A 288,358-nucleotide genomic window follows, 5' to 3' on the forward strand; every position below is an offset into this window, starting at 1 on the left:
AATGTTTTCCCGGCCAGGAACTGTCAGATGCTCAAGGCTTTGTGAGCAGGTGTGTTGTCATTGTTGGAACCAATATTTGTTTGAATATAATTTTGCTTTAAACTCAATTAGGGTGAGCAAATGTGCCACCTACTGGCCAAATTGTGTTCAAGCCAGTAGGCATTATAGTGAGCACACAGGCTCGTGAACACGCCCAGTTGACTGGAACAGGTGCGCTCGTTAGGAGGAAAGTTTGATGTGGAAACTTTGTCAACTGCGCCTGCAGATTAGTTTTGGGGTTTTTTGATTTATGACAGCAGTCTATATAGATTAGTAGACAAACCTGTGCGCACTCAACATACACAATTCACAATTACATATCATCTATGTGGACACACACCTAAACACAACAAACGGAACTTGAAAAGAAAGTGGCATGGAGACTGAAGTCATCGAAAAGTAAGACAAAATCTTCATGTATGGGAGTGCGTTGGTACATTGTCCTTCAAAAAATGAATGTGGATCTTGTTGGCCTTAACTATTGGCAAGGAAATTAAGGCTATTAACAGTCATGGTGAAGTAATCACAAGTTGTCTCGCCACAGCTTTTGCCTCTTTTTGCGTGCTGAATAATGCAATACTGGTTGATCATCTGGCACACAGTGAAGATGAAAACTTGTACTTTGTAGTGAAATACGACATGTTTGAAATACAATCTATCTTTCGTGACAACAGTCTTGGAATTTTTCTGACATGTTGTATATAAATTACATATGCATGTATGGATGACGGTTGTTGGTTGGATTGTTGATTGGATGGAGGTATTGTTGGTTGGACAGATGGTTTATTTGAGTGAGGTAAGGATAGTTGATTCATTACAGGGATGGATGGCTAGATGGATGGTTGCTTGGTTGGAAGATTGCTTAGCTGGTTAATTATTTGGATCATTTAGTAGATGGATGGTGGTAGAATGGATGTAAGAATGCATTATGATAGACTGGTTGGTGGGATGATTGGTTGGAGGCGGGGTGGTTGGTTGGATGAAAGGATGCTTGGTTGATTATATGGGGGATTGTTGTTGGTTGTATGGTTGATTAGTTGGATTGTTGACTGGATGGATGGATGGGTGGTTGGTTGGATGGATGATTGACTGAATGAATGTATGTATGTAGGTTTGTTGGATGGACGGTTGTCTGTTGACTGGATAGTTTGTTGTTTTAATGGATTGTTGATTAGATGAATGCAAGGTTGGCTTTTTTGGTTTGATGAAAGGATGGCTGGATGGTGGTTTGGTTGGTTGGGTGGTTGATTCGATGGACTTATTGTTGTTGGTTGTTTGATGGATGTTGGTTAGATAGTTGATAGGTCAGATTGTTGACTGAATGGATGATTGGATGAGTGGATTACTGTATTTAGGTTAGTTGGATAGGTGTTGAATTGAATGGTTAGATGCGTGAAAAGTAGGTTGGCTGGTTTGTTGGGTAATTTAATGGTTGAGTGACTGGATGCTAGATGGATGGATGGATGGCTGAATGATAGCTAGAGGTATGCAGGTTTTATATTAAGCTGTGCACTATATGTGCCAATATCCCTTGATGGTTCCAAAGGTATACTTTATTGTTTGAAGTATCTGACTGACACTATCAACAAAAACCTCACTGATGAATTCAACTATCTTTTTATTATTATTATTTATGGGGATTTAAATGGAGCTGACTGCAGTTTGGGATTTTCTTTTCATTTATTCTGTCAGCATCTCGCCGTCCGCCTGCATGTCACACTTGATGCAGTGTGACAGTTTTAAACTATTTTTATCTCCTCTCCATCATGTTAAGAAATTACAAGTGATGTATATACAGCGTAGAAAAAGTCAGACGCCGGACTGGACTTGATATTGCTCATAATGCCGTCTGAGCCCGGGTATTGAATTTTTGCTCCTCTGCGACCTGTACATCACAGTAATGGACTATTGAAGTGTGTGCACTCCAAAAACGAAAGAGGCTTAAACTAGCCGCTGCTTTAATGGTTTTGGCTGCTTTCTTAATTATAGTGGTGTTATCCCCCTTGAGTGATTCCTCTCTTATTGCAGGGGAGGCCGATTGTCACGACGATGTTCAGTGTGATCAATACAATTGTGTGTGGATTGTGGATGAAGTGTATGAGCAGATGCCACTAGATCAATTCAGTTGTACTTATTTAGAATGTTAGCATCGTACAACGTGATACATTATCTTAATAGTCAGAATGTTTGTATATACATGTGCGCCGGCTGACTTTGGAAGAGGCAGGATACACCGTAAATTTATTGCCGGCAAACCGCAAGGCAGGTTTGAATTGGGACCATCTGTCCGTACCTCCATCCAACCAAGTAGCATCCATCCATCCGCCCACCCGTCCATCCATAGCCTGAGTCTACTTTGGTCGCCCCCTGACAACAATGTTTATTTGCTTGTGTCCGTCCTCATCAAACGAGCTGTGAAGGTCTGTCCTTGTTCTCCCTGCTGCCGTTGTGTGCTTCCTGCACGAATGCGCTGATAACGCTCCACTGGCTTTATGTTCCAGCAAGTTCAGCTGGTCAGCCGTGTCATCCATTTTATTTTAGGTTGCTCTGACATTGCTCTCGCCAAAGTGTAAGTCCTGTTCTTTTCGACAAAGGATTTCTCCTGCAATGGAGCCGAAACGAAAGACAGGCTCTAAACATTTACAGTATGTAATATAGTCTCTGCCCCTTAAAAATGAATGAGTTCAATCAGCGTTGAATGTGGATAGCATTGCAGTATTTTTATTTATTAATTTCTTAATTTATTTGTTTATTTATTATCCTTTGTGTACTTTGGTCAGGAGAGTGTGACACGTGCTATTAACACACATGGAAACTGTTTGAAGTATGTGGAGGATAAATGCACACCACAGGTATGTCTCCTAAGGCTTGAATACAATGATGGCTTTTAACAAGCCAACAACATAATACAAATCACTTTCAATCAACTTGATAATGTTTGGCAAGGCACTCTTCCAGAAGATTCTATTGGCCACATATACAGTATGTAATTCTGTTTAGTCAACCAAAATAAACTACAAACAACGAAACAAATATGACTTAATTTGCAATCTTTAGTTGCTGAACATGCACACACATAGAGAGACATCACAGCACAATGTGCATAATATTAGGAGAGTAAAATTTTACATTCCTGTGCCAAAATGCTGAGGAGTAAATTTGACTCCATAATTTTAATCTTTAAAATATAGAATTTTTTATCTACACTGAAAAAAATGGTGCGTTGAATTTACTCATAAAAATTCAACTCACTAAAATTGAGTAAATTAAAAAAAAAACAGTGTAGAAAATACACAGCTTTATTGTATTTTTTCCCTTTTGCTTCTTCTTCATAGTAAAGCCTAACATTGCTGTGTTCCTGAAAAAAGTGCTATCTGATTTTGACATCTTATAAACGCCGATTGTCTGTCTCTATAATGTGACACGAAACCCTTAAAACAAACATGTTTTGCTGTATCTTCAGTTCCTAAATTGGAGTTGTGTATGATGGTGTGCACAGTAACTCAGAGCCAATGCTTAAGTGTCATGGACATGTTCCCATTTTCCAGCAGACGGCAGTTTAAATCCAGTTTGCGGCTTCAAATCTCTTCCCTCCGTACTTCAGATTTGACTCGCAAATGTTTTTACACACATTCTTCTTGCGGCCCAATTGGTTAGCTTGTGGCCAAGACTTCAAATTCAATAACCATGTCCTTAAGACCTCATTAGACTTCACTCTGAGATACAGTAGATGACCACAATAGTATTCGTCAGAGGCGTGTGTGTGTGTGTGTGTGTATGCGTGAGTGTAGTTCTACCTACGTGTGTAGTACTCCACAACTGCTTGCTGTTTTTATGAGCAAATATATTCAGGCAGCCGCATCAGGGCCCACAAATGGGTTCCTAATCCACATGTTTTGCTCAGTGCCCTTTCAAGCCCAAGCCAAAAATGTACTTAAATACTCCCTTTGAATGTCATCATTGTGTTTTGACAAAGAATAAAACATTTCCATGGAGGAGGAGGAGTAGGAGAAGAAAAGACAGGATAGCTCTAATAATAATTACAAGTGAAGCGGCATGGAGAGTCATTGTTAATTACATTTATTCCAAAGCTTTTTGGAAAGCCGCCACGGTGCTTTCAGGAGTATAAAGTGCCGTCCTCGACGTGTTCCAGGTTGAAGCTTTTAAATAGGCCCGAGCAATCGCTCCTGAAACTCAATAAGAAGCATTGTATAACAGCGTGCAGGCAGACCATACATGGCCTTGGAAGCAACAAAGGCCGATGATAGCAAATCTTAACGCGACTTCATTAAATGAGGTAAAAGCTGCTAACTTGCCAAAGTGCCATCAGTTCAATGTGAGGCACACTTTGTTGATGGATATATGCTAGTGCGTAATACCACTGATGATTTTTCTTTACCCATTAGGCAATTGTATTAACATTGGAAGCTGTGATTAAAGAGTCAACATCACACCAAGAGATGGATGTTGTTTAAAACGAAACATTCCTGACAAATATCACATCATTTAGAAAGGGGCCTAATTCATCTTTTTTGTTCATAAACACATTTTCAATGCTAGGCTGTAAAATAATTTACACAGCCGCTAATGTGCATCATTTTTCCCCCCTAATTTACAACAACAGCTAAGAAAATGTACAGTAACTCATTTGAAGGATACAATAAATGTTATTTGAGGGAATCAGAGACTAACTCGTGGACTGAAAGAAGCAACACGGGGACACGGTTGTAAAGTTGGCATATGTGTCCGATTAGAATATGATATGTCAGTGCCTGAATAATGCAGAAAAATACGTAAACTATAGTTATACTTTTCGAGGAATAAAAATAATTTAATTTTATGAGAATAGTTAAATTGTAATCTTCCAAGAAAAAAGTTGTTCGTTTGTGGATACAAAATTGTTTTTTCAGAGGAAAAAAAAGTCAAAATCATACAAACAATGCCACCTTTGTAAATAATTGTTTTGTAATACTTTATAATATCTTTTATTCAATAAAGAATAATGTTTTTTTTTTTAAGTAAAAAACGCAATAAAGATTTATTTAAGAAAAAAAAATCTTTATAAAGTGCTAGTATTTTCTCCCCCCAAAAAAGTCTTAATTGGACAAGAAAAAAAAATTGTAGTCTGTAATGCTACAAGATGAAAGTAACTTGTAATACAGTATTACAATCAAACATTTCTAGCTATGTCAGAATGGAACACCAACAGTGTAGTACTTCACACGGCTGATGTTCAGTTCCTAATGAGTGACGGTGAATGTGGGTGTGAAAGATTGTCCGCCTCCACTCTAGTTTGATTGACGGGCAACCAGCCTTGTGTGGTCGGCTTTTTCCCAAAAGTCGTCTGTTTTTTCCTTGAAAAAAATTATGACTTTATTCCTGTAGTACAATGTATCTTTTGTTGTTGTTGTCTGCAGTGTGGCCCTGATACTCCTTCATAAAATTGTCTTGTGCAATTGCTCCTTTATAAATATATTATATGCATGGGTAATCTATTAAAGGTTGGTACTCTGTTTATGACTCTGTTGATGCTTTTTGTTGTTTGTTAGCATCTGCTTTCACCTCTCCTGTTCAGATGAATAAAATATTGTGTCTGCGGCCTTGTCCCCTAATTGAATTTCAGACTGCAATTAGCATTCTGCTACGCAATGTCCACACCCATGGATGAACTGCAAATGTGGCTCTGTTAATAATTAAGCTTTTTACTTTGCACATGTACATGCACCTTTCTGGCTTTACGTCACGTCACATTTAAAGCATCAGCCAGATATCGGGAATTAGCAGTATGGTAGTCACGGCAGCCTGATAACTATCCTTTTATTATTTTGTATTCCAATGTTGTTCCTTCACGCCATTTCCTAATTAAAAGTTTGCAGAGTTAACAACAGCTTTTTTTCCATGAGCCTTGTAAATTGCTTATACCGCAAAGCCAACACTAAAAAGGCACCACGAATGGATCGAGTATGGGGGGAGGGGGGGGGGTAAACGTTTCTCACAAATTGAAAAAGATGAAATCTGCTAGATTTTGGTGTTGCTGGCACCTTTCTTTCAATGGAGGATCATTAACATTTTCTCCCTCTCACTAAAATGTTCTTTATTTTCCTCCACCTCTATTTCTTTCTATTCAGCTCACCCCGTCTGGACGGTACAGGTCGGCGTGATTTATTTTAAAGGGCTTTTAGGTTGACAGGTGGTCAGGCGTGTTTTTCTTGGGCCTCGACAAATGTGTTGTGTTAGCAGTGTCTGGGGCCGGTCACATTTAAAAGCATCTCCACGCAACCTGCAAGGATCTCACGTTTAACAGAGCACCTTGGCCTTGAAGCAAAGCCACTTTGAGTCAAATCCCTCCTATAATGGATATAAACTTTAGTTCTTGGGTAAAACTCACCTTAAATGAGAAAACAGCATTGTGAAAGGAGTGTACTCACATGATCACACAACGCAATTATCAAAGCCTTCTGTCGGCTACCCTTCTTTCCTTCAGTGATCGTCCAGGTGGGATGAGGACGGTGCGGCGCACCTTGAATGGCTGCAGTCGCCGCCCAGTGTGTCTGTGCTGCTACGTCTGCCCCCTCCCCTCCCACATGTGCAAGTATTCAATTCCTTGTTCCTTATGTCAACTATTCATATGCGGCTGTTTTTTTTCCAATCCCATACTGTGCCCCCCCTTACATGAGCAAAGCTTGAGACTTGTTTTTATTCCCCCTCCCGCTTGGTTATGTTTTTCTTTTTCTTCTAAGAAAATCATTGCGCCAAATTTTGGCAGCTTGTCTATTTCATACAAGAAAAACGTCAATGTTACTAGAAAGAAATAGTCTGGCATTTGACCGCAGTGCAAATCTATGCAAGGATCTTCGAATTTGTCTGCCTACTCCTCGATCAAATTCACCAAAATCGCATTAACTACTTGCGCCAATACTCGGCACGGAAATTAAGATGCGCTGGTTATTACGCACCAGCGCACCACTGCTGTCTACGAATATAGAGCCCCTATGTGGCGAGACTCAAATTGTAAGTTGTTTCCCAGACTGAAGTTGTAAACATTAACATTTCAATGTCAAAATTAAATAAGCAAATAGACTCATTAAGTCAAATAGTTATTTAGTTAATAGTTTACTTTCCTAATTATGACTTTTTGAATGTATCAAAAATGAGGACTTTAAAAACCCTCCGCTTAATACTCCAGTTTTTCCCTTTTAATATTATATTTCAATTCTTATGACTGTCATTTCTTAATTAGATTCATGTTGTATTATGTGTAATGTAAGCTTTTTTCCCATGAGAAACTTTGCCTGTATGAACATGAGTTACATTTAGGCTACATTAAGAAGCACGAGTTGAATGAATGTTATAGTGCTCCTTTGTCATACCAACCATTGTAAGAATCTTTGAAGCACAAGTTGCTGCCCCTGCAAGTGATTGTGAAGAAGTCAAGCCATTTTCTTTCTTTTTCTTCACCTGAAATGTTTTTTTTTTTCCTGTGAATCAAAATTCCTTCTTAGTAAGCCTCAAAAATACAGAGTGCAAGGCTCTTTGTGCCTCTTTGAATTGAAAAAGATAGATTGGCCTTTCTTTGACATTATGTTGGTAGGCCACCAATCATGTTTTCTTGTTTCTATTATGTTCTTATAGGCAAGACTGCTGTGAATGATGTTTCCTGGCAGAACTGTGAGACAACACGACTATTTCATATGGGGAGCTAAATGACGTCTCAGGATGTGGGAATAGAGCGTTTGTGTTTGTCTCATTTGTTTCCTACCACCTGCCCAGTCAGCAGGGGGACAATGATGCTAAAACAGCTGGGCCTTCCCAGTCTTCATGTTTCTTACGTTGAGATTGCGGGGCTCTTATAACCTTATTTAATGGGGACTTATTATGAAATACTGACTTAAAAATTTGCCTGGTAAGTCACCTACTTAAGAATGAGGTACAAATATTTGATTTACAAGAGTGCATGTCCACCCTTCAACTGTGAAAGAACAATTTCCATCTTTTATCTACCTATTTCTGACTCTGGGGAAATATGACAAATTTTTAAAAATGGCTGGCCTAAGCATGGCCCGGAAGTCGATTTTAGTCCGGCCCTCTAATCGGCCCACATGGGTTTGACGTGGTCACGAGGCGGCCAAATTTCATCTCAGCCTACTCAGTGAAAGGCTCTTTTTAGGCTTCTTTCTACTCCCGCGTCGGCGCGAGCGACAACTGCCGCTCACGCATTGATTCACGTGACCAAGTCTCTTAGTTATCTCTTCAGTGTCATCTGTAAAGTGGCTCAGAGGCCAAAAACGTCTGTTTTTTGTTTTTTTTTGTCAATGATGACTCGATGTGAAAGGCAAAGAAGCCTGAGTCCCTTTTTTGGGTGTGATTCTGACAGACGGCTCAGGCCCCTTTTGTACAAGGTTGGACATTGGCTCACCAAGGACCAATCGGTATAGCCCTTTTGCAAACATGAAACACTCATAACGGAGCACACATGAGTAGGCGAGTTCTCCTTGGATTGCTGATGGCAAAATTAATTTGATATTCAAGGACACTGAAGCACCGGCTTGGACAAACAATACAAATAAGAATGACCCAGAGAAATGATTGTTCAAATAAAAATCCTTTAATTTAATTCTTATTATTGTCCTCTTAAATGACCTTAAAATGATTGGCACTTAACCTCTGGACTGAAGATGAACTAGTGTTTTCTTTTTTTTTTAATTTGGCAAGGTAATACTGCACTTTAATGAAATGCAATCTGTTTGTATTCCGTTAGAGTGCAGTTCGTACATTGATGTACACTGAACGGACTACAAGTTACATTTCTGGAAAAAAAAAATACTTTACAAAAATCGAGAACCAGAACAGTGGCTTATTCAGACTTGCACCCCAAATCCCCGTTCCCTAATTGTGTTGACAGCAACGAACAAGTTCCAGTTGGTTTCCAAACATCCACTTCTAACTATTCTTCCTTCACTTCACTTCACTTCTGTTTTTATTTTAAAATGACTTACCTTAACTATAATCCTGCATTACATTGTGGCAAAAGATAGAATCCTGGTCGATTATTGTGTCTTTTGGTGCTGCAAATAATAGTGAATCCTCATTGTGGCGAATGCCGCATGCTAAACTAGTTATGTCACACATTAGTTGCTATGGCTACTATACCTTCTTCCATTTCTTCTTCCACTTTCTTTTTGGCAGTTGGCAAGTTCCACCATGACAGCCCTGGGGCACGCATGTGGTTGGGTGTGGTTAGGAGGCATTCGATTTAAATTGAATGACCTGAGTTAACCATTTTCAATGATCATCAAATCTATTCTTGTTCTCGAAAATGTCTAAATTTAGTCTCGTAATTCCAACTTTATTCTCATTAATTTGCCATGTTTCTTATAACAAGGATTTATTCTATTTTTTATTCTATTTAATTCCATTTTTTCTTAAAATATTTTTTTTTTTCATTTTTGGTCATAAAAGAATCTTTATACTTGTATATGTTGATTGACATTTTCTATTCAAATTACAACCTATTCTCACAAATTGAATGTATTGTCATAGCATTGTGGCTTTATCATAATATATCATTCTAAAAGTTTCCTTCCTATAAATTGCCCTTATTCTCGCACCAGCGTTCACATTTTCACTTAAATGCTCATAAAGCCTAGTGACACATTACTTCAGCATAGGAAATACTCCGGTGGGTTGTTTCTTTTTATGTAGAAAAGGCTATACTCTAATGGAATACTAATACACAATGTTGGCCATTATCCGCAAATTTCAGCCTAAGCTAGCGTGAAAGCCAATCACAGCATATCCCCCTGAATTCCTTATTGTGCCTTATTCCTCTGAAGCGTCGGAAATCGCCAATTACTTCCATGGAGTTAATTGCAGGCTGTACTGCAGATGACCTCGCTGCTCTTTCGCCGCTGCTTATCTTCCCTGTGCAAAGCATGCCAGGATGCGCTCGGACTGCTTCGGAAGCATCCAGGCAATTGTATTTGATTAACTCCTCACCAAAAATAAAGGGAGCTTTCATCGATGGCTGTGGGTGGAACGCTTTAAAGTCACCGGCAGCACTGGAATTATGACCCCGGATGCGTTGCTATCCATCATACGCGCGCTTCAACCTGTGGCAAGCGTGTAGCAATCATTCATGCTCATATATCACATTGTTCCGTAAAACAATGCGCCACAATGAAAGCCCCAAAAGAAATGAGACGGTCAACTTGCCCAGTGAAAGGCTTGAAAGAAACGCCGGCTGTCATGGGTGATGATTGTTACACGGGCAGCCCCCCGACAGTAGCCATCAAGTCTGTGCTCATTGACGTGAGCTTCAGCCCTAAACGCTGCCGATTATGACTAATGGCTCTAATGATGTACATTTTTCGACCCAGCAGGACTGTGCAATTAGAAGTGAGTAATTTCCATATCTCTTCAGGAGTCCCCCAGACGGTCTTTCTCAAAGTCTGTTTGAGCAAATCTGTGTTATGACCATGCATGTGTCCTTTGACCCTAGAACACTAACGTTAAAATTAGTAGCACCATCACTAATGTCGGGTACATTTATCCCGATAAATATCCCGGATAAAATACAGTTTTCATCCATTTATATAAAAGTATGCATAAATTGTAAACGTCATTTTAGCTCCCCATATGAAATGTTGTCTCACAGTTCTGCCAGGGAACATCATTGAGATCAATTAGAAGTTGTCTTCTTAAATTTCCCAATACAAAATATCACATAAAAATTGTGTGGGTGAAAATCAGCTGTTAGTGTTCTAGGGGGTACAAACATACTGACAATCAGGACAAATAGGAGCATTTCCCTCCCTAACAATCAAAATTAGAAAAAGCTTAAACAGATATCTCTGAGAAATTGTCCTTCGCGAGGGGTATTTTTAGGGTGATTTTTATTACATTCCACCCACCGCCCCAATCTGTTCTGAAAATTTTCAGTTGGACAATCTTAAATGTTGTGTGTGTAGATTCTCTTCCAGATCATAGTAATCAACAAAGATTGAATAGAGGCATCTGGACTCTTCTTGTTTGTTAAAGATATTTCACCTTTAATCCAAAAGGGTTCCTAAATCACCGTTTTTTTAAGTGTGGGGTCTTTCTATTTACTTATGTCTCTGGTGGATGTGTCAACTGTGGGTGGTTTACAAAAGGGTCGCTACTGTTGTCTGGCGTGGCTGGGGTCTGACTGTCCGCATACCAACCACTCATTCACCTACCTGGTGGCAAAACTTCTCATTAGTGGCCACTATTCAGTGCAGTGTAGTGAGGAGAACAATGATATCAACATTGGAAAGACCAAGCAGCTTTAATACAAGCGCATGTCACAACATGGTTAGGTACTGGAAGATTCTTCATGTCTACATTGAAAAAAATGGTTGAATTTACTCAATTTTATTTTGTCAAGTGGTTGCACAAAATAAAATCATCTCCAGATATATTTTAAAATAGATGTATAGTCTGCTGGACTGGATTCATTTGATTTTACTTAGTGCAACCACTTGACAAAATAAAATTGTGTAAATAGGCACAGGATTTTGTTTTCAAGTGTAGAGTCAGCAGTTCATTTGAATCTCAAAAAGAAAGGACTTGACTGAGGAAGATGATGTCCAAATTCTGTGTAGAAGGGACCACTAGTTTGAAAGAGGTGTTAAAAAAAATAAGACATCAATATTAAAGCTAGAAATGCCCTTTCTAAAAGGAGGAGGAGGTTTGCACTATCAGCTATCCTCTGCTTGCAACAATGTCCTGACATCTCTCCCACAAAAATGGTCTCATTTCATGTGAAACGTGGCCACTAACAAGTAGTTTGGCCATGTGTCAGGTGAATGACTGGTTAGTATGCAGGACTGTCTTTCACCAACCATCACGGGCAAAAACAACCCATTTGTGATCACCACGAAGGAGACATTCCACACTCTACCATTACTACAAGTACTGATTTCCAAAAAAGTGACAAGCAACAACTCTAGCCACTTTTTGTGGTTTTATTGGAGACTTCTGGACACTCTGAGACTTGCTCCAGAGCCGGGGATGAATCTAGACTTGCCTTATGCAAAACCACCGCTGGCTAATTTAATGTTAGCTCAGGTGCTAACACTGAAACTCAACTAACCCCTTGGCTTTTCCATGTTAGTGTGTCTGTGTAGTTTATCTCTTGTCAATAGCATATGAATGAGCTTATCTGCCAAGTCATGAGTTGAGAAACTCGGTATGGGGGCAGTTATGATGAAAATTATGAGGTCCATAACCTCAAAACTGTATGCCTGAGACCATTGTAAACCGAGTAGCCTACCCACTGTGTACAGAATGAGAAGAAACGGGATTAAAATATTGATGGTCCGCCGTTTACAATGTCTTGAGGTTACAAAGGCATACTCAATTACCGGTACTACCCAGCTTCAATATTTTTTATTTGGCTGATTTAAAATTTATGTCCAAGCAATGTTTTCATACAATTACTGTTGTAATGATGATACTACAACGTCCGCGATCACTACTACCACAACAACTAGATTTGATTGGTTTCATTTGACCCACAACGACTTGTGGATATCTTTTCATGGCATGGCAAGCAACTAACATCTAATTACCCAGCTAAACACACCTCTTAACTATTATCAGTTATCATGTTTCCACTGAGAATCACTGAATTCTATTGTTGTGATCCCTCTCTTAATAGGTTATTGTTTGTTACTGGCGCCTGCATGGACTACTCAAAGTTCCCAGTGCACTTAATTAGTTTGTGACTCTAATGTTTATTAGGTACTTGGGAAAAGTATGTTTAGCTGGACTTTAGAATGTGTTTTTACTTTTTAATATCTTTTGAGCTTACTAGAGAACTTCAGTGGCCTCTGTTTGTTTCTGATGCTACAGGTTATTAGGATGTTACAACTGTTATTTATACCTCTGCGTGAGCACAGGAAAAAGACCAGCATGCACAGCGCTAACATTAGCAGTAAGACTTAAAGATGCTGTAGAAAAAAAATGGCAGTTTTGTTGATCCCCCACAACTAAATTATTCATCGACAACTGAATTATTCAACAAACAAGTCTCGCCTCTGGTAACATTCTGCTCAAGAAAAATACTTCAACAAAACAATCTTCACTTTTTATCCCGTCAACATAACACACGCAAGGATTTTTTTTTTCCTTTTTCAGATGCTCACGGCTGTCATCGCCATGGGATCCTCAAGTCTTAGACCTAGGTCATGTTTTCATTTTTGCTTGTTTTTGTTCCAATACTGTATATGCATTATTTCCTCAAATAGTGCTTGTCCCTATAGCAGACACTGTGGCCCAATTAGTTGTTGAGTCTACTTGGGACAAATAAACACCTCACTCAGACACCTAGAAAGGCAGTTACCATATGTCAGGTCACACACAGACTTTCAAAAGTCAACGACTGATCTCAGTTTGAACTCTGTTGCTAACCAAGACAGCAGCAACAAAGCATGTAAACACTCTCTTAGAAGACAAAAAAACTGCTTCCCTCAAACTGATGCTATTGTTTGTGAGTGCTTCATATGCTAATATAATAAATATATGCCCCACCCTCTTGAGACATTTAAAAACACCATTTTCAACCGCATGCCTTCCTGTTTCAGTCAGAGGAAAAACATCTTTCATAACTGCAGTTATCGCAATTCGTTTTTATTGTTCACATACGGACATTAGTGAACTGCTGAACATCAGCAACGATACACGTAAACAGTCTTTCAGAAGACAAATAAATGTCTTCCTCAAATAGATGTTTTATATCAATTAGTTGGTGATCACATCATCAAATTGAGACAAATAAAAGAAAAGTGTGTCAGAAAAGTTTCAAGAGTGTGGCACCTGTTACGGCCCATGATGTTTCGTGGCCGTTAAATTTTTAGCGTGTCCCAGAGCTCTCCCCCTGCTCCTTCCTGATTGTTGGCCCTCGTCACCAGCTCAGCCAGCCAATCAGTGCAGGGGAAAAGTGTGACCGATTGGTTTCGGGTGTGCCACCAGCTAACTAACAGTTTAAAAAGGACTTGGTTGCCTTCAGAGGGGTCTGGCTGTGTGTTTTGTGTTTCCCTTCAGTTTTTCCCTTCAATGTAATCTCGCTGGAGTATACTGCACTTTTCTAGCCTTCTCTGTCACGCCGTCATGCACTGCTGGAAGGATTCTTTCGGGATTCCCGGCAGCTCCATCGTCACAGCCATCTTGATGTCATCCACGTTTTGAAAACGGGTGCCTTTGAGCTTTTGCAAGAAGAAGAAAAAAATCACACCTGGAGGTCAGATAACTAGGGAGGTTGCACTCGCACGGACGGGGTAGTTCTTCTCGACCAGGAACTGTCAGATGAGGCAGCAAGTGTTGACTCTTCACGTGCAGTGAACAAAGCAAGCGCCACGGAAACTCTTTGTAGACATACTGGGAAATCACATGGCCCAACTTGAAGGGGAAAACTAATTTTTGGTAGTTTGCTTTTGGAATGCATCACTCGTCACACCAGGCCTGGAACTATTCTGACTCACCTCATTCACCTCCACCCATTAAGACTTGACTACTAATCCCATTTAAATTCCATTGCTGACCAAAGTAGCAGCTCTGAAGCACATGAACAGTTTCTCCTGAAGTATGGAGTCTGACTAAATGTTGTAAAGTGCAGTATTAAAGATAATTTTACGTAATACAGAGATGTTGTCGTTGTTTGTGCATCCATGCTTATGTTCCAGGGAGCCATGTGACGAGTTTTTGCCGTTTTGGTGCATTCCTCCACTACAGCCCCCAACCCCCTCCCCCTATTGGTGTAAAGTCAATTTTCTGTTGACATACTCTAGATGGTGCATCGCAATAATTCCAATATTATGGAAATAGTATTTTATGTAAATAAGTGAATACATTTTATTTACATAGAAGTGTGTGTGTGTGTGTGTGTGTGTATATATATATATATATATATATATATATATATATATATATATATATATATATATATATATATATATAAAAATGTGGTTGATTATAGCTTTACCATCGCAACAAATTACAACATGAGAAACATTCAAGATAGATTTCCATTTCATAAAGTACACAGCAATTTGAAATATATGATTTTTGTATGCGTTTATTGAATCTCTATAATAGGTTTCACTCTTTGAATCGGACTGAAATACATCATTTTTCTATGATTTTATATTCATCATTGAGAGGCATTTAATTCTAACAGTATGTTTATGGTAACTGCTAAAGAGATAAAGAGTGTGTTTCACAAAGAATGCTGAAATCCGTGCAACATTTCGTCTGATCTCAACTTCAGTGTGAAATATGTGAAGTCATTTCCGCTCTCTCGCCAAGAGTTATGTGCGGTGACACGCGGGACAGCTCTCCGATATGTTCGTACTCAGGGATAATTAAAAATGCAATGGTCAAGCCTGTATTTCTAATGGAGCTGACAGCGCCTCATCATTAATTCAGATTAATTCAATATCAAACTGTAGGGTCTGGATAAGCAGAAGTCAGCCATACATGATGCAAGTGTCCATGAATCACCAACGACTTTGCCTTAAGTGCTCTGTTTGTGGTGTGCATGGAGGTCTAAGAAATCTGTTTAATGATTCAGTCTTGTACGGTGGTGAACCTTTTGAATCTTTTATTTTAGAGTGTGTAGCATATTCATGATAGTTTATTACGTTTTAATTAAATAACAATTCATATGTACAACGTTAAAGACTTTCATTTATGCATTTTTTTATTGCACTTGTCCTCATTAGGGTCCTGGTTACGATGGAGTTGGAGAGAAGCTGCGTTTGTCCTGGACTAGTCTTCAGTCAATGAACGCTATGCAAATATCCATTTTAATACTGAGCTGTGATTACCGTATTTTGTGGCCCATAATGTATTATTATGCACAATATCAATGAACGGGGATATTCTAAAACATTTTTTATACATACGGTACACTGACGCATTATCTTTGTGAAGCATTGTATTTTAAATAGTTTATTCTAATTGTACCGTACGTGTATTTGATGGATGAAACGCTATTTTGCTGGGTTCAGATGGGACACGGATAAGCATGTAGCACCGTGTATCTTGCATCCTATTGTTTGCCGTGCAACTATGTGGGGTTCCTTTGAGCGGAGAAGAGGAGGGGATCCTCCGACAGATGAAAAAAGATAAAATTTTCAACTTCGTTAGTCACTCTGGTAACCTGTGGTTGTTTTCTTACTTGCGCTAATGCTAAATGCTATCTTTTGTTGACACTTGAACAGCTGTAAACAAGGAAATGCGCTCACCATTATCCAAACTTTTTTTTTGCTCAGTCCCAGCAGGTATTGGAAGCTATAACACTTATGCTTGATTGAGTGAACTAATACTATTTTGAAATGGTCCAAAAACAAAACAAAAACATCCACCACAAGGCCACATTGGAAATACACATTTTAATTGGATGTTAAGTTTAAAACAAGAGCGGTACATTGTGTAGGTAGCAGTTCATACACTATACTGTGTGTGTGTGTGTGTGTGTGTGTGTGGAGCATGGACACGTCGGCAGAAAAAAATAATCACCGTGCCAACACAATAAAAAGTGCTACTTATCAAAATCAAACCCTGTTAAAAACATTTTAACTGGATTCCATGTTAGGTTAAAAGCCTGAGTGGCTCATTGAACAAGTGCAGGAACAACTTCATCCTCTTTACCAGGGGTCACCAAGTCCGGTCCTCAAGGGCACCCATCCTGCATGTTTTCCATCTCTCCCCGCTGCAACACACCTGATTGAAATGATCAGCTCATCGGCAAGCTTTTCAGAAGCTACTGATACGATACAGATCATTTGAAACAGGTGTGTTGCAGCAGGGAGGGATGGGAAAACATGCAGGATAGTTGCCCTTTCGGACCGGACTTGGTGACCCCTGCTCTATACTGTGTGCATGTGGCGAACGGACACATCATCATACACAAAATTCACTGCTGCCGTGTCAACAACTTCACTGAGCAATCAAATAAGCGGCAATTAGTAGAAGCTTACACTGCTCGTAAACATTATTAATAGGACTTGATGTTAAGTTAAAAACCTGAGTGACACATTGAAAAAGGCTGTTAACTTCATAATCTAAATTTGGGAAATTAATTATCTTAATTATGAGGATTCATTCAAGTCCCTGCACTACTTATGGCTTGCCACAGCAGTGCCTGAGTCACTTTAAATGATGATAGACAGCTTCATTAATGTGCATATTTTAATTGCATAATTTTCATGTTGTTCACAGGATGAAGCAAACAAGTGTTCCCTACCAACTTGAGTGATAGAGTAACTTTCTTTTTCCATACTTTTCGGATAAAAATAGAGCCTAATCTTCAGGAGTAGTGATAGTAGCCTCTTCATTTCTTGATTAACAAACGGTTGTTATAATTTCAAGTCTTTATGTTGTCCTCTTAACACAGATTAAAAAACAAGGTGGAATAACAGTACAGAAGAATGGCCCTTTGTTGTCCGCCAATAATAACTTGTCACTTTATCAGTGCTATGTAGCACTGGACGGGATGAAAACACAGGTGTGTGTGGGGGGGTGTGTGTGTGTGATTGTGTGTGAGCAGAGAAGTGGCACATTAATCATGGCGGCCTGTCTGTCCGGCCGAGTCAAAGCAGCAAATCACATTTATTTCACTCCCGCGACAGAAAGCAATGCTTTCACACTTGTCTACTGACAATAATAAGGGAAATATCGGCAAGACCTGCATGCTTTGGTGATTGATCGCAAGCAGTGAGCGTGTTGTTGCTTTGTGACTAACTCGCTCCAATTAGCAATATCAGGAAAGTACAATGAAAAGTTCAAGATGACATTAAAAGATTATGGGAGTTCTAATTGGATTAGTCTTTTATTTGTTTTGTTTTACACAACTTCTGATAAGGGAGGCATCTTATAAGTGCGTACCTGTTTAACATATTTGGAACAATAGTTCAAAGGAATGTTAGTGTTTTATTGATCTTTGTTTAAACAAAAAGTTCAATTAGTTGTCTGAGTAAATGCAGAAGATCTGTCTTTTGGCACATCAGCATCAGTTTATTACCAGTATCAAAGGACTTGGAAGCCATTGTGACCTTATTTTGGTGACAGTAAGTACTGTGCTTGGCGTAAAAACAGACTCATCTCCATATTTGTGCTGGGATAAGGCTAGTTTAGTTTGTTTGGGACTTTTGTAGACATGCTGTGTCTCGCTGAGCGTTTCGGGTGACACGGCTGCCGCAGCCTCCGACGCATCTTGCAATGTGGTGACAAAAAGTAGGCTAAATTTTACATTGGTGAAAAGGAGGTCTATTTTGCTATTTGGTGGAGGTGCAGTCAGACAGATTTGGCACACCGCAGACTTTTGTGGTGGATGTCATCTATTTTATTCATAAATATGACAACGTGGAACAATCCCTCTGAATCATTGTAGAAATCAGTTCATTGAACGTATTATAATCGTTATCTTAATAGCAATGCCCTGACTGCGTGGCACAACTATTGTGAGGTGAGTGCATGGTTTCCAATTGCCCATGTCACATGTGCGGCTGAGTAGATCATCCTCAAAGGGAGCTCTTGCAGTTTACGTGCCAATGTCATGTACGGACCCCAGTGAGTCTATTTTTGTTTGAAGTGTCAAACCAGTGTGATCTGCGACCGCCCTGATTTTCATGCAGATTAGGGATGCGACCACAATTCGCCGGTAAAAATGCTACGTTTTATCCCACAATGGTGCAAACGCCTTGTTACGCCCAAGTCTACCTGTGCAAAGTCTAGCAAAATTACCAAAAGGAAGAAAATTCCACCCATGCGCACAGTTAGATTTCTAGTATGACTTGAATTTTTACCTTGGAAAAATACGTTTTGTTTCCCCACCCCACAAAAAAATAAAATTACTGAACGAAAAAATGTATCATTTCCGGCCAGTATGAATGTGAACGCATGTATGATCGCCTCACATTAGCGCTACACAGCAAATTGATGGATTACTAGTACTATAACTTCTCATTACAAGAGAAGCCAGTAAATATATTTCATCAAGCATTTTCAATTTATTTTAAAAGTGGGATTGCTAATGAAAAAATCTTATCAATATCTAAATTTTAGCAAGAAATGTGATTTGCATTTGTGGACCACACAAAATGATGTGGTGGGCCAGACCTAGCCCCAGGGCCTTAAATTTGACACCTGTGAACTGGAGTCCCTTATTATTACTACTTGTTTTTTGCAAAACAAAAAAAAGTTTTATGTGGAAAATATAGCTTCTTCTCTTAGTATAATAATTTCGTGTTAGGCAGCCTGTAAATATGGTTGAAAGTGGACGTAAGAACTCAACTGATGGAAACGGCAAAGATATTTTTTTTCCTAGACTTGTTGACATGAGCAAACACTCGGCTGCACTTGGCAGTCAGAAAAGAAGCCGTGTTCATCCAAAGATCTGAGCAAATACACCCATCAAACAGGATTTAAACGAGCAGACGTCTCTTCAATTAAGGCAGCCTCCAATAAAGACGAACCTCCAATAAAGGCCCTGCCTCCCTTTGAGGCTAAAAGCTTTGGTGGCTACTTATGCAATCACAGTTCCTTCCTGCAGATTGATATTGATTGATCAAAATGTTTGTTGACTGCAGCAGATAACAGACAAAAGTACATACAAGAAGAAGCTCAACAGTAATACATAAAACCAAGATAAGGAGATGTAAAATCCAACTATAAAGGGCGGTATCTATGTTAAAACTATTTATTAAAGTCCTATTTTCATTCGTCATAAGAGTTTCACCCATATGGCCATCTTTATAAATGTATAATGGGGAAGAATAGTTATTGGGAAATATATTACATCCTCTTTTGTGTGCTGCTAGGCGGAATATTGGCTGTGCAACACAATTAGTGGAATATTTTGAAAGGGATGGAAATTATGCATGGCCTCCAGGCACGCAAAAGGGCTTTAATATCTCCCTTTTTCCCTTCTCCCTTTTCCACGATATATGTTTTCATATTCGGCCTGCCTGGGTAATTACTATAATTACCCAAAAAATGCACACATTACAAGTGCTATTTGTGCAGTTTGTACTCGGCGATAATGGCCAACATCCCCATAATCAAGAGAAGAACATATCTTTTCTTATTGTCTCCACATAAAAAGAAGACCATGCCGTTCGAATGTTTCTTCTTTATTACAAAGGCCATCCTGGCAATTTGCAACTCACCCTCTCACTTTGCGTTTTCAATTCCCTCTGGCGGAAATGGGTTTGACATTTTTCTCCGCTGAGTTAAACACCACCTTCCAAATTTTCCTCTAGAAGCAACACCTCCACCCGAGTGATGATTGTTTAGTTCATCAACCAAACAAGCCACCGGCACTGTCAGGGGATGCAAATCTATTTTTATTAACATTCGTTACAAATGCGATGATACGACCTGGCTACAATTAACCTGAATACTACATAAATGCTATAAAACATGCTTAGATGTATTTAAATAGGGTACACTATATTTTGAAATCTGCGATTGTACTTATTGTTGGGATGGTCTGGATTGTACACCCCACAATGGAGGGGGTTTACTTAAATGTATTTTTAAATTTTGTAATTCTTTTACACATAATTTAGTAATGCATTAATTGACGCAAGGACAAAAATTGAGGAGCCCCTAGTTAGCCCAGCGTAAAGAATCGTCTCTCGCCAAAAATTCCATCCCTGTCACTGGAACCATGTAGCGTCAACCCAACCCAAAGGATAGCCAGATAAAATAATTCCATGTTTACGTCGATGATGATGTCTTGGTGATTGTCCAAACTTTCTGCACATGCAGACGTCTCCGCATGGAGCTTCCGCCACGGGGCTCTTACATGCCAAGCTTTCATGTGTGTTTAGACGAGAGAATGAAGCTGTGCGAGCCGAGTCAAGGCCGAGTCGGCTTGCATTAAAATGGACTCTTTGGAGAAGAGCGTGCAAGTCTCTGGAGAGCTAATTGGTATTGAAGGGGGGGTGGTCTTTGCACGAATCCTTTTCATCATCGTTTTATAACTGATGTCCATCAGCCGGGGTGGAACGTTGGCTGCTTGTCAATGTGAAGTTGTTGTTTATCTTGTGAACCTACCACCGTACATCATTTCACATGTAAACAGGTATTTGAAGAAAAAAAAAAAAAGTAGTGTATCCCCCCCTGCAAAATTAGTATCCATAGCAGCAGCATAGCTAGCTAGCTAGCTTGATAGCTAGCTACATAGATAGATAGATAGATTCTTCTAAGGACATGTCCACCAAATAAAGGGCTGGAGTAGAGCAGTATCATAGTTTATAATCCAACCAATCAAGAAGCCGTTTTGCATTGTTTGCCCTTGTCGAGAGCCATTCCGGAGTTCTCTACCTGCGCCACATAGTAGGCGTACCAGTAGGAGCTCATTACTGGACCACACGTTCCCACGGTTCTCTCTGGCTGTGTGATATATGAAAACACACTGTGGGAGGTTTATTAATCACTTAAGCTTTTCGAGTCGCGGGATACCAAATCCTCTCTTGCTTTTGTGCTCAGCCCACCTCGCTGTTTTTCATAGGAGTCAATCCTTGGAAACACAAGGCCGTGTCTAAACGACGTGTAGTGTAAGAACACCTTTGACACCCAGGAGTGACCCACATATCGTGCAAATTTGCAAGAGTAGGACAAAGGTGGGAGCAGTGTGTCACAGTTTGTTTCACTTCTGCGCAGACACGACAGCAACTCCCCTTCCTCGACGCCTCTGTTACACACGAAATCTACTGGAAGTTCAACCGTACCATAGAAACCAGGCCGCCTCTCGCTTAAGTCCATATATGGTTGTGAGCGTTCCCACGTTGATCCCCGCCGAGTTAAGAGTGCCTGTGTTTGGTTGCTGTACAAAACGCTTGCAGCTGTGAAAGCCACGCTAAAAATAACCCATCTGTTTCTCCTCCTCCTCTTCATCCTTGTCTTGTTTTGTCAAGTGGGACCTTTCCTTTTCTTCTTGGATTTAGACTTTGACGCATGCTCAACTTGATCAGCCTCTTTCATGCCCGCCGCTTTGCCAATTTTCCCGACAATTGAAGCGGAATGCATGTGGGAGCAGAGGCCGTCTCTGGCCTTTCAAATGGCTTTACTCACCTTTTAAGCATCCCCTCCCTGCAAACTCACGCTTACCAGAAGCGAGGCTTTATCATGTGTGATAAAGCAACTGGGGTCTGGGAGGAATCAGCCCTTGCGTGCTTGTTGCATGAGGTCACTGTGTGCTAATGGAGAACCTCCTACAGACTGAGTCAATGCAACACAGACACAAAAGCACTATTGCCTCCTCTTCTCTTTTTTAACTTGCTAATACACACACACACACACACACACACACACACACACACACGCGCGCCTACACACATGCATGCTACACATTAAATCCACAAACTTTACCCGAGTTTAGCGACAACAAAAAATAGTTTGTAAAGTTTTTGAAAAGACTCAAGCCTTTGTAGTTGAATTCAAAGACTGACTTTGCAATAATTGTTCCGGGCTGGACGTGAGCGCATTCACTCCATCGGCTCAAAACAAAACACAACCTCAAGCTTCTTTTTTGAAAAAATATGCGGTACGACAACATGAATGGAAATATGACGGAATGTAAGTATACAGTGGCCTGTAAGTAGTTTTACGGAAACGGGAAGTATAGTGGGGATGTAAGAAGAAAGTATAGTGGTGATAAATGTGCATGTGAGCAGGAATGATAATTTACTGTATGCTAGCAGGAAAATATAGTGGTAGGTAGGGATAGAGTTTTGTGGTTTGCAGGCTAAGAAGGAAGTACAGTGCACACTAAGCAGGAAGCAGTGGCGGTTCTAGCATGATTGACTCCCTGGGTGGGCAGCCAACAGATGTTATAATTGCATTTGCATTTCACCCCAAATAATTTAACATTTCAGAACGTATTTTGTGAAAACATTGGCTGGGTCAAAGATTTGGACCAAAATCTTCTACAATCTTTCTACAATTCATCTCACCGCCCCTGCTGCTGCCGCTTACCAAAGACAGCTAAGCAGCCCAGGATGCATATAGATAGTGCCAAACATTAAAGTTATTATATATGATGCTTTTATTTGCTAGGGTTTATCACACAATAACAATCAAGTAGTACAACTTAAAGTTTGTAAACTCTGTATAGCTTAGTAGACAAGTATGAAATTATCAAAGGTCTCATGCCATCAAAATCCAATTTTTTCTACCGTTTTGTGCATAACGGAAAGTGCAAATGAGTCTGACATGGTTTAAATTTGACATCTAACAGTACTCTTACTTGAGTACAATTTTTGGCTACTCTCCCCACCTCTGGTAAGTACTGTCATAAGTACGGTGCGGCGTATTCAGGAATTACAGTGGTATATAAGAAGTAATTATTGTGGTATATATAGTATTAGTAAAGCAGTATGTAGGTAGCCATTGTAGTGTATGAGAGCAGGAAGTACAAGTGTACGCTCACTGCGTTTCAGACAATGAGCTGTCAAAGTGAATATTCCAGCTGGCCTGAGACAGGGGTAACCATAGTAACACACTGAGCAAGCGTACAAGAATTACGCTTATCTCTACATTGGGCATACTACCGGATGGGACCTTCAGTATCAAAATTCACAAGCTCGCACGTGCCCAGTAACCTTGGCTGGTGTAACATCAAGACGGCGGTTGCGCGGCTAATGAGAACTGCTAGCTGCATGCGCTTGCCGAGCCTTTCGTTGCTGCGCCGCTCGTTGAGTGTGTTTTGGGATGATTATGAAAGGACGACAAGGTCTTGCACAGATTGTCAGATAAGAGCCTGTTACCTTCAATGATGGCAACTCAGAAATGGCAGAATCTTGTCAGAACGTGGTGGGCTAATGCTCAAGTATTTTTTTTTTTTTTTTTGAAGATATAGGAAGCACAGCGCGGTTTTACTTCAGTATTCAGAATGCCTTCAGTATGCATCCATTCATTTTCTATACATAAATATGGGTCAAGTATGAGCTGGAGCCTATCCAAGCTAACTTCAGGATGAGGGTTAAGGTAGGACACCCCGTACTGATCGCCAGCCAATCACAGGGCACACAAACAACCCTTCACACACACATTCGCACCAATGGACCTATATTTACTGTATGTTTGTGGAAGTTGAGAGAAACCCACGCAAGCATGGACACAATATGTCGTTTTTTCTTTTTTTTTTCAGAAAACACGCAAAACTGCACCAAATACTGATGACAAATACTGATCCTTTCACAACAGCACTTAGAAACAGTAATCCATGCCTTTGTTGCATCTCGGCTGGATTACTGTAATACACTTTATTTGTGAGTCAGCCAATCCTCCGTCAATCATCTAAAGTTGGCCCAAAATACTGTTGCGCACCTCCTAACTGGACCTTGTATGAGGGAATGCATCGCTTCAATTCTGGCCTCCTTGTACATTTTTGAATTCTTTTTAAGATTCTTTTAGTGGTCTTTAAATCCTAAATGGTTTCGCCCAACCTCTACCTCCTTTCAAAATTCATTTTAAAACATTTGTATTCTTTGGCTTTCGACTCAGCATTGTTTTTAGTGTTTTATTGTCTTTGCTGTTTTTATGTTTTTGATTTGTTTTTACATGTTGGATTTTTACATTACGTACAGCACTTTGTATGTAGCTGTGGTTGTTTTTAAAGTGCTGTATGAATAAAATTGAGCTGAGATTATTGCTGAACTAAAGATGTAGCCATTTGTAGCAGACAAAGCCAGCATCACGAGAAGAAAAAAAAAAAGTCAAATTAACTTGTGCCGTTATTTGAAGAGGGTGGCAGTATGCAAACTACACACAGAAAAATGTTGAAAAAGTCTAAGGTCTACCCCGCCTCTCGCACTCACGTCAGCGAAGATAGGCTCCAGCACCCTATTGAGGAAAAGCTCTGTAGGAAATGAGTCTAGTTTCTTGGCGCTTTTGTTCCTATTGGCCAATGTGCAGGTGCTGCACGTGCCTCTCGTGCCAAGTGTGTTCCACACGATTGGAACAGTGGAAGTGACACCTATCAGCCCATGTTTCTCTTCCCTCGCATCAAAATAAGCCCCTTAAAAAACACTCTTATGTGCTTGCTGGCACATTCCTTCATTTTATTTCCCCCCAACTCGACTATGCATTTATTCCACCATCGTCTTCATTTGCTTTTTTTTTTTTTTTGTCGGTGGATGATGAGATTCGCGTTGCAGCTTCCGCTGTCTGTACTCAATACGATAGCAGAGCGTGACCATGAATGAATAGTGTTAGTGGGAAAAGAGCGCATCAAAACACACACTCACACACACACCACAGGGTATAATAGAAGTTAATCTGTTCCAGACAGGTACGGACAACTTTTTAAAGTTTGCTCTTGTCCACAGGTGATTTTTACGTTGTGTTGACACAGCATTGTGATTGACGATTAGCATTCAAGTAGATGCTGACGTGGTTGCTCCACAATGTTGTGCGAATCCATGTTTTGTCCTGGGGAGCAATACAATACTTGCGCTGATCCGCTTTGAGAGTTTTGCGGCAGCACGCCTGTTCAGTGGACTTCTTTCGACATAGCTTGTAATACTTTATACCGGTAATATTGTTCTAGTCTGTATTATCTTATCTTAGTGAGAGTGTTCGACCTTATTGATCCTGCCCACTCAGCCTCAGATATTGACATTTCACTGCAGTGACTGTCAGAAAAGTTCCAGGATTGTAGTCACAAAAGATATATTTCAAATCCAAACTACAAGTTTTCCACTTTAAAGTATTCCCCCAGGAATCTATCACACGTTCCCAACATTCTCTTCCACACCTTCATGCGCTGCTGGAGGGATTCCTCTGGGATCAGCTCGTCATCTGGGCCATCTTGATGTTGCCCACATATTCAAAACAGGTTCCCTTGAGGAGCCCCTTGAGCTTGACAAACAGATGAAAAATCACAGGGAGCCAGGTTGGGTGAGTAGGGAGGTTGCTTCTGTATGGCTATGTTCTTTTCAGCCAGGAACAGTCAGATGCTCAGAGCAAGGCTCAAAATAAGCGGTTTTGCATTGCAGTTTATGAGTCAAAATTTTAAATTTTTCCCCCTCACTAAAGCCCCTACCCCACCGAGAGGCAAACAATTGTGAGTGTTTTCGAAGGCAGCGAATGTTGCGTTCACATCAGTTCGTCAGGGTTGGTTCAATGTGGCGAATGTTTGCAAAAAGTTCGCCAGACGTTCACCAACAGTTTTAGTGATTTTCTTGTCGCAAGGAAATTTTGAACATGTTCAAAATTCTCTTGAGACGAAAAGTACAGACGAACATCTGCCAAACATCTGACGACCGTTTGTCCTTGAAGGAATCCTGACGCACCCTAACGTGAACGCGCATTTTTCTACCTTCGCCAACAGTCGGAAATGTTCTCGCCTCAGTGGGGTTGGAGCTTAAAACAGATTGAATGGCAAAACTCAGAACCATGTGTTGAAGTACAGCGTATCCAACTTTGAACATAAAATAGGCAATTAAATAAGTGTCTGAAGAGAAAATTATACATGTTACGTAGCTACACGGAAATTCATTACTTATGGCGTTTGATTCTGAGATAACTCGAATGCCAGTAACATTGTTCAATACGAGTCCCAAAAATCCTTCTGAGTCTCTCCACAATGTTGTGAGTCCATGTTTGTTTTGGTTCCACACTTACTAGTTTCACTCCGTCCACCCCAGTCAGATGCTCATCTGATTTGAAATACTCACATGAAGGCAACAAAAAGGCCAGCGACTTTGTGCGCAGCCACAGTCTCACTTGCCAGTATCCTATGTACTGCATCGACACCAAGAAAGTGTGATGCGCCGTCATAACATTCCAGGAAGCAGCATCTGCTTTCGCACCTCTTCTTTCTGTGAAGCTGTTGATGTTTTTATTTCTGTTACAACTTTCTTTCCAAGCAAGTTGCGTATCAGTTCACACGCACACATGTAGCGTAAAACGAGATGAGGCTGACAATGCCGCCGCAGGGCCCCCAGCGACAAATGCACACGTTCTAATCAGGCAGCTTTTGAAAGTGTTGCCACTTATAACTGCACAGATGAAGGTGCAAGAAGAGGGATCAGGTGGCAGATTTTCCCCCTAGTGTCACTCAGCCCCCCGAAAAACACACAGATAAAAAGAGATCCGGGCGTCCATGCCATGCTGCCTCTTTATTGTACCTGATTCATTTTCTGCCGAACATCTGAGCGAGCGGTAAGTGTTTCAAAGAAAAAGCCATTAATTTCTATTTCGGTGCATGCTTTGCTCTGGAATATGTCAACAATTTTGACTGACCTCGCCGGAGACAAACAAGAACATTCGTGATGGACTTGGCACAACTCAAAGCACTTTGTTTAATGCAAACAGGTGGATGTTGGAACAAACCTGGGTGGGCCACGTGTCTGACGTGTTCTCACTGAACAGCTGCATGGCTATCATTTGGACTTTTTGCTTTTCCTACATTGACTAAAAAAGCTTTAATGAGTACATATTACGGAGAACTGACTTTGAAATGGCTTGTATCCATCAAGTATGAAATGCAAATCTAAATTTCTGAAAATGTGTTTGTGAACCAGCCGTTCTTTCCATAGCATGATCAGTTAGACTAGGCGATTATTCAGTCACCTTCAATCAGAGATGATTTTTTTTTTTTAATGATTTGTCCTTTTGCCACGTACACACGCTCTAGTGTATGTAATGCATAGTGCTGCCTCTGTGAGTGAAAATACTTTCTCAATGCAAAATTCTTATTTAAAAATAGTTTTAGTTTATGGCCGGAGTAACTTGTACATCCGCCTCACAGATCTGAGGTTGGCGGTTCAAATTCGGCTTGTGGCGTTACCATTTAGACGAAATAGACAATTACATAGACAGATGCTTAGTCCGACTATTTATTTGAAATTTCTCATCCATCATTTATCGCATACAAAATGGGCGGCCGTCATAGGCAAATAGGCAGACGGGTCTGTCACATAGGCGGTATGCCCATGCCCTCTACCCTGGGGAGGATAAGCAGTTGAGAAAATTGATGGATGGATGTTTCAGGCCATATATGTCCCACCCCTTCTGTCGACGGTGAAATAAGTTATGTGGCACACAGAGCTCATTGTCAAGGTCACTCCTATGTCCGTGATACTTACACTCAATCCGTTTCAAAATCCTAGATGAAATGTATTTTTACTTGTTTGATTTGATGATACTTGGGGTTACCATGGCAACACCACGGCCATGTAACATGCTTTGGCTGGAGATGCAGAGAGAGAGAGAGACAAGCAGGTTATTATGCATGCAAGTCAACTCGTTTTGCTTGAAGATGCATTTTATATATTATTTATTTATATTGTTTGGGAACATTTTGATTTCGAAACACTAGCTATGCTCGGTGAAGATCAAGAGCCACTTTCAAGCACTTACACCAGGATTGTGAAACTCATTTTTGTCATGGGCCGCAACGTGGTTATGGTTTCCCTCGGAGGGTCATTATGACCGTGAACCCATATAAATGAATGATCGCCTTATGTGATCATATATACACAACTAATTGTTAGTTTTGAAATCAGAAGCCAGGATATAATTGTTTGTTCAACTGTTTTATGATGTATTTTAAAGTGGGTGGGATTGGTAACAAAAAAATGCTTGCAATTTCTCATATCTCAGTGTTTTTAAAAGAAAAGACGATTTGTAAAAAACACATACGTACACAGACGTACATGATTTTCCTTCCACATAAAATGATGTAGTGGGCCAGATCTGGCCGTTGTGTGAAACAATATTTATCCAAACACGCACATGTAACCCACGGTTGCAACTCTCCTGCTATCTTGTCAAAGCCAAAAGGTAAGCAGAGCTGCATTGAATTTCGTTGGATGTAGAAATTAGCATCAAGTTCTAATTGGCGCTGCAAATGTGATTACTTTTGTGAAATCTTCACCCTTGTGGCATTGCGGAGCATACACATTCACAGAGTGTAGTGTATGACGTGCTGCAGGTCATAACAGACGTGTTATTGGGACATCTGGAACCATTGCAAATAGTTTTAAAAAATCCATAAAATATCTCCTTTAATGCACCATTTACTGACGATTATGTGTTGACATTCAGTGCGCTGTTTGTCTCAGTTTCACTTGTGTGGCTGTTTCCGGTCCACTGTGATAAAAAGTGACCCAGATTAAGAGTTTCCGCAGACTCATACTGGAGCACATCTAGCGTTCAAAGCAGGAGACTCCCCACAGCCACAGTACACAAATATAACATCTGCTATAATTTAAACACTGCAGCAGCTGATTCCAGTTTATGATCACATGCGTCCTATTCTGTGAATCCCTCATGCGTGCAAAAGCCATTTAAATCCAGTACGGGAATGTCAGACTGAGTGAAACTGTGATGGGAACTGGTGTTAACTGGGATTTAAAGCCATTGGTCTAATCCTGTTTGCCTGGTTTTAACATAAAATCGACCGTTTTTTATACAACAACTACACTCGCGCAGAAACTCACCGTTTCAAGTGCTTGCTTTACATGCTACATGACATTAAAGGGATAGGCCTTGCTGTAAAGAATGTTTAAGTATAAGCTTTTAGAGCATGCATGAGGGGATACTGTATGCTCCTATAAACGATTTCTGCAGGGTTGTGCCAGCATTTTCTTTCCAAGCAGGAAAGTATTGAGGGTGTACTACTTCAAACCACATGTTCATTCGGTTCAAAAGCAGCCGTTGAAAATTTTATGTTGAGGTGCAATTCCCTCAGAATTACGTCAAGTAAACCGAGTTCCCACAAAAACTATTAATGTGGATGTGAAGCTGAAATGCACGAGAACAGAAAGGTGGTGGTCGTTTAAAGGCAGTGTTTTAAAGGAGACATTTTTTTTTTTTTTTTTTTTTTCAGTTTAGTTTTAGTCGGGTGTCTAAATAACAGGTCTGTGGCACGCTTTTTCATTCAAATACCGTAAGGATCAAGAATTATAGAATACTTTACACACCCCATTTCTTGTATTGCAAAAATGGGCTGTTTTTTAGCCCTCTCTTGTTTGGGAGCCAACCGAGGATCGTATCCATGGCAACCAAATGTGTTGGCGTGCCGCTGGAACAAATGACCCAGACTCACGCACGCACACTCATACGATCACACGAATGCAATACACAACCCGTTTTCCATCCTCTATTATGGCGCACCTGCCGAATGGGATGTGGTGGCGCCCTTTTAGCTGTGAAGCCTGCCCTCTGCAGGTGGACTGTAATTTCCACCCCACCAACACATGTGCTAGTCTGTGTGTCGTGCGTTAACATATGCCTCCTTTGCTGAGTTTTTGTTTTCCGAATCCATATTGCGCTCCCGTTACAGGAACTCAGTCTGAGGTTGTTTTTTTTCCCTCCCTTTTCACCTGTGAGAATGCGGCGCTGTAAAAGGCGACTTGGCGGACTCTAGTCCTGTTGGTAGTACTGTTTTCTACAGCATGGGTCTTGCTCTTGTTTCTGCTCCATTTCATTGCACCCAATGAGAATAAAGCTATTCTGATTCTGATGACAAGTCTGTCTTTCATTATCAGTCTAGACTAGCAGTCTTGTGACTAGAGGGGCTTCTACTTGCAGCAACAGAGCTCGGAGTGTGGGGGTAAAAAGACAATAAAAGCATTTTTACTCATGGAGGCAGCACTTAAGGCTTAGACCTATCGGACGTCGGGAAGCGTCAGGGCATCGGATTGCGCCGTCTGATTGATGTAGTGAGCACCGTCGTAACATCGGATCCCATTGGGAAGCGTCTGGTGGGCATTTCAGCATGTTGAATCGGCGTCGTAAGTTGATTGGCTGTTAGCTAGCGAATCAGCACACGGGGCAAGAACAGGAAGTGACGAATGTGGATAAAGCCTTGAGAATTTTGCCTTTGCTTCTTTAATCTTCAAGTACAAGAGCGAGGGTTGACAGGTTGAGGGTTTAAGTATTGCACGATACTGTCAACAACGTGAGAGTTTGCTTCACGTTGGAGTTCATTGTTAGCAAAAATATGGTGGTATGCATTGTTTACATTTTTATATTCTGCCCCCACCAGCTTTCCGGTTGTCTTTTTCTAACTATGAGGAAAAGTGACTACTGCCGCCGATGGTATTGAGGAGTATTACTTCTCACACATTACTTAACGGTCACCGTTGCTGTCTGTCATTGCAGTGTATTTTGGTCATTTTTTCCAGCGCAACATGCCGACAGTTGGCCGGACGCCAGAGGGGATTAGCTGACATCGGATTGGTCTATCTAGGCCTTTACACTACACTGTGTTTTTGTAGCGCCTGGATACGTCACCCAAAATAAATAACTACTGCCTCTTTACCACTTTTTCAATCTATTGTTTTTAGCAAAAGTCTAATCTGCATATCAAACAAAACTCAATGCAGCTTTGCTTTCCTTTTGGCTTTGAGTTGATATCAAGGCTGTTGCAGCAGTGGGGGATGTCGTGTTTCTTGACCTGGTGGTTTCTTGAAAGTAGCTGTGGATCTTCACCAAGCCTAACCGGTTAAGTCATGCATAAAAAACCTGGTGTAGGGTCAGTTGGGGTTGGAGTGCAGAAAGGTTTTCTCACAGTCACATTTTCAGAAATAGATAGTTGCATGCTTTTTTAAAAAAAAACTATTTCACACTTCATGTGTGAGCAGGAACTCCAGGGAACCAACTGCTTCATTCAACGTGAATGTACAATAATCTTTCCCTTTCAACAAAATGAGTTTTGTTTCATAATTAAAAAATGTTATTCAATTATGAGATTTGATTTTCTGTCATCACATTGTGCAGGTGTACCTAACGTAGTTTCCGGTGAGAGTACACTTCTCGTGTTTCCACACAAACCAAAAAGAAAATTACTTAGAATAACCATTAGCAATCGCCAGCAATCAGAGCAAATTGAAACCCTCAGGTAAGAATAACAGAGACTCTGGGAGACATGCCAATATGTGTATGTACGCTTGCTCGCCAAAGCCGATGACTTAATGGAGGCCGTGTTTATAGGCCCCAGCCTCCCGGTATCGCTTTCCCCATCGCGAACAAGAAGCCCGAAGGACAGAGCCCTGAACCTTATATGCCTTCAAATCCCAGCAAGATCTCAAAGGGAAAATAATGCGTGTTTCAATTTAGCCTTCAAAAAAAGAAAGCCGACTTTTCCTGGTGCCCGTCTGTGCAAAACAGCAACAAACTTGCAGCAAAGTCTATGAATATGTTTTTCTAAGCCAGGAGATGAAACAGCGATTTGGGAACATCTGGCGAGCAGACGCTGGCAGGTTAAAGTAAACAGAGTGTCCTTTTATGGCCGTGCTCCTACCCTCGGCCCGAGTGGAGGTATGAGGTGGAACACCTTCAAAGAAACAAGAACACGCCACATCTTGTTTAAATTTATCCCGGCGCTGGCAGACATGCACTTTGGCCAAGGAATACTCTCAGATCGTGCCATGTCCACCATACATTCCCAAACATAAAAAACACATTTTATAGCACTCATTAAAACATGCATATTTTTTTCGGTGTTGTTTATTCCAGAAATTAATATACTTGTTTCAGTCATTTCAAAGCAATATTGAAGTTGTTACTTACAATATTTTGCAATACTAGTATTCCTGAGTCTGACATTTAATTCAGTGATGGCTGGCAGCGGGGTTGTGTATTTGTTAGTACACTTTCACAGTCAAGTGGTTATGTAAAGGTGAAGATTAATTGAAGACTCATTATTTTGTCCGTAGGTGTGAGGTTGAATGGTTCCTTGTCTAGATGTGCCCTGCAGTTGGCCGTTGACCAGTCCAGAGCAAGGATGTGCCCCGCCCATCTCACGCAATGTCAACCTGGAGGAGGCTCCAGCTCACCCAAGGATAGGGATAAGCACTATTGAAAATAGGTCGATGGATGGATAGTATATATATACCGCTTATCCTCAAAAGGGTCGCGGGCCGTGCTGGAGCCCCTCCCAGCTGTCTTCGGGCAGTAGGCGGGGGACACCCTGAATTGGTTGCCAGCCAATCGCAGGGCACACAGAGACAAACATCCGCACTCTCAACCACACCTAGGGGCAATTTAGAGAGTCCAATCAACTTACCATGCATGTTTTTGGAATGCGGGAGGAAACCGGAGTACCCGGAGAAAACCCACGCAGGCACGGGGAGAACATGCAAACTCCACACAGGGAGGCCGGGATCGAACCCGCAACCTCTGAACTGTGAGGTGGACGTGCTAAGCAGCCCATGTATAAATATATATATATATATATATATATATATATATATATATATATATATATATATATATATATATATATATGTATGTATATGTATGTATATGTATGTATATGTATGTATATGTATGTATATGTATGTATATGTGTATATATGTGTATATATGTGTATATATGTGTATATATGTATGTATATGTATATATATGTGTATATGTATATATATGTATATATGTATATATGTATATATATGTATATATATGTATATGTATATATATATATGTATATATGTATATATATGTATATGTATATATATATGTATATATATGTATATATATATATATATGTATATATATATATGTATATATATATATATACACACACACACACACACACACACACACACACACACATACATACATACATACCCCTGGTAGAGTACAGGTCTACACAGCTCAGAAAAAACAAAAAAACATTTTTTTTCACAGTCGTAAATAAATGCTCATTGCACTCAAACACATGCGTATAAATAACAAAATGTGAGAAACTGATAATGGTGGTCTCTTCATTTTTTCCAGCGCTGAATTCTCTGGTGACCTGTGATTGGTCCGGCAACATGTCCAGGGTGTAGCCCACTTCATGCCCAAAGTCAAATGCAAGCAAATTGGCAGCACTATGCATTAGTGGTTAGCACGTCTGATTCAAATTCCTGAGGTTCAGGGTAATTGATGTTGTCTCCTTAAAGCTTGACAGACCTAGCAACAGTAACTAAGGCCTTGTGCAGATCTCAGCGAAAGCTCAGTGACCTACCGTGATCCAAAGTGTTTTGCTTTGTGGAAATGAGTTTAAAGAGATGAAGTCTGACAGGCAAAATTCCTAAACCGAGAGACTTTCTTTTTCTTCCCGGATCGGCTGTGATGCTGGCGTGACAGCGACATGGTTGTGTTTTCATCCTGTTCATTAGTGCTTCGGGAGCGCTTGGAACACTTCACGCTTTGTGACATTTCAGCAAGTGGCTTCAAAGGCGACGGCAGGGAGGCGGGCATGGAGGAGGCAGCTGGGGGTGTGGTAACGTCGCGCTCGGAATGTGGATGAGCGAGCATTAATGGGCATTTCAAACCTTTCTCGCGCTGTTCAACCCACAAACAAGTGCAGCAGGAGTGGACTCCCATTGAAACGCCTCATAGATGTCTCCGATGCGCCAAAGTAAAGGAAATGTTCGTTTTTAGACATCGGTTTGATCAGGTTGACTGTTGAGTGCGAGGGCCGCGCTTGGCAGAAGAGGCGGTTTGATGTATGGTACCAGATGCCCGCTGCCAGATGTTGTCGAAGCTGGCATGAAGGTCTGGCATGTGGCTGACCGGGAAATAATTAACCTACTCTGTCTTTGCACGGAAGGTCACCAGTGTTGGGACATGTGCTTTATACAGCAATAACCATTCATTTTTGCCAGTACAGTACAAATAAAATGTAAGTTATTTCAATCCATTACAATGTCAGTGAGGCAAGTTACTTAGCATTTTATCCACTGTTAAACCTACAACCTACACAACACTTGGGACTTTCAAAAGCATTCGCGATTCCATTCAGGCTGTGCGGTCGAAAAAAACTTCTTTTTTGTGTGGAGGACGGACTCGTGTTCTTACGTCCTCCCACATTCCCCCAAAAAACATGTTATGTTCACCGAGAACTTTAAAGAAGTGAGTGGGAATGTTTGTTTTTTTTTGTCTATCCGCACGATGCCCTGATTGACTCGTGCCCTGTCCATCGCCCACCTTTCTTGCCATGCCATGAAGACTAAATTGTTCATTGGCGTGAATGTTTGTTTGTGTATGGTTATGTTTACCTGGACAACATTCATTTATTCTGATCAGAGTTTGGATTAAAATTGTGATCGGATGCACTCTTCGTGGACACTAAAAATATTGATCCGATTGGGACTTGCGTTTTCATGCATCACACTTTCGATCGGAACAAATTATTTTGACATGCGCAGACTGACCTAATATACTTGAAATAGTAGAAGAAGAAGAAGCCATAGTGACTTCTGTCAGGAAAATATTGCTCCGTCCATTTCTACTTTAAACGTTAGCATTATTTTGCATAGTTTTCCCATTTGTGCTTTTACGTCAATTTAACACTTCCAAATGGAGATACAGACCAGTTCAATGTTGCGCCCGCCATGTCCTTCGCTTGCTCTGCTTCTTCTAGCTTCCGGGAATAACAGAAACGCATATATTGACGTCACAGACGTGCACATTAAAGGCTGTTTGTTACAAATTTTCAGAATAAATGTTTTCATACGAGCCGATTGGATTATCTATCGACATAAAGCACCCCTCTCGTTCGGAATAAAACCTTAATCGGAATGGGCAAGAGTTGTCTGTAGCCCTGTCAACGTAGCGACGTTTTTGCTATATTTAGTGACTTTTCCGACCCTTTCTAACAACTGTTTTTCCAAAGAAGGGACGAGCAAACGTGACAATTTATGTTAGCAATATTCTTATTCTTTTGCGGTTAAAGGAAGAGGGACAAGAAGACCTGGACTGATAACGGAGCACGCAAATCTAGTTTCATATACTGTATGTATTGGATGTATTACAAGCAAGGTTAGGGTTGATATCGGGTTAGGGGGATTAGAAGTGTTTGCTGTTATTAACCCCCTGATATAGGGTGTTCCAGCTTCTCCCTCCAAAAGTCATTTTAAATGAATTGAAGTGAACCTCTGGTTGCGAAATAGCTTTCTGTGTGTGGCGTTCAATCATTAGGCATGCTTGGCTCTCTTCTTTTCCGTGAAGAAATTCTTACCTTCGCCGCCTCTCCCACTGTGCGCCGTGCCAGACGGAGCCTAATTGAATGATTTTGCCAGGGATCAGTGAGATTAGGGATTGTGTTTATTCCTCTGTCGCTCTGGATTAGTGCTCCTTCAATATCTTCCTGTCTTTTGGAATAACAAATACACAAAATACACAAAGCACAAAGAGCTACACGCTTTGCGTCGGATACAGTTGCAATTACTTGCCTTTTCAGGTGAGATGTACGCTTTTATTATTCAAGAGGTGTTGAGCCAGCACCGTCGAAGCATTCTGGATGTATTTTTTTTCCCATGAACCTGATTCCCAATGTGGGTTAAGGCCAAGATGTTTGCAAAGTAGGGGAAAGCCTGCAGCTTTTTGCCTATCGGCTGCTCGGTGGGTAAAAGAAGTGTTTGCTGTTATTAACCTTGCTATGAATCCTGTCCTTCTCAATCCACTGGTAATCCTAATAATCCCAACCCCATCTCTGTAATAAGTGCCAGATGCTGATGGCGCAGATAAACACCAAGCTTGTGTTTTTATACAAGAAAAATAAAGCAGGAGGAGGCCCGCTGGACTCCACATGCTGCGATGAAAGAATGGGAAAACAGTGGCAGACCTACACATGGATCATTCGAAACAAGGAGAGTCCCAGCGCTGGAACCACTCATTCAAAACAAGTCACTTTGTACTAGTTGTTACGGATGGGCATTGTGGGTAATTCATTGATCTTTTGTCTGGAATTGATTTAATGGTAAATGAAGCCAAATGGAGAGCGCAACTTGGTTGCGACCAGCAACTCTGCTTGTTTGTTTGTTTGTGACATCATGACTCTGCTCAATACGACATTGGCACGAAAACAGCAGTTCAAAACATTCCAAGAGCTACAATTACATAAGAACAATCAATTTAATTGCATTTAAATGCGTCTATCCCTGTCCTTTGTCAAGTCGTCTCGTATCCTGCCACGGCTTGAACCAGACCATATTTGTTTTTCATGCTACAGAGTCCATGCCTTTTTGTTTCTTGGCTTCCTAAGTTATTTTCCTCTATTTTACTGTATTTCAAAAATGATTCATTTTACTTTAGTTTCTGTTAGTTTTACTTTTAGTGTTTTTAATGGATCATCGCTGTCCTGTGAAAAATACTTGTCGTTTTTTTTCATTCTTATTTTTACGTGAATGGTTTTGCCGTGTTACAGACATCACATTAACATGAAAGTTTAAAAAAATAAATCAAAAATTGGACTTGGGTGTTTTTCACAGGACAGCGACGATATGGTGCGTTTGTCGAGTGCAATATTTCAAAAATAGCATTGCGTATTAAAGTAAAGTGAACTACAATTCTCAAACAACCATTTGACCTTCATTCTTCTGTACGTATGTACAGCAATACCGAAATAAATACATTTAAAATGAACCCCGAAAGCTCATTTATGAGATGAAAATGAAATACATTTTGGCTATAATTCTAGTTGGTCTTTTTTTTACTTTTATGAATGGTAGATGTTGTTTCAATTAGCGTCTTTATCTAAAAGCATTTTTTTGATTACAAATGTTGTTTTTTCAAATTTAGTTTTATTTTCTTAGTTTAGCAAACAAATATTTTTCTTTCATAACCTTGATATCTACACTTAAGTAAACAGAAGTTCAGAACATTTCATCAGTAAATCAATCTAAAAAAAAACATGCTTGAAGGGGAAGTTAACGACCCAAGAAATATTTGTAATAAACATGGCATCCTTCTGTTTTTAGCCGTCTCAGGGGCTCACCTGTTTTCTGAATCTGAGCCATGATTGGTTGTTATCTGAGCCCTGAGGGTCTGTGATGTCATTTTCAGTTGACAGAAGTGACAAAATGGCCACACCCTCAGATGAGTAAAACCATGTGGATTTTGCTTCTTAACTCATATTCCACAAACGCAATATTAATCAGAATGCAATGTTTCAATTAGTGGGCCTGCATACAACATATTTTTCTAAAGAAAATATTTGGGTTGACATCCATTATAATCAATTATTTAATGAATAATTTTCCCTATAATCAATTAAAGTAGATGCATCAAATGCCCATCACTGGTTTGAACGTTATACTTGTATACACATACCCCTGCTCATCATAACTACATTTATGTAAACAAGAGTTAAGAACATTGAAGGAGTGACTTAATAAAAAAAAATAATAATAATAATTCTTATTCATTGATCATTACATTTCCCCGTCATCAATCAAGTTACTTTTGACACATATTATTGCACAGGGAAGATTGGGACGCCATTAGAGTGTGCAGCTCTTGGTTTATATTAACGGAAGGATAGTTTTCACATTGTGACAGCTGCCAAGGGCTCTTTAGACCAGCCATTATCTAGGATCATCCTCGCTCTCACCTGACAAATAAACATAATCCTCTGTATATTTTTACATGGATCTCCAAGTGTCCTGACCCGCGAATGCATCCCAGTAATTGCGGTCTGGTGAGCACTGAACCTTCCCTTTTCGTGAAGGGCCGCTCTAATGATGCCTCGTTGGTTGCAAAAGCGTAGCGGACCTGCTGAATGAGTCATTGCTGTCAAAAGGTGATTTGCCAACTGCTGAACTTGATGGCAATAATGGAGGGCAACGGATGGTTGACCTCATCGCACCGGATCATGCATCAACAATTACCACATTCTGGAGCCCTCAACACAAAAGTTTGGCCGGTCTGCTCAGAAGTGGCTTTGTCAAGCAGCTGTCTCGCGCTGATAATGCCCCTTAACAGCAAGCGCGCATTTGTTTATCACCGGCAATACAATCGACATCTCTCCTTGGATTCCAAAGAACAAGAGCAGCAATACCACCAAGGAATCAATCACAGTAATGGTTTCCCCCATGGAGAGGAAGGACAGGTGATATATCCCGGCCCATCATATGCAGCCTAGCACTCCATCACATGTGTCTCCAGACCCCTCGTTCTTCTGCTAAGTCCGCCGCTCCTTCACTTTATCTTCTGCGAGTAATCTGTCCGCCTACCATGCCGTGCCCTCCGTCCATTTCAATCCCGCAGCTCGACGCTGACCAGTCAAAGGCCTTTGGCCTTTTTGTCATCCCGATTGCTTTCGGCAATTGCTTCTATCTTCGCGTGGGACATCGGAGTGTTTCGCAAGAGGAACCTCGACTTTCTACTTCTGATTTGAGGTAGACAGTACCAGGCGTCTGTTTGAGTTGGACACTGCTCCTGTTTGTTGATTGGCAGACAGAATGGTTACTTCTGTGCTACTTTGGGAAAACATGCGTAGTCAGCTCTTTCCAATCGTGTCTCACATTATTATTTATCATAAATATTAACATATTTGCATTCTATTGTTTGAAGGAACATCACTACCAGAAGTCAATGCTAATTTCCAGTTAGCAGGTCAATGGGATTTTACATTGACCTTAGCATTAGCATTGGCAATGTTTTTTTTTTTCTTTTTGTTTTTCTCCACCCACAAGTATCACATTGTGAAAACAAAGTACTTTCAGTTGACAAAATAAGGTAGTAGTGACAGTCAATATGAAGTCCACACGACCCCGTTCAAATGCCAGGTTTACGAGATATAACTCAGACATATTTACATGATAGAAAAAAAATCCACAATTCATTTGAATTATAATCTCTGCAGTTCAATTGATTTGATTAACTTTAGAAGGGGAAAAAAAACTATACTGTAATGTGTTTGCATAAGTGTGCACACCCTCAATAGTGGGATGAGGCGGTGTTTGGAATTAACCAATCTGAATAAATCAGTAAAAAAATTTAATAGTAGTTTTCTCTTTTTTAAATGAATGAATGTTGAAAAATCAAAACATTACACACACACTCCGTTTAAAGGCAAGGCTGACTTCACTTATGTTGGCAACTTATTATACTGTGAGTAGCATCGCAGTTAAATGCTGCATCACCCTGTTTGTTTTGAAACCTGGGCTTTACTAATTGACCCGAACCCGCAGACCTCAGTCAGAAACCGACTGTGTTTATAAAATTAGCATTTCCTTAATGTATTCACGACCCACACCATTTAGTGATTTATAGACCAGTAGCAGAATCTTAAAATCGATTCTACAGCTGACTGGGAGCCGTAAAGCCTTTAGGTCTAGAGTAATATGTTAAAGCGCCTCTGATAAACTCCAAATAAGTTTTAGCTGATCCTGTAGGGTTTTTTCACTTTGTAGCAGAAGCCCGAAAGTTTTGTGCCAACTCTGAGGACTATTTGGAACACTTCACAATTCCTTCCACTTTGTCTAAGGCCCAGCTGAAGAAAAATAGCCCCAACACATAATGCACCATGCTTCACTGTATAATTTGGCAATTTCTTGTTTGCACCAAAACATACCTTTTGGAATTATGGCAAAAAGTTGAAACGTGGTTTCATTGGACCCTTGAAAAAAATCTCCCCCCCCCTAAAAAACATTCAAACCCACCATCCCTAACCCAGAACCTTTGCAGGCCCACAAATGTGAAAAATGTCTCTGTTCTCACCAGTCCAGAGCTTCGCGTTGTCTGTTAAATGTTTAATTGGAAGTCCCCCTCCATTTTCACACATGCAGGGCTCCTTTTGCCGGCGCTAACGAGCTGAAATGAAAACTTAATTAGAATTGATAAGCAGCAGCACTCTCCAGTCGAGTCAAATTCACAGCATTCCATCTGATAGCAAAATGAGAATTTGTCTTAGATTTTACACCTCTTGGCATTGTAAGATGTTCTAACTGATAATGTCAAGTCAAGTAATTAAACAGAGAGATACTACGCGGGATAAGATCAGTGAAATTAAAAAAGTAAATTACCATTGAGTTGTTCTCAAAGCAATTTGAATGTAAAAAAGGGAGCTTTTCTTTTCTGTGAAGACGTGCACTGCGAGCACGTCTTTGTAGTTTGTAAGGTTTTTATGATGAAACAAAACACTGACTAACATTGGATCCCCTGTCTGAAGCACGCCGATGGGAGTGACTCATTGTCACGGTATCTCAAATAGCATCTCTGGTCTTGATGGCTCACCCTTCTTTTCATGTTGGAGAATGGTGGCCCCCAGTAGGCCGAGAAGTGTAACTGCATGAATCATACTGACTCAAGTCATTTGTGTCTCTTTGTGGGCTTTACTGAGCACACATGCGGGACAAAAGCAGTGATGCGCCGCCAACTCAAAGCTCTTCTTTTATTAATTCCCATCATGCATCACCATAATCGTCTTGTCTGTGTTCTAATTTCATGCCCTCTTCGTATTTATTGATTTTCCTGTCGCATTATTTATCTATTTGTCCTCAGTCCATTACGGCATCTTTGCCCATGATTGCTCTTTGGGAATAAATCATGCAAGAGACATTCTAAGCCTCAGTTGAACAACGAGGCATATATATGATATATCGATTACATCTTGTCGGTGTTTGAGCACAATTATCATTGTTACCAGTAATTGAGCAAAAAACACGTTAACTTAGTTGACCCCTCCTCCGCCGCCCACTCTACTACCGACTGTTCAATAAAAACAGGGAAAGAAACACGGTTGAATTTGACAGCCTCAAACTTTTATATATCACAGGAGTGAAATAGAACTATTGATGTATGAAGGTTTTGCTAACAATTATAATTAATTTTTAAATGAATAAAAAAAAAAATACAAAATGTTTATCTTTGCGACAATATGAGGGAAATTAAGCAGTTTAAAAAGGGAAAAAACTGCTAATTAAATGAGAGATGATGACGAAATTTCAATTAGAATTATACTGGTCAACCAAGGTTTACCACATTTTTAAATTGGAGATCAAGTTAACTTATCTAGATTTGTTTTTCTTTTTCAGTGATTCTGAATCTGCCCCCTTTTTTTTTTCTCGATCACATCAGTTTTTCATAATAATATGATAACAATAATATTAGATGTAATTCAGTAATATATTTTGTGATGTTCAGCAACAGGCAGTACTTTTTCTGTAACATTGCTAGAATTACATTGCATGGTAAAATAGGTCAAATTTAAAACCTAAAAATGAAAAGAACTCAAAAACCTGATGTGCTAGAAAAGCAATAGACATATTTTTTTAATTAGCGTCAAAAATATGTTTAAAGACACATTAAGCCATCTCTAATTAAAATTTGCTGTTGACCACTGTAATGTATCATTGTAGTCAATAAAATGATAGAAAATCAATATTTGGGAAAAGTAAAAAATTGTGAATGTAATGTTAATGCATATCCAAGACGTTGCATTCATTTCTAAAAATCTAAACTAATTCAAGTTGGCATGCACGTAATGAAATATAATTCTATACCTGTATGTAATATTCTGTTGAAGGATGGAGTTTGTATTGCCTTATTGTTCTTTCCTGCCCACTCCCTCCCCATTTCCTTCACTATTCCACAGGATGCCACCATATTCCTCTAATAGTGCCAAGGAGGACTTGTTTGACTCCAAAGCCGCGCAGACCTCCATTGAACCAAAGAAAAATCTGCTGTCTCGTATGAATTATTAATTTGTTGCTCGCTTGTGTCGTGTTTTGTGGAGGGGCATAATTAAAATCTCAGGAGCTCTCTCGCCGACCGTGCTGGGGATTCATCTTTCCGTGGCACGGCTCCATCTGCAGCCATCCTACTCTGCATTAGCCCCCAGCTGTGCGAGCGCCTCCCCCAGCGGAGGGGCACACTCTTGAGGAGAAAGCACTAAATCTTCATATTCCACATCACTTTTCTTTGTCAAGAGCTCATCTAATCACCTACCAAGAGGCCCACTGAGGTCTGTTGACACAAACCGCTTCTCTGGCTTTTAAGGGAGGTGAGTGTGTGTGTGTTTTGTTGCATTTTATTTCATTACTGGCGCTGACATTTGTTAGCGTGCCACTAACATTGTAAATTTGGCTTTTTCACGCAATGTGACTCTTGAGAGCAGTTAAGGCTGAGAGCTTTTGATAAGCCATCACGATCCATCTCAACTTCCAGCCCTCGGATGGAACCTATCCAAATCATGAATACCAAAATTCAGCTAATGTTGCTTGTGTGGGAGAGATGCTTTTATTTGAATATCCGTTAGTTGCAGCAATATTTGTCAACACACGCCCCACGCATGCCGCGTATGAGCGAGGGCCAAAGTCAGTCCAAGACAATTTAAAATAAAAAACTATGAACTACTTAATTTTTTGAACAATGACCTTTGTTTAAAACGGAAACAAAAACTACTACTTCACGTGAACAGGGGTCCCGAAGTCCGCTCCCTGAAAGCCCCTATCCAGCCTGTTTTGGATACGTCCCTCCTCCGACACACCTGATTGAAATAATCAGCTCATCAGGAAGCTTTTCAGAAGCCTGATAATGTTCCTGATCATTTCAATCAGGTGAGTTAGAGGAGAGAGACATCTAAAAGAGGCTTGATAGGGGCTCTTGAAGACAGGATTTGAGCACATTCCCCACACTGGCGTCACATAGCCTAACTGTGCAGTGGCAAGAAAATGACACACAGTTTTCAAATTCCTTTGGGAATAAATAAGTGAAAAAATGTTCAAGTATCCTTTGATACCTTTAAAATAAAATCAGTGCAACCAGTCCCTACAAATTGGAGCTGGTACCTACCCTACATTGGACCTCAAAGTCTTCACTGTACCACAAAATTGAACGCACAGCAATGTAAAAGTCAGTCTGTAAAGCTTTAGATTGGAACCTGCCAACTAAACAGTCCGGTATCTGTCCGCCACGTCGTCCGGGCGATTACGCGGGCGCAGCCTGGGCTCCGAGCATGCAAGATACGGTTGATCCAATTGCGGCCATGCTCAATCAACCTAATTCTAGCGGGGGACGCGGAGGCCCGCTACTGCAGTGTGTGCAAGAATGGATTGGCCAACAAAGCAGCTTTAAAGGTCAGTATTTTGCTGCCTGCGTGCCTTCCTTTGCCATCCGTAAAGAGTAGTAGAGGGCAACCCATGCAAACAGGCCGTATGTAAATGTATCACCAAGTACACTTGCAAAGTAGAGCAAGTTGGATGGGGAGAGTGACTGCTAAATGAAGAGTTGTGCTGCGAGCACGCAAACATCCTCACATGACTTTTCTACTAATGAGGACAACCTGGATGTTTGTCATTTCTCGCCCAAACACGAGCATGTATGTACGCCCACTGTTTTTTTTTTTTTTTTTCATTATATTTTGTTTGAATACCTTGCGTGTGTAGTACGAGGAGCCAATTATATTATCATCAGGGGACCTCCACTTGACACCGCGCAGTGATGACGATGACGGTGGTTTAATGAAATAAGGTTCCTGCTGTGCCCTTGACATTTGCAAATATCTTTTCACTTCTCGTTTATTTGGTTAGGTTATATTTTCAAGACAGTGTTCCGATGGAGGTCGGCGCGGTGGGCGATTTAGTTAGCACGTCCGCCTCACAGTTCAGAGGTCGTGGGTTCGATCCCGGCTCCGGCCTCCCTGTGTGGAGTTTGCATGTTCTCACCGTGCCTGCGTGGGTTTTCTCCGGGTACTCCGGTTTCCTCCCACATTCCAAAAACATGCATGGTAGGTTAATTGATCACTCTAAATTGCCCATAGGTGTGATTGTGAGTGCGGTTGTTAGTTTGTCTCTGTGTGCCCTGCGATTGGCTGGCAACCAGTTCAGGTTGTACCCGAAGACAGCTGGGATAGGCTCCAGCACGCCCGCGACCCTTGTGAGGAGAAGCGGCATAGATAATGGATGGATGGATGGATGGATGGATGGATGGATGGATGGATGTTACAAAGGGTGGAGAGCCTTGCGGAATAAAGTAAACTACAATTCCAAATATACTGTTTGAAAATCCATCTTGTGTATGACCGCACAGTAATACGGACATACATGTATTTAAATTAACTCTGTAGCGCGTGTTTGAATTCATAGTTTCAGATGTTGGTGTAAGTTATTTTACTAGTCAAATTTTATATTGTGAAAAATAGTTGAATTTTATTTTATTTTATTGTTAAATAAATTAACATTTATGACCACAAATAACAGAAAAAAGTACCAAACGTTTCAACATAATTGAGCTTTTGAGAATGGAGTCGTCACTGAAGGGGAAAACGTGACGAGAGGACTTGAACAGGTGTGTAAACGCTGCATCTTGCATATTCATTGACACCAAAACAATACCTGGATGAGAGGTATTTTGCGCGTTTGAAAGGCGCAGCCATCAGTTCACACTGTTAATCGGATTGTTCATGTATTTGTGTGTGCTGACTATGCTATGAGGTTTTCACACAACACAATGCTTTAGTATATCTGGCACAAACACTCGATCCAAATGTTCCTGGCCCGGCCTTTCTGTCAAATTTTGGATCCCAATGTGGCCTGCAAGTCAAAAAGTTTGCACACCCCTGCCCTAGACTATTAATCTAACTCTTTCCACAAACCTACCCCCTCCCCTAACTCTAACACTAACCCACACCTAAACCCAACCCAATAATCGTGCGTATTTGACACGGATAATTTAGTGTAAGCTTCATTATATACAGCTAACGTAATTGAACTTATACTTTTGTATTACAACTTTGGTCTAATTTGCATAGTTTTACTCATCCATGTTTATGTATTTCACTGAAAATGGGGATTTTGCTGTGTTTGTTTTAAACAAATAATACAAAAAACATGTAGCTAATCATACAAGGACAGCATACATGCTTTGAGCACAGACCAAGCATTGTTTTCAAAGGTGTTTTCTGCTTGAGGTATGCAAATGATTAGTTTGAAAGGTTGCAGAGGAAGCAATTGAGCTTTGAGTGGACATAATCAATATGTCAATAAATGATGAAGCTTTTTCAATAAGGAATTTCAGTAAATTAAGTGCAAAAGAACACACTGCTATTCCATATCTTATTAAGAAGAGATGACATGAAACCGCAGCAACTGCTGGAAGTCATAATAAACGACAAGCGAGCTTTTTCATACGTGTTTGTTGTGCAATGTGCCAACTAGCGCTGAATGTCGGGGGGCAGCATTTAATGAGCTCTCCCACCAACTAACAGATGTGGTGAACCGACTCTGTGTGAAGTTAACATCTGCACATAACCCAACGGTGGCGTTTTTGTCGAAAAACATGTTGCCAGCCTCTGTTTGTGTGCGTAAAGTCGTTATCGGTGTTTATGTGTTTAGCTGCGCCGTAGCTGGCCGCATGTGTTCTGAGACCAGAGGGGCTGACTCATGCCACTTGGAGATCGAGGAGGGTCACGGGTGCAGGGGAAGGTTATTGGTGAGGGGCCTGTTTTGAGGTTCTAGAAACTACCAATATGAAATGCTACACAGTGGAAACTCGGCCAATTTTTCCTCGACCAATCACGGCTGACCTGTTTTCTGAACCTGAGCCGTGATTGGTCGTTGCCTGAGCCCTGAGCAGGTGTGATGTCATTTTCAGTCGACAGAAGTGACAAAATGAGATGGCTAAAAGGGGTAGATTTTGCTGCTTAACTCATATTCCACAAACGCAATATTAATCTGAATGCCGTATTTCAACTAGTGAGCCTGCTGGGACCATATTCTTGAAAAAAATATGTTTGGGGTTTTTTAGTTCAAAAAAAAAAAAAAAATCAACCGTCAGTATGTGTGAGCTTAGTTTTGAAAGTAGTTAGGGTTTCAGTACAAGGTCAGGGTTTCAATGTATGGTTTCAAAGTAGGTTTAGAGTTTCAAGGTAGGTTGGGGTTTCAAAGTAGGGCTAGGGTTTGAAATTATGGTTTTTAAGGAGGATTGGGGTTTCTAAGTAGGGTTTTGCTTTCAAACCAGGGTTTCAAAGCATTGTTACAATTAATAACATCCATCCATCCATCATCCAAACCTTATTTAATTAATTAATTATCCCCACAAGGGTCACAGTGGTAATACAAAGGAGTTTAAAAAATGCAACTGTCAACATGCAACTGAGTAATACAGAACGGCTCTCTTTGTCTTCCAATTCTTGCGCGAGCCGAGCTGTAAATCTGTGCTGAAGTGAGCTAGGCTAAGCTTGTTTGTTTTTTCGCTGACCCGTGCCAGCCGGTGCAACATGGCGGCATGCAGCAGTATCAGTACTACTCTCTCTGCTTTATATTTTCTGCCGTTTTGGATGCCCTGCCTCTCACAGACCAGTCTTGGTACTGGAACAGCCAGACAGTTTTTGTCAAAGGGGACTCAAGATTGCATCTTGAGTACACCAAACAACTCACGTACTGTGAGGGGTCTCTCGTTATGTGTGTACTGGGCTTAAGAACGTGACTCACTCCCATGGCAGGCTTGTGAATCAATTTGGTCGCTGATGATTACAAAGCACCTTTTTAGTGCTGAACTTGAGGGGCGAATACCAGACGGACTGCAGGGTCAAGCGGGAAGGGTCCCACACGGCCTAATGAATCAGCCTTTGACGTTTCTGAATCACGTCTCGTTGACGGTGATGCCACGTTTTGCGGTCATATCCGCACAGATGGCTTTGAGACAACTACAGAGGCACACCGCCGTGCTTCATTAAGTCCGATGAAGTGAGCGCACCTGTCATGACCCTCCCTCTGTTTTCAGGGTTTTTTCCGGAGTCAATTTGTTTATCCATCCCCAAATAACTGTTATTGATTGAAGTGCATTTTGGAGGCAGAAGCGTGTAATTAGCCGCTCGTGACTCATGCTGATTGGGTGGAAAAATATGAAAAATGTTCATCCCGCCATTGGAATCAAGAGGAGCTTCATGTCTCAATTGAAGGAAGTGAGAATCATTTTAGTTTTCAGGTGCTTTCCTTGGAGCAAAATTATTGAAACAACTTTCAAATAAACTTTGATAATGACTTCAGTGAACTTGAATAACAACAATTTATACACTTTAATAGCAAGAACTGCTCAGTGTTTCTTTTATGGCCACAGAGTGGCCGAAATTGTTCAGACAGCAATCGGAGGAGCGGTCCTCGGTAATTGCTATGATTGGAATATCAACGAGAATGTGGCATTAGCTTTTATTGTTCAAATTAAGTGGTGCACTGGAAGCCCACTTATTTTCATTTTTGACGGCATAACCACAAACGGCCTCGTTGCTGTTTTGTCTTCATTTGAGACACAGCAAGCGTAAGTGTTACTCCAAACAAACAATACTAATAACAGAAAAAAAAAAAGTCACAGTTCAGTTTCGTTTATTGTCTGTGTGTTTTAATCACCTCACTCAAGCGAGGTATACACATACCGATTTTTATCCTCACTTGCAAAACAACGATGGGACCAAATTCTTCATTCTTGCCAATGCACATTCAGACATTTACTTCACAGGACAAACAGTCAAACACACGAATACCAAAAGAAAACACGGGCAAGGGGCATGTAGAAGAGATGAATACTGAAGTAACCAAAGGTAAAAGGCCAATCTGAGCTGCAGTCATATCCTGGTGTCACTTGACAGGCAGCGCTTCTGAAAGGCACCAGTCAACAGACGAATACAAATACAAGTAGTGTTTCTGTGCGTGCATGTGGGATCTCGGCTGCTTTTAAATGAAGTTTTAACATGGATTACATTTACAATTACAATTGTATTTTACAATGCTATTATTCTTTATCTAAGAAGATAACATTGGTGGTTAATTGAAGATTCCAAATTCTGTGGATGTGAATTTCACCTGGGTTAGTTTTAATAGACTAAAATTGTATAAACAAAATGCACTACCCTAAATAAAGTTTATTTAAAGGGGACGTCAACAACAAAATGTTCTTTACACCAATATGTTCTATGCTATCCTCAGTAGTCCAAACACGGCATTCTGATTGATATTATGTTTGTGAGTTATGAGTTACGTAGTAAATTCAACCTGTTTTTGTCCATACCAGGGGGCGACCATTTTGTCACTTGCTGTCGACTGAAAATGACATCACAGTTGTTCAGGGCTCAGGTAACAACCAATCATGGCTCAGCCTCAGAAAACAGGTGAGCCACGATTGGTTGTCAAGTACAGGGGTGACCCAAAAAAACGGAAATATGTACAGGAGGACATCATCTACAAGGACATAAAAAACAAAAAGGAAAATCCATCATTGTTACTTAAATGGCATGTTTTAAGGTTTCGATTACTCTGAATAAAATATTTTCCTTCCATCACTCTTGGTATTATTGGACTGCTAAAAAGTTCCTGTTTTTTGTGACAACCTGTATATTGAGAGACCAATATAATTGTGTAATTATACTTAAATTTTTTTTTTTTTTTAACTCATTCACTGCCAAACATTTCCAGACCGTTTTTTACACTAACCTTTGAAAAAAATTTGAAAAAATATAATTAGATTCCTTGGATAGGGTTCAATGGCTGGACTGTGAAAAGACAAATTCGTCAATGGCAGTGAATGAGTTAAAGATATAAATTCTGTCATGCATCTTTTGTAGTAACTGTACAGAAGGTCCTCGAGTTACGCCGTACTCAACCTACACTGTTTCGACTTTACGACGCCCAAGTCTCGTCCGCCATTTTATCTCCAGCCCCATAGTGTGAGCGCAAAAAAGAAAGCAGGATCGTCTAGCGATGCTGGTCCCGCCAAGAGGAAAGCCATTGGATATCATCAAAAGGTCGGAGAAAGGCGAGACGCCGACGAATATCGGATATTTTTTTAGAGGTTTGGGGGGTATTAAAGGGTTGATTCTGACTTGCGTGGAAATTCGTTGCCAGCATAGGAACTGAACTCGTTCGTAACGCAGGGACCTCCTGTAGTCACAAACAATGTTACTGACACAAAGTGACATTTTCATGGTGATGTTATCATCTGGTTCATCAGATTAATTTACTTAATTGTATCAGGCAGATTATTTCCAGTGTCGCAGTCTGATGCAGTTGTGGTTCCACAGTTATCATCAAACCTTCCTTCTTTGCCATCACTGATTCTTTTTTCTCATCACCTCACTTAGGAGTCAAAAGTTTAAATAAGTTCCACAGTTTTTGCACTAGAGAGAGATAAACTGTGTTTGTGTGTGTTGTTTTTTTTAATTTCCAAACACTCTCTATTTTTTTTCCTAGGGAAAACGTTGATAACATAAATCATCGCTGTATGTGTTTCGCTTCTGTATTCTTCCCCAGACTTCATTAGGTTTTTGCTTTCCCCTCACATCGCAGTAAAATTCCTGCTTTTATTGTAAGTTATTGCATTTTTTTTCTTTTACAATTCAAAACAATCTGTTATATGCTTTCATCAAAATATGCCAAAGATAAAGAATTATATCACACTTTACTCACCCTATTTCTTGTCTTGCTGAAAACAGACGGTCCCCTTTAAAGTGTTTTCATATATTTAATTTTGTACGTTAAGATCAACTCAAATAAGACAACATCCCTATGGAGTTTGGTTGGCAATACATAAGTAGCCTGACTTACTCTGCCGCTGTCAAGTTACTGGAAAGTTCCGTGCTGAACAATCAACGTGAACACCACGAGCGTCAGAGGCCGTTTGTCCTTGCGAGCAATTCCACAAATGCAAGGTGCACAGAGAAATACTGCAGAGCGCCGCTAAATCCACTCAGGTCAATCAGAATGACAAATGCTGCGGTTGCCTGCTGCCTCATTTATCAGCATTAAGTCAAATCAGGAAGAGATAGAGGCAGGTACTGGAGGCTCGCGGTGAGAGTGTGTTTGTGTGTTGTTTAGCTTGTTGTGTTGTGCATCCAAACGACAGATGCATTTAAAAGCAGGCATCAATAGATAAAGACTTTGGTTTGAAGAGCTCAACACTACTTGAGGTTCCCTACTTCCTCCTGGATCCTTTTCTGTCATCATCTATAATGCTGTTGGATTTGCCAGCGCGTCTTACAATGTTGGGTTAGCACCAGCATAAATGCTACCGTGACGTGTTTTGTGGCATTTTGTGCATACTGCGTTTATACTTACAATATTTTTGCGTGGTCCTGCCCAAGGCTCAAACCCACGTGACCACCATCCCCGGGGTTGATCGTCAAGTGTGCTAACCAGTTGGTTTAAATCTTTGGATGCTAACCCACCAGCCAGCGCTATTCCCAAAGTTTCAGAGGTGCAAGGTTTGACTAACTTAGTTTTTGCACAGCATGAGCTGGCATCTGCTTCACGTGTGCCCCGAAAACCTCACTCCCAATCCGCTGTCGCAGCACCAAATTTAACAGTAGTCATAGCAGTATTCACTTTTGTCACGCAGACGTCATTTTTCAACGGTTGTCAACAAATAGCATTTACCAATTTGCATTCACTAGAGCAACTTGCAATTAAATTATATTTTTTTAATTAAATTATATTCCTCATTTGGAGAGGGGGAGCGAAAAAACGAGCACAAGCAATTATTCCTTACGACATATTTAATTTAATCACATTGCCTTTATTGGGTAGATGTGATTGAATTAAAACAGTCAAAAAAGCAGAGCCGATTCATTGTGTTAGTCTGACACAGATTTATTGCTGTTGTCCTTTTATACACGCTAAAAAAATACCAAAACATACTCACACATACACACAGAAGTGAAAGTGCAAGTGAAAGTTTCACGGCAGATTTGTTAGTGGGCGTGGCTGTGGGTGGGCATCATTTAGTCCAGTAACGCTTTATCACTGAGAAGGTGCTGTGTTTCATTTTGTGCTTTAAAACTATTCAGTGTTGACTTTTGGGCAAGAAAATATGTATAGCACATCCTCACAGAAAATATAATGAAGAAAACTAAGCACATGTTTGCATTCCCATTATTTAAGATATTTATTTATTAAAAAATCATTGATTCTCTCGTTTTGAATAAGTGTAAGAATGAATTACATTTTCAAAAGTATCAGGACAGCTGACACCACAACGCTACAGTACGTGCCAACATCCCGATAAGATATATAATTAGCTAGATTACTCCACTCCTCAAAAATTAATACCGTTAGTAACGCCGTTATACTTAAACACCGTTATTCCCAACACTGATTGCGAGTGGGTCTGAAACATATCCTATGCGATAAACCGGGATTCACTGCATGCAAAATGGATGGATGGTGTCATTTTACACCGGTTAGCTTAGCAGTCTCAGCCCATTTGTAATTAATGACGTTTTTGCAAGACTGTTTGTCCACTGCAAAGACTGCAGAGGGCCTTGCTTGTAAATAAACAACATGTTTGTCAGGCCAACTGCTGTTTAGCCTCTGCAGGAATAGATGTTGGATGATAATTGTGCAATAAAAACCGTCAGCGTTTGACTTAGCACTCTTAGGACAACATATTAGAGCGGGGATAAAATAGAGCGCTCATCTTTTGACCCTGCGTCGCACCTTGCGGCCAGCACAGAGAGAATAAATCATGCCGACTTGCTCCTTTCACACACACGCCGGACAGCTGCTGAAATTTTCCAGACTGGAGACCCAGAGGACTGTCCGGGGGAGGGAGGGTTCAAGAGTCAAACCTCACTGAGGAGTAGGTTAATTCACCGATCATGTAGAGAGTAGAGAGCGCTAGAGCGCAAACACACAAGTGACACTGATACATTTGTGGGTCACATCATCGGCAGCTGAGGTGATATTTGGCTAAATGGGAATATAAGGGAAAATTGACTTTTTATGGGGCAAATGTAGGATTTTCAGGGGGGGAAATGTGGGAGTAATCATTCATATAATAATCACAATCATTTGATACTCATACATTTGCTGCTCAGGATGCTTTCATAAAGTAATCGCGAGGAGGTCAGGTGAAGTCACGCTAACGATTGCTAATATGAAGGTGATTGCTGATATTTCCTGCCACATTGATAAATGTCTATTGATGAACCTGACAACTTGTATACCAAGTACCTTGACTTATTGGTACCCAACTTAGTAGTTTTTTGGGCTAGAAAAAAAATGCTTGTGGGCATGGACAGCCACAGCGGCTATTACACTTTCAGCCATTTATGGAACAGGACGAACACACAAATACAAAATGAGGCCGCTCACGAGGACCTACTAGTCTTTTATAACTCCCTTCTTCTTCCCGACAGGCTCACACACTGAAATGACCAGCCTGCAGCTCTGGATGTCACTAACTAGATAATGCCCCTTAAAGGTGTATACCAAACTCATGAATACAACAATACAAAATAGTTTCTTTCTTTATATGATTTCTTTATGTTTCAATACAATACAGTGCTAGTTTTCATGATTGAACCTTTTCACTAGTTTGACAGAAGATCCGGAGCCACTTTCAAGCGACTACACTGTCTAAAGAAATCACGCAAACACCCTCCGCCTCCCGTTATGTCCAAAACTAAAGGTAAGCAGAGCTTCACTGAAGTAGTTTTTTTTTTTGTGTACACAGATTAGCGTTGGCTGATTCCCATGAAGCTAATGACAGCCTTTTTACTCATACAAGGAACAGTTTGTACACCATACTGTGTGTATGTGCTCCATGGACACACAAACAAAACAACACAACAATGCTAATAGTTTTAGCACGGAGACTCAGTTCTTTAAAGCAACACCGCTTATGTAAATGAACAATTACACTCCCGAGAGCATTTACAGAACATTGCAATAATTACCATAATAGTAAAAAGGAAATTTGCCCAACAAGTTTCTCTGCAGATTAGACTTCAGATGTGATGCAAACGTATATATGAGATGCAGTATCTGGGTCAGGACCATGTAAGCTTCCGCAGGGAGAACCGCAAGACATCAACTGAAGTGAGAGGGAGACAAATTTTAGGAGTATCTTCTTCCGCTGCTGCTACATGGAAAATAAATCAGAGATCAATCAGGTGCACAGTGGGACACGATGCTCCAACTCTTGCCGCCTGCGTCTGCTTTGCCTTTCTCCCAGGCAGGCGCTCCTGCGATGAGAAGTCCTGGCAAAAGGCAACAGTGGAAAACTTGCAGTGAGCTAAGCCCCTCTGCTACCTCGAGCCCTCGTGTCACCGGCCTGTTAAGAGTTTAATCATGGCGGCCTGAGCTGACAGGCTGTGTTATTGGAGCACATTGTCTCCTTGGCTGGCCATCCTGCAACACGGGAGCGCAGCGCTACAGCCAGCCACAGACTGTCTCTTTTGGGGGGGATAGGGGGGGGGGTGTATAATTTTAACGGTGCACCAACCCCAGCATGCGCTCCCAAAGCTGAGAGAGTGCGTGATGGATGTTCTTATCGCTCGGTGCACTCGGTCCAGGTGCCTGCGCAGTGGGGAGCGGAAACGGGGGAGATAGCGTAAAGCTCTTCTGTTTTATGCCCTACTAGCTTCCCCTTGCTGGCAGATGAAAAAAGAGCACTGGGGTGTTGTGGAGGGGGTCCAGTCACCATCCGCTTTGGCTAAACTAATTCCAACATAGGTGACTTAATATGTTTTACTTTTGAGTAATAGCTGTGTTGTTTTCTGAAAGTTGGTAGGGATGTTGCAATACGGTAGTCACACATATATTTTTGCTTCACTATTCAGGTCAGCAGACTCGGGTGAACGAGTGGAACCCAGAATTCCAAGCAAATATGGTGTATCGGCATTTTGCTGTTATGCTGCATGCAAATGGAATAAGATGCCAACAGAACTGAAGTTAGCCCGAAGTGTAAATGCGTTTAAATCCAAGTTAAAACTATAATTGCCCCCCCCCATACCTATGATTAAGGTCTTTTAGAGAATTTCTATCATTTGTCTTTAACAAAATCATGTTCTTGCACTGCATGTTCTTTCAATAATTTGAGTAAACTACTTTTTATCTGTTTCTTTTAAGTGTCTTAAATTCATTGGTGTTTTTAAATGTCTTAATTTCTTTTCACTTTAAATGTTATTTTGCCTCGAAATGTTGTGTAATGAGTTCCCTCCAGAACTGGGCATTTTACTAAAATTTTCCAGTCCGTTTGTCTCCTTCCGCTTGCAGCCAGGCCGCCGTTCCGCCGTCCGTCTATCTGCCTTTTTGTCCAGCCGGAACAAATAGTAATCGTCCATAGGCCGGTCCGCCTATCATTTTAAACAGGCTTCCGTTTGCGTTTCTGACTACAAACTTCGACCAACTTCCACTCCGCAGATTATATACCACATTAGCGACAGTCGAGATGCCAACTGGATGACTTATTTTACTTCATTTACTTACATAAATGTTAAACGCACACTTTTGAAAAACATCACAAAGCTGTCTGTTTTTATGTAACTCTTAACCCTCATTTGATTGAAATCTTATTTAACCATTTGGTTAAATAAATGGAAGCTCCATTTGCAGTTGTGATTCATTTCGGTAGACATGAATAAACAGCCCTGAGCGCTAAATCTCTTGTCAATGTTGCAATCAAATAGTATTGGATGTGCAAAAGTGGAGCAATTGGTGCAGATGCCTCATTCATTTGCTGCTTGGAGACCAAATATTTAACACTCAAAGCCAAATCTCATTGGAATAAGACCGACTATCTCTATTTCATTATATTGGTCATTGTAAGATACTGTAATACTTCGAATTAGAAGTAGCTGATTTTGTGGCTAATACTGTGGCTACTACTATACTCAATACTATATCGACCCGAATGGGTACGTAATTCCTGCGAGGAAACCAACCTCCAACAACGAATCATTTCCTATTTAAGTGCTTGCTTAGCTAACTTTTCTCATTTTGTGCAATTTTTTTCCAAATCTAAAGGGATGATAAAGCAATTCGAAAATTACTGTCGGAAGGGAAAGCTTTTCTACCAGAATATCTCCAGTGTTTGCCGTTAGTAGTCATTAATTGGATATAAATCAAAAATGAAATATAAAAAAATAAAAACAAGTTTTGAGTTCTGACCTCAAAGAAGAGTTGATGCTGTCCTAGGTGTGTAGGGACGACCAACATCATACATGGATTAAGAATTGGATATCACTTAAATCCATATGCGAGTCAAGGCAAGTGACCGAATGCTCTATATATACCTAATGCTTTCAGCTCTCTTAAAGGTGTTTTCTCATGTAGATTTGTGCATGTGAGGTGAGGAAACCATTGCAAAGTATTTACGACCTGGAATCACATGCGTACCTCGGGTGGAACGCTGCCAATATGTCAATAAGTCATTCCTTTTTGTAAGCTATCATTTGGCACCTTGTCTTTGGCAATGTTCAGCATGATTTACTCGGTGATTGCCTTCCATCGGGCTCCTTTCTTGTCAAATGGGAAACAAGATGAAAATGATTTGCTCATGTTGTCTGTTTCCAAGCAGGAATACAACTTGCGAGTCGAGACGGGCTGAAAAAGTCTCTAAATATACTGTCCAAGTTGGCAACACCGACTGCTAAGTAAACTAGCTTCTCTCTATTCGCAGCCATATTGTTAGTGTGAGCCGTGCACATCAGCAGGGATGCACTTCGAATTGATTAATCGCCCCCATCTGCGGGGAAAGTAATTCATTCTTGACTGGAAGCTGCTTTTATTTCCGAGCCCCCCCCCCATTAATTTCAAGAAGTTATTTTCTTTGACCTTGGCATACACAAAGGGAAAAAGTTCTGCAAATATCAAGTGTTGTATTGCTGGGTGCCTTTTGAATTATGTCAATGTGACACATTGTGTTAAGAGTATGAATGTCCTGCCTTCATTCTGGGGTTGTATGAGAATGGAATGTGCAGTAAGGTGGCAAGGATGGCGCCCACATTGTTCAGGTACAACAATGAAGTGCTGGAGTTTAGATGAATCGTCAACATGTTTTCTCACATTTACCTTCATTTCAAAGATCGCTAAGTGTACAAAGTACCTGCAAAGGAATCTGCTGCTTTGTCCACAAGTTTTGGTTTTGTTTTTTCCCATGAAAGAGGAAGTCAACCCAAACATATTTTTTTTCAAGAATATGTTCTATGCAAGCCCACTAGTTGAAACAAAGCATTCTGATTAATATTGCATTTGTGAAATAAGAGTTAATCCACCCATTTTTAGACATCTCCGGGGGTGGCCATTTTGTCACTTCTGTCGACTAATAAATGACATCACATTTGCTCAGGGTTCAGATAACAACCAATCATGGCTCAGCTTCAGAAAACAGGTGAGCTGTGACTGGTCATTAGCAGTTGGGTAGTACAAAATGTTGAAGATTTGTTTTGCTTTCATTATCTAACGTGGCCTGAGCATGATATTTGGGGATTTGGCAGAAATTAGGGGATGCGAGGGCCCGTTCCATCAGTGATTGCATCTTTAATTACAATCGGAATGGAAATTGGCAAACACAGGCTACTATTGATCCTGTAATACTATACCTACACCCAGTGATTAATTGAAGCATGGTCTTTTTAGAGCTGAACAATTGTGATATTTTCCGACTATCCCGTGATCCCAAAAATGTTTTAATATTAAAATGTTTTTCCCGACTAATCAGAATGCATTTACTTTTAGCATAAAATTCAACCCAATTGTCATGACAACTGGCGGGTTCACTCCGCAAAATACTTTTTTCTTTTTTTTCCCTGTCGGCTCTTTTAGTGCGCTGCCCTGCTGAGGTGCCCTCATTTAAGGCTTCACACTGTTAGCTATTGAAGAGCTTCATAAAAAAAAAAAAAAAAAGCTTGTGCCTATCTTTCATTTCTTAGCACCTCCTTTTGTCACCCAGCTTTGAGCTCACTGATAAGCACCCTTACTGGGCCAGGCGGGACCGCAAGGTTCTGTGGTAGTTTCATCTTATTTCCTCCCATTTGGACGGAGTCACCGGGCATGATCAAACGACGCCTCATATGGACTAAAGCACAATAAATCCAATCAGCAGCGCAAGCCCGGCGGCTTCGCTACAAAGAGCAGAATCGGCTTCAGCCCTTCTCGCTATGGTCGCCGTGCCTGGCGAGCGTCTGGATGAAAGAGCTCAGTCGGTGACTGGGTGAGTCAGTTTTATAATAAGCGTTGCAAGCGAACGGGCAGCAGGTGAGACAAAAAACATTAAAGGACTTGACTCCAATAAACATGCAATGACATTTCTTTTGCTCCTTAGCACACTTTTTATCGCTTGTAGATCTGTCGGGCTAACGCAGCAGATAGTGATGTAATAATTCGCAGTTTGCGAGTCAAAATTTTGCATCTCAATTATTCTATCGAATTTTCTGCACAATACTGAAATATTCGATAGCTGAAGCGCAACATTCCACCTCCTTGTTATATTGTCGTATTTGTATTGTGTAAAAAAAAAAAAAAAAAACGCTTTGCTTCAGGTCCCTGGGATTAACCTGCAAAGAATTGCTCCTCAAAATTAGTAATTTGCTCCTCAAATGAAATCATTGATTAGCAAAATTCCTCCTCAAAGAAAAATGGTTGTTTCATTTTTGTTTTTTTTATTTCATGACTGAAAATATTTTGCTTTAGTAATTATTTCGTTAGTTTTCATTAACTATAATAACCTTGGCGGCAAAGTCATAATTATGGTGAGTATTTGCATGAAAAATACTTCTAGGCTATAATTATAAAACCTCGAATAAAAAAGAGTAAGTACAATGACTTATTCTTGCGGAGCCCCATTCATAACCTTGAAATGTCATTTGTGGTTAAATGTCCAAATGTCTTACAGCAAGCATCCTGTATCTACTCTAAATTCAGGTGAAACTCTTGGAAAAACAAGGACACTGATGTAATGCGGTGGGCCATAATGTGTGTTGACCTTAAAGGAGAGGTGACGTTTTGCCACTTATTAAAACACTTGCTATGTGTCTTAACATATGTGACTTGCTTTCGTCAAAATATCCCAATGTCTCTTGCGCTCCCCATTCCACTAGACAGTGTTAATAAATATGAAAAATGGCAATTTTCTTTCGATAATTGCAAGATTTCATGTCATCTTCACATTTATACAGCATTATTCCTTCTCAGCTAAAATCCCTTCATTCACCTCACGCTCAACTTCACTGGTGCACTCCAATCCATGAGGTTGACTGCTGACATCTGCGAGGGCGGCCATTTTGTCACTTCTGTCGACTGAAAACGACATCATACACCCTCAGAACTCAGATAATGACCAAAGTGTGTTCTGGAATATAGCTTAAGCAACAAAATCCACCCATTTTTAGACATCTCTGGGAGCGGCCATTTTGTCACTTCTGTCGACCGAAAACGACATCACACACCCTCAGGGCTCAGATAATGACCAGTCGTAGCACAGCTTCGGAAAACAGGTGAGCCGTGATTGGTCGTTATAGAAGCACTTGTGGCTAAAGCCAAACTGTGGCAGAGTTTTTACTTTCTGGACCTGGATTTCCCATCTCTGTGGAAAATTTCAACCATTAAATTTTATATTTGCCAAATCCATGTTTCTGCATCTCCAGTTGGTAATACCACATTGATCCAGATTGCCAAAAGATGTTCATTTTAGTGTGAACAAGTCTATTTGTGTTTTCTTTTTTTTTATCATCTTAAGAACATTACTGATTCTCTCTGGAGATTTGGTCGGTAATTCAAATGAGGCACTCCAGCACTAAATAAGAAAAGTTTCTGCAGCTCCTTCTTGCCTACTTTTTTTATTCCTCAATTTCCGTTGACTTGCACGCACGCACGCACGCACGCATGCATGCTTTCACGAGCCATTTCTTAGTAGCTAATTACTTTAAAAAATAAAAAAAATAAAAAACCTTTGGGGCACAAATTTCATCCAGTGTCTGATGAGCAGATATTACATCTCTAATGGAATAGAAGAGTGGTGTAAATTGAAGTAATGACACTTTTTTTTTTTTCCCCCCCTCTTGCCCAGAATTAGATTTTAATTTGGCCCACACATAATGGAGTGTGCTAAGCTTCCTTTGGCATCTTTCCTAATGGCCTCTGGCTTTTCTTACGCCTGCTGTATCCATTTTCAGCTCCATTGGACCGTCCTTTTGGGGCGGAGTAGGAATGTGACGCTGCAAGTGAGTAAACTCCAACCCAACCCTAAGGATGGAACGACCGTTGAGGCAGTAATACCGCTTTCCTGATGTTCTGAACTGACACGTTGTATCTCTCAAGGTCTTTACAATCTACATTGAAGTTGGTCAAAAATGTCTTTTCTGTTTTAAAACCTTAGGCCAGTGCAGTTCTGCTGTAGAAGTAAACAAGTTAATGCAGGCATATTTTTTTTTACGCCTCTGTATTTGCAGAATTTTCTCTATTTTGGTTTGAAAAAAAAAGCCCCGCAAGGAGATGCCCATGTCAGTATGGCCTCACAAAAATAAGACACATTGGTGAAATTTGAAAGGGAGTTGTATAAGGTCAAAATCATAGGTTCGTCTTTCTTTGTGTTCGAGTTAAAATGACAAATAATATCCAGGAGAGCGAGATAAGATGATAGACTTAATTTTCTTTCCAAAAAGGAATGACACCTAGACAGCGGTGGTGTAAGGACTGCCTCACCAAACGTGGACTGTGCTCGATCTGTCTACCATGGTTTTCACTTATCCCAGACAGACACTCATGTCTGGCATAGATAGATACTTTATTAAATTAGGGGAAATTCGAGGTGTCTGGTAGCAAGAAGTGCATTCATACACAAGGCACACAGTCAGCAAAAAAAAAAAAAAAAAAACAAGGGCATAAAAACATATAAATAAATTAATACATTAAAAGTTAAAAAGCTCTTGACAATAATAACAAGAATGCATATTAGCCAAGTCCATTTAGCAGTCTAATGGCGGCCGGCACAAATGACCTCTTGAAGCTTTCAGCCCTACGAGAGAAATCTTTGAAGACATCATCATCCTCTGATTTTGTCAAACAGTTATATGAGCCCTGACCCAGAACATACTCAACAGTTTAAAAGGGAAGTCAACCCAAACATTTTTTTTTTCAAGAATATGTTCTTTGCAAACTTCAATATTCCCTGTGATGTCATTTTCAGTCGACCGAAGTGACAAAATGGCCGCCCCCCTGTGATGGCTAAAAAGGGGTGGATTTTGCTGCATGAATCATATTCCACAAATGCAATAATAATCAGAATGCTGTGTTACAACGAGTGGGCCTGCTGAGAACATATTCTTGAAAAAAATATGTTTGGGTTGATTTCCACTTTAATCAATCATTAGGAAACATGTCAGGAAATCTATTGCACACAGATCTGATTGGCTGGATCGGCTCGGCAGATATTTTGCATTTCATGCAAAATCGGTGATTGATTGTAATGTCATAATTTGCTGATCAATCAATGACTCCTTTGATGGGATCCGCAAAATAGGACAGCAAACACATGTCGTTTTGGACTATGTATGATATGGTACCATCATGGTCTGGTATTTTCTGCCATTGTCATTTGTATGCACACACAACAACGAGGCAGTAATTGTATTTATTGAATGCTTTTATTGGCAACCTTTAGGATCATGACTCCTCACCTCACAGTGGGCCTGCCAGATTACCTTCAATCAACATGGCTTATAGTTCATCACTTTCAAAGGGGCCCTGTGCTTCATACATACTAAACAGTGATTAACAATTGTGCCTTTGCTTTCATTTTACGTTTGTGTAACATTATTATTACAGATGATTCTCCTATTTTGTGTGAGATATCAAGATTAAGTGCTGGTTAGTAAGTCTCATAACAATAAAAGGCCACTCTGCAAAAGTGCGGTTTATCATGAATATATTTATTGGAGACTTAAATTTAGCTTCATGTGTGGCATTTTACTCCAGGGACCTTTGCAGTATCTGACGTGACCGCTATTTGTGCAATTTACAGTACTGACAGGTGCTTTGGCTGCCCTTAAAATGCCCTACTTTATATGTTGACCAGTCCAAGGCACCCATGTGCAAAAAGCCTGCACTTTAAACAGACAACAACAACAAAAAAAACATAACACAAAAGACAAAGATAAAGGTGGTACTTTAATATTTTTGTCAAGGTTTTTCGATTTTTCCAATTGTAACACAAATGGCTGTTTGTGATAACCAAGGACAATTGTGTAGTGTAGGTATGTGGGAGAGTATCTCACAACTGAAAACATTGGTGGCCCACAGTGTGTTTGTCCAACACTTGAATTAGCACAAGTGCACAGGTGTCAAACTCAAGGCCCACGGGCCAGATCTGGCCCTTGTCATTTCATGTGGACTTCGTAGCATATACTCAAAGAATGGTTTCGTCAGTTGAGTTTAGCTAAGTGCAGTGTGAAAAGGCCTTAGATGTCAGCGGTTACGCCTGTTTGTCCCACTATGTGCCCATGTGATTGGCTGTTGAGCAATCCAGGATGTAGTCTGAAGTCATCTGGGATTAGCAACCCTGAAAAGGATAAGCGGTACATAAAATGGATGGATGGACATCGCCACATATACTGTCGTGGTATGCATATGGCTGCATTTCCAAAATTCCAAAGGAATAACCTTCCATCTTTTACTCAGATATTCTGGCGTACCCTTGGAGAGAAATTTGGTGTCAAGCATTCCTTTTTACTTTTGTGTGAGTGCCTCAGTGATCTCCTCTCACTTTAAATGATCATCTTGGACTTTTCCGTATGACAGACGCTTGCTCACGCTCAAGAGGAACCGCTTAAAAAAAAAAAAAAAAAAAAAAAGAAAAATCCTTGATCTTCAAAAGTGGTCATGCAGACTTGTTTGCTTGGAGCACGCAACGGCCTGCACTGAGCAGGCTTCACTCCCTGCTGTGCAAGAAGCAATCAGGAGTTGCATAAGAGTTCTTTTAAGAAAAGCCTGCGAGCTAACTGAGGCAGTCCAACTGGAGTTAGCATTTACATTTACACGCTGCTCTAACTTCAACATGTCGCCGACATATTGTCAACGCTGTTACGGTGCGTGCGCGCTACCAGCCAGGCTGAGCTTAGCGTTTAATAGCGCTCTTCATACGACTACAACTGCTTTTAGAATCTATTCCACCTGAGCGGGCTTACTGAAATCCTTTCATTGTAAATAACTGTGAGCTCCAGAAGAACTTGTTGTGTGCAATGTTTGCCTCCTCCCTCTCGGCTTATCTGTCAGATTTGCCCAAAGACGAAAGCGAGAGAAAGGACAAGGTGCAGCCGCTGACGTTAAAAATAAATAGAAGCAGTGCCCATGGGAGGAGAGTTGCCAAGAGCTTTAGAGTGCGCTTCAAGAGGCCAAAACTAATGGCCCCACAGGTCATACTTGTGTTAGTGTTTGCAGAGGAAGTTGAAAATGTCAAACAAATGATTTTTTTTTTCTCAAAATAAATACTCATAGCTATATCATTTATTATATATCATGTTTATCCGGTTTAGCAGAGCAGGGCATATACATAAGCATACTGAGATTACATAGAAAATATCCAGACCTCTATTGCGCAAGAGCCCAATTTTTACATTAAAAAAGGTATGGCATACCACCAAACAAATCTCATAAATTGGTTTCAAAGTTTGATTCTGTCCGCTTGTGGACGAACGTTTAATTTTCCTGCCTGTCACTACATGTCACTGGCCTCAATACTGTAATTGAACAAACATGCATTTTTAATGCAAACATGGAATACCTAAATTCACAGACACTGTTATTTATATACAGGCATGAATGAATTGACTGTTTAATCAATTTGAACTCTGTTGCTAACTAAAACAGCAGCACCAGACTATGGAAACAGTCTTACATGAAGTCCTACTGCATGTCGCCCGCAGTATTAGACGCTCTGAAGCTTTGCGGAGAAGGCGTCCCTATCGACGATTAGTATATACACACTTTCATTTAACATACAGGGTCCTAGTTTCGTGCCCAGCGCAAGTCTAGCGTAAAGTGCAATCTAACTGTGCGCATGGGTGGAATTTTCTTTCTTTTGGTATGTTCGTGCAGCTAGAAATGGGCGTTTGCACCGTTGTGGGAGTGAACACAACTTGATTCCCGGCCAATCGAAGTGGGTTCTCTCATACCTTTTAAGTTCAGCGCAGGAGAGGTGTGCGGACTCCATGGCGTAAGCATTACAGAGTCACTGGAGTCCGTGCAGGAACTCGGCGCATGCAGAGTACGTTTATAAGGAACTGCAAGAAGATCTCCAGTGATGATATAAAGTTGTCCTTTGCGAAGTGGGGACCCGGAGTCCGCCTTACAACTGATTGTGTGTATTTCAATACATGTTGTTTGAACCAAGACAACCTAAAGGCTAGATGTACACTGCATAGTTCCACTGACAGAATCCTTTTTTTTTTTTTTTTTATTCCTTGCTTTCAAAGGAAATTACGGACAAGTAAAAATGCTGTCCATTAAATCATCTACTAATTGCCAACAGAAGTCAGTGGAGTACTGAGGCGGTCACCCTCAGTGAAATCAATGGAGAGGAAGAGTCAGCTCAGGTCAAGCAAACACATTGCAACCTTTGAATATCTTTGTCATTGTTTATTTCTTTGTTGTTACTGCTTGTAGAGTTACTTACATGCAAGCCATGCATTTGTGTGTACAGGTTGTTTATGTGTTGTGGGAAATTAAACACGATCGTGCCCGATAGGTGTCACTCGAAATTGACTGTACATGGAAAGAGAGAGTCCCCCCCCCCCCCAAAAAAAAATAATCTGCTCTCAGCATTAAATTGGAAAAGGCAACGTTTTGGCCTACAATGTGACGTCACCCAAAGACTTCCGACTAAGCTTTTTATTTAGTGGACATGCATTGTTTCCACATTTCCCACGATTTTACTTTTTAATGGCTGAGTGTTTTTTTTTCTTTTTTCATCCCCTATTTCCACTTATAAACTTCAGTTTTGTAGCAGCAAACCCAGCGTGTTTTTAACCCGAACCTTGGACCAAGGTTCTTTTCTTTTTGGTAAAACGTCCACCCGAGTGATTTTCAGTTACTTCCAAGGTACCGTAGAGCTTTATGCATCTGGTATCTCAACCAAACTCCTCAGTGCAAACATTTCTCAATGTTTTTTAGATCCAGCAGAAAGTCAGCTTTTAAACGTCGACAGTCCTATCAAATGTGGTGAAGAAGATGTCAATATGCACACTTCAAATCTGGTAAGGACTTTACGTCAAACATAGCGGTTGCTTCCCAACAAACTACTTTGTGTGTGAAAGCCGTTCTCGCAAAGTAATATCGCGTTGAGTCAGAATTCATCCTGTAATTAGGGATTATACCAGAGTTTATGCAAGTTTATGATTTTTTTTCTTTCTTTTTTTTTTTTTTTTTTCATATCGTAATCTGCCATGGCAGGGTTTTTTTGAATAGAGGAATTACTGCAGCACAGACGGTTACGGTGATTGTAAGAGTAAAAAAAAAAAAAAAAAAGTACCATTGAAATTTTATTTGACACGAACGTTTAGAAATGATTGCATTTGGATGCCTGTTATAAACTATCATTTTTCAAGAGTACAGTTGAAGGTGGAGGGCAATCTGTCACAGTATGCGTCATATTTCATTTTTATTTTTTCACATAGCTAATCATGGAAATGGAAAACACTTCCCATCATAAAACCTTTAACTGCACAGGTGGATGTTTTAGTCACGCATTTTAGTAGTAAGTAAATAGTAAATAGGAAAAGCAATTCTTTGGGGGGGTATTTTGCAAAAAAAAATCAAAACGTTTCACTTCAGCAAAGGTTATACTGATGGATAACTGTCTTTGAAGCAAATGTATTAATTTTCGGTTAATACGAGTGTACAAGAAAGTTAACCGCGATATGGACTCTGTTTGTTCATTTTGCCAACGCCAACTATTAGCTCAATTAACCTCCCCAATATGTTGAAAGCCGTCCACGGTCACAACGATGCAATGGTGAGCGGAATAAATTCCGATGCTTTGGGGACAAAGGGAGCATTACATTCTACAGATAGAGTGTCCAATTTGTCGCATTGAGAATTACCTGCAGTAAATGAATGCTCGGGAAGGGTTGGTGGAGATAAAGTGTGAGTGGGCGAAAATAGAGGAATGCGCCCGCTGCTTGCCGATTTGTCATGCGAAATAACCGTCCATTATCTAGCCGGGCCAGGATAGTTTAGCACTGTGAGAGGAATGCTAAGACCTGTGTTTGTGTATTTGGTGTGTGCGAGTCTCATATGTAATTAACAGATAAACACTGTTGGTTCATTAGGTGCGTATGTGTTGTTATGCATTCAATACTTCAATATTGATCACCTGCACACCCCTGCTCACCGGACTTCTGACACACTACATCCATCACGCCACCCACCTTCACCATATTTATAGAATTGTAATTAGCTGTAAGTGCAAGCCAACATCATTAGCATTTTTTTTTTTTCTTGTCCATTCCTGCAAACAGCCATGCGTGGTAATAGCGGCGCTCCCAGTTTGAGGCGACGGGTACTTAGACCAAGGACGGCGCAAGAGAAACACAGAGCGCCGGAGTAAAGGTTGACAGTTTAAAATGACAATGAAAAATGGAAGTGGCGGAAGAACGGGCGGGGCTGGAGAGTTGGTGGCTGAGCACAGTGCAACGTGGAATGCAGGCAATAATGTCACCTTGGAATAATTCCAGTGTGATTAAATGAGCAGCCAAGCCGTTTCTCTGTGGTGACGGTGTCTGAGAATAGTCAATAGAATGGAATCTCAAGTATACATGCCCTCTAGTACATGCTTGAGATACAGTAGCCGGTATATCGTACCTCAGGGGAATACTGGGAGGAGTTGTAAAAACCAATTGGCGATTGTGAGGTCACTAATTTCCCTTGTGTATTTGCAGTACTTACAGGCGTCAAATTATGCACTTTCTTTCACCATTTAAAACCATTCCCAGGTGTCTTAATAATATGTCTGAGACATGCTTTCAACTAAAGACCCAAAGGATCAAGAATTATAATACAATTTACATCCTATTTCTTTTCTTGCTGAAATTAGCCTCTTTGAGGCAACCCTTTCTCACGCAAGTGAAGTGACGTATGCTTCGCCACATACTGTACGTTTGCTGCTGAGCTTATGGCGAATCAGACTTTCATTAGCATGCGCTGTAAAAAATCGACATATACGTATCTAGGGCTGTGCAATCGAAATTCAATTACAATTACGATTATTACACTCCACGCTTACAATTTGGCATAATGGTAAAAAGCGATTATTAATATGCATTTATATCCAACACACTAAGTTTGTTTACGCAAGGAAATCATACTTGAATTTATACATTTGCACCTTTTTTTAGTTTATAATAACTCATTTTATAAATATTGTTTGGTCTCAAAGGAACTTACATGCATTTGTCTTTATATTTTTTTCGTTTAAACATTTTCTTGTTTTCTACCAAAAATACATGATTTTTATTTTTATTTTATTATTATTATTTATTTTATTTTTTTTATTATTAGCAAAATAATCGTGATTAATAGTTTTTTTCATAATCGAGCAGCCCTAACGGTATGTATATCGTTGGGTGAAATCAAAATTTCAAGGCAACAAACTCCGATAAAATGTTAAGTTGGCCAATTCAACTAAATGTTTTAAGTTTTGCTGTGGTGAAAACTGGGTTTCAAAACAAAGAAATAAGCATTTACAGAATGGTCGTCTCTTTTATGGAACCCCGACTTAAAGAAATAAGTCAAAACAACTCGCTTGCTTTGTTGCGCTAATATTGTTGCCGGAAATGTCACTTTTTCCAACTTGAATGACTGTTTTAGAGCAAAAAATACAAGTTGTGTTTTTAACAGCGTGGTGACGTTGGCGCTAGATTGACCTTTACTTGCAGGAGCAGAGCCCAGAGGGAAAAAGCAAGCAACGGCAATACAGTGAACCACCACACATTTGCTCTTCAACATTCACTAATGCTTTATATCTGGTTTTTTTTTTTTTTTTGTCTTTTCTTTTTAGGGGCGCATCAATTACAAGAGTATTGTAAATAGCAGGGCCAGGGTTATAATACAGATTTGGATTGTTCATTAAAGTTAGTTTTTATTTCATTTGGGACTTTTTGTAAAAAAAAAAAATAAAAAAATTCTAAGTTTTTAGAACAGTTTTATTTGTTTTTAAAAGCTTTAAAAGCTTTTTTTTTCTAATTTAGTTTTTGTATTAGTTGTAGTTTTTTTTCCAATATATTGGGTATTTGCTGAGTACAAGAAAAAAAAATTCAATTATTGTGTAAAAAAAAAAAAAAAAAAAAAAAAAGGAACTAACTATAATTCTCAACCACCGGTTTAAGTTTCCTTCTTCTGTACAGATGTGCAGCAATGCAGAATAAGTACATTTAAAAAGAAACCCTGAAACCTCATACATGTTAAGTGATTAAAAACGGCTTTTGACATCGCAGTCACACACATGGGGGATGTGAATGATTTCTGCATAAGTGTTTCCGGCAGTTTTGTCCAGCAGCTGGACATGGCCGTCGCTTGAAAGTGGCCCTGTATCCTTGCCTGCCCTACCTCCCATGTCACTGGCAGAGAAACTCAGTGTGGGGTGTGGTTATTATGTAAATTAGCTGACATCAAAATGTGGCAAAATAAAAGTTTTTCTTAATGGAGACAATCGTTTTATTTCCATTATTTCCTACGGAAAACAAATGAGCCAAATTGAGTATACAGAGCTATCGCTTGTTACACCAGCACATTTGAGCTTGTCAGCTGCTATCTGATTGAACGCAACACACTCATGCGTTATGCAGGAGAAAGACGAGCAACTGTGATGATGATGATGATGATGATGATGAATGCTCCATTATTAGCAACAATCCACAACTCTGGTGTGTTTTGTCAGCTATAATGACTCCATGCTCATCTGTTGAGAAGACAAACATGACATGGTAAACAGTACGCTTAGGCATCTGACGCATGCCTGTCAAAATAATCAAAACTTGCATCATCCCGTATGACGCAAATAAGATGGCTGTGAAAATGTTCTCCGTGAGATTTTTTGTTGTTTTTTTTTTAAACGCATACTGTATGTTCACATGCATGCGCAATCACACAACACTGACTTGAAGGTGATCTAATTAAGCCAAGGGGCAAATGTAATTACATGCGACCTTCATCTGCCCTATTCGCTATTGTTAGGCCACTTGCTGCCGATGGTCAAAGCCTCTATATAACGGGCTGGGAAATAAACATCATTTATATTAATAAACGTACAGTATTTGTCAGGCCAAAGCCCATTTTATCTTTCCGTGCGTATGTGTATGTAGATACCATTAAGGCCTCGTCACTTAGTTTGATAATGGAACGTTATAAAATAATTATTCGCATGAATAATGAACGTCTCCTTGTGTATTTTAGATGAGCAACAATTTCAAGAGGAATTTTCTATTCACTGGCTTCGCATGTGCTCCTAATGAACCTGGAGATTGCTATTCAGGTAAAAACAACCATTTTAGAGCACTCTGGTATGTTCTTTCGAGGCGAAAAGCGGATGATCTCCTCAAGGTTTTACTTACACTTTCCAACAACCTTGTTCTTTAGTATTCAGTTTATTACCAGGAACGGTTTCATGACTGAAAAATGCCCCACACACATCCCACTTGCATTTTTTGAGTCATATTAGAAGACCTTCATCCACAATAGTGATGACGATGTTATGCGCTTTCTGCCTTTTTGTTTTTCTAAACTGTAAATGAATTATGTCCTGATCCATTCAGCGATTAGTTGTAACTGTAAAACAATACGTGCTAGTACATGTCGTTTGACAATGCATTAATTTATTTACTTACTGCACTATATGTGAAGATGGATATAAATCAATTACATATACATAGAATTATGAGCACTCAAGTTTCAGACCGGAGATAAAAATCTTTAAAAAGTTCTGACTTTTTTGCTTACTTTGTCAGCAATGTTTGAATTGAACATGTTCCTTATCGTAAGTCTGCTTTGTATTTGTACAAATCAATAACACTACTCTTGTAGGCTAAAAATGGACTAAAGGCTAACAGGTAAATGCTAATATTAGTCCATTTTTAGCACATGCCAGTACAGTAAAATGGTACATTATTTGTATCAAATTACAGTATATTTGCATTTCTATTGGGGAAAAAATAGTGTGCGTAATTACCTCTTAAAGTTAGTTAGCCAGACCATCATTCCCAATAGATCACACATGACTTCCTGTAACATGTTTGACGGTCATTAACTTTGACTTGTGAGTGACCCTAGTTAGGATTTTTCTAAGCTATGCCACCACTCGAGTGAAGTAAAGGAAAAAATGGAGCAATTAAGATATGTCATGCTCTCGTGTATGGCCAAAAAGCACCACAGTCACACTTTCAACCGAATATTGAACGGGATAGTCAAACAAACAAAATGAGAACAAATACTCTTTAGGCATGGTTTTTATATCATATATCAAAAATAATATACTGTAAACGTATTTTAAAACATATTGAGACTAGAGAGAGCAATAGAAAAGACACAAATATTGTGGTGTTACAGTGAACAGATCCCTCTTTGTTTACAGGAAACAAATCCCTTTTTTTTTCCAAACAAACACAATATACATCAATAATCCTGCCCAAATATGTCCTTATGAAATGAAACTACACCTATCGCTTTCTTGGCGTAAAAAGCAGGATTTAAGAGTATTTGACATTGAATTATCTTCAGCAAAAACTAGGCTGTGCTAGAAATGTTTCCTGTTTTCACTCTTGTCTCAAATTGAGTCAAACATAATAGTACGCTGCCATCTAATGGCCAACAGTGAAAATACGCCCAAAATAAACCGGTGTCAGAACAAAATAGAGATTTAATTGGCACCCCCCCAAAAAAATGAAAAAAAACAACCCGTGATGGAGTGGGGTTTACTGTATTTCTTTAGATTTTCTTTTTTTATGATTTAAACTTCAATGGGGGAAAAGTGTTTGGATGGACAAGTGAATTGAGGTTTTAGCCTGGCCATGAAACGATTTAAACTCCCAAGTCTGAGGATTTTCAATTTTAGCACCATCCACCACTGGTAATATCCAACAATAACTTTCTTTAAGTGAGCCAATACCCTGATACAAGTAATGTGACCCGTGTTACCTTTGGATAAAGCAATCGTACAATAAAAAATCATGTTGTTGATATAAATGAGCTCCACAGGGATCTCACGTGTACAAACGAGTAGTATTTTCTTTTCACTTTTATTGATTCATCAGTGGGGTGTTTTCCCTCCACTACTCCTGCCTAGACCTGCTAATGGCTATGTTATTGTAAATTAATAATGTTGTTTACAAACTTGTCCAACCTAGAAAACATGATTGTAGATTTGGATCCATAGAACACAGTTTTCACACATACGGGCAAGAATATCCCAACACCTTTGTTATGTGACTTTACCAAATTTTGTTCACAATTAGTGCTTGACATGATCGTGATCTATCATACTGGCACCAATTAATGATATGAAGGTAATGTTATAGGTGTAACGTGGAGGTGAAATTGCTGCATGTATTAATCTTTATTTTTTTAAATCAGGGAATCAATTTAACTGTGGCTCTACAGAAAACTTCCATGAGAGAAGCTCTAAATCAGGACTGTATGAGTTATGGCAAGGTCCACCGATGGAGGTCACTGATAAGAAATGTTATCACACAAGCTGTCACCCGTGGCAGCCATTTGCTGTTCGTAATTAATCACCGGGAGAGACTAATACATTCATTTCACCTAAAAGGGATTCATCGTCTTGGACCCTCTAAAGGTCAAATTCCAAAAGCGTCTTCGACTTTTGGAGACCTGCATTTGTAGCATGTCAATATCAGTTCAACCAATTGCGACCACAATCGACTTGCTTTAACATCTTTAAAGTAGTGGTGGGACTTGATTAAAATTTAATTCCAGGCTTTGTTTATTAATCACATTTAATCGAATAAAAACACCGGGCACAGGAAGCTGTGGTTTTTCAGCGCAAATACAATTTGTTCAACAAGTAGACGGATGTGATCTTAAACAACAGTTGGTGCTGTTCTACATAAAGTGGTCAATAAAGTCAACCCAAACATACATTTTTTTTTAAGAATATGTTCTATGAAAGCCCAATAGTTGAAACAAGACATTCGGATAAATATTGCATTTGTGGAATAAGAGTTAATCCACTCATTTTTAGCCAGCTCTGGGGGCGGCCATTTTGTCACTTCCATCGTCTGAAAATGACATCACAACTACTCAGGTAACAACCAATCACAGCTGACCTGTTTTCTAAAGCTGAGCCGTGATTGGTCGTTACCTGAGCCCTGAGCAGTTGTGATGTCATTTTCTGTTGACAGAAGTGACAAAATGGCCGCACCCTGAGATGTCTTAAAAGGGGTGAAATATGCTAAACTCATATTCCACAAACACAATATTAACCAGAATGCCATGTTTCAACTAGTGGGCCTACTGGGAACATATTCTTGGAAAAAATGTGTTTGGGTTGATATCCCCACTTTAAGTTTCAAAATCGTTGCTTTCTGGTCAATTCATCCATTTATGGACTAATGATCCTCATGCTAGGAAAACGCTAACAATAGTGCAATGTGCTTCTGTTATCAGTCTGACATCATTTGCACCAGCAACTCGAAGAGACTGGCGGGAGAAAAAAAAAAGTCACTGGCTGACCAACAATATTCCTCCCTCTCGTTCAGCCGGTAATTGAGACAAACTAGGCTTGTTTGTACTCATTGATGCTAATGTTAGCCCGCTTGCTGTTCGTGTTCGCTGCAACATGTTTTGCATCCATTTAATAGTGTAGGCTGGAAGTGCTCCTGCAATAAGCAAAATCATTCTTTATTATTCTATCATTAAACTCCCGGCCCGACTTTAAAAAATACCTCAGTACAGCTAGTACGGTCATACTGTCTAGACATATTTAATACGTCTGAAAGAAGGATGCTAAAACATGCAGTGCTTCATTCCTCATTGCGGGAATTGCAAATGCCATCGCTGTGATTTGACCTCTCTGAGGTGAGGATTGAAGGTCAGAGGAGAGGAAAGACTGTGGAATGTTCATGCATCGATTTCCCTTCCTCCAACACTCCTTTATCTGTCACTCAAGATGGATGGAGAGGCCACTTGGTGACTGGGATACGGTGTGTCAGTCAGTGGGAAAAAGCACGAGAAGAATTTGGAAGGGTGAGGACCAGGGGAAAACAAAAAAAACAAAGGTTCATCATCTCTCAAGCGCATTTTGGTGGCAAAAGCAACATCGGCTGTCTTGGTCTCCGTTGGATTCTCAAAATATTTATCGAATAATGTGATAATCGATTAATCGTTGCACCTCTAGTGTACTACTCTTTTCACTGAAAAAGTCACGTTTCTTGTTTTACATGGTAATGGTCCCAACTAAGCTCAGTAAGATTCAGTAATATTAGTCACTTTTTTTTAACTAAAACTTAATGGATCAAATTAGTAGATGAGATAGGAACTTGTTTGTGTTCAACTTGATACATGCTTGAATTTTCCGTCCACTGCCGTTGTGATTGTATCGTTTTGTTCATCCATATGCATCACAATGTGCAGGCATCCTTGTTAGTTTGGTTTTCGCGCTGTGCACAAACCTGAAATGTGTCGCCACTTTTCCCCCACTAGCTTAGCGCTGCAAATAGTTTAAAGTGTTGAGTCTACCCATTGTTCTGATTAGCACCTGTAACTTTCGCTCACATAAACTTTGGCATTGCTGTCATTATAGCATACCTACAAAAAAAAACAACTGAAGGCAAATAATTTATCCAAACATTAACACTTATCATTTCTATTCTAAGGCACATACGTAAAATCTTTTTTTTTTCTACAACTACAGTGACCAAGAACAAGACTCATCGCAAAACTGCTAATTATATGAATCAGAAGTATTTAAAAAGAACACATTTTAATCACCATCATCACAAGGATTGATTCAAAAGGAAGATTGATTTTCATTTTCATCTTTATTGGATGGATCTACGCTACACAAGTTACATCCAGACCGGTGGAGTGAGCTGCTGGGAGTCTTTTGTTTCCTATTGACAATTCAATACACCCACTCAGTTGAATCAAATTTTCACTGGCATCTATCACTGGGCTGCCAATATTTGGGGAAAACAATCCAAGTGTGCTCGCTGGGACTTGGCTTGGCTCAAGCATGCATTTTGGGGTGCCAAGTGCATGACATACAGAGGGTCAAAGCCTCTATTTTCTACAGCACACATTATCATTTGTGGTCTATTTGTGTTCTGTTGCTTGCATGGTGAGGTGCTCAACCTCTCTGATAAGAGAGTGCTGGGCCAAGACTGGCAGAAAATCGATACATTTTATTTCCCCAAGCGATCCGAAGCTCGGTCTTGGAACATGAAAGGAATTGGCTTTGAATTCTTTCATCTAAACAATGTGGTCATATATCTGTGTAGGAGATTGGCAGCAATATTTTAGAGGGCGGTTGATAAAAAGTCAGAAGCAAATTTTTAACAGTTGCAGCCTGACCCCCGATTGATTGATTACATCACTGATCAAGGGGTTCACAGATCCGAGAGTCTGATTTAATACGCAGATACAATTTCCATGTTCATGTTAAAACAACTTGTGTGTGCAGATGACCAAAGTACAAGTAAATAATTCCAAGCATCAACATGGAAATAAACCAAAAATACATAAATGTAAGATTTCAACACTACAAAGAATTGCATTGGTCTTGGGTGAAGCTTCTTCTCCTTTGATTTAAATGAGGGTGATCCACAGAATTATGATAGCCGAAACTTCAATGTTTAGACCATTTCCACTTGTCTATGCTTTAACTGTAGTTTAGATTTACAGCAAGTGTTTTTTTTTCATGTTTTAATGTTTATTTTGTGTACTTTGGGCACACACAGAAGTCTATACATCACCCACAGGTATAGATCGATAGATTCTTATCTTATTCCGATTTTTATCCACATTTGGAAGAGGGCCGATTCCTATCAGAATCTGTCCAATTCAATTATATTTTTTGTTTTGCTTTTACACTGCTATAATGCATATATTCTATAATTCCAATTGTGACACCTAAGTGCAATACATCCAAATTGTCATTTATAGCATGCAGTGTAAATCCATCGGTCTCAATAAACTCCCAGATCTGTGATGCCAAGCTTCAAGCTGACATAATTGACTGGACAACAATAAATCGAACAATCGACGTCCTTGGAGGAGTTGAGGCAGAATCTACAAGATTCTAAACAATGGCATCAACTGAAGAAATTATCAGAGGCTATAAAAACATCTGAACGGAAAGTGATCTTTTCATTCTCCTCCGTACTGGTTTAAGCAATGAAAAACTGATTTTTAAAAAACATTTACTCCACTATAATAGCGGCTCTGTCTTATTGATTTAAATTGGAACCTGGCAGTACAAATTCCGACATGTATTATTTTATTTTTTTTGGTGTAACTTAAACGCATCAGCAGGATCAATACCGTCCCAGTGGAAGTGGAACATTTTGTTTTACCTGATATTTATCCCACATTTTTTTCCGTATTAAAGTGGCGGGGACGTATCATGGTCTTTCTGAAACTGAGGTGGACGTGTCCTCCCCCACCCCCTTGCATACATGTCACAGAAGGCTTTTCCCTCTTCTCTCTGGCTGTGTTGTCATTTACTTTTCTGCTTGGTTGTCTGGTTTCCCCGTTATGGATGGGATTGTTGGCCCAATCACTTTCCGAGTTATTTTCAGCCCTTTTTATCAGCTCTTTCCCAGATGGAATTGTTACCCCAGCCCCCCCCCCAATCTGTGAAACCAACCATCTGGTGTGTCATGTTGGTGAATCGTGGCCTTTTTGTCCACAATTGTACACATCTTTTGTTCTGGCAGCCAGGGACAAGATCTGGGCCTCCGCTTCCACCTCCAGCAACCGTGCCTTATTTAAGCCCCGACTAAGCGGGGTAAAAAACCTTGAAATTCAAATGTGCAACCAGCCAATTAAACCCCACACATAGTCTGCGCAGTTATCCGGCCACGACCCCCGTGTGAGACGACAGGTTGCCGTCTCTCAGCCTCAAAGTGCTGCCAGAGAAGTCAAAGCAGCAAGTCGCACAGAAGGTGGTCTATAGATCCTCACGGCAGGGGTAACACGCTGAGGCCGGCTGACTTAAAATCTGACATCGAGCTCCGGATTCAGCTCAGAAGCCCACACGCCACTTTTTCTTCTCTTCTCTTGTTCAGCAGGTGCGAGACACCTTTCATTTGAGAGGAAAATTTTGTATCTGCTCTTCTGATTCTGACAAGGCACACTGTGAGGTGTTTAGTCTTCTCACCGCCCTTCTGACATGTCTGTTATTGCCTCTAATCTTTTTGTCAGCTGCGCTTTTGGGTTTGAAGTTTGTCTTATAATCCTTCCGATGCTCTTTTTGAAGTAATTTGAAGTTCTTAGTGCGGTGATTCTTGAAGTATTTACACAAAGTACCACTTCAAAAGATATTTGGCTCTCAAAGTACCACCATGGTGGCCAACATTCAAATACGGTAAGGTAGTAATGCTAAAAAGTATGTTCTTGTAAGGCACAGTTTAAATATAGGAAAATTAAAGTGTACCTATTGTAGATAAGGATTCCATTAAATGGTAGTGCAACTTAAATAAATGTTCATAACCAGGCAGTTAAGTATAAATGCAAATGCATTGAAGTGTACTTAAAGCAGAGGTCAACCCAAACATATTTTTTCAACAATATGTTCCCAGCAGGCCCACGAGTTGAAACACGGCATTCTGATTAATTTTGAGTTTCTCAAATATAAGTTAAGCAGCAAAATTCACTACTTTTTTAGCCATCTCTGGGGACAGCCATGTTGTCTTCTGTCGACTGAAAATGACATCCAAACTGCTCACAACGACCAATCACGGCTGACCTGTTTTCTGAATCTGAGACCTGATTGGTCATTGTGAGCAGTTGTGATGTCATTTTCAGACGACAGAAGACAAAATGGCCGCCCCCAGAGATGGCTAAAAACGAGTGCATTTTGCTGTTTAACTTATACTCCACAAACGCAACCGTGTATAAGGCTACCATTAGCATTTGTGCTTTCAGCAATGCTTTAATGACCATACAGACCTTTGCCAAGGACCAAATGAATTGTGAATCGTATTTAAAGTCAGCACCCTGCTTCATGGTTCGTAGAGGATGATGCAAGATAAAGCAGTTGGTGCGAATAGAAAAGCGCAGCTCAATTAGTATATCGTGTTTTCATTTCAAAAGAGATCTAAAAAGGACTAATATTGGCCGGTTTTAAATGGGCAGACCGATTAATCCGTCGGGCTCTACTTAAAACATTGCCTGTGTTGTCAATAGAGATTTTATGATTGTGCTTGGAACAAATGTCTTCATTTAGCGGTACATTATTTCTTTCAGAGTCTCACAATGGCTGCTATGAAAAAGTAATTAAAACAAACTCTTATTTTTTTGTTATTATTTATCAGCTGTGATTTTTTTTTTTTTTTTTTTTTTTTGTGGTGTTTAGTACTCTGCTCTTGAAAAACCAATTCCAGGAAAGCACTGGAAAATAGGGGCGAGTCTTGTTTCGGGTTCCCACTATGTCGCCTGATACAAGTGACTGGTGACTCACCTATCATATTTCTCATGTTAAAACGGGACTGGTTCCAATCATGCCGCGCTGGACTTTAATCACATCTCTCAGAACATTGTTCCGAGCTGTGGGATGGAAAGTGTGTTCCAGCTACAGGGTGGACGGTAATGATCAGGAAGTGCACCCTGTTGCGCTTTTATGATTTTATTGGAACAAATGGTTAAAAACACAGGTTTTGGTGTGACCGTAGAGATGAATAGCCACAGGAGCGCAGACCTTTACACCTAATCGGAATGAATGTGCGGCATTTACTGTGGTGTACACTCCATAGTGAGACACCTTTTGATGGATAGTGCGGTTTGATCCACGTTAGATCCTCATTAGGAGAAATGCGATGAAAGTGCTTTCATCCCACACTTTTTTGTTCCCTCCCTTTATTTTGTCATGGAGAGAAAACAGGTCAATATAGTGAAAGAAATCATCTCTTTTGGTTGGTTCGGTCCCTGTTATTTTGCAGTCGGTTACTCTTCATTTGTGATTTGTTCATACAGCAACCGCCCACTCTGAGGCTTCCAGGCAGTGTTGGGGTTGTAAACTACTTGTAACTTTGGTATAATACAAATTGTAGCGTAGAAGGAATGAAAATGATCACCTGCTTACAAATCAATCCAAAGAAAGGTTAAACCAAATTGGAATTTATGTGTTCTGCTTTTTGATTAATTAGTTTGATCTCTGCCAGAGGTTGTAATTGAAAATATGAAAGAGAACGTGTGATGTTATCTGGACTTTGGCTGTTTCTCAATATGAAGAACGCAGAGTAGCTTGCTCGCGAGCTTGCCAAATACGTTCTTTCTAAGAACCTGAGACTCTTTGTAAATTGGAATGGCTGTCTGATTGAATGATTGATTGAAATTTGGAGAGGAATTTAATTTCATTAATGTAGACATATTTCCATGATTGCAGCACAAAATGCATCAGGGGTAGTTTCTTAGACAAGTCTTGAAGTATCCAACGGATGACTTCATTAGTCTCCTTACAGTTTTTGGGTGACACAGTTGTACGCTGTTGTAATAGGAATGTTGTTATAATTGCGATGCGGTTGGTTGAAGGGGAAGTCAACCCAAACCTTTTTTTTTTCCTAGAATATGTTCTATGCTGGCCCACTAGTTGAGGCATTTTGATTAATATTGCGTTTGTGGAATAAGCGTTAATCCACTCATTTTTAGCCATCTCTGGGGCGGCCATTTTGTCTCTTCTGTCGACTCAAAATGACATCACAGTGTCTCAGGTAATGACCAATTACAAGTCACCTGTTTTCTGAAGCTGAGCCCTGAACAACTGTGATGTAATTTTCAGTCGACAGAAGTAACAAAATGGCCGCCCCCTGAGATGGCTAAAAACGGGTGGATTTCTCATATTCCAAAATGCAATATTAATCAGCAGAGTTGGACATCGGCCCTCCGTCCCCAGTTTCCGTCCTGCTTATTCAATCGACCCACGTGGTCCCGGCCCGTCCTTCGCCAGCCACAACCAATCAGCGTCGATTGCATAATATTTAATCATAATCGATTGCCACATGAGCAGACACGCCGCCAAACAAAGAAAAATTATCAAACAAAAACTGACACACACATGTATAGCGTTGTCATCGGTGAAATAAAAAGAATATATGACACATGTCTGTGCGCCTGTGGGACCGCAAGGTACACCAAAACCGTTTTATTTTTTTATTGTTTCCTTACTCGACCGCGTGTCAGGAGTGCGACACCTGCATGTGGCGCGGTATCGGTAAAATCCGTTCTCGACGCCGCTTGGCTGACTCCGACCGATTGGGACCACGTGGGTCGATTGAATATGCAGGACGGAAACCGTTGACGGAGGGCCGATGCCCAGCTCTGTTAATCGCAATGTCTTGTTTCAACTAGTGGGCCTGCATAAAACATATTCTTAAAAAAAATATGTTTGGGTTGACTTCCACTTTAACGCTGATAAATCAACACCAAAGGCTTAAGGACCATGGCCCACCACTTCATCCAATATGGTGTTGTTTTTGCAGTACACTATGCAGTGTTCCAAATTATTATGCAAATGTTGTTTTTCTCTGATTTTTTTATAACTAGTCTATGCAAATGGCTCTCAGCATAATTGTTAAGTCATCAACTGCTAGAGAATAATTTGAATGTTTTTAAAGAAACCTCCCAATGATAACAGTATTTTTCAAATGCCGTTTTTGTTGAAATGCACTGCGCCAAATGATTATGCACGGCAGTGTTTCAAGACATGAAGACACAACTGAAAATAGTCTTTTGTCAAATTTGCAGCGTTACGTTGTGTTTGTTGAAATGAAAAGGTATTTCAATCCAAAACGTCATTTCAGGTCAAGTTGCAGTTTATTATTTAATAGCATCTTGGCAATTCTTGCATTTATTGAATTTGAGAGTTTTTGGACAACTTCTGCTTGAATTTCTTTCCAGAATGTCAGAATAGCCTTTCAGAGCTGCTGTTTGGATGTGAACTGCCTCCCTATATCATAGATCTGTTGCTACTGCCTCCTACACTCATGGACCTTTTCCTCAAGGATGCTTCAAAGATTCTCAAAAGGGTTGTTCACCAGGGGACGGTGGGGGCCACACGTACATTTTTCCCTCCTTTTCTTCCCATTGCAGCCCATGATGCAGAGGAATTTCTTGCGGCGTAAACATTGTCATGCATAAAGATGACTTTGTTTGGCAAAGTTATGTTATTCATTTTGTAGTCAGTCTGAAATCCCACACACTTTTCGGAGGGTATTTTGACACCTTCGGGGACCTGAAAGGAACCGGCAAGCACTCTCGCCATGATTCCGGCCGGCTCCAAACATAACTCCGCTACCTCACTACTGACGTTGCAGCATTGTTCGGACATGGTGGCCATCCACCAACCATACACTATTGCATCCCTCTTGAGGGTTGCGCCACACTCGTCAGTGAAGGAAGACCTCTGCATCATTGGCTGCTATGGCCAGAAAAGGGGAAAAACTCTTGGTGTGGCCATCCCCACTCTCCTGAGCGCAACACTGTTCAAAACCTTTGGCGCTTCCTCGAGCAAAGATATGTGATGGTAGGAGGCAGTTCGCATCCTAACAGCAGCTTCGGGAGGCTATTCTGTTATCCTGAAAATCAATTCAAACAGAGACTCTGCAGAAATGCGCAAAATCAGTGGATGCAAGACCTGCAAAGCTGCAAATATGAGGTCCCATGTTTGCGATTGAAATATCTTTTCATTTCAGCAAATACAACCTTCAAATGATGCAAATTCAACAAATGACTATTTTCAGTTCTTTACAACCCATAAAAATGTCTTGAAACTTTGCTGGAACAGTGCACTTGAACTAAACCTACATTTTTAGTATCGACAAAAATATTATCACTGGGAAGTTCCTTTAATTTGAAAACATTTAATTTGAAAACATTCAAAATTATTCTCTAACATTTGATGACTTGAAACTCGTGCTGGATTACATTTGCATAGACTTCTTTGAGGAAAATATGAGAAGAGACTTTTGCATAATTTGGAACGCGATGAGGTATTGATCATCGCATGCATACTGTTTACTATCAGAAGCTCAAGTATGTGCAGTTTTGGACACAAGTTTGATGGCTTCTAATGCTAAATCTATCGAATAATGATTGCTTGTCTCATTTATATAATGTTCTGCAAGAAAACTGCAAGTTTCTCTTCTTCATTTGCATTATGTATGTTGCATTCAGTCATCTTCAACCGAGTAACTTCAAAGCGTTTGTGTGCGGGGGAACATCGTCATAGAGCAGTCTCTTGTGACTTTTAATGAGCAAGCAGGTGTGTGCGCACAAAAAAAAAACCTGAGATGTTGTCAGACAAATGACAGTTAATGCCTAATTGAAGTGCTGTGTGGTGGCTGCTTGCCTCTCAAGTTCTCCTTTCAAAAGCGTCAGCCAGCGCGCCATCGACTCATATGAGAGGTAAAGGCTGCCATCTAGTGTACATGATAGTAATATCACAGCTTGGACGCATAGCTGCCTTTTTGTTTTTTGGTTTTTTTTTTGGAAGAGAGTGCATCAAGACACAAAAAAGAATTAATCATAGTTTGTGTCCTGTGTTCAATTCCATATATTTATTACCTATATGTAAGAAATAGAACGGGAGTCCAATATCATTATCTGACGTCACTGGTGTTCCCTCGTTGTGTTTATGAAGTTGGCTGTAACAATTTGTTCTGACCAATCACAGGGTGGAAAATGCCGATGTCATGCAGAACCCGTGATCACTGCTGTGACTTGACTTACTCTAGACAAGGGATGGGCAACTGGCGGAGTGAAGTGAATGCCGAAAAAAATCCCAAATATGTCAAAACAACAACTATGTCACGTGAATCACAATACTTGTATGTCGTGCATGTCATCTAAATTGTGTACTTTAGGCAGATGGAAGGCGTCAATCCAAGTCTTGTCCTTTCATGTGAAGGAGGGAAAGAATCCTATCTGAAGATTGTTTTTACACCGTGCTGCAAAAAATTAATTTCACGCTAACTGCTTTGGAATTAATTGCATCTTAGCAGAAGGAGTCCTGATAAAGATGGACACAACACTATCTATTAAGGTGCTTTTTATCAGACAGGCCTTGCTTGAATTGATGCACTTGATGATCTTTGAGAAATGTCTATTTTGTCTTTGAGTCATCATCAGGTAGAACAAGTGGAATATTGCTGAGCACCACTGCTTCCCACTTAAGAGGCCCTCAGTTCCAGTCTTACCTTAGGTACCCATTGTGTATACTCCAGTTTCCACGACGTGCATGTTAGGTTCCCTCTAAATTTGTGACTGAGTCTATATGGTTGTTTGTCTACTGTGATCTGCGATTGGCCGGAAACAGTATACAGGGGGTCTCTCAGATTGACTCCAGTTTCTGAACTACTTGCCTCCACAAGTGAAATATTTTTGTTACATTTTTGGGTGTTCATGTTTTTGTGTCCCCACAAGAAGAAAAGCAAGCAGCCGGCTGTGGGGGGAAAAACACACACTCATCAGTGAGATTCAGCCCACTGTTATACATACACTTGCTGGCAAGAGGCAACCCACGTCTACACTCTGGTTAAAAAGCTCAGGGTCCACGCCTGGTCGTCATGGTAACAAATGCAGCTATCCCCAGGGCAGAATGAGGGCTGTTTTAATGGTTTAATTTCAGCAAGACAATAAATTTCAGGTAAAGTGTGCTGGAATTTGGACATAGACACTTGGCAAATAATTTAAATTATGGGCGGAGGAAATCATGGCGATTTAGTGAGCAGTACAGCACTGTCAAGTTTCAACAATGCATTCTGTAGGTGTTTATAACACCAATCTACGATTTCATCTTATTGCAGTCTTATTGAAGTCAAGGACTGCAATCAAAATAAAATATAAAGGATGAGTTTATTTGTGAAATGTGGCTAACAGAGCTGCCTTAATGCTTTGAGAGCATTCATTAATTATTCAGGTTAACTGCTTATTTTCATTATTTTGACTTTTCAAGATTCTCTTAATTGGCCTCGGTGGGATTTGGGTTTGATATTTACATTTAGACCACATGGCGACAGTGTTTTTGTAATCCCTGATGATTATATTGTTTCGTTTTTTGTTTTTTTTTCAAACAAAATGCCACCTTTTGTAATATATCACACTGATGCATCATGCAACACTTCCCCAGCAATAGTCTGCTGACTGTTTACTGCATGTGCACATAAAATCATCTATCAATTAATAATCCCCATGTCTTCATTTAAGGCGAATTTCAATTTAGGTTTTAAATTCATTTTTCATAGTGTATCACTTATTTATGGTGCTTGCTGCATAATGTAGATAAGCTTGTTATCTACAGAATCTCCCCCGTTTTAAATATGCTGTGAATTATTCATTCAAAGGGGATGTTGATTGCATGCTACGGTGCTTTTTCTTATTATTCTTCAACAATTAAAAAAAAAAATCATGTACTTCGATCAATGACGGCTCACCTGTTAAACTGAGTCATGATTGGTCGTAACCTGAGCCCGAGCAACTGTGATGTCATTTTCAGTCGACAGAAATGACAAAATGGCCGCCCCCTGAGATGGCAAAAACGAGTGGATTTTGCTGCTTCAAAGGACAATGTGTAGAATTTAGTGCCATCTTTTTGTGGATCTTTTCTCTTTAAGAATTGAGTACTTTTATCGGTCTGAATAAAATTGGTATTTGTCTTATACTCGTGTGTCCCCCCCCGACTACCGTCTTAGTCGTGCTCCTCGTAGTATGTGCATGGACCTTAATCTATATGACACATCGGATAAATGCTCTTAACGACTTTCTATACTTGAAGAATGTAGATGTCAACTAGTTCAGTTTTGCCTCACTCGTAAACATGCAGTTGTCAGACTAGTATCGCAAGGTTTTCCAACAACCGTTCAAATTTCATTGATTACCCTACAGTGCTTTTTTTTTTTAAAGAAAACTGTAATTCGTCTACAGAATTGTCCTTACTGATGAAGACAAAGAGCCTACGAGCCTTAATTTGAATTTCACAGTTACCGAGTAATGCGCAAACTATTTTCCATAGTTGTAAAGTCTTGTACGCAATGCGCTGTAACTTGATCCATCGAGACAAGGTTGGGCGCTTTTGTTGCAGGTGTCCCACAGCATGCTCGAAATTACGCAAACTCAGGCTGCCACACCCAGTAAATCATTCACAGCGGCCGCCAGCACAATGAACGTATTCTTCCTCCTCCCAGAGAAAACAATCACACTCGAGCATTTTATTATTTTACAGTCGCACACAATACAGGTGTTACAGTGAAAAGACATTCAGCATGTTGACGTCAAATGTTCAATAAATTAAACCAAATCTACCTTTGCGCATTCTTCGAGAGATTCATTAGAATGTTCAGACAGTGGCAACGGAATGCAAAACGCAGAAATGCCAGATTTCCCGTCGCTAGCTCTTCGACTGTTTCGCCGTTGTCAGTCATACGTCGGTCGCCGAGTTGACGCCCTTGTGCAGACTTTCACGTTTGGCAGAATGTTGCAATAACCGCTGACGGCTGCTGCAGCCACACCCGCTCCACGTTTGACAATCGCGACCGACTCTGGAATGCATGTGCACAGATCTCAAACAGTTTAGGACCAGAGTAGTCACAAAAATAATTTAAAGTAGGGACAGGCATTTCAATGTGTTTTCCTTGTTCAATCAATTAGTTCTTTGAACATTATCTAATTGCTGTGAGAAAATCGCTGAAAGTTCTGGACTCCTGGTTCCATAGCAGTGTCACGTTAGGTTATCAACATTGTCGCTGACATCATGTTTAACTGACAGCAACGGCGGTAGTGGTCGCAGCCAACTAGTGTCGCCAGTTGCCTCAAGGCAGGATTAATCAAAATCTAATTCTTATCATGCCCAACCCCACTTTAAAGTCTGCTGTTTGATGTCCCTTTAGGCAACTGTATTTTAGTTCTTATTATTTCATCATAGAAAAATATCAAAACTCTATAAAAATAAACAAACTGGGGAACCATTTAAACAAATAACCCCACTTTGCACAACATGTCATTTACTAAGAACACGTGGAATTAGTAAAACCCAAAATACCTGAAGTTGTTACTAAATTATCACCAAAAACAAACAAAACAAAAACCCCAAAGCCAGTGACTACACATCAATGTATCAGCTACTAGCGACCTGCAAAACCAAGAATGCAAAAAAGCGCAACGCAACAGTTATGTACAAGTGACAGTGTCAGCGAGGTTATCAGTGCTTGGGACTCAAGACAAGGCAGCAAAGGTTAAAAAAGAAAAAAAAAAACTTCCAGCAAACGTGACAAACACGTGACTCGGCTTCTGTCTTCCCTTTCATTCTTCGCGTTCAGGCGTCGTGGGTGGTTGGGAGCGCGCTGCATCCTGTGCACCGAAAAGGCAAAAACACTGACATTCTCCGGCTTTCGGTGTTCATGTCTTTTTGCAGACGCCAGCAAGATTTTTGAACTTGGGTCCCAGCGTGTTTAGAAAGTCGAGGTTTTCGTTGTTGCCGCCGTCATCGCTGCAGCAGCCAACCGAGCCGGCTGCCGAGCCCACCCCCTCAAAGCCGTACTGGTGGATGATGTCATCTGCGTAGCGCCCGTCCTCCTCGCCTCCGAAATAGGAAAGTTTCTGAAAGGCAAATTGACAAGATCATTTTAAGAATCTTTACAAAACATGAAACCCACAAATGCACATATTACATATTAATAGATTTGTTTACTCCCTCTTATTTAGGTTGGACTTACACTGAATGATTCAAGTCATTTCCAATGTTTTGCTGTCAATTGGCAACGTTGGGTGATATGTGATGGTAGTGTCATTCCGAACAAAAAAAAACAAAAAAAAAAAACATGGAATTGGATATGTTAAAAGCAGAATCTGTCTCAAATATGAATAAAAGTGTCATAGATCATTTAAATATATTTAATGACAACTAAACGCTGCGTAACATTTAATATTCTTATTGGTTATGTATTATTGTTTACTTCTGTATTGTCCAGATGACACTTCAGGTCTGAAATCAGAATTGGGCCCTTAAACCTGTAGATTGAATTCCATTTTAAAGGACTTCTCTACTCTCACAACTAAAAGAGATTCTACCCGCTGGCATAATTTCTTGCTCCTACCTAACCAACAAACAAAACAGAACTGGCGAAAGAAAGTGAAACATTTACCTGGTGCAAATAGCGTCCGTTTGTTTGCCAAGTGCTGAGAAAGTTTGCGTCGTAGTTCATCTGTTGGGTTCCATACTGGCTGTCGTAATGTCCGCTGAAGAACTCCGTTTCGGTGTTACCAAAGCCGGACTTGTAGAGGGTGGTGTCTTGGCGTCCGATGGTGGAGCCCTTCACTTGCCAATCCTGATTGGCCACTGAGCCCTTGATTTCAGAACCGGGGATGGGGACCTTGATGAGACTAGCGTCCTGTTGACCAAAAGGAGGCGTCAGAGAAAAAAAAGCATGGCAGCGACTGAAAAGTGGTTCTTTTACGTTGCTGGAATTCAAGGAAGCAGCAATTCTTGGTCCTTACCACTTCTTCCCCGGGGGCTTCTGTGTTCGACTTGATTAGGATTCCGCCGCTGTCAGTCGTATCCTCCAGGATCTGCAAGTCTGGCTTTGTCGTGCAGAAACAGGCAAGCAACAAGACTGCAAGAGCAAAATGGCTCATGTTAGATGGTGGTGCTGAATAACCGTCCCGAACTTGTCAATCAGTACGTTATGATTCTCATACAATCCTCAAAAGGTAGACATTATTAAAATGACATTCCTTAATTATGACGATAATCCTTAATAGCACAGACAATGGCTCTGACCTGCAAATGCAGCACACCACCATATGTGCAAACCTTTGCCCGCTAGAGCCTTTGAGGCAAAATAATTGCTTTGTGCTTTTGCTTTATGTACTGTATGACGATGGGAATTCGATTATTTCATAATCTAGAACAGGGGTGGGCGGACCTATGAGCTCAGGGGCCACAATTGATTTCCAACATCGGATACATTGGCCAGGGAATTAATAGATGAGTTAAAAAACCAAATAAAAGATCTTGTAATGTTATTAACATAAATTGAATTAAATAATAATCAAGAAAATATTAAATAAAACAGTTAAATGCATGTGGTCTGCCACATGGCATACTTGCCTAAGTCATTCTTCAATACTTTGGGGGAAAAAAACTAAACAAAACAATTTTTAGAACACACATTGGGTCTTCTCCCTTTTCTTTTCTTCCTCTTACTTGTTCACCTGTCTGGTTGAGGTTTTAAGTTACAATAGCGAGAAAAAAAATACCAGTGTGTGTTCTAAAATTGTTTGGTCTTGTCTTCCAAAAATATGTTTTATGTGCAAAGAAGAAACCATGACTTGAGATTCAAGAAAATTGAGGAGGAAAATCAACAAGTTGATTTTTGGCTCAGCTGCTTTAAGACTAATCATTAATTAGCATTCAACTCCGCACAATCCACAGAATTTGAACAATCACTTAATCCATTTCTATGACGCTCCCTAAACTTCTCTTGAAAGATTTAATGGCTTGCGTGGCAACTATGTGATTACATTCAAATACTACAGGAAATTTAATTGATCAGCATCTTTCACAGTCTCAGACAGCCATTTTTCTCTGTTGTTCTCTTTACCAGCTCACCGCTAACGCAGGTGCTCACGGTTAAGAAAAATTCTTGACAGACTTTCTGAATTGGATTAAAATACGATGATAATCCCGTTCTTCATTCCACTGCACTATTTACGCGGTCAATGTAATAAAGTAAGAGAGGAACTGACGTAGCAGCAGGAGGAGGAGCAGAGGCAGGAGTAATGCCAACCAGCCCATCGGGCCCAGCGAGGCCGACCAAGGCTTGGTCTGGCAAGCGCCGTTCCTGCACTGGCAGATCCTGACGCTCACGGTCTGGATCTTCCCGTTGCCCTGCAGATCCTTGACCTCGACGGGAACTCTGTGCACCTTCAAGGGAAGGTCTTTGACCTGGCGCAACGTGGCTGCCGTGTCTACAACGGAAGCACGCAATCCGTTTGAGGGCACGATGAAATTATGAATGAATAAAGAGACGGGGGAAGGAAAGCAAGCACCCACCGTTGAATCTGTTCACGGACCATTTGCCGTCTTCGTTATTCGGCAGGCTGAATGTGAAGGGGCCTTTAAACGGCGACTCGTCCGCGTCTTCGGCCACAAGCAGCACGGAGCCGAGTTCTCCTTCCTTCTCACACACCACCCTCTCACCGGGGGGGACAATAACTGGCACGTTGTCATTCACGTCTTCCACCTGGATTATGACCGTTCCCGTACCAGTCTTGGAAGCTGAAACATATGACAGAACATCGTCGTTAATCTGGAACTTGAAATTCCTCACAGACGCAAGGGGCCCATTTCGCTGAATCAGGTGAGGCAAATCAGGACGGGCGTAGCTCGGACAGATACTGCCGAGGAAAGGGCGGGGTTGGAAACCTTGGGCAGTGGCAAAACGGCCAAAAGGAACAGGGAACGTCGTCTACGGTGGCTTGACGTGGAGATGCCTTCCCAGAATGCCTTTGCCTGACTAATTGGTGATTTACCAAAGCCAATCAGAAGCAAATTAATGAGGCAAAACAACAGATATTAAGCTGTTGAGGTGTTTTCACCAAACCTAAATGGGAATAACATTGAGGTTGAGATCAGCTGGTCACGGTACAGTTTGGAACTATAAATCCCACCCCGACAAGGGAGCACATCCAGTATTTTGTGTTCTTTCCTCTTGTTACGCGGCTCTTCATCACAAGAAGATGAGCTTTTGTTTGAGAGAAGGCAAGTGTGAAGGTACTTCTCTGTAACTATTCTTGCTCCACCCATCAACAAAAGCCATGTCTAATACGAAAATGTTCCTTTGGCACTATCATGTGGCATTTTGAGGCCAAGGAACTATTTGAAGTGAGGGGAGGAGCTTCATTTTTAGTGCTGGTTGTTGGCCGTGTTCGTTGGAAAAGTTTTGAGACGGCCAAATGAATTTCACCAGTCAGTCCGTTTGAAATTTCGACAGCTGAATATCCCACATTTTTTTGTGAGTACTTGATAGGATCGGCTTGACAAGTGGCATACTTGCGTCGACGGCTCTCATGCTGATGTTGTAAATTCCATCCCTGACAAAGTGAGACTCTCTGTCGATGGTGTTTGCCACCCTCAGCTCTCCCGTGTTCCTGTCCACATTGATCCAGGCAGCAGGGTCCATGATCTTGTAGTACCTGCAATATGGTCCAAAAAAGTCCCCGTCAGTTTCGCGTTCTTTAGCGAGTGCCATCGAGTGAGTGGGAGGGGCTTGCTTACTTGATGCCGTCGCTGCTCTTTGTTTCCGGATCGATGGCTTTGTAAGTACCAATCAATGTGCCGTTCGGCGTGTTCTCTTTGACAGTGAAGCGAATGGTAGGCGCCGTGAATTCGGGGCCTTCGTCAACGTCGCCCACTGTCAGGTCCACAGGGACGATCTCCCACTGGGCCGTGGTGCCGGTTAGTTCAGCTTCGTTGCGGGCCATGACTTCCAGCCGCACTTTTGGGGATTTCTCAAAATTTAACGGCTGGAAAGACGGACAGGACTCTTTACTTATATGATTACTTCAACTCCTCATGGCGGTAGTCAAATCAACTCACCTTTGAGATGTACAGAAGCCCCTCATTTGTTTTGGGATCCGTCTCCATCCGGAAGTTTCCATTTTCATTTCCCTTAGTGACAATGAATTTAGATTTCCAGTTGTCTGTGTCCTTTAAATCTTTATCTTGAACGGGCATTCGCAGAATAAGTTTGTTGATTTCATTCTCCTTTGCGGTGGCTTCATACTGCAGAATGAAAAATAAGTTCATAAATGATAAAACAATTGCTTATCATAGTCTGAACTTCTGGTCTAGTAAATCATTTAAACACTCATGTATTGGAACACACCTCGTAATAATAAAATCATGCAAACAGAGTTTAGCCGGACTCCATCTTACGTTTTGGACAATCCAATTTTGTGAGAGATGTGGAGGAACTTGACCTACAACTTTTGGGTTGAGCTAGAATAGACTGTGAGCCAGAGGTCCTTTTTGTGGTCCAACATCATAAACCACTAAGCTTTACACGATCAGAATTTTGGGACCAATCAGCGAGTTTAACAAAAACAAAACAAAAAAAACGATTACTGATCACCAATCCGATCAGAAGCTAGACCAATCTATGGAAAAAGAAAAAAGAAAAATTGTACATTTCCTGTTAAGTTGACCCCTGGTATTTGCGGAAGATCGGGACTGGCCCGGCCCACGAATTGCCAAAAATCACGTATAATTGATGGCCATTAAAATGCATTGGGAAGAAATAACAATGAAACCATAAATTCTCCCCAAAACCCGATACCCCCCCCAAAAAGCCAAAATTATTTAAAAATATTGAAAAAAAAAAAAGAAAAATCCAACTGTATATAAACCACGCATTATTAACGATGGCAGCACAGAACGTCCCTGGGCTTAACGAGATTGTGTTTGCTGTAAGAGCAGAATAGATTTTTAATTTCTGCTACTGGTCTATATACTACTGAATGCTTTGGATTTTGAATACGTGAAAGAAATGCTGATTGAATATAACCACAGTAGGGCTCTGAGATCTGCAGATTTGGGTCAGTTAGCGGAGCCCAGAGTTCAAAGTAAACATGGTGAAGCTGCGTTTAGCTGTTATGCTACGTGCAAGTGGAATAACATGCCGAAAAAATTGAAATCAGCACCGAATACAAAAGCTTTTAAATCCAGGTTAAAAACTTAGCTTTTTTCCCCATACATTTGGTTAATGCCTTCTAAACATTTTTTTATTGTTTTTTTTCCTTTAATAAGTATTTTTACTTTACTTTTAAAATGTTTCCACTGTTTTCTAAAGACAACAAACTTGTACAAACTCTTGTAATAAGAGTGGGAGCTGATGCAGCACCATATTTTCCACCATTTTTACTTCCCAATGCTTTTCTCCACATGGTAGTCAACTCAAACGCTGTTTGTATTCATTAATCAATTACCAGTTTCTTTGTGAAGGTCGGCGGGTTATCGTTGATGTCGCCCAGGGTGATGGTCGCCGTGCCCGTGGTGAACAAACCGTTGGCTGCGCCGTCCATGTCTTTGATTTGGACAATCACGTTATACTTATCTTTGGTCTGATGGGGGTAAATTCCATACACGTCATACATGATAGAATCGAATTAAGTCAAATCTCACTCGGGCTCCACCGGTCCTCACCTCTCTGTCTAATGTGTTAGTAGCCGTGGTGATGACACCCGTCGTTGGGTTGATGGCAAATCGGTCCAATTCGGTCAAAAGGGAATAGCGGATCTTCACGTGGTCGGTGCCTTCCTGGTCTCTGTCGGTGGCGTTCACCTTCCCCATTTGAGTCCCTGTGATGCAAAAGGGTGATCATCTTATAGATTGATTGTCAACACAAAGCTATTAAGAAGCCACAGTGGCGTGTACGTCATGCTCCTCACCTGCTTTGCTTTTCTCTAGCACAGAAAATTGCATTTGGCCGCGGAACTGCGGCGCGTTGTCATTCTGATCGTCTACATTTACAAAGACGCCCAAAGGGTCATCGGTTTCCTGTCGCGTTGCTTTGTCAAAAACCCTGGCTATTAACTGCAAAGAAAAAGGTCCAATTCAGCGGAAGCATTTGGTTGTTTGAGCTATCCAAACATACAGTTTATTAGTTAATTGAATGGATGGATAGGTAGGTAGATACAATAGTGTATTAATCCAGTGAGGGTAATGAAATGATTGATAGTATTTGAATTAATTCAAATATAAAAATCCAGGCTGCTCCCAAAAATGCTCAAACACAGTCAAACAAGCGTGTGCAGCATGCATTTTTGTGGAAATTCAATACAAATACACCCAGTGGGAAGCAGATTAGGGTATGGCATGAAAAATTCATACAGGGCGGCAAAGAGCCCTTTTTTTCGTTGTTGTTGGAGTTTTGATAAATGTTCACCGGAAAGCCCATTTAATTTTGTTTGCCTAGAACATGTATGGTAGTTACTCAGACATTCATATTTCAAATGATGTCACTTTTGGTGGGGGGGTGGGGGGGGACAACCTGCATATAAAATGAATGAAATGACATTGTGCTGAAAAATCGGAAAAGGAAAAGGAAAACCGCCAACTCACAGCGAACTGCGGGAACTCCTCACGATCAACTGCCTTGAGCACAGTCAACATTCCACTGTCACTGTTAAACCTAAACACTCCCTCTGGGTACTTGTCAAAACCGGACCCCGTCAGAGTGTAATACACCTGATGCACGGCTTCGGTGTCAGACACAAGCTGCAACAGAAACCAAAGAGACAATAATATGACTTCCACCAAGGCAAAATTCTCGGGCCATTCATTAGTGAAATTAAATGTTTTAGCATTATAGCGGGTACGGCATGGATTTGCCAACGATGCTGTAAGCAATATTTTATTTTAATTGAACTTTCCTTGCAAAATTATACAGTCCAACAGGGCAAATTCGCACTGAGGATGCAGCATTAGGATTTACTGGGAGATTCTTCTTTTAAAATTGGTATTCCTTTAATCTGAACTTTTATGTGAATGTTAATTTCACTTGAAATACTCAGCAATGAGTCTTGGAAACTTGTGTTGACAATATTGATCAATAAAGCAATAGACAAAGCTCAAATGTATATTCTCATAATGCAAGAAGTTGATTGTAATTGTTGTTTTTTGGGGAGGTAATACAAACTGCATATAGGATCAGAGTGACACATTTTCAAAATAGACACTTTTGGGAGCATTAGAAACAAACTATTGGTTAAGAATTTGATTGTTGGGTATTTCAGGCAATTGAAAATGGCTCCAAATTGTTAGAATAATATTTTGTACTACTGTGTTGTGAATGAACCCTATGGCAGAACATTCCAAACTTGAATAGACTTTTTAATAACATATGGAGTATAACACAATATGGAGTATAACACAATTGCAACATCTGTTATATTATGTAATTGTCATGGTTATGTGTGTGTGTTTGTGTGTGTGTCAAGCTTATAAATGAAAGATCTTGCCTTATCTCAAGGCTGTTGGGAGTAGCTTTTCTCATTTTACAGTCTTTGGCGCACCCACACACATGCATGTGGACTGTATGTGTGAGTCACTTGCTGGTAAAATAATTGTCCCAAGTGGACATGAGGAATAGGTAACAGTTTTATAGCACTGTGTATTGCATAAACGTAATAACGACGTGTGTTGTTTACCACCCTTTTTTTTTCTAATCGACTCAATAATATGTGGTCAGTTTGCAGTGGTGTAGAACCAAGACAGCACTTTCCAGTTATTGTTTTGCACCACTCATGTAGGTAAATAGTTATTATACTGCATCTACACACGAAAGGCTAAACATTCGAAAATTTCTGTTATGCACTGCAGTTCAACAGTAATGCAACAATTGTCAAAATACTATCTTCCTGACAGTGTCAGTGAGCATGACTCTGAACAGGAAAGTCGAATATCATGTTCTTGTGATCAAATGTGAGCTGGCTAACTGGTACTTCTCTGTGAAGTCAGTAATTAATTAAGCATAATGTTCAAATACGGACATTATGTGCCGGGTTATGGTAAATAAACAATATTTTACGTTGACAAATGGCAATCTTCCATAAAATAGACGCCCATTATTTCCTCTGTGCCTCAATTTGGAAACCTGGCATTACAGTGTTGTGTACCTACTGATGTGACACTGTGGTTTTTTTTATAATGCTATACATTGAATGACAGAAGGGCTAAAATGCTTGATGTGTCGTGTGTGTTTCAATACATTACCCTTTCAATGTCTCTTGGATAGGGACCGGGGTCATTCTCCAGGATGTTGAAGGGTGGGGGGCTCCAGCGTCTTTTGTACCGTTTCAGCACGTCGGTGGGCTACACACATTTCCAATACAGTCAATTAACATTTCAATCAATTACAGTGGTAAAAAGTAATTAAGAACATATTCTTTGTTACAGTACTTGAGTAGATTTTTCATGTCTCTGTACATTGAGTATTGATTTTCTGGTGAATTTTTAATTCTGTCCATTACATTTAAACAGAGACCTGTATTTTGTATTTCTTACTTAAAATTGTTACTTTGTTTTATCCTTAAACAGGGAAAAGTAACATCAACTGTGGTTAAGATTTTGATTGAAAACTGGCAGAAAAAAAGGACAGCAACATGGCGGGACAGGGAGGAGCTAGCATTAACGACCGAAAAAGATTCAGTGACACAAGATATTCTGGGATTGTAACAAGTTCCCGGACTCAGTAACTGTAATATTACAAAAACATAAAGAGTAGCGTTTAATACTACAGTACTCAGTTTCCGCCTAAATGTACTTTACATTACTGTTATTCGTTACTTTGTACTTTTTACTTTATAACAAGTTACCCCCAACACCAGTTGTAGTGTAATCATAGTAATAGTAATCATGAGCTAATTTAGCTTTTTTTTTTAGTCATTTAACCATAGTGCTATAGGAACATGTTTAAACATGATGACTTTTCTTTTCTCCGTATGAGCACCATGTAAGAGGGAAAATAATATACACAAGAGGGACACCATTTTGAGTGCAGTTAAGTTTTCTTTCATTGAGCAAAGTTATCAAAACGGGTATTGTAACAGGAAAGCTTCATTTTTACACTTTAAGTACACTTCAGAGTCTGCATAGTTTTATTTGGTATAGGAGTATATTTTTACTCCAGTAACTGTGTGAGTGTTTTTGCAAGTGTGAAAAGTATCTTGCTTTTGTACCTGTCTGCTCATTAGGGCGCTGGCGACGAGGTTGACGTCCATATGCATGTGCCCACCGTTGCTGTTTTGAGCCCACACGGAGAAAGTTCTGCCTTTGGGCGACACCTCGACGGTGGTTGTGGCCGTCACCGAGCCGTTGGGCCAAACTGCGAAAGCACGGTCGCTCGAAGTGACGCTCGCACAGCTTGCCACATTGACTAAAACACACGAAAGAACAGCGGTGAGTGATTTTTTTTTTTTTACACGGAATAAATAGTTGGTTAGTTCATAATTAATAATCACCTCTTGTTATCTCGTATCCGACCGGAATACTTTGCTGTACCGGCACGTAGAGGAAGCTAGGGACGAAGCACGATTCGACTCCGGCCAGGATCTAAAGTTCCACAGTGTTAGTGTCAAATATCACACCCGGCTCGAATGTTCCGCATTGTTGATAAAAAAACACATATGTTGGACTCACCAGCGCCAGGCAAACGTTGAAAATGACAGCATTCGCCATCTTTTTCCTTTCTTTTACACAATTTTGCACTTTGCCCCAATCAGAAAGCAGTCCTCTCACAGAATATAAAAAAAAAGAACAAAAGTTATAAGCGTTCAAGTGGTGATTTGGGAGCCTTGATCACGAAGAAGAGAGGAATCCTGCTGCTTCTCCTACGCCTCCATGGCACCTTTTGCGCTCGTTCTCTCAGTCGCTGCTGGCGGCGTGTCAATAATCCGGACACACCTTGAACGCCCCACCCAAAGGCTGAGCTTCCCCAGCAGGCTCTGCAGCAGGGAGGACCTGTGTGCACCAGGCACTGCAAACTCCTCCAAACTTGACAAATATTGATATCCTCCAGCAGGAGGCGCCGTTTCCCCAATGCTTTTAAATATCCATTCTTTTTTAGACCGATTTGGGATTTTTAGACGTTGTTTTCATAAAGGCTCGTAAAGATGTATGTCTTCAACTCAAAGCAGCTGCTCCGCTGCTGTAAAAGTTATGCATGCCTCTAAGGAAGCGTATGCCTGTGTTATGTGTGCATCTAGCCTTGACACAATTGTCTTGTCTGCTTGTTTTTCTAGTGTATCCGGTCTGTGGAAGCTCTCCAAAGTCTGCACAGATGAATGACCTCTGTGTGCCCCTCCTCTTTCCTTCACACAGCTAAGGCTCCTTGCATAGAGCTGCAGGAATGTGCACTAAATGAAGCCTGCCAAGGGGTTGGGGGGGGGGGCGGATAACCTCCCACTTTATATCTCCAAAAAGTGTTTGTGAAGAAGATGGGGGGGGAAGCGGTCGACAGTACTGAGGGTCAGTGTCCTCGAGCGTGAACTGTGCAGAGAGAGAGAGCGTGAAATAATGTAGAAATGAAACCAGACTATGCGCGTACAGGAAAGGTGAGAAAAATGTCAGGAAGATTGCAGTGAGTCATGGGCGCGGACGCAAGGAAACCGCCCAGGGCTGGGAGCCATAACAGTAAACGCAAAACAGACTCAGCAAATAGTCTTGTCACTCCCAGAAAGAAAGTGACTTATGAGACAACGCTCAAGCTGCGACGTGTACAAGGACACACACAGTTCCAACACCCCTTGAACCACCCCACACACCCCCACAATCCTCCCCCAACAACACTTCACCAGTCATGAACTCTCCACTTTCAGTGGTAAACTAAAAATGAGTCATTTTCACTGTGAACGTCAGTGTTTCAGTAAACTTCTCAAATTTGTGAAAGATTGTACGGAAGAGGCTACGGCAGTTTGTAAACACTTGCGCGTTGGACTCCTGAAGGCACACATTTCATATGATAGAAAAATAAAATGTATAGTGAAAAAAAAAAAAAGAGTTTTAGCAGGTGTCTTACTGGTGAGTAAATCTGCATCAGGTGCAAACTTTTGTGGGGTGCAATATTTAAAGAAAATGTTAAAATAAATAAAAAGTGTGAGCTCTTAAATTTGGATGCCACTAAAGTTGGCTGATTTAAAAATTCAACCACCTTTGTAACATGACGCAAGTAATCAGCATAGCAAGTGTTTTGTTGTTTTTATGTTTCACGGTGGTTAACTTCTTTTTAGAGTATTGTAGCGAGTGAAATGGAATTACAGCTTTATCATTCGAGACTTCTCGTGACTAAAATTCATTCCAGACTCGGTCCAGCACATGCTGGCGGATCTGCGAGAGGGAGGGCTGCGCTGTTGTAGGATTAGTTACAACCCACTCAAACATGGCTAATCAAATCTACCTTTTTGTCCCTTTACAATGTGGGAGGCTCGTGTCTCGGCATGAGTCGAGTAGTGTCTGGGGAAATTATCGTTTGTGTGCCCCCCCCTATAGCTGTGCCACCCAACGGGATGATTTTAAAAATACGATAATAATGAAGAAGACGATTCAATGTCAATGAAATGATTTCTAAATGATGCCCACTGTTCTCATAGAAAAACGTCAGACGTACACCACATGTCCGTAGAGCTCAGAATCTGTGCCCTTTGTATTTTATCGCTTTTACATTTTAATACTAACGTAGGTTAACTTACTTTTACACACATATGGCTGTTAGGAAAATTCCAATTTAAAAAAATGCTTGGAAACCGCAAGAAATTAACAGGACCAGCATCTCACAATAGCGCTTTCAACCTGCAGTTCAGTTTAATAGGAACATCTGGACCCAAACAATCCACACGTGTCCAAATTTAATGCGCCCTCAGTGCCATTGTACATTTAATCTCATTGCAAAGGTCACGTCAATGTCACAAGATTGTACGCGTGTGCCGGAATGGACTGTCAACCTATGAGGTATACCAAGTGCGCCTTATGTAACCATTTTCTCTGGGCGTGTGCGTGGCAAAGTGGCGACTCCAGCGGGCACGTCACGTGCATTTTGGTAGGGTTTCCGGCAATACACGTTGCTTGACAAACACACACCCTCATGTTGGTGTGTAGTTTCTACAGCGGCTTTGTGATAACGCGATAAAAGTTTTGGATGAAACTCATGGAAACACTCATGGCAGCCTTCAGATTAACTGAACTGTAAAGTCAAGGGCACGATAACCTTCATACTTAAAGCAGGATTAGGTAATAGGCTGGCCAGTGGCCACAAGTAAAAACAATCAAATTCATGTTGACGCTACGCTGATTTGCAATGTATAGAATATTATTGAACTTTCATTATCATAGTGACCATAGAGCTCCTTTTAAGTGATTTATAATATTGTTGGACCAGCCAGGACACCTCTCATGTTGTACTAGCACTAGCATAGATGCTATTGTTCATAATTGTGTGCAATGATCAGAGTTTTACTGATACAATCATCCATGAGTGAGATCGGCTGATTCCGATACCGATCACATGGTGGCCGATCGATCGGAGCACCACTAGATCAGACATGAAAACACAGTTACGTTAGCATATTAGCTTGTCTTATTTAGCTACTCACCACATCTCGGTCACCTAACTTGTTTTGCTTTGCTTCCTCAATGGGTTTTAGATGATAGATCATTTGAAAACAAACTACTGTCACTGACGTGTAAGCTTTACTTCCTAACTGCAGGGGGAGCCAGGGAGTTAAATGAAATCCTGTTGGGCGTGTTTGCTTACCTTTCCGTTGTAGGCTGCCAATAAAAAATCTTATCAATAAGTGATCTTGGTGTCACCTCAGTCCTGTCGTAACCGCTTTCCTCATGCTTGGTGGAGGTATATACTGTGTACATTGAGATTTCATCTGCATATTCTCGCTGTGCTTGTGTGGGTTCTTAATTTGTCCAGAGTTGTAAAAATCCTCAATGCTCGAGGCCATTCATTCTCAGGGCATTCGATCGATCGCAACTGGAATGTTCTGGTTGTTTCACCTCTTATTTGAGCAGGCTACATCAGTTTCTGCACAAGTTTCGTTAGGACAGCATAATCGTGAGTGTTGGTGTGGAACTCCAACTATTTATTTTCCAATTTGGAGACACACCCCAAACCACAGTTTGTAGCACTTTCTTGGGATGTAAAAAAAAATGTGAGAATGGTTGTTTGTCTACTTATGCCTTACAATTGACTTCCGACCAGTCCAGCGTGTCACCTGCCTCTTGCCCAAAGTCGGCTGGGATAGGCTCCAGCTCACCCTAATGAAGACTAGTGAAAAATGGATGGATGGACAATTTTGATAAATTAACTATCAATAAAAACCTCACCCACATTAAAACATATACAGTGTACTGTTTGAATATATTGGCCTGTCTTTAGACTGATGTGTTCTCACTTGAGTGTAAAAGTTGTCCCATGCCTGTGACATTCCCTGGGAGTACACTTTTGGCACAGCGTAAGCATGCCCTGTGACTTTTAGCGTGCGTGTTTGTTTAAAGCAGTCAGGGTAGGAGGTGGACAAGAACAGATAAAGAACGAGGCGCACATTGGCTGCCAGTGTTGTCTCGATGCAAAGTGCTGTCAGAAGGCGTGGCGGAGAGGAAGTTATCTGGCATAATTACACTTTTTTTTTTTTTTTTACAAGGAAATATTGTCTGTGTGTGCTTCTGGGATATCCACACACGCAAAACACATCACTTACAGTTGCAGTAATACAAAAGGGAACAGATGCTTTTGGTGATAAAAAATCTATGACAAGTACATGATAAAATCCTCCCATTGTGTGAAAGATTCGTATTCATGCTATTGCAAGTCTCTTTGCTAGCACTGAAAATGAGTCACTTACGATGTGTCAGCAAGCGTGTCTGTCCACTTTGGTGAGTGCATGTACAGGAAACACAAAGCCTCAGATACACTAGCAAATGTGTCGTGTAGTATTTATTTATACTAAGAAATCTATTTATTGGGAAGGGGAAGGATTCTGTTGATTTTAAGGAATTGGAATTGGAGTCGGGGTCCACCTTGGACTGGTTCCAAGCAATTGCTCGACGTATGTACAGTAAACAAACACGCTTTCAAACTCACATTCACAACTATGGACAACTGAGCCATGCACTGAGAAGAATTAATGGGCAAACAAAAATTTTGCAGGAAAGTAACAACTGACTCCCACTAAAAAGTTAGTGCAGTTGTAGTCTAAGTCCAAACATCCGTCAAATTGATCAATGTTTTCCTGAAAAATGATAGCTAACATTCACTAATACTAATACAGATACACTGACACCTGAGAAAAAAAGAGTTAAATAACGGACTACCCCCTATCAATATTGTAATTAAACCCTGATTTAGACTAGGGATCACTATAGTCTAAACACAGCATTCTGATTAATATTGCATTTGTGGAATATGAATGAAGCAGCAAAATCACCCTGTTTTTATCCATCTCAAGGGGCAGCCATTTTGCCACTTGCTGTCGACTGAAATGACGTCACAGTGCTTAAAGCCTCATTTTACGAATGTCACACGACCAAACCCAGAAAACAGGTAAGCCGTGATTGCTTGTTACCTGAGCCCTTACCAACTCTAATGTCATTATCAGATGACGGCAAGTGGCAAAATGGCCGCCCCCTGAGATGGCTACAAACGGGTGGATTTTGCTGCTTAATTCATATTCCACAAACACAATAGTAATCAGAATGCCAAAATTTTTTACATGACTTCCTCTTTAAATAATGTGAGCATTATTTCCTCTCGCCTGCCTGCACACCCCCCCCCCCAAAAAAAACCACATTTAATTTGGCCAACCGCACATTTCTAAATACATTATCAAGTGGTCTGTCATATTTGTTGCATTAATTTAGTTTAAACATTTTGGGGTTAAAATTGGTTACTTGCACTGTGTTTTTATTCATTTATTTTCCATCAATCTCATTAAATAATTGCTTTATTCTATTACTGTAATAAAAAAAAAACATTTTGCTTATGTATTTGATTTAATATTTTCTCAAATCTGTTAATGATTTCTAATTACATTATTTATAAATATTCAAGTTAATATGAGTGAAGTATTTTTCTTTTAAAAATAAAAACAAATTACAAACATATACATATGCATATTTTTACAATTTCTTAAAATATTTATGAATGATCTGGCCCATTTGGCCGTAACAAAAATGCGGCCCTTGATCTGTTTGCCCAACTCGGTGCAGGAAAACTGGCCGACTGGTAACTGTGCTAGCTGAAGTGCATTTTGTCTACAATTAAAAAGAAATTCATCATAATCAAACGGTACATTTTGATTGATAGAGATGTGTGTATTTTTTTGTATTGATTTTTGTGTGTAAAGAATGTACAGTAAATATGTACATTATTCCACGTGCAGTTTGGGAATCCCTAAGTCAACTTGTGATTGATCCTTGCATGCACTTAACTTTGACCTTACAGTAAACGGGGGGGTGAAATGAGTGTACTATTCCTTAGTTTAGTTTGAGCATTTTCCTTTCCCTTGTAAATTGCATAACTTTGTCTTTCTTTAGCCTTTGTTGCTGCTGTGGTCTGCGCAGCATGCAAATCTGGCAGCTCTGCACAAAAAGTGGATGACCACCAATGCACCTCCTTTCTCCGCCCGTTATCAGCAGTAGCGAGCCGCGGGAGGGAGGGACCAGCCCGTCCACCCGCCCGTTGCACTACATGTTCTTCCTCCTCTCCCCGCAAAGGGTCAAAGTTTGCCAGCAACAATAGGCGGAAAAATAACGTCCAAAATTTTCTCGGTTATCAAGTGGACTTTTTTTTCCCCCATCAAGGCAATGGCTGTGCCGTTGAGCTGCATCGTTTTTGCTCTACTTTGCTGCTTTACGGTGAGTGTGGAGCGGTTCGAAGTAGTCCCAGTGGCGAGTAACGGACCTTCCTCAGGTGGGGCTTCTTTCTGGGTTTTCGTGTCAGGACAAGCTGGCACGTCACTGCCTCAAGACCGAGTGGAATTCAGCCTGTTTGGGCTGATAGTAAACGCAGAGCTTTCGTGGCGATTTTTACGGATAGTAGCGGAGTGTATCCTGTGCAATGTAAAGTGGAAAAGTGGAGCCAAAATGACTGATTTAAAATGACACAATTTAACGATAAGGAATAATACTAATAATATTTTCAAACACCACAATTGCACTACGTCACACTGACAGCTGTTTGTAGTATTTTGGCTTAGGTTGATAAATGATTTACTAAAATGAAATGCCGTGATTTTAAGTATATTACATTAATCAAGTTAATTTAATACTTAAAATTATGGATTGTATATTTTTCAATATGAAAAATGATGTACTGATGTACTGTACTGTAAAAGGCTATCAGAAATGTATTGATATGTTGTATTTGTTTGTATTTATTACATTTATAAAAGTGAAATGAATTGCGTATAAAACCTTTTTTTTAAGTAACTAACAACTGAATATGTATACAAATGTGAATCTATTTTATTTTTTTGGTTTAGATATTTAAGATTGAGTTTGTTGACAAAAATAAATCTTAACACATTATTTCTTCATGTATTCAACTTTAATGGTCATAACATGTAGGGACGTATATAGTATAAATTGTTGCTCATTTAATGGTTTTATTGTGTAAGATTGAGAATAATTGATTACTGTATATTGACATCAATATCTGTCAATACCTATCATAACAGTCTATTAACACTCTACACCAATATGCATTTAAAATGTATTTCCTCATAAAAATATCCATGCATTTTATTAAATTATGTTTGTGTTTGAATAATGGTTTATTATTCAAGTTTGAGAACAATGGAATATGTATCATGATGGTAAAAATATTTAAGTATTCAAATTGATTAATTGAATAAATTGTATAATATATATATATATATATATATATATATATATATATATATATATATATATATATATATATATATATATATATATATATATATATATATATATATATTTACATTGAGATTAACAGATTCCAAAAACATCAAATACATTTGCATACAATTGACACGAAAGTCAAACACTTTAGAAACATGCATTGACTCTAATTAGATTATGCAAATAGTCATAATGGGACTAGTTGCCAGCGTATGATTATGAATTGAAAATGTGATCTTTTGTAGGCATTCTACCTGTATTGTGTTTTTAGAAATACCACACTTGCGACACACTTCTCATGACGTATATGTTTATTCCCACCCACTCTTTTATCCCTCCCTTGTGCATACCTGCAGGTTGTTGCTGTGCGGGCAGAAGGAAATGGGCTGCACAGGCAGAAAAGAGATTGGATCCGTCATCCCAGGCAGTTGAAGGAGAACCATGACTACTCCGGCATAAACATTGGCAGAGTGTGTGCTTTCCCCCCCCCATATGTGTCTTTAACAACATTGAGAACAGGCAAAAACACAACGTGTTAGTGATATCATGAAGTTGAACCAGGCTGGGCACATGCTGCATTTTTGGAGTAGGGCAACTAAGTTCAACTGACTCTGGCACACTTCCATTTTCATCATGGGCCCTTTAGGCACCATGATGACCACGCCTCTCAAACACTAGTCTGTTACCAATTCGTACGCATTCTCATTGCGTATATATAACAGTAGTTGACATTTAAACAGAATCCTCTTAATGCCACCATAAATTGGAGAATATTTACTGTCGCCAAGCTGATATCCCTAGGATTTGTTTAATTAAGAAAGGAAGCTAAATGATTAATCGATTATCAGAAATAATTGATTACTTTGATAACCGATTAATTGTCCATTAATCATTGCGTTTATATTTTAGATATAAACCTTTTTTGTTAGACCATCTTAGAAACAGTACATATGTTTTAGTAGGTGTAGTGTTGGTGCCAGTGTTACTGAAAAGAGTTGCAAAAAAAGACACAAGACTTGTATCTGGGGTTTGGTGCTCAGTGGTCGTTTAATCATCATAATCATGGAATAAACTGAAAACCACCATCACCACTTAGATATACATTCATGTCACTTTTGCTCACATGATGGAAAGTATAATTACCATGGTAACCCTCCATTATGGTGAAAAGTTGGACCAACCTGGACACATTTTGACTTGTGTTAGCACTAGATGCTAATGTTACTTTTCAGTCGTACACCAAAAAAGGAGCCATCATATGTAAGAGCTGGCTCACATTTGTTCATAACATTACGAATAGTGAGCTTACTCTAAGTTCTACTGTGTTGTGTTACAGATTCGCTCTGATAAAGAGAACTTCACAACGATACTGTATTCGCTCAGGGGGCCTGGTGCTAACGAGCCTCCCATTCGTGTATTCGGGGTGGACCAAAGGACTGGCTTTTTGAAAGCCTATAAAGTCTTGGATCGGGAGGAGATCGCCTTTTATGATGTAAGATCACTTACGCCGACGTGAACTTTACTACGTGAAATCAGACACACTGTAAAGCCCAAGGTTTCTTTGTTGTTTCTTTTAGTTAAAAGGAGTGGCAAAATATGAAGACGGGACCCCTGCTGAAAAGGACGTTGACATCAGAATTACTGTCGTGGATGAAAATGACAACCCACCCATAATTAAAACAGGCCAAGTGGGATCTGTCAAGGAAGCATGCGCTGCAGGTATCCGACGACGTCTGCTTGTTTAAATTACCGCAAATTGTTATGATTTATTTTAAACCATTTATCGGTCGATTCACAGGCACAATTGCCATGAGTGTGATCGTCACTGACGCAGATCAAGAGGGAACCCCCAATTCCCAGATCTTTTACAGCATCGAGGAGACGAGCAGCTCCGCCGGCATGTTTGTCATCAACTCTCAGAGCGGAGATGTCTCGGTTCTGCGAAACACACTGGACAGGGAGGTGAGGAGCTTCACTGGATACTCGCCAATGGCTTTTGGCTGAGTTTGTTTCTTGTGTAACCAACATAACGAATTACCTCAGCTCATCGAAGCTCCTGTTCTCACACGGACACGAAAGCCTTAGTGGCTGAACCCATTTTGTTGCTGAGAGGTGTGAATGTCTGAGAAGTGTGGTGCTTGACCTGCTCAAAGTATAAATTGCTTCGACATAACTTCTGTTTAGAATGGGCATTATACTCTATACATAAAATTTACTTTTTTTGGCGGACGACACTGTGTCTATAAGAGCGATGGACATTATTTCATTAAAAGGGAAGTCAACCCAAACGTATATATTTCAAGAATATGTTATTCACACCCACCCTCTATGCAAGTCCACTAGTTGAAACAAGGCATTCTGATAAATATTGAATTTGTGGAATAAGGGTTAATCCACCCATTTTTAGCCATCTCTGGGGGCGGCCATTTTGTCGCTTCTGTCGACTGAAAATGACATCACAACTGCTCAGGGCTCAGCTAACGACCAATCACGGCTGACCTGTTTTCTGAAGCTGAGCCGTGATTGTTTTTTACCCGAGCCTTGAGCAGGTGTGATGTCATTTTCAGTCGACAGAAGTGACAAAATGGCCGCCCCCAGAGATGGCTAAAAATGGGTGGATTAACTCTTATTCCACAAATTCAATATTAATCAGAATGCCATGTTTCAACTAGTGGCCCTACCGGGAACATATTCTTGAAAAAATGTGTTTGGGTTGATTTCAACTTTAAATTTAAGAGCCATAGTCATGGGATTGTAGGCCTTCGCCAAGGCCAAACACTGGAGCAGCAGTAGGGAGCATTTTCACTTATGGATAGGAATTTCCACACATTTTTTAATGGGCTCCCACACAAATAAACTCATTCCTATCAGTATTTATCAGAGTAAATAAACCTTCAGTCCAGCCACCATGACTGTGTTTCTGCCGAATAGTATCCGTCTCTCTAAAAGTCACAGTGCCGCAAATAGTGGCTGGTTGGAGCTAACCAAACCCAAGTGACAGGTCCAATTTATATGCACTCTATGCCATTTATGGACTGAGTGATTCTGGTAAATGCGCCAAGTGCTGACTGAAGTAAAGGGTGAATGACTTGTCCTAATTTAATTGGGACGACTGGGTAAACATCACATCAACATGATAATGATGTGTTTTCAATGTTTGGGAAATGTGTTTGGGTCGATGGACCCCAAGGCTGTTTTACTGTAGCTGAGACATATTCAGGGATTTTTAGGTAGAAATATGTTTGTTGACTAGGGTTAAATTGACCCCGAGGATTAAAAAAAAAAAAAAGGTTAGAATTTCGAAGGTTACAGGAGTGCTTTTCATGTACGTGCTGTATCCCTTCAGACAAAAGATACATACAAGGTGGTCATCAGAGCTTCGGATTTGAACGGACAAGTTGGAGGAAACATAGGAAAGGGTGAAATTGAGATCAAAATCTTGGACATAAATGACAACGTCCCCACTCTGGAAAAAGAAACGGTACGTCAAGACAACATCACTCTCGTTATGAAACAATCTCTTCAATTCGGCGCACTTCATGTCCTGTTGTGTGCAGTATGAGGGCAGTGTGGAGGAGAACACCATCAACATGGAGGTGCTGAGGATCCAGGCCATCGACTTGGACCTGAAATACACGGACAACTGGCTGGCCGTCTTTCAAATCATCTCAGGGAACGAAGGAGGCTATTTTAGCATCACGACCGATGCTAAAACTAACCAGGGGATAATAATGATTCAAAAGGTAAGTCATTTGAAAAATGTCGATTAAAAACAAATCACACTGGGTGGGTTCAATTCCCTCTTGGTGACAGTGGGAATGTTTGTTTTGTCTATGTGTGCTTTGTGTTTGATTAGCCAACAGTCCAGCATGTAGCCATTTTTTTCACCCAATTAGCCAGAGTAGGCTTCAACTCATCCGCGACCTTAACAGGATGAGCGGTTCAGAAAATGAAGGGATGAAAACTGTCAAATCCAACCCTGTACTTGTGCTTCGCCTTCGTAGGAGCTGGACTACGAGGAGATAAAGTTCCTCAACTTGGCGGTGGTTGTTTCCAACAAGGCCAATTATGATTTCGGAAGCATGACCTCCACTTCCATAACCTCAAAGTCATACTCGGTGAAGATCAACGTGATCAATCAGAAGGAGGGTCCCCGGTTCCAGCCGTCCGTCAAAGTGGTGACTCTTTCCGAGGACCAAACGTCCATCTCCATCAACACAGTCATCACAACCTACACCGCCATTGACAGCGACACGCACCAGATTGCCACCAATGTGAGGTCTGACATCTTTTTTGTCCAAACACACATCACATGTCGTAGCGTATGACCGACACTCATGACAAAACGCATTCTCGTTCTTCTAGGTACGTTAAGTTACGCGACGATGACAACTGGTTGATCGTTGATGAGAGAACCGCAGAAATTAGGCTGAATAAACTGCCGGATCGAGAGTCCAGATTTTTGATCAACGGAACGTACTACGCCCAAATCATATGCATTAGCAAGGGTGAGTTCTGTTCAAATATGTTGTTGTTTTTTTTCTTCATGTTTTGTGTGGCAGCGCGTTGAGCTTGTGTTTAGCACAAATTCCTCACAGTTCGGGCCTTCCAACTTGGAGTTCCCCGTGCTTGCCTTGTTTTTCTTCAATGAAGTCTCGAAATTGTCCCTAGGTGCGCACGTGAGTGTGAATGGTTTTTTTTGGGCCCAGTGTTCCAGCTCACCCTCAACCTTCTAGCTGTAGAAATTGGATGGATCGACGTTTGGTGATTTGCGTTTGAGCGTTTGCTTCGTTGTGTTTTAGAAGTGTCCTCAAAGACTGCCACGGGGACCATCGCCATTCAGGTGGAGGACTTCAACGATCACTGTCCCAGAGTGACCACCACAAGTCACACCATGTGCAATGGTGAAAATGTCATCTACGTCACGGCCATAGATAAAGACGAGTTCCCCAACTCGGAGCCGTTTGAGTTCACGGTCATTTCAACTAGCAGCCACGGGAAGTGGTCGGTGGAGCATCTCAATGGTAAGACCGAGCACACATTTTTTGGCTACCTTTTTAGGATTGACACTTTTTGTTTGGCCCTACAAGGTTTTAATTTGTAGTGCTTACTGCTCAGCCATTGATACAGCACATTTGTCAAGACACATGCTAACGTTAGCTTACACTGTGATACTCCGTCATTTGTGGGGTCCAATTTTACCTTTATTGTTCCTTTTTGTCTTCGCTCAATCACTTGTAAAACAAAATATGTGATAATACAGTTTAACCCATTTAAACCATTTAAAATGCGTTCACTGTCTTTGACTTCAGGGACGACGGCGATCCTGCGAGATCAAGAGCACTTGTGGCCGGGCATGTATAAAGTGGCTGTTGAGATCAAGGACCAGCAAGGAGAGTCGTGCGGCGACATTCAGATGCTCGACGTGGTTGTTTGCACCTGCGAGGCAAACACTAAAACGTGTGTGGCCCACATCGAAAGGCGTTCAGATTTTGGTGTTGCGGGAATTCTACTCTTGCTGTTGGGACTTCTGCTGCTGCTCTGTGAGTGGGTTAACCCTTTTTTTGTTTACCTTGGATGTGGACTCTGATCCTACTTCCATTGAAATAATGAAATGAAGTAAAACCTTTATAACCTGTATGGGCAATAAATAAAATTTTATTACTGGCCATACAAGTCAAAGCTATCCAGTAAAATATTAATCTGGGGTAATAAATGCCTCTTGTCTCATTTTTTACCATAATGTTTTACGCCAGTATAAAATGAAAATCAACCACTAATGCAATGTTCTATATTCAAACCATGATGCTGCTTTATATTTTTCACCAAGATTTTGCTATGTACTTCCAACATGTAGAAATGCATCACCTGACCTGTTGTTGTGTTGTCTTAGTGGTGCCTCTTCTGCTGCTGTTCTGTCTGTGTGGAGGAACCGGAGGAGATTTCAAGGCCATTCCGTTTGATACCAAACAGCAGCTGATCTCCTACCACACAGAATGCCAAGGAGAAGATAGGGTACTTGATTTTTTTTCCGGTTAGTCAATAACAAAAAAAAAGCTTCTTCTCTGATGGGTTTTGGGCTTTGATCTCGTAGGAAGTTCCCCTCCTCCTCACACCAGATGCTGGACAGGTGATAATTTCCAAGGACATCAACACATTTGGAGGAAAGGGCTACCTCGGGGGACTGGCTGAAGGGTGTGGAGTAGTCATCTCTGGCAATGAAAACTCCATCTTAACAACAGACAATGTGCACCTATACAACGAGTACAACCAATTTTCTGGCCAAGGAAGAATAAACGGCATTGATGGCGGGATGATGACGGGACAAGGTCACTTCTCCCAATACAGAGGCGGAGCCTTTGATGACCTGGCAGTATCTGATCACTTCCTGGAGGAATACTATTCCAGTGTGAGTACCAGACAACCCTGGAAAGACAACCCAGGAACTGCTGAACGTTTTACAAAATGTAATATTCCAGACACTTATAGTAGTGGCACACACGGCTGTGAATATCCTCTTGAAATGACTTTGTTTCCTTGCCCTTTTTATTCTTTATTCTCTGACCGTTGAAGCGAGTTTCACTTTGCGACATAGGCAGATCTATCATAAGTAGACTCACAAAAAAGAAGCCATGCCTCAGCTGTATATGGCCCCCAAACTTTAATTTGCAATAGAGTTTAACTCGACTCAATAAATGATTGTTCTTTTTCCTTGCAGAAGTCCAACCATGCTGCCCAGCAGTCGCAGGAAAAGGATGCCATACTAGTCTATGACTACGAGGGCGGGGAGTCTCTGTCAGGTTCTGTGGGCTGCTGCAGCCTCCACGAGAACGACAACGACCTCTCATTCCTCGATGATCTGGACCCTAAATTCAAAACCTTGGCTGAGATTTGCAAGCGGTCAGCTCAAGTGGATGCGGGCATATGTATCAATCCACCAGTCAGACCAGTGTCTCCTGTCAGGCCATCCACTCAGAAGCAAGTCCAGACTCACACTGAAACTGTTAGAGACAGAGATCTCGTCCATATCGACACTCTCAACACCTCCAAGGTAACGTCCGCAATTGTCCAAGAGGGATCATCCACACTCTCCAAGGTGCACGTCCAAGACAACGTCGTAATTCCCAGTCAAACGCTGCTCGTGCAACAACCCGCCTTGTACTATACCGCCGCACCCATGTATGTCGTAGAGCCCCAGTCCCAAATGGTGCTTGTTGCAGGAGGCGCCCAACAGGGAGTGGGTCAGGTGGGGCTGACACAAGTTCAAGTCGGTCAACAGGGAGTAGGTCAAGTTGGGCTGACACAAGGCCTGGTTCAAGTCGGTCAACAGGGAGTGGGTCAAGTTGGGCTGACACAAGGCCTGGTTCAAGTCGGCGGCCTCCAGGGATCTCAAGGCATGGTGCTTGTGGATGGCCAAGTAGGGCAATTGGCTCAAGGAACCTTACCAAGACAAGTACTGGTGGTGGAAAACGGGTCTACGGGTGGCGGGCACGGTGCACAGGTTTCCCTTGTCCAGACCGGTCAAGGATCTGGCGCGCAAGCAACCTTATCTAGACAAGTTCTGATGGTGGAGAAGGGGTCTTCAGTTGGAGGTGCACAGGTAGCCTTAGTCCAGGCAGGTCGGGGATCGAGTGAGCAAGGATCGGACGTTAGGGGTCAAAGCGTGCAGGCTAAGAGTTTCTCACTGGCTTCTCGAGATTCCACAGGGTCAAAGGAGGACTTTGTCCTGAAAGCCACACCCAAGTCACAAGTCGGGCAGAGAGTGGTGGTGCAGCAGCGCAAGAAGGTCTCGGTTACAGAGAGGAATATAGAATCTTCATCTAGAGCTTAAAATGTATGTTTGCTATCGGAATGTCCACTGGAAACACTGTATTCACTGTATTCATTACTGTACACTCAGCTGGACATGCCAGTCCATGTCCACCATTCTTGACGATTAGAATGTGCCTTTGGAAAAAACATGAACATGTACTTGGGGTGATATCTTTTATGCAGTCCCAGTGTACTTATTGTTGATAGTGGGTCTTGAACCAAGTTCTTACAGACCGTCGCCATTGAATCAGTTTAGGAAGATTTGGTCGAGTGTTTTACATATTTTGTTCACTTGGGAGAAACATAAACAAAGCCATCACATGGTCAAGATAACATGATAAGAGTAATATCACAAATTAGCAATTAAACCCAATAGATATAATAAACATAGAAGAAACCTTACATCTACTCACTAAGGGAACATTTATAGAAACACTTTTTTTGTGCTTACAGTTTAAAAAAGAAATGAGCTTTCTCTCATTTTACAGCAAAGCTAGCTAGCTAACTAGCTAAAAATTATGGAAAGTTTTTTGCACCCCCAGCTAAAACAAACAAATGAGCTTTTACTCATTTTGCTAGCTAACTAGCTAGCTAATGCCTCCCTCAAATCGACACTTCCATTTTCCTATCAGGGGAAAAAAATGTTAATAAGTATCATCTAGTGCAAATACACACTTTGTCATAGACGGACTTCAAGCAGCACTGCCACAGATGAATTCAAATGTGGTGTCGAAAGAGTTCCATGCACAGTATTATAATCTTACATTATGTGAATATGCTGTCTTTAATGGCGAGTAGTGCCACTGTGGTTGCGCCGCACTGTGTGCATCCGTGTTTATGTTGCTTATTTAGATTTAAACTCTAGTTTCACTTAACATACATTGTGATATACCATTGTTAAATATTCCAAAGATGCTTGTACAAATACATCTACGGCACGGAGTGAATATACGGTGTTGGTGTATTAATACTTTATCGTAACAGAAAACAATACAAATAATTTGTCCCACCCTTTGCCAATACACTTGGTAAAGCCATAAAACAGAGCAGTAAGAAGAAAAGATAAGGCTTTGTTTTTTTTAAAGGCTTTGAAGCACAATCACCCTTGTGCTGCAGTTCCATTTTCGGCTTGAAATAAAAACCTCTTTTGAACGTTTCTGTTTTTAGTGCCTTCATCCATTCACAGTGCACAATGCGTTTGGTTTGGTTTTGAAACGTGACCAGTTAGAAATAGTTTAACTGTGGGAATGTCTAATGTTGACCTTGTGACTATTGAGCCTTAGTTATCTTGCAACTAATCAACTTTGGGCTCTTGCTGTAAAATATGTCTTCTGAAATAACACATTGAAAGCACTTTTGCAAACAAAAACAAACTTTTTTTTTTCTTTTGCACTCCTTTCTAGTTTTACTAAAGTGCTCTTTAAATTTGTATTTTTTTGTTGTGTGCGTGTGTGTGATGGGGGCGGTTAATTGATTTTCCATTAATTGCTAAGTATTTCTCCCTTTGTTTTTGATACGCAAATTTTTCATACAAGTTCTAACATTCTGAATGGAAATAGCCTGTATTGCATTAAAGACTGCAATATCCCTCATAATAAATTTGAATAAACAGTTGGCTGTTGTCTTGTCTTCCACCAACACACACTCCTACTTTCTCATTTACACTGAAGCAACGGTGCGTAGCAGAAGTGACTTATATCCACTTAATCGGCACTCAAAATTCCACTTAAATTCACGCAAGCATTTTCTAAGTGTTACTCAATCATATGCCATGTATAATTAATCATATTGTGTATGGTGGAATAGTATTTATTTTGAAATCGCACTTCCTTTTAACAAAGATTTGCTCATCATTAGACCTAAAACACTCATGTGTGTTCTATGGCCTCTGTGTGTGCGTGTGTGAGGTCATCAGTCATGTCGATGCAGATGTCATGATGAGGCATTCCTGTCTGACAGATAAACCAGATAGGGTGTGGCCACATTTAAAGAAACAGCATCCACAGTCGTAGCCGCTGCCGGTACTGCTGATGCTGATCGCTTCAGAACACTCACTTTCAGTGTGACGCACTTCTGCTCAAAATTAAAATAGAATTATGATTTTTTGGGGGGTTATTTCACATTCATTTGATTGGGCTTTACCACTATTACTAAATAAAAACATTATGATTCAATTTTTTTTTTGTCAGTGTCAGCCACACCCTTCCTGGTAAAGCTTAACATGTAGTTTCAAAGTAAGTAAGGAGCACTTTTAAATTTTCTATTGGATTTTATTTTGTACATTACGCTTTGGCTTTAACACCTGTCTAACAGTCTTTTTTTAATGTTTTATTTTAATTTATAGACTTTGGCTTTAATATCACAGTGACAGTATTTTATTTTATATACTGCACTTTGGATTTAATATGCCTGTGACCGAGTCATTTTATTTGCTCAACTTTTATTCATTATATATTACACAATACACACACACACACACACACAATATTTATAATGTAAATTAAATAAATTAACCAATTATTTAATAGAATGTTTAATATACATGTAAAAGTATTTATTCTGCTAATTTTATTACGTAACAAAATAAGTCAACCACACGTTTAATGGCATAAATTACTCTAAAAAACAGCAAATACATTTCAATTAACCAATTTTACGTCCCAAAAATGGTTACAATCACTTCAAGAAATATAATCACTTGTTTTAATAAATAAATCATAATTCCTGCTCATTTTTAATGTTATTATACATAATTAATTAATTACAGTATTTAGTAAAATCTAAGTAACCAATTTTAGGGGGAAAATAGCTCATTTATACAAAAAATATTATGGACTCTTGATAGTGAAAATGTGAAAAGAACCAAGCGGGCCATATGTGGGCCACGGGCCATACTTTTGCTGACCTCTGATACTGCGATGATATTGGACCTCATTAGACTGTCAAGTTTACGTAATGAAGTGTATTTAGAGGCTGTTTTCGAGAACTAGATATCCTTCTCGTGGACACTCTTATCTACACGTTACAAAAGGACAGTTGCAGAAATGCATGTGTAACCTTTATTTGAAATGCTAAACTTGAGTTTTTACCAGACAAACAGCAGCGGCAGCTTCTACCAGCGTTGATAATGAGTCACATGTACTAGTGAGAGGATCTACGTTGACGTCTCTTCTTGTTCTGCAGCCTTGTGGATATTCTCATTCATACCAGCTCATTTCTTTCTCAAGGCATTGAATCGAAGGGCGCTGGACTGCTCTGTTTGTCTTAGGTGTTTCGCCTCTCATCTGAGAAGGCGTCATCGGTTCATGCAGCAACTTGGTTCAAACAGACCAGACTGAGTTGGTGTGGAAGACCCAAGTTTTTATGCTCCAAGTTGGAGGCACACCAATAGTTGGGTTTTCCACATTTGCATGAACTGATTCTCAAATGAGAGGCGAAACGTCCAAGACAAACAGAGCCGACCATTGGCGATTGATTCAATGCCCAGGGGGAGGGAAAAAATCTATCCTGCAGTGGTCGGTTTACAGTTCCCAGGGCAACACCTCCTTACTAGCGGCCGTCGTCGTCATCCTCCATTTCGTCTTCCTCATACTCCCCCATCTCATCGGCCGTGGCGTCCTGGTACTGCTGGTACTCGGACACCAAGTCGTTCATGTTGCTCTCTGCCTCTGTGAACTCCATCTCGTCCATGCCCTCGCCCGTGTACCAGTGCAGGAAGGCCTTCCTGCGGAACATGGCGGTGAACTGCTCCGAGATCCTCCTGAAGAGCTCCTGGATGGCCGTGCTGTTGCCGATGAAGGTGGCCGACATCTTGAGCCCGCGCGGCGGGATGTCGCACACGGCCGTCTTCACGTTGCTGGGGATCCACTCCACGAAGTAGCTGCTGTTCTTGTTCTGCACGCTCAGCATCTGCTCATCCACCTCCTTCATGGACATGCGGCCGCGGAAGATGGCCGCCACGGTCAAGTAGCGGCCGTGGCGCGGGTCGCACGCCGCCATCATGTTCTTGGCGTCGAACATCTGCTGCGTCAGCTCGGGGACCGACAGGGCGCGGTACTGCTGGCTCCCCCTGCTGGTGAGGGGGGCGAAACCCGGCATGAAGAAGTGCAGGCGGGGGAAGGGCACCATGTTGACGGCCAGTTTGCGCAGGTCGGCGTTGAGCTGGCCGGGGAAGCGCAGGCACGTGGTGACCCCGCTCATGGTGGCCGACACCAGGTGGTTGAGGTCCCCGTAGGTGGGCGTGGTGAGCTTCAAAGTGCGGAAGCAGATGTCGTAGAGCGCCTCGTTGTCGATGCTGAAGGTCTCGTCCGTGTTCTCCACCAGCTGGTGCACGGACAGCGTCGCGTTGTACGGCTCAACCACCGTGTCGGAGACTTTGGGCGACGGCATGACGCTGAACGTGTTCATGATGCGGTCGGGGTACTCCTCGCGGATCTTGCTGATCAGCAGGGTTCCCATCCCGGAGCCGGTGCCGCCGCCCAGCGAGTGGGTCAGCTGGAAACCCTGCAGGCAGTCGCAGTTCTCCGACTCCTTCCTCACCACGTCCAGAACGGCGTCCACCAGCTCGGCTCCCTCCGTGTAGTGACCCTTGGCCCAGTTGTTTCCTGCTCCGCTATGACCTGCGAGACGCAAGCAAGCCTAAATGAAGAGTTCGCGAACGTCCTTAAAATGACCACGTATGGTAATAATCATGCCAAAAGATGTACATTGATCATGAGAAGAACATACGCTTTCTGTAGGCGTAAAAAGCAGGATTACACGATTTCACATTTAATGAGCTTAAAATACTTCCTGTTTTCACTATAAATTTACTTAATACACAGTGTCAAACATAATGATGTGCTGCCATCTAGTGACCAGCAGTGGAATTACACACACAATAAATGGGATGCAGAATAAGATTTTTTGGACATTCTCTGTTCGTATCGCTACGTGAGGCTGCACTGGTAACACTGGTTCGTGCGAAATAATGATCACTGCAAAATTGTGCATACTTCGATTTAACGTACGATTTAAAAATCGTGGATGACATTACTTTTTAACCTGTTCAGGGTTACTAAAGCTGATCCCCGCTGAATTAGGACATCCAGTGTGGGAAATGACCCCACGCTACCTCCACAAAAGTTAGCTATGTGTGTCTCACTACACTACCAACCAGTAGGACTACAATATGTGTTTTTTGGGGGGGCCATGATTAGTATGAATACAACGTGCCTGTGCCTTTGTTGCTGGCCACTATATTGGCAGCCCTTCCCTTGTGACCACCAGGAGAGCTGACAGCGTGTCACCTAGCGCCACGCTAACAATGCATCACTCCACTCGCACAATACCGTGAAGGGTTGCGGAATGCGACAGGGGCTCTCGGGATACTCACACAGTCACCGTGTGTATGCGTGTTTGTCAGCGTCTTTGGCTCGGAGGGGTGGGCATCATAATTCCACTCACCAAAGACAAAGTTGTCAGGCCTGAACAGCTGGCCAAACGGGCCGGAGCGAACCGAATCCATGGTCCCGGGCTCCAGGTCCACCAGAATGGCCCGGGGGACAAATTTGCTGCCTGTGGGATGACAATGAGGAGAGAGGAACTGTGTGATGTCATTCCACACTTAAGTGACTGAATGTCTCTCCATCTGTCTCTGACTTATTAAATCGTTTTTTTGTTTTCCTCCCGATACGCCCTTTTCGCTGAGCGCGCCAGCAAAGTGCTGCAACATACTGCATGGCTTCTTCCAGACCACTGAGCCTCTTAAAGTGCTGAGGTCGGCACAGTGGGTTCAAGCAAGGCCCTTCCCAAAAATGTGTCTTCCTTTCAAGCCTTGTCTTTGCTCGAACAATGAGCCCCTGTGCTCTGCAGTAACCAGTAACCGCTTTTTGTTCTCCCAGCAACTTTATGGCTTTTTTCGCAGAAAAATGACTTTATTCTCAGAGTATCACTTTTTTTTAGGGGGGTTGAATCCTTTTCACAACTGCTATTTTTTTTTGGGCACTTCTCCTGTAACGTTTTCTTAAAATAAGAATTTAGTGGTAATATTTCATATTTGTTATATTGTATAACACTGGTCAACAAATATTTACATTTTTTTTAAATTAGAGATGCAAGTAAACTTTTCAAGATTTTTTTTGCACTGATTCAAGTATGCCCTAATTTTTGTCTCTAGCACATCAGATTTTTATAATTTGTCATGTATTTACTACTATTTCTAAAAATAATGATTTTTAGTTTTACATTCTTCCTACAAAATGAAAAATTTGACTTAATTCATGTAAGATTAAACATTTCTAAAATATTTTGTTTCAAAAATGCAATTTCCTCTTTTCTGTTGAAAATGTTTTTTCTTGTACACCACTCTTTCTTAAAGAAATAACCTTTTTCTTCTCATAAATTACTATTTCCATGATTTTTTTTAATTCCATGTATCATTTCTTCTCAGTTGTCACATAAATGATTGATTATTTTATATTTAATATTTTACTTCTTTAGAAAATGTAACTTCATTCAATCATTCCAATTTTTGCTTTAATAGTACTTTTATTTCATTTATTGCCATGTGGTGTTCATTTACCATCTGTCTGGACTGCGGATAAAAATTGCCTTCTAGCTAACTCTGGCATATTTATTAATAAGTACAGTCCATGAAGTAAATGAAATAAATAATCTCATCCTTGTAACTTTTGGGATGAAAAAAAACAAATCTGGTAACATGAGTATTCGTTCAACTAAAAAACTAAAAAGTGTCAAATATTTGATAATCGGGACATCTGTATATTTTCTTCACGGCATATGCTATTTTCATAACACACACTTCTGCGTGCAATGACTGCGGACACACAACAATGGAAATGAACTTCAATGGAAAATCTCTCGATAGATAGATAGATAGATAGATAGATAGATAGATAGATAGATAGATAGATAGATAGATAGATAGATAGATAGATAGATAGATAGATAGATAGATAGATAGATAGATAGATAGATAGATAGATGGATAGATGGATAGATGGATAGATGGATAGCGGTAGCGTGCAAATGAATCTGACAGACGCTGAAGGCTCAGTGAATGGTGACCTGAAGTAACCTCACTGCAGCAACCGCAAGAGGCAGCAAAATGAGATGAGAGTGCAGATATACCTGTGCTCCCTACGGACACATGGGTGGAAGTGGACATGGGGATGGAGACAAAAAAGAAAGGAGAGATATTTTAGCTGCTGTTCCGTCCTCGATTGTGTTCAGTGGTGTCAAAAAATCGCACGGAAGGTCATGAGTTTAGAAATGTGGTTTTGTTGTTTACCTGAAGCCTCGTTGTAGTACACGTTGATCCGCTCCAGTTGCAGATCGCTGTCGCCTTGGTAACTGCCCGATGGGTCGATGCCGTGCTCATCGCTTATCACCTCCCAGAACTAGAAGACAACAGTATCGTGCAAGCTTCGCATTTTCACTTCCAGTACGTGTTCCAATACTTTTGTCCACATTTTCTGTGCATGGTTTCGGACAAACGTTCACACTTGAATGTAATTTGCTGTCTCTAATTATTTGATTTTTGAATTTTATTTATACAGCGCATTTCATGACAGCTGGAGCTGTGACAAAGCATTTAAACAAAAAAGGGGAAAAACAGCATTATTTATACAGGTGTTAACATGCATTATTTTGTTTGAACAAAAGCACACGTGACATGACTGAAAGACAAAAACTTGCATTGTATTGAATGAATTGAATGAATTCATGAATTCACCTAACATACATGTTTTTTTACTTTGATCAGCCTAATCCATATTTTGTAAGGTAACATTGATGTTTTTTTTACTTTAATGATCAAAAATGTATTTTTTTAATAACCTAATACACATTTTTGTCTTTAATCTATTTAACGTAAATGTTTTTGTGTTAACATGCATGGCTAACATGTTTTGATAACCTAATATAAAGGTTTTTGTAGTTAATTACTGCCACCTAGGTGTTTTTGTCTTTAATTAATCACACGCATTTTTAAAAAACCTAACATAGATTTTTTTTGTTAGTTTAATCTATGTCTTTATAACCAAACAGAAATGTTTTCTCTTTATTAGTCAATCATGCATGTTTTTACAACCTAATATATGTGTCAGTAATTACTTCATCATATGTTTTATACCCTAACGTGTTTTTGTTGTTAATTGACGTAACATACATGTTTTTATAACCTAACAAATATTTTTTCTATGACAAGTCTATCACACATGTTTTTATAACATGATATATGTTTGTGTCAGTAATTATTTCATTAGACCTTTTTATAACTTGTGTTTTGGTGTTAATCAAGGTAACATGTTTTTATAACCTAACAGATACTTTTTCTTTGACCTGTCTACCATACATTTTTTATAACCTAATACATGTGTTTTTGTGTCAGAAGTTATTTAATATATATGTTTTTATAACCAATTTCATCATACATGTTTTCATAACCTGTTTTGTCTTGAATCAAGTTTTGGGTTAGCATATTTTTGTCATAACATACATGCTTTTGTCATTAATTGATGTAACATTGTTTTTATAATGTAGCATACATGTTTTTTGTCATTAATGTAACATGCCAACATGTTTTTATTTTTTTGTTTTCAATTTACTTGACATATGTACATGTTTTTATCTTCACTCTTTTCCCCTTGTAGTAACACTAACACGGATGTTTTTGGAATGTGGAGGGGAAGCCAGGAACAACACGCAAACCCCAAACGGGAAGAAGATTCAAACTCGAACCTGAAAACTGTAAGGCAGATGTGCTAACAATTCAACCAAGCTGCTTATACGTTTCATTAAAAACAAAAAAAAAGGTTAAAGTAACATATATGGTTTTGGACAGGAAGAGCAAGACACAAGTCCAGAATTCATAGCATCCAATTCCAAAAGCCACGCCCTTGACGAGGCCTCCATTCGGCAAGTGCGCATCTGCTTGGTGTCAAAATACAACACAATACAATACAATTTAATTTATATAGCGCATTTCATAACAGCTGGAGCTGTAACAAAGCACTTTACAAACAATACAATACATAGAACGAAAACAATAAAAGGCTGTGATACATGTATTCATAAATATAGATATAAATAATATATAAAATATAAATAAATAAAGCCAATAAATGGACATAAAACACTATATACAATTGACACCGGAAAATTTCAGGTCTGATCAAAAGCCAGAGAAAAGAAATGTCTCTTCAACCGGGTTTTGAAAATGGACAGAGAGGGGGCTTGCCTAACAACCAATGGGAGGTCATTCCAGAGGGAAGGACCAGCAACAGAAAAGGCTCGATCCCCTCTGAGGCTCCGCTCGGTCCTCGGCACCTCGAGCAGCGCCTGGTCCGCAGACCTGAGGCTGCGGGAAGGGGCGTAGGAGCTCGGAGAGGTATGCCGGGGCGAGGCCATTTCATGAATGAAATGAAACGATAGTCCACTCATATACATACCCTAATCCCAATTTTTGTTTAACTTGATTATAACTGAAGCAGGGATTTAGTGCTACGCATCCCTGACTGCAGAACCATGCAAACCTTTCTCTATATGAAAGTTACCTTGGCCCCGATCTGATTGCCACATTGTCCTGCCTGGAGGTGCACGATCTCCCTCATGGCGCAGTGAGCTGCGGCGATGGACGATGGCTGACTGGGTGGGTGGTTATGGCGGGTGCGTCCGCTCCTGTGGCGCCTTTGGCCGGCGTGTGCTCGTCAGTGTTGAGGCGCTGCGGTGCGGCTCGGAGTCAGCGCTTCCCTCAGACACGTTAATAACGGTGCCGCCCGGAGGATGACGTCGCAGCATCCACAGCATCCCCGGCAGCCAATGGCAGAGCTCGGCTGTGATGCAGCGGACCCGAGCATCAAATGTGCTGCATCATCATCAGCATCAGCACCGGCCTGCGCTCAGCAGCACAATGACGCCGTTCTATGTCAAGCAGGAGGAACATTAGAGATGTGAGGTTGTATATGTATGATTGTATGGGTCGATAACATGACGCGGATCTGGTACATAACACGCACTCATCACACTGAATCAACGCTTTGGGCCATGCGCTCGGCGTAAAAACGGGCGTAACTTTATTTTCGTGCCAGCGCAAGTGTAGTCTAGCGTCTTTGTGGCAGTGTTGCGCCCATTTGGGCGTTTCGGCTCATGGAGTTGCCACGCCCCGAAGTCATCCAACAATTTAGTAAGTAGTCTGCACTCAGAGTAAAAATGGACGCTGTGTCATTTTTGTGCTGGGGGCATGGTCTAATTCAGCATGTTTGTGAATTTGGTAGACGCGTTACGCCTCGCTGGGTGTTTATGCCTCGCCCCCCAGCGCATCTGCAAATTTGGTCAGAAAAAGTAGACTCAATTTTAATTTTTCATCAGAATGACAGATTCGGTGCTCCACGGATGTGTGCGGTGCACATCACCGGATTTCATTAGTAAATATGAGACCAGCGTGGGACATTAATACATTGAATTAATCATAATCACTATCACCCGCAATTTCAAACACAGCATACTCGTATTTTTTCATTGTAGTTAGTTTTCATATCGTTTTGACGTTTGCTTTTTAAATTCAGTTAGTTTTAATTCGTTTTTAGGGTTAGGGTTGTCTAAAACGAAGGACATTTGCGCTGTAATTAGAGTTTGTTTTAGTTCGTTTTATAAACGTTTTCGTTGTTGTAAAACTGTTTTCATTTTTATTTTGTTCATGAAAATGTATTTTCAATTTTAGTTTTAGTCATTTCGCTACTTTTTATGAACTGTAATAGCCTTGTCTGTGACCACTCGCACAGCGGCGCAGCCCTCCTTCCGCCGGCCCGCACTCCCATTTGACTAACAATAGAGATACTAATGAATGAATATGGTCATATTTTATTAATCACACAAAGGATATTAGTAAATAAATGTATATGATGTATGTGATAAGCATTTTTATAAACCAACAACAACCTTTTTTCATCGCACAGTGGAGAACTTCACAAGGTCTTCAATGAACCTAGGTCGCGATTCGAATCCCGAACCTCAGGCCTGTGAGGCGGGTGTGCAAACCACTAGGCCGCATCACTGCCCTTTTAAGAATATTAGTAGTAAAAAGAGACTGTTATGAAAGTGTGGAGCCGTGTTTAAGAAGTCAAAGTTCTCCTTTTGTCTCGCATCCTGTTTGGCTGAGGATTAAATGGCGGCCTTCAAAGCATGTTCGCTGTGCTCTTTCTTCCCACACGCACTCACACACACGCTCTCACACACCTTTTTACTGTCCCGTCAAGCTATTCATTAAGCTGCCCTTTGTCCTCCGTGAGCCAAGCAGAGGTTGTCTTTGGCGGTGATCTCATTCCTGTTGTCGCACTTTGGGGGAATCGTGTATGCGTGTCTGTATAGCTTTAAGACGATTGATAGCACTGCTGAAATATACATCAAGCAGCAGTCAGGAGGCGGCTATAGTGCAAAGCATAAAGACGGGGCATGTTAACAGTGGGGGCATTCTTCCTGCAGGGCGGCCTGTTGCCAAGCAACTTCATTGTGTCCCCTGCAAGGAAATTGTCCAGACAGGATTTAGAGTTTGTAGCAGGATTTGGTTACACGGCGTCACACAATCAGAGTCCAACTCATTCTTACTGCGCCGTGCCGCCGCAGCAAGGCAAAACACGGCAGCCGTTTACGTACTCGGCTCCTGTTGAAATATTTGGGACACCTGCACAAGTGCAGGAAGAACAAAGAGGAATGCTGAGTTTTGATGGGCGTGAATAGTGTTAGTTATTTGTGGTCGTTTAGTTTTAGAATTACTAACATATTTAGTTGGAGGAAATATATAAATAAAACATTAACTGAAACAAAAAATAAATACAACTGATACAGTACTATTTTTGAGAACCTCATATAGCAACAGTGGATAGAAAAAGTCTGCACATGCAGGTTTGGGCGATGATAAAAAAATAATCTATACAACATTGTGATGTATGACCTGTATACAATGTAATTGATTTTTTTTTTATAAAGGTGAAGAAAAAAATAAAACCACTAATAAAACTAATAAAAACTCAAAATAAGATATTTTCGAAAAATGAAGACTAACGAAAACTACCTAGTTAAAACGAAGTTAAAACTATAATGAAAAATCCACATAATGTGCAGTATTAACTAATCATATTCAAACTTGTATTAAACGGTAGTAACCCCTGCTACTATTTAAAGTGCCTCTGATTAATCCTAAATAAACTCCAGATGTTCTAGTAGGCTTTTCCTGCCTTTTTTTTTTTTTACTTTCTCGCAGAACCCTGAAGGTTTGGCGCTAAAACTGAAGCTCAACCATCACACGTTTTTCTACATGAGTCCTTCGGAAAAACAAAGTGAAAGGCTGATCAATAAATAGTGGTTTATTCTGACAACAGGTATGGCTTATATACAAGTGCGTGTAAGAATTTGAAAACAAAGTCAAACCAAACATTCAAATCATAAATCGTACAATCAATGGATTTCTTTTTACTTTAATTTTTTTTTTTTTTTTACATTCATTCAATCTCCCTTCAAGAGAGGAAGTAAGCAGAACCTGAACACTTGATCACATTTCACAAATTTATTCTTAATCCTTCATGTTTACATTCACTGTTCCAACTGTATCGGACGTCCGCTCAATGCTTCCACCGGTGCGTAATTGTACTTGTTATATTGCGAATGCTTCAGTCAGCACCGTGCAAAAGCTTGATGAGATTTGACACGAGAGTCTCATTTGTTATTTTAATATGGCCGCTGTGTTTGCGACACAAACACACACGCACGCACCCACACACACACACACACCAAACGAAAGGAAGCCAAGTTAAAGCAAAATCTCTGCAGCAGATGTCACCCATTCCACTGTCAAAGTCTGCATCATCAATTGTTCAAAGAAAGCTCCTTCTTCCCTTTTCTATTGTTATTTTTTCCTATTTGGGAAAAGCTCCATTGAATGTACAAAGTATTAGGGCCACACAAACGGAAACGTCTGAAAAGAATCATGAATATAAAGTGGTACAGTTATGAGATCATAAGTCATATTAAAATAAAAAGACAATGTAGAAGATTTTTTTTGGGGGGGAGGGTATATTTTTATGAAAATACAATGTTCCAATAGTATGAATAACTAACTATGAGGAAAAAAACTATTTCAGAGTCAAAATCTTGAGTTTGAGTTGAGTTTCCAGTAAATTTTTGTATGATGATTGAAAATTCTAAGTATTACCAGAAAAAGAAAAGTAACAATGAAAAACTTTCAAATGTTAAGGAGAGAAATAAAAAAACAGTGATAAGTCATTATATTGCAAGAAGAATTCTATGACTTTCCTATAAATAAAATGTGATTAAAAATGTGATCGTAAAATTACAACTATTACTGTAAAATCATGCCTTTTTTAAAAGCTTGACTTTTCCAACTTTTTCTGGTTAAACAAACAAAAACAAAAAAAAGTATTTTCTCATAACAATCCATTTTCTTTCTTACAACTTGGACTTTGCACCAGGTAAAACGAATGTATAACTTTACCATATTGTTGATTTCGTTTCGGTGTGGCTCTAATACTCCGCCAGTGTGACGTCACATGATTGCAGGGAATTTGTGCTTTGAGGTGTGTAGCAGCATCAAACACTGGCACGAATATTTTACAACTTGATCATCCACCTTGAAGAACAATAACAAAATCGATCGTATTTTGATTCAAGCCGCATTACATCATTCACAGGAAGAAAGCAAAGAAAGAAAAATCAAGCACAATCTTATCGTCAGTGGACATGGAGGAAGAACCTTTCAGGAAAGAACCTGTGATTTTTTTTTTTTCTGCGCAAGATCTCTCGAGCCGCCGCTTTCTGTTCCTCCCTGGGCAAATTCCACGCAATACAATGAGTCACAAACAAAACAAACAAAAAATCTCCGTCTGGCTTTGGAGTTTTTTTTCAGTAATGACCCTTACTTTGCTATATGAGCATGGTTGTAAACATCTCTGCAAGACTGTCAAGTATAGACGGGAGAGTCAAGTCTTTCATAAAGCAGTTTAGTTGTGCGTGGATGTAAAAAAAAACAACCTACAAAAAAACGCACAAAATGAATTCTTTTTCTTTTTTTTTTTTTTAAATGCTTTTCGTCTTTGCCGACTATTTTTCGTACCGTGTGAGGCATCATCAATATTGCAAGAATGAAGCTTTGTACATTTATCAGGTCAATCATAGTTTTCAATTTTGTTTACACACACACAGACACACACACACCCACACACACACACAGAATTATGCACTTGTTGACAATATCAATACAATATTATGACATTGTTTGAAAAAAAAAAAAAAAAAAAAGAAAAAAAGAAATCACCTTTGTATGCAGCTCCTTCCTATGAAAAACATTCTGATCGCCTCCATTGATCTGATTTACTCCATACACATTCAGTCTATGGCAGGGGGCTGCACAAAACAAGCCCCCCAAAACATGCAATACTCATTTTTGGCACCATTTGAACATTTTCATTTTGGTTTTATGGGGGTGGGGGTTATTTTGTGCTGTTTCTTGTGATTGTTTACTTAGGTACATGGCCCAAAAGCAAGTCTTATTCTTCCATAAAGTGCATAAGAAATCTATCAGACCAGTTTAGGATGCCCGAAATGAACAGCTTTAGTAATTACCAAAAATCATTGTTTTGCTTTCTGTCATGGACAATATAAGAAGGTCCACCGAACAACTCAGTGGAGTAAGAAAAATGACAGGACATAGTCTGAAAATTATTATTCATTACTACAAATAAAGTATCTTTCACTTCTTGGTGTCAATAAAGTATGTTGACACGAGTTGGCGAGTTTCACTTTGGAGAAGTAGTGCTTTAGCCAGTAAACTCTTAACTCATTCACTGCCAGACATTTTCAGACTCTTTTTTACCTAAACGTTTGATAACATTTGAAAAAAAATATATGTATAAATTCCTGGGATTGAACGGCTGGACTGTGAAAAGTAAATTTGTCAATGGCAGCGAATGAGTTAAGGGGGATGTCAATTTGTGGCATATTTTTGCTATTTGGGGATTTCAGCGCCTAAACAGTTTCAGATGTGTGAAAAGCCTTAAAGGAAAAATTATTTTACTCTCATACTGACAATTGTAGAAGTGACCAGAGACAGAATGAAGGCCATCTCAGTCCCAAGAATTCAATCCTATTGAAACCCTGTAGAGGGAGCTGAAGAGGAGTGGACCCAGTTTGGACCAACAGTTGGATTTTCCTCTTTCTTATTTTATTTAGACAAAAAATGAAATTATTAAATGCTAAAGGACACATCTTAACCAGGTGTGCCAAGAATTATGGAGGGCAGTGTGCTTTACTGGGCCGTGTTTTTAGTGGGGTGCCGCCAGATTCTTCGCCTGGGCTCAAAGTTTGGGATACGATTTTCGGGAATGTGGCCTAATAAATGTGTTAAGCACTCTATGTCTGACAAACATTAATTCATTTGGACTTCTCAGCAGCATTTGTCCTGACGTTCTGGTGCTTGTTCCTGATTGACTCTTAAAAAGTCGTTTTTTCGTCCACTGATGCAGTTGAAAGGCTGGTGTTTTTTTTTTCTTTTTTTCGGTTAACTGACATAAAAAAATTAAAAAAAACTAAACAAAAAAAAAAACAAAAAAAAGGAAAAAAACAACACCGTCACAAAGCAGTTTCTTGTGCAGGAAAAGAAAAGGGATCGTGTTTAAAGACGACCCAACTCCAGGCTGGGACGGCCTTCTTATTAAGTGCGAGGGGATTTATTTGCAGCGGCATCGTCATCATGACGACGCCACGCCGTTGAGGGCGTTGCTTTCTGTGCTGGCGCTGATTGACAGCACGCCAGAGTCGATGGGGGAGGAAACAGTACAGACCAGGAGAGAGGGGGGAGACGCTCCAGAAGGGCTGGAATCGGACTTTGAGTCTAGGGAATCCCGTAAAGGATGATCAGTCAACGTGGTCGCCGTGGCGGCGGTTTCTGTGATGGGGGGAGGAGGCGGGGAAGGGGATTCGGGCGGTGGCGTATGGCTCGACGGGGGTAAAACCGAGTCTGGAATGGGGGAAGGAGGGGGAGAAAGATCACTGCCAGAGGAGGGGTCCGGCGGAGGAGACGGTGGCGTTGATTCGTCCTCTATTTCCAAGTGGATGTCTGAGCAGAGGGAGGCAACTTCCGGGGAAGGGAGCGCCGACGACGGGGGTTCGGCTACAGTGCTCTCTGGCGACGGAGGACCCGATCCGTTGGACGTAGGGTCCGCGTCCGGGTGGTCAGGGGATTCCGGCGGGGGCTCCTCGGAGGCGCGGTCCGGAAGAGCTTCCTGCGTCGGGGACGGATGCAGAGCGTCGTCCGTTTGGAGGACAACGGCGTGAGTGAGGGGCTCGATAGAAGCATGGACCACTTCCGGAGGCTTGTCCTCGTCGGGCAACAGGGGGTGCGAGCGCGCAGGCGTGGAAGACAGGAGGCGCTCTTTGCTGGCGTGCGTGATGTCATCTCGATTCAGCACCGCGCACGCGCCGTCGTCGTCGTCGTCGGGCCGATCGGGCCCGGCAAGGGCGGTCAAATCGGCGGCGGACGAAGCGGCCGAGTCCATGGTGGAGACGGCGGTGGCGGCCGCTTCGTGCAACGGCGTGTCGTGCACGCGCGTGTAATCTCGGGTGCTCTCGGAGGGCGCCAGCAGGAGGCGCTGCTCGCCGGGCTTGCGCGGCGGCAGCAGCGGCTGGCGCGTGTAGCTCTCGCCGTCGGCCAGCGTCTCGGGCAGCGGGTGGTAGCGGGTTTCAGGCAGCAGCAGGATGCAGATGATGCAGATGAGCGTGCAGCAGGCGAAGATGATGTGGTGCAGGAAGTAGCCCTTCTGGTTGTGCAGCTCCATGATGGGCGCCGTCAGCATGCCGAAGCCGGCGCTCGCCAGGACCAGGCCCAGGCCGCCGCCCCTACAGCAACATCAGTGATTAGACATATTACGGCTGGGCGATTACGGAAAAAAAATAAATATCACATCTATTTTGAATGATATTGAAGTCAATACCAAAATTCAACTTGAACTCATTCACTGCCAGACGTTTTGTTTGAAAAAAATGTAGTCCTGTGTTTGAATGGATGGACTGCGAAAAGTGAATTCGTCAATGGCAGTGAATGAGTTCAATATAACTTCGAACAGAACCAGAAAATACATTTGTAACAAATGATCATAATTCTAATTATAATAACTGAATATATATCAAAATGAATTCAACAACATAAAAGAATAAAATATTAGCAATATAAACAATAAATGCATATAAATAACGGCTATGCATGCATTGGCCTTGTAAGAGCATTGTGGCGTCAAAGGGAATCCGAACGAGGAGCGTCGTCGACGTCAATTGCCGGCAACTACGTATTTTTATGAGAATGGGCGGGGAAAGGTCTTGGCCAACTGTTGTTTGATAATCAAACTGGGAAAGTGAAAAATAAAACAAAGCAAAAAAACACTCACTACGGCCACCAGATTGGAGGAGCTCACCGTGTGTCACAAAAATGTGTCAACGCCTAAAATATGGTGATCATTACAAGCAGTTTGTGATTGACCACGTTAAATCCACAACAAAGAGTGTCACAAAAGAGAGAAAAGACGATGGAGATTATTTAAATTTACACGTCGCAGTGATGATGTAATGATTTCACTACATGCCGTGCCGCACAGCACATTAAGTGTTTTTTGATTTGAATCGCAGGTAGCCAAAATCAAAATCCGGATTCCATTTTGATTAACTGACCAGCCCTATCCATCATATGTTTTTTGTGTCTAAAAATAAGTTCATTCTAAGATTTGTGGCTACTTTTGTGTAAAGGCTCACCAACATAGTGAGCAATGAACACAACTGAAAAACCTCAGCAAGAACATTGACAATGGGCCATGGATGGGTCTTCCAGCATGACAATGCACCACAGTACGTTTGCATGTTGCCACGGCAACAAAGGAATGGCTCAAGAAGAAACACATTTAGGTCACGGAGTGGCCCAGTCAGTCTCAACCAACAGAGGAGGGAAGTGAAGCTTTGATTTTCCAAGCCGCAATAAAGCTATTAAATGATTTAGAGAGAGCTTCTACCCACATAATTAATAAACAAGCAATATACAATTGGGCATTTTTATTCCTTTGCTACAAATTCAGCTGGGGATCAAATAATCACTCCCCCCACTTTATGTCGGTTCTGATATCATTTACTAAGTTTAGAGGAGCCTGGTCTAGACAGCAGAGAGCGCTGCAGCGCCATTTCATTTCCCAACCGGCGCTACTTGCACTCCACCAGATGGCGCTGTTCAAGCACTTAGCATACAACATCACCACTTACGTAAGGCCACATACAGTAAACCTCATGCCGTGCTCAGAGGAGATTTTGCACAAGCTGCCGCCTTCATGTGACAATAATGCTGACAAAAGAGGAGTCTCTGGCACATGCGCAATTATTCCATCTCAGTGTGGAGGTGGAGCAGCAAATCCCTTCAACAGAGCTCAAGTCACTGGTGTGTCTCACTAGTGCTGACTGCAACACCAGATATTTTTCATATTCGGGGGTCCTCGGTTTATGTCGGAGGACCTTTGTTCCTACATTTGTACACGAGTGGCAATGAGCTGGTGGGCTTTACCTGATGACGGTGGGTGTGATCTCAGCACAGAAGAAGATGCTCAGGTTGCTGACTGCGTGGGAGGAGAACATCCCGATAATGGAGAAGGCGATGGAGAAGTTCTTCTTCAGCGTGCCTGAGCTATCTACATACAAACACAAGCACGAGTATTGTTTCTGCCTATAATCATATTTTTAAATGGATAATTGCAACAAAATTAAATGGCAATACAGTATAACGTTCTGCATATACAGGTACTGGACTGTACTGTAGCATTTTTAGAGTGTGGAAGCACATGCAGCCTCTAGGGGCGCTGTTGCAGCACAGATAGATTTGGGCCTTTTTTTCCCCCTCTGAAGTGCAGGTGCAATGTGCATGTGCATTGAGTCTAGTCAGCTGTTACTTTTGGGTGCCTGTATAACTAATATCTAAAATCCCATAAAATGATTATAATCATGCAAAATAGACTTACCTATATTGAGATGGGTGCTGTACTTTCCCAGCACTGGAAGAGAAATCAGAAGAAAGGATGTGTCAGTGGTGAGAAAAAAAGTAAAATAAATAATAATAAAAAATAAAAAAGCACGACTCCCTCATGATTATCAATGAAATCCACAATCCAACGCGGGAAAAGATCATCACACCATGAAAATGCAATGCAACACTTTGATGTGACACAAGTTGAACATTAAGTCACCACTAACTGAATAAACATGTCTTGTTGGTACACATTGACCACTATAGCAGGTAGCGGTGATGTCCAAAGGCTCCATTATGAGCAACTAACATGAGCACAGGACATGCCTCGCTGTGCAAGCACTGGATATTTCATTAGGTACGCCTGCATAATCACAATTCAAACACAATTCACCCTGTTCAAAAAGAGGCTTCCGGTTTAATGGACTATAAATAGTAATTTTTTTTTTTGACAATATATGGATACTGTACAACAATCTGACAAATAGTATACTGCTCCGTATTCTAAACCATGACATGTTTCATTGTAATATTGTGTCCAAAACAAAAACAAATTAAATTCCAAATGACACTTTGTTTATTATTTTCTTTTTATATGTAATTTTTAAAAAATGAATAAAAGAAATTATCAATAAATAAAATTTACAACTGTAAAAAAAAAAAAAAAAAAGGCACAACATGTTTGAGATAAGGAATACATCATTTGATTTAATCTTTAAATTTGTCAGTTTTTCTGTATAAGTACAAATTATCACTGGATAAAGACAAATCCATTACCAAAATATTATCATTATTTACTTATAGAAAAAAGTATTTATTATTTCATCTTAATAAATTACAAAAATGTATTTGTTCAAATTAAGGCCCCTCCCTGACACATTGCTTACCACTAATAGACACCTAGTGCTTTCTGCAATTGAATAAATAATAGTTCTCTGCTCCTGTAAGAGGATGGTACTTACTAAAAGGCAAAATATCTAACACTAAAGCTCTTATTTTGGCACTGGAGAGTATTTGTCACTATCTTATTCAAATACATTAGATGGTCAAACACCTCTTTATAAGAAGCAGTGCAGTTTTACACCACTGCCAAATAAAAGTACAATATTAGACCCAGTATTAAATGAAGTGTCAACTGCAAAAGCATTTGCTTGAATCAAAGTGATCATGAGAACTCACAGTTGGGCAGGCCCAGCTGCAGTAATGACGCCAACGCGGTGATGATCATGAACATGAGGAGGCCGCCGCGCCGGCCCATCAGGCCCACCGCCGGGCACAGCGCCAGGCAGGATGCCACCGCAATGCCCGCCATGGTGTAATAGTCGGCGTAGAAGTCATGAAACATGGTGGTTTCTTGGGCCTCCGGGTCCATCATGCTGCGGGCGAAGCAGTGGTGGATCCCGTAGCCTGTTAGCCTGCACGCACAAGAGAAGAAATACATACAATGCACGCTGGAGGAAAACAAGTCGCTGAATCCAAAAAAAACAAATCTATTCGAAACTCTAAATTTGACTGTCGGACAATTTAAAATTCAAGCTGAATTTTCTAGAAAGATACGTATTTAAAATTGCACCAAAACTTGTAATAGGAAACATGCATGATGTTATGCAAGATCTCCTATATAAATAAAATTGTATTGTATTATTAATATTCTTTCCATTAATATTATTTCTACTATTGTTATTATTAGTTCTACATTTGCGTCATTTGTTACATTTTTTTTTCAATCAGAGATGCAAATTTTAGATTTAGATTTTTTGCGCGCTGCCCCCAAATTTTTAACAATAATTAATTTGCAATTCACCTTTTAGTCCTACCTAAAAAAATACAAATTTAAATTAATTTGAAAAAAGACTATTTGTTGTATTGTATTATTAGTAGTAGTATTATTTGTATATTACTATGGATAATTGTTGTTGATAATGACTGTAATTCATTCTTTAGTTCTACCTAAAAAAGACAAGCTTAAATTAAAATAATACAGTGATTTATGTAAATAATTTTATGTTTTATTTCAAGACCAGTAAACCTCTTTTTCATACTTGTATGGAAGTCACTGTTATCCAAATTTTCCCATATAGTAATTTTTTATCATCATTATACATTTTTAAAATGTAAGGGACATGAAAAAAAGTTATTTCAAAAACATTTTTAAGAAGGAGTACAAGTACAAATAACGCAATTCCTATTTAACCGACTTTGGTAAAAACGCAATGAAAAGGCCTCAAAAGAGAGGCAGTAAACTCGATATTTTCGTGAGCTGGGCCCGCCCACTGGCCGTTTGACCCAGTACGTCCGTGACGTCACTGGCCCAGTCGAGTCGTCTTCAGAAACTGAAAATGGCGATGGCCAGCTGTCGCTAAGTATTGGTCGCTCATTTTTACTGTCCAATTAAAGGAGAAACTAAATGAATCAGAAGAAAAACACCGATGAGCACACTTCACAGCCGGCCAGTCGGCAACATGGCTCGATGATGTCATATCCGCCTTCTGCACCATATCGCCCCACCCGGAAGATTTTCATAGTGTAATGCTAAATCAAGGAAATCTGTTAATGTGTATCAATTCGAGAAATCGAATTTTCAATTGAAAAATTTCAACCAAGTAAAAAATGATGGTCAACATTTGAACCGAAAACGGATTTCTTTGACTTCCCTTATTTCCCATGGGGGTCGACAATTTTGTTTGACCTCAAGAGGCTCAACAAGACACTTCATGAATAGGATCTGCTTGTTGTAGTTTGCAGTGTCCTGCACTGCAGCATGCTTTTAAATATTTGAATGTCCTCATGTTGCTCGGTGATTTAACATAAAACTGAAACACAAAACATTAGAAACTCCTCTATCATGACACAGTTGTTGACCACTGCAAACTACAACCACAAGGATAATCGTTGTTTTCAATGAATAGCCTTCTAGCAGCGTCAATCAAAATGAAGTAGCGAGTGTCGATTCAACCCGATCTACTAAAATGACATTTCAAAGTCCACTGCGCTGCTGCGTAATCCAAAGCAATCCACAATGTACTCTGTCAACACGCACATGTTGACAGACAAGCGCACCAGGATACACAAAAAGCAGAGGCGAAGCTCCCTCCCTCTGTGTGTCTCAGTTTCATAAGGACGGACGCTCATGTAAAATTTACGCCGACTTCAGGAGTCAGCGACGCGATACGCTGTGCTGAGTGTCTGTACGTGCTAAAGAGCAGGTCAGGGATGGAGGGAAAAGGAGAAAGCAGGATAAAAATGGAAAGGCGGCGCTCTTGTTGAAAGACCAAATAGCTTGGTGGGGAAAGAATTGAGGACAAGTGATATGTATTGAATTTGCGACTGAATAGTTGGATGCAAGGCTGGATTCGGATTTGCCCCGTCAACGCGAGTTTGACGCCGTTCAAATAAACAGATTGGTGACATATACACACACGTCTGTTCCAATGACAACAAAATGTTTTTTTTAAATGACTACAGAGAAAGCACAGACCATTAGATAGGGTCTAAATTTGCTATTAGCGGTGTGTCCGTCATTAAATAAGTCAAAAAAAACTGCCGACAGTAGCCAGTGGAGTCATGTGGTGGTTACAAATCAGTGGTGGGGAAGAGTCAAGAGCAGCTAAACGCAATGTAACATTAAATATTTGCATTATTTATGTACTGGTATTATTGATTACTTCCTTCCTCTTAATGCTTGCGTGTAATGAATATCCGTGGACAAAGACCGTTCAAAAACAAAAAATCTGATAAACTGTACAAGCTACAAAATGGGAATTGGGAAGTTGAATTCGCAGTGTAAATCTACACGCACGTCCCAAAAACACTTACGAGTTGACGCAGAGCACAACAATATTCTTCCATAGGTTCCTCGTCCGGGCCATCTTTACGATGCACGTCTTTTTGGGCTTGCGTTGAAGAGCTCTCTGCAATTCTGGGAACACAAAAGCGGAATTCACAGAAGAGTCCGATGGAATTTTGACACTAAAAACAACATTTAGGGCTGACATTTTTGGATTATTTCACTGTACAGCACTAGGTCACTCAGATCTTTTCAGATTAGGTTTAGAGTCAAACTGTAAAAAACATTTACTGTATGTCTGGTTCACTGTAAGCAGGCGGAGCAAGAGAAGCAAGGCAGCCTTGTGTGCAATTTTGCTGCTTGCTTTGAATGGGAAAAATTTGGATCAGCCAGTGGTCATAAAATACTCGGGATGCACTAGTACAACTTTTTCCCTGAATTAAGTACAATTCCTTACAATAGAGTACTTGCGGGTTAAAGAGCACCGATCCCTGATAATTTTTCCAGTGGACTAAATTGAAAGATCAACATAAAGGATAGCAGTAAATTGTTTAATATGGGCTCAAAATTTCAACTGTCATCTTTTGTCTCAAGGAACGAATTTTATTTTTTATTGTAGATTAATTCAAGGACAGAAATGACGTTTTTTTTTTTTTTTTTTTAATGAGCATCCTCTGACAAATTTGACCTATATTCATTCGACACAAGCAAAACGGCTGATAAATCAAAAAATAAATACATCCCTAAATTGTCTTGAGGGTTCTCCTAGCTGCACTTTTAGCTGTTGCTGAGGAAGTTGGCATTTTTTTCCAACAGTATCCTGCCACCTCTTGATTGGTAGCGTGACGCGCTCCATACAAAGTCGACCAAATGAGTATGTGTGCTCGCAACTGTGCTGCTTTGAGAGACACGTGTGATATTTCACCGCGCAGTTTCGAAGACGCTGCCACCCAGGAGGGGCCATTAAAGGAGAAATGGCACCTACGGGATGTGTTTGGTTGCCGGTGAAACACGCCTCACACTTAGCGCTTCGGTGTTTCCACGTGAACTCGGGCATGTGACAGCATTCCGCAATCCAGTGCCTCCGGGGTTATCGCTGACCGGATCGCTCCGTTTTTTTTATCGATCGCCTGGCCAAGCTGCAAATTTCCCAGCGAGACGCTCAAGGCCAAAGATCAGTGTGGCATTGGGTTCATCCTCAATTGATTGTTCCGCATGCGTCGGCATCAGAGCTTTTTTAAAAAGCTACAATGGAATGTAGTGTTCAAGGATGTCAAAAGAAAACTAGACGTCTATACGGTCGTTAAATCTCCATACAATTTTGGGGGAATTTCCCTCGGAGAACGCAGATATTTTTATGATACTGTATATCATGTACACCACTCACAAAAATAAGAGATACTTGGCTTTTTGGTGAATATATTTATCTTAATTATGGTGCCAACATGTTCCTTTTTACTGCAAATGAATATCGGTTCCAAATATAGGTTACTGCCTCCTTGAGAATTAACTCATTCACTGCCAGACATTTTCAGACCCTCTTTTACCCTAACATTTGAAAAAAATTGAAAAAAATATAAATAAGTTCCTGGGATTGAATGGCTGGACTGTGAAAAGACAAGTCGATTCTTCAATGGCAGTGAATGAGTTAATAATCGGTATTGGCTCTCAAAAAAAAAAAAAAAAAAAAAAAAAAAAACAGTCTATCACTATTCAAAAATTTCTTGGCCATAACAGCGCGTGTCTTCCTGAGCCACGTGACGAAGTATTCTTATCCCGCCGCACAAGCTAATATTTTTGGACCATATTTCGAAACCAGGAAATGTCTTGTTCGCAGGAAAACGAGGACTCACCATAGTTGAATGTCAGGTGGCATCAATATTGATACCTTGTGCTGGTGTAACCGTACTGTCAAACTGACAAACCAATAAAGGTCAAAATAAGACGCAAACTAGCAAAACGTATGAGACGTCAACAGCGCACTTGTTGCTAAAGTGGTTTCAAGGGTTCCATCCATCACCCGTCTACGCAGCCACCTCAAGTCAGCACCTCACTGCTACCTCAGGAACGGCCTATTACCGTGGCAACCAGACAGGAAACCGATCTAATGGTCTCACTTGTGCCTTTTGTGCAAGAAGGCGCCGCAGCCACCTCACTGCTGATTTGTGTTTATTATCGAATTTGATCTTTTTGTTTACCTGGGAGGATGTTGTCCGGATCCTGCTGCATGTTGACGCGGTTCTTCTTAGCGATGTGTCCCATGATCCACTTGGAGCGGCAGTACTGCTGCGTGGCCAGCAGCCAACGCAGTGACTCAGGGAATATCCTGACAAGCAGACGAGAGGGAAGTCCTCGCTCAGTCGCGACAAGTGAGTCGGTGTGGAGAGGAACCTCATTTTCAAGCGGGATGAGGTTACTCACCGAGAGGATGGACTACTAAACGCCATTTTTCATATCTGCAGTGCCTCGTTTGGCTCAAAATGAAATGCAGGAGGAAATCTTTCAGAGTATGGTAGATTGGAGAACATTTTGCATGCATCCTTCTGTCCTCGCCACACCATTTTTTTTCGACGTTTGGCTACCATGTTTTGCTTTAGACAACAGTAATGTGCAGCACAAGCAGGAGTAGTCTGTCGTTATATTCAGTAGACTGTATATAAATACACTTTTAAAGTTTTATTTCTAAGCACATGATTGATTTATTGAACATATAAACACAACATGAAAGACACGAAGAAAAAAAAAAATCAAAATAAAGGATCAGTTTTGTCATATCTCTCTATTTACTGGTCTTGCATAAAATCTGTGATATGTGAATTAGTTCAATATTTTAATCATATAGGCCATTCCTCTAAAAATATTTTTTCGTAAATTAACATTTACAAAAACATAAAAGTAATATTCCAACTGCAGGCATCTACCAGGGAGGATAATTTAATTTCTACAAACTATCTTTAGGAATACTGTAATATTAAAAAATGTAACTAGCAAATAACGCATGTCGAAGGAGGACAAGTATGGAGAAATATCAAGAAAAAGCAAGAATTGATGCAGAATTTGTGGATCTTCTTTCAAGCCTCTGCACTTGAATTAATCTGAGTGACTGTTGAAATGCCTTCCGTCTCTCTGTGTGCAAACAATAGTGCTTATAAACTGAAATAATTTCACTTAGTATCTACTTTTTTTCCAGTGATGGAAAAAAGGAGCGTCTATTTGAGGGAGGCGTTTGTTTGCCTTAAGTGGCTGGCGCACAATTAAACTAACAATAGTTTGCCCGACGCACTACATCATCCTCCCACTGAATTGGAAAGCCCCATAAATCAGCTGAGCCCACTCGTGTGCATTATATCTCCATTATTGATATTTGATCAGATTAGCCATTTCAAGAGCTGCTGAGCATAACCACCTTTAGTTGCACAGGTAGGCCTTGGAGGAATGCCAAACTCCAGCATAGAGACGGCAATAAAATCTAATTCCCTATGAGTTGTCGACCTCAGCAGTGTACGGTGCAAGACGGAGTGCGTTTATGGATGGCGGGCGGCTCCAGTCTCAGGCAAGGTCACGCAAAAAAGTGAACAAATACGTGTAACATTGAATTACCCACTAGAAAATGTCTTATTTTCATCAATATAGCACCTGCAACAACACCAAGATTCGTTTTGGTTTTGTGTGGCCTCATTTTACACATTGGATGATTACGTCTATCGAGCACAAAATGGAATTATGTATTACAGGAAGTGAACATGACAGGTAGTTAAAACGTTGCCTTTAGGATATTAAATGTTTTATAGTGGTGATAATGTGAGCCAAGAATGCATTAAAGTGTGCATGTGGAAAATATGTACTTTTTGACAGTTGGGTCGGTGAAATTGTTTAAATTAGCCAGTGGTGACTTTGCACAAGCTCCATTTATTTGCAGTGTGGACTGCGAGGGATGAAACACTCCATATCAGCCCAAAAAAAAGCCAAGCAGCGCTGCATGTTTGCCAATCTGTCCGCGGTGTCACATAAAGGGGCCCACTCAACAACTAACAAGTATTATTCACCGGCTTGGGGAAAATAGAATCGATGCAGCTTTTGGCTCTATTGCTAGTCATCGTGACAACAAAAGATATAGTCGTCATTGACCCCAGCAGTATATGGCGCGGGATGAGGGGCCAAACTCTCAAATAGGTTCATTTCAGCAAGACAAGAAATAGGGTGTGTACATTTTTGATCCATGAGGTAGTTTGACAAACCCATGTCACAGGTTTGTTATTAAGATACTTTGGAACCGTTTTAAATTGTGAAATTAACACATAATATATCCATTAATTCACACTACATTGTTTCTCACATGTTGTTTTTGGCGCCCATGCCATGGGTTCTCCATTTCTAAACGTAATACCAAAAAAAAAAAAAAAAAGAACTAAAGAATTTGCAGCAAGGGTCTGGGTCGCAACTTACCAGATATAGGACAACATCAGCAGTAGGGGGCAGATGATTACAGCCTGGAGCACCTGCCAATCACGGCAAAGGTAGGCCACACCTGGCATCAGCAGCTGGCCGCCCAGCATCACGAAACTGGCCACCATGGTCATTGAGAAGCGCCAACCTGGCAGGCACAGCTCGATCCCTGGTTTCGGGGACACACGCCATGAATATGTAAGTGAGTAGAACAGTGAATGGTAACCATGGGCTTAAGATCATGAGTCGTGTTCCAAAACAAGCAACGCTGTTGATCATCGCAGGCTCACATGTACGAACATGAATTTTCAAGGTAATGTCATTCTTTGGAAAACACCCACAAATTGAAGGGATGATACATTTATTGCCCCTGGCCATTGTACATCTTCTAGTGTGTTGTTACCAAGATTCCAAGGAAACCCTAGTTTTAAAAACAGAACATTTACATACGCACACAAGCACATATACATACACACAACACACATATATACATATACACAGGTACATACATATATACACGTATACAGTATATACATACATATATGTATTAATACACATCCATACATGAGTGCATATGTATTCTATATATGCATTGTACCGTATATAGTTAGAGATCAGATAGAAAGACAGACATATTTACACACAGTATACATTTGTTTTAATATAAAATGACAATATTTTTACAGATAGAAGTCTCAGTTTGCTTGACCAAAATTAAGACTTCTCTATGCATTAGTGATAGACTGCAGTAATGGCATGTTCGGATTTGTGCACGGATCCAGGTTACGTCGCCGCCATAGGAAAGGAAAGTTATGGACCCTGGACCCTCTTTAATCTTCCATCCATTTGCTTTTGTTTTTGTCTTGTCTTTGGATTGCGGGTGAGCTGGACCCTATCCCAGATGATTTTGACCACAGGTCAAATACAGACAAATAACAGTTCGCGCTCACATTCATATTTCACACCTACACTGTGCTGCACCCATTTTTTCTTAAATAGGTTTCAGTCAAACCAAATGGGAGATTGAATTTGCAACACCAAGGATGAGCATCGACAATCTTAGCCAAACAGCCCTGAAGTCAACAATAGCAAGAATATTTTGACAACCTCCAATTAATCTGCAGCTGCTGTGATTGTGACACTGAACATAGCAGCACAGTGTACTGTTGTGAGAAAAAAAGAAAAAAAAAAGCATCCTTGTGCTCATTTGTCCACTATTAGAATGGCACCGATTCATTCCGGCATTAGCATTCACACCACATAGGCTGCTAGCCACCACAGACAGTGAAGTCCTTTAATGGCCACGGTGGGATGGCTTCACAACACAGCCCAGAGGGTGAACAATACTGTATCAGCGCTATTCTCACTTCGTTCAGGCATCCATCTTTTTAAACGTCACATTCAGTGCTTGCCCAGATTGTGAACTCTCTCCAAAATGGGCTTTTCAAGGTGACAGAGGCCGGCATAGGAGGGTGGGTGTCCGGGCTAGCGGTCCCGCTCCATTCCAGCAGCAGAAAAAGACTGGAATTTCAATTAGGACGTGCCCCCCTTCGGCAAGCATGAATTATGCTCTCTGTTGGCGGACAGCGTCACCAGCTAGAACAACAGGGCCAATGAGTGGAGAGCGGACCGATTGGTGCAGGTCCCGCTGAGTCTGACCCGACTCAACTTGTTGCGAGACGGTTCACTGCTCGCGGACTGCATGGGATTAGAATTCCTCATCTTGGTGGAGGGCACCATGTGCAAGAAACGGACCAGTCAGTTGCACACAGATGCAAGAATACAGTTATGTCACGTTGGTATAGAAACATACGATAACAACCAGGGGTTGAAAAGACAAAAGAATAGTGAAAACAAAAGCAGCCTTGAGCGCCTTACACTTCACGTTGACCCTAATCTATGCCCCCAACTCACTGGATCAGCATTCGCATAATGCTGATCTTGAGCTAGTGCCCAGCTGACATAAATCTCTTGCTAACAAATACCGTATCTCACACCGCAAAGTCAAAAGTCTTGCTGCCAACTTCTACAGAATGACAAACCAATAAGTGTGCTCTGCCCAGTTACGTTGCATTAAAGAAATTGATGAAAATGTCTCAATCCCACACTTAATCTAATTAGTTCTATTTTGGGCAGAAAGGAAAAAGAAACTTTCCATCAAAGAAAGTTGTTTTAGAAGTGGTGATGGTGCAAAACACAAAGGAAGTGAACACGGTCAGTAATAGTATACCGTTTTGAAACCCTTACGGAAATAAAATGGATAGTAACTGTAAATAACTCAGTTCAGAGACATCACACATGGGCGGAGTTTTCTATTGAGCCCATTTAACGCTGCTGCAAACCAAAACAGCAGCACCAAGCAAGGCCTGTAAAATCCCTCCGTTTAATTGAAGTGTTGCAAACATCCCCGTACATGTTCAGTTAATTCATGAAAATAAGGTTATGTTCAACATGATAATTAAACGCTAACCTATCCTGTTTTTAAATGTTTTATGATCACAAAAGGAAACAATTATCAGTCTGAACAAATCATAGTGCAAATTGCCTTCCGGAACATACATGTCCTCAACTTTCCAGGTTCCACTGTACTGTACTTTTAGGTCCAACAATGATGTAATCAACTCTACTTCAGAGCCAATTAGCAACGACAATAATCCCAAAAGAAGCTTTGACTGCTTTGCTGACTGGCCAAAACAGAAAATGAATCGGATACAAGCCACAGCAGACGTCTAGCGCAGTTTAGCCGACGAGGCTTATTGTTTTACTCAGTTGACCACTACAAGCACTCAGTGTGGCTACTTCCTGTACCCACAGCAACCTTTGACTGGTCACATGATCATCCTTTTGGCCACGCAGCATGTCAGGTCTGTTCATCTGACAGTACTTTTTGGTCTTTGCTACAAATGTTCGCACAGATATGTGTCCTTATCTTGAACCACAGGCCTTCTTGTGGGCCTCAGAGATAAAATGAGAAAACAGAAAAATAACAACTATCCGCCTGTGTCTTGCCTTGCCTTGAACTGCAAAACACTGACGTGTACACTACACATTCAGCAGCTTTAACAGTGAAGCTTTCAGGAGTTGGGCAATGTGACCAACATTAGCTAGCCGCTAATTTTGTTTTATCGCAAAACCAATGTTTGTCCTCTAAATGCAACTTAGTCAATCATTAGGTGGAACTAAACATCATACACAGATTGTCCCGTGTGATTGCGAAACAGCTATCACATGCAAAGAATAACAAAAAAAACAAAAAGTGACATAAAACACAATGTAACATAGCTTAACACGCAACATGACGTGAACCAAAACACAACTTGACTCATTCACCGCCACTGATGAATTTACTTGTCTTTTCACAGTCCATCCATTCACTACCAGGAATTTATTTATATTTGTTTCCAATTATTTTTTAGGGTAAAAGAGGGTCAGAAAATGTCTGGCAGTGAATGAGTTCATGAAACAAAGCAAACATCATGACAACATGCTTTATGAAATAAAACGTGACACAGCAAAACACAACATGTAGTTTAGTAGTGTAAATGTAAAACATGACACAATGCCCTTAAAATACTAGTACTAATATCATCATTGTAAAAATAAGACAATAAAAGGTAACATAACATCATAATAAGGGACATAAACTAAACAGAAAATAAGATCATCTCACAAAAAGATGCAATTTACCAGATGCGCATGAATGCAAACAAAAATAATCCCCCCAAGCGACATTTTATTACTTTTCCAAGCCAAGTCAAACGGAATACATTTCATATATTGTCATTTGTATTCTGTTGTTCAGGCACGATTAAAGACTCCTTTTTCAAGCCGAAGTCATTTACGGAAACGCTCGTCTGCACCAAAGCGAGCTCAGTCATGTGCAAAGCTGCTGATGAGTTTTGGCTCGTTGTGACTGACAGGCCAGTGCAGCATTGTCAGCACAGAGCCTATTCCTGATCTGCAGCCAGCCAGCCAGCCAGCCAGCCAGCCTCGCTGCTAGGCTGGACGTCCTACAGATGGAGGAGCTTTCGTGCGAGCGAGGAAAAAGTGCTTTGTCAGTGCAAGTAGGTGGAGAGCTTTAGCGCATAACTGTAGGCCGCTTTAAGCCACTGATCATTTAAATTACATTAAGTGTGAACACTCAGTTCTCCTTAAATCTTAATTCTTCATCTTATCGAGACATTTTGCACCGTTCTATGCTAACAAATGTGTGGGTAAGGTTTGGGAGGAAGGTAGTGGCTAGCTCTTTTTTTTTTTTTTTTTTTTTTTACACTTTTTCAACAGTTGCATTGCTAAGCTTGTACAGTTAGTGAAGATTTAAAGACGCCAGTGACAGTTTAACAATTTGCCGCATTGGGAAATGCTGTTAATAGCAGCTCGTTCACATAAATCATCTAAATGTGACTTATTCTGTCCAATAACTCTCTGAAGGTCTTTTCCACAACAGTCTTCCTCCTCCCTTGATTATACAAAAAAAAGGTGACTCGATTAGACTCGCCACACAAATATCCCGAGGCGCTGTCGATACCGAGGAGTAATGAAAGGGAGCTATTGACGATTAATAAGGTCATAGCTATTGATCGTGGACGTGAGCGACACTGCCAAGAAGCTGCAGGTCACCACCCTTTTAATTCATGTGCTTGAAAGTGTTCGCCATTAAAAAGTGAAGTAAAACACTCGGCTTGGGTAAGTGTTTCCTTTTGAGTGTATTTGTCTTTTCTGACCTTAACCCCTGTTCCTCCCACACACATACACGCCCACCCCCACGCCCCCGCGCACACACACACGCGTTCAATCGGCACAAAAACAAGCCATCGGCTCTGCAGGAGTCACTGACAAAGAACAGTGACCAAAACTAAATAAATAAATGAAACAATCTTTGAATACTTTCACATTCATTTTTACAGCAGTCAACAACAAAGGTTGCCCACATTAATTTGGTCAGTCACTGAACTTGACTCAGGAATTTGTGAGTTAGCTTGAGGTTACGTGGCATGCTCACAAAACAGGGAAGTGTTTCTTTTTTCTCCAGCCAGACAGATGGAAGGTGAAGTACACTCAGAGCAGAAGAGGCTTTGCTGAGCATGCACGGGCCAAAAGGCTGCACGGAAGGGAACTTTAACCCTCCCCGATAGGGAGAAATATGCACCTGTACCCATTTATCAAGATGACGACTGAAAACAGATTGTAAAGGGGGGGTCAAGGACATGGCAAATTGTATTGCACAGGATTGAAACATACCAGCTCTGTGTGAAAAATACAGGGCTTAATGCAAGACAGATTCCCCAACACATAACACATCATCCGTTTTACTGAAAGAGAAAGTCAAACCAAACACTTTTTTTGACAAGAAAATCTATGCAGCCCCACTAGTTTAAACACGGCATTCTGATTACCGTACTAGTGAGTTTGTGGAATATGAGTTAAGCATTAAAATCCACCTGTTATTGTCTATCTCAGGGAGGGGCCATTTTGTCACTTCTGTCAACTGAAAATGGCATCACAGTTGCAGGTGAGCCATGACTGGTCATTAAAAGGGCCCTGAGCAGCTGTGATGTCATTTTCAGTTGACAGAAAGTGACAAAATGGCCACCCCCTGAGGGTGGATTTTGCTGCTTAAACTCATATTCCACAAACGCAATATTAATCAGAATGCCGCGTTTAAATTTGTGAAGGCGCATAGAACATATTATTGTAAAGAACACTTAAGGGTTGATTTCCCCTTTAACATAATGTAATAGACCGAAGACATGTGGTAGACTGGTCATATCAACAAGGTGGTGAGGAAAGCCTGCTCTGTGGTTGCTCAAGTGTTGGACAACCTAGAGACTGTGGCTGAGTGCAGGGTGAAAGACAAAATCAGGGCCAAAGTGGACAACAACACTAACCATCGCTATGATTATGAACTGAGGCCATGAACTGTTTAGCCGGTGATTCATTCCACCCAGGAGTAGAATTGAGCATCTCAAGCATTCCTTTGTGCCCATTACCATCAGAAAGTCAGTGCCACAGCATTTTTGCTTTTGAATCTGTGACCCAAAAAAAAAACAACAACCTTTGTGCATTGAGATAACATAACGCTACATCCTATGTAATGATCCAAACAAAGCACTTACATAACGTAACAAAACGTGCGGTGACGTAGTGTATTAAATGTAACATATTAACATCCGGTTTTGGACTTCAAAAACATCTCGGCTGGGATGCCCTCAAGCTGCCTGATTACCCTGAAAAGGTGAAACTAAGACGTGTGTACAAACACACTGAACCACACTGAAAATTGACATTTTTTTTTCCCGTGACCTTGCCCTTTACACACTATGTGGAATGACTCACTATTTAGCAATCAATCTCCTTTATTTGTTAGCTGACGGCACTTTACAACAGAAAAAATCTCAGCTTTAAAACAACGTTGCGCAGTGTGTCTCTAAAAAAAGAATCCGTCATGACACATTCACTTAGCATTGTCTGCATTTTCCTCATCCTTCTCCCTCAGACACACTCATGCGTATGAGTGCGTGTGACGTGCACAAGCATGCCCATTCGGATGCGCAAAACGGGTGAGGCGAAATATCGCCGCTGGCGCCGAGCAACTACACAGACTGCTCACAGCGAGTAAACATTACAAACAAGTGTTTTTCCCTTAATTAATGAAGGGTTTATCACGCACAGGCCCACGAGCGTACTCTTTGAGCAGTAAATGGATCATCATCCGCTTGGAGGCAGTTTGATTACATTTACACGGATGTGAGTTGTGCCTAAACCGTGAATTATTATACAAACTGTTGTTTTTTTTTTTTTTTACGCATCACATCTCATCCATCCAAGAAAAGATGGAACAATATGATGATTAAATTGAGTTTAAATTCATAATTGGGAGAATGGGGTGATGTTAAGTTGGATAAAAGCAAGTTTGGGGGAGAATATTAGCTAAAAGCAACATTGTTTTAACAAATTCGGAAACTTTCGAATTAATGCTGTAATATGTTGTGAGAGTAAGGTAAAGGTGGCAAGAATACAATTGGAATATTTAAAAGTGTTGCATGAAAAAGTAATATTTTTCTTAGAAAAAGTTACAAGATTAAAATTGTAATTTTAACACACTAAATTTCGACTGACTTATTACAGCAGTATACAAGAAAGGTTCCATGCCTACAAAACTAAATGTAATATTGTTATAGGGGATTAAAACTTGAATTCTAATAAGTGAATGACAAATTTTGAATTTCTGTTTTTAAATTACTTTACAAAAATAACATTAGAATTTTCGGGTGAATTTCCTTCTCTCAACGATATTTTTTTTAACACTTAACGTCATAAGAAAAAAGTTGACATACTAAGTGAGGAAAATTCCGATTACAAGAACAAAGTTACAATTATAATTCTAAATTTGACTTCACTTAAAGCGTAAGTCAACCCAAACATATTTTTTTCCAGAATAAGTTCTATGCAGGCCCACTAGTTGAAATACGGCATTCTGATTAATATTGCGTTTGTGGAATATAAATTAAGTAGCAAAATGCACCCACTTTTAGCCATCTCAGGGGGAGGCCATTTTGTCACTTCTGTCGACTGAAGATGACATCGACGTTGCTCAGGGCTCAGATAACGACCAAACACGGCTCAGCTGTTTTCTGAAGCTGAGCCATGATTGACAAAATGGCCGCCTCCCGAGCTAGCTAAAAAAGGGTGGATTCCTCATATTCCACAAACGCAATATTAATCAGAATGCCGTGTTTACACTAGTGGGAATGCATAGAACATTTTCTGGAAAAAAAATTTGTTTGGGTTAACTTATTCTTTAAGTTTAAGTGAAATAGGATTGGTACCTCAATAAGATTGCAGGTACACATTTGTGGTTGTAAGTTTGCATTTGGTTTTTAAATGATACTTTTATGGTCGGCCATTATTGGAAACCAGTTGTAAATCAGAGTTTGTTTGATTTGCATACGGGGGCTGGGAATGTGAAGTGCTGGATGACGTCAATAAAGCTGTTCACAGGTGGATGCCCGTTAATGGGGGGCCTGCATACTTCACTGGCTAACTTGTAGCTGAGGCTAACACGCATTTGTAGGCCAGGATAAAAAGAAATTAAAGATTGCATCAATTCTATATTAAAAATCCTCTGGTTCCTCAGCCAACATACTGCTCATCAGTGTAGTAAAAATATGCAGCATGACATTTAATTTCATAACCTTACAGATACAAAATCAGTGCAAATTACAAGCGAGTAACCTTGTTAGCTCTGTCAAGTCTCCACATTCCTCCATACACAATTCAAACAGGCTGCTTGCCCGGTTCCCGACGTTCCTGCTTTCCCCTTTTCATTCTGTTCCCTTTATTTTCAGTTTCCCTGCGTGGCAGATAGCGTCAGTAGCTGTACAAGTGTCACATCGTATCAGAGATGTTTGAACCCGTTCTAAAGCCTCAGCACGGCAGGCCAGTCTGGCGCAAAGACTGTGTGCACATTAGCTTGCAGCTGCTGTTTTGTTTTTTGTTTTTCTTTCTTTTTTTAAAATACCCGGACATATTGAGTTAACATCTACCTCCCTGCCTTATAAACGTTAAACATCTTGTATCACAACTAATTAGCAGAGTGACTAATTTAGGTGGGTGGCACATGCATTTCTTTCAAGATGTTTGCTCAAGATCAGACCTTGTGGACCGAGTTACAGGAAACCCCCGATTGTCGCGGGTCATACTCTCCCAGTCAGACCCACAATAGATGAAAATCCGCAACACAGAAAAACTATGAAAAAAAAAATACCCATGATACCCATCCCTTGCTCCTCACACATTCAACTTAACACACTTTTAAAACAACATCTAAACACATTGGAAGACAAAAACAGACTGCAAGCATAAAATGTACATGTATCTTTTTTTTTTTTTAACTTTCCAGGGGGCGCTACTGCTTAAGGTTTTGCATTCCAAGCCCGAGATATGAGCTGTATTATTTTTATTTTTATTTTTTTTACTTGAGTGTGCAAACTTGAAAAACAGACGTTTTGGTGGCAGTGGCAGATAGGATTAGTAAATATTCTTCAAAAACGAGGCTTAGAGCTGTTTATTGCCACTATTAGTTTAAGTTTACTGTCAAAGTAACTAAACATATAACAAAGAGAACTGTGTATCTAAAACAACCATTTGGCTGATCTTAAGGCTAATGCTAACACAGGCAATGATTAGCATCTATGTAGCTGTGTTTTAAGCAATGCGTATTTTAACATAAACAGTGCCATAATACATATAGTCATATAACGTAATAGTACTCACAATCACATTCTGTATTCTTTATTCTGCAAAGAACGTTTATATGAATCTCACATGGGCTCTAGGCAGGACACACGCCAGAGCTTCATGCTATTATGAATCCCACTTGAGGGTTAGTTAGAGATCTGACCTTGTGGAATTTAGTTTTTAGGCGATGCAAACTCTGACACTATTCTAAACACATATTCTCTACATTTTAATTTTGCCCATTACTCAAGTACACTGTATATGGCTCAAATTTGCTCTCTGACAAATCCGTTAAAGCGGGTTATGCACGTACAGTACCAATGGGCCCAATTTGAGCTCAAACTAAAATAGCTCATTTCCTGTTTACTCTCAGGCATGGCTTCTTAAGACTTTTCAGTGTGTCTTGTTATGATAAACATATCTATCAGATTTCCCATCCACTGGACACACTAGTGGTGAGGACTACATTTTTTTTCCAACTGTGAGGTGGATCCTACCAAACAGCTTTTTTGGAGAGCATGTTCAAGACCTTCAAAAAGCGCCGCATGCTCAAGCCTTAAATACTTTGTACTCAATGTCTGTTTAGGATGACGTAAAAGGATAAAGTGCAGCATTATACATGAAGGAGACTTAACTGCACGTGGATTGATGATCAAGGAAGGAAGGGGATTAGTGTTACATCTCTACTGCTGTGAAATCACAAACAAATCTTGCCACAAAAAGTTCACATATTTTGTTCCAAGCCTAAACATCATATGACTGTGACGCTTTTTGTAAACTGTGTTGTTTATGGCTACTGTCCACATTAGTTTTTAAGTAAATGCTTAAAAGAGAACGCCTGGAGGTCAGACAGGATTGATTCTCCCTACTAATGTGTTATTGAATGACCGTCCCTCAGACTCAGAGCGCTCGCAGAGTTTTGTCAATACAGATTGGCTCCAGGGTAAATATCAAGTGTCACACAAAAACACATCAGAAATGCAGGTAGGCCCACATGGAAAAGACAAAAGCCTATACAAATGCTCTACAAACATGTCAAACACAACAATAAGATCATTTCTCTCTTCATAAACATCATACGGACATCAAGAAACTTTTTTTTATACCATTATAAGTCAAAATACATGATCATCTTAAACCCTGTTTATACCTTTAACAACTTCCAAAGTACTGAGAAGATTTTCTACAGTTAAGTATGTGTCTACCCAACTGTGGTGCACAAGATTTGAAGTATGGCAGTCAGGCATAATACTTACACATTTACATTGTTGCTGTTTAGAAAGGTTAAATATGGACATTCCCCTCTACGACAAGGATTCCCCAGTTGTATGCATAATTAATCATGATGCCTTGGCTATAAATAGTCTTTTATTTTTTTATTTTTCATCTTTTTTTGTGCGCGTGTTTGGGACATGGGGTATGCCAAGTCAGAATGCTTTGACCAAATGTATTGCTTATAAATTGCCTTGGGTTTTGGAACTTGCTTTATACATGGGAAAATGGCCTTCAACAAACTAGTACCACAAAGGTGGAAGCATATAATAGCCTTTAAAGTCTTGGTCAAATTAATGCAAATACTAATACTTTTGTCAGGGGTTGGGATACACAAGGCCTGTGAGAGTATTTCATGGAGTATGTCAAACAAATAAAACCTTGAGAGGAAATACTTACTGAGGACGTAGAGTGACAGTGTGATGCCAGATAAGCAAAAGCCTTCAAAGAATCGCAGCGTGCTGAACATGGGAACGTTGACTGAAAAGGCCACAGTGAGGCCGAACACCAGCATGAACAGCACAGATATGATCAGCACTGGGTGACGGCCAAACCTACACAATGAGATACAGTGTGAAACAATATATACTGTAAATGGTCTTTAAACATCTGGAATGTAAAAATATTGATGTGATGCGACTCCGTTTTTGGGATGTCTTACCAGTCTGCGAGGATTCCGAAAACTAAGTATCCGAAGATGGATCCCACCAAGAGTGAGAATTTTGCAATGTGGACTTTCCATGCCGAGTTACACACCAGACTCCACTGAAAAGACAATAAATGCAGCTGTTAGAAATGTATGCCAAGTTAAAAACATCAGCATGTGACAGTTAGTCACATCTTTTATTTCAAACATTCAAGGTGGCCGTACCCATTTGACAGACTTTGATAGAATGTCACCCATTTAGAGGTCAGTGGTGCTAAAATGATTGACATACAAGACTGTTCAATGATTGCACAAGCAGCGCCTAAAATGCAGGCCAATCGCGATCACGACATGCCATGAAGAAGGGCGGGACTTGAGCAGGATGGCTGTGCCAAAAGGGAAAGAATGTCTGCCGTTTCTATCTTAGCGTTGTGCGACTTTTACCTGTTTTGTTTTAAACATTCCAAAATAACAATATTGAGATGAAATGAAACACTGGGTTATTTTCCAATCCTGGCCAGTTGTTACTTTTGAGTGTCAAAAAGTGCAAAAAAAAAAAATATGGTCACTTAAGCATAACAGCTTGCTCAAGAATATTTCCAGAGCATTTTAAGTTTTGTAAATGCTATTTTAACTTATTTTTACACTTGTCAGTTAACATCACACAATTCCGAAACAGACAACATGTGTTCTCAGTTTAGCTAGCATCAAGGATTAGCTGCTAGCACAAGTTGCTAGTTAGCCACTGGCAGGCTAGTTGCTATAATAAGGTCAAGGGATGTTCGAGACCACTTTTTTTCAGACCAATACTATCACCAATATTCACTCTTTTGAGTCCTCATAAATACCGTGAGTGCTTTTTGATATCTAAAATTTAATGTAACACAATGACAAAAAATAGCGAAGAAAGACGTTACTTTCTGACGCAGATGTTGATTTGCCGATGTGTCAAACTTCCGCAGTTCAACGCCAACTATTGCCAAGGAGGACTGCTCGATGTCCTATTTTTTAAAACATTTTTTGCCGTAAGTATCAGTGGCTGGTATCGGCAGCACCCGATTTCTTAAAATAAGGATGGTATAAGATTGATATCGTTGCCTGGTATCAGTACTTGCCATCTGTTTTAATAATATTACAGTGATTCACTTGATTTTTTTTCGCTAGCATGCTGTAAAGAAATGGTAGTTAAATCATTGCCAGTACAGTGCATAAAGACCTTATGATGGCAACAGCTAACCCTGGAACTGAACTGATCATTTCTGTTTACGTTATTTCCAAAGCTGTGAAAATAGTTTGGAGACATTATTTCCAAAGCTGTGAAAAGAGATGTCAGAAATTCATTGTGTTCAATCATTATGGCTCCACTGTTCAGCTATTGATTATATTAGTCAGTATCAGTAGAGGGACATGTTGCAAAAATCCATTCTCCATTTTGTTAAAATAAGATAAACAGTATAATTATACACATTTAAATGCAATTCTTTCTTCTTTTTGGATGTCGTGGTGGTGGCGGCTTGCTTTAACCTAACATGACCTCTATCGCAGTGACCCGCTTCGAATGGAACGCTCCAGGATTACGCAGAATCACCCAGTCATCACATGATCCAGGAATGCTACTCATTCACACTTTGTCAGCCGAAGAAAAAGATGCAGGGTCGCAAAACAAGTTCCTGTTGTGCAATCGCTTCATAGCTGAGAGACCGAATGAAAACAAAAAGAAACAAAGTGACTCGGTTGACTGAAACGAATCAGAGGCTGGATGAGCTGTTGTGTGTCGACTGTGCCTTTGTGGCCCGGTGCAGCTAGATCACCAGTGATTTGACACAGAGTGTCTATAGTGCTGCCAAAATGTACAGCAGACAGCTTGGGGGAGATTCTGCTTGACATGTCATTAGCGCGATTTTCTGTAAAAGCATTTGTCGATACACATGTATTATTAACTAGGTCTCTCACTGACCGAGCTTTGTGAATTCTTTGATGGCAACTACATTGCTACGTTGCTGTGAATAGAGCTAGCGGCGTGTGCTAGCAAAAACAGTATACAGCCAGGATACAGTCATGGAGAAAATATAACACCCCCCTTGTTTGTTCAGTTTCTTGTTTATTTTAAATGCCTGGAACAACTAAAGCTACAGTTCTTTGGACAAACATAATAATAACAAATATAGCTAATAAGAGTTTGATTTAAGAGCTGATTATCTAGCCATTCTCCACGGTTTTCATGATAATAACCAAAAAAGTACTTACATCAATAGACATGGCATTGTACTGCCAAAAACAGTGCATGGAGGCACTCCATGTTTTCTTTTCTGTCTGTCAGTCTGTACCTTTAATGCTACCAGGCATTCAAATGAACAAGAAAGAAAAAGTAGCCTAATCATTTTTTTCATGACTGAATGACAGAGTTTCATTCCAACGGCAGCGGCGGGATCTATTTTGTACACACGTCAAAATGTACCATCGTCTATCACTAACCTACGCCAACACAGCAGTAAAGTCCAGTTCATAGTTAAGTATGATGACTATATCTTTTGTGTAAAGAGGGAAATATTTAAAACTTTAAAAACAAAAAAACTTTTAACTGGCTATGACATCTGCAAGCCAGAAGCTGAGATGCGCCTTGTTTGTTTCCAGACTAGGTGCGTTAGAGATGCGATTCATCCCTTCAGGTGCTACTACATGAATATGGATGTACTCTCAGCAAAAATTCCCAACAATCAAGGTTCAGTCCAAGTCCCATCATGCGCGGCTCGTCCGCTATGCAGCCAATTCTCCCTGTGTTCTCTTTGCTATTGTGTTGCTCATTAGAGAATAATGAATAGAAGGCAGTGTGCAGGGTTGGGCGAGACGCGTATATAAACCTATTAGCCGACAGAAATGCGAAGCGTGAAGAGCCAGCGGAGCGGGATGAGGAGAGAGAAAATCCATCAAAATCCTCGAAGCGTCTGCTGACTTCTCTTAAATGACTGCGACTGCAGTGGAACAATGGTTATGTCAGACACAACGTGGATTCATGCCACTCAATTGAGGCCTCTGCTGCGTGACGAAATGTTGTTGAATTGGGGGCTAACAGAAGGTTGTTGTGATGCGTGATTTGGGGAATCAATGCCTGTGGAATCCCGAAAGTCAAATACAAATGCCATAATTTGACCAATATTCCAGAAACCATGCTGGAGTGCAACTAAGACCTCAGTTCAGTGAGCATCGAAGCACGCAATTTGATTTTGTTAAGAATGTTAAAAAAAAAAATGAGATGGCAAATCTGTGATGCAAGATATGCAGCATTCCATTTCAAGTTATGACTGAGTTTTTGGTTTCTATGTCTTGATATTATCAACATTAAAATTATTTTACCATTTATTGCTTCTGAGATACTACTTAACATAACGCATGTGCTGTTAAAGGTTTAATTGCGGAAACACCCCCCCAAACAAGCTGAAATATTTCACGGTTTTTATGCAGATAATTATCACTGTGTAGTAGAAAAAATATGACGAAACGACAGTGAACGTAAAGAAATAAACGTTTTATAAAGTGTAATTACCGTATGCCCTTTAGTATTCCTGTGTTTGCTTTTCAGGGGCGTGGCCTAATGACTGACATCAGGAGCTGGAGTTGGGTTGGCCGATGAGTCTGCTTGTGAGTATCAGAGAGTGAGTTGTGGACTACCACAGCTCCGTGCGAGTGTAATTTATTTATACATTTCCCTATTTGGCCCGTTCAATAAACGGCTGAAAGTGCAACAGTGACTCCCCTTGCCCACATGTGAAGGCATTACAGTACCTTAATTACTCCATTTTTTCCCACTTCTCTACAGCGAGCGGAAGCTCACATGCATCTAAAATGTAGTCTCAGAACGCAAAGCAAAAATACAACCGTGATTAAGAAACAAAAAAAATAGAAAAAAATCTAAGTCATAATGAAAGAGAACACCAACGCTCAGTCAGCGCTTTACAATTGGAGCTGCTCTTTTCTGAACCTGATGAACGTTAAAGTCATGGGTTGGGTGTTTCAAATGTGTGGAGGGGGAAGAGTGGGAAACATTAAGAGTCTCAAAGGCTTAAAAAAAAAAGAAAAAAGGCAGTATATCTGAATAGTAGATCCAAACAAGAAGAAGAGGAATGCAGAGATAAAAATAATGAATCACAAGGAGAAAACAGTTTGAGGAGAGAAGCTAGAAAGAAGCACGTGGAGAAAAGACGGAGAGCAAGAGAGAGGCTGCTGCAGAGTTACTGCCTAGCAACAGTGATAATCAGACACTTCCAAGTTTTACCTCACCCATGGGTGGAAAAAACTGTGAAGTGGTGGGCGTAGAGAGTGGGGCTTAAAGACAATATCAAGTCAAAAAGAAAAGCCGAGTGTATAAGAGCCCATGCTTCACTTTGCTTCCATTGCATGGCTGCAGTGAGAAAAACTCAGAACAGAAGATGCTCACTGGTCACTCCATTAGGTACACCTGCACAATGCATCCAACTATTTTCTTTACCACTTCTTAGCTAATTAGGTTCACGGTTGAGCTCAGGCAAGGACAAGGAGAAGACAAACCCCCAAACAGGACAGTCAGAGTTTCGAACCCAGAACCTCTCCACTCCAATCTCCACATGCCAGGATTAGAGTACATAAAGTCACCCTACATAATCAATATGCAGAAAGATAAAAAATAAAAAAAACGTGTCCCATTTTGCACCATGCCATATAGTTTAGTTGTTGACCACGTCACAGTTTGGAATGGTAAAGCCCGATCTGGCTTGCGCACAGGCAATTGCATGACTTCATAGCAGCGTGGCAGTGTACAGACAATGAATCGAACAAAGAAGAGAGGCATGGCATGTTCTTTCTTCCTGGAATATGAATGTTGTTTATTACAACAAGAAGACAAGCATTGTTTGAGAAACAGCGCCTTTTGTCTCCTTCTCATTCCATTCCTGATTTTGGTTTGGAGGGAGAGTTGCAGTCAGTGGCGACATGCTTATGCGTTGTTGTTTTCTGAGTTGTAGTGGTGTCAAAATTAATCGATTAATCAACAACTAATCGATTATCAAATTTTAAAAAATATATTTTTTAATTGTTTAGAGCCATTATCTTAAAAATTGTCTGAATCTCTTGATTTCAGCCTCTCAACAGGAATCATTCTCTGATTTCTGATTCTATTTTGAAAAACAATGACCGAACAAGTACCTGTATCAGTTTCAAAAAGGCTGTCGAGTGCAACATCAATCCGTCTCGTGTGGTGTTGAGTAATTGTTATTTAATTGTAGTTTTGTTTTTTTATCACTAAACAATACCAAATAATCAACCATTGTTTAATAAACAGTAAATGGGGATACAATGTTTTATAATTCACTTTAAAAATAAAATCCTACCCGATTAATCGATAAAACAATTTATTCTAAAATGACTTGATAGTGACAGCCCTTCAGTGTTGGTCAACTTAAGTGCATCACACACAATAAAAGCAACAAGTACAAAATCCTATTTTTTTTGAGTGGGGTTTCTCACATTTAAAATTGGCTCATCGGCATGGCTAGCTAACATTAGCATGTATATATTTTTTTATCCAGACATGTACCCTGAAATGTTGCAATGATGAGGTGATGACAATTCTGAAGTGCGATATCGATATCCTGTCCCACCCCTGGACCCGAACTTTAGTGTTGCACGATGCAAATGTTCACTGCATTTATCAGAAACAAAGCTGACACCCAGGGCCTTCATCTAAGTTTTATCTGTGGCTAATACCGGCGTCTTACGTCCCCGTTGCCACTGCCAACTGACGCTCATGTGCGCACCCTGAGTGGCTGCACTGCTGGGTGGTTGGGTGAGTAGGTGGGGGGGGGTCACCTCCTTTTTGCAGCTGAATGTGTTTCAAAAAAAAAGTGTCCTACACTGATCAGCAGGAGGGGCTTGGGGGCCGTTTGAGCAGCTGGCTAAACAGAATAAAGTGGACACAGTGCAGTGAGGGCCTCCTCACGTCATGGGTGTTCATCCTACGGTATCGTCTTTCACATCTGAGGCCCGCGCGCTTTTTACGTAACGGTTTGCCTTATCACACCCACCCACACCGTAGTCGGACGTGCGATGCTCTTGGGTCTCGCTCTGATGTTTCAGACTCCAAGTGTGAGCCGAGAAGGGTCGGTTACACACGAGGCTAATGATACATTCTCATTTCAGAGGCTCAGTCCAATTAAGATGGACCCTGAGGACGGCTTTGACTCAATTAGAGCGGGTCTCCACATGAACCACTTTGGATTCTTTGCCACCTCTTGCAAATGCTACTTGCAGTGCCTGCAAAAAGGAGACGTCAACGTAGCAAGCAGCGCTCATGAAACACGGCACGTACGTCAAGTGGTAAACCCGCCAACGGAGTAAAGCTAAGCATTTCAAATAACATTTGTCACTTAACAATTCAACACAACTTGACTGAAGTCATTGTTAGGTCCCATATCTAGGGACAAATATAATTACATTTGAGTGATTTCCTAAATGGCGGAGGTTTAAAGATCATATGGCTCAGTACAGGGGTCCTTGGTGTGCGACCAAGTTCCATTCCTACAGCAGTGAGGTCACCCGGTAGTAAAATCATAACATTTAAATATTTGTATGAAAAACACAAGCTATCAATTAGGGGTGGAACAAAAACGGTTTGAACCGGAAATCCGTTTGCATCAAATCAATTCACTTTGAAATGTATCAAGATATGTATCGAATCGTCTATTATTGGAGGGGTACATCTTAGAGGTAATTGGCACATTTACAGTACTGACAAATTAATTCAAATGTGTGTAAAATCAAAAAAGTAATCGCATCACATACTATCGAACTGAGCCATGCTACATTGAATAGAATCGGGATCTCGCTGAGTCGAACTGAACTAAAGTTCCACTTTCAAATCGAACAGTCCTTGAATCGTTCCGCACCTAACAAATTGAAAACCGTATTGAATCGTCTTTTGTGGAGCGATGCACAACCCTACTACCAATATAAAACAATCAAACAAAAAACAGAGCGCAATAACTGAGCGAGCCTTTTTGTGCCACATGACGATGTCATTTCACAATTCTCAAAATGTCTTCAAAGGCTATCAGTGAGTATTGTCCTGTTTGAAGGTTTCAAGGCTATTTCCTCCCAGCCGAAGAGTGACAACTCAATGCAGAGTACAGTGTGGCCACATGTTATTCACACAAGATCATAAGGGTCCAGTCACATGGGGCGTGTGTGCGTGCGTGCGTGCGTTAGGCCACTGTTGACACTTGCCTTACTTACACAGTATCACGGGTAGCTGAACCCAATTGTGACCACGCAGTCCAAACACAGGCACAAATGCAGAGTCATCAGTTCCTGCTGCTGTGCCACATCCTATTTTATCTACTTGGGGACTGGAACATGTGGCAACTCACACAAGAAGGTGGAGCAATGTGGGAGAGGCCTCTCACTTTAGAGGGGCTGCACTCCACGTAAATGAAGAAGCAGCGCAAGCGTCATTCTCTTAGCTTTTATTGTGTTTGGGGTACTTTCCTTAATTGTCCTATTCTTGCTGACCATCTGTGTTGTCATCTAGACAACATAGTTGGTAGGCTGGCATCGGCACGGCTCCAAGATTTTTTTTTTTTCCCTCTCCCCTAGGCTAAAAGAGGGCTTGATCGATACACATTTCTAAATGTATTTTGAATAGCAGATATAATGTTGGATGGGCTTAACTGGGGCTACCCAGATTTCTGATGGGGATATAGCACAGCCAGCCTTGGGGTAGCGCCATCCCTGTTTTGTTTGGCATGGGGTATTTTAGCATATTATCATTCAAAACAACCCAGTGGTAATGACTGGCATAGACCATTTTTTCCTACTGCAGGTAGCTCTGTGAATTCTGCCTAGCAACAAAAAGCCATCCAAAAAAGTGTGACATGGCCAGGAACAAAAGTGGTAGCTTTGGGGTAGTCTAGGTTTTATGTATTTTTCTACTGCTATTCAAAAACTTTATAACAACAGGAAACCGTGCAAAAACAATATCCGACATGACCAAAGAATCAAACACAAAGTTATCTCACAAGTGTTGTGCATTTTCAGGTCATCTTCTTAGTGTTCCCTTTCCTGCCGCTACTGACTTTCTGCCCACTGTCATTCAAACAGCCCGGTGAGTGCAACTGCCATGTTACTTTTTTCAATGGGCACATGTGAGCGTGATCTACAAATTCAGGTGGGCAAGAAAAGTGTGCCATGTAGTAAAATGTATAGAAAGTATAGACACAGTACAAGGTTGCTGCTACCACTGAGTTCATCTCTCCCCATGACGACCTTGTCACAAGGTTGACATGCATGGTTGAGGCTCTTAGTGAGCATTCAAGCATGTAGTGGCATCAACATGACATTCTCGGTGTTTATGCAAAGGCAACACAAATACAGAATGGCAGAGGTGACACCAGCATGAGAGGATGAGCCAGTCTTTAATTTTGCAAGAAAAAAAATGTGCAAGAAAAAAAAAAAAAAAAAATCTGTGTAAAGCTACCCAATTACTTGCAAGATATTTTATCACTTAAGCAGGGTAAAATTGACACTTTCTACCAGTTAGCCAAATTTGCGAATTTTCTCTCCCTTTTCATTAAAAGCAGCAGGTGCTTGTCAGACGTCTGCAAAGTAATTGTACATTCTGATGTATGTTGTAGGGCTCGACAATTATGTTTTCATAATAATAATCACCATTATTTTGTTTGATATTGAAATCACGATTGATTAAATGATTATTCATTGACTTCAAAACTTTGTATCAATTCAACTACTCAAAACGATCATCATAGCCTCAGCGCCATTTATGGCAAGTTCGAAATCATATCGAAACGGGCTAAAACATAGGGAAGAGAAACAACGCCATATTTCCGTAAATTGCCCATGGGTCGAGTCTTTAAAGCAGAAGTCAACCCAAACATATTTTTTCAAGAATATGTTCTCAGCAGGCCAACTAGTTGATACACGGCATTCTGATTAATTTTGCGTTTGTAGAATATAAATTAAGCAGCAAAATGCACTTGTTTTTAGCCATCTCTGGGGACGGCCATTTTGTCTTCCGTCGACTGAAAATGACATCACAAGTGCTCACAACGACCAATCACGGCTCAGGTTCAGAGAACAGGTCAGCCGTGATCGGTCGTTGTGAGCAGTTGTGATGTCATTTTCAGTCGACGGAAGACAAAATGGCCGCCCCCAGAGATGACTAAAAATTTGTGGATTAACACTTATTCCACAAACGCAATATTTATCAAAATGCCCTGTTTCAACTAGTGGGCCTGCTGGGAACATATTCTTGAAAAAAATATGTATGGGTTGACTTCCGGTTTAAGGACACAGTGTATAAGCGGCAGTAAGAATATATTGTAAGGTGGTCTTTCACATTTTAAAAATTGGTTACCAAGTTTAACAAATGTAAAAAAAATAACTTAGTATGCGTGTATCTCGTTAAAGCCATAAAACATTTCTTGAGTTATGAATAAATCAATCACTGTGACCAGAAGATTTAATCAGCTACTGCTCATTTCGTCGCTGCGGTTTGTTTGCTTTATTTAAATCAGACATTATTGGAGATAAGCAGATGGGCTGTTGGCACCGTGGCGGACACAAGCCGAGGGTGCCCCAACCACCATTAGTGCGGAGACGCTTCAAAGCTTGGCTTAACATCAGACTGTGTGTGTGCTGATAAGCCCACAAAACTCAACCGGCATTCATTTGCAGAATCTGGATAAGTTCCTCTTGTCTGCCGGCAGCTGCGAGCTAATCAAATTGCACTTTCATCTCCATTGATTCTCCTTGTCGGGCGCGTGTCGAAGATTTGATTACGTGATCCAATCACGCTTATTTTACACACAAATAGGCCAGGTTTTTAATTGCTGTGCAGATACGAGAAAATTACAGCAATGCGCGTTTATTCGATCAACAATGTGACACAACATGAAAAAGGCCCCTAGAATGAGCCGTGTAGGAATATTTAGTCACAGGACAGCTGGTGGGCAGAGCCGTTTGGGGGGGGGGGGGCGGTTTGTTGGTCAGGAGTTACATTATTCCAGAGCTTGCCTACTAAAGACCTTTGCCCCAAATCGAATGGCTCCTGCCTATTATGTGTTTTTGGTGTGCCACAACCATTGGCAAATTCCACCAGGCCTGACAAGAAGGTGACACCGAGGGTCCGCAAAACAAATGTGGACTGTTGTCAAAGAAGAAAGATTAGAAATCGTGAGTAGAATAAAAAAAAAAAGAGACGAAATGGCAGTCATATGGACATGGTTTAGGGGGGGACAAAGAGAGAAATCCATGGAAATGAAGCAGGTGGTCAGGCACAGAACCCCCCCGTGGGGGAACCCCCCCCTCCCTCTTGTGTAGAATGAATGAATGAATGAATGAAAATGTACAATCAACAGCTTACCTTCGTGACAACGTTCTGCACAAGGCCGGTGTGCAGCTCAAAGGTCCACGCGTTGCACATGCACTGCGTGTCGCCCGTGTCGTTGTGGGCGCTATCAGCAGCCGGACCGCTCGCGTTCTGGGGACCACCCGCCGCCCAGGAGCGGCCCCACGTCACGTTTTCCCCAGTTGCCGTCCTCGCGGTGGTGGTGGTGGTGGTGGTGAAAGCAGTGATAGCAGTGATGTTCGCCAAGGGCTGGATGCATGTGTTGTTGGGCTGGGCGAGTAGGAAATTGTCCGAGTGCTGGCTGAATCCGATGAAGAGCGCCGGGATCCATGTGAGCAGGATCAGCTGTTTCTGGTACTTCCCGAAGCCGCCAAGGAAAGGCAGGACCGATCTGTCGATGCGCGTCAGCGGACCCGGCGAAGACGACGTGCTCTCGGGGGACACGAAGCCGTTCTCCGGTTGATGGTCGTCGGTGTCGGCCATCGCGCTTCCGCCGGTAGATGCCTCCTCGGTTTGTGTTCGGGAAGGAGGGGTAGCAGTGCGCGCCCCCCTCCAACACCACCACTACGAACACCACCACCACTCCACCCCCCCTCCTTCTCCGCCGCCTCCCTCCTCCTCCTCCTCCTCCTCCTCCTCCCCCCACCCTGTCGACTCCACAATGCGTCAATGCGCTCAGCTCCGGCGGGGGAGCCACACTAAGTGGACTGGAAGTAAGAGTCTTCTGTTGTCGAGAAACACTTCTTCCTCTGCCCCCAGTGTGTCTCGCCGACGAACACGCTGCGGTCCACCAACTATATGACGCCCTTTCTCAGCGTCGTCCGGTAGCACATTGTATCGGTGCCGGTGATCCAGCTCCCGGAAGTGAGAGGCCAATAACACACCTGAGCATGAAGCCGCGTCGAGAGGCGGACTCACCGAACATGGCTGCTGGCTAGGGACGTCCTCCTCTTTCAATCAACAAGATTCACTTGGCACACTAATATGCGTACACGTTACGCATTCGTGGTCATCAAATATAATCATAACAATGGAAATTTAAAACCTAACGACAAGAGCACTATGTCTAATTTAGTATGACATGTAATTTAAGGCCTGCTGTTGTTGTTTTTTTTTAGGGAGTGGGCTACTAATTTTCGTTATGTTCCTATTGTGTTCCAAGGTAAAAAAAAAATAGTAACATATCCCACAATTCCATGCGATCGTTCATTTTGGATGGCCACCCATCCTTTCCCTTGCAAACACGTTTGCTGGTCACTTGGAGTCTTTTATGCGACGATGTGTTTTTAGTGCATTTAAACCGTCTGCTGCGATGGAGAAATATGCAGAAACTTTAAGCGGGCAAGCGAGTGTGCGGTATGCCAACAAACTGCGTTTGATTGGTGATTTGGACCCATAGAAATTTAAAGAGAGAGGGAGAGAGAGTGGATTACTGACCCAAAAAACAAAAACACTAGTCGTCTTGACTTACAACAATCTTGTCCAACACGATTTTCCACCCAAGCCCATTCTGTGAATTCAACGACTTCCAGAATTTTAAAAGTATGGAGGCATATTACAGGTTTGTGTCCGGCTGAGTTCGCAACGTGTGTGTGTTTACAATTTACATGATGGCAACCGGAGGGTTGTGAGAGCAAAGTGCTTCAATGCAGCACTACCTAAGAAATAAGTAGAGCTGGGCATTCCGTCCCAGGGATGGAATAGTCCGTCCGAGAAATCTTTTAAAAAGGACGGACTGAGCAAGGACGGAAGTGGGTTTTCATCCGGCCCTCTATTCGTCCCTAACCGGGTTCAAGTACCGACTGAACATGTTGGGTTCTCTTAAAAAGCCAGACCACTGCATGTTCTTCTTCAAACTGAACTCGAGAACATGCCGAGTATGAGCAAGTTTGTGTTCTTGCAAAGTGAATAGCATGAACTGCAGGCCCATCAATAGGTAAAGACAATAATTGAGGTGTTGCAAACAGCATCGAATGACGCATCATATAAACCACCGTGAAGGACTGCAGTGATGACTAAAATCAGCAAGATGTGAGACGGTGAAAAGAAAAGCAAACTTGGCGTTTTGGTGGGGAATTCGGACAAATGTATTGCTAGAACCGAGATCACGGCACCTGAACTCACAACCATGGTTATTTGGAGTGACTGGTCACTTTATTGATGGTAAGTGGCGCTTCAACTCATTTTGTACTGAGCGATGTGAAAAAAGAAATCAGGGACTGGGCTGATAAATGCGCCAAACAGTTCCTCAAGGTAGCAAATGACTGGGTGTGTATATATATATATATATATTAGGGATGGGACGAGATCTCGTGCTACGATCAGCCGTGACGAAGAGCTTGATGTCAAAAGTAAAAATATCAGAGGTAGGAATCGCCTAACCGCCACCGCGTTCCGTCCTGCATATTTAATTGACCCACGTGGTCCCAGTCCATCCCTCGTCAGCGACAGGCAATCGGCGTCAAGAATGTAATCTTACATCACATACAGGCGCCGCACAAGCGGACACGCCGACAAATAAAGAAAAATATCAAACAAAACGGTGAACGGACTATTTCTTTATGTTTATAGTGCAGCATGTTAGCATGAAAATGCTAAATTTATATTGTTATGACACATACTTGCATATTTATACATGATGGCTAGTACAGTGGGTCTTGCCTTACTTTAACCATTTTAAAAACCTCTCCCTCACAAAACCTCTTTAGTGTCCTTGCATTATTAAAGTAAGTTGTAATGTATTTGATGGTATGACGTCATTTTCTGGGGTGGCACGGTGATCGACTGGTTAGCTAGTCCGCCTCACAGTTTTTTCGGGTACTCCGGTTTCCTCCCACATTCCAAAAACATGCATGGTAAGTTGATTGGACACTCTAAATTGCCCCTAGGTGTGATTGTGAGTGCGAATGTTTGTCTCTATGTGCCCTGCAATTGGCTGGCAACCAATTCAGGGTGTTTCCCGCCTACTGTCCGAAGACGGCCGGGATAGGCTCCAGCATGCCAGCGACCCTTGTGAGGATAAGCGGTATGAATAATGAATGAATGAATGTCATTTTCTGTCATATTTGTAAATGTTACTGTATGTTGTGAATATTGGGCTGAAGCTTGATTTAAAGAAAATCGCGAATCGAATCAAAATCTCAATATAATTTTTTCCTAAAATCGTTCAGCCCTAGAAATAAGTTAGACATTTTTATTCACTGCCTTAATTTCTTATGCTACTTTAATAACACTAAATGAATGAACTTAACCATGATCATATGATCAATTGTTTTGCTATTGATAGTCTCATATTTTTGCTGGGTGACATACAGTAAATGTTAGATTTTGAAAAAACACTATAAGAGAGGCAGTAACTTATCAATAGATTGCATTATACTGCAGCATAATGAGAAATCATTTCCTCTGGCATCTTGCAGATATACAGTAGATGCGCGTATGGTCACGCAAACCACAACCGTATTGTTAAATGAATGCACTTCTGACAGTGTCACTGAAAATAGAGCTGTATTATCTCTATCAAGGTACAATTTTCGATTATTTTTATGGGAAAAAAGTCACACCGAAAGAAAAGACGTTGGTCTGCGTTGTGGCATGACTGTTTTCATTTTGGATTCCCACCGCGCTTCTTCGGCCCCGACTCTCGGCAGGGGAGATTCGGGGCTAAAATCGAGCCGATTATCCTGTCGTGCGAACTGGGTTTAAAATTGGATGGTATTGTATAGAAGAAGGAACCGAAAAACATTCATCTTCAGTGGATGACAACAAATCAAACTTGTGGTTGAACGTGTCAAGTATATAGTTGTTCTTCTTTTTTTTCTTTTAAATAAAGTACTTAATGAAGCAATACATTTACTGTGTAAGTGCATAATTCATTTGAGGTTTGTCTTCCATCTTGGACCATATAAAAAAGGAGAGGAGTGCACATGAGGCAAAGCCCCAAATGGATCGATGATTTTTTCAGCTAAGTTAAAATTTATTATGACATATTTGTATTTTAAGTTTTACGACATGTAGCTTGTGGCTTTGTACAGGGTTGCCAAAACATAATGTTTGGACTCATTAAGTTTGCAATGGCGATAAAAAGCATAAATTGCACATATGTTTTATTACATCTCGGTCTTGCTTAAATTAAAATTGAGTTATTTATACAACCAATAAAATAATAAGAGATTGAAGTAAACATGCAGTAAGGCTTAACTCAAATGGCATACATGGCATGCAAACAAGTGCCAGTTTTTAAAGAAGGATTTTCATCGATTAGTATCATGATTATGACTAAAATAAAACAAATTGCAGTATATAAAGGCAATAAGTTACACATACATTATTGATGTTTTACCTACCTCGACTTCTCCAATGAAGAATATTGAACTAACCATGACAGCGTATTACTATGTGTACTGCAATGCTTCACCCTTGTGGTCATAATGTGTAATTACATGCAATGATACCCCTATTGTGAAAGCTCCAGTTGTTCTAATTAACAGATTGATGTTATACTTTGGACTTTACATAATTTTATATCACAGTTTTAAAGATAGGGCTTTAGGGCTCAAAAAGTATGAGGGAATATGAGGTAGCTCAGGGACAAAAAAAATCTGAGGTGCAGGATTGTTTCTTACACATTAGTGCTCCCTGCAGGATGTTTGGAGTAACTGACTTCTCTTTTTTTAGCATTAGTACAGTTTATAATGTCTTTGGAAACGACAAAGTACAGTATTTGGCAGTTTTGATCACATACAATACATGGTATTATGTACAATCATTAAATCAGATCCAAGCATTTTAAACTGCTCTGTAGCTTCCTTTGAAGTGGAGAAACAATTAAAAATGCATTATAACCTTCTTCCAAAGCAAACACACCCAACAGACCAAGCTGGCATGCACTCTTAAAAGTAAAACACCTGGCTGTGCTCCAACAGAAACCAGTCAACCGTCATGCCTGCATTTACGTCCCGCTTGTGTGCTGTTTGTTGCCATTCGAACCTGGATTGTTCCCCTCCCTAGCAACTAATGCAGGTGTGTCAGGAGCCGCCCTAGCCTGTGCCATGTAGTGACTCAGTGTGCATGTGTTTGAGATAGAGTGTGTCTGGTTGTGACTCTTAAACCGGCTCGACGCGTGGAATACACAAACGATTGCAAAAAAAAACAAAAAACACTTGGGTGTGTCTGTAGTAGTGAGTGAGATTTGGAAGAAAAGCTAGTACTGGTACTAGCATTTGATTCTGATTGTCAGTGTTAATATGAGATAAAGACAGGAAACACACGGGCCCTATTTTGGTAGACAAGCGCACGCGCCCAGAATAGAAAGTGATGCATCTTCATTTTCGTGGCAAGTCTAGTTTACCGTGTTTGGGAATTTGGCAGACGCCGTTGCGCCTCGCTGGGGGGAACGAGGTTGTTTGTTACTACACGCCGCCGGCGCATCACACTTTGGTGACAGAAAGTCCACTAGACTTTAGACCGGGTGAAACCAGGTCTAAGTTGTGGTGCAGGTCGTGTAACGCTGAATTTAAAGGGAATGAGTGGAACTGCTTCGATTGGCCGGGAATCAAGTCACCTGTGTTCACTCCTACAACGGTGCAAACGCCTTTTTCCATCCGCGCTAATCTACGAAAATGCCAGAAGAAATTAAACCAGTTAGCCTGCACTTTGTGCTAGACTTGCGCTGGGCATGAAAATAGGGATTCAAAGTCCAGCTGATCCTCTCATAAACTATTACGTAATGTTTTGCCTTGGCAGGTTCATGTTAACCTCTATTGTATTCTGTGTGTTTGTGTGTGTGTGTGTGATGTGTGTGTGTGTTTATGAACATGTAATTAAATCCACACCATAGCAAATAGTGCCGCCTCTTTATCTTCTTGGAGATAAACAGAAAAGACACAGAATTTTTTCCCTCCAACTTTAAGATTTAACTGCATCTGAAGGAAATATACTGGTAATTATTTTGACACAAAATAGCCGACTTTAAAATTCTGAATTTTGAGTAGGGTTTTATGAAACAATGGACTAATAAAGGTTTTCGTATCTCACTTTAGTAGTACAATCGAAAACCTAAAAGTAATTTTCCCTTCTATAGTTATAGTCACACGTTTCATCACTAGCAAAGATAAATAATAAATATAAACAATATAAGTCAAACACAATAAATACATTGCTACTTAAATATGTTGTGCAGGTATAAAATTAGGGAGGGGCAAGTATTGATACCAGGTATCAGTATCAGGCCTATAAGGGCCTTATTTTATTGGTATTGGGTACTTGTATAGGCTGCCAATACAAGATACAAGACTTTACATACTAAACTATGTTATGAACGAATACAAAGTAAAGACACAGGCTAACCGCCAGTTCACCGTGTTGCCCACACTCAGGCAACAACACATTAGTCACGACTGACACATTTGGGCTTGTCCAGTCAAATGAGGATGTGATTGTTAGTAACAAATGACACAACGTCAACAGCGAGTTATTATATAGATATTAGATTGTTGTTTTTTTTTATGCTGTATATATATAGTTTATGTCTACTCAGCAGATAATGTCAGCACTAGTGTCTGGAAATGAGGTCATGCTGTCTCACAAGGTGGTGTCACAGTCATTGCAAATTGTAACATGGAGGAGTCAAGCAGGTGTTGTGTTGGACGCAGCATGTGTCACAATGCTGCGTTGTTACTCCTCACCGGCTTGCACAAGTGTGGCGAGCCACGCCGTATTACAGAGCAAGCACCGTGTTAAATATTTACTCCCACCAATACCATCTTGGAGCTTTTTTCCCCACTTACTACCTTAAATTCATGAATAATGTCGTTATCTTCTGTCCTATGAAACAGATTCTTACCATGCACGGAAAAAGAATCATGCTGTGGGAGGTTCAGCTTTCACTAGTGAGACTTTACATGGGAATTTCGTGATGTACACTTCAATTCCTGGCAACACAAATGCTGAAAAATGCAGCAAAGTTCACTGGCCTCGCTGCTGTTGTTCATTTCATGTTTGCCGGAGTTCTCATACGAGTTCAGTCAAGTTTATTTTGAAGCATTAAAAAAAAAAAAAAAAAAACACCTGAGCTCAGAGTGGAAAAAAATGTTGGGTGTGTCCCGGCCGGTGGGTGTGTTCAGACTGGCCTTTCCAGAAATGGTGGTTTATAACAGACTGTCATCATTTATTTGGAAATGGAGATTACGCCGGAGCTGAGACGAAATACATACACGCACTACACACACGTTGGAGGAAGGGGAGGGCAGAATTCCACCTCCGGGTGTTGGTTTTTGCTGAGAACGTACAGTCTGAGTTGACTTCGTATGCATGGCCAGGCCTCCCTTCTTTTCTTTCCCACACGTTTACGACGGGACGCTGCCGTTTGCAGTAGATCAGCAATTGTAAAGCCACAGGGCACATTGTCTGTTGCCGTCACTGCAGACATTTTATGGGGACAGGAGGGGCCTAAAACGCTCTCATGCGCAATCACAGATGCAAGTAAACTTTTCGACATCATTTTTTTGCGCTGATTTAGATTTTTCAACAATAATAATACAACAATAATGTTTAATATAGTCATGGGTGCACCTAAATTCCCTAGTAACGCTAGTATGACGGCATTTCAGTTGTGAGAGGATTTCAGGTGTGTGTGAGGTCATTTTGAATCACGTCCCAGGCAGCCCCTCGTACTATGCATGCATGCTCATGTTTATACACGCAAACGTGTGCAGAAATTGGTTACACTTTTAGTTGCATGCATGTAGACCCACCCTTACACTCCTCACTGGCTTCCACTGGGGCCACCACGCCTACCTGCATGTGGCTGCATGCAAACGGTGCAATTAGGCAGCGTGAGAGCGCACAGCCAGACGTAAGGGAAGGGCTGCTCGCAAGTGTCACTGGCTTTTTAACAGCCTCCACTTTCTCAAATGGACCTCCTCGCGGCCTCAAGAATGTTGAATGATGACACATACTTTATACAACAACCACTATCGTTTTTTGTTTTTTTTCCTGCACTGCTGCTGCTGCTTCTTTTAATTGGCGTCAATGGAAAAGTTACCACACAGGAAATTTGGGTTTGCATGAACTCTACATGACGTATAAAACTCAGAAATAAATCATCATGACTTTTGGAGCTCTCCAACCAAGTGAAAAACAAACAAATGCACAAACGTTTTCAAATGTGTTAAAATATGCATTTAGTGCAATAAAAAGACAAAGAACCCTCTTAATTCTGAGACCTGTTCCTAAGTCAAATTCCAAAGTTCAATTCCTTGTTCTATGGTTTTCATCATTATTTTCCTCTTTGTGTCAGTGAAAAAAAGCAGAATAGAAAAAGCATTAATGCATCGGTAGTATTGGTACGAGTCCATTTTTTATTAATCATGTTTTTCAGTACATTATAGTGCACAACACGTTTGCAAGATTTCTTGTCATTTTGTTGCCGAGGGAAAATCAGTAAAACAGAGGAGCATGCAGGGAGTATTAGTGACGATGACGCAACAGTTTTGGAGTAGCAGGATATTACATTTACATGGCCCTCTTCAAGAAATTTGCTTTATTTTGTTGGCTCCAAGAATGATTCACAAACTCTGAAAAACACAAACAGGTAAGGGAATTTTGGTTAGCTTGATCTGATTTAGTATTTATGTTGTTATTTTTTGTTCTCTCGAATTTAACTTGCAGCAAACGTCTGATTAGTGATGTGCCTTCTTGTCAGTACAAGCACTATGCAAGGTAATAAAAGGGGAAAACTACTTTGTGTACTAACAAGTCATAAGTACATTTCTAGGGAAGCATGTAGCATTCACTAGGGGAAAAAAAAACATTTTCTGTGTAATTTATTGATGGGGTTTGTTTTTTGGAATTTTTTTTGTTTCCTGTTTTTCTAGTATTTTTTGTTTATTATTTTGTATGTTTATTTTATTTGTGTTATTTTTTTTTACAATTATTCCAATTCCCCCCGTTTTTCAGAAAACTATAAAAAGAAAATAAATTACTAAAAAGAACCGAAACTAAAAACAAACAAACATAAAAACAAAGAGAAAAAACACAAAGCACCAAAAAAAAAGACCAGAAAAAAAGAGTTTTTAAATGCAATTCGCTTCCACATTCAGTCTAAGAAGTATTTAAATTAATTTCCCTACTTCACCGCTTTTCTTCTCACAAGTATAGTTAAAGGTGTCCTAAATCCTACTTATAGTGTGAGTTATTTTGTCACCTCTGATTTGAAAAAAAAAAAAGATTTGATAAAAATGTTTTGAACATATTCAAACGTGCATTTTGTGAACTAAAAGGAGTGCCCACTTGCAAATCCTTAACTTTACAAAGTTTTGGACGTGCAGTCAGCCATTCAGTAGAAATGTGAGTTCAGTCCTCTTCCTGTCAGCGAGAAAGCAAGAGTGAGGAGTGTTTCGCAAACACGCACGCACACACACACAGTCAAAGGTGTGGTTTCTTTGCGATCCAAAAGCGCGCAGCTTCCGCCTATTCACAGCAGACCAAACTCAGCGCACCAGGAGACGGCCACAGGGGGCAAAAGGGCGCACGGTCAGTCCGAAAAACACCAAAATTCTCTGGCTGATTTTTTTTTTACCCCCCCAAAAAATTGACCCCCCCCCCGTGCCGAGATGAGCATGTTCGGCGGCTCCACGTCCAGACTGGCGTCTATGGGCCAGCGGAGTAATTCCCGGCCGGACTTGTCGTCGTCAAGCTACACGAGAAACGACGTTTTCGTGTCTGGGAACGGCTTCCAAGGAGGGGACTACCAGATGGCGGACGGCGGCTACACGTACAAGACCACCTACTCCAGGTCCTCCATGCACGGCGGAGGAGGCACCGGCGGACGCAAAATGCAAGTTAGCATGGGAGCTGGCGGCGGCGGCGGCGGAGGTGGAGGTGGAGGTGGAGTGATAAGGTAAGTTCCTCCAGAATCACCTGCTGCTTTGGCTCAAACTCTATCAAGCATACTCAGTCCAAGGCACATTTATTTTTAAATGCTATCACTGCTATATAAGACTATTCCAATTACAATCTAGAGCAGACGTAGTAGTATAGTAATTTATATATGTATATATTAAAAAAAAGAATAGTCCCCGTGCCCGTGGGAAGTGTGCTGAATCAGCGTGTAAAAAAAAAATAATTATCGTAATGACTATGCGGTAATCTTGATTCCATGAAATCCTCTTGCTCAAGGTTCTGACCATAACAGAGGAAATGCTTGGAACGCCCCTCCCTAATTCCGCTCTTGGGTTATCTCACTCAGACCTTTGGACGATTAAAAACTGTAGTCTACTGCGTATTCATGTTTTATTAACGAAGCGTTTTATCAACAATTTTATTCTCTCTAGATATATTTTTATTCATACATTGAAAAAGTCAATCAAAGCTTCAAACTCTCATTATTTTGACACTTGTGATGATAACCATAGAACCTGATATGACACTCGAACCGGTTGTTCAGTACAATTTTTTTTCTTAATCCCAAGATTTCATGAAATTTAGCAAATGCATTCCCTTATTCACAGTTAATTCTTTTTAGTTCTTGATAGAGATGATAACACTGTTTATTTGTATTGTATTATTTTTATTTATACAGTGAAACATCCAAAGTGGTACTATTTGTAGTAAAAAAAAAAAAAAAAAGCCTAAAATAAATGTATGAAGGTTAAAATGTTATGCACATGGTACTTTTTTGTATAGTTAATAATACTTTAATACTATTTTGTACCGATTTTTCTTTCAATGGTTTGAGCCTTTACATCGTTTCCTATGGGAAATAAGTGTACGTGTGCTATACATAAGTTTCCCCACTTTTTATGATTTTTGTGCGGTGTACTGTCAGTTTTTTCCGAATGTAAAAATAGGTCTCTGCTCAATAAAGGTTAGGAAACAATGACACGGATTAATCGCTCAATAACCTCATAAAGTGAAAGCTATTGCAATTTGTCTTGCGAGCCATCTTAATGAAATCTGTCCTGTCAAGATGGGAATATTTATTGCTTTCTCGCATTACAGTGTGGAGGACATTCAGGAGAAAGTAATGCAACTGAAAGCTATGAGTCATGAGTACCTGCAAAGAGCAAAGATGATCCTGCAGACCGTAAGTACTCTCCTCGACATTAGTGCCTCAACTGCTAGAAATAAAGCACAAAGTAGATGAGTGGTTAGTTGTTGACTGCACAACACGGATAAAATGACTTGCTGACGTACCAATCTGATGAGGATAGTAGTGGCAAAAGCGGAGAATGCGACTCGCATTTATTCATTGCTGCTGTCGTGCCAGGGCGGCCCACCCGCAGAGGCCGAGAAGATGCTGATGATGGCGGCGGACCATATGGAGCTGTTGAGGACGTACGGCATGGACCTGCAGCAGATGCGCATATCTAACGACGTGTTCGCCAGGTAAGACAAAACAAGAAAACTTCTATGGGCACCAATTTGGACATTCTGCGTCATTCCTTTTATTTTAAATTGACAGTGTAAACCAGCTGGAGCACATGTATGGCGGTATCCAACAGCAACTAATGAGCACCATGACCATCAAACGGAATACGGCCGGCAGTTTGGGCGCCGCCGAAGGAGGAAGGCTCTTTAAAGACGCCATGGCCTGGATTAGTCAGCAGAAGGTAAGACATCAATAGGTTTTTAGATGTTTGGAATGCAAACTTTTGGAAATGAAGTATTAGTTCCTCTTTAACTATGTGAACGCCATTGACGTGAAATGTCATCAACGGGAATCTTAAGAATCTCAAGCAATTGTCGTCCACTATATTTTTTTAATGGGAAATGGTGAAGAAAAATCTTGGCCAACTCTAGTTTGATCAATAAGATGGTAAAGTAAAAAAAAAGAAAAGAACAACAAACAAAAGAGACAAAAGGAGAGAACTCAAATTTAGAAGTAGAAGCGTGACACATTTATACACACACACACAAATGCATTGCACCATGCACGCACACACTACTAAATACTACTACAACTACTATTGGTAAATTTGTATATTTGTAAATATATTTTTTTCTGTGTTTACATAGTCATCAAACACTATATTGTGTAAGCCTTGAATTCTCTAAATTGGTTGGCACTCAATAGGTTCTCTTATTTTGCAAATGGCTGGCACTGAAAGAGTTCATGTACAGATAATGGTCGACTGTTCGGAATTGTTCATTAGTGATTGAAAACATAGTGCCCTATGTAATTGCGACCACTAGAGGCGCTGTTGATGCACCACTCTAAACTATAGAAGAAGAACATGATGCCACTTACGGGACGATGAGTTGTTCTACATCCACGCTAGGCTAACTTTCAATTTTGCAACAGTGTTAATTAACCATTAAACACAAACGAAAGGGCTGTCAACACCCCCAGCACTTGCCCGGGAAAGGTGAGAAAAAATATATGAATGAATAAATAAGTAGAGGGACCAGTACGAACACATTTTAATTCAAAATTAACTATTAAATTTAAAAAAAAAACAACATCAGCAAATTCCAGTTAGCCTGTACACTTCTACTCTCCTAGCACAACAAGATCTAGCTATGAGTGCCAAGCTTGTGGTAGACTTTTAAAAATACATATAATTTCATATTTATTTGATTTATTTAACCCTTTATTTTCTCCAGATAATTGACAACAGATACTCATTTGCAATGCCAACCAGGCAACAGACAGCAGAGTAAAAGTAACCCTAACCCTAAAACAAAAATAATAGGCAACAAATTGTATGATGTGGTATCATTTAATTTGGTGATGTGCTGTGATCATGTTTGTATGATTAAACATTATTGGGGTTTTTTTTCAATTTTTATTTATTTTTTACTTTTTTGTGGGTATGTGGTGAGGGCGTGCACTATAAGATGTTAAAAGGAGTGCACAACATTTAACGTGGCGTTGTTGCAACACGTCGGTCACATTCAAAGTTGCTCAAGCTGCGTGGATAATTGCATGCACAAGCCTAGGAGGTGGAGAAGCGGGGTGTGCACTCTCCCTATCGCTCCCTCTGACCTGATGGTAACTGAAACCATCTTGACACACTGCCAAAACCTGATCCGCCGGTGAACCGGGCCGAGGAGTGAAACATTGACGTGGGAAGGGGAATATGGCGGGTCAGTTTGGAGGGAGCGAAGCTACGTGTACGGAGGGGGAGGCCGAAAAAGAACAGTAACCGGGTGTGAATTCTGACACTTATCAGACAGATGTTGTAAGGACGGGGCAGGTCGACATGCTTATGGGAAAACGCCCCCCTGACCGCTCTAAACTCCGCCGTCAAAACCTCACCTCCATAATGCCGGTTGTTAACATAACACCTGATGTGATCTGACTGCTTTTTACTCTAAATTTTAGTGGTGCTGGTGAAAGAGGCCGTCATGTGTGGCTTCAGCCCAGTAAGCATGGAAGAAGGGAGTGGCGTGTGAACAAAGACTCGAAAGAGAAGAGAGAGTGAAAAAAAATGGGAGTAAAGTGCAGGGACAGGCAGAGGTTGTTCTTATCAAAAGACCAGAGCCGAACAAAGAGGGGCATAGTTGGAATAGTTTCCTGCTTGTAACTGGACATTAGATGGGCATAGTTTGCCACCTAGAGGACAAAGAGGAGAATGCTACAGACCTCAATCCATGGCTCTGTAAAAACATTTCATGACATATAGATACATTCAATATATTGAGCGGTTGAATATTCCTTTTGACTTGGAAGAAGAATAATATGCAACATTTGTTTTAGTTATCTTTATTTATTTTTCTTTCATTTGTTATTACAATTAGTTATCGGTTTTGATATGCAATTCCCTCCCCCCCTTTCTCCCTAATTTGTTGACAACCATGTGTGTGGGGGTGTGCGTGTGTGTGTGGTTATATGACCTTTGGGTTGGGATAAGAGTGGGTTGGTGGACATAATCATATCCTTTAAAATATGACTTCCAAATTCACTGTATGTTGGGTTTTGTTTGAAAAAAAACGTTTCATATATTACGTTGGAAAAAAAATATATATTTATTCTTAAACTTGCAGCGCATGATTCAGACGGCACCATGGGGGGACGACTCGGCCACCATTGAGAAACAAATCATGAGCCACAACAAATTCCACAGCACTATTCAAAGGAGCCAGGAAGTAGACCGTGCCCGGGACGAGCTGGTTCGTAGCTTCTCCTCCACTTCACTCTACTGTGTCCTTTTGTGTGTGTGTCTTTTGAAGCTCCTCTTAACTGAGGTCATGTGTAACAATAAAAAGTCAATGAAAAAGGACTTGTCTTTAGGGAATGAGGGGTGACAAGTCCAACCTTTACATCATGGAACAAGAATGGGACAGTCTGCAGGTAGAAATTTTTTTTTTTTTTTTTTAAAGCAAGGCGCTAGGACTTTTTTTTAATTAATTAAATTGATTTACTGTGCGTTTAATCACAGAAAATGTCACACAACCGTGTGAATCAACTGCGTGAGCTGCAAAGCATCATTGAGGAAATCTCCCGTGCGATCATGTGGGTGAACGAGAAGGAGGAGGAGGAGCTGGTCTTCGACTGGGGGGACAAAAACATTGAGCATTACATCCCCAAGAAGCAAGAGAGCTACTCTGTAAGCTTGCGCTCTTCCTGCTTCCCCTCCTTGGTGGACCATTGGCGTATTTCACCTTCATCCTCTTCTTCACGCAGAGGCTGATGAAAGATCTGGAGGAGAAGGAGAAGGAGCTGAACAAGCTCAAGGTGAAAGCGGACGGCCTCCTGAGCAACAACCATCCAGCCTCGGATAAGATTGAAGTGAGTTTTTCAGTTTTACGGGTCTCTCTGTACTTTCTTTAATGTGTGGGGTAGTGGGGCACTGCCGAGTAAAGAGCATTGCAGCGCATATGACAAGAGTATGACGTGTTTTATTTAATTGGGGTACAAAATATGCATAGCAATTGTCATTTTGTCTGTTGTCAGTGTATGCCATGCTGGATCCTGTCGATAGATGATTTATGTATGTCTATGCCCTCAGGCCTACATGGACACCTTACAGACCCAGTGGAGTTGGCTTCTCCAGATCACCAAGTGCATTCACATTCACTTGAAAGAGAATGCAGCCTACAGCCAAGTAAGTGCTCATTAGTGCTGCCTTGAAATAGTCCCTGATTCGGTTCATCGTATATATGGCGAAACCTGACCATTCGTATTTTTTTTTTTTTTTTTTTTAAATCTCCTGCTTAGTTTTTCAAGGAGGCAAATGAGACCTACGAGAAGCTTAAAAAGGACCGTGACAACATCCAGACCAAGTTCACGTGCAACAAGAACACCCCACTGGAAAACCTTGTGGAGCTCCTGAAACACCTGGAGGTACTCATATGCTAATGTGGAATTCCCTACAATCTATAGGACAAATTCCACGTTAAAACAAATTGATTTTGAATATCTGAGTCTCTCGTTTTTGTGTGTTTCATTTGTATTGTTTTGGTGAACTGAATGCACTTTTCCCTGTCTACAGAAAGAGAAGGAGCGCATCATGGAGAATAAGAGACAGGTTCAAAGTCTGGTCAACAAGTCCAAGACTATTGTGAGGCTGAAACCGCGTAACCCAGAGGAGCCGACGGCAACCAACAACCCCATCATGGTCCAGGCATTGTGTGACTTCAAGCAGGACCAGGTGGGTCCTCAAAGAGCAATGAACTATATTTGATCACTTAAGTGACTGTTCAACACAATTCCATTCGACACAATCACTAAATATTGAGTGCAGAAAATGACGAGTATTTCCGTCATTATGGAATTGTATGACAGAATAATGTGGAAAGCCCTCATCGAGACCTTTAATTTGAGGTGTGACTCGATGTGGTTTGTTGTAAATTATTTTTGGGGTTTTCATGTTTTTTCTTTTAGAAAGGGATCCTCAAAGGGAATGAGGGCATACTGAAAGACAACACACAGCGCAGCAAGTGGCTCGTGACTGGACCAGGAGGTCTGGACATGTTGATTCCCTCCGTGTGTCTGCTGATCCCCCCGCCAAACCCCCTCAGCATCGGCCTCGCCAACAAGTAAGAGGAGTATCGAACAAATACACAATGAAACATACAGTTCTTACCATCCAAACAATACGTCACATGACCAAACACAGAAAACATGTGAGCTTGTGACGTTGGCAAGCTGAGCCCGTAGGCAGTGTGACATCACATTTCAGTCGCCAGCAGGTGTCAGTCAGTACAAGGCAAAAAGGCAGCCCCCTGAGAGCACAGAACATATGATTGAAAAAAAAAAAAAAATCGGACTTGCCTTCCGCTTTAAAAGCGCGCGTTTCCTGCTTTGGAATTGTCGTGTCTGTGCTTATGCTTCAAACTTGCTTGTTCCCCAGGAATGAGCAATATTATGAGGCCATCCTGGCCATCTGGAATCAGCTGTATATTAACATCAAGAGCCTCATCTCGTGGCAGTACTGCCTGAAAGACATCAACTACATCAACTCTCTCACATTCTCCATGGTAACGTATTACACTACAACCTCTTTGACTCCACTCGAATAATTAGCCAGATTGTGCTCAACTCCTGTGTGGTCGTTTGCATGGTAGATATCGAAAATGCGTCCCGAGGAGTACCGCAGCATCATCAAAAGACTGGAGACCCATTATCAAGAGTTCCTGCGCACCAGTCAAGGTTGTGACCTTTTCGGGGAAGAGGATAAAGTCGCCATCCAGAGCCACTTTGATAAAGCCCAGAACCATTATGATACTCTGGTTATCCAGCTGACCGGCTACAGTGAGTTGTCTGGTTCTCCATCATTGACCTAGTGCTTGATTTGCTTTCAACTACCAAGTGATTTATTTTCTTTCTTTTTTTTTTTTGCATTTGAAGAGGAAGATACCAAACAGGAGGCCAAACCTGCGCCTCCCAAAATCCAGGCCCTCAGCATCACACTGCTCAGCAGTCTGCAGGAGCTCCGGCGGAGGCTGGAGCTGGCCGAGTCCGGACTTACCGGCCATCTGCACATTTGCTTGGGGGAAAACAGCCTCCAAGAGTGCTTAGTGCACATTGAAAAACTGCAGGTATGGCACTTATCACTTTGTAAGTAAATGACAAGAACTTGAAGATGCTGGAGCAGCGCAGTAGCCATGTGCTGAGCATTTTTGCCTCACAGTTTTGGTTTGGATCTCGGGTCCGGCCCTCCTCTATGGAGTTTGTATGTTCTCCTTGTGCTTGTGTGGCTTTTCCCAGGAAATGGCAGAACATTTGTACCGATATTCCAATTATATATACGGTACAGTAAATAAACACATATTCATGTTTGGGCATTTGCAAATTCCCCTATTCGCTGAGTTTTGTGCTCACACTAAGCTTTGCTTAGCCCTCAAGTTATGGCATCTTGATGCCAAGGAACTTTGTCCAAGTGAGTTGAGGAGCTTAATTTAGACAATGGTAGTGCTTTGACGCCACCTCAGTGGCAAGGAACTATGATGAATTGAGTTGAGGACTTTCATTTAGACAAAACGAGTGCTTTCCTGCTATCGTGTGCCAGCCATAGGCTACAGACTCTTAACATGTCCACAGTTGTGAGTGCAAATGTGAACGCTTGTTTGTCTATATGTTCCGTGCAATTGCCTGACGGCCATTCTTGAGTTGTGCTCTGCGGCTCTAAGCTCCACGGCAATGCTCGATTTAATGTGTCGTACAATGTTGATGTCCAGACTGTCCACCAAGATCTGGACTACATTCACGACGAATACCTGCGCCTAAGAGAGAAGATTCTAAAGCAGCTCGAAGGGATCCCTCCTGACTCAGAGCAAGCTAAGTTCCTGCGCTCAGAGCTGGAAATCATCAGCCAGAAACTGGGGGGTCTGCAGGGTCTCTACTCAGCTTATATCCAGAGGTACGCTTTCGTTCTGGAAAAGAAATACAACAACAAACACAACAAAAAGTACACATTCACTTCAATCCTGTTTAAACGTCACATGATTGCCAACAGACTTTCTGCGCTGAAGTCCTTGCTCGAGACTCTTCTGCAGGTTGAAGACGTTGTCAAAGTCCACGAGGCCCGCCTAACGGAAAAAGAAACTACCTCCCTGGACCCGCGAGAGCTGGACAACTACCAGAGCACTCTGAAGGTTTTTACACATTTTGATTTCCTGTCATTCATTGACTATAGGAGAAAATGAACGCTCAATTAGTACGATATTTGTTATTGTTTTTTGAAGGGGCCTCACCGTGAATCTTACTGAGCAGAATAATGCTGTCATAAAGTGGATATACTGTAGCTCAGCTTTCATGTAGTCTAGATCAGTGTTTCCCATCCTTTGATTGAGTCAAGGCACATATTTTGCATTTGAAAAATCTCACGGCACACCACTAAACAAAAAAATGTCACAAAATGTAAATACAGCACTATGAGCTTGTTTTTATTTACTCAGTAGGGAATCCGGACCTGTTTAGTTCAACACAAAGTTGTATGAATGACAACAGATTGCTACACAGGTTTGCCTGTCACACAAGCTCACCTTGCAGCGTTACAAGAACTATATAAAATTAAGTATTACACGATGAGCAATAAAATACAACACTCGTCTAAAACACAAGTTAGTATGAAACAATAATAGCTTTTTCCTTTAGCCCTCTGCTGGCACATGCCTCATTTTGGCTCCATTGCTCCAAGACCGGTTAATCAACAATCAATTTCACACAACGAACATAATTCTTAACAATCAATTAATCGTTCACTATGCCTACTATTCACTAGCAATGTAATGGCACTTTGTTACATCGAACGTGCTACAACAGCCAAACAGGAGCAGGAGGAATTCTAATAAAAATGCACCATCTGGAAAGCAGAATTGGACATAGCCCAATAAATTCTAAGAGGAAGGCAAAAAGGAAAATGTGTGCTGTGTCACAGGTGGTTTGCATATTGAATATTAGTGAAGCGTTGTGAAATTAGTTATAAAACATGTATCTTTTTGAATATTCTGTTGGATTTTTTTCAAACATGAATTTTGTTTGCCTATGTCATGTAGTTACTCAGATAATGATATTTCAAATGACGTCAGTTTTTTTTTCTTTTTTTTTTGCTCCACCCTTTATTGTCTCCTAAAGCAAATGAAGATCGAGCTAGACCACAAAAAAGATTTGCTGACCGCGATGGAGTCGGAGCTGGCCAAAGCAGTTCAGTGGAACGGTCAAGTCTCAGAGTCCTTCCACAGGTGCGACGTGGACTTGTCCAAATATGCAGAACTGGTGGGTCAACTGTCTGACCGTTGGCGCCGCATCCAAACCCAAATTGACACCCGGTTAGTACACCTCTGCAGTTTGTTCTTGTTTGTCTTGTAACGAGACTCAAAAATATCCCTTCATCCTTCCTCCTCCCACGCTTTCCTCTTTCAGATTGTGGGACCTGGAGAAGCATGAAAAGCAGCTGAAAAATTACCAGCAGAGCAGCACTTCCATGGATCAGTGGATAAACAATGCCCGGAAGCGCCAGGACGGCCTACAGAATGTTAAGCTCACTAACATCCAGATGGTCTTGGACTACCTCAACCAGCAGAAGGCATGTTTCCACCCCTGCTTCCTTGTTTACATATACAGTACCCAAAATGCGAAAGTTTAATTTAACTAACAACTCCTACATAGATACTTCACGGCGAAATTAAAGGAAAGAAGGAAAAGGTTGAGGATGTCCACAAAGTTGCAGACACCTGCGCTGCTTCCATTAAGGTTGGTCGGGCTTCAAATGTGTGCGCTTAAAAACAAAAACATATTGGTAGGCTACCACACGCGCCCATGCTACTAAATAAATAATCGTCCCCTCCTCTTCTGACTGTATGTTGTGTTTTCAGGACTATGAGTTGCAGCTGGCTTCCTACAGTTCCGGCCTGGAAACGCTCCTTAATATTCCAATCAAGAGAACCATGCTGAAGTCCCCCGCTACTCTTATTAGACAAGAGGTATGAATGTTTTTATAGTTGTTAAGTCACTACACTCACTGGTCGCTTCATTAAGTACACTTCCATAAAATGATGAAATCCCACACAATAGTTGTGTCATAAATCTGGCTTAAGAACCTGAAAATAGGTGTCTAGTTTATTACTACTGGAACGTTAATTCTGGACTTCTGCCTCCCATCAGGCGTCTGACCTCCAGTCCCACTACATCGAGCTTCTCACTCGCTCAGGTGACTACTACAAGTTTCTCGGGGAGTTGCTGAAGAACATGGAAGAACTGAAGGTAACTTTCCGTGCTATTTAGTATGTTCAACGGAAGGTAAATCATCAAAGCAATCTAAAATCCTTTTCTATGTTCAGATTAGGAACACCAAGATTGAGCTGTTGGAGGAGGAAATTAGGCGCCTCAAGGAACAGCTTGGGGATTCTGGCGGGAAAAATAAGTCTCTGGAAGATGCCTTGGCCCGCCTCAAGCTGGATCTCAGCCAGTCAAAGGACCAGCTCATTTCTCTGGAGGAAGTGAAGAGAACCACATCCATTCAAGTATCTGCTGCCAAGGAGAGCCTGGACAGTACCCAAAGCCAGATTCAAGAGCTGACTGACCAACTCAACCGCCTTAAGTACCAACTGGAGGAAGAAAAGAGGAAAAAACGGCTGGCCGAAGAGCGCTACACCAGCCAGCAAGAAGAATACGAGGCGGCTGTTCGCCGCAGGCAGAAGGAGCTGGATGAGCTTAACTGGCTCAAGATTGACTTGGAAAAGACTGTCAAGGACAAGGAACGTGAGCTTGAGAGGCTGAAGATACTTCTGGAGGAGGAGGCGACACGTCGCCGCAATGCCGAGTCAGATATTTCAAAGGTAAGAACACAGTGCACCCAGGAGATCAATCAACTTAAGCAAACGTACGAGACCCAGATCCACGTCACCAAGACCACTGTCCTGAAAGCGTCGCAGCAGAAGGAAGAGGACTCAGCCGAGCTGAGGCGGCAGTTCGATCAGCTCACCGGAGAGAAGAGAGATCTCGAAGATGAGCTCCGTAGACTCAAACTCTCCATTGCCCACGCCGAAGAGCAAAAAAACAGAGCGGAGTTGGAGACTAACCAGCAGAGGACATCGTTGACCAAAGAGACAAGGATGCGGAGTGAGCTGGAGGTGCAAATCAGAAAGTTCACGCAGCAGAGAGATGACGATGAGCTCAAACTAAAGGAGGCGAATAAAAATATTCAAGAAAAAGGCCGGCACATCACTATGCTTACACATGATCTAGAAGAAGAACGGAAGAAGCGGAGGGCCTTGGAATTGGAAATCAATCACCTGCAACAATCGGAGGCAGAGCTAAAGGCGAACAACGCCTCCTCTCTGCAGACAATTAACAAGCTTAAATTGTCTGAGAAGGATATTCACATCACCCGAGTGGAGCTGGAGAAGCAGACCATGGACCGGAACAAGGCCGAGCAAAGTGCCGCGAGGCTTCAGAGCCGTATCCGGGAACTGCAAAGCTCTTTGGATGCCATGGGAGCTGAGGTGGAGAAGCAAAAGAAGGCAACCCAAGAGGAGTTCACACGCAGAAAGAGGCTGGAGTCGGAGCTAGAGAGGGTGACTCAAACATGCAAAGAGTACACCACTACGATCACTAGCCTCAAGTCGATTCAGGTCGAGGCTTCAAACACCGAAAGGAAGTACGGGCAGGATCTCAGAGCTCTTCAGGAGGCTCTGGATAAGAGCCTCAGGGAGCACAAACTCACCAAAGATGAACTGGCAGCCATGATCGCCGAGCTGAAGACGGTGAAACAGAGGCTCCACCAGGATCAGCTGCAGATTGTGGAGTTCAACCAGCGAAATGAAAGTCTGTACAAAACCATTGATGACAAAAGCCGCCACCTCAACGAATGCACCATTGAAATAGAACGTCTGAAGACTCAGGCTCAGAACCTGGCAAAGGAGAGACTGAGGTTCGAGGAGGAGCTGAGGGTCCTTAGGCAGGAGAGGGATGAGTTGAGGATTAGCAGGGACACTGTTGATGGGGAATGTGCATCTCAGATTTCAGCCTTGCATGTCCAACTTCAGAGTAGCAACAAGAGGACAGCGGAGCTCCAGGCTCTCATCAACGACCTGACCAAGGAGAGAGAAAAGCTTATGGTCGAAATAGACAAATTCCAAAAGCAGTCCTTTGAGGTATTTTTGATTGTACTGAAGGATCGTCTCTGCATAATCCCACAATTTTTCTCTAATTTTCATCTTTTGCATGAACAATTATGGAGTCTTAAGCCTGATCTCAAAGCATTTATGTAACATTACCAAAGACGAGATGGTGTACTAAGAAATTTCTGCTATTACGCTGCTATTATGTGCTTTTAACTGTAACCAACCACAAAATGCGACTCAAATTATCACTGTATACTAATTGCATATGCATGGTTACATTGTTACAGTGGACCCTCTGAACCCAACCATAACCCATTCCAGGAGTTTGTTCATTTTGTTCATTTTCCCTAGAGGAAAAATTGAAATTGAATTAATGAGAATGATCTAGAATGTTGATCGATGTATGAAGTCGCTTGCAGTGGCTGCCAGAGCTCAAATTTGAGAATAAACAAACATGCAGTTTCCGAACAGACATTAGTTCATCTGTTGGCAAATAACGCATACAGATGGACCGGTTCACATCTTCTCTCCCGTTTAGTCCTCTCTCATGCTTCACTTTACTTTAGCACGAGCTCTCGTTGCCTCTCTATATCTCTTCTGGGATGGAGAAAGAGACGACGGCCGGTTCCATGCAGGGGGGGCCTCATGTTTGCTGCTCCTTGCGGTTGTAGCATTGTAAACGGACGACGGAAGTCCAATAGCGCCGATATTCTCCATTAACTCATTCACTGCCAGACATTTTCAGACCCTCTTTTACCCTAACGTTTGAAAAAAATAGATGGGATTGAATTGTTGTACTGTGAAAAGACAAAAAAATACGTCCATGGCAATGAATGACTTAAAAAGAAATGAATCAAAAAAACATGACATGCATTCAGATGAGTTTTTGTTCTCATTTTCTTAATTGTATTTGGATATTCTTGTAAAAGTTTATACACGCGTAAAAGGAACTGTATTTTATTTTATTATTATGTTTTACTTACAATTTTACGTTGAATCAATAAATCTCAGAGTTCAGAGAGTCCACTGTACATGCAGCTCACGTAGCTTCTTGTTTTTTTTTTGGGCAACCTGCCTTTGCATGTTTTAATCTTGTGTTTGCTCATTTCTCTACAGACATCTATCATGGTGCACGAGTCTCAAAGCAAGTACAGTGAGGTGCTGCTGGAGAGGGATGATTTGCTTTCAAAACTTAAATTGCTGGACCAGGACAAACACCGTCAGAAGCGCCTTGAAGATGAACTGGCCCGTATCAAACACTCCCTGGAGACTGAGCTTCGCAACAAGCAGCGCTTAATTGAAGAGAAAAATACCACTCTCAAGGATTTCACCCTTTTGAAGAGCCAGTACGAGCTGAAGGAGAGCCAGCTCAGGCAGTGGGAGTCGGACAGGTCCAAGACAGATCAAGATAGGTTGAGTCTAAAGAATGAGATTGAGAGGTTGATGAGAGAGCTTCGAAGTGTTGAGGAACGATACAAGAGCAGGTTGTTGAGCTCTGAGAAGGAGGTGACAGAGCTGGCTCTCAAGAGAGATGCACTGCAGAGAGAGATAGAGAGGTTGCAGAGAAGGCCGAGCACGTTGAGCAGACAGACCCAGACGGATATGAAGGTCGCAACAATTGACCCTTCAAAACTTGTATTTGATGGGGTGCGTCGTAAGGTCACAGCCCACCAGCTTTGTGACTGTGGTATAATCAGCAAGGCGACTCTAGAACTGCTGCTGCAGGGGAAAAAGACAGTGGACGAGGTCGCCGTTGAAATCCAAGTGAATCTAAAAGGTACGGGCGTTATTGCCGGAATGATGACAGGTTCTCAAGGGAAAATGCCGTTCACTGAAGCCAAAAATAAAAACCTCCTGAGCGCAGAGAGTGCACTTATGTTGTTAGAGGCTCAAGCTGCAACAGGCTACGTAACAGACCCTGCTTTTAATGACAAGATGCCCGTGGACACTGCTTGCTCCAGGGGGCTGGTGGACACAGAAGACAGGGATGTCTTGGTGAAAGCCGAAGCTGCGAGTGTTGGTTTCAAAGATCCTTACTCGGGTAAATTGCTTTCTGTGGGCCAGGCTTGCAAACAAGGCCGAATCGACAAGGAGACAGCGCTCCGTTTGCTGCAGGCTCAGGAGTCTGTTGGGGGGATATTGGACCCCGTTCTGAGTGTGTTCCTGCCAAAGGATTTGGCCCTGGATCGCAAACTTATTGATGAGGACCTCTACAGGGCTTTGAACAGAAGACCTGCCTGCTACCTGGATCCAACAACGGGAGAAAAGACAAGCTATAGTGACCTTAGAAGGAAATGTATGGTGGAACCTGTTCATGGTTTACTCTTGCTTCATGGCGCAGAAAAACCCATGACAGTAAAAGGGCTCCGTGGACAAGTCTCTGTAACAGAGCTTGTCAATTCTGAATTGCTTGATGAAACTGATTTGCAAAAGCTTAGAGAAGGGCAGCTCACCAGCAAAGATATTGAAGATAAACTAAGGTCTTACCTCTACGGATCAACCTGTATTGCAGGGATCTATGATGAGGTCAATGACAGAATATGGCCCATTTATCAGGCGATGCAGGAAGGTCTGCTTATGCGGGGAACCACCTTAGAGCTTCTTGAAGCTCAAGCGGCATCCGGCTTCATTGTTGACCCAGTAAACAATATCTTCTTGACAGTAGAGGAGGCCACAATGAGAGGCCTGGTAGGGAAAGAATTTAAGAATAAGTTGCTATCTGCAGAAAGGGCAGTAACTGGATACACCGACCCTGCCACAGGAAAGACCATCTCCCTCTTCCAGGCCATTGACAAAGATCTTATTGAGAAAGGCCATGGAATCCGTCTGCTTGAGGCTCAGATTGCCAGCGGTGGGATCATTGACCCGAAAGAGAGCCATCGTATTGATGTTGCTGTGGCTTATAAACGAGGATATTTTGATGAGGAGATGAATGATATCCTATCTTATGAAGGGGATGACACAAAAGGGTTCTTTGACCCAAACACAAAGGAGAACCTAACATATCTTCAGCTAAAAGAGAGGTGCATCACGGATGCCAAGACCGGCCTAGTACTGCTGCCGCTTAAAGACAAGAAAAAAGCCCAGGTTTTACATGAGAGCCGAAGTAATGTTCTCCGCAAGAGGCGGGTGGTGATTGTTGACCCAGACACTAATCTGGAGATGTCAGTGAGAGAGGCCTATCACCGTGAGTTAATCGACTATGACACCTTTCTGGACTTGTCAGAACAGGAGTGTGAGTGGGAAGAAATCACTATCAAAGGGTCAGATGGCTCGACACGCTTGGTGATAGTAGACAGAAAGACAGGGACCCAGTACGACATTCAGGACTGCATGGAGCGCGGTATTATTGACCAGAAATCCCTAGATCAGTATCGGTCTGGAAAATTGACCTTGACACAGTTTGCTGATCACATTTCCAGCAGGAGCACCGGCACGGAGATGTCAATCACAGCCAGCAGTGCTGACGACGTGATTACCTGCAGTAGTCCAACCCAGGCTGCACCGTCCTCTCCGACCGTTCGTAAACGCTTCAACAGTATTTCCATTACAGTCTCTCCCCCAGAGCTGTTTGATGACCATAGCCCGGTGGGAGCCATATTTGACACAGAAACATTGGAGAAGATAACCATTCCTGAAGCTCACAGAAGAGGAATAGTGGATACCATCTCAGCACAGAGACTCTTAGAGGCCCAGGCAAGCACCGGAGGAATTATCAACCCTGCAAATGGGCAGAGACTAACACTGCAGGACGCTGTCCATCAGTGTATCATTGATGAAGTGATGGCCAATAAGCTGAAGGCCGCACAGAAAGCTTACCTTGGTTTTGAGGACGTGAAGACTAAGAGAAAGATGTCCGCAGCAGAGGCCGTGAAGGAGACATGGCTACCTTACGAGGCCGGGCAGAGGTTCCTGGAATTTCAGTACTTGACTGGAGGCCTGATAGAGCCCGGCACTGGAAAACGCATTACCATTGAGGAGGCCATCCGGAAAGGTTGGCTTGATGGCCTAGGGGCACAGAAACTTCAGGATACCCGCAACTATCCGAAAAACCTGACCTGTCCCAAGACCAAGCTGAAGATCTCTTACAAGGAAGCCATGGATAGCTGCATGGTGGAAGAGAGCAACGGTATGAAGATGCTGCAGGCCTCGTCGGTGTCATCAAAGGGACTCAGCAGCCCTTACAATGTCTCCAACCCAGGATCTCGGTCTGGGTCCAGGTCTGGCTCCAGAAGTGGGTCACGGAGAGGCAGTGTGGATTATTCGTCTGTGTGCTCTTATAGCTTCTCCTCCAACAGCACAAGTGCCAACTATTAATTCAACATTTTAGTGCACAGAGGAGATTAAAAGAATAACTTGTCATTACTAGAAATATAGATTTTTAATAACTATTTTACAGTTTAACATTTTTAACGTTTTTTTTCTGGCATATATGAGGATTTGGGATGCTTAAGAATTGAATATGAATTTGTGTTTGGATGAGTGTTTGGATCTGGTGTTTGTTTTTTGTTTTTTTTAAACTCATGCTTACTATAATTCACAGCCTTGCATAAATGAATATATTCATAACAACTCAATTTATTATAACTTTTTTTAAAGAGTGCAGTCTTTTATTTGAAAACGCTTGTTCAACATAGTTTCTGTACTTCTTGCCATTTTTTGATAACTGTTTTAGCTTGACTTTTGATGTGTTTTATTCTTAAGCAGGGGGGAAAAAAAGCTCCATTTAAATGCATTATGCATTTGAACACTGACTTGGTAAAGTACTGACCAGCTGTAAAAATACTACTGCTACTTAAAATGACTTTAAAATGATTGAAAGAAAATAAAGGCTTTATTTCCATTTTTTGATTCAGTGTTGTGTATTAATTTACTTACTGGTGAGGCTAAGCAGAGTGGATGATGGATGGATGGAGGATGGATGGATATTTGTGGAGTAAAAGCTAACATTTACAGGCGAGTAGTATTGATTCCTACCAAAGGGTGGCGCCAATTTTCAATTTAAAAATAATAATTTCAACGTTTTCAGCGAGTGCAAGCAAAAGAATTAAAAAAAAACAAACCACAATCGGTTGTACTAAAGTCTAAATGTGTTTTCAAATAATTCGATTAATAATTATAATTACATTTTTTTTAAAAACTCAATGCAAATGTATTAAATGTAAAACTTGCTCAAACTCATCATACAGGTACATCTCAATAAATTAGAAGATAATGGCGAACGTAATTTACCTCTGTGGTATAATCCCAAAAGTGAAACTCTATTTAAATTCACTATACACCGATTGAAATAGTTCATGATTTTTTTAATTTATTTATGCTATTCTATTTGATCAAATTCTTCAAGTAATTATTGTTGGACAACGAAACTTGAAGGAACATTTTTGTAAGTCACTGAATACTTTTATTCATTGCAAAGAAAAATGGGAATATATAAAATATAGAATTATTTGACTAATTTAATGCAATATTGAGAAATATTTGACAATCCTTGACAATTATTATTGTTATTATTATTATTATTATTACTATTATTATATTATTATTATTGTTATTATATCATATAAAAATACATGAAGCCAAAGTAGACATGTTGAAAACATATTAATGTTAATTTACAACTACACTTAAACATCAAATAACTTGCTCAAATTCTTATTTGTTGATTACAGATTAACATTCAAAATGAGAACAAAATAAGACATACTTTGCAGCTTTTCAAACAAGTCAATATGATCAAATTCAGTCAATGACGTTCATCTTCTAATTATTAATTGAACATAGAATTATTTAACTACCGGTATACTCAGACCTTTTTCATATAGTATTATTTTGTATGATGATAATAATGAGATAATAATAACATACCGTATAGAAGTAGTCTACAATTAAACTTAGACGATGACAATATTAATTGGTTAGAAAGAATATTATGGATAAAGACAAGTGTTAAAGGAGTGTGCTAGAGGGCGCACTATCATTCATAAATTCATTTCTTTCCTCGTCTCCACATGGGACGATTTAGGAATGGGGCAGGCGGGCTCGATCTGTTGGGGGTGTCTGGAGGAAATGTGCGTGTGAACAAACGGACAGAGGCGGGGGGAGGAGGCTGGAGGGGGGCCGGGCTGGAGTGGGGGGGCGTGGGGAAGCGGAGGGAGACGGCCCAGCGGAGTAGTGGGAGGACCATCCCCATGCCAGGACTTGCGGGTTCTGCAGCGCGCAGCTTCGACTGGAGGGAATTGTGCCGAGGTAACGAGTGGCGGTTCAGTGCAACTCTGCAAGGATCTCCTCTTAACCCCCTTCCAAAATAAGACAACTTAAATCCAAGTGTTTGGGCTCTATCTTGAGTCCCCTCCCGATCGTCCAAAAGCGAGGCTGGAATGAGCATGTTCTATGACGGGCTGAGGGTTCTGTGACCTCCTTCCGACACTTTCTCAGCCCATTCTGCACGTCTGACTGACAAAGGAGGGCAAAGCAAGACTCTACAAAGTGCTTCCACGCAGCCTGCAAAGGTAAGGCTGAACTTTCCTCTTGGTTTTTTCCCCTCCTTCACACAGTCAATCATTACCAGCTGCCAGGGAGGATTTTAAACTGTGCCTGCTCACAAGGTAATAGTGGAGCACAGTGGACCTTTTTTCCCCACCCCACAAACTCATTTCATTGAGCTTGAAAAAGCAAAACAGAAAGTTTCACACAGTATTTACTTTGGACCTGTGTCCCATACTGTACTGTATATGCACTCATGTTTGTGGGTGTGTGGGTGTGTGGGTGTGTGTGTGTGTGTGTGTGTTCGTTCACTACTTTCTACAGTCTGAGGACAGAGAAGGGAGTCATTCAAAGTGAGCACACTGTGCAAGTTTTTTTTTTTTAATCCTTGTTATTGGAAATCATGCCAGTCAACCTGACCTCTTAAAGCAGTGGTGGGAAACCTATGGGCTTGTGGTCCATATACGAGCCCTTGGGAGCATTCAATGTGGTTCTTTGATTTGTTAAAATACTAAAAGCACATAAAACCTACATTGTAAAAAAAAAAAAAAAAAAAAAAAAGTTGTGTGAACTAAACATTTCTAAACTGGTAAAATTTTAAGTTGGGAAGTTAAACTTAATATTTTAAGTTTGTTGGGAAAATTGGCAAAGAAATAAGAGTTTACAGAACTTTTCCGTTACATGTTGTCCAACTTGAAGTTATAAGGAAAAACAACTTGGCAAATTATTTTGGAGCAAACAGCTTGCCTGCTTTGTTGCGTGAACTAACACTGTCGCCATAAATGTCAATCATTTATATTTTAAAGTTCTTCCAAATTAAATGACTGTTTTATCCCCCCAAATATACCATACTAGTCGTGGTGAGTTTTTACAATGTATCACAGGAACCCTTATAAAAAACCTCAAAACATCAAACTGGCAAATGCTCAAAACATCATTTTTTTCATGCACATTTTGCATTACTTCATAAAACTGAAAAATGTGTTCAAAGACATAGTAGGGTGGTAACAGACATCAGTTGGTTGGCTAAGGTCCTCTAGTCAGTTCCTCTTCTCGATTGTCATATTTTTCATAAATGTAGTATATATCCTTATATGAAAACTGAAGAAAAAGCTTCCCCATGCCAGTTGTAAAGTGTGTTCTGCCATGACTTTTGCACTGGTTCCCTTGCTTCGGCACGATATGGCGCAACTCATAATGTGAAACACATGCAGCCATTATTGTGGATGACTTAGCCGGGAGACTTTGTAGAGCGCCAAAAAGGGAACAAGGCTCTCTTTTTTTTGTGTGTGTGTCAGTGTTTACTTGGTTCTGTTGGTAGATTGTCTTTGGAGCTCACATCTGCCGTGTTGTAAGTGCAGCCTTGGGGTAGCCGTCATTTTGACGCCATGTACCAGCCCACTTTCATCACAAGAGCAGCAGCAGCGGCAGTCCTCTCCTCTTCACCTCGAGTGTTATCACTTGTTGCCCTCTCCCTGCATGGAAGTTAAATTGAGTCACACGCCTCCATCTACGCCCTCCTCGTGCATCATTCCTCTGAGGCAGCAGATCGTTCCCAAAGCGGCCCGCTCTCTTTCGGCATTAATTACAAGTCGAGCAAGACAGGAGAAACTTTTTTTAAACTGCCAATTATGGCTTTTGTTGCTGGTTCCGTTTTTGAGTCTGAGAAATGTGAACAATAAATGTCCACTAAGGGAAACAAATGTGCCTACTGTCCAACAAGCGGCTATTTAAAATCCTGATTTGGGGATAATGCAACGTGCGTTAGGCAAAGGGAGTTGCCGCCACTTGGCTGCCATGTGTAAGCCATTAAAGTGAGAGGAAGGACCAAGAAATACTTGAGATGAACATGGAGTGAGAGTGGGAATGTAATCCATTTTGGGACACATTCCACCATGACCTTGGGATAGGAATGGATAATGAGGGAGTACTTTAGCAGCCTTCGAGTTTCTTTTTTTTTTTTTTTTTTTTTTTGCCCAGGGTGAGGCCTGTGTTGTTTTTCTTCCCGTCCGTTCATAAAGAAGTGTGACAAATACATGTTAGCCTTCCAGCATTACCCTATAAACTTGCTAAAAATACAGGCTTCTCCCAATCTGTGGCTTTTTTTCCTTGTGTTTTTACAGTTTTGTTGCTTTCAAAAGGGTGTCATAGCCACAGTGCGAGCCTGCCTGAAGACACAACAGGAAAAGGCAGGACCAAATTCTGGCCTTATAATGATCCTATTATGTCACTTTAGACATGTTTTTCCTGCAGTTTGAGGCAAACATTCCTGCCAAGTATGAAGACATTTGGATGAGTAATGGTATCACAGCTATTCGATTTGAACCAACAGGAGTCAAGAAACTCTAGTAGGCTTTGATCATGTGGAAGAATGAACGTGCGATTATGTGTTTTTTTCGTTTTTTTTGGTGTCGGATTCAAACTGTTGTTGTGGTTGTCATGTTGAAGCCTAGCAAATGTTTTTGAGGTTTAAGCTGACCGTGCTGTCACCGTGTATCAGTCTAAAGAGATCTAACTAAGTTGATTACTGTAAAATGGAGCAAAATGGCTGCATCCATGCAATGGCAACAACACCTAGCAGCAATGTTGGACCAATGCATCAATTTTTCTTTTTTAAGTGTCTTTTTTTAGATTTGAACTCTGTTATCACTGGTGTTCTCCATTTGAAACATCATTAGGTCTACTGATTTTCTAAATAGGAGCGAGACACAAGGAAAAATAAACATGTTTTTTCTGCCCTTATATTGAAATGAGTACTTGGGATAGCCAACAATTCATTCAAAAACATTAAAGACTCTCCATGGACGTTCGTAAGTCTCCTCCCCCTAAACCAGATGTCTTTCACAGTACCACGATTGACCTGTGAGAAGCAGCACTGTGCCACAGGGCAATCAGACTGGTAGAAATTACAAAGAGGACAAAAGAGTAGTTGCCTCGGTAGATTCACACTCATCCAAGTCATGCTAATCCACAAGTGTTGAATCATGGTAACTGGACAAAACATGCAAGGACAGTCCCGTTGCCTCGGTTCAAGTTTTGCAGAAGAAAGAGGAGAGGAGGAGAAGGAGTAGTAGTAGAAGAGTGTTGTTCTCTAGGTTGGTCCGCCGAGGTTTGCGTATGGTGACCCAATTCAAGAGTCAATATTTAAAATGAATCACCAGATTTGACTGTTTACAATTTACGATACGATAAAATAAACAACCTTGAAATTTATTCTGTTGTTTCTGTGTGAATGTATTTTGAAACAGCAAAAATATAGCCTTCCTGAATAAATAAATACAAGATCATACCATTTAATGGAGTGCCACGCTGTCCATAATGAGAAAATTCCGTCGCGGCCGGTTCATTTTGAGTCGGCGAGTCACCGCCGACGATTTACAACAGTACTTAACCTGATGCTTACAATGGAACTACTTTAAGGATGACAGAGCACTCTACGTGTCTAGCGTGGTGTCCAGCTATATTGGTCATGATTGCGCAATCAAATAAATCACAAAAACATTTTCACACTAGTTGTACGCACTATTAGTTTATGGTATCCTTGAGCGTGAGTCAGCAGGATTTAAAAGTCATGCAGGTCAGCTGCAGGCATTCTCGACTTTGCGAATGATGGTGTCCACCGCGCCTCAAAACTACCGACCACGCATGACGGCCATTGTTTACGTCTGTTCACCATTCAGAAGTAATTGTGATTGGTAATTTATGCCAGTTTCTCAACCGAATATGTTTGTTTATCTTGGCAGTGAATCTGTTCAAGTGTAAAAATAACGAATTTAAAAATGACTGCTACTTGAGTGCTAAGTGTTTGGTGTCCAGGTAACAACCTTATTAATGTGTCAATGGAGTAGACCACAATATTCAACAGTCTCCTGTGAACAAAGGGCTGAGTGAACTATCTTTATTTATTCATCATGGCGCACTGCGGGAAGGTTTGATTTAAAGCATATCATTTTTAACTGTTTTGCACAAGTTCAGTTTAGGCTCACACGTCACACCCCTGGAACATGCTTTCTGAGAACCACCCAAGAAGAAGCTAGGCTAACTGTTGGAATATCTGGCTTTTTAATTTTATTTTTTTACATTCTGGGTTAGAGCCATCATGTGGTCACAAGGTCAGCACAGTCTGCAACAGATACAGCCCAGATTGAAGTGTAACAAGTGTATTTGATGACAAAACATGCCAGCTTGCTTGGAGTTCGAATGATTGAAGTAGTAGGGGTAGAGATCCCTTAGATTGCTTTCATATGTCTGCAGGCATGACGTTTGCGCCGGAATTGTAGTTTTCGTTAATTGGGCTAAAAACGCAGCATGACTCACAGATGGGCAACATGTAGCCCTTGGCCGATTGCTTATATGGTAAAACTATATGTATTTGGGGGGTTGGGAGGGGGGTAACCGATGTATTGTTGCGCCACTGAGCAAATAGGGGTGGGGGGGTGGGGGGTTGGCCTCCTTTGCTTTGGCATATTTAGATTCAGCTTTTCCAATGGTTGGGTTAAAAGGCTTGCAGGTCCATTTTGTGGGGGTTGTATGTAATGCGGTAAGCTTAAACACATTTAGTTGGCGAATGTCTCTTTGCCTCATGTTCGTTAAATGAATGCCGTTAGTTACCATTTGCGGATGTGCAGCGTGCAGTACATGTCAATGTTCCTCAATTTGCCATGTAGTTCTTATGCTATAGTGGCGACATAGCAAATATATACATAAGCCTGAATGCACTTTAGTTTGTCAGTAACCCATGTTAACGCAGTAGTAAAGTCAGAAGCACAGTAAAGATTTGTAGGAAAAACACTTGAACTTCTACAAACGTATAAACGTCAAATAATGAAATTAAAAAAAGTCCGCACAGCAGCAACTGAGCACGCTTTTTTGTCGCGTTACACCAAGCTAGTTGTGCACCATTCGTAACTTCATAATTTTGTAATTTCAGTAAATATTTCCTTGGAAAATTTTTATTGCATAGGAACTAATTTTTAATTTGAGCGGAACATGTTTGGGAATCCCTGTCCTAGATGGCAATGGTACGTTCTTACCCATCTCTCAGCCCAAAAACTGCTGCTATAGTGAAAATAAAAGCCTCACTGGATTCCATTTGAACCCAATTCATGGCTGACACGTTATATAAAACAATGTCTTCATGCATTCAGCTTGTTTCCCTCCACGACTACGTATCCAAGTATGTAGACACAATCTGCTGCAATGATGACCACATTGCCATCACTGACGGAAAACACAGCCCGGGATCTTGTCGAAGCATGTAGCAATTGGCGAAATCAGACATAAGCAAACATCCGCGCGATTCAACCCCGTCTCCTTCAATGGGACAACCAAGTATGCAAAGTTCTTGCCAACTGTTGTCATCACAATCAACTCCCAAAAAAATGCAAACATTCATCACCCGCGATTTCCGAAGTTTTGGAATCAAAACGTTCCCCTCACGTTGCAGCTGCTTGTGTGGAATATTCCACAATAAATTGCCGGCCAGGTGCAAGGGTGGGGCTCCTGAATAGAGTTTTGTCTACGCTAACTCTTTCATGCAGTCCCTTGCTTCCCTTTCCTAAAGGTTTGACACTTTTAGTTGCATGTAGTGAGGATCATGAACCCACCTAGTCCAAACGCTTACCTGCAGGGGTAAGAGCTGTATGAGCGAGACACACCCTAATCCCCCAAACAGGCTGACCTTAATAAACCTGTCGCAGCTTGTTCAAAGAAGACCTGATCACTTTTTTTTTTTTTTTTTTGTCAAATTATGTTTGTCAGTGTTGCAAGGACGTCGGTCTAGCCTGCATCTTCTGCCAGGCCAGCTCTGACAGTGCCATGGGTGGCCTTGAGATTTGAGCTCCTTGGCCAATCTTACTCTGCCTTTGTGAGCTAATTTTGTGCTTCATACCAGAACAAAAGCAGTCAGAGCAAATTAAAGAGCAATTATCTTCAGTGCGTGCTGGGGCAAGCAGGTCGCTCATGTTGGCTCGGCTGATGAATGGGAGACGTGGTCTTGGATAAGGCTGGAGCTCGAGGCAGTGCTGCACATAACGGTTTGTTGGGGAGTCGGGAAGACTTCAGATGGCATACAGTATATACGACATTTTATCATTGATTTTCGTATTGCTTCGTGATACAATAGTTTACTGATCCTTTTTTTAAATTATGGATGAGGAATTCATGTGATGTTGGATGGATGTGGAAACTTGAGAGGTGATTGTAGACACTTTGTGTTATCTCGGTCAGGGTAGTTTGCGGTCATCTTGCAATAGCCAATTGATTAATCATCAATTGTTAAGAATTCTGATCTAAATGTCAATGTAGCCACGGATTATGATCAACTTCCACTTTGATATTTGTCACATTCTGGAGTGCTGCAAAGGCTATGGAAAAAAAAAAGAAAAGTGTGGATCTCTTTTTTGGGGGGCATATTTTCTTACAGTTTCAGGCATGTGCGGTGAGTGGATATCTACGTTACGTCCTGTAAGTGACTGCGGGTGTAGAATTTGATCCAACCTTATGCAAGCTTTCTTTTCAAATCATTCTTTTCTGCACCTGATTGACACACCAAATAAATGAAGACTTTCACAACACTGGGTCACACAGAGGTTAAGTGTTGCTTAGATTCCAATCTAATCTTCAGTTAGCAAAGCACTTTGACACATCCCAAAAAGTACAAAGATCTTTTTTCCCCCTCATCTCTGCCCTGGGGGTATGTGGACCCTAAGTACTGGCCGGCCTGTTCATTCATTTGCCATTCGTCAACATTATATCCTCCGCAGTCTTAAGGGGAATAGGCTAACCCTGCCGTTTGAATCCCTAAGGACCTCTCGGCCAGGCTTCCATGCGCACTCACCGAACACCCAGCTCTGTTTCCCCGAGCGATGACCTCTTCAGACACATGGCCTCTTTCCTTCCGCTCGGCTGAAACATCCCCGCTCCATGGCTCCCTCTCGGGCCCCTTCAAAGTGGCGGGATGTAGCCTGCAGTCATTTCACAATTGACTGTCAGACACATTCTTGACTGTCAATAGTTTAATCACAGTTAACAATCACAGCCTCAAATTAGAAACACGACGATATCTTTGAACTAATTCAGAAATGTGAAGCTGTTTGCGTGCTTATGTTTGGATCAAGTCCCAATCGTCATTTATCAAGAAATGCCACTGGCGCCAAGTCATTAATTATTTAATATTGGTTATAAAATGTTTGAAATAATAAAGCTGGACCATGACATTTCAAAGTATACTAAATAACGTTTTCTTACTTCATTTGGCTGCGTCAGCATCGGTGGAATCCTTGCATCTCCAAAACGAAAACTTTTCAAGAAACCGAAAAAACCCTGCATGTTTGTTGAGCCATTAATAACTTATCATCAAAGGGAACAAGTCATTTTCAACACTTAAGATTGGCCAATATTTATTTTTAAATGACACACTCGTGTAGGGAATGACCAATAGTAGGCTATAGATTTGTACAAATATATGAAATGGACTAAATTTGAACATGGGAGGTTTCAGCCCAACAATGACTATATACCGTATTTAAGCGAATGGAGTGCACTACTGGGCTGCAACCAACAGAGGTGCTGTTGAGTCAGTCCTATTAGTTTGTGCTATAAAGAACAGCATGATGTCAGCCAAGGCCTACATCCATGCTACATCAAATCCAACAAGGCGATTATATGAATTTAAAGACATCCTTTTTATATATATATGTATATATATATATATATATATATATATATATATATATATATATATATATATATATACACACACATACATGATTGGCTGGTGAATAGTAGAAGATGTACTGAGCTTCAGCTCACCCTCAACCCTGATGAGGAAAAGTGATATGGAGGATAGGTGGATGGTGGATGATAAGTGGTATCTCCATCCACAAACGAATTTTTGTCTCACTGATTCTGCAACCAATAGTTCATCCATTCATCCGTTTTCTTTAACGCTTGCACTCATTAGATTCACTTGTGAGCGGTAGTCTATCCCAGCTGACTGAGAATTGAGGTCCCCATTGGACTCTTCTCTAGTCTGTCGCAGGGCACGTTTCGAGAAACAAGCATTCACACTCACATTTACATATGCGAGCAATTTAGTCTTCAGTCAACCTAACCTACATGTTTTTGGAATGCAAAACATGTATTACTTTCTTAGCCCCACCTCCACATGATCTCTCATGTGAAAGCAAAATCCTTCCGGAGTTGTCAGTTAGAATTTTTTTTTTTACAATTTTTAGGAAATGATGACTGAGATAAGGGCTTTGTTCTGGAAGCTGTAATACAATAAAAAAATGTATCATGGGGGACAGGTGTTTCCTTCACATTGTAAAGGGAAACCAGTTCGTACAACTTGTGAAAGGTATTTTTGGCCAGTGCTTTTCCTGGTCAAGGTGCAATGTTCTATTAATTAAGTGCCTTGTCATGAGCTCAGTCCAACATGCCATCCACTTAATTATTTACTTCCTGCTGTTCTGTCTGTCAGTTTAAGTCGCTGGCATCAATAGATGAACAAAGATACATTATTTGTTATGAATAAGTAATTTCAATAAATAAAATAATTTTCACCAGTTAAGTGAAATGTATAATTTCCCGCAACGCACCTTAAGAGCTCTCACGGAACACTATTGTGAGTACACTCTGGTTGAGAATCACTGGCGTAGATGAGTGGTTTTAATCTTCCCAAATAAACGACCCGATACATCGCTTATTCGTGGCGCTAAGATGACGGCCGTTACTGTGCAAACACTCTCTACACAATCTGGTTTTGAGGTCACTCTCCGAGTATATCGGCGGGAAACTTGGACACAATGACAATCGCTGAGGACTTTGCCCGTCAAATATTGACTCGAGCAAAGTCACCTGTCGCAAATGGCGATGATGTGAAGTGGCTTGAAGGCCCTGACTCACTGGTATCGTTCCTCTTGTGACAGGAGAGCCCCACATTCAGCATGGAAGAGGGATACGAGCTGGACTTGACATACATCACGGAGCGCATCATCGCCGTGTCCTTCCCCCGGGGATGCCTGGACGAGATCTACGCTCACAACCTGAAGGATGTCACACGAATGCTCAAGTCCAAGCATGCAGACAATTACCTGGTCAGTAAAATGCCGCCTAAGGTCTAGTGTTGCTATGTTGTGGCCTCGTGTCAAAGAGCACCCTGCATTGATGTCACTGTTGCATGGATGTTGACCAAGTACTGATTTTTTTTTGTTTTTTTTTCATGCTGAGCTCATCGGTAAATTCACCCTTTAGAGAATCAATGTCCAAAAAGAACGCGCAGATTGACTGGCTGTGTTTTCCACAGATTATCAACCTGTCTGAGAAAAGACATGACCTGTCAAGAATGAATCCAAAGGTACATTATTGGGAGGTGTGTTACTATATGAAGGGACATAGAGGGGGGAATATGCAGGTTTGAGGTTACGCAAAGGTTACGCAAAGAATATATTTGCTCAGTGGCGCAACAATACATCGGTTGCTGCCATAATGACTGTTGTTCATTTTATTGTTTTATTGCTTCAAGTGTTTCTCATACACATATTCACTATAATGAATTTGAGCAGTAAAATTGGTAGTTTAGTTGTAGTAGTTTTGTAGTAGAAGTAGTAGTAATAGTAGCAGTTGTGGTAGTAGTGGAAAGTGGTGATAGTAGGTGATACGGGGTCAGCAAAACAATGTCACGTGCTCCTTATTGTTGTTATGCTAGAGTAAAATGCTACTTTTTCAATTAATTTGGAATAAGTGGTAGCCTTAACACATGTTGCAATTGGATGTGTAATTATTACAATACATCATCTACAAAAGCCAAAAGTCCATTGATATACGTGATCATACGGGTTTTGTTGGATCCATATTGTATTGTGTTCACACTACATTGTTTGTTTTCAGACTCTGGATACAGGCTGGCCTGACATGCACGCCCCGCCTCTAGACAAGATCTGCACCATCTGTAAAGCCATGGAGAGCTGGCTCAATGTGGACCCGCTGCATGTGGTGGTGATCCACTGCAGGGTAAGCGTTGACAACCCCCCCTGCCCTCTTGTAAAAGCCAAACAAACAAAGCTTTAACTTCAGTATTTTCTTGGTTAAGTGTGATTTTTATTTCTTAGGGAATTTGTTTTAGATTTAGTATCATATTCCAGCCATCTTTATGATTTATGTTTTAATTGATGGATTTTCACGAGCGAGTTTCGTGCCGCCATTACATATACCGATATTCTCGTCACATCCGACCAATGAAATTGCTGAGCACGTCACAGTGGATCAATGAAAGAAGCGAGTGTTTATTACATTGGTGCTTAATCTTTTTTACACTTATATGACAGTTGATGTTAAAACCAGAATGCAAACCGTTGTGTTATTCATCATTAAGTTCACAGTGGTATTTTGTTTTATTAATTGAATATGTATTTATATGACCACAAAGAGCGTGAAAATCTCTTTTCAATTATTGGAGAAAAGTGTTTTGAAATCCCAACTAAGGATCCCAGAATGGATTTTCTTTAGCTTGGGGAAGAGCATTTTGATGTTATTTAACATGATTAATCGTCTCCTGTCCTCCTGTTATCTAGGGCGGCAAAGGGCGAATCGGTGTTGTCATTTCATCCTTTGTGCATTTCACAGACGTATCCGCCAGGTAAGCGCTCATGTGTCTATAAATGTCTCTGTTTGTGTTCTAGACACCGTTTGTCATCGTTTGCCCACTCCCTGTCGGCGTCAAACAAACCACAACAATGCACCGTGACTCATTCAGGGGACCGCAAAATAAGTCAAGTCATTTGTTTACCTGTTGTAATTCAAGGTCAACGTGATTCAGAGGCTGACAAGGTGAAAAAAAGGGAAAACCACACAATTTAAGTGGTGAATCACCCCATATAGAATTACATGAATCAGCTTGAGAGAGAAAAAAAGTACTGACTGTAATAGCTGCAGGCCACGGTGTCACTTTCATGACATCCATTCAACTTGGACAGTCGCTGTAACTGTTTTTATTCGGCCTACCCAGTGAGGCTCTGCAGAGAGAAAACATACAGTTATCCAACGTTGCCTTTTACGCACAACTCAGAAAAACAGGATATTGCTGATCTAATACACGCTGCATCCTGGAATCAGACTAAATGTTACCTCCTGTTGTGGCTCTTCGAGCTCCTAAAAGTGGAAACCGACAAGGCAATCTCTTCCCTCCATTTCATTCCGGTGCTACGTAGCTGCACGGGAAAAAGGCGGAAAAATGTCGACTTTTACCGGCAGTGTGAATGGGACCTTACATGCGTTTACCACCATGTAGACCAGGGGGGTGTCAAATTAATTTTTGTCGTGGGCCGCATTGTAGTTCCGGTTTCTCTCTCAAAGCCTTTATGACTTTAAAACCATATAAATGTTTAAGTACCCTATTATATCATTAAATATAAACAACAAATTGATGTATAATTACTTTTGAAATCAGAAGTCTAGGATAATAGTTTCTACAACTATTGTCGTTATGATAAAAATGTTTGAAATATCTCAAAATTATTATTCATTACATACGTATGACAATTTGAAATTGTCAAATTTGTATTGTAAATAAAAAAGAAATCAATATTTTTGAGCCAATAAGCCAGTTTAAAAAAAAAACGATAACCAATCACCCATCCGATCAGAGGATGGACCAATCCATCCAATCCATTCAAACAATTTGTTTATTATACAGCCACCGTTATTTGTGGGGTATTGAGACTGGCCCGGCCCAAGAATAGCCAAAATTTACGTGTAATTGACGCCTGAAATGCATTTGGAAAATTATGAGCAATTGAACCCTAAAAATTACTGTGCGGTTCTGTTAAAATATGTCATTGATCAATCAGCAAATTATGACATTACAACCAATCACAGATTTTTCATAAAAATATCTGCCAGCCCTATCCAGCCTATGAGATAGGTGGAAAGTCAAGATTCTCGCAAGAATCATGACAGTTGATGCACATGATTTGCTTTTAAGGGCCACAAAAAATCATTTGGCTGTCCAGATCCTAACACTCACTTCTCCCATCTGTGTTGAAAGCTGTCGCTGTCCAAAAAGTGTTGTTTTGTATGCCACACCAGACACTGAAGCTGACTTCACTATACATCTAATTATAGGATTGCGGGATGATGTGTCACTGTGTGAAAGTCGCGGCAATATCAACACACAACAGGGTTATGTATAAAAGTCGCATGTGCATAAATACACCTGCAGAATGTCAGTGTTTGCGTCCCATGGAGGGGATGCGGTCGGGAAGGAGAACGTGAAAGACAGGAGTCCTAAAAAAGAGAGTCAGAGGAAGAGATAGGAAAACAATGCGTCAGATTTACAATAGAATAGATTTGTGTGTAGGGGTTTGGGGGGAGGCACGAGGGTCCGGGTGAAAAGGCCCCCACGCTTGTTGGTTTTAGGGATGCCTGAATGGCCCAGTTGTGCACACACTGCCTCCTCCCCGCCTCCCTGTTTACTTAAAGCTGCCATTCTCTTCCTCTCTGCGGGAATCCCTTGTCCCTCTGCTTACTTTCACTCGTCTCCATTATGCATGTGTATGCATGTGTGTCTGTGTTGACCTTGTACAAGTCAGGGTTAATGCACTTTAATTACAGGGGCAGCACAAGTTGAATCTCTCTGAGTCATCATTGCTGGAAGTGTTTAATAAATTGTCTCTCCCCCATCCCATCTTTTCTCAAAGTGCTGATCAGGCATTGGACCGCTTCGCCATGAGGAAATACTATGATGATAAGGTGTCTGCTCTCATGACGCCTTCACAGAAGCGGTAAGAACCAAAACAGTTTCTGGTATAGTAAATCAACTTTTGGAGTCATGTCAGATTGCACTCATTACCAAGCCATGTTTGATATATAAATATATTTTTTAGTATAATGATTAAATAAAAGACTTCCCCTTCTTTACCATTCTATAAGACAGGTATATGTAAAAATTAAAACACTTAATAGGAGCCACAAGAAGAAGTCACCATAACTATTAGATTTCACTAATAATTACAAAAAGGACATCAATAATCTAATTTTGCTTAAACTGAATCTAAGACAATTCTAAAATGTAGCAAGCACAACCTGCCATAAATTTGTCTTGGTACATGGGCTTCAAGATATATGTTTGTTTGTTTGTTATTTAATCTTCTTTCGATAACTAACCCAACAACCATTAAATTAACCTAATAATGAAGCTACTATCACATAAAAACAGCATAACTATGCAATTTTCCCAGAAATGAAACTACAAATACTATCAAATGAAGCTGATAATGGAACTAAAAAGAAATCTGTTATGGTACATGAAGCTAACACAGCTATCAAAGTAAATATAGCAACACACGCTAATAATAAGGCCAATACTACAACATGTCACTAATGATGCGAGAAGAAGTATCAAATAAAGGTACCAGAACCTACCTACATGCCCAAAATTGCTTGGTTTTCGTACTATTGACCTACTGGTAATATGAAGCTATTAACATATTACTATCATGCAAAGATAGCATAATGCAAATTTAGCTAAAAATTAAGCTAATACATCAATCAAATGCAGAAGAAAACATAGTAGCTACTTCAACCAACATGTGAGAAATGTATCAATTGAGCTACTTCAAGCTAAAATAGCCTTCAAATAAAGGTAATAAAGTAGATTAAAAAAAACATACCCTAATTTGATAGTTGGGATAGCGTTTATACTAGCTTACTTTAATGGTAACATTCAGTCTTAGTTTAACTAATTCTATCCCAATTATATATTTATCTGTCATTTCACAGAGGGTCTGAAAAAGTCTGGTACTGGATATTTAATGTAACATTATTAAGGTTGCTAATATTAAAGCTAACACAATCTATTTGACCAAATTGACCAAAGAAAGCTTTGTAAAGTAGCCAATTTTGATAGAATCAATCATTTTTAGAAGAAAATGTTGATTTAAATAAATGCTACAACAACAGCAAGCCATAAATTATGCAAACAGTCTAACTATTGGGAAGGACGAAACATTAAGTAATTGTTTCCATACTTGACTGTCCAACTTTGATAAATTTCTTGTGGGTTTTTAGGTATGTTTGGATCCTCAACAGCCTCCTAAGCGGATCCATGAAGATCAACGCCTCGCCTTTATTCCTGCACTGCATCATCCTCCATGGAATCCCCAACTTTGAGTCCTCTGGAGGTTAAAAGTCTTTTTGTTTACCACCACACACAGCTGCTGCGCCATGAAGAAGAGTGTTAGGAGGAACTCAGACGTGACCACATCAGAGTCTTTTATATACAACACACACACACACACTAAGGCACACACAGTCTTTAAAGCAGGAGAAACTACGACCTGTGGGGCAAATACAGCCAAAGAGATCACTTTAGCTGGCATGCCATATAAGGAAAGTAACATTTTGTAATAGGCTACTGGAAGTTATCAAACAAGTGTAAAAATTGTAAAAAGGTAACGGAACATGCTTAACTGCCACGCAAGTGTAAAATTATGATAGCCACTGTGAAACAAAACGAATATAAAGTAGAACTACTCACCTCATAAAGACAGCTGACAGACAATTTAAGCGAGAGGGGAAGTTTTCTTGCCATTTCCATGCTAGCCATTAGCCGTTAGCTACATGCTGTCAAATACAGAATATTATTATTAACTGTCATGTTAGTGTAAAAAATGTAATGGTTACCCATTAAAGAAGTCCATTATTGCACATTCATTTATAAAATAACGTAAAAAAAATGCGTGTCAGAATTGGTATTAATCCATCTATTTTTTTCCCAGCATGTCGACCGTACGTCAAAGTCTACCAGGGAATGCAAGCGGTGTATTCATCTGGAATCTAGTAAGTAGTGCCATCACTGTCTGTTTCATCCTAATTGGGAGTCCTGAATTTGTTTAATTTTGACTTCTTCCCTGACAGTCACATCGGTCCAGGCCACAGGGGGCGGATCTGCGTCACCCTGGAGCCTGCCCAGCTTCTCAAAGGGGACATTATGGTAAGGAAAATAAACAGTGCACGGTAAGGAAAATAAACAGTGCACAATATGCCCGAATGACATCAGTGTTCTTTTTCAGCTTGACTACATTTTCTTTATTCCCATTTTAGATTAAATGTTACCACAAGAGTGAGGTTTCTTCAGAGCGTGAGGTGATTTTCAGGCTTCAGTTCCACACGGGAGCAGTGCAGGGCTATAAGATGATGTTCGATAAAGAGGACATGGAAGCGGCCAACAAAGGTAAGAAAAAAAAAGCAGGTCTCGACATGTCTGTTTTTTCAAGGAGCACTGTGGATTTAATTTATACTTCTTGGCACTTTAAGACCAATAATCTTCTTCTCTGAAAACCCCAATCCCAATAGCAGAACACTTTCTCATCATCCGCATGGCATCCCTGTGTTATGTTCCAGATTCCAGATTTCCAGAGTACGGCAAAGTGGAGCTGGTTTTCTCAGAGGGACCGGAAAAGATTCCTGGTAAATTGATCAATTCTGTGGTTACCATCACACTTTTTTTTGGCCATTGGTGATCTTTTTCTGTGGTGAAGAACACTTAGAAGCCAAAGAAAAAAAAAATATTTTAGACACTCACTAAGTTGACGTCTCACAGGATTTGTGACGTCACACATGTTTAACTTTTGACAAACATCCTTCCAGATCGTGCCACTTTTTTTTTATTGCATTTTCCAAACCTCTCTGTTCCTTTTGGTCAGTATTTAACGCATAAACTTGTTGTAGAAAAAAAATAGACACTCCCTCATTTTTAGCCATCTCTTGGGGCGGCCATTTTGTCACTTCTGTTGACTGAAAATGACATCACACACCCTCAGGGCTCAGATAACGACCGATCATAGCTCAGCTTCAGAAAACATGTGAGCCGTGATTGGTCATTATCTGAGCCCCGAGCAGCTGTGATGTCATTTTCAGTTGACAGAAGTGAAAAAATAGCCGCCCCCTGAGATGGCTCAAAACGGGTGGACTATGCTGCTTAACTCATATGTCATATTAATCACATTGCCTTGTTTCAACTAGTCGGCCTGCATAGAACATATTCTTGAAAAAAAATATGTTTGGGTTGACTTCCTCTTCAAATCTACCATTTAAACTAGTAGTGTAGTGAAAAAAAAATGGAACAAAGTGCTTACTCTGTTTAAATGAAGAGATTTATGCTACCCATGTCAACAGGCATGCAAGGGTCGTCCGGCTCCAAGCAAATGTGAAATACATATTTCTTATGAAGATGTCCAAGACAAATTAATCCCTTTGGACATGAGAATTGCACACATGGATGATAGATATGATAGATAGATATGAACACAGTTGGGTATGATGACTTTTGCATTGCTCTCTGGTGTGATATTTTAGAGCTTATTATGGGACGATATTCCCTAAGTTGTATTAAATGGAGGTCATGGCTAGATTTAATGTTTCTTTTGGCCTCAGGTGCTGACAGATGGCATAACGGCGCGGATGTTACTGTGGACTACAATACCGCCGACCCGCTGATCCGCTGGGACTCCTATCAGAACATGTGTGATGCAGAAGGCTCTGCAGCACGTAAGTACTCCTCCTTAATCAAGTATCAGGTTTCCGGTTGTGTGAATGCTAAAAGGCAAATATTAGGAAGTTACAATGCACCAAACATATCAATATATAAATAGAATACAATACAGTGGACCTTGGCACACTCGCAATTCTACAATTTTTTTATCAGTAGTTTATATACGTATAAATACAGGATGTTTCAAAAGTCTATGTCACTTTACAAAAAGTCATATCTCAGGAACTGGCAAGGGTAGCAAGATAAAACCGGTTTCACTTGAAAGGTGAAATCTGAAGTTTCTGAGGTTTTCTGCTGCGGCGGTCTTCATTATGTCCCAATCAATATTTTTTTTAGTTTGTTTTAGTTTTGTGTAAAATGTGATTTGTTTTGATGGCATTGCTGTTTACTGATAATGCCGTGCACTGGAAAAGAGACTGGAAAGCGTTTTGTGCCTTAGCGTTTGATAAGAATGAGTCATGGAATACGTGTTCAACGCAGTATTTTCAAAGCATTTGGCAAGAAATGGAACACCCTTTTTGATGTATGCCGTGTAACCAAGGGCTCTAATATTGAACATTTGTGAAAAATGTAACAAAACAAGCATTCTTGGATTTTTGTGTTCTCCTTTGTGTTCCCCAAAAATTATGACGTATAGCTTTCAGGAAACATAATTTGGGTTTTCATATCTTCGACAGTCATTGAGATAGAAGTTCATGTAAAATGACATAGACTTATGAAACACTCTGTATATCTATATGTATTTTCAATGCTGTTAAGAAAAATGAACTTGACCTGAACGGCTTCAATAGAAGGGCGGAGTGTTGTCAAGAATGTGAGCACCGGCTTCAAAGGCAGAGACTTTAGTTCTCAGGGCATTTCTATTTTGTTGTTCCATCAAATGAGTAGTTGCGCTTGAACCATCGCACACCCTCTGTAGCGCCTCAGCAGTCAGCGGCTGGCGGCGCGCTGTCCTCTCCGTGGTCACTGCTTTCCACGCAACCGCGCCATTCACAACAGCCTCCCAGAATAGACACAGATCCACCCAATTCCCATGAGTCACTGGATGCTTTTATGAAAGTTGGATGAAAATGAGCTGTGTTATGCTCACATAAACATTTATTGCCTCAATGAAAAAAAGAGCAGACACGAACAAAGCCGCAATTACCCCCCGCCCCCCTGCGTGATTGTGGAGCATTCATGTGGGATATTTACAGCCCTGCCTTCTCATGTAAACACTACATCCGAGCGGGACTTTGTGGGAATTCGACATCTTCTTTCCAGCAACCTGGTAGACATGGCGTCCCCTTCTTTGACAAAAACTGTTTGCCACAAATGTGCTAAGATGCTGTGTGTTGAGGTGGGGAGAAAGAACTCATTTACTTCAATGGCTTTTTTTTTTTTTCTCCAATTGGTCCCAATGTGTGTTTATCCCTATGTGTGAATTAAGAATGGGATTTTAAAAGCAGCTTGGAGGGGGTGTTTACTGACAAAATGGTGTCTTTGTCGAGCGCTAACAGCTGGAAACGTTTGGAAGTTGGTTATTAAAGGAGAAATAGTGAATAGGTACTCTTATCCCGCGCTATATAATCTCTGCCTGTCATGTCACCGTCAAGGCCAATTAAAGACCTAATTTTGGTGATGCTTGAAATTGAGATTAAGAAGCTGTTCTTGATCTTTCTCAGTGGATTCTTAGTTGACACACTGGTGGGAAATTTTAAATCATGTTTTCAAGGTAGAGAATGAACTGAAATCCTCAGGGGTCTCTATTACTTGTTGTCATAATAATGAAGACACACTTAGGATATAAACATTTAAAAGGGAACACAAAGATTCTCACACTTTCTTCTGTAATGTTCTGAAAATCAGGTTGAATTTGAAAGTGGTAATAGAAAATATTAAGCGTTCCTCCGCCACCCAAAACAGTTGAGTACATAGTCAAAATTGTCCGTCGATTTTACTTGACAACTGCACAATGCTTTCATCGTTTAGTCGCTACTTTGCTACATTGAGTAGTTACTGAGTCAAAGCAAATGAGAAGGATCAGCATTCTCATTCCAAGTCATGTTTTGACACTCGGGATGTTGGAATTGTAGGAATTTAGGACCAAAGGAAGGACATTCTGTAATTGCATAGTTGTAGATCAGGCCTCCTCCAAAAAGCTGGCTATATGACACTTGTGGACCATTTTGGGACTGACCACAGGCTACAAGGCTTCATCCAATTTTGGCATAATTTTGCGTTGAGTTCAGGAATTGCTAACTGGTTTCACCTTGGGACTCGCATATTCACATGTTCATTATTTTGTGACCCACTTTCACAGGAATCAAACAAAGCACATTTATCTGACAAAAGTCCCTTCCGAGAACATACAAATCATCTTTTAATCATGAATACGCATTATGGCATGTGCATAGTGCATTTCAGAACAATATTGAGGGAATGAGGAGCAGAGTCAAATTCTATCCATCCACTTTCTGTAGCGTGTCCTCTCAACTCAATTTTACTTAATTATTTATTTATTTATTTATTTATTTATTTATATATATATATTTAGTCGAACCTCAAACTTCGCTAATCCACTGTGCTGCCCTAAAGTTAAATTAAATAGCAAACACCGGGTATCTGTATTGAGCACAAAATAAACAAATTTACAATTCTTTAATTATAGAAACTGAAAATTCCAAAAAATGCCAACACACACTACATATCACACACTTTCTGAACCTTTCTGAACAAAATTCAACTTTTAAATATTACCTTATGTCTACACAAGATGCTATCCCAACATTTGTACAAACAAATAACGTCAACATATTTCTTCATGGATCATTGCATGTTTTTGACTTGCTATCCACAACACAGCATGCAAGCACGCCACAAGAAAATCAGTGCTGAATTTACCATCCGTGATTAAGGTAAAACTCGATTACACAACCCCATAATTGAGCCGAGGCCACATCTGTTTCTGGACGATATTGTACACCGAAGATGGCAGGAATGTGATTTAATGACACACAAGCGGGAGGAGGACAACTACCGGGCTTCGTGTGAAGAGTGGAACGCAACTGCTTTAATTAAAAAGTATCTTTCTGAAGAGTGAAAAGTCGGCAGGAAGGAATGTTGTTTTCATTCTCTGATCCTTTCTGGGTCGGTCTCTCCCCACCTCCCCCCCACCCCATCGGGGTAGTCCCTCTGATGCAGGGCAAGAGGTCTGGTTACTGCCTTTCCACTGGCCCACCCCCCTTCCCTTAAGCTCCGCCTCACGTGTTTACATTCCTCTGCCCTTATTTGGAGATGTGGACCCCCCCCCCACACCCCACCTTTTACACTCCTTGTGTGGAGTGCAAACACACTCACCTTCTCGCCAGAGAAAGAACTCACTCCAGCGATTTGACCCTGAACATTATCCGGCGGTGAAAAAGCCATGTCCACTGCCATGTCTCTGCATGGCCTCTGCTCTTCATCAACTTCCCAGGACATGTGGATTCTCTTGCGTGCCCAGCAGCCTGTTGCGGAAAAGGTAGGAGTATTTCGTGGGGTGACATGACAGGGGAGTGATGGTCAGCACGGAGGGGGAAACATCTGCCTGTAAAGCAGCTTGCACCTTGCTCGGAATGTTACGAGGGGGATTTACTGGAAAGCTACGGGAGGAGGCCTGAGCCGAGCCGGCTCGGCGAGGCCGGATGCACGTTCCCACCAGGGTGTTTGTGCATGTGGACGGTAAGTCATACATAATGGAGCAGCAGCAGGGGGAGGGGGAGCATTATCATGCGTGTCTGGTATTTAGATTTGGTCAGGGTGTGCGGCAAAGGCTTGAACTTAAGGCGATAGATCAAGTGAGTCAAGTATGGTTTCGGTTCCCTCGGTGGAATCATAAAGTTAAACTAGCAGTGAGACAGAATTCTTCTAGTATTGCTCCTGATGTCTCTGTAGTGATGGATGGTGACCCGGCCCGGCCGCAAATGACTGACCTCCTGTGCTTCTCGAGGATTAAAGAGGTTGTTTGGACATATGCAAAGGGTCAAGGGGCAGTTGGCGGGGAGAAGGGTGGCTTGATCACAGCAGGGAGAGGAATGCACGGGTCAAAACTGTCAAATGTGCAGCCGTCTGACACACAGAAGACACTCCAGGTCTGTTATATAATCGGAGCATTAGGATTCTTGTGGAGTTTTTTTTTCCTTCCATGAATACTTGGATGCCTGATGGGAGGCAAGTTGTTGTGGCAACAACAATAAACAACTTTCACGAGTACAAAAATTCTGACGCAATTTAAAAACAGTGCCAAGGTGTTTTAAAAAAAAAAAGGTCCCTGACGTTCTTCCATCATGCGTTAGCAACTTTTCCGATCCCTCAATTAACCAATTTATTAGAAAAAAACGAATAGCAACAAATCAAGGGATGTTTTGTGCCATTATTGAAAACTTTTGAACGGTCTGAGAGTTCCTCCAGAGCTGGAGATGTTCACCCTCCATGTCCAGACTGCAAATGAATGGTATTTGCTCAAAACCTCCACTGGCTAATGTAGCCACAAAAGAATCCACCTATCCATGTTGTAAACCTCTGACTCACAGTTCATCACTGCACAATCTAACAGCAGTTTGTGCAGGGATCAAGGAGAATGTTTTATTTGTGAAGATGTGTACAAAAGTGGAGGTATATTAATTTTTTTTCACTCTTTGAGACACCATTGGTGGAATTGTCCACCCCCAGAATCAAAATGGCACTGCCCGTTCTCAAGCAGCCTGCTGATTAATGAAAAGAAGTCCAGCCACAAATATGCCCATGTTAAGTAATAGAAATAACTAAAGACTTAAAATAAGCCTAATGAGGAAAGTTACTTATTGTGTAATGAAGTGATGTCACATTCACTACCCCAAACCTTTGTTTCCTATATTACAGTGCCACGCTCTCAAAGCCTAAGCCAGGACAAAGCAGCTACCAAGAAGCCCCCCAACGGAGGAGAGACCACATTGGGTCGGGGGACCTGCACGACCTCCGCCACCTCCAGCCCGGACCACAGCGATCACGCCCTGTCCGTCAGCAGCGACTCTGGCCTGTCCAGTACCTCCCTCTGGGCGGACAGACCCGCTGCTTCATCCGTGACCGTTAGCTCTGCCACCGTCCGCTCCAATCAGGGTCCCAGCCAGCTGGAGAAAGTCCAGCTCAAACAGCTGCTGAGTGGATTCGGAGTGGAGGACCCCTCGCTGGCGGAGATGGATGATCCAGCCCCAAGAGTGGGCATCCATCAGATAGTCCCAGCGCAAGTGCACATTAACGGCCATCCCTCAAGTAGTCCTCAAGAGAGGGAAACGGACATCCTGGATGATGAGGTCATTACAGGCCAGGATCTGCATAGCGTGGACAGCTTTGGGACCTTGTCGTCGTCCTGCCACAAAAGCAGCCAGAACTCCCTCCTCTCAGATGGCTTCGGGAGTCCTGGAGGAGAGGAGCAGCAAAGCCAAAGCCAGAATCAGCTCCACCACCCGCCACCTTCTCCCATGGAGGACTATGAGAGACATTATGCCGAGGGTAGAAGGGGCCATATTGGCTCCAGGAGCAACTCTGTGGCTACTTCCAAGCCCGGCAGCGCTTCTGTGCCAAAGCAGCATTTATACAGACAGGGAAGCTATTCCACACAGTCCTGGGTCCGCCAGCAACAGATGGTTGCTGCACAACAGTTAATTTACATGCCTGAGGATGGAAATGATGCAGAAAGGTACCAAGTGAACAAACAAAGGAGTAGTTCGCCCAAAGAAGGCCTGACCTTAGAGCAGCAGGACTCATCAGTGACTTCTATAAGAGGCAAAGCCCCTCACAAGGAACAAGCGACACTGAACAATAACAACAACAACAAACGAGATGACGAGTTCAAATCTCTGACCATGGACATTGACAACTCCATCGATCAGCTCAACCAGCTCATCATGGACCTGGACCCTACTTTCATGCCACTCTCGAGCAAAAGCAGCTCCATCAAGAAAAACGGCGGCGCGCATGTAAATGGCTCGGCTTCCAAGTGCTCCAACGGTATCGACCTGCGATTCGGCGAGAACAACACGCAGCAGATAGGTAAGAGAGTCACACAGCGGTGATGCCATGTTGATGAAATGGTATGTTTGATTTGGTGTTAAGGTAGAAGTAGCTAATGTAACTTAACAAAACATCATTTTGTCTCCGCTGGACAGTGAAGCAAACAGTCCTCGTGTCCCCTCCCCACTCTCAACCTGGAATGTTTGAAGTGCAGAAATAGCAGGGTTGACTGGCAGCTTTTTCAGATGTTTTCAGTATGTTTCGCAGGTCGGCGCGCTGTTCAGGCCTGCCCGTATAGCTATCTGAAGGGGGACCAGCATATTACACAAGGAAAGGGAGGGGGGACCTTTTTGAACATTGTTCCTCAAAGAGTTTGTATGTACATACTCTGCACATTAAAGAGTTGAAATAAATCAGGCAATGTCAACGCGGATAAGAGTCGTTTTAAAAATCTATACTGTATTGGTAAACTTAAAGTCACTTTTGGGGAAATCCTGGCAAGGTGAATATCCAATGTTTCTTTTTTCTGACATCACACTATGCAGTATGCATTTTTGTTGTTATCAGCTCATTTGTATGCTTACTCTTGGCCTCAATTTTTCACTTTTGCTATTTTGGGAAATTACGTAGGATCCATGACACTCATGATGTCGTGGTACACTCGCCTGAGTTTGGTTCAGGCACCGTGCGTTCAGTTCTCACTCTGTGACGGTTGACCTCGATATGTACCCTATGATTGACTGCCGACCAGCTCCGAAGAAGTATACTGGGATTATATATAAAAAGAAAATCGATGGATGGATCGATTTAAAAAAAAAAATTATTATTTTTTTTTTAATGAGGACAGGAATAAACTGATTGTGCGGTATGAATGCCGATGAACATTTAGTATTCAATCTGCAGTATCTGATCCTTACCAACAGCCTAGAGTTTCTTTTTCAAATGAGTTTGATGTCCTTCTTCAATTATCCCATAATACTTTATACTTGTGCAGTTCCCCCTGCCTTGAAGGCCTTATCACAACAGCCCATTCATTGTGTATGTGCTGCTGCGGCGCAATAAAAGGTGGGGGCCTTCGCCCTAGCATGGGGTACTCAAATATAATGTTTTAAATGTGCATTTTCACAATATCTAGACACATCCAATTAAAGAGATCCTGACGATGTTATTTCAGAGTGACAAGAGCAAGACAATTTGCGGGAGAGAAAATAACTGAGAAAAGAAAAAAAGGAGAACATGCAGGAATTAATAAATGAAACAGTGGCCCAGTGTCCTGAGCTCTCAGACACAAGACTGATGACATGGTTTAAAAAAAAAAAGACTTTAATGGAGGGAGATTTTCCAACTTTGAATATACCAGGTTGGTTGAAAGTGGTAGAAATGTGATTTCTAGCATGAAAATGTAAACTATAGCACAGCCACACTTGCTTCACTTTAATCAGGTGTCCACCTCCGTCTTATTATAAGATATGCCAGGCTACTTCCCGTTCAGTCGCTTAGCAACCAAATTCAAACTTGGACAAGCTTGTGCCGTGCTGCGTCATTCCATTGCCGTTCTGTGTCCAACCCCATGGTGGGCGCCGCCAAAAACAAGGCAGTATGTAAGTGCCTTAATAGCTTTTAGCGTGATGGTGACAACACTAGAAAAGTCACAGATGACCATCTTCTTCAGATTTCAGTGAGTCAAGCCTAGAAAAACAACAAGGTTATTAGGTTTCACTCTCTTAACTCTTTGAATAGTCAATGACAGCTGCGATGCACTTAAGTTGGTGTTTTTAGCAGCAAACTAATGAGGCAGAGAGAAAGGCAGTCATCCATCTGGCCATTTGTGAATCACAACTCCAGCATGTATTTGTGGCTGGTAAGGGGAGGGCTGATGGAGGTGATGCTTGGTCTGAGGAATTTCCAAGAAGGAACTGTGAGCCTGCAGGCAAATATTTTTCCATTTGATTCCAAAGAAGCCATACCTGTCTGTGCGTATCAACTACGAGAAGGCCTCTTTTAAGGGGGGGGAAGTCGAGCTCTAATGTGAAAAAAAAAGCCTCTATAAAAGTTATGGATTGTTGTCTTTTATTCACTCTTCTTTGCAATTTAAAAAATACCATGTTCATTTATATTCTTGGTAATAGCTTGATCCATCCGTATAAATGACCTTGACGGACTAAGAGGAAAAAATAATCAATTAATCAGTTACATGTTACGTCACTAGTTGCCTGGCATTGTCAGATTGGCTAGGAACAGAGCTTGTTATCTTCATTAGCATTTTAGTTGTGACTTTTTACGCCAAAACAACCTCATTTCCTAATACGGTATTTGTTTTAGTGAAACAAAAATTGACTCGACAGCACACGCAGTTTATGAAATGACTGACCACCACGACTTGACAGCTATGTTCAACGCCAGACAATGTGACTAATGAGCCCCATTATTAGCACTTGGGCATCATTAGCATTCTTCAGGGTTGACAGTCCCGAGCTCACTGTGAGTGTTCAAATTAACACCCTTGTGCTGAATGGTGAAACCCCCCAAACCCCCCCCCCCCCCCAGCAAGCTCACCAGTATTATTACTCAGCTGTCCTCTCAAAACATGACTGCAGGCGTTAGCCTTTGAGGTACCTGCCATAATGTCTTCAGCCGCTTTTCATTTGTGAAAAGATAATGAGGATGGAGGATATTCCAATAGTATCCAATTTTTTATGCCTCATTGTCTTTAGTTGGTCTTTAGTAGTTGGTGTGGGCTACAACCTCGACTGATCACCAGGCAGTAACATTACCAGGGATTTTCCCAACATGCTACTTAACCCAACTATCCACCCATTTTCTATAGCGCTTAGGGCACCAATTGACTTTGAGCAAGATGTGGCATACACCATGGACTGGTCACCAGCAAATCACAGGGCAATTAAACAGACAAGTATTCACACATACGGACAAAGTGGAATGAGGGGGGAAGCCGCAGTGACAGAAGAAATTCCATCCAAGTACGCAGAAAACATGCAAACTCCACACAGGAATGCCATAGCCGAGATTTCAACCCCAAACATTCGGAATCTTGACGCAAATGTGCTACAGCTAGCCTAACCACATCTGGAGGAATATAAATAATTTGTTTTACATTGAATGACCCGCTGCTTCCTCTGTGGTTGTGGGTGTCTCCAGCTGTCCAGTCCAATGAAGGGAATGCCACACGGACTCTAAGTCGTCAAGGGAGTGAAGTCACAGATCGCCCAAGGTTCTGCAGCTCAGGGTGGACGGGGCCGGAGGAGTACAAAAGCCAGAGGACATACTCACCCTGTTTACCGCAGACCCAGGTACAGTACGTAAAACCTTACAGGTTTTATGTATTAAATGTGTTTTTTTTACACAATTTGCACTATATTTGTCTCCAGCATACCGTGTTGTGCCGGAGCGACAGTGCTGACTTCAGGGTACAAGGTCCAGACACAGACAGCGGAGTTGAAGCTGGGTGTGACATGACTCCACCCACGCCCGCCTTCCCAATATCTCCACCTACACCCTACGGTGAGTCAAGTGAACCACTGACTGTTTTTGTCCTAAGATACTGTTGCTAGATGCTTCACAATGATTTGGTTTGTCTTGGTCCTCATACGACGTAAGTATGCGTCTCTGGTTGGTAGTTCATAAAATGATTAGTGGGTTTAGAGCCAGAGAAGGAAGTCCATCCAAATACCAACGTTTTCCTAGACCACCTGTTTGTGAAAGTCCCTCTAGTGTAGGTCCTAGGTCTACCCAAAGCTTTTCTGCCAGGTGGATAGGTCAAGAACACCCAGAACCCTTCACCAGAAGGCTTCTGTAAATTCTGATCTAAATGATGCAGTAGAAATGGTTGGTTCGGTGCATCTCGTCCCAGGTCGTCTTTAGTCAGACTTCCAATCGGACAGAGGTAGATCATCTGTAAGGACTTGAGGCTTTGGAGCTGGACGTTCACGGTTCAAGTACCATTGCTGTTAAATAGTAACTAGTTCTTGGAAAGATGCCTAGTCAGCTTCCTGGTTGATGTTGAGGTGCCCTTAAGGTATTGTAAGGAGTATAGAGTACTACACATAAAAAATCTCGTTTTGTCTTTTCAGTGAAAAATGTGTCAGAGTTTACTCAATCATTCCGGCAAACACCACCTCCCAGCATTCATTCCTACGGAGGCTTCAGGACAGACCACGGTAAGTCCATTTCTATGTGGTCAGGTCATTGCATGATTTTGTCTGCTCTGTATACAGCTTTACAATTGTGTTTTTAAGGCAGAAACTGACAACAAAACTAAAATTCAAACCCAGGGAGATCTCGAGTTCCTCTATTTTATTCAATGGTATACCCTCTTTGGACGATCCAAGTCTACTTAGTTAAATACACCCTTTTGGTTTTGTGGGGTTTATCTGTGGTGGAAGACTGTCTGTCTTCCAGATTGCTGTCAGAGATAGGAAGTCGTACCAGCATGGAGGAAGGACTTCAATGAGATTGACTTAATCCTTTTATCGTGTTGGTTTGGAGCCTTTCAGTTAGTGCACAACGTCACAGCAACATTGTAAATCTGGAAGTGCCCACAAACAGACAGATGGTATTGCTGTCTTGTATTTCATTTTGACTCAACTTCCCTGTATCGTTAACTCATTGCGGCTTACAGTTGTTCATCTTTCGCTTGGACGGCCTGGGAACGAAACGCTGCCCCCGCTGTGCCTCTTAAAACTAGAGACACCCAGGCCAGAATCCTGGCAACATTCAGTTCTGTCTCATTACCATGGTAACTGTGGGCCAGGAAGCATGACACAAAAGACAAACTTTTCTTCCCCCCTTTTGAAAGTGTCTCTGTGTACACAGTGGGAAATACAAACAAGGAAATAAGCGTCTCTACATCTGCACACAACTGATTAAAAAAAGAACCCCCCTAAAGCTAAACTACAGAGAGCTTTTGTCTAATTATGTCAGACAGCTCAATTGAATCTGATTTGTGGTGGAAATAATTGGTAGGTGGTTTTATAAAGATTGATGACCCGTGTTTTCATTTCCTGTAAGCCACGATATTGACTGGACTCAATTCACAGGCAATATTTCCCAATTATACGGGGCTATTTCTGTGCTTCCTCTGTTGCTTGTTTCAATTCACTTCAAATGAATACAAAATGGAAAGAAACCAGTTCTATAATTTTCACAGAATCGCGAGGATATTCAGAGATGATCAGTCATGCTGGAATTGACATTCAGTCAAATTCTACCATAAACTGCAACAGGATGCAAAATATGACACATTCTGCCTCCATTGTTGGGTCACATCAGCGGACAGACAGGTAGGATTCCTTTCCGCTCTGTATATAAAGATATGTCTTATCATTGTTGACCATCTCTTGTCCTTTTTACAACTAAAGTCCATCAGTGAACCAGTCTTGGCCAGAGCATCCCGTCCTGAGCCGTCAAGTCTCTTTGAACAGCTTCCCCTCCAACAGGCAAGCCCCCCAGCATTCCACGTCAATGGACTATGCCCACCAACACGTCCACCCGGCTCCTAACGCCCACAGCTCGCCTCGTAGCTGCCAGCGAAGCCATATCGCTCGCTACGCCCTCAGCCACAGTCCCGCCCAAAGCTTTGACGAGCAGGAGGACTTAGGTCTCAGTTACGGTACGCACTGTCCGACCCCCGCCTTGCTACTCGGAAACGGGAGTATGGAAAGGGATATCCTTAGCTCCTTGGATGAGAAACAGTCACAGGCCCTCCTGATGCAACCCCCACATCTTCCTGAGAAGAAGAGGGTATCAGATGGGGAACGTGGGGGAACAGCCTCCCCAGCCCTGAGTGGATTCTCAAGTCCACACAGCGGGAGTTCGCTGAGTATCCCCTTCCCCAACGTCTTGCCTGAATTGTCGGCTCAGATACCAAGAACAGGCTCACCTCTGTCAGGTGAGCCAGGAGCTAATAAGGCACTGGGTGGCCTTAAAGCCAAACATATTTTTTTCAGAATATGTTCTATGCAGGTCCACTAGTTGAAACAATTCATTCTGATAAATATTGCGTTTGTTTAATAAGAATTAATCCACCCGTTTTTAGTCATCTCCGGGGGCGGACATTTTGTCACTCCTGCTGACTGAAAATGACATCACAACTACTCGGGGCTCAGGTAACGACCAATCACGGCTCACCTGTTTTCTGAAGCCGAATCATGATTGGTCTTTACCTGAACCCTGAGCAACTGTGATGTTATTTTCTGTTGACAGAAGTGACAAAATGGTTGCCCCGTGAGATGGCTAAAAATGGGTGGATTTTGCTGCTTAGCTCAAACGCAATATTTATCAGAATGCCTTGTTTCACCTAGTAGGCCTGCATAGAGCATATTCTTGAAATTAAAAAAATGAGTTGACTTCCGCTTTAATGGTGCTTGATGAGCACTCAAAATTAATTCTGATATTGTTTGTTTTGCAGATGTGCTCGCGAGCAAGCAGGTTACTGTGAAATTTGTACAAGACACATCCAAATTTTGGTACAAGCCTGACATCTCAAGAGACCAAGGTACAGTAGGTTTATATATTGTAGTAGGTCCTCTTAAATTTGCTTGGTCTCTGTCATTTTTCATGTTAGGACAAAAAAATCGCCCTCTTATGGGCTTTCGCATGCTCAAAAACTCACCAGGTTTTGGACCCATGTTCATCCTGGTGTCACAACCCAAATCCAGGCATCTTAGCAACATAAAATTTATTAGGAATGTCTATCATGAGTGGACTCACAAAAAACAGTGCCTGAAAAGTCACAGGAAGTCTACTGTTTTGATTTAAAGTGGCTCATTTAGGGTAATTTCAAGGTAGGGTTAAAAATAAGCACACCCATTTTGTGTGATTACTATCAAATTTGAACCACACCTAGTGGACAAAAGGCTGATGGAAAACTGCAAAGAATTTGAGTTTTCGACACTGCATGTGAGCAGAGCATGACGGCAAAGTTTGTTGACTTACCAAACAGGTATAATAACTCAGCTCTACAAGGTCAAACTGGACCAAGCATCTTCTTGTGTGGGGTGGCGGTCTTGCCCTGAAAAGAGGCGGCCACTTCTGGCAGAAATGTGTAGATGCAATAACACTGCCACTCACGTTCCAATTTCGCTTCATACTAACTAACACCAAGTTCTCTGGCTGTTCATTGTTTTTTGCGGGTTTAATTATTCTTTCCGTTTTGTTGAAAGCAAACTCACGATCATCATGTTTCTGTCACACAGCCATTTCAGTCTTAAAGGACAAGGAGCCAGGCTGCTTCATTGTGCGTGACAGCCATTCCTTCAGAGGCGCCTACGGGCTAGCAATGAAGGTGGCCACGCCCCCGGCCTCTGTTCTCCAGCAAAGCAAAAAAGGTATGAAACGCATTCAACGAAGCTGCATTGTTCGCTTGTTACCTTAACATTTTGGAATGTCCAGTATATAGACTGAGGCGTCTGGTGTGTGGCGATGGCCTGCTTCTCTTTAGCAGGGTACACACATGCAGAGTGTTAACATTCGAACAGATTTTGGGAATGTGAGAGAACCTGCAAATGAGGGGGGGGGGGGGGCAAATGGCCTTACCACAAATCACCAGAATTATTGACAATGCTGGAAAATTCCAAAAAGGACAATAAATTGTAGTTGACACGGAACAGAAGGAGCTACGATTAGCTTACTGTATTTGGTAACTACATTGCGGTCGCGAACTCAAATTCTGTCCTTTTCATTGTGGTAAATGACACATTTTACAAACTGAACAACACAATATTATAGTCCAAAAGCTTCAGCTTCCTATTTGGCTGTTGTTACATTTCATGGAACTCCGAGTTCACACGCATATTGTAAGGATTGTCCATGATAAATACTGAACAGGTTTAACGTTTACAATTGTTAGCTCTGACCGTTTTTGGAGCAAATTGGGGAGGGGGGGAAAAATCACTTAACCGCACCGTACACCAAAAGATAATCCATCGATCAGGATAATGTTGTAGAGACATCAGATCAAAAGAGCAACAGCTAGAGACTCTGGAAACATTTTGGAGTAAATTTTAGTTTTCTGCTTTTTGTCTTCTCTGGTTCGGTGTAGCTTTCATGCTACAAGTTTCATTGACTCATTCACTGCCATTGACAAATTGACTTGTCTTTTCACAGTCCAGCCATTCAATCCCAGGAATTTATATATATTTTTTTCTATTTTTTTTTTCAAACATTAGGGTAAAAGAGGATCTGAAAATGTCTGGCAGTGAATGAGTTCAAATTGACCTGATAGTTGTTACCTTCCATGATCTTACTAACAGACCCATGTTGTAAATCCGCTTTGGAGCTAGTCAGCAGTTAAAGGTAAAAGGTATTTTCTCGCCTTGAAAATAAACTGGGTTAAGATCCTCATCCATACTTGACACAGTGCCTTTCAGAAATTCGAATAATCTCTCTCCCAGAAACAAACAAACAATCATTTTCTTGAACTATTGCACGTAAAAGTCAGCGTAAGTTATCTGGGGTTTGTCTCCGAGTCACAGGGACATCCTGGGAATCACTCCCAAAGCCATCTCGTGTTACCGTCCACTGCACTCGCCTACACACTGGAACCTGAGAGTCTCCCCTCCGTCACACTGTACGGCTCCTCATGGTCGTCATTGCGACGAAGCAAAACAGAGCACTATTTCCTGAAAATGTCTCCGATGCGCGGCTAATGTTTCAGCCCATCACAAAGGAGCTGCTCCCATCCCGGGAACTTCTTCTGGGAAGCCTCCCGTCCCACATCGATGGGGGTCACAGAAATGAGATTGTTGAGCAAGATGAGTTATTTCTGGAACGAAAAACCCTTGTCTGCGGGAACCCAAACATTCTCAGGACATGTTCCGGCATGACACAAAGGAACACAGAGTTGAATATTACCGTACCTCTGTGGGACAATAAACCAGTGTGAATCCAGATACATGCCGTTCTTTTTTTTTTTTTTTTTTTTTTTCTGACGTTCATTCCTAACAGCACAAAATGTACGCACATACCTTTCTGGCCACTGCTTATACACACCTGCCCCTTTTGTTCGCCATCGTACCAATGCAGTCCGAAGGCACCTGTGATGACATCACGGCACGGTCCCCCCCCCTCCGCACTCTCAGCTTAGCCCATTGTAGTTTCTTATTAGTGTGAAACCCAACCCATCTCAAGGAGCGGGTCTTTCTCCGAGCTTTTGTGTCGGGACATTCCTCGGCTCCTCCTGCCCCCCCCCCCACCCTCCGAGGCTCTACTGTGGAATCATAATCCCATTCATCTCACGAGTGGCAGCAACTTCATGTGTGTGGGGGAATTACGCGGCCTGCTTGTTTTTGCTGTTTTTGCTCACAGTGAGCCAGTTGAATACTGCCAAAACCGGCCACAGACAATTATGACGAAGTAATGGGCTTGTTTTGTGTGTTTGTGTTTGGCAGGCGGAGATCTTGCCAATGAATTAGTGCGCCACTTCCTGATTGAGTGCACACAGAAGGGTGTTCGCTTGAAGGGTTGCCCCAATGAGCCCTATTTTGGTGAGTGATTAGAACAGTGACATCATTGGGCTCAAAGCCAATCAGTCGCTACAGGCACTCTGCTTCCCTCTGTTGTTTATTAATGCATCTTACAATCCAGGATTTTCCTCCAACTTTTTCATTTTAGCAAAATGTGATGATGTATTATCATTGCATAAACGAATAAAAAGAAACAAAGTGCCAATCGTTTTCGCCAATCGTTTAATACTCAATTTTACTATTATTAAAACTATTATGTCATGTATTTATAGCACTAGCACACTAAGGATTGAAAAAACAAAACAAAAATACCAATTATAAGCAGGCAGATCTCTGTTGTCACACAATGTTGCACCAAGTTTTAATTCAGTTTTGAATTCCTGTTTAAAATATGTTTCCATATATCTCTGTCAAACTTTGCAATGTATAGAGTATTAACAGCTAAAAATGATAAGTGGACCTATATCAGATAAATGAACCCCTGGACAACAGTGTTTGGAAAGTTACTTTCAAAATGTTATTCATTATGTAATACTAATTACAGTCATTTTAATGAAATTGCTTTTGCATTTGAGTTACTTTATTGTTATATATTATTGTATTGTCATCATTACAATATCTCATCTTAATACATTAACTACTGCTTGCCAATACATGATTATACTCAGGACAAATGTCCAGTCAATTGGAGGACTTCTATTTTAAAAGCAAATCATAATAAATAATAACTAATTTAAAATTGTAGGACAAGAGTGAACCAGCTGAGTTTTAGAGACAAAGATTAGTGCAGTGATATAACATTAAATCCCTTATGTGTCATTTTTAACAAAATACTGTGTGGTTTTACAGGAAGTTTAACTGCACTGGTTTGCCAACATTCAATAACTCCCTTGGCCCTGCCCTGTAAACTCATCATTCCAGACAGAGGTAAAAAAACACACACACACACACTCTTGCTCAGACTTGATTCTATGTGACTCATATTTTTAGGTAAGACTGTCTATTTTTCCCTCTAACTTTTTTTTATAGACCCTCTAGAAGATGTGGTGGAGAACACGTCTCAGTCAGTCACTAACTCTGCTGCAGAACTGCTCAAACAGGGAGCAGGTAACATCTAAGAACACTGCATGAGTCAATTGACACAATTCCAATTACATATTTGCTCATAATTGGCATATGCGTCATGGCATCTTAAGAAAAAAAAAATACACACACAGAATCTTCAGATCGGAATGAAGCAAAATCAGATACATATACGCCCAAATCGAATATACCTGGTGAATGTCAGGTTTGACGTCATCGAAATACACAGATTGGTGACCTATGCTCAGCAGCTACCTAAACAATACAAGTAAACACATTCAAAATCAAACACTGTGTACATAAATGTAATAGGTAGTGAAAATATAGTCGATTAAATATGGTGTAAATATGCTACATTAGCGGTGTAATGGGGATTTTCCCCATTCAAAATAATAGAAGAAGAATCAGCCCGGGTCAATTAAGTCATTCACTGCCATTGACGAATTTATTTGTCTTTTCACACTCCAGCCATTCAATCCCTAGAATTTATTTACATTTTTTTCTGCTTTTTTTCAAGGCTAAAAGAGGGTCTGAAAATGTCTGGCAGTGAATGTAATGTTTCATTTTTTTTTTTATAGAATTTATGTATTGTTGTCATCATCATCGGTTTAAATACAACCATACTGATGAAATGTACATGGAGAGGCACAGTCCCAAAACCTTCAATCACTGTTTTGTGTGTATTCAGCCTGTAACGTGTGGTACCTGGGCTCAGTCGACATGGAGTCCCTGACAGGGGTGCAGGCGGTGCAGAAAGCCACCGGCATGACTCTCAGCTCCAACCCCCCTCCCACTTCCACAGTGGTCCACTTCAAGGTGTCCTCGCAGGGAATCACCCTCACTGACAACCAGAGGAAGTGAGTGGAACACACACACAGCACTCATAATATAATGTAATACAATGTTGTCACAATGCACTACTAATAACTTGTCTGCTTTGTAGGCTTTTCTTCAGGAGGCACTACAATGTCAACACAGTCATATTCTGTGCTTTGGACCCTCAAGATAGGAAGTGAGTGAGATTATTGGAAAAGAATGATCGTGGAAGCAAAAGCGCCAAAGTCAAATGGTCCAAAATGTGGAACGGTTTGGGAAATGTGCCTCAAAAGCCAAAGAAAATGTCGAGTTTGAGCCACGAGACATCTGCACATCTTGGGACTTGAGCTCAGGAGGCATTCAAAGGATTAACTTCACAATATTTTGCTTTTTCTTTAGCTTTTTTGGGTGTGTGTGTGTGTGTCATGGCACTGCAGAGCCAGTGTCACAAAAAAAGGAAAAGTGATGCTAACCATATAAACATACATGGAACTTGAAAAGTCGCAGGAAATGGGGCATAGGAATGATTCCGGCTGCTAAGTACATTAAAAAGCATTGTAATTATTTAAATATTAAGCATTTGCATGCACCCTGTTTTATAAAATTTTGCTCAACAGACACAATAAATTACATTAGAAAAATCCAGTTGAAGTCCGACAAACATTAAAAGCCGGTGAAAAAGCAACACACATACTGTACTTAATCTTTTTAATGCTCACTGAGCTGAAGAAGTCTTATGCGATTTGCTGCCATCTTATGAACTTCAATTCATTGTACTTTTGAGGCGTGTTTTATTTTTTTCGCAAAAAATTCTGGTTGAACTCCAACAAACCAAAAAAACCCAACGTAGACTTAATTAATTTTTTAGATGGTCATTCCAATGATGACGGTTTTGTTTGATTTTTGAGGCATTTTGTTCCAGAAAATGTTAGTTGAACTCCAAATTGTTCCACTTTTGGGGCTGGCATATCACATTCAGTGGGTGCGGGTGTATGTTGTGGCCTGTGAGTTTTTTTCAATTGTCCAAGTGTTAATTTTCCGTTTTGCCATATAACAGATGGAAAAGGGATGGCTGCACGTCAGCAAAGTAAGGACATTATCCCTCCACAACTCCAAGCCTAAGAGCCTTTGAACACAATCATTGTTTTCTTACACGTTGCTTCGCTTCTGCGCAGGATCTTTGGCTTTGTGGCGAGAAAAAGTGGCACCTCCATGGACAACGTTTGCCACTTGTTTGCTGAGCAAGACCCCGAGCAGCCGGCCAGCGCCATCGTCAACTTTGTGTCGAAGGTGATGATTGGCTCGCTGAAGAGTAAGTAGGAGCACCGCCTGCTGGAGAAACGAAGAACTGTCAAATGTGACACGATTATGAGCAGGATATTCAGCTGAAGATGGACTCGACTCTCATGGCTTAATTATCACACCCCTATACGTGGTTTCACTATTAAACAGTAAGGGCATTAACATTGTTGATTAGATGAATGCATGTCTTTTATGAAAAGTTGGAAAATGTGCCAAAGCGGTGTGTGTGTATATAAATTGGTTTGATGGGATGGATGGCGTGCATTTTTGATCTATGCAACACAAAAATATTTTATTTTTTAAAAAACATACTTAAACATGTTAAGCATTATAGGTCTTCCTCTCAGTTCTATGTGTATGACAGCTGTCAACATTTAAATGAAAAAGGGTGAGTGTTTGTGTGTGTGTGCGTGTGTGTGTGAGTGAGATGAAAATTATTTTAAGTAAACCCTAATATATATTATGTATTCCTCCCTCCATGGCACAAGCTGGTTACAGTGTCCAATTACACCAAATTGTGCTCCCCCGACCCCGCCGAACCCCCCCCCCCCTTTTTTTTTTATGAGGGCGCGTTCCCATCCATGATTTTGTGGGACACTGAGCCAATTCAGCATTTAAATAAAAACGTTTGAAAACGAAAAAAAATTGAAGTCCAAATATCACCCTTTGTTAACTCTCATTAAGAGTCACATTGCCATAACTGAAGTGATCATATTCTTTGTTCTTTATTGTTCTCAAACTGCTGCTCATTTGAAACTCGCTATGTGAGGATAGCAACACTATTACTATCATCCCTCATTAAAGCTTAATTTTTCCATGACTGAAGTTATTGGTAAGTTTATAAAGAAAAACTGTGTTTATTTTTCTCAAGCCCCCAGCACCACAAAAAAATCCATTTTGTAGTGAAGAGTTATGTTATTTTAAATCTTTTTCTCACGCTGCAGAAGCCACTCCCCTGAAGTCCTCTGGTGCCCCCTAGGGGAAATGCGCCCTCAGTAACAAATGGTATATGGGCTTTCACTTAAAGCGCTTTAACACTGTCTCCTCATTCACCTACTGATGACGCAGCATTTCTTGGGACACTGTAGAGTCCTTTTTTTTTTTCTTTTTCATGTACGTTCGCTGCAGTAACATTGTACTCACAGTCTGCCCTCTTGCAGTTCAACACATTTAATACCATGGATTACACCACATAACGTCCTTTTCACTAACAAGGAATAGGTGCATAGAAATGTTGTTTTATTAACTAATTGTTAACATTTAGTACATACCTTATCCCTTTGCATGCGAAGTATGTTCTTGTCTGGGACATTTCTAAAGTGTAAAAATCTCACCAATCCGTCATTCACGCTCATGCCAGCGCCGCTGTACACTGACAGCTACGACCCAGATGTTGAAGTCTTTTGTTCTCCTCCTAAAATAACATTACATTATTTTGCAATAATTACTTTTATTGTGCAATAACACAATAAAACTGAATACGTATTGCGTTGTAAGTTTTGCAATAAAACGCGATAGTATTGCGTTACAACGCAATCTTAAATATTCTCGTGATGTCCCCTGGCGGGCTCCGTAGTTTCCGACGGTGGTTGTGTTGGCAGCTAAACGCTATCTTGGTTGACACTTAAACAGTTGCAAACAATTCAGTCCACTCACGACATTCCTAGTCGGTATGTGGATGTGAATACGAAATTAGCCAGCTAATGAGCTTTAGATAATGTTCATGAATTATGAAACCTCTGCCGTTAGCATCTCTCCCACAGCGTCATGCAGAAGCGCTTTGAGGACGGACGGGGTCGCAGGACAATTATTTTTTTAAATAAGGACGGAGGGACGATGACGGAATGGTGCCCAGGTCGTGGACAGAGGACGCAACGGCAAAATAGGGTTAAGTGCCCACATCTGTAAATACTGTACACCTTATTTTTCTCAAGCTCCAATGCCCATCTTCAACTAAAAGACAGAAAGCAACAACAACAAAAAATCTTCTACTGCAAAATTGACCAATAATGGATGGGGAAACATGCCTGAACTTGTCTTATTAGATTTTTACTTTATTTTTCTCAATCTACTGCCCCTTAACAAGCTCTTTGACACCCTCAACTGGCTGGAGGATAACAGTAGATGCCCTCCTTAAACTGTATTTCTGAAAGGCAAAAAAAAAGAAAGAAAATTGATCAATTTTGCTAGCAAAACTTTCTTTTTTCTTTCTTTTTCCTATGCTGTTGCGCCTCCCCTCAAGTCTTGAGGTGGCCCCTAGGGGGAGATGTTCCCACACATTTTGAAAACTGCTGTTCTCAGAAATCCTGGCTGGAGTATATTTCATGTATCAGTGTCTGAAAAGTGTTGGAATTACAAAACAGGAGCCAGCATTACCATGCTCCAGGAGCTATATTGTCTCTTCTCTGTGGATGCTGTGGAAGACATAACTTGTATTTCCATTTTGTTTCCATTTATCTCACCACAGTGTGGCTCTGTTGTTACACTTAACAAAAGTGGTTAAAGTGGCCTCATGTATGTGTACCTCATGTATACAGGACCTCTGTGCATCAGTTTATTTGTATAAGAAAATGGAATTGTTTTGATGTGCTCTGTAAATAAACACAAGGAAATACTGTACTTGTATTAAATATTGTGCATTGTGCATTATTTTTTAGTTGCCAAAAATTCCTCTCGTTACATTCAGGCTGTCATTATCCATGTACCAATTTTGAATTTTCTACAGAATGCTTGTCCTCATTCAGGTCGGGGGTGGGCGGCCTGTCCCAGCTGACACCCTGGACTCTTCACACAAGAATACATTTTTTGAACAACATTTTTGTTGAATTCATTCAATTTTATTTTGTCAAGTGGTTGCATGAAATGAAATCATCTGGGTCCAGATCCGTTTTGAGTAGACTACTGGATATGTACTTTAAAAAAATGTATCTGGGTGCAAATGATTTTATTTTGTGCATCCAACAATATAAAATTGAGTCAATTCAACACATTTTTTTTTTTCCAGTGGAGAAGCTCTGAACTGTAAGGCAGACCTGCTAATCACAAGTTAACTATGCTGCCCTAGGTTCCACTTAAGTGTCTACACTTTGTAATTAAAAAGAAGTCAACCTTGGGTGCTGCATGCGGACAGACTTTTACCTGCAACACAAGCCTGGGCAGGTTTTCTTGATGGCAGTGGGAGAGAATATAAGAGGGAGGGAAAGTGTCTTCATCCTCCTCCACCTCTTCCTTGCTGTCCATCTGCAGGTGGTGAAAGTTAAGAATTCCCGGGGTGGGCAGGAAGGAAGTGCAGGCCTGCAGGTGTGGCAAGTGTAGCGGAACCAAAAGCTCGTCTTGCTCTGTTATTTGAAATACAAGAAGTAGCAGGAAAAGTCCAGAAAAAAAGCAACATTGTTAAACTACACACGAGCACACAGGTTTGTATAACTCGTGTGGGCCCATTCAGCAATTTGCTGTGATTGATGAATTTAGCAGCAGATTAATGACACAGGAGAGGTAATTGCAGGAAAAATACACAAGAGAGCAGACCAGATTGTAGTTAAAAAGCATTTAATCTAACCATGCACTAGTAGATGAGGCCTGTGGCAATAAACAGCAGCATGTCAGGTTCTTTCGAGATAATATGAGAACCCGAGTTTGTATGCAAACCCTTTTACGGCCTTTTAATTAGTTGGGCATCTATTTCCTCCAAGGGGAACAAATGTTAGAGTAAAGTGAAGGAGGGAGGGCGACAGAAAAAGGCATTCTTGGATGGCTCAGCGACTTGCAGCCGCTGTTGTTGTTTTACGTGAGATAAATTGAGCCACTGAGAACTGGAGTCGGCCAACTGAATCTTTGTTATTTTCAAGTTAAGAGCAAAAATGAACAAATAAAATGCATCTCTTTGAGATGAGTAGTCCAATAGTAATGTCCAAATCAATTTCAGACTAAATCAGTTCCAATTTTCACATGTAGGGGGCAGTCCATCGTTACTCTCAGTCCTTTCCTGATTCAGTGCAACAAATGGGCCAAGTACCATTTCCAAGATGGCTTCACCTATCAAAGTATTCTTTACCTCCAAGCTAAAATATCGTAGAAAGTGAGAAAGGAGAGACCCACCATCGGATCACCGTCGAAACACCCGATTAGCGATGGAAACCACCTGACGACGTTGATCCCTCCACCCCAAGGGCAAATCATCGAGTACTGCATAACAACAATTACACTGGTAAACACATTTTTACGATTTTTTTTAAATCAAGGACGCAAGTAAACTTTTCTAGATATTTTTTTTTTGTGATGATTCCGAATCTGCCCACAACACATGGTAAAATCCGTATTGCGCAAGGTTTTATAGGTCAACCTTAAAAAAAAAAGTCTCAAAAACCTGGTATGCTTGGGAAAAATGTACAGGCATTTATTTTTTAAATTAGTATCAAAAAGTACCTTTAGGGACACATAAAGCCATCCCTCATTAATATTAGCTGTTTACCATTGTTATCAAATATCATTATATTCATGTGCCTAAGTTGACTCAAGAAGAATGGGAAACAGAAATAACTGTCTATCAGGAGTATTTGTGGGTTACATATTTTTTCGCCTTTTGTTCGTTTTTTTTTTTTAAGAGACATTTGATTTCTTTTTAAAATTGCATGGTAGCCTGCATCAAATACTCTCTAGGGTCACATATTGGCTCACAGGGCGCAGTCTGCTCACTGCTGCTTTCAACCCTCCCCATATAACAGCCATTGACATTCAACAGTGATAACTTGCTCTCGACAATATTCACATCAAACCATATTATATAACCACAGACCACCAGCGCTTGTAAAAACAAATAGAGAGTCTATTTAGAAATGCTGTAAGGGATATCGCCACCCTAATTGAGTCTCTGTCTACAATGACTAATGGCGTGTCTGTAATGATACAGTACATGGCCTGGACCACTTGGTTCAGGTGCTTTTTCACTCTCTGTATAAAGCCAGACTCATTGCTGTGAAGTGTGAACAGACTAATATAAATGAAGCGTGAATGAAAAGGCACTTTGTGTGTTTCTCTGTCATCCACTCGTGCACGACTGACAGAGCGGTCAGACCTCCTTCACACATGTGAGGAAATGTACACGCATGTGTGAAAACATGTTAAAAAGTCTGGACCGGACAGACCAGCGCAGACATAGGAAACAAAATTGTCTAGAGTGTGGGGGTGTGTGCTTCAGATCACCAACGTGGCTCAATTGCATTTTTTTGTGTAGTACTGATAATTTTACAATTATGAGCCAATAGTGGTAGTATTAAGAGGTGAATTAAGTGGGCTACTGAAGGCCCAGATCAAATACAGTACATGGGTCTCTACTGGGCACAAACTTACTGCTTTTTACTTTTTTTTCCCAAATACTTCCAAGGGTGACACTTAGATACCCAAATTGGGCAAATTGATTTTTTTCTATTTTTTCATGGATTTTTTCACTAAAGCAATGCAAAGCAAGTTAGTTCGTATAGCACATTTCATGTACAAGACAATTCACAGTGCTTTGCATAAAACATTAAAAGCATTACAGAAAGAGAAAGAAAATATTACGTCATTAAAAAAAATCACAATACAATCATCTAAAATAATTCCATTAAATGATTAAATCCAAGTATCGGCCTAGGTAAATTGAAAAATAGCGTGCAAATGGGGTTTGAAACAAGAGAATAAAGGGTCAATTCACGAGAATGCTGCAGTAAACAACAATGTTTTCAGCCCTGATTTACATTAACTGACAGTAAATGCCTGATTATTTAGAGGTCCCTTAAACATTTACTATTGTCGGCCTGACCATTTGATAAACAGATAGGGAGGAAAAATCACTTTTAACAGACACCAAATCACAGGATAATCACCCAGGATAATCTTCGATGGACAATCGATAATCTGGTATTTTCTGATTTTGATCAGAAGTGGGGAAAACGTTCACATTTGGTCCGATTATCAATATGTGTCTACACCAATTGAGCCGTTTAATTTGAGATATAACTTGATTCATGACCTTGTTACTAATTTTCATTTTTCTTCTTAAATATTGTGACCATCGACCAATATAATCTGAAAAGTGTAATGTTAAAAAAAACAAAAAACAATTTGAAGATAATCAGAATTACCCGAAAGCCGCTTCACTTTCATTTAGTTGACCGTATATGTCAAAAATCATTATCATCAGATGTATCTGCTTTGCATTAGGGCCAGTCAGAGCCCGATTAAACGGGGTTGGTGATCACCTTTAGTGGCGGTGTTAGACTCGTTAGCATGCAGTCCATCTGTGATAAGATCAGTGGGGAAAAGAATGAAAAAGAAAAACATTGAACTTACCCGACTAGCCATGTGATATGTACGACAGACTCATTCCTAACAGCTCCACCCGTTCCTGTCTTGCCCGAACACACCTACAGAATATATACAGTATGCATGTGTTCATAGACATAAACACTGGTTAGGGGAATGGGGTTCAAATTGAGGTAATTATCCCAAAATAACAACCTGTACAGTTAGAGCTGTGGACTGGTTTCAAGGCGTGACAAATGGATGATGGGGCTTTAAACTCGCTTCATCATGATAGAAACTGTTTGGAAAACGGTAGGTATTTTTTGAAACACACAAAAATATCATCAAAATCGTTAACCAGGTGCATGGTGGTAGCGTCTAACCAGAGGGCATTTGGCTTTTGATATGCATTTTATATGTAACATAGAGCAGTAGTTAAGTTCAAAATTATAAATACTAATTCTACAACTAATAGTAAGAGCATTGACTTCCAAATTTGATCAAATCTGAGAGAGGGGGGGTGCATAGTTGCGGGAGGGGTCATAGCCGATTTCAATCATGACCGCTTTTCAATCAAGATCACAGAAGGCCTGACAGTTGTTATTGAGCGATTATCTTCTGGAATTTTTCTTAGCCAATCTGCTCAGGAAATAGTCAAGTCCAAAAAAAAATACCAGTGTAAGGTTGTGTTAAACCTGATCAATATTTACCATTTGGATCATATTTTAAAGACATCTGATAACACTTTTGTGGATTACATTTTTTTTGCTCTGATTGATTCTAAATCAGCCCTCGTTTTTTTTTCTCTATCAGATCAGGTTTTCATAATAATAATAATAATAATAATAATAATAATAATTTGTAACATAGTAATATATTTTGTAATATTTATGAAATAAGGCTTAGGTTCAGCAACAGGTCGCTTTTTTCTCTGACATCATAGCTACTGTATAAATTACAGCACATGGTAAAATTCATGTTGCACAAGCTTTTATAGGTCAAATTTACAAACACCCCAAAAATAATATCTAAAAAAAATGATGTGCTAGAATAAAAGTAAAGGCATTTTATAAAATAGCGTCAAAAATACATTTCGGGACACATAAAGCCATTTCTAAATAAAATGTGTTGTCCTATGAACTTCTTGAAATTGGCACCAGTTCCGATAAAACCGCTCAGCTCTTACAGTTACTGATTGGTACGGCCACTACTTGACTGGCCATATTTTACCTTGGTCAGACTACAAGACTCTTTCTGAGTGCACCATTAGCATGTAATTGGGGTGAACTAACACTTGAATGCATAGTGGAAAAGAATTCAACATAAAGGCATTATTGAGTTGAGAGTATAAAACGGAGCATCGACATATGTGGTTTATTAAGACTGGTGCACACCCTGAGGCAAGGTTTATTTTTAGCTACCCATTTTTAGCGCCGCCCAAATGATCCGAAAACACTTTTCGAATTGCACCAGATTAGAATGTGTCTACTCGGCAGCCCATGTTGAACACATGTACAGGACACCAATATCCTGTGTGTGTGTGTGTGCACTGGCAACATTCTTCACACTCCCTCTTTATTGAGTGGCTGCTCAGCGGGATGACATTCCTGCAGCGGCCAACGTCTGCTGCTGCTATGCGGAAAATGTGCAGGTGGCTCCAAAAAGACCCCCTTCTGAGGAGGAGAGTGAGGAAAATCAGCCCCACCCCAAACTCCCCCTGCACCCCCCCTCACCCGACCTCCAACTCCCATTCGCTCTCTTCCTGAATATGAAACAAATGTTTGGCATTCCAGTGAGAAGGACTCTCTGCTGTAGAGCTGCCTAGTTAAGAGTAAGAGACGGCGGGCAGAGTGCCAGGCCTGGTTTGACATAAGATTTTAAGGAGACGGGAGGCACTGCATTGATTTTTAACGTAGTCCCGCTATGATCTTTAACACCACAGATGTAATTAAGTTGGAATGTCTCACTTTTTGGACACAGGTGGGGAATCTCTTTCCTATTGGGGGCCATCAGTTTTTTCAAATTGTACATGGGCCATACAAAATTCGTGAAAAAAAAGAAGTGAATTATTATACATACTGGTCAACAGCAAATTTTAATCAGAGATGGCGTTTTGTGTCCCATTTTTTATTTTGATTACAAAAATGTCTCTACTATTTTCCTGGTCCATCAGGTTTTTGAGATATTTGTATTTTTGTTTACATTTGAACTATAAAAGCTTGTGCAATACGGATATTACCATGCGTTATAATTTATAGCTATGATGTTTTAGAAAGAAAATCCACTTGTTGCTGAACCTAACCCTTGATTTATAAATATTACTTCTAAAACGTTGTTGATCGGTGTTAATTATCATCACCCTCGTAAAATAATTGCCTAAGTCATTTTTTTTCAGTTTTTCAGAAAACACAAAAAACTAAACCAAATTCGGATTAAATTATATTTATTTATAATTTCTTTTCAGGGATAGAACTGAATGTAGCCGATTTAAAGGGGAAGTCAATCCACCCGTTTTTAGCCATCTCAGGGGGCGGCCATTTTGCCACTTTGTGTCAACTGAAAATGACATCACGGTTGCTTAGGGCTCAGGTAACGACCAATCATGGCTCACCTGTTTTCTGAAGCTGATCCACAAACACAATATTAATCAGAATGCTGTTTATAGTGGAGGTGCGTAGAACATATTATTGTAAAGACATTTTATGGGATGACATCCTAAGGCAAAAAAAAAACAAAAAAAAAGGTTAAGGTATGACTTTGGCCAAGGGTGCCCAAGTACAATCCTCAAGATGCCATATCCAGCCTGTTTTAGATGATCATTTGAATCAGGTGTGTTGGAGGAGGTAGGCATCTAGCTCGCTAGCGCAACAGCTAGCTGGCTAGCCTTAATGTTCAAATGCAAATACATAACCTGTTCAGTGAAAAACGTTACAATTAACATCTTGTTGTCATCCAGCTGATACAAACTACCTCGCCAGAATCTCACAGGTCGCCAAAGGGACTGCTGACAGATTCATATTTCACTGTTTACACCACTTATGGAAGCAGATGCAGAACTATTTGTGTAAACGGAGCCGAATGAATGATTTATTAAACAAACAAATCATAATTTGTTGTTGCTTATTCCATTTACTATGTATATATTTCATTATACAGTATGTGATGTGTCAGAAAAAAAATCTAATCCAAACTTACCAATTTTCCACTTCAAAGTAACCCCCCTGGATCCTCTGCAGCTTCTCGTCCAGGAACTGTCAGATGCTCAGTTAGGAGGAGCGCTGTCCTGGTGAAGCAGAGTTGTTCTGCCACAACTGTCACCTAAACGAAGCAAACACCAGATGCGGCAGTTGAATGTTTGAAATCTGAGTTTAAAATATATAATTTGTGCCACCAGTCCTGGTACTTTCCTGATACACTTCATATGCTAAAGCAGCAAAGGGCCAAAATTTTTGGGGTCATGACTAGCCCAGACAACAAAGGGTCATTGAACCCGTCACTCACACACACACACGCCCAAGCACCCCCCCCACCCCCCCACGCACACACATACACCCCCCCCCACGCACACACATACACCCCCCCCCCCACACACACACACACACTCTCTCACAAGCTCGCATTTGGCGCCCCCTCTGGATGACTTTGTGTATAGGCTCGAAAAAATAGCACAAGACGTACTTGATACGCATGCTATAATTATGCACAATGCATAGTAATCGTATGCATTTTTGGGGGGAAGGGGGTTGGGAGGTTGGGGTGGAGGATTTTCCTCATGGAAATAATCATTTAGTGATGATGATTGATTCTAAGGTACTTTTTAAATATAGGTATACTTAACCTCAGTTGCAGATTGAGAAGTAAATGGATTTAAAGGTTTGGAGGTTTAAACATAGACAGAATGGATGGATATTTAGTCATTTGTAGTAATAAAGTCAAGTACATTGCTGTGATTAGAAATGGCAGAGTGAAGTGGAGGCAATTCATCATTGGAGTTCCACGGGGGGAGTGACTACAGTTGCAGGGTCTATATATTGGGATGTTTTGTGCGGTGGAATTACGTGAATGAGAGAGCAGAACGAGTCACTACGACAGGATTACTACACCCGTGGCCACACACGCCACCATGGATTCGTGCTTCCGCGCACTTTTCGTGACTTTCGTGCTAGTGTCTTTTGGCCGCGGGTCAGGTGCGCTGGGCCCGGTGATCAGGTGCGAGCCGTGCGACGATGGAGCGCGCCTGTCCTGCAAGCCTCTGCCCAAGGACTGCGCCGAGAGGGTCCGAGAGCCGGGCTGCGGCTGTTGCCTGACGTGCGCGCTCAGCTTCGGACAGCCGTGCGGCGTGTACACGGGCAGATGCGGCGCCGGGCTGTCCTGCCAGCACCAGTCCGGCGAGACCAGACCTCTGCAGGCGCTTCTGGAGGGACGAGGGGTCTGCGCCAACGCCACGAGCACTCGACGGCTGGCGGAGAGACCGACGCCTCCTGTCAATGAACTGCCAGGTATGCGTGCACCTTGATTACTCACGCTCGCTTTAACGGCGTGCATGCGTGCACACTGGCGTGCATTGAGGAGTTTGGAACGGCGCGCAAAATGAGCACAGGGTTGTCTTTATGGCTCATACTGGACCTTTATAGGCTTCTAATTAAGTGCTGGGGGTGAGGGACAAGGGGGTCTTCAATGTGAGCTGCAAAAGTAACAACTAAGTTCAGCTCTCGGCATGGACTGAGATGTCATATCAAATGTGCAAATTTGCAGATTTTGTGGGGAATATATCCTGTGATATTTGTGGAAAAACTTACCTACTTGCTGTTTTTCTTTTTTAACTCAGACCAAAGCAACAGTAGTATTTCTTTGGCACCATCTTGTGGCAACCTGGTGCAAGTATTTACGCGGAAGTGAATTGGGGTGCTTCATTTGGACGAAAATAATTCTGTAGCACCATCTCATGTTAAGTGAGTCAGGGTGTTTCTTTTATACAAAAGTAGTCTTTTAACGCCAACGTATGGCATCTTTTGGTAACTATAAAGAGCCGTTTTGCAATTAGTTGCCATATGATATGTTTATTATTATTTGAGATTGGCTGGTGACCAGTCTTGGGTGTACTTCTCGCCCAAAGTCAGCATGGATCACCTCAGGCTCACCCATGAACCTAATAAGAAAAGCGCTATTAAAAAATGGATTGTTTACTATCATGCATTATGAGGTGAAGTTGCGCTAAATTGTCAATGTGAATGCTAATTTACCTCTATGTGCGCTGCTATTGACTGGCGACCAGTCCAGGGTGTAGCCCAAGTTAGTTGAAATTTGACTCTCATCACAGTCTGGCTCGTCACTGCGGCAGTATTTTCAAATGCACTACCTTTAGATTCTTGACCCTTGACTTATAGTGTAGCTTGCGGTCATACCTTAACATTTTTGGTCATAGAAAAGGTACTAGTGTGCTTAAAAATAAGCACATTAGGTGTCAGTATAGGTAGGTGAGCAATTTAATCACTGGATGGCTTATCACTATCTTATCACCCTTACTCTTGACTTATAGCTTTTGATTACGCCTGTACCATTTTGGTCCTGGACAAAGCACTGGGGTGTCAAAAAATACGACCAGTATTGTCGTGTTTTTGTAAATGTATTGCTGGAAATATGATCATCGGAGTGAAAACCTCAAATGCGTTGCATGATTGTATTGTGGTAGTTAGGGAATGGACCATCATCACAATTTGTCTTGATGGTAAACTCAAATGCATTACCCTTATCCCCTTGACCATTTCAGCTTGGTTTCATACATGCACCTTTTTGTTTATGGAAGGTCAGGTACCAGGGTGTCCAGCCCTTTATTAGTCACAAGCCCAATGGGGTACATTTGTCTATTGGTAACTTGGGGGTTACAAATTGAATTGCCCTTTGGATTGCCTCTATGGCGGTGGGCATTACATAGGAACTATTATCACAGTATGACTTCTCAAAGGGATGGAACCTCCTAAATGCATCATCTTAATACCCTTGACACTTAATTTTCAACTTTCGAAAATAGTCATACCCCAGCATGGTGTCCGACAACGAGCCCCACTAGTGTACCTTTAGATTGTCACTTTAGCGACTGACACCGATTTTACCTCCTGGTATGTCAGAGTCACTCACTTCCAATACTGCTAGAAACAATGATACCCAACAGTATTCAAATGTGCGTGCTTGGGTCTGTAACCAAAACACAGTAGCAAAACAACCACGTGCTCTTTCAAAACACTGGCAGAGACCATCGAGACTCAGGACGAGGAGCACAACTCGACCAGCGGCGTCCTCCAAAAGACGCACGGCGCGCACAGCAGACCCACGGGACCCGTGAGACCTCCGCTTAACCCCTTCCTGCCCTCCGCCAAGGCTGAAATCCTACGACGGGAGCAGCAGAAGAGAATTAAAAGCTTTAAAATGGAGGACGTGCCCGGACCACTCCTGACAGACCAACAGAACTTCTCCCTGGAGATTAAACCAGAGCCTGAGTATGTAAGTACCACAACCAATAGTTTCCTTCCTCTGGAGCACGGACTTGGAATGTTTTTCTCTTCTCTCCTCTTTCCCTCGCTATTGCTCTCACTCTCTCGCTCTGTGTTTTGGTGTTTTTCTCTTCCTGCGGGCGACGAAATGTTTTGGGGGAAGCGTGCTGAAGGTTGGCAGGCACCGCGACCAACAGAATGGCATGGCAGCGAGCAGGGACCGTGGCCCTGCGGCTGACCCGGGTCAGGCGGTTGTTTGACCACAAGGCGTCCGCGTGCCGGCTGCGCCCAGAGCCAACGGATGATGGATTGGCCGGCTTGAGTGCCTGTTGGGAAGCCCCGCTACTATTTCCATCTCCTCTTTTGGCCAGAGACGTGAATGCACACGAGAACTGGGCTTTGGCTGCACGGTCGCTTTAATTAGCGACCAGAGTACTTGGAGCTTAAGACAGGCCTTTTTGGCTCTGCCTTCCCACATCCATCCATCAATTTCCTATAGCGCTTATGCTGTGTCAGGGAGCCTATCCCAGTGGATTTTGGGCAAGAGGCGGGGTACACCTTGGTCTGGTCGCAAGTCAACAATGCAGGAAATTCAATTTTCTAGGTCGTCTGACTGAAAAGGGATTTTTTTTTAAGACTTTGTTCGCATTTGGCGTGTTGGTTTGGATTAAAACAAACTCTGGTGGTCTACTAGTTGTTTGATCGCCATCATCCGATTCCTGGTGTACATCAAACAAGAGGAGAGAGAACGCTTGAAGAAGATGTCACAGGTCAGGTCAGGTGTGGGAACTGCACACAGCCCAAAGACCAAAACCAGGAGAAAATGACAGCAAAAAACATAGGAAAAGTCCAAATATTGAACAGTTAAGGTCCGTAAATGCATTGGCTTAATTGTGTGACTTAATTCAAATGTTTTTTTCCGGTCATGTGTTTTTGTCTTTTCTTTAATTTGATTCAGAATAACTTAGTCCTTATCGAAACAAATTTCTCATAGTCGAACTGCCACACTTGGATAATGCGGCTATGTCAATTGACAGCATCGATTAGACAGTTGTGCGAATTGGACTCAGATTATATGGGGCTGTTCCGTGGTTCCTTCCCACAAGTTCTGATTTAGTCAGCTCCAAGAAGCTGGAAAATCAAGAAGAACTTGGAACGCTACCAAGTCCGTATCAATCTGATGTGAACCATTAAACCACCAATGGCTTCATTTTTACAACACAACAGAATGGAGAATGTTGTGCTAGCTGAGGTATATGGTACCAGAACACCCATCCCTCAATCTCAATATCTATCCATCCCTTTTCTGTAATGCTTAAACCCTTCGCTAGGATCGGGAGACTTTCCTAGTTGACTTTGGGTGAAAGGCAGACTGCAGTCTGGACTGGTTGCAGTCATGTCTTAAATGTCTTAGTTGAGCCATACATGAACAGACAACCATTGACACTCAACCATTTTATAATAAACTGACCGGAACTGCTGACATGTTCTCTTGTGTGCAGGGCCCCTGTCGGAGGGAGATCGAGAGCATCCTCAGCAACCTCAAAATTACAGACAACCTTAACCCCAGAGGTTTCCGCATACCAAACTGCGACAAGAAGGGCTTTTATAAGAAAAAGCAGGTAGGAAACATAAGTATAATCAAGCTTTGTTGGTGGTCAGGTGTCACGAATGATCTTTCACACTGCCTTTAAAGCCGGAATTTACTCAACCTTTTCCCCACGTGGCTGTTCGGTATACGAACCAGAGACAAGATGGTGGAGACAAAGCCAACCTTCAGATGTCGTACCAGATCATGTAGATAAAGGAATGCTGGAAAAGGGGTGTAAAACTTCAATGACTCCCACGGGAAAACCGCCATGTTTTATTTAAAGAATTGACAATTACTTTAGATATCACACCAGACATTTGCACCGATGCCATTTTATAATCGTATTGGCTGCATGACGGCGCACGGTTATGGCATTCGCCCTTCTCCACTGGGTTCTGTGTCAAAGGCACATGCGGACAAAGGCGGTCTGCTCGCACCGCTCTGATGCAGCAACTTTGTGTCATTGCTCTGTGTGAAAGAGTAATAATATGCTCGCCAGACAAGCAGTTGGCAATGTCACCAATTCTCAAATTGTAGTAGTACTTCTGCTGAATATCAGATTCTGCGCAAGCAAAATGGAGCATCGGAGTTGTAACAGCATGTACTCACCTATTCTTTTCAGACACAACTACCCAAGTGGGAAATTGCCTTGCCCGTAGTGTGCATTCATTTAGCACTTCTGACAATTAGACTGGACGGCGACAGTTGCTTTCAACGCAGGCATGGGTTGTGAGATTTGGGTCTTCAACTTTCCATTTTCTTCCCTTATACACTGGCAATGTTGCACACCAGTTATGCATCAGATTCTCTGTTGGAAGTGGGTTGAATCACAGGTCAATCTCTCGCCGCACAATCCCCCATCGGTTTCTTACAGAACAAAACAGCTGGCCTTGAAAGTCATCTTAGGTGAACAGTGTGAAGGGGCCTTTTTTTTTTTTGGTTAGTGGACATTGTAAGACCTGATACACAGGTAGTGCTACATGCTGCTGTCTTTCATGCAGATGGTGCGGGTTCAATTCCTGATATCCAGCAGCTGGTCCCAAGCCCGGATCAAATAGGGGTTGGTTGCGTCAGTAAAGGCATCCGACGTAAAAACCGTGCCAAACGAAACAGTGACCCTCTGTGGCAACAACACTGTAAGACCGTTGTTAGGTTTCAAAATAGTTCCGTTCAAAACATGAGCTTTATTGTTTCTCAAGCGCAATCCCAAATGTCTTACTTTTTGCAGGCTGCATTAATAGAGATTCAAAGCCCAAACGCAGTGACTCAGGCTGTGGGCCTCCTGCAGCCCAATTATAGATGTGAATCTGTCCTCCTGTATTCATCGGTAGTTATTAGAGCCTCATCATTGCACCGCCACACCAGTGAGGTAGACCCCGAGCCACTGGCACTGGAGACTGCGACCGCAGGGCCCTAACCCCAGTGGCGTTGCCTGGCCGGGACGACGCTCGGGAACCTTCCCAGCGAGACAGACGTCAAGGTGGCCGCCGGCACCCGACGTCCTCACCCCATAATTGCTGGACTTTTGAGAAGCCGTCCCAGAAATAGAGCGGCGGCCATGCCCCCGCCATCCCCCCTCCCGCATCCCTCGCACGGCGGCTCAGCCCACAACGGGGTTGTAATAAATGAGCTGTTCTGACGCGTTCATATGGAGGCACTTAGGGCGCCGCTGCGTCGCTTTTCTTATTACACAGCACGGCCTCCTGCTTAATGGACGTGCTCTCCTTTGACCTGCAATCATCTCATAAGCAGCCAGGCTCATTGTCTTTGTTTATGTAGAGTGGATGCAGCGCAGTGTGCAGTGTGCACACAGGCCTCCGGTGGTTCCATTCATGTGGTCTGCTCTAATTTGGACATGCGCATAATCTGGAGCCAAACCGTCCCTTAATAGCAATAAATGTCTCCTTGGAGACATTTTTGTGACACTTTGCTATTTTTAGCAATGGTGTGTTGTGATGCGGACGCAAAAACTTCCATCCCCGATCGCCGGTAACGAACGTCTGCTTGTTTTACTAGAGCGGGGGTTGACCTTTAGTAAAATTGGCAATAAAATAACAGCCCTCGGGTAGCTCCACGCAGACTCTGTAAGTCATTTGTAGTACCCATAATTTGGAGCTGTGGGGTATAATCAGCAACAGATGATTCGTGCTGCCACCGGCTCCTGAAAATAGATCTGGGTTCTCAGTTGTTCACGAAGGTCCCTAAGCAAATATTTGAGCAGGTTTCTGTTTACCTTTAAGGCCTCTATATGTGTGCGTAACAGGAGGTGGACCATAAAAGTTGCTGAAAATACCACAGCGCACCGCGTGGCCAAGGCTGCGTCCACTCAAGCACAAACTGCCCATTAATGCCTCTTAACTATTGCCGTTCTCCTCCACTGACTAAAGTGGCCCGTTAGCCATAATGCGGCGCATTCAACTCAAAGTATTTATTTTATTTTTTTTTTTTACATTTAGCTTCACCTTGTCCCCCTCTTCACTCGCAGTGCCGTCCATCCAAGGGCAGAAAGCGAGGCTTCTGTTGGTGTGTGGACAAATACGGGCAGCCCTTGCCAGATTTCGATGGGAAGGAGCGAGGAGTCGTCCGGCACTTCAGCTCGCAGAGCCAATAGGAGCCCAAGCGGGACTTGAGGGAGGGGGAGGGCTAAAGATCTGTAAACAAGCAGAGACACTGAGGATATTGGGAGAGAGCCGATATGTGGATGTTTGCTCTCTCTATCTGCGGGACCTTTTTTGTACAAGGAACAAGATGGATTCTTCACGAACATTTCTGACCGAGAAGACTCGTGCGCTTGATGTCCCAAGCCGATGGAATGCACAGCTGCGCTGCCATAATAATAACAATGATTATTATGAACCCGCACACAGCGATGACTGGTCGCACATTTTTTATGGTGAATCATTGAAATCCAAGTTTAACGGCAGCATAAAAGCGTCTCACTTCAGCATTGCCCGTCCGTCAAGGATACCTCCTTCCATTTGGGGCTTTTATGGCCGAAATCCTTAGTCAGAGTTGGACCGATATGAGCTCTGGAATTTTTTTTACCAAAAGGGCTTCCTCATACCAAAATGGCCGACTTGCTATTCGATTCTGTGCACGAGTCCTTGAGGCTTGTTTGCATCCGCTGAATTTTGATCGTTGAAAGTGTCACTCCAAACTTTCTCAGGGGTGCTAGCGCATTTGGTAGTGGTGGGAGTGCGGGGGTGTTCGTGTTCTAAAAAAAGCAACATTTTAAACAGGATTCAAGCATGCTAATCCTCCAAAAAGTCAATTTAATAACAGTAAACGTCAATTTCAAGAGGGCTTTCGCACTACCTGGCGATTCGGCCCAAATAATTTCAAATTCTTTCTCCAGAGGAAGCTTGCGTTACTCAGGGAGTCAGCCTGTCCAGTGTATAGCACATCACAACAGCTAGCACAGCAATTAGCACGATGATTAAATGCTAATATCTAATCAACAAAAGATAAGAAAAAAGGCTGTCATCCCTTAGTTCTGGTAGACCATTGATTTGGTCAGGGGTCCAGGGGATTTGGGGTACAGTTCAGTTGGATCGCTATTAGGGATCAGTGACTACCGATACCAGGTATCGGTATTGGGCTGATACCGGCCTTATTTTAAGTTAAGGGTGCTAGTGGGGCTACCGATACCAGCTACCGATACGTAAGAAAATAGTAAGTGCAAGTAAGTCCTCCTTGGCAGTAGTTGGCGCTATACTGTGGCAGTTTGACACACTGGTGAATCATCATCTGCATCAGAAAGAAAGGTCTTTATTCACATTTTTTTTCTCTCATTGTGTTAAAAAAATGTACGTATCAAAAATACTAGAAGGTTCGGTACTGTGTATGGGTGAGTGCTCAAAGCGTGAATACTCATACTGGTATCGGTCTGGAAAAAAAGTGGTTAACGAACATCCCTATTCGCTATTTTAATAATCATTGAACAAGCGCACAATTTCTTCCAAAATAATGTTTGACTCATGTTTGTTTTAAATTAAATCATTACCATTGGGTTATGTCCAGTGTATGTTAATGTTATGGCAATACAGGACATATTTTTGTAAATGTGCTTAAAACGTTTCGGAAACCCTGCTTGAGGTAAATATGTAGTTTGCATGTACAGTACAAGGCAACCCTCAAAGGTCTATTTTTACTTAATAAAGGCACAATGAAACTATGCATGTTGTGTACTATTTGAATGTGTTTTGTCTTTTATATTGTTTTTCTTGTTTTGTTTTTTTCTTGTCAACACAATCGTATACTCCAGGAACAAAACTTGAAGTAAATACTTAGTTTTAGCATAAACCAACCAGAATACCGTACATACAGTGACGTGCAAAAGTCTTTGGTTTGTACGAGCGTTCTTGTTAAAACGACTTGTGAAAACCAAATTGCAATACACATTTTGCATTTTGAAGTAACACTGTAGTTGTTTCAAATAAATCCAATTAGATTGTGAGCACAATTAAATACTTCATGTTTAGAATGTTTTCAAACATGTCTTGATTTGTGTTGATGCGATGTCTGTTTTACTTTTGTCTGAAGAGGGGCACCCCCCCCCCTCTACTGATCAAAGTCCACCAAGGCCTGACTATCGGATGTCTTTAAAAGATTATCCTTATTGATTGTACCATGGTGTCGGTGTAGTGATTTTTCACAATGATTGTCAGTGGAGATATGATTATGGTCGTCTTGACTACACCACATACACACAAAAACCCAGTAAGAACACAATTACCATTTTTTCCCCTCATCATGTGTGTGTAGCGTCACATTTTATAAATCTAAAAAACAGCATGTGTGTATCCCGCATAGTTTTTTTCCCCATGCTTTATATATCTATACTATACATGACAAAAATGTGTAAGTGGAGATCAATCGAAATACTTTCCAATTTTTTTTTAACATTTGTCTTGTGCGTTTTCTGATTCTATTAGAATAAGTATGTGGTCTTGACAGTATGTCAAAAACAAAAGAACAAGACTTTTGGCACAGAACTGTATATTTTACATATACACATAAATAACAGAATATACAGTAACTTCTGCACATCAGTCTTCGATTACAAAATAGTAAACACTCGAATATTACATAAATATTAGAATACTTGCGAGAATATATATAATATATATATATATATATATATATATTTTTTTTTTATAAAGCAGTGACGCTTTGGATAAAAAGAGGTGTGGAGGGGGAACTGAAGAGGTAGACAAAAGTAGAAGCTTGGATGAGCCTTGATTATGTTTGTGCTTGACCAGCATACACATACTTGCGGCACTTTAAGTATCCCCCATTGAGGAAATGAAGATGCATGCAGACAATGTCAACATGTTGCATGAATGAGCGGCTGTGTCGATGTGAATGAATTGAAATAGAAAAAAAAAAAAAAAAAAGAAGGCCCTGAAATGGGGCTTGGCAGTGGTTGCAGGGCTGTGGTTTTGGAGGAATGGAGTTATTTAGTCAGAAATACAAATATATGTATACAGTGTTGCCCTATTTACAATTGAAGACAACGAAAAAAGACGGGAAAACTGTTAAAAAAAAATTACTTGTCATGAATAAATAAAATAATTTACAATTCGTCTTCATAAAGAGTTGAAGGTGTCCTCGTGTGTTATTTCCTGCTTCAGTGAGTGACTTCTTGGTGACACTCTGTGTCGCCAGGGATGTCGCCGGCGCCGGGGAGGATCTTGCCGTCCCAGGCCGAGACGCACCAGCAGCGAGCGGGTGGTCCCACCAGAGATGACTCACACTTGAGGAAAAGACCAAGAGGAGATTGTGAAGGGAGGTGACAAGCAAACGGTGGCTGAGCTACACTTTGTGCTCCTTACCTGCTTGGCCTTGTAGAAGCCGTGCTTGTCGCAGTTTGGGAGGTAGAAGGTGGTGAACCTCTCACCGAGGTTCTGTTGGGAGCTGGCGATAGCGTCCAGGGCGGCGTCGAGCTCAATGTGACAAGGACCCTGACCGGGAAAATATGGAACCATCAACTGCTAGTTCTTTTTGCTACACACAATGCAGCTGGGTTTCCTTGCCAGCTTTTATATTTGCAGCTGCAAATCGAGATGAAGCCAATTGCAGGACTAATGCAGGCTTCTTCGATTTTATTATGAACGTGCTCACAATAGCTTTAAAACAGGTGTGGGAACTTTGGCATTTCAGTTTTTACCCCTACGAGGACCAAATGTTTGACTTGACAGTCAAGCTCATTTTTTATTATTGAATTGAATTTCCCATTGAGGTATTCAAATTACCGGTAGTATTTTTTAAATAAACAAATTTAGATTGCTAAATTGAAATTTCTATTAAGGGAATAAATAAATAAAATAATGTACATTTGTTTTACCAATCATTATTTTTTATTGAAAGATGAGTATGTCTTGTTTTTATTGTAATTTTAATAGCTAAATTGACATTTGTGCTGAAAGATTAAAATTATTTTCTAATTTCCATACAAATTTGAATAGACCATTGAGGGTTTCAAATAACACTTTTTATGCTCATCACTCAATGGAAATTTCCATTGAGAAATTAACATGAGTTGACAACATTTTTTTTTAATATACAGTAGATACACATCATAATATCTAAATTGAATTCTCTTCATGGACTGAAATACATTCTCACTTACGGAATAAAAATAAGTATGTTTATGAACTAAGTTGAATAACTTCATTGAATTTTCCGTTGATCAATTAAAAGCGGAATAAAAAAAACAATAGGTTGAATATTGTATTGAGGGATTAAAATTAATACTACATTCTAATTTTAAAAAAATCTTAATTTCAAGCCTGAATTCAATTCACCAATGAGGGAATGACATGAGTATATATTTTCAATTTAATTTGAATAGTCTAAAATAATACATTTAATTTTTATTCCATTGCCCCTCTCACCTGCTTCACCAATTTGTTTCGGATGGCGTTCACTTTGGCCTTGATGCTCTCCTGGGCATCTGTGGCGTCTTGGTTGGGCAAGCCCAGCATGTACTGCAGGGAGCTGTGGTCTGGTTCCCCTTCAGCATCTTCTGCACACAAACGCATCAATTAGCATTTACGTCTTTGTGAGCGAAACGCGACAAATGCCACGCGGGCACTACCTTGGTCTTCGGTGCAGACCCCCTGCCCCCGGGTGAGGGCGTGGAGAGGCCTGGCCTCGCCGGGCCTGGGCATGCAGCGTAGACCGTGGGCGCAGTGGGCCGTGTGGACCCCGCAGGCGCTTCCTCTTTCCAGGGCGCAGGCCATGCAGCAGCCGCAGCCCGGTTCCCTCAGCACCTGCCCGCAGCCGGTGGGGACGGCGGGACACTCGCTCAGCTTCTCCTGGGTGCAGGGGGCGCAACGAATAGGCTCGGGGCCCACCACCGGGGATGACCTCGCCGCAGCCGCCACCGCCGCCAAAACGACGGCCGTCGCCAGCATCTTCTCGTGTAATCCACACATGTTAACTCTTTACGCTTTTCCTGTCGCCGACTTCCTGCGCAGCAGTATTTAAGCATCCGTCTGGCCTCTGGTGAGTGTTAATAATTGACATGACGCCTACAGCTATAAAATATTTGTGTCATAGCAGCGATAAACAGTAGGTTGACCCTGCCTGACGTGCGTGGTTGAAGGTTCACAGGGTCTGCGGTCAATATTGACTTTGGGACGCAGTGATTGGACATCAAAACAAGCTGGGCTGGTGTGGCCGCTGGGGAGGGGGAGGGCATTTTACTCATCTGTGACTGAAGAGGTTAGGAAAACATGTGGCTTTAAGATGTTTCACTGAAGGAGGGAATAACATGTTTGGATGTGTGTGCGCTGTTTTGACACCACAAGCCGTTTTGTTCCTGCCGCCTCTTTTGGTGAAGGTTCATCTTATCAGGAAAGGGAGATAAACAAGGCCATGAGACACCCACACACAGGAAAACACACACACACAGGCATCCCCCTTTATTGCATAACCCCGCTAGAGTCATAACATGTTTGTGTGAAGGCGACTGACGGTAATTGGATGTTTCCCTCCGTGTAGTATTGGTGGAAAGTGACAATCTATACAGCTGCCTTGGCTTCACTTTTGACACGTCTTACACTCGATCCACAGGCATTACAGTACAAAAAATAAAAATAACTACCTCTCCCAGAATTTACTTGGACCTGCCCCCAAGCTGAATCCGTGAGCTTCCTTCCAATTGAGTGAGCCAAGTTTTGGGTACAGAAACTGGTGACACAGGGCCCACTGACCCAATGAATCACGGCTGACCCGATTTGCAAAACATCAAGATAACCTCTTCCCAATTGCTTTGTCTAAAGTTAAATATACAGCAGTTGACACGTTTATTAAACCAACGTTTCCCAAGGTTTAGTGAGCCAAGGTACTTGATGTAAACCCGATGTGCTAAAAATACAGTACAGAGTACGGATTCTGAATCGGCACAAAAAAACTACCTAAACCTATTTAACAAAGTGAATATTCATTAAAATTAAAAAAATTAAAAATAAAACTTGCACAGGGTTGGCGTTCACTCAATCAGCAGGTGATGTGTTTTCCCTTCTTCTATGTTGATCATCACGTTCACCAGCCACTGGGGAAGCTGCTCATACTGCAAAAGGGATTGAGAACAGGATTACCACCCTGGACACATAGGACCATACACTTCCTAACCAAATGTATGACAAAAATGCTATTTTAAATATGGACAAAATATATCTTACCATATTTGATTTTTGATCATACATTTCTCAATGCGTGCATAAAAGATTCACTATCTTAACCCAACAACAAAGGATTTGAAGGCAAGCATAACCACATTGTGTTTTTTTTGTGTTTTTTTTTAAAGTGCAAAGGATTCTTTTGCATAAAAATGTACCAATCAAGGCTGGAAAAAATACTGAAAAAGAAACCAACAGTAAATGCAAGAAGTCCAAGAAAGAGAATTTCACCTTTGCTGCCTTAATCTTCTTGCGAGTACGAGAGCGAGGGTTGACAACGTAAATACTGCACGATATTGTGTCAAGAGCCTGAGCGTTTGCATCGAGTGCGAGTTCATTGTGAGGGCAAAATATAGCGGAATGCCATTTCTAAGGAATAGTGACGACCGCCGCCGATGGTATGGAGGGGTATTACATCTCACTCATGCACAGGAGGCATTTAATAGTCAGCACAAGTCTAGAACAAATTTACAACCGGTTCTTTTTTCTTGGCCCCCGAAAAATCCATGGGTAAGTAGTTTTACTGCCATTTATCTTTACAGTGGTTAAGATAGTTTTAAACCATTGCCTGTGCAGTTAATAAATATGCGATGAAATCCATGGGTAAGTAGTTTTACTGTCATTTATCTTTACAGTGGTTAAGATAGTTTTAAACCATTGCCTGTACAGTTAATAAATATTCGATGATGCCAGACCAAGGCCTACATTAATGGATAATTCGTTTTACTTCAGTCGTAAAGTTTTCAATGTACATTTTACCCTTGTATGGCAGTTAAAGGTAAACGTGTTACTGACGCTACTCAAAAAACAAAAATAATCTAAATAACTAGCATAGACTTTCCACTTTATTCAGATAAGACATGACATGTTCTGTTTTTACCATGGATTGCATTGAGGATAAGTTGCTGCTACTCCTCCTCCTCCTTCTCCTCCTCCTCCTCTTCTTTATCAAGGATGTTTTGTGCTTATTGCTCTTTACTGGCCATTGTAATTGTTTACATGAGTCAAGACTAGCTGTTATTTTCCCGCTTAGCCTCCTTATGCTCCCCTCACCCAACCGTGAGTCCAATATCGATGATTCCGGATGATCTAGGCGAGATGTCCAGAGTGGCGAAGGCTCCTCGCTGAAGGAGAAAGACTTGCCCCGCATGGGCCTAAGAACCTTGAGAGGGACGTCATCCTCGTCACTTGTAATCAGCATCATATGTTCCTCACGCTCTTGGCGTTCTGGTGTGCGGCTTGCTTCAGGTGCATCGTCCAATTCTGACTCCTCCGGGATGACATCCTGTTTGGAGTGATTGTAAATGGTTTGGAAATTAATGCTACAGTTGGGAATAGCTTGTAGTTGTTTTTTGGTTGTTTTTTTTTTTTTAGCTCCAAGGCTCCCTTTTTTACATGAGCGCAAACATCAGTCAACATGCAATTGTTACATGACTCACAAAAAGTCAGGGATTATTTGTTTTACTGGTGAATTTAGAGGATGAACCCAAAATGCACTACAACCTTTACAGATTAACTTGTCTGATTTTTTTTTTAAATGTACATTTCCAACTGTTGAAGTTTTTGCACAGCTTGCTGTTCTACAACATGGGGCTGAATGTGGGAAAAAATGGCATCCACATCAACCACCCCCTTTGGGTGACTGTTCTCAATTTTAAAATTTGTGCTGTGGCGTAATAAAGTTTGAGCAACATTCAGATTGCAAAAACTCACATGCTGTCGTCGAACGTCCATTGTGGCCATTTGGTGGCTCAAACAAGAGGGCTGTGTCTGCAATTAGAGGGGACAATGTGGAGCTTGATTACTGATTCATGTCAAGTGTGAAATCTAATGACAAGCAGGTGCGGACAAAATCAAGTCAAACCTGTTTATTCATCTTTGAGGTAAAAAGTGGAAGGGGGGGGGGGGAAAAAACAAACATTTTATGCTATATGCGATAGGGAAAAAAATCCCATGTTTCGTGAACTACAATTTGACCAAAATATATTTAAAAAAACAAATACCCCAAAAAATTATTCATGCTGATATTAATTTACGGCTGTCTTTGGTGATGTGTTGATATGCTACACACGAAGTGCTGCCTCTGCAAGGGAAAATGCTTTGATTGTCTTTATGGGCACTCACTTATTTCCACACTCTGGGTGGTCTAGATTCAAAACGCTCTACAACGGGTCATCATGGTCGGAAGCCGTACTTTCCATAGCCCCAGTAGTATATGAGGCGGGGTGGCAGGGCAGAACCCGAAAAACAGACGAATTTTAGCAAAACCACAAATAGCCTGTAGGGTGTGAAAAGGTCCACAAATTCTTGATCCAAAGGGTATTTTGCTGAAAGCACATCACAGACAAGTTATTAAGACTCTGTTTTAAATTGTGGAGGAAAAAAAAGCTAATCCCCTTAAAGATATACATTAGGTATATACGTATATACAGTAAGTACCAGAGAGATGTATGGAGTCACATTTAAGTGTGAAATGATTGTGTACTATTGATTAAGTGGATGAAAAAAATGGGTGTGTTGAAATCTTGCGTACATGCCAGGAAGCAGGTTACATTGGCTAGTGGGAGGAGGTGGGACAGCTTGTTTGTGAACTGTCATTTACCTCAGATTCCCCTTGTTGCTTCACCTTATGAGTGTGTGTGCGTATTCGCGTGTGTGCGTGCGCGTGTACTTGAGCACCATGCTGCAACAACAAGCTTTTTTTCTGTGAGGTCATAGTTTTTTTTTTTTTTGTGAGTCACCATAATGGTTGTATGTACATATATATATATATATATATATATATATATATATATATATATATATATATGAAACCAGATAGGGTCCCGGGTAGGGACAAATAGAGGGACGGACGAAAACCCACTTCACAAACCCACATATAAATACTGTGTGTGTGTGTGTATATCTATAATATATATATATCATATATAATATATATGATATATATATATATATATATATATCATATATAATATATATGATATATATATATGATATATGATATATATATATGATATATATATATATATATATATATATATATATCATATATATATATATATATATATATATATATATATCATATATAATATATATGATATATATATATGATATATGATATATATATATATATATATATATATATATATATATGCACACACACGCTCACACATTCCATACTTGTGAACCCATAGCCTCTCATCATTTTATACACCAATATTGTCTTTATTACAAAATATTCAATAAACCATCTTTACACTGTACAAGTTGTAACATACAGTAGTTTACAGGCGTTTGGATATTTACAAAGAACAACATAAAAGAGTATGACCTGCATATCAAAGTGAATATGTGTAAAAAGGCAGGTTACAAAGACGGTTAAGCTTGACATGTAATAAGGCAGAAACATGACATATGTACACAGGTGCAGATATATACTAAAGATACAGCTGTTTGGAGTACAGTGGACCACCACAATTCGTGGGGGATAGCGAGCTTCCGCCAATTACTGAACCTCCCCTAACTTTTAGGGTTACAGTTTCCCGTCTAATGTTATTAAAACAGGAGTCCGTCATGGACGGATAGATGGACCGGTCCGTCGGTCAGACAGAATGGCCACCTCTGTGAAATACGATGACGTCCACCACATATGTCGGCGGAGCTCAAAATCAGAAACCAAAATCGCATTACACCACCTGTGCCACAACTTAGACCTGCTTTTCGCTAGATCAAGGGCTAGTCTACATTCTGCCAGCCAATTGACAGGACGTGTCAAAGAAAACCCCATCGGTCCACCAGAATGACAAGCATGGCGCAGTGCTGTCTGCTAATATCTGAAAAAGGTTAAAAGAGGCTTGCGTCTGTATGAGATTCAAGATTCGCCAGTATTTACGCCTGAGCGCATATAAAATGCCAGCTGGTGGTTTTAACCACTCTTACTCAGAACCAAAGTACATACGTTCATAGTCCTAATGTAGACATTTTTCTCGGAAAAAAATAACAATAAAAAAAATACTTATTTTCTTTCACCTTGTTATAGAAAATCATGAACAGGTGAGTTTTTTTTCATGAAAAATGGAGAATGGGATTCCAAAGAAATGCTCGAATCGTGAATATGGGCGGTCCACTGTATAGCTTCTAAGAGGAATGTGGGACAACTGCATTGGTTTGGTGGCTACTTGTGTTATAAATGCATTATGAAGTACATTTGGTTTTGTGCAATTGTGTGCTTTAATACTGTCTTTATGGAATACCATGTGTCAAGTTTAGGGAACCCCTTTTTCTGATAAAAAGACCTACAAATATTTATTGGGAGATATTACGAGCATTAGTGGGTTGAATGTTTTTTTTTGTAAAAGTTCCTTTTTTTTTTTCTTTAGAATTGCACACATATGGCCCACTGGCCTCAGGTTCCCCACCCATGTTGTTTGGCTTTGTACCATACATGCAAGTTTTGTTCCTAAAGGGCACAACTGTGTGTTTACTGCTTTAAATAATATACATGGACTGGTCTGGACAATAGGGGTGAAACGCGTACAGTGGAACCTCTTTTCTCTTTCCTTTTGTGCTTGATTCTACACGTTTCACTTGTGCTTTAGTTTTCTCCACATCTTACGTGATGTTTATGTGTCATCCTGTTCATATGATGAACTCTTTTGCTTTTTCTGTGACTTTTCCTCCCAGCAATGCTTATTCCAAAGGAAGAAGTATTATTGTTATTGTTTTTATGACTTATTACCGAGGAGTAATTTATTACAGATTATTTCTAGCCAGCGTACTTCCAATAAGATTTTTTTTTAATGCAGTCAAAATACTAACAAAGTTGAATGTCCTTCAACGGCTTATACAGGACCTCAGAGGTTCCACTGTAGCTTGTTCAAACTAGGTTAAAAAAAAAAAAAGACAGATTTTAGCTGATCACATGGTGTTTGAAAGACTCACATGTGCTCATCTGGTGGATGCCGTATTGAAAAATTCATTACTTTGGTTTACTGGAAGGGGGAATCATAGCTATGGCTGTCAACTTGTAAAAAGTCATGCACCGGTAAGAATAAATGTGTCAGCAAAAGTATTAGAAATATTTTTTTGTGCTGTGTAATACAACCACACACCACCATACACACTCACAAGCACACACACGCATGCTTAGGCGCACCATAACACTGTGTGACAACTGTAAATAATACAATCCATCCTTGGCATCATTAGGACTGTGCAAAAGCAATAGCACGATCAGTCTTCTTTTTTTTTTAAATAAATGCACGTACTGTAGAATATCCCCCCTGCAGAGATTTTTTTGTTTTACCTGCAGAGAAAGGATGGAGTGTGTCCAAAGAGTGCAGAGCAGTTGATATTCCCCCCCAAAAAAAAAAAAAAGACAAAAACAAAAAAAACAGCAAGTATGATTGGCTGGACTCATTTCCTGAATGAGCGTCGCACCTGCAGAAAACATGCAGGCCGGTCTCCTCAAGGCCTCCATCTTGGCTCTTCTTACCTTCACTGAGGTCACACACTTGTGTTTGTGTCTACACCGCAGCATCAGCCACAGTCGCCGCAGCTTCAATCTCAATCTCCGTCGCATCTATATCCTCCCCCGCCTCCTCCTCTTCCTCGTCCTCCTCCTCCTCTCCCACCGCAGGCACGCGGGAAGAGGGCAAGCACGTGGGCTGGCTGTTGGGGGAGGCGGCGACCGAGGAGACGCTGCCCAGGTTGGCGGGCACGCTGGTCTTGCCGCAGGAGTGGATGCGGCGCGCCAGGCTGGCCGAGCGCACCACCGAGGAGGTGGTGGCCGTGCCCACGCCCTGCACCTTGCCCTCCAGGAAGTACGTCAACATCTCGCCTTTGCCCTTCACGCTCACTTTGCCGCGGCACACCAGGTCGTAGTCGGAGCTCAGCAGGCGGTAGACGTCCTCCGTCACCTGGGTTCAAGGTTATTACGGTTAACGAAAACTAATGGAAGAGCTAAAACTAAAATTGAGGAAACATTTTTGTGAACAGATTAAATAAAAATGGAAATGCTTAATGAGGAAATTAACACAAACACATTTTTTTCAAGAATATGTTCTATGCCGGCCCACTAGTTGAAACACAGCATTATTCCACAAATGCAATATTTATCAGAATGTCTCGTTTCAACTAGTGGGTTTGGATAGAACATATTCTTGAAAAAAATATGTTTGAGTTGACGACTTCTTTTGAAAAAAAAAAAAAAAGGAATTGAAAATACATCTTAGGTTTATAAAAGTAAAAATAACTGTAATCTTGGCAAAAATGTCCTTGATTTTGTTTTTTCAATTAATATCATATGTTCATTTTAAATGTATTTATTTCGGTATTGCTGTCATCCATAAAGAAGAAGGAAGGTCAAAACTATCCATCCATCCATTATCGATACCGCTTATCCTCACAAGGGTAGGTCAAAACTAATAAAAACTAAACTAAAAGAAGCATTAAAAAAAAAAAATGAAAATAACAAATCTGCTCTAAAAATGAATGAAAACTAACTGAATTTAAAACCGAAACTCAAAACGAAATAAAAACTAACTATTATGAAGACTCCAAAACTATTAGAACTCTGCCTAGGCTGTGCTTAGATGGAACAAAAGATTAACAATTAAAAGCTCCTTTCCAAAATGAGATAAACTCCGACCCAAAAATAAATAAATACCAAGACATGCCATTCTATTGCATACTGACTCTGAATCTATTGTATAACTGAGCAAATGAAATTGTTTTAACAGGATAAAATTGATGTTTGTCAAACTTGCAGGTCTGGAATTATAGCATTTTGGAAAAGAACTAGGGGCGACTGGTTAGCACGTCCGCCTTACAGTTCAGAGGTCGTGGGTTCGATCCCGGTTTGCATGTTCTCCCCGTGCCTGCGTGTGTTTTGTCCAGGTACTCCGGTTTCCTCCCACATTCCAAAAACATGCATGGTAGGTTGATTGGACACTCTAAATTGCCCCTAGGTGTGATTGTGAGTGCAGATGTTTGGTGGTCTCTGCGTGCCCTGCGATTGGCTGGCAACAACCAATTCAGGGTGTACCCCGCCTACTGTCCGAAGACGGCCGGGATAGGCTCCAGCATGCCCGCGACCCTTGTGAGGATAAGCGGTGTAGATAATGGATGGATAAATAATAACTATTCATATAACCAAATGCAGCCCAGATTATAAATGGTAGCTATACTATTAGCTGATTAAAATCCCAATAGTTAGTTGAATAATATTTTATCTACATGAGATAGGTGTTACACATATGTCCACTAATTTAATATGGCTTTATAATAGTTAATAATTACATAATATCATTCTCTTCTTTTCATTTCGGCTTGTCTCATTCCACAAAGCACTCCTATTCATTTGCATGGAAAGGGATGGAAAATGTGTTGAATTTGTCACCTGAATTTTCCCTGGTACTCCCGTGCTGTCCATGCGACTGGCCACATTGACCGTATTCCCCCAGATGTCATACTGGGGTCGCCGTGCCCCGATGACCCCGGCCACCACTGGACCAACATTGATCCCTGCGCCGGCATGGGACATTGAGCAAACCAAGTAACTCATAAACAACTTTTCATAGTTTGATTGGCACTGTATGTTGTTGTTGGTGGGTGCAGACGTACCCACTCTCAAGACAAACTCATTGTAAGACTGATAGTTGATCTCATCCAAGACGTCAAACATCTCAATGGCGTAGTCCGCTATCGTGCTCAGGTGGTCGTAAATAGACTTCTTGGCCTAAAGAAGTAAACAAAGGATGTCGTTTGTGTGTACAACTGTTTGAGTCTCCTCTTTTTTGCTTGCTTGTACATTTAATTTGAACTCACAACACAGAGCAAGTAAACCTGCCAAACTTGAAAAACTCCAAAGTTCGGCCACTGGTAAATGTTTTGATAAACAACTTAATAACATAATAAGGAAATAATTACTTGGAAAGCAAAGAATGAAACAGTTCTTGCCACACTTTTTGCTTCAATTCAATGGACATTGTGCTGTACCTGGGGGAAGTAAACAGTAATACAGACATACATGGAAATGGTAACTCCTCAATAGGCTGCAGATATATTAGTCCTTCTTCACAGAGGATAAAGAATATATGGCTGGGAGTATTGGCATATTAGCTGTTTACATCTACTGCTCTATCATTTGTGTTCAAATATCCACTGCTTCAAGGGTTATAACGCTGCAACACTAATGCTATATGTTAGCCTGTCTATGGGATTTTACATTGTTATCGTATGGGCTGAACGGGCATTCCAAAGGCAAAGATAAGTGGTTGGTGTATGAAATTCTAAGTCTAATTCAAAATAATAATAATAATACTACTACTACTACTACTAATAATAATAATAATAATAACTACTTAATCTAATAAGCGTTTTCCACAAAAAAATGAGGTGAAGGTCGCCTCACCTTGAAAAAAAAAAATTCAAATAAAGTTTTAAAAAATGACAAAAGAATTGCTGTGTATATGAGAATTTGTCGGTTAGGCTACAAGAGGCCACTTTGGTTAGATTTACACTGTACTGTATGGTTCAAGTAAATATATTTTTTTGGGGGCTCTCAAGTGGCATAGTTGGGATATGTGCCATAGCTGCGTGGAGAGAAAAAAAAAAGCATGGATCTTTACATACGAATCAGGTCTCTTGTAAATACATAGGGGCTTTTTCATTGATGCATAAAATAGAACACACGCAAAAGTGTCTCACCTTGGTTCCAATGGTTGGTACGAGGCCCACGGCTGCCATGTACGTGCTGCCTATGGTCTTGATCTTCTCAATATCTCTGTAGCACTCTTTATCCATGAGCTGCAGGATCCACATTCAAGTTTAAAATCCACATCAAGCGTGACTCTCTTAAACTACCAGTCAATAATAAAAACAAGTAAACCTCATCAAAGTCTGCAATGATCTCGTTGAGCAATCTCAAGCACTCCACTCCCATGTTGTTGCCGTCCAACTCGATGTAGAAGTCGTTGAAGTTCGGGATGGAGGCAAACAGGACGCCTACTTGTGCGTAGGACTGGTAGTATAAATCCTGGAAGAAAAAAAAAAAAAGAAGAAATTATGTGTAAATGTTATGTCTTCCGATGGCAGTCTTTGTGATGGTCTACCTGTTTGTGTGTGTCTGCCTGTCTATGAGCTGGGCTCACCATGTTCCTGGGGTTGGATAGCAGGAAGTGTTGGGCCACGTGTGCCGGCAACAGATTGAACAGGATCCGCCTGTTGTCCAGTTTGACTTTTTCCATGCCGTCCCTTTCCTCCTCCGCCTGTCACGAGACACGCTCACACAGTTAGCGACATGCGTACATGGACATAGCTTGAAATTCAAGAGGACATATTATGGAAAATATAAAGAAAAATATGTTGTTACCTGCCTGTTTCTGAGAATTGATCTGCAAGCGAGTACTTCTGCACTTATGCTAATTTACGTAACACCTTACGTTTCACCTTGGACATGGTCCACTATGCTGCGCAAAGATCCCCGACCCACAAGCGATAGCCGGACTGTGGCAGTGAAAAGGTGCGCACATGACTGACTGTAAACACGTCTTTATTCCTCGACTGCCAACAAGAGAATAAACACAATCCAATATGGCGCCAAAAACATTCATGCAAACACGCCCCGAACTGTATACCTGCTGGGTGAGAGGCATGGTCCTAAAGTCCGCCACAGGACTTCACTTTAACTGTAATGGCAGAAATTCTGTTTTACCGTCAGCCTTTGTTCATCAATGTGGTAATGTGGCTTTGAATTTCATTCAATTACTCACACGGACTCAAAGAAACTCGGGCTAGGTTCACACCGCAGGTCTTAATGCTCGATTTGGATTTTTTCAAAAAATCAGATTTTTTTGTGTAAGCGCTCATATTACATTATAAATGCAACCTCGCTCTTGTCTGCTGTATGAACACACGCGCCACCAAAGTGACCCGCATGCGCAGAAGAAGAAACGGTCGACGTCACTCCCGACGTGTTTGCGGAAGTAAATGTGGTCCAGCGTGTCGGGGCATTTATACAGTGAAGCGATTAGGTAGGAGGCAGAAATAAATATAGTATTTGGGGAAAATCGTCATAGCCGTGCATAAAAAATGAATCGATCTGAGCCGTGGCTGAATTACTACGATCGCCATAAATGTCAAATTTATGCTTCATGTTTCAACTGGGATTAAATGAAAGTAAAATATAAAGTCAATAGAGTTACTCAAAACAACTTTGCAGATTAGATCCCCTGCTGTCAGAACTTTCCCTCGGCCTGTGCGCAGCACATTTTGGGCTCCGGATGACGTCAATCTCGGATATATGCGACCTGGCCGTTCAGACCGCCGTCGCATTGGAAAAGATCGGATACGTATCCGATCTAGGACCACATATGAAAGCGACCCAGTCGGATTTGAAAAACTCGGAATTGAGCCGTTCAGACTGTCATAAAAAAAATCAGATACAGGTCGCATATGGGCAAAAAAATCTGATCTGGGTCGGAATTGAGAAACTACTTCAAAGCATTGGCTCTCACAGTAACACTATGGTGCTGTAACACCCATATCCTCAATGGGTGTGGCATCCCAGCTGTTTTGTCAAAGCCAAAGGATAAACAGAGTTGCAGTGAGTTTTGTTGGAAGCACAGATTAGCATTAGCTGACAGCGTTAGCTTCTGATAATTCACACATGCTTGATTGCGCCATCAATTTGACAATGCACATAATGTACATACACATATAGTGTATGTGGTGCTGACCTCCATGAGTAAGAATCTTTTTATTGTCTTTATGGAGGCTAGCTTTTGCTTTTAGCAGGGTGCTAGCAGGATGTTGCAGAGGGGCTATCTTGGGTGAAAAAGTTGAAGGAAGGCTAATGTATTTTGTGCTCAATTTCAAATCTTAAGATTTAAAAATCTCTTGAGATTTATAAATTATGTCACACATCCCAATACTTCTGAGCTAGTGAAAATGGATGCACTCAATGTAAAATCACCACAATTCCTTCAATCTAAATGCCATCATCTTTTTTTTTTATACATAAGTCACATGTTGATTGATGGTGCAGAAAATCGTGACACTTTTGGAGCCAACTATAACTACACAATATTCCTTCACATTTTCACCAGCTGGGGTCAGTAAAACCCCTTGCTTATATGGGTTTCCCTTTTAACTGGTCACATCACTTTTTGCCAACTTCAGCCTTTCACTATGTACTAAACAGTCCTTTTCCTAATTAAATGGAGCCAAAACAAACACCTTACCCTCATTATTGCCAAAGAACAGAAACCTGGCAGCTTCTATATACATAAATATTATGTATGTACATTAATTGTCCACTTTCTTGTGTTGTGACGAAGACACGTTGGCTGACCTGCACAACCCACAGGAAGTCCAAGCGCAGTTTGAGGTCAAGCTGCCTGGAGTGGAGGGCCAGGGCACTGACAAAGAGCAACAGAGACAGGATGGGCTCGGAGCCCCGGATGTGGAAGGACCCCCCACTGTGGACGAGACCAAAGCACAAAGTCAGCACCGGTTGCCGGACCACCCAGGAAAAACTACACGGGAGGCTTGAGGTGATCCCCCACACAGCCGACAGCAAACACGTGTTAAGTTATACAACAATGTGGGTTTGATCCCAACATTTACTTGCCTAATTGTGTGAATGTTGGACTATAATTAGTAGATTATATCACTGCAATTTCTTATTTCCTCTATATTGTATGACAAAATATGTGTCCATATCAGGACAGGTAAGTTGTTCATTTTCCTCATCTTAAGTACTTCTTAAGTAGTGTACTTATGCCACAAAAATGAAGAAAAAAATAATAAAGGACTTTTAACATTTACCAAGTGTCCAATCAGATTGCTTTGATGTCCTCATCTATGCAGATCACAGCCTCTAGGGGGCATATTTGCATGGTATCCGAGGACTGCTATTATGGACTGTAATGTTATGATTAGCTAGAATTCAGGTTCCACACAAACTAGGGTATTCATCATTCATGAATTACAGCCATTTTATTTAGAATATGTCCATGAAGCCGTCCACCCATTTTCTACACGATAATGGGTGAGATACACCCTGAATTGCTCACCACCTAATCACATTTTAGCACTAAAGACATCCATTCACACTCATAATGGCTATCTATGGAAAATTTGGAGTCTTGGATGGCCCTGACAGGCATGTATGGAGATGTGAAGAACATTCAAGCTCCTCACGAGAAGCTGAGATTTGAACCCGCAACCTCAGAATTGTGACGCAGACGTGCTAACCAGAAGGCCACTGTGCCCCTATTTTGGGGGCAAAATCAGGCAAAATCATAAGAACTCCACTGTCAATCTTCAAATGGGAGAAATGGAGTGCATGTGCTTGAGTACCGGTACTGTAAATGCTCCACTAACTCCTGCTAATCTGTTTCCCTCCCTGAATCAGAGAAAAGCAACACTTCCCAAGTGAAATGTGCGGGCTAACGTGTAACTTCCATTTGCGGAAATGGCGTAAAATCAAAGCCGCTAGCAAGCATCCCCATTTTGCGGAGCAGCCCGTATGATGTCGGCGCCCCCCCGCTGAGCCCGGCGCCCCACTCACCCGGCGGTCTTGCGAAAACCGCTGAGCTCTAGCACGGTGATGTAGAGCACCCCCAGCAGGAGCATCAACGCCATCTTGGGCAACCAGGAGATGCGCAGAAAGAGCGCCAGGGTGAGCGTCCCCACTGCGCATGACAGGAAGGCGTAGCGGGCGCCCTCGCAGGGTAGCTCGGCCATGGTATGGTTGGCACCGCTGTCTATGTCGATGATGACGATGGAGCTGTTGGTATTGGCGGGATCCCACAGCCAGGGCATGCAGCCCACCTGTATAAAGGGCAAAGAAAATAAAAGTGTGCACTTTATAATGCCATTTGCACATGCTAAACAAGACTTACCACACAGGCCTGGGCCACGGCGTAGATTAAGAGCACTATGAGAATGCAGAGAGCAGTGCGAATCTGAATGGTCAGGCACCCTGGAAAACACTGGTTCGCGAAACATGAGAGAATATACATTGTCACATGTACATTTAAGTTATTTTGCGAAATAATAATTAGGGATAGGCGAGTACCAATACCAGGTATCGGTTGACCGATACCGGTCTTATTTCAAGGTATCGGTTACTCATGAATGGTGCCGATACCAGCCACTGATACTTGAAGCGAAAAATAAAAAATAGAAAATTTGACATCAAGTAAGTCTTCCTTGCCAGTAGTCGGTGCTACATGCGGACGTTTGACACATCTGTGAGTTACCATGTGCGTCAGAAAAAGAGAAAGGTCTTTGTTCGGAATTATCTGCCATTATGTTAATTTAAATTTTATGATTTTTTTTTTTTTTTATGGTAATCTACCATAAAATGTGAAAGAGAAGAAAGTGCACACACCTGTACTCTTGTGATATGCAGGTACATGATACATGCTACCAGGAAACAGATGCAGAAGACAAGCAGCACCAGCACCACTGTGCCCCTGAAACCCCATAAAAAAAAGTAAAAGTAAGAATAGGTTGACAAATAACGCAGAGTAGCAGTTTTGTTTATGCACAATACATACTGCGGTATGATGAGAAGATAGACAAGGCCACACAAGGCAGCAAGGATCAGCGACAGAACCACCGCGCTGGTGAAGTACTCATCCGGAACCTGATGGTACTTTTTAGTACCAAAAAGAGCAGAGCGTGGTCAGGACTGTTCATTACAATTGTCCCAAAGAAGAAAAGTTGGTGGAAGACATCTTCCACCCAAGTACAGACGTACAGTTTGATATGGTTTGAATGTTCCGCTTTTCAACTGTCAAAAGTTGTAACTGGTTTAAAAAGATAAAATCAATTTATGAGTTTTAGTGCCCTTTATGTAATGCTCTAAACACAGTGACCAGGTATGAAAGAGGGGCTCTTTCGAGGAGAGCCAGAAGCAAAGATATAATAGTTCTGGATTTAAAAAAAGAGAAAAAAAAAGGTGGTTATTTTGTTTTGACTTTTGTTGAAATTCAGTTGGTCTTAATTACCGTAGTTTCTATAGTGGGTTTGTTCATTTTTATTTAGTTTTATTTATTTGAAAATGCTATATTGGTTTTAGTATTAGTTTTAGTTTATATATATATGTCATGTCATGTCATTTTCCAAACCGCTTATCCTATACAGGGTCGCGGGGAGTTGCTGGAGCCTATCCCAGCCGTCAACGGGCGAAGGCAGACTACACCCCGGACTGGTCGCCAGCCAGTCGCAGGGCACACATAGACACTGTCACTGAGCGGGAATCGATCCCACGCTTCCCACGCTGCCCGCACACAACTCGGGCGTGTGTACCACTACACTATCAGCGGACTTTTTCTATATATATATATATATATATATATATATATATATATATATATATATATATATATATATATATATATATATATATATATATATATATATATATATATATATATATATATATATATATATATATATATATATATATATATATATATATATATATATATATATATATATATATATATATATATATATATATATATATATATATATATATATATATATATATGGTACTTGGTACTTTATATATATATTAGTGATATATATATTAGTGATATATATATGGACTATTGGTGGAGTGCAAGATAAAATAACTACGTATTGAGTAATAAAATAAATGACAATTTCAATCCAAACAATTATTTGACCATCTTTGTCCCATATGGGTGTACAGTAATACCAAAATAAAGGCATTTAAAGTTAACCCCGAAAGCTCATGCACTGCATGAAATCCATTGACAAAGACTAAAATGAAGGACATTTTCTCTAGAATTACAGTTAGTTTTCTAAAATGTAGTTTCAGTTAATTCGCTTTTTTTTAAAAAGCACTCTCGTTAATGAAAATGTTCTTTCAATTTTAGTTTGAGTTATTTCATTAGTGTTCGTTAACTCTAATATATCTTGAACAGAAGACAAGAGAGAGTCAAAGGCAGATAAACGCCAGGTGAATTCGTCCCCACTTTCCCTAATGCTGCCACTGTGACAACAACAAAGGACAAAAAGGCAGAAAAATACCACTCCAAAACGAACTGGTGTTCTAGAGCGTGGCTCACCCTCTGCTCGCGCTCCGAACACTTGTACATGAGCGTGAGGAAGTTGAGGTCGGCCGTGTCCGACTCGGTCTGCCGGGCCTCGATCAGCCGCCCGATGTAGCGGTTGACCCGCGTTCTGGGGCTGCTTTGGACCACGTTGGCCTGGTTGGCATTGGGTCTGTTTCTCAGCTTTTGCGGCGCCGTCCTCATGGCCCTCCGCTGTGTGTGTGTGTAGGGTAGAGGAGGGATTGAAAAGAAAAGAAGAAAATGAAGAAAAAGAAGAAGAAGTCGTAATGGCCACACTTGGGGAGCGTTATCAGCGTCAACAATACGAGCGGGCCGCTGATTATACTTTTAAATGAAGCCGCTGCCGTCACATTTAACTTCATTAGTGGATGCACCCTGCTGAGACTAAGTGTCTTTGGCAGCCACGGTGAGGAGAGGTGCAAAATAGTGGGCATTGGAGCATAACCACTGTGCCTCCGTTTTTACTTTCTTTTGTCTCCACTCATACAGTAAGTAGTGTACAGTCCACACAAACATGAGTACTCTTGTATATTTTTTTTTAATTTATTCACTTAAAACAGGAGTGGGCCAACTTTTATACTCAAGGGCAACATTTGGGTTTTTAAAAAGAATAGATGGGCCAGGCCATTTGTAGATAAGCTAAACAAAATAAATAAATGAGGCAATAAAAATATAGAGATTTGCAATTTCTGGAGATATTGCACGTGAAGGCTGAATGAAAATATATTGAAATGTGGAATGATTTTGAACGATATAGATTGATGTGAAATTATATTGAATGTAATGAACGTTTTTTCAAAAATGTCATTGAAATTAATGTGCGATTTTGGCGGGGCACGGAAATGTTGGCATGTTGAAAATCATTTCCAAGGTGAGTTGAATGAGCTGAATGATTTAAATTTCAAATGGGGAAAAATGTAAATGTGAAATGTTGACCGTGCCATTGGAATGAACGCTAAACAACCTTTGTTGGAAACTCAGCCTCTTTGGGAATGAATGGGGAATTTTGGGGTGAAAAATACTAGCCCTTCATGACGTGAATGTTTGGAATATGTTGAGATAAAATTAAGTAAATCAGATCACTTATGTAAAGGCCTTCAGAATTCACAATTAAATTAAATAGATCAAAATGGGTCACGACTGAACAACTGTGAGAAAATGTGGGTGTTACCAGTTGAGAACGATTGTCCAAGGGATATAAACACTGCATTGTTTTATAATTCTATTTACACAAACTCTGAGAAAAAGAAGGAAAAAATCAGTAAGCACAGCGGGAGTGCTTACCTTATCACCATCCTCACAGTTCATGACATTGGAGAAGGGGATCTCGGCCTTGAACATCTTTCTGCAGTGCATGAGCTGCACCAGCAAGTAGCACACCGTCTTGAACTTCATCTTTTTGGCCGGCTTGATATCCGACAGAATCAATCCTGGGAATATCTGTGGAAGATTTCAAAAAGTCACTCATGATAGACCGTACTGGAATAGATGTATTATTTTAGGCGTGTGTGTGTGTGTGTGTTCACATCATCATGCAGTCATTATAAACGGGATTAGGACCTTAACCACAGAGACAATGTGGGTCAATCCAACAGGTCATATTATTAGTTTTAGCACATCTGAGCTCAGTCATTGAGCTCAATGCAAGGTTACAATACTGCATATAGCGTAATAAGAGGATCCATGGCAGCAGGTAGTGCATTTGTCACGTAATACCGTTCAACTAATACAAATTATTTAGCGACGTTTTCAATCAAACACAATACACTATTTTTGTCTAAGTGAAGTTCCTCAACTTACTTCAACATAGTGCATTGGCATACCAGAGGATGGCAGCAAAGCCCTCATTTTGTCTAAATTGAATTCCTCAACTAACTTCAACATAGTTTTTTGCTACTGAGATGCTCAAGGTGCCGCACAAGATGACCAACTACGTAGTTGTTTTGTCTAAATGAAGTTCCTCAATTTACTTCAACATAATTCTTTGGCACCAAGATGCCCGGTGATGTCAGCAAAGCGCTAATTTTGTCTAAATGAAGTTCCTCAACTTTCTTCAACATATTGTAGTTCTTTGGCACCAAGATGCCAGGTGATGTCAACATAGCACTAATTTTGTCTAAATGAAGTTCCTCAACTTTCTTCAACATAGTTCTTTAGCACCAAGATGCCAGATGATGCCAGCAAGACGCTACTTTTGTCCAAATTAAGTTTTTAAACTTTCTTCAACATAGTTCTTTAACACCAACGTGTCCCAAGATGGCACCATATTTTGGCATCTATAAGCAATTCAAAATTATTTTTTGGGGGGGCAATGAGAGTAGCATCTAAATTTAATTGTTTTAACCTTCGGTCTTCACACACTGCACTTAAATCATTACAATCAAAGAATACCACTTATAACAGCAATCATATCTTAGCGATTGAGTTCTTGAATAGTATATTTGTGAGTGAGAGCACTTCATATTTCCACCACTAGAGGAGTAGCAGAACATGTGAGAAGAGAGCCGCCTGTTGATGTGTTTGCCACACGCGTGCATCTGTATGCATGCTCAACGCTGCAAATCTGTGATGAAAGACGCCACAGGCTAAACGCATCACCCCACCCCCACCCCACCCCACTTGAAGCCATTACAGGCTGGAAGTGACATCATCTGCACATCAAATGTGTGAGCGCACCATTATATCACGCTTGATGCTGTATCCTACACTCAGGGTGCTTTTTTTTTTCTCCTCCTGCGAGAGTTTAGTGCAGGAGAAGCAACCAAAAGATAAGCCTCCTTCTTCAATCGAGCCTCGTCTAACTTTCCATGTGGATTATCTCTGCACAGTACACCCTTGAAGGTATTAAGGGTTCACTTGGGGCCACTGCCTCATAAAGAACACAATTGAAAGTGTAGCGGTAGTCATTTCCCCCCTGGGGCCTGGACATGAACAGCGCACGACAGATAGCAAATGTAAAATGGCGTACCTTGCGTCGGTGGGATGGCACGATAAAGAAAGTTTCGATCTGGTGTTTTTGGAGGAAGGCATTGCGCTCATGACCATTTCCCGGCTCCACCTCGTAGTCTCCGTTCAGGCACTCCAGCGTGGATCTGGTGATGTGGACCTTCCTATGGAATACAGCCAAAGAGAAATAAAAATCAATAAATAATAGCAATCCTCAGATGGCATGAAATAGTGAATGCTTGACTCTAAGAATTCAGTGGTTTTTTTTCTCCTTTATTTTTTTTTCAGCATGAATATGAATGAGGATGTCTATCTCTCAGTATTTGATAAGTATAATTATTTTTGTCTAGCATTCAACATTTTTGGAGCACAGCATTAGTCTAAATGCTCATTTTCCCGCATTCACACATGCATTTTTTTTTCGATGCCCAATAGCATTAGCGTGATTTGCTTCCTCTCAGAATTCAACAGTAAATAAAATTGGAGTGCAAATGCATTTGTTTGAATACTTTTCTCTCAGCATCTCACATACAGTACTTTTGAGGCCCAATTGCCTTGGTGTGATTTGTTTTTTTATTCTCAGCATTCAACAGTAAAAAAAAATGAGCCCAAATGCATTTGTGTGAATGCTTGTTTCTCAGCATTCATGCTACATTTTTTGGATGAACAGTAGCATTAAAGTGAACATTTTTCCCTCAGCATTTTCTCAATAATTATTTTTTTCGCACAATGTCAGTGTGAATGCTTGTGTCTCAGCATTCACATATTCTCACCGAAATTGTTGAATGCATAATATTATTAGTCTCTCAGCATTTGCACCTGTACGGTTTAATGCACACTATATTAAATTGCAATCACATGTAAAATGGGCTGCAGCTATCGAGTATTTTGGTATTCGGATACCCAATTGAAAACTCGCTCAAATAATCAGACAATATTTTTGCTTGGTTGCGGCCGAATACAGAAGAGAAAACAACACATTTCATTCGATGTTACCGTCATGCATAACATGAATTGAGGTGCTCAAATCACTCAAGGACTCATTTCACCCATGCATGTCGTAAATATGTGTCTCTCAGCATTTACCAAGCTGATTTGTGTCAATCTGAATCTTAGCCAATACTGACCCAGGTAGTCCCCCGGCCTCCATCACATTGGCGAGAGTGACGTCGTTGGACCACACGTCATACTGCCACTTCCTGAGGCCCAGCACCCCGCACAGCACCCGGCCCGTGTGCAGGCCCACACGCATGTTCAGGTTGACTTCCGTGGCCTCTGCCACTGACCTGGGAGTACGAGCAACACATTCGTTTAACATGCACTCCAAGATATATTGGACGGACATATTTTTTTTTTACCGTAAACCCCCATCAATCGTGGTGGTTGTGTTCCACAATCCAGACCACCTCACACTAAGTGATATCGGTGAGATATCCCTATTTAAATACAGTACTCCCTCCCTATGTATTATTTTTCTGTTGTATTTAAGAACACTTTTAAAACAATACAAACACATTTAAAATCATATTAAATATTGGGAGAGGGTAAGAGTAATGAAAAACACAAAAATACAGTACACTGTTAATCCCTCTGTGTTTACAGTAAACAAACCCATTTTTGCTTTCTGTAGGCATAAAAAGCAGGACCGAAGAAGATTTGACATTCACTAATCTTCATCATAAACTAATTTGTTGAAAAAAAAAATGTTTAAAGTTTAAAGTTCAAAATGCCGCACTGAAAAAAGGTTTTTGTTGAATTTACTCCAAATAACATTTCCACAAAATAAAATCATCTGGATCCAGATAATTTTATTTTGTGTGACCACTTGATGAAGTAAAATTGAGTACATTCAACACACCATTTTTTTTCGGTGCATGCAAACAAACTATAATGAAAAATCCAAATCTATTATAACCCTGACGGAGGCTAAAAAAAAGGTGTCTCATTTATATTTTTGCCCCGTATATAACAAAAGTAAGGGATGCGAAATGTAACTCAAGTGTACTCAAATCACTTGACTAGTCCGTAAACTCAGTGCAGCTCAGCCTCTGACTAGCAGACGTCATGGTTAAGCCATATGTAAAAATAAAGAGGAAAGCAATCAAAAAAATGGCATTGTAGTGTTTTTATATCATAACATTTCATACAGGAGGCACAGTGGACAGCTGGACCATCAGATCACTCACGTTATGGTGTCAATCATGTCCAGTCCCATCTCCACGCAGCAGTGGGCGTGGTCCGTCTTGGGCTGCGTCAGGCCCGACACGCAGTAGTAGCAATCGCCCAGGATCTTTATCCGGCGACAGTGGTTCTCCTAGCAACACATACGTGACAAATACACACTGTCATTGGGACAATAGTAGCATATATATATGGCGTATAATCACGCATGATCAATGCCAAACAAGGTCAAATGAGCCAAGGGAAAATTTGATCATACATCACAGGAGCCCTGCAATGCTTAAGGCATGTCAAATTATGGATGTTTTGTATTTCAAGCACTGTCATGTGAAGACTCCGTCCTTCCGTGGCTCACTCACAGTAAGCAAGAAAACAGAGTACAAAGCTCTATTATCGGATGAGCCAGGGAAGCGGGTTACCATTGACGCCGTCACTCACAACCCCTTCATTGTCTCCATGGAGGTAATGGGATCACTGGCCGTGCATGCGAAGAGCAACTAAGACTCATAATTATGCACGTTGGCGGCAGCGGGGACGCACGGCGAGGCAGACGGACGAGCTATTTTTAACATGCGAGCCGGCGTGTGTTGCGGCGGCGAGCGACTTTCATGTTTGCATGTTGCTGCTGCTAGTGTTGCAGATTTTGGGGATGTTTCCAAAGACAGCCTAAACGCACAAATGACCGAGTTAACGAATAATTACAGTTACTAAGAAGAACTATGGCTTCAATTCAAGCATTCAACTTTCTTGGCAACAAGACGGTTCCGGTTTTTTTTTCTTAATACACGTAAACATCATTTGCTACGTGCGTCACACATAGAGGGTGTCTTTGGGATGAAATTAGCCGCGATATTGCTAATAGGGTTGTAATTTGCGATTACACACATCAACAGCTAATTTGAGCTAGAGATGGCTTTATGTGTCACTATATGTATTTTTGAGACTGATTTATAAAAATATTACTTATTTTGTAGCACATCAGGTTTTTACGATATTTTCCTTTTTTGTTTTTAAATTTGACCAATAAAAGCTTTTGCAATCCGGCTTTTACCATGTGTTGTAGTTTATAATCCTCCTGTTGATGAACCTAACCCTTAATTCATACTACACTACTACGTAAACATTACCTAAACAACGATGACAGATTCTGAATCAGCGTAAAAACGATTTTTTTTTTCTTTTTCTGTCAACTAGAAGAGTTGACTTGCATCTCTGATTAAAACGAGTAAAAAATTGTTGACCAGTGTTATTTCAACAGTCCATTAATCTGTCCATCATTTTTTCAATTAATTGATAATTTGGAGTAAAAAAATAGTTTCATTCTTTTTTTTAAATAAAGGACATAAATTCAAATCAAAAGAGCTGAAAACAAAGATGAAGTGATTATGATGGGACCGTAACATCCATCAGAAAATGACCAAACATGTTGGTCATTGTTGTCCAAAGTAAAATATATTTGTAAAACAAAGGTAAAACTGGTCAACAAATTGTTGCTTTAACATTTTTAATCAGAGGTGCAAGTCAAACATATTTTTATGCTAATTCCGAATCTGGCTTCGTTTTTCTCTAGCATATCAGGTATTCATAATAATATACCGGCATATTTTTTTTTTTTGTGAAACGTCATCGCTATGAATTACAACGCATGGTGAAATCCGTTTTATGCAAGTTTTTATCAGTAAAATTTAAAAACAAAGATTGAAATTATCTCAAAAATTTGCTGTGCTACAAAAAAAAAAAATCGTCAAGATATTTTTTTTAATCAGCAGCAAAAATACATTTAGGGATACAAAGTCATTTTTAATTAAAATGTGAAAAATCTGTTGTCTAGTGTAATCATTCTGCTTTCATGTAAGGCGACAGAAATCGGAGAATGTACTGTTGACAGGCATAACAACAACAGTATAGTGACATTAATTACTTTCGCAGTGGTGCCCATGTTTGGTGTACCGGATAGTGGAGTCACTTGAAAGTGGCGCTGGCTCTCCGCCCAGCCTAGCTGATTACGTCACTGGGTGGAGAAAGGGGCGGTTATTATGTAAATTAGGATCACTGCTTTTCGAATCATGCTTGTTGCAGCAGATGAATGTCTCGGTGAGTTCCCTATCATTTGTTTAAAAAAGTACGTCAATGTTAGAGCAATCTATGTTATATTTCAGTACGTTCAAATTCACACAAAAAGCATCTTTCAAATAGATTCTATTGTATTGTCGGCGAGCCAATCGGGCCTCATCGGGCTATCTCGGGTCAGGTGGTGGATCAGTAACAGATGGCGCTATGGCAACGAGGCAAGGCTGCGGCGAGCGGGGGGAAAGCCCCGGTGCTTAAAGTCTGCCACTCTGTACTTTTCCTTTGCTAATCTGCACTGTGGCTTTAGGAGCTGATTGACAACCCGCGTGAGATTACCGCACGTCACGTGACCTAAGTATGGCGAACCTTGCAATTTAATTGAAAGAAGATGCATATATTTGCTCTTTTTTCCCCCCCATCAATAGAAATTAATTATCACAATCATAATAGAGCACTTCCACAGGTGTGAGGTGGCTGTATAACCTGTAGCCTCACACATACACACACACGCACACACACCCCCACCCACACCCACACAGACACACACACACGCACAACCCGATCCATATGCATATGGTTGCAGATGAGCACACCCTTCATTGGGCCACAACAAAGAGGATGACAGAAAGCAAGCGGCAAACAAGCTGTAAAATAAAGCACACGCAGACACTCACACACACGCACACACGCACACCCACGCACACATGCGCACACACACAAATATGAGCAGATGACAGCAGCAGCAGTGCTATGAGTCACCAATGTTGTTATTTGTTAGAAATCCACACATCCTCCAAGTTTAGGCCCGAAAGCGCCCGAGGACGGAACTGATGCGTCTTTGACCGTCGCTGTCGGTTTGACTTCCATGTCAATTTCCTGAATGTGATTAAAGAAAGTAGGGCCGTCCATCGGTTAAATTTGCTCGCCATGCATCAACACAACTGGAAACTCCGTCGGCGCAACAACATGCATCTCGTGCAATAATTGTTACCATATTGCACATGAATGAAAATCATAGCATTCCCCCTTTCTTGGCTCTGGGCCACTTAGCTTGACACATAGTTGAACGTGTCAATAGAAATGGGACCTGATTAACAATTTGTGATTAAAAAAAATAAAACACTACCGTTGTGTTTTTTCTGACAACATCGCTGTTCAGTGAAGAGCTAATAGAAAAAAAACATGTCTGAATATGGATTTTAAAAAAAACACATAAAATATGGATATCTCCAAATGTTATACACACCGCAAAGTATTTTTAAATTGTAATTATTTGTATAACAACACCCCACATAATGAGTTTGTCTACCCAGGACTTGGAAGCTATCAGACATTTCCATCCAGCAATCAAGTGGCAGCCAAAAGGTAAGCAGGGCAGCAGAGCTAGCTCAGAATAGCATTAGCGTTACCATCTGATCATCGGCATATGTTCTGGTTGTCGATATGGGCAGTGGGCGGTCTTTTTGTTTGATGGTGATGTGTCAGCTGCATGCGCTCATATGCACGGATCATCAATCAGCAGCTTAGTGACAAAGTGCTGAAGCCACGAGTGAAAATGCAATCGGAAAAATTTGATTGTCTCACAAGCGCATCACAGTTCACACTCCTTGTCAGCACCTTGCTCCACCTCTTGTCGCCATGGCAACGAAAGCTGCGTCTACAGGGCTGCATGGGGTGAGCAGTGGCTCATTTGCGTGACAACCTACAGTACGTCAGATTTATAACCCAATGAAAAAATTCATTCAGTATGATGCAAAATCTTGTTTACGTTGGACATTCGGGAACTACCTGGAAAGCATTTCAGATTTCGGATACAATAACACCTTTTACTGTAAAAATTTTTTTTTTTATTATTATTTGGCACACTCTGTCAAATCTAAAATTGGCTTGTTTGGTTTGAGCGGATCTCCGGTTGGCACAGCTCAGCTCTGAGCAGCGAGCACAGTGGGACTTAACGGTGATCCTCGCATCTGCTCAGGAGGCAAACCCCACAAGGGCACTTGGGTTGTGTTTACACATCCGATTTCAGCTACTGGCACATGGGGGGAGGTAGTGGTACATTTATAAGGAACTGCAAGAAGATCTCCACTTGCAGATGATGCAAAGTTGGCCGCTTCGAAGTCTTACTCCCCCAATCATGTGTTTGTGTGTTAAACTACACTCCCCCCCCCACACACACACACACACCAGTTGTGCCGCAGTAAGTGGGGTGCTTTTAAAAACATAATAGTAATAATAATAAAAATAATACATTCAATGAATTGATTCCTATATTGATTCAGAGGGTTTAACCACCACACACATCCATAAAGTACAGAATCTATCAACCTGCGCCTGGATCAAATCCACCCAAATTGCCTTATGCCACTTGTGCCACAACTTAGACCTGCTGGTCTAAGGTCTAGTCTACTTTCTGTCAGGTACGGGTTGTGTAATAGAAAACGAATGCCCAGGTATGCGGGGAGCAGTTCGGCAAATTCTAAAATACATTAAAAGGTTTTGCCTGTGTGTGCCTGTCTACAGAAATAGGGCCCTATAACTTTATTCAGATAAGAGTGACATATAATTATCACTTTTTGGTGAGGTTTTTCTTCCAGAGAATTCCAACTTATTCTTGTAAGAGTCCAACTTTTTTTCCCTGAGAAATACTCCTTTGTGTAAGATTATTATTGCACTGTAGAAAATTACCATACAATAACAACCATGGGAATTTGTGAAGCTGTTTAAGCGGGAACGATAAGGGGACTTTGCCCCATTCAAAGAGCAAAAAGACAGTCGATGGATACATCATTGAGCCATCTATAAATGGAAGCGTGAGACAGAGTGCAGAGAGAACCACGGGGCATAACAGACGCCGTTGAGGGAAGTAGGCTGCTGCGTGTCAATCAAGAAGCTGAGAAACTAAGGAGCGGAGGAGTCTGGAAGCTGTGATGCACGGAGGTGTTGTGACAGGAGAGAAAAAGACACACCAGGACGACGACAATGAGGCAAAGGACAAAAATGGGCACGCAGCTAGAGACATGTATACAGTAGTGTATATATGCAAACACAAGCACGCTCCACACGTCAAAAAAGTTCTGTCAATTTTACGGAAATTGGCAGCAGGCTTGCCTGAATACTTTTGTAAAGAAGTGAGATTTAAAAGTAGTTATCACTTATTCGTCCATTAAACTGTGTTTCAAAAGTGGTAAGATGTCTACTTTTGGCATACCATAAAGTGTTACTTGTAGATTGCATCTACTTTTGTAACAATTTCTGAAAGTGGTATCTTTCACCACCAACGCCACCACACCCAGTTTCTGTAAACTGCTTGTTTGATGCGATAGTGAGAAAGAATTGACAAGATGAACAGCACATGCAGAGAGAAAGAGAGAAAGTCTGATATTTACATCTTGAACAGAATGAAATGCATTGTGGGATTATTCAAATTAACAATACCTGAGGGACTGACATCATCATCGTCAGTGCATTGATGATTCACATGTCCATAAACATCAAGGAAGGAGAGAGATTCATATTTTCACGATGGAAATACACTCACTATTTTGAGTTTGTGTCAGCTAAAAACAAAAATACTAAGGTTTGTTGCGCACTCTGTGCTGTCGACAGAGTGAACCCGAGCTTCAATAATACTGTCAACAACAAAAAATGGCAGTGCAGTACGCAATGAAGCTTAAAGAAGTCATACCAAATTGGGTGATGACAGGTGCTCTAATTTAATTGTTACATTTACTGTATAAACAATGTACATTATAAATGTTGACTTTTGCCATTACAACATTAATAGTTAAATGTCAAGTAAAAAAAGACTGTCTTCACGTTATATTTTATTTCAAAATGTATTAAGAGAAGTTTAGAAAGAAAAGTCTTTTGTCTGTTTCTTGTCTTGTTTTGTTAGTTAACAACCAATCGGAGTGATCAGTTGTCACCATCAGCTGATGCCATTATATATCGTAAATCTGGAAGCACAAAGACTGGGAAAAGATACAACAATCTCTGAGAATCTGGGGGCAGGAAGTAGACTAGACTTTAGACCAGGTGAAACGAGGTCTAAGTTGTGGTGCGGGTGGTGTAAATATCATTTTGGTGGACTTGAAATTTAAATGTGATAATATTTTAACACTTTTTTTATTTTAAGTATTTTGTTAAGGGGTTTTCTTATTACAATTTTACAATGTATAAACTACTGTCACCTGTAAATGCTTCAGAAAAATATGCTTAACGTATTTGTACTTCAAAATTGTTGTATATGGTTAAGCAATTGACAAAATACTACTGTAAATTCAACACTAATAGTTTGCCTTTTTTTTTTCTGTCATGATTTTACAGCATTTCAATTTAAATTTCACAGCAATTTTTTTTCTTTACAGTGGCATCCAGTAGTATAAATGTTACAGAGCAATGCAATGAGCAGGCCTCTCACCACAGAAGCTGTTGTTTTGGGTGCTGGACAGCCTGCTCGAGACTCAGCCAAGGAGAAGAAGTGTTTATCGAGTGAGGGGAGCAGTTGGCGTGTCAATTTGCACGCTTGGAAATGAACCACCATCTCTTAGCTGTCCTGTGAACACTGGCCATCAATCTGATGTACAACAGCAGCGTTGCTGCAATGTGGGGTTTTGTTAACACCGATCAATGTTTTTTGGGGAGCGGCGAGGTCCCAAAGCTTTCTCGAGGTGTTAACGCCGCTAATCTTCCGTCTCAGCAGCAGTCAGCAGATTCTGGCGACGGCGCTGAAGAGTTATAATTACTCACAGCTTGCGTTCCAGTGGGTGTTGGGAATCAAACTGCCGACACTTATCAGTGTGAGTGGGATTCCTGGAAACCCAATTTTGATGTATTCTTTTCCCACGGGACAAGACTTAGTCGAATTTTAATAGAGGCTGGAATTCTGAAACACTAACGTTTGTTAGTTTATCAGGAATTGCATTGATGCCACCAAAATGTCATTTTTGAAGTACAAATATTTTATTTTTTTATAATAATAACATTTATAATAATATATATAATAATAATAAAGTTGTATTTTTTTGGAGGGAGCAAAAACATGATAAAAAAAATTGATGAAATGTGATTAAATTTCAATTAAATTTTAAGAGATAAATTTGAAGCTTTTTTTATTTATAGAAAAGGTTTAAAGGGAAATTACAGGGAAAACCTTTTTCCAAGTAAAAGCAATTACTGGTATATTTTGAGAGTAATGTCAGGGGGAGTTTTTTGGGGAGAACAAAGTTCTAATATTATAGAGTGTTGACACAGTTACCTTTATAAAGTAACTCAGTTACCTCACCGATTACTTGATTTCAAAAGCAATTATGTTAGATTACATGCTACTTTAATAGTTACATTCAACAGATCCCGATTACCCCGCTTAACATAATATTTACAACCAGTTTTGACAATACTTAATTGGAAGTAACTGTAGTCAGATTACTTCATTGAGGAAAGTACCACGTTAGACTAGTCGTTGACTCGTTAAGGCAAAAATTGATATATTAAAGTAACGCGTTCCCAAATCATTAGTAATATTTAGCAATAAAAGAAATATTGTTTATTCAATTAAAAAGTGGTCATCTTGAGACAACAACATTGTATGTATCAGCAGAAAAAGTAATGTATTAATATTGCAAGAAAAAGAGAGAGAAAGTAAGTCACAATCGTTTGGAGGAAAAGCCATATAATTTGAGCAAGTTGTAATTTCAGGGGAATAAAATGTTGGCGGGGAGTCATAATTACTGCTGATTTGCCACAATCATATACAAACTAAATGATAATGAAAATGAACAAGAGTCAAATATATTGTAATGTGCTACATCTTTTATTTATTTTAGCTCTTAAAAGTATATTAAAGTGAATAACACTTGATGTTTTGGGGTATTGTGACAAAAGTGTGTCACACTGTTTTTTGAAGATTTAAATTGTGATAAGTCAGAGTACCCAGAGGACAGCATGAAAACTCCACACGGGAAGGCCGAAGCGAAGATTCTAACCCCAGACCTCAGAACTGTGAGGCAGACTTGCAAACCACTAGCCCACACAGTGTTGCCCACAATTATTCTTTTTCTCCAAAAAGCAAAGAATTGTTTCAAATGATTACAAATTGATATTGTTACGAATTGGAGATGCTTGAGGGACATCCGAGAGACTGTGTGCATTATGAAACACTCCTTAGGAGGACTCTGTGTTCCTGGCATGTGTCCCATGCATCTTGACTGGTCCAAAGAGTGGACAGGTGGTGTGGGGATGGTGCTGGAATGCTATTACGAGATGACGCCCAGTGGCCATGTGCCATCACCCGCTCTTTGTAAGAAAAAAAAAAAGAGTGAAGAAGCGCGCCCGTGCCGGCGATGACTGCTGCTAGGATGAGTCACTGCTAGCCGCCACTTCCTGCCCAAGTGAATCAAAGTGAGGGAGGGCTTTGGGTCGGGGTTAGGCTACGACATCGGATGACAAGATCCAACCCATCTATTCAACCGTCACTTAATGTAATCCCAGAAACATAAACATGGAAAAAGATGATTGCACCAAAATTGCCACAAAAAGTGTTAACTGCTCTCGTTTACCTTGGGGCTGTTTGTTACTAATAGAATGAAATGTATTTTTTTTTTTTTTACTTTTTCTTCTTTTCTATTTTGTTTACATCAAAATACACTACCTAAAAAGATACTTAGTTCTCCAAGTACTACTACTATCAGGACCCAAATTCAAACACAGTAGCATGGTAGGCCTAAGTGTGTTTTGGAAATTACACTTTAAAAAACACAACTTGCATTTTTTTAAGGGGACTATAACAGCAATATAAGTTGGAACAACTTTGAAATACAAATTAATGACATAGGGCAACAAGGTTAGTTAGCACAACAAAGCAAGCAAGTTGTTTGCTGCAAAACAATGTGAAATTTTAAGTTAAACCAACCTTTTTTTTACAGTGTAAAAACGTTACTTGACTAATGATTCAATTAAAATCATTAAAGGTTCAAAAACAACACTTCTAAAATATGAAGTGGAAATGTTTTGTATACAAAAAAAAGTTAAATATAGCTTGTTTTGCGTACTACTTCAAAAAGCCATCTTTGAGAATCACTGATTTAGTTTAGCGGTACAGTGAGCTAGTGGTTAACAAACCTTTCTTACAGTTCTGAGTTTAGTGGTTTGAATCAGTGCTTCGGTCTTGCTGTGTGGAGTTATCATGTTCTCCCTGCACTTGTGTGGGTTTGCCTTTCTTTTATCCCAATTGGATCACTTGTAAAAAAAAAAAAAAAAAGAATTGTGTCACTTGAATCAAACAGTGTAAATCAAAACTTTGTCGTTTCTATTGATGCATGTAAGCAAGCAAGTTAAAAATAGAACTCAGCCAAGCAAAATTCAAATGACACATTGAGTCGAACATATCCTAAAAGACAGAATGTGGTCTGACTTCAAACTGGAAAGAAAATGAAGCAGTCAATTTAGTGTAAATGCAGATATCCAGTGGACTATTTACAAAGGGGAGAAGCTGCAATTGCAACTCTCATCAGTCGTTTCGCACAGCCAGCGTGGAGGAAAAATTCAGCCTGGGGCGAGTCTGGACTACATTAGTGTCTTCCTCAAATGAAGCACTCAGTAATCACATTACACATCATAAGGCCTTCCAGTATTCACTGTGACACCACGCTGAGCTGACAGCCAAGAGCACTGAACTCATGGTACATAAGGGGTGGGGAAGCATTTTCATGATCATGGGTCATTTCACTTTTGAGAAAATCTTCAGGGGGCTATGCTAAATAGATGAAAAAATAGAATACGAACGATTGAACACGTGTTATGGATTATGATAGAGTGAAACCTCCAAAGTGGAACAGCTCAAAAGTGGTATAGCTTGGAGCTTAACCAAGGAAAATATGCTTCAAAAGTCAAACAGAGGATGTGCTCCCTGGCTTTTTTGTGTGTTTTTGTTACGACTCAACAGAAGTGTACCAGAGGTGCAAAGAGGAAAGGTGATGATAACCATAAAACAGGAAACAGCACTTAAGCAATGCAATTAATTAAATATCAATGACTTACAAAAATGAACTCAGCAAGGAGATGCTAACCTAAATTCAGCATTAATGACCAACTTTAGCAATACTTTAGGGTGACAGTATCACTCTGGAAACCCCCTTCCATTATGTGTCTGTCGGGAGTTTTCAAAAGGTGAATGTCCGACTTTATTTTTGGTTTGATTTTAATTGTAGAGCAGTGTTCCCCCGCTGTTTCACGTTTCATCGTACACATCTGTGCTGTATCGCATATTGTTAAGCTAATGTGTTTTATGGGTAGCACACAAGCAAGTAGTACTACCCTTGCACTAAAACAGCTAGCATTGAAGTCTACTGGAAGAGATGAAACTGCAAGACCAAAAGACAGAGAAGGTCCCACAGAGCAGGGAGAATACATGCCTGTGTGTATTTTTACATGCTGGGTTTGTGTGTGTTGTTGCTTGTGTGTGTTAAAGTGGAAGTCAACCCAAACATAGTTTTTTCAAGAATATGTTCTATGCAAGCCCACTAGCTGAAACAAGGCATTCTGATAAATATTGCGTTTGTGGAGTTATTCCACCCGTTTTTAGCTATCTTTGGGGGCGGCCATTTTGTCACTACCATTGAGTGAAAATGACATCACAGTTGCTCAGGGCTCAGGTAATGACCGATCACGGCTGACCTGTTTTTTGAAGCTGAGCCGTGATTGGTCGTTACCTGAGCCCTGAGCTGTTGCGATGTTATTTTCAGTCGACAGAAATGACAAAACGGCCGCCCCCTGAGATGGCTAAAAACGGGTGGATTAACTCTTATTCCACAAACGCAATATTAATCAGAATGCTGTGTTTTAACTAGTGGGCCTGCTGTGAACATATTCTTTGAAAAATATATCTTTGGGTTGATTTCCACTTTAAGTACCAGCTGTTTAAAGGTTTATAATGATCAAAATATCTATGTTAATGTCCATTAACCCATATATGGTGCATTATGTGCTACCATTAAGCTAGTGGACACTCAGTAGACAAAATTGTATGTCTCTGTAGTACATTTTGGTATTTAAATTTACAATGATTAATTCTCCTTTGCTTTGTGTCAGTTCTAAAGTAAATTTCAACTGTGAGTGATAAATAAACAGCTTGAAGCAAGCAGCCGTATACACCGCCACTGAAAATGAGCGCTGATACAAACAGACTCACCGTCGCGAGTTCGTCGAACTTTCCAAAAAGCTCGTTCAGGAGTTTAACCAGTTCCTGGGCGGTACACTGAGAGGCCAAGCTGGTGAAGCCAACGATGTCTGCAAACAGGATGCTGCCACGGGCAAAAAGAAAAATGGCTTGTTATTGTCATGATATGCTGCCGGATCAGATTAGCAGCGAGGGAGCTCTTTAAATGACATTTAGGAGGTCAGTTTGAACAGCAACTTTGGATTTTTCTACGGCAAACGAATCAAAGATGGCAATTAGTGGCCAGCGGCAGTCAAGGAAAGATTAAAAAGACAGAGGGAGCGTGATAGACAGAGAGCGAGACAGCGTCTACCCATTTTGACTGGCGGCGCAGTCAAAGCGCAGCGACTGAAAATAGAAGCCGGAGTATTCTCACGGGGATCAAGGTGAAGACGTTTGCTGTAAGAGGAGTCATTCAGGGATACTATGCAGCCGTCAGGACCTAGTTAGCACCGTTTCTACAAAGCAGACTGGTTTATAGTGGTGCGGAATTTTGTTGTCAGGCCGCTGAAATAGTCATACGGATTTTTGACGATGGTAGAATTTGTAATGACTGCAATCTATTGATTGGTCGATAAAGAATAGTGTGAGATGACCGGAATTTTTAGAACAGCTTTCTTACAAGAACATACAGGTTATCCTCCATCGTCAGCTCCACAGGGGTCCTCGGTTTGCAACGGAGGTCTGATCCAACAACGGCGTGACCTGAATTTGCATGTAAGGCCGGGCATACTCATAAAGACAGGATGTTTTTGTCCCAATTGTCCCCTTCCCGAACCAAAGGCAGCAAACGCCCGACTATCTTATGTCGTATGCGATTGTCCTATAAGATGATTAAACTTCTGAATGCCACCTAAGAGCTGTAAAATAAGGTCCCACTATGTACAGTAGCATCTTGGCCTTTTACACAACCTTGTGTGCTATATTACAGCGACACGGCATCCCATAATAAGTTAATGAGATGCGGAATACAATGCCATACCTGGTTATATTCAAATAAAATTACAAACCGAATAATATGAGGTTCAGATCTTTCTTAGACAACCACAAGTATGCCATTCTTAATATTCAATTAAAAAAAAACACAATTTCATAAAAATGTCATCATGTCATCTTCCAAACCGCTTATCCTGTAGAGGGCCGCGGGGAGGGGCTGGAGCCAATTCCAGCTGAGAATGGGCGAAAGGCAGACTACACCCCGAACTGGTCGCCAGCCAGTCGCGGGGCACACACACACAGACACCGTCACTGAGCGCAAATTGATCCCACGCTGCCCGCACACAACTCAGGCTTGTGTATACCACTACACTATCAGTGACCTTCATAAAAATTTAAAAGTATATATTTTTCATTAATCTCACTGAATGGGTAGTCTGTAAATCTGGCTGCGCCCCTGCCCCTGCCCCCTTTTTTTTTTTCAATTTTTTATTACAACCCCCCAAAAATCTCCATAAAACACTGATAATGATAAAGATTCATTACACATTTATCACCCCCCCCCCCAAAAAAACAGGGGATAAATGGGAAAAAAATTCTGGAAAAAAACTATCAAAAACCCCCAAATATGAAAAAATAAAAAAATCAGCGAATATAAGACTTTGCAGGTGCCGAACTGCAAATATACATCGACTGTAGTTTTAAATTGTAATATCACCATTCACCACTAGGTGGCAGACATGGCTTAGTTGCACTTACTTACTTGGGACAAACATCGTCGTACATTAAACTATTAAAATGTTGAGTGTTGATTTTTGTGAAAAAAATATTTCTTGCACTTATTGTTGGATTACTGTTCAGCAGCTTTGTGCTGTCCTTGAATGAGAAATGTATTATGAAAAATGAAATATTGAGAGCAATAATTTTGTTTAAAATAGATTTTTGTCATACATCTGGTTAGAACTGCATGGTCCTATGTAAGCCCCCGATTAGCACTGATGAAAAATTGTGGCCCCCTCCAGCATTTAAATTGGCCATCCCTGTCCAAGGCCAGAAAACTGCCAGTTTCACTTTGACTCTATATTCTGTCAGACCGTTTCCAAGGAGCAATGACATCTTTGTGAAGTCTGAAAGATGCCACAGAAGAAGAGGGCCGCTGGATTAATTCATGCCAACACTTGAATTGAACGCCATCTGTGACGGACAAATATTTAGAACGCTGAATGTTGCATTAGTGCAAATCTGCAAACAGTGGGCCAAATGCGATACTTAACTGCATTGTGGGTACATACAGCGGCCAATAATAGAGCAAAGAACTGGAGAAAACCCAAATTGATTTTGAATAGGCAGCCTACACAACACATGTCCCGTTATCTAATCCCTCAAGATAACACAATAGATCCTGTCGCGGGGCCCACTTAAGACTCCCAGCCAAATCTATTTTTTTTTCCTATTTAGTTCTTGCTGAAGTGAACATTTCCTTCCTGTTATTTCCAGCAGCAAGGACTCATTAAAGCGGGGTATACACATTCTGAAAAATGTGAGCATTTCCCATCCCTAGCAATAAAAGTCAACAAAGGCCCGATTATCGGAAGATTATCTTGAGCGATTATCTTGGAGTGTGAAGTGTGTTGAGAGGAATATTTTTGCAAATCTGCATGGAAAACATTCGAACCGACAGTCTTAAATCAAGTTAATTTCTTCTTCATATTTTGGGAAGTGATTTAAGCGGGGTACACTCATACTGATACTCTAATTTGAGACTGATTTTCCCTTCCAAAATCAGCAACAGCCTGTTTATCGGATGTCTCGAGAAGATTATTCCGAGCGATTAGCCTGTGGTGTAGGGTGTGTTAAGAGGGATATTTTTCCTTCCTGAAAAACTATCAGGCCAACAATTTTAAATGCTGAACCTGTTCAATATTTGTAATACTAAAAGGTATATTTGATCCACACACTCTCTGGTTGTGACATGAAACACAACACTAATTTTCTACATGGACCATGAATGAAAAAGACCTCTAAGTGCAATTAAGGCACATCCTCTTCGTCTAAACACAGAGGGTGAATTACAAATTAGCCAATGTCTATGGAAAAAAAGAAAAGAAAAAAAACAAAGCAACAGCCGTTGGATTACTTGCTGCTGCCAGCTGGGCGCTTGTTGCTAGCAGCTAGCGGCTAGCTGCCGGCCGTGAACTTGTGCCGTATCATACAATGACGGCCTAATTAACTAGCGGTTTCTTAGCGTCCTAAATTAGCATGTGAATATGATTCATTTCGGGATGACATTGTGTTGATTTTGGTAACAACTCTGTAATGGCAATAGAAACTGTGATAAGGCACGCTGAAATGTCGTAAAGCTTAAATTATTTAGTAACCTTTTATTGTTTTATTTAGTTATTTAGTTGCTAGCGTGTTATGCTGCAAGTATGTTTGCAGCTCCCTTGACATGTCTAAATGACGACTCACACATCAAATAAACTGTCAACGGAGGCAGGAAATATTCGCTATCATTTTTTTTTTTTTTGAGGTATATCCAAATTACTGAAGGAGTTGCATAAGTGTCGAAAAGTGCAAGAGAGAACCAGGACAAGAGAGGGTTCTGAGCTGTGAAGTCCCGGTACGCCGTAAAAGGTCCCGGTACACGAAAGGGTAAAATTGAGAAGTGCTGCGTAACTGACCCACTTAAAGCAACTGGTTTAGCTTCTATTTCTTCTTCGACTACTTGTTTGTTTGTATTTTCCAGAAATTGGGATGACCTGTGGCACCATACTGGCTCATCACATTTCAAAAATTGGTTGAGATGTTAAAAAAACGGTATGTGCTCATCCTAAAAAATGCAGCAGAATAAACATTTATATATTGTCAGACATGAAAGAAAGTTTGTTCAAGAGACGCTGATGAAACTTTTTTAGTTTATTGATGTTGTTATTTTTTTATTCTCGCACGTTTCGCCTCTGCATAACTTTAAATGTATTTAAAACCTGTGTGGAACACGGAGGTGTAAAAGCTGCATTTAGCATTCGTGTGAACTTGTGATCTGCAAGGCTGGAAAAGATACTGGGTGTGGGAATGAACACTTGTGTGAAGAAATCATTTACTTAGAGCCATTTGGAATATTTAGGGTGCAACTGAAATGATTTAAGACTCCGTATATGAACATGCCCTGACTCATCATCATATAGTATTGCCTAATAAAACAATCAAAGGAGGGTTATTTTCATAAGTAGGCAAGCATAATTTTACTATCAGTGTGGTGTTTCTGCAGTTTTGTTTGACACATTTCAAAATAAACTGTCAGTTTAATAATATGTGTGATTTTCTAAATTAAAAAATAATAATAATCAGACCTATATTATTAGTGTTTTTTTTAATGCAAAATGTCTCAATTTTGTTACCTTTTTTTGTATGGGGGTAGGTTGAATAGCCTTGAACAGATGAGGAAAATAACTGAGTAAATACTGTACCTGTTTTTATTATACAGCACTAAAGTGGACATGTTATGGAAATTGACTTTATGGAAATGTTATTATTACCACACCTGGGAAGTGCCTTCGGGTTGTGGGAAAAAAAGCACAATACAACATGTGGTCTTTTATATGCCAAATCTTGTTGAAAAGCAGCCATTACCTTCGCAGGGAGTTTAATCACATTTTTTATTTTTAGCAGCTGATCACAACAATATCCGCCTGGCCGGACTCTAATCAGATCAAAACACTGCCCACCTTGGCCGAGCATAATAAAGAAACGTTCGGAGTAAACTGTGCCACGCGCTGTCTAGTAATTAAAGTCCACCCGAGTGACATAAATCCTGTCTTGTGTCCAATATGTCGGGGAGGGGGTGATGTACACAATCTGGAGGGAGGGGGTACAGGGCACAAAAACAATCAAAGGGGAAGGCCTTTGAAATGGGATCCATATTTCAACAGTCATACACACAACGTTACGCAAGAAGATCCTCATCTCCGTTGCAATGTCTCCCTTGTAAGCATGTTAATACCGAGGCAAAGCGAACTTTGTGTTGAAGTTGAAATTCAGTTAAAACTGATCAAAAGAGTGCATGATTAGATTAAAATGTAGAATTGTTGTTAATACTGTCATTTTAATTCATTAATACAATTTGAATTAATCACTTCAATTTGTTACTGGTAAATTATTTCCGATGCTTATAGTAAATAAGTTAATTTAACTTAGTAATTCATTTACTGAATGTACATTTTCAAATGTTATACAATTACATTAATAGTAATAATTTAATTATAATAATAGTAATAATTTTTAATATTAATGTATTATGGGTTAGGTTTCGCAACAAGTGGAATTTCTTTCTTAAAGCTTTTATAGGTCAAACTTAGAAACCACAAATTAAAATATCTCCCAAAAGTGATGCGCTAGAAAAAAAGGAAATACATTTTTTAAAATCAGTGTGGAAAAATACAAATATATATATATTTTTTATATATAAATATAAAACAAATACATTGTAATAAAAATAACATGAATTTTTGTTAATTATACCTTTCCAAACAGCATAATTATCCTTTAAAATGCAAAATATTTTTTTCAGCCTTTGCATTGCATCTGAATGTGTACCTAATGAAGTGGCTGGTCAATATTTATTATTATATATTACAACTTATTGTGGTATGTTTCTGAACTTTTTGTATAATTCATTTGTTAGTTTTTTTTTAAATGCCTGGTGGCCTGGATTAAATGCTATTATGGGTCATGTATGGCCAACGAGACGAAAATTACCCAGCTCTGCTTTATGACCTGGTAAGAGGAACTATAGTATGTTGATCAACAACAGTAAGATGTTTCTCTGGAGTGTCACTTCATGAAAAAGCCAATAATCATTAGATGTCTTCCTTCCACCGGAACATCGTTTGCTCAATGGACTACCACAGAAATCGGCCTTAGCTTCATTTAAGTTTCTCTTTCTCCAGAATCTCACAAGCCCTTTTTTCCTCCAGGGTGCTGCTGAGTCTCGATGACCTCCGAAGTTGCCCACTAGTGGCCTATTATCCGATTCCTAGCAAGTCCCTAATTGGATCTTTTATGTCAGCGGACGTTGGTTCGGTTCTGTTTAATGATCCAAAATGACAAATCTTTAAATGCACTAAGACAGTTTTAATGCTGGCAGGCAGACATGTCCCAGTGCGAGTGTTCAATGTGTCTATGGTGAATTTCGTTGGAGGGCCAAGACGGGTCTGATGTCACTGAGATATGCATGTACGATCATATCTGAGGCTGCTTTTGCACTGCAAAGTACAACACTCATCTTGGTTTTCAAGTGGAAAACTGAGATGAGTGTCTCCACTGAGAAAACCACAAGTAATTTTGATGCCTATTTCTCAATCCATCATGTATGCCCTGCTCTCTGGCAGATTTTTAAACGTTTATTTTTTAAATCCTTTTTTTACAGTATAGGGTGAAATCCAAATTTAGAGTGGTGCTCTTTCAATGTAGTGCCATGATGTGCAGCACCAAGGTCGACTGCAAGAGGTGCAGCGTAATTAAGAGAAAGATGAGGCAGAGAAGGTTCCCAACTAAAATCAATTTATAGTCATTCTCATAGAGCAGACACAATATATGCTTCAGAGTATTGTTGTACTCTGTGTTTATCTGTGTTGCTGCTCCAAGTATGCGAAAAGTAGCAATTGTTTAAATGTTTAGAACTATCCGGACATACTGTATATGCTAATTTACATTAGCCAGTCTATTTAATTTAACCTGTTCATGTTAGCATTAAGCTAGCAGACTTTGGTTTATTTTATCTGGTTTGATCAAACAATTTGGTGTTAACTGTACAATGTTTAATGATCCTTTTTATTTGTATTAATTTAAGTCTGGCAGGAGGGTTGAAACTAGGACCTGACCGATTCATCGGCCGATATTAGCACATTTAAATCTGCACATTTGTTGACTGTTTTCTTTTGTGTGTGTGTGGTTTTTTTTTACACATTAACACATTACAACATAAGACAAAGTTAATGACATTCAAAAATCCCCTGCCCCCCACGACCCCCCAAAAAATGCATCATTTTCTCTCTTTTAAAGTTAAACAAAGACTAAAGGACAATGTAATGTAAAACAATCGTATTAGTGTAATCGTTAAGGGACCAAAAATAAGCTATTCTATTCATCATATATATATTTTTTTTGTTAATCGGCAGATTAATCGGTTGCCAGAATGTTATTCTGCCACATATTGGAATCAGCATCCGTCTAAAAAAATCCATATCAGTCGGGCCTGAATTACAACTATACAAAACTTGTTTTTATATGTTTTTATATATAGGAAAATATGGCAAATTGTCACCTATAGCGGGTGGGTCTGGACCACTCCCTGTATACTGATAATGACCAACAAGCAACAAACAGTGGTTTACATCACCCATGAGGTACTCCTTAGAACCCCAGTTAAGCGGGTACCAGATATAGCACCCGTTCTTGCTGATGGAAAAGCAGCAATAGCAGTGGAGCCGCGTAGGGCCACGCGGGTGCTTTACCTGACGTTGTCGTGGCGCTGGATGTAGATCTTGTGAAAGATCCTTTCTGGCGGCTTCAGGAAGTCCTCCTTCATCTCCATGGCAACGTTCCTGGGCAGTAAACTCATGAGGAGGCGCTCCTGGATGCATGATTGTATGCAAGATAAACAAAAACACCATTAGAATTAGAATATTATAATTACATTATGAGTGTTCATTTCATTCAACTAGCAATTGTAGCTGTTTGCCACTTTGAAATAAACTCGCCTTGGCCTACTGTTGATACATGTGCAGTGTTTGCTGCATACAAATGCTGCTACTCCATTTCGCCATCGTATTATTTGTTGCTCGACAGCATCAAAGTTCTTTTGTGCCACGCACCTGTTTCTCGTTCTCGTCCTCCATGCGAAGTCGCTCTTCTATGCAGTTGCGCGCCTGCAGGAAGGCCTTCCTCTGCGCTCGCTCCGTCAGGATGCGCACAAACAGGCCCGACAGGTTGACGCTGGTGAACAGCACCGTGTTGGCCACCAGCTAACAACACAAAAATGGGAGAAACAAAATGGTATGTTAACTTTGTATATGCCGAGAAGAAGTTGAAGGGATGCGGTCAAAGCGTCAAAAATGATGACAGATTGTGTAGCTCAACATTGTCTTTTTCATCTTTGGAATTTGACTACCATCAGATTGAGGTATCGAAAAGGAGATTGAGTGATGAAGAGGTGAAATTTTCTATGGGAATGCGACATGGATGTGTGAGTTGCTTCATCCATCACAGCGGATGACTGCACGCTGGCATGGCTGCTTTCAACCTTGATCCCCACTCACCCCTTCATTTCACCAAGGTTGGTTGGCTTTGCACAGCGTCCAAACAGGATCCCAGCATTCACATTTGCTGTACGCGCCCGAGTATTCGTGGAGTAAAAGAAATGTATTCTCATCGTATTTCCAGGTCATTCGTCATGAATCGTCCATATAATGAGAAACAAATTTACAATGCATTACTTGGCCATAATGTCACATTAGTGCCCGCCTGCGATGATTTGTCTCACAATAAATACGCCACATGTGCAGTGAATAAGAATAAACGTATGTCTCCACAAAGTACGCGGACGCTCTTTTTGTGGCGAGCCTTCAAACTGCGCTAACTGGAATCGGCACATCTGGAACACCGCCGTCCACAAGGACGCTATCGGTGACAGTTTTATAAACTCATTCTGCGGAGGAATTATGAGCGAGGCATTAACGCTTGTGTTTTATTTGTAAATTGCATCGACGAAGCGTTGTTTTTTTTTTGGTTTTTTTTGGGATGTCGTTACAAAGCAACTGTATATATTCAGTTTGCTTTTGGAATTGCGTGTTGTTGCAGTACATTTGAGCTGTTTTTCTAGCGCCTTACACACTATGATAATGCTATGATAAACAGGAGTTCAGAATCTATATATATATATATATACATTATTTATATATATATATATATATATATATATATATATATATATATATATATATATATATATATATATATATATATACTGTATATAGATAGATAGATAGATAGATAGATAGATAGATAGATAGATAGATAGATAGATAGATGGACTACTTAGATGCAGCCAGCAGAGGTGCTGTTGACACAGCAACACGACGTCAACTATGGAAAGTTGAACGACGGCAACTATTCTGGGCAGCATTAATCTGCTTAATACAACACTTGAATGGAAAGAGGAGTTCAAAACCTTCGGATGGATTGTCCTCGCCATTAAAATCCCAACTAGTCTGCTGTCTAAAACAAAAGGGGCAACACACGTAGGCTATGGAAAGTTGAGCTTTCACACCATGCTCATTTCTCCGGGCAGTATTAATCGATTGTGACACTTGCATGGAAACAGGAGTTCAGAACATTCACACATATGACCCCATCTTCTTAAAAAAAAACAAAAAACATCCATCCATTTTTTTAAAATAGTTTTTATCATGATTAGATCCATAGGTGATCTGTAGCCTATCCCAACAATAGTCAACATTTTGTGAAATGCTCATTCATTTTTTTTTTTAACTGTGTAGTAGTGGAAGTAGTAGTAATAGTAGAAGCTCGTCTTACTGTTAGCTAGTAAGTGCATTGTGGTCATCTCATCAGCCCTACAATAGAGAGCGTCCCTTTTGAGGAACTCCTACTGTAACCGTTTTTTCTGACAGCAAAGGACACAGAGCAGGATTTGCAGGCTGGTTCAGCACCAAGGACAACTCCTTGTAGCCCATTCAGCAGTAATGGCACAGAAAATACACTTTTTGTGCAGTCTCTTCCTTGCAAAATACAGCGAAACGACAAGCCAGGGAGGGATTTGACAAAAACAGTGAACTTCAGCAGACCCGAGCTACTGGTGAGGCATACAAATAAGAGTGGTGGGGAGGGAGAAACCGTGTGACTGTTACCCTGGGGGATATGAATCAGCCCCAGATGAGGTGGCTGGAAATGAAGGAGTGGAGCGACATCCTGCCAGCAGCAGAAGTAGGGCAAGTCTGAACACCACGCGCCACATTTTCTTAACCATTAAACTCAAGGAGCGTTTAAAGCTACAATATAACTCCCGCTTTTTTTGACACCGTAATGCTCACCTCTCAAAAGTACTCACACAATCCACCCGTTTTTAGCCATCTCTGGCAGACCTGTTTTCTGAAGCTGAGCCGTGAGCAGTTGTGATGTCATTTTCAGTCGACAGAAATGACAAAATGGCCGCCCCCTGAGACGGCTAAGACGGGTGGATTTTGCTGCTTAACTCATATTCCACAAACGCAATATTAATCAGAATGCCGTGTTTCAACTAGTGGGCCTGCTGGGTACATATTCTTGGAAAAAAATGTTTTGGGGTTGATTTCCCCTCTTTAAGTAGAAGCACGTGTGTAAAATGAACGAAGACACGTAAAAGTAGATGTGCTGATTTCACTGCTTTGCTTGAGTAAAAGTTAAAAAAAAATGAAAAAATTGAAATGTATACATTTACATTTGCTCTGTTTTCGAATGTATGGAATACCAGGAAGTTATTAGCGTTGACTTGGTTCCTTATATACCTAGTGCTGCACTCTAACAACAGTTGGGTCAAAAATAACCCAAATTGAGTCAAAACGGGACTGACTCTGCTTTATTTAGAGTTATTTATTTATTTCTATTTATTTCCAATTTCTTGGTTTGTCCAAAACAATCCATTTTGGGGGGATTGTTTTGTGGGTTATTCATTTCATCCAACGTATCGAATTAAGTGAATAACCCAAATGTTGTATTGTTCCCTTTTTGACCCAATTTTGGTTACTCTGACCCAACTGTTTTTAGAGTGTGGTTTAGCACTTTCACACAATTTGGGTTATTTTTGACCCAGCAGTTTTAAGAGTGATAATGTCAAGTACAATAACAAATTAGTTGTACTTTGTTACTTCCCACCCATGCTTTCGTGTGAGCAAAGCAGTCACATCGGTCAATCAGACAGAGAGAGTGGAACATCGCTGCCTGGGCACCCGGTTACCATGTGTGCATCTCGGAGGAGTGGGGGGGGGGGTTAAATTGAGATTTGATCAGTTCATCACGCGCTCGGCCGATGACAGCATATTTGCTGAGGAGATTGTTTCCCCTCCTCCCCGTCGGTGCGGCCGACGAGACGCCTCGGCAGCTGTGTGAAGGACAGTGTTGGCCGCAGATAGATAGAGAGGGCGAGCTAATTCATTAAGCTTGGAGATGAGCCCCGTGGCATGACCCCCGAATACACGGACCACACCTGCACCAACCCCA

General features: G+C 40.9%; 9 protein-coding genes and 2 long non-coding RNA genes across 20 annotated transcripts in view; 5 read left to right on the top strand and 6 right to left on the bottom strand.

Moving 5' to 3' along the window:
* Nucleotides 1-205: 205 nt before the first annotated feature.
* LOC147141074 (uncharacterized) lies at nucleotides 206-98,324 on the top strand. 5 transcript variants are annotated; one of them, XR_015088406.1, is made up of 6 exons: nucleotides 206-438; nucleotides 52,920-52,984; nucleotides 53,098-53,191; nucleotides 68,950-69,028; nucleotides 94,474-94,678; nucleotides 95,521-98,324. It is a non-coding gene; the product is annotated as an uncharacterized LOC147141074 (long non-coding RNA). The 5 variants fall into 5 exon arrangements; XR_015088405.1 differs by lacking the exon at nucleotides 68,950-69,028; XR_015088409.1 differs by lacking the exons at nucleotides 68,950-69,028; nucleotides 94,474-94,678; nucleotides 95,521-98,324 and adding exons at nucleotides 54,146-54,237; nucleotides 54,345-54,624.
* Nucleotides 83,916-95,628, bottom strand: dsc2l (desmocollin 2 like). 2 transcript variants are annotated; one of them, XM_086043334.1, is made up of 17 exons: nucleotides 94,919-95,628; nucleotides 94,741-94,831; nucleotides 94,459-94,655; nucleotides 93,494-93,592; nucleotides 91,841-91,996; nucleotides 91,168-91,312; nucleotides 90,923-91,077; nucleotides 90,706-90,840; nucleotides 89,318-89,503; nucleotides 88,997-89,244; nucleotides 88,772-88,914; nucleotides 87,773-87,997; nucleotides 87,466-87,687; nucleotides 86,215-86,330; nucleotides 85,863-86,108; nucleotides 85,434-85,465; nucleotides 83,916-85,317 (listed from the first exon to the last, which is right to left on the bottom strand). In XM_086043334.1, the coding sequence occupies exons 1-17, from the start codon at nucleotides 94,955-94,957 to the stop codon at nucleotides 85,170-85,172; spliced, it is 2,583 nt and encodes an 860-aa protein (XP_085899460.1). In that variant the 5' UTR covers nucleotides 94,958-95,628; the 3' UTR covers nucleotides 83,916-85,169. The 2 variants fall into 2 exon arrangements, with proteins under 2 accessions (XP_085899460.1, XP_085899459.1); XM_086043333.1 differs by lacking the exon at nucleotides 85,434-85,465 and having other exon boundaries at nucleotides 94,919-95,603.
* A 2,647-nt stretch (nucleotides 98,325-100,971) lies between the features above and the next one.
* Nucleotides 100,972-111,589, top strand: LOC147141076 (desmoglein-2-like protein). The gene is made up of 14 exons (XM_086042641.1): nucleotides 100,972-101,137; nucleotides 102,520-102,633; nucleotides 103,500-103,655; nucleotides 103,741-103,882; nucleotides 103,962-104,125; nucleotides 105,510-105,644; nucleotides 105,721-105,906; nucleotides 106,168-106,442; nucleotides 106,529-106,671; nucleotides 106,966-107,187; nucleotides 107,476-107,706; nucleotides 108,057-108,178; nucleotides 108,258-108,572; nucleotides 108,882-111,589. Exons 1-14 carry the CDS (start codon nucleotides 101,087-101,089, stop codon nucleotides 109,992-109,994), a joined length of 3,369 nt encoding a protein of 1,122 aa, XP_085898767.1. The 5' UTR covers nucleotides 100,972-101,086; the 3' UTR covers nucleotides 109,995-111,589.
* A 1,431-nt stretch (nucleotides 111,590-113,020) lies between these two features.
* On the bottom strand, nucleotides 113,021-119,769 carry LOC147141077 (tubulin beta-2A chain). The gene is made up of 4 exons (XM_086042642.1): nucleotides 119,533-119,769; nucleotides 117,267-117,375; nucleotides 115,421-115,531; nucleotides 113,021-114,594 (listed from the first exon to the last, which is right to left on the bottom strand). Exons 1-4 carry the CDS (start codon nucleotides 119,587-119,589, stop codon nucleotides 113,525-113,527), a joined length of 1,347 nt encoding a protein of 448 aa, XP_085898768.1. The 5' UTR covers nucleotides 119,590-119,769; the 3' UTR covers nucleotides 113,021-113,524.
* Nucleotides 119,770-122,325: 2,556 nt separating this feature from the next.
* slc22a23a (solute carrier family 22 member 23a) lies at nucleotides 122,326-159,444 on the bottom strand. The gene is made up of 10 exons (XM_086043426.1): nucleotides 158,838-159,444; nucleotides 148,445-148,548; nucleotides 148,183-148,337; nucleotides 137,272-137,440; nucleotides 135,024-135,151; nucleotides 132,855-132,957; nucleotides 130,218-130,453; nucleotides 129,034-129,066; nucleotides 128,583-128,706; nucleotides 122,326-126,883 (listed from the first exon to the last, which is right to left on the bottom strand). The coding sequence occupies exons 1-10, from the start codon at nucleotides 159,303-159,305 to the stop codon at nucleotides 125,737-125,739; spliced, it is 2,667 nt and encodes an 888-aa protein (XP_085899552.1). The 5' UTR covers nucleotides 159,306-159,444; the 3' UTR covers nucleotides 122,326-125,736.
* An 8,856-nt stretch (nucleotides 159,445-168,300) lies between these two features.
* dspa (desmoplakin a) lies at nucleotides 168,301-185,679 on the top strand. Of its 2 annotated transcripts, none has more exons than XM_086043862.1 (24): nucleotides 168,301-168,723; nucleotides 169,824-169,908; nucleotides 170,092-170,210; nucleotides 170,287-170,434; nucleotides 172,812-172,937; nucleotides 173,059-173,118; nucleotides 173,207-173,374; nucleotides 173,452-173,556; nucleotides 173,777-173,872; nucleotides 173,986-174,111; nucleotides 174,260-174,418; nucleotides 174,652-174,806; nucleotides 175,121-175,247; nucleotides 175,335-175,521; nucleotides 175,618-175,808; nucleotides 176,448-176,629; nucleotides 176,726-176,864; nucleotides 177,847-178,040; nucleotides 178,135-178,297; nucleotides 178,381-178,464; nucleotides 178,587-178,694; nucleotides 178,876-178,974; nucleotides 179,052-180,866; nucleotides 181,953-185,679. In XM_086043862.1, exons 1-24 carry the CDS (start codon nucleotides 168,437-168,439, stop codon nucleotides 185,151-185,153), a joined length of 8,124 nt encoding a protein of 2,707 aa, XP_085899988.1. In that variant the 5' UTR covers nucleotides 168,301-168,436; the 3' UTR covers nucleotides 185,154-185,679. The 2 variants fall into 2 exon arrangements, with proteins under 2 accessions (XP_085899988.1, XP_085899989.1); XM_086043863.1 differs by having other exon boundaries at nucleotides 168,302-168,723; nucleotides 179,052-179,549.
* A 1,318-nt stretch (nucleotides 185,680-186,997) lies between these two features.
* Nucleotides 186,998-225,199, top strand: tns3 (tensin 3). Its single transcript, XM_086043864.1, has 27 exons — nucleotides 186,998-187,348; nucleotides 196,253-196,420; nucleotides 196,630-196,680; nucleotides 197,214-197,336; nucleotides 197,897-197,961; nucleotides 200,021-200,104; nucleotides 201,390-201,502; nucleotides 202,100-202,160; nucleotides 202,239-202,314; nucleotides 202,425-202,554; nucleotides 202,725-202,790; nucleotides 203,757-203,870; nucleotides 208,756-209,925; nucleotides 213,046-213,197; nucleotides 213,276-213,408; nucleotides 213,978-214,064; nucleotides 215,054-215,186; nucleotides 215,265-215,794; nucleotides 216,314-216,400; nucleotides 217,101-217,232; nucleotides 219,294-219,389; nucleotides 220,218-220,295; nucleotides 220,398-220,475; nucleotides 221,140-221,308; nucleotides 221,395-221,463; nucleotides 222,325-222,354; nucleotides 222,443-225,199. Exons 2-27 carry the CDS (start codon nucleotides 196,271-196,273, stop codon nucleotides 222,585-222,587), a joined length of 4,122 nt encoding a protein of 1,373 aa, XP_085899990.1. The 5' UTR covers nucleotides 186,998-187,348; nucleotides 196,253-196,270; the 3' UTR covers nucleotides 222,588-225,199.
* LOC147141081 (uncharacterized) lies at nucleotides 188,632-198,481 on the bottom strand. The gene is made up of 5 exons (XR_015088475.1): nucleotides 198,450-198,481; nucleotides 198,244-198,337; nucleotides 196,230-196,369; nucleotides 194,161-194,287; nucleotides 188,632-188,797 (listed from the first exon to the last, which is right to left on the bottom strand). It is a non-coding gene; the product is annotated as an uncharacterized LOC147141081 (long non-coding RNA).
* Nucleotides 225,200-232,616: 7,417 nt separating the features above from the next.
* On the top strand, nucleotides 232,617-241,107 carry LOC147141082 (insulin-like growth factor-binding protein 3). The gene is made up of 4 exons (XM_086042950.1): nucleotides 232,617-233,350; nucleotides 235,102-235,352; nucleotides 236,845-236,964; nucleotides 239,419-241,107. The coding sequence occupies exons 1-4, from the start codon at nucleotides 232,975-232,977 to the stop codon at nucleotides 239,542-239,544; spliced, it is 873 nt and encodes a 290-aa protein (XP_085899076.1). The 5' UTR covers nucleotides 232,617-232,974; the 3' UTR covers nucleotides 239,545-241,107.
* Nucleotides 241,108-241,921: 814 nt separating this feature from the next.
* On the bottom strand, nucleotides 241,922-247,480 carry LOC147141083 (insulin-like growth factor-binding protein 1). 3 transcript variants are annotated; one of them, XM_086043699.1, is made up of 7 exons: nucleotides 247,334-247,480; nucleotides 246,501-246,905; nucleotides 244,524-245,511; nucleotides 244,033-244,439; nucleotides 243,830-243,960; nucleotides 242,768-242,896; nucleotides 241,922-242,688 (listed from the first exon to the last, which is right to left on the bottom strand). In XM_086043699.1, exons 4-7 carry the CDS (start codon nucleotides 244,370-244,372, stop codon nucleotides 242,563-242,565), a joined length of 726 nt encoding a protein of 241 aa, XP_085899825.1. In that variant the 5' UTR covers nucleotides 244,373-244,439; nucleotides 244,524-245,511; nucleotides 246,501-246,905; nucleotides 247,334-247,480; the 3' UTR covers nucleotides 241,922-242,562. The 3 variants fall into 3 exon arrangements, with proteins under 3 accessions (XP_085899825.1, XP_085899828.1, XP_085899827.1); XM_086043702.1 differs by having other exon boundaries at nucleotides 243,830-243,957; nucleotides 244,033-245,511; XM_086043701.1 differs by lacking the exons at nucleotides 246,501-246,905; nucleotides 247,334-247,480 and adding an exon at nucleotides 245,852-246,262 and having other exon boundaries at nucleotides 244,033-245,511.
* Nucleotides 247,481-248,830: 1,350 nt separating this feature from the next.
* The window catches only part of LOC147141084 (adenylate cyclase type 1-like), a 42,563-nt gene continuing 3,035 nt past the window's right edge, over nucleotides 248,831-288,358 (bottom strand). The window contains exons 2-20 of one of the 2 annotated variants that reach the window (XM_086043316.1): nucleotides 284,959-285,108; nucleotides 284,599-284,717; nucleotides 277,124-277,235; nucleotides 265,869-265,996; nucleotides 264,810-264,968; nucleotides 263,705-263,846; nucleotides 262,021-262,176; nucleotides 260,731-260,928; nucleotides 259,189-259,286; nucleotides 259,020-259,104; nucleotides 258,529-258,618; nucleotides 258,195-258,457; nucleotides 256,974-257,100; nucleotides 254,734-254,889; nucleotides 254,511-254,657; nucleotides 254,330-254,428; nucleotides 253,244-253,358; nucleotides 253,020-253,144; nucleotides 248,831-251,538 (exon numbers count right to left, since the gene is read on the bottom strand). In XM_086043316.1, coding sequence (XP_085899442.1) covers nucleotides 251,146-251,538; nucleotides 253,020-253,144; nucleotides 253,244-253,358; nucleotides 254,330-254,428; nucleotides 254,511-254,657; nucleotides 254,734-254,889; nucleotides 256,974-257,100; nucleotides 258,195-258,457; nucleotides 258,529-258,618; nucleotides 259,020-259,104; nucleotides 259,189-259,286; nucleotides 260,731-260,928; nucleotides 262,021-262,176; nucleotides 263,705-263,846; nucleotides 264,810-264,968; nucleotides 265,869-265,996; nucleotides 277,124-277,235; nucleotides 284,599-284,717; nucleotides 284,959-285,108 — 2,862 coding nt within the window. In that variant the 3' untranslated portion in view covers nucleotides 248,831-251,145. The remainder of the gene's footprint in view (nucleotides 251,539-253,019; nucleotides 253,145-253,243; nucleotides 253,359-254,329; nucleotides 254,429-254,510; nucleotides 254,658-254,733; nucleotides 254,890-256,973; nucleotides 257,101-258,194; nucleotides 258,458-258,528; nucleotides 258,619-259,019; nucleotides 259,105-259,188; nucleotides 259,287-260,730; nucleotides 260,929-262,020; nucleotides 262,177-263,704; nucleotides 263,847-264,809; nucleotides 264,969-265,868; nucleotides 265,997-277,123; nucleotides 277,236-284,598; nucleotides 284,718-284,958; nucleotides 285,109-288,358) is intronic. The other variant, XM_086043317.1, reaches the window with a different exon arrangement.

This window comes from Filicampus tigris, chromosome 10 (assembly GCF_054856515.1).
Source record: "Filicampus tigris isolate MCC_2025a chromosome 10, RoL_Ftig_1.0, whole genome shotgun sequence".
Taxonomy (NCBI): Eukaryota; Metazoa; Chordata; class Actinopteri; order Syngnathiformes; family Syngnathidae; genus Filicampus; species Filicampus tigris.

What these genes read in the sequence shown, in the direction of transcription:
- dsc2l (XM_086043333.1), bottom strand. Translation starts at nt 94,957, where the DNA reads ATGGCGAATGCTGTCATTTTCAACGTTTGCCTGGCGCTG. An exon ending in GCGCCCTAATGAGCAGACAG is followed by an intron (nt 93,593 to 94,458) that starts GTACAAAAGCAA and finishes AAATGTGTGTAG; the next exon opens with CCCACCGACGTGCTGAAACG. An exon ending in AGGAGTTCCCGCAGTTCGCT is followed by an intron (nt 91,313 to 91,840) that starts GTGAGTTGGCGG and finishes TTTTCTTTGCAG; the next exon opens with TTAATAGCCAGGGTTTTTGA.
- LOC147141082 (XM_086042950.1), top strand. Translation starts at nt 232,975, where the DNA reads ATGGATTCGTGCTTCCGCGCACTTTTCGTGACTTTCGTGCTAGTGTCT. An exon ending in TCCTGTCAATGAACTGCCAG is followed by an intron (nt 233,351 to 235,101) that starts GTATGCGTGCAC and finishes AAACACTGGCAG; the next exon opens with AGACCATCGAGACTCAGGAC. An exon ending in TTAAACCAGAGCCTGAGTAT is followed by an intron (nt 235,353 to 236,844) that starts GTAAGTACCACA and finishes TCTTGTGTGCAG; the next exon opens with GGCCCCTGTCGGAGGGAGAT.
- LOC147141076 (XM_086042641.1), top strand. Translation starts at nt 101,087, where the DNA reads ATGGCTGTGCCGTTGAGCTGCATCGTTTTTGCTCTACTTTGCTGCTTT. An exon ending in AGGAGATCGCCTTTTATGAT is followed by an intron (nt 103,656 to 103,740) that starts GTAAGATCACTT and finishes TGTTTCTTTTAG; the next exon opens with TTAAAAGGAGTGGCAAAATA. An exon ending in CCACTCTGGAAAAAGAAACG is followed by an intron (nt 105,645 to 105,720) that starts GTACGTCAAGAC and finishes TGTTGTGTGCAG; the next exon opens with TATGAGGGCAGTGTGGAGGA.
- LOC147141077 (XM_086042642.1), bottom strand. Translation starts at nt 119,589, where the DNA reads ATGAGGGAGATCGTGCACCTCCAGGCAGGACAATGTGGCAATCAGATC. An exon ending in GCAATCAGATCGGGGCCAAG is followed by an intron (nt 117,376 to 119,532) that starts GTAACTTTCATA and finishes GTTGTCTTCTAG; the next exon opens with TTCTGGGAGGTGATAAGCGA. An exon ending in GTACTACAACGAGGCTTCAG is followed by an intron (nt 115,532 to 117,266) that starts GTAAACAACAAA and finishes GTCATCCCACAG; the next exon opens with GCAGCAAATTTGTCCCCCGG.
- LOC147141083 (XM_086043699.1), bottom strand. Translation starts at nt 244,372, where the DNA reads ATGTGTGGATTACACGAGAAGATGCTGGCGACGGCCGTCGTTTTGGCG. An exon ending in GAAACAAATTGGTGAAGCAG is followed by an intron (nt 242,897 to 243,829) that starts GTGAGAGGGGCA and finishes TTTCCCGGTCAG; the next exon opens with GGTCCTTGTCACATTGAGCT. An exon ending in GCTTCTACAAGGCCAAGCAG is followed by an intron (nt 242,689 to 242,767) that starts GTAAGGAGCACA and finishes CTTTTCCTCAAG; the next exon opens with TGTGAGTCATCTCTGGTGGG.
- slc22a23a (XM_086043426.1), bottom strand. Translation starts at nt 159,305, where the DNA reads ATGGCCGACACCGACGACCATCAACCGGAGAACGGCTTCGTGTCCCCC. An exon ending in CTGATGTTGTCCTATATCTG is followed by an intron (nt 135,152 to 137,271) that starts GTAAGTTGCGAC and finishes TCTGCTTGTCAG; the next exon opens with GATATTCCCTGAGTCACTGC. An exon ending in ATCACACCCACCGTCATCAG is followed by an intron (nt 126,884 to 128,582) that starts GTAAAGCCCACC and finishes ATGTTGCTGTAG; the next exon opens with GGGCGGCGGCCTGGGCCTGG.
- dspa (XM_086043862.1), top strand. Translation starts at nt 168,437, where the DNA reads ATGAGCATGTTCGGCGGCTCCACGTCCAGACTGGCGTCTATGGGCCAG. An exon ending in AAGAATGGGACAGTCTGCAG is followed by an intron (nt 173,119 to 173,206) that starts GTAGAAATTTTT and finishes GTTTAATCACAG; the next exon opens with AAAATGTCACACAACCGTGT. An exon ending in ACTACCAGAGCACTCTGAAG is followed by an intron (nt 176,865 to 177,846) that starts GTTTTTACACAT and finishes TGTCTCCTAAAG; the next exon opens with CAAATGAAGATCGAGCTAGA.
- tns3 (XM_086043864.1), top strand. Translation starts at nt 196,271, where the DNA reads ATGGAAGAGGGATACGAGCTGGACTTGACATACATCACGGAGCGCATC. An exon ending in ATCTCCACCTACACCCTACG is followed by an intron (nt 213,409 to 213,977) that starts GTGAGTCAAGTG and finishes TTGTCTTTTCAG; the next exon opens with TGAAAAATGTGTCAGAGTTT. An exon ending in GATGGCTGCACGTCAGCAAA is followed by an intron (nt 222,355 to 222,442) that starts GTAAGGACATTA and finishes GCTTCTGCGCAG; the next exon opens with GATCTTTGGCTTTGTGGCGA.